The sequence below is a fragment of the Tinamus guttatus genome, unplaced genomic scaffold (genome assembly GCF_059628265.1).
Source record: "Tinamus guttatus ecotype Peru unplaced genomic scaffold, ASM5962826v1 Tinamus_guttatus_pri_ptg000488l, whole genome shotgun sequence".
Lineage (NCBI taxonomy): Eukaryota > Metazoa > Chordata > Aves > Tinamiformes > Tinamidae > Tinamus > Tinamus guttatus.
In genome coordinates, this window is record NW_028289022.1 from 24975 (window position 1) to 303594 (window position 278620).

Below are 278620 nucleotides of genomic sequence, written 5' to 3' on the forward strand. Positions count from 1 at the left end.
ACTTTTAAACAGCACAGGAGGCAGTATGCTTCCTGCAACCTCTCTTATTGCTGAGGGAGGCGTGTAACCTCTATTTTGGAGGGCTGCTAGAAAGACCTCATTCTTGAATGGAGATATAGATACATTTAACTGTGCCCTAGGACAGCAGCACATGCTGACCACTTCTCTCCAGGGAGAGTGACTCCACCATAACATTTCCAGCTGGTTAAATCCTGGACAGCCTCCAGTACACAGGATCTCACCACATTTGAAGGACAGCCTGATTTGGACAGAAGAATCAACTTCTATTCAACCTTAACACATGACATTATGAAGTTATTTCCATTCCTTTCTCCATCCTGTGCAATTGCAAAATCTCTCAAGAATATAGCAAATGCTTCCAGCTATAGCAAATGAGGCTTTGCCTTCCAGCCTACCCAAAGAAGCAAGAATATACTGAAATCTGCCTCTCATTCCTCTGGTTTACAACATCAATAATAAAAGCCCAACCCATCACAAGCTGAAGGAGGAGACTATTCTCATCACCTACAAAAACTAGGGAGGTCTTCTTTCAGCTGTTTCTAAAGAAGAAAACACTCATCAACCCACCTTCAGGTGACCATCCCTACCGCTCAGCAGCACCAGAAGAACCTCGCTGCTCCCCAGCTACAGTGGTAAGGTGGCAACTTCTCCCTTGTTCCCAAGGTTGATCATGGTTCTTTAGACACTTAACTAACTATCCTAGCTAAGTGAACATACAATCGAGTTGTACTAAGTCTGGTACTATAATTCCTCATCATTGCATATCCCAATGCTTCTTCTTGCACTGCCTGCACCCAAAGTCAATTTCTGGTCCACATGCAGACTCAGTTGTCACACAGCTTAGTGTATGTCACCCAGCCAAAGCCACGCAGGAGCAGGATGGCTTTGCATGCTCACCCAGAGTCTCCTGCTATGCTCTGCTCCAGCCAAACCCCGGAGGCTGCTCAGGGAGCCATGGCTCTCGATCTGCCCTCTGACGAGCAGGGCCCCAGCAATGAGTCACCGTCCTTGGGGAGGCCAAACTCCCTGTATGTGCTGTTCTTTGGACAGTGATTCACAACATCTGACATTTAATTACAGAGACAGGGCTCTGCCCATGCAAGTGCTTCTCTTTCATTTCAGCACAAAGCCCATGAGGAGACTAACCTGCCTGACTGTGCCGAGCAACAGAGGAGGGCAGGGTGCAACAGAGGAGGGCAGGGTGAGCACAAGAGGGAACAGTTATCACTCAAATACCTTAGATAGCTACCAGTCTCAAACCATCTCAGAAACAAAAGACTCAAAAAGTAGGGGTGAAGCACAGCATCTAACAACAAATCTAGCATCCAGCATAAATGTAAAGGTGGCAACCACATGGCCAAAAAACTCCCTGCTTACCTGCCACTACATTAAAAGGTTTGACCTTTTGTTTCGCCATTACTTTCTCAGTATGAGCCTTATGGTTTCATGCTTTTAAACAGGTAGGTCTGAAACAGCAACAACAACAACAAATAGATACAAATAGATCACAAAGCACCTCAGGCATCAGTCTCCTGGGTGGACAAGCTAACAGGAAACTTGCATTCACAGTCCAAGAAGCTGTTCAGACTCTCCAGTAGAGAGACTCATGTAGAGAACAGGCAAATACTTATCCATAAGCATAAGTAGCAGCTACCATCTTTAATTTGCATTATGAGAAAAACTGCAAGAAAGATGGGAGGAGTTTGCAAGGTTTGGCCAACAAATACTACTATTCGTAAGGATACTGGAAATTACTTCTCTAAAGGATACTGCACACAGGGAAATGGCTTTGCTTTCCCTTATGAAGATAACTCATTTATACAAAATGAAAAATAAAACCTGTTGAAGTAGCTAGGTCAGCACAGTCTAACTCTCCACACAGTCTTCACAACTCTGCCACACTGGTCAATTGATATTTCTACCACTAAACCATTGCCCCTAGTGACCTCTGGTATGTAGTCCTCCTACTATATTTCTGGAAAAGAAAGAATTTGTTATGTGTTTGGCCACTCCAAGTTATTTGCCACATGGCATTTGTGGAAGAGCTGTGGCTTAGTTGGTAGCAGCCCCTGCACCAGTCACTCATATTTCCTCACTGATAGTAGATGCTGGTAAATTGGACCACAGAGGAACCCAAGGTGGATAGAGGGAATCTTTGGCAAAGGAATGGCTCCAGAGCTAGTGAAGCAGAGAATGAGTGAAGCCGCTGGCAACAGTGGCCACCATTAGTACTTACTTCCATTAGTCCATTAGTACTTACTTCATTTAAAGGAAAGCAGGTCTCCTAAATCCACAACAATAAAAAGCAGAGCACTTAAAATCTGCTGCATTTTCTGAGATCAAGTTGTGTTCACTTATCTGTTCCCCTCCCCAAAGCCGTTGTGATGAAACCATGCTGGAAATCTGGATTCCTGTCCCCTCAATGCCTACATATGGTTGAGCAAGAGAAATTATTCTTATCTAGAGTCCTATTCAGAGTGCACATAAAATATCCCATTAAATGATCAGGTTCACTGTAGTGTTCAAAGTATGAACTTCAAATGGTTCATATGTTTAAAGGCAGTAGAAAGAAATCCTGCATTTTTGTACATAGGGAAGACTACAGATAGGCTTTCCATTTTCATTCCCTAGTCTTTCATTAAATTATTAACAGTTGTGAGAAAACAGTTGTAAGATTGCTGCTTTTAACAGAGAGATCTACAGCGCAGAAAAAAAAAAAAAAAAAAAAGATGTTTCAACATGGTCTATAAAGAGGTTTAGAATGCTAATGATTTCCTGTAAAAATTGGACTCGGTTGTATTAACATGTATTTTTTAGACAACACTGTATTGCATTATCTTTTCCCTGAGCCACCCCTGCCCTGATTAGAAGTTCCTCCGAGATTTCTGTAATCACTCTTTTGTCATCATGCAATAGAGAAGGGAGTTTATGTGGAAGATAAGATAGACAGTTGTGGTGAATGGAAAGAGGACGTACATCTTTAAAAGGAGCAGAAGGAACCTGAGACACATCAGATATGAAAAACAACTAGTACACGAGTATTTAAAGTCCAAGATGAAGCACTAAAAGTGTGTGCTTCCATTTTCTGGTACGAGTCTTTATAAGAATAGAATTTTAATCACACATTCTCAAAATGATGTAGATCACACCAACTTGATGACATATCTAGTATGAGAAGATAACAAGCCTTCTTTCACACTTGAAAAACACAACATGTTAATATAAGTCACATTTGTTTTCTGAACATTTTAGCTGTCTGGTGCTAGGGAAAGCCCTAGAAGAAGAGAGTCTGCACATCTCAAGAGGCTCCACTTAGAGCCTTTTTTTTATTATTTATTTATTATTATTTTTATTTTTTTAAAAATGAAGTCTATTTTAGTAAAGTACAATTATGAAGTTACCAGATGTTCCCTTCTTCCTTGCCCTCACAGCAGATACTCTATATTCTCTTCAGATTAGAACACTTGAGGGCAGAGGATGCTTGTGACTAAATGAGGGTCGCCGAGCTGATAAGCATGCTTGCAGTGCTGCACCCACGCTCTGCTAATAGCTGGCTGTACCAGAACAGCCTGAAGTGGCTGGGAGCAGCAGGGAGCTGCCAGCAAGGCCTCGTGGGTGGCCAGAAGAGAAAATGCAACTGGAAATAGACAACCAAGAAATATGGAACAGCCTGAGCCCAGGCTGCATTCCAGTTTCCACTGCAGATTAGACCATAAAGGGACACACACACCCCACAAAAATCCTTTTTGAAGTGTGTTAAAACTTCCCAGGAAATGCACACACTGAATTTGCAACTTTTGTTCTAGCACTACAGGCTCAATAGACTTTGAAAGTGGAGATGGAGAAAGCGACAAACTACACACTCTAGCTGCTGCTAAATGGAGATAGAGTGAATCTGTTGAAAATGATCCACTGACTTCTAAGCATTCACAGTTCACATGGCATGAGCCATATTTTGTCAGATGTGTGCATTACCGGTCTGCTCACACTAAAGGTTTTATATTCTATTCTGCCAAGCTGAAAGGTTGAAAGGTGTATATAAGAACATTTTGCTGCTGACTGCTCCTGTAGTCATAGCAATAAATGAACAAAACAACACTGAATATTGACAATTCCAGTGAAAAACCTAGTTCTCAGTGAGGAACAGATTTTGGGAGAATAGGTTTTTTTATAGAAAAACTTCTGTTGATTTTGAATCAGATAAGTAATTACGCAAAATATCCTGCCAAGCTCAATAGGTCTGCTATAGAGCAAGTGTCTTAAAAATGACTTGATAAGGCAAAGTACAGACACAAAACCTGGAAGCATGCACTAAAAGAGTCTTTCTTCTATTCATCCAGCAAACAAACTGCTAGTTGTCACAATCTGATAAAAGTGTGTACTTTATGTGGACAACTACAGAGGATATGAGTCCACTCCAAAAAAACCACATCTCTGCTCATTATACCTCTCTGTACAATGTGTACTTTGTGATTCTTTGTTGAAGCTACCAATTGAACTGTGAAAAGATAAAGCTACACTGCAACAAAACCCGAGACCAATTTATGTCATGGCTATGTAGCTATAAAGTAGCTCATGCTACTTTTTTCCAAGATCCAGGAATGTTTGGAAGAACTGGTTGAATTCTAAAAGAAATGTCAGTACATGGTAGAAACCACCTCCAACTGGGTTCTAAGGCTCCTTCTGAATTTGAATATGGTTTCAAATTTGAATAAGGCAGTGACATCCAAAGGGAAGAAATCCAACCAGAAGAGAACTAGAAAGAACAAACATTAAAGTTTCATGAGTTTCACCTCTGGGTCTGAGAGAAATATTTCAGTGAATGGTAATTTTCAGTGAAAAACAAGACCTTCAATTGCATCGGTGTTATCTGTAAGTTCATGTCAAATTCAGTCATCAGTTTCAGATTAGAAGAAAACGGGGAACGTCTTTCAGTGGTCGTAGGAACATGGATTCCAGTTGTCAGATCCACTTACTAAAGGCTGCATTTAGGCTTCCCTACTTGTTAAAATCAGAAATTCTCATCACCACCAGTGCTTTTTGTGCTGTTAATGAGTTTTTCAGGGACAGGATAAGGATTAGTATGTGCAGCTGATTGCCACAATGTGAAAGGTTTAGAGACCTGGTAAGTGGCTGATGCTAGTCAGCATTTCCAATGCCGGAAACCCACATAGAGGAAGCAGGTCTTGTTGCCAGCTGCCTACTTCCTCAGACACCAGACACACTGCCCACTGCGCTGCTGCTGCTGCCTCTTCACTCACTTTCATCTGGGAGTACATTCGAAAAAACATGGTTTTTAGCAGCTTGAGAAAATTCAATTGCTTCATGGTCTGTTCACAATGAAAGAGCTTGCAGGTTAACCCCCAACTTCAACCTGATGATAGCTTTTTTATCATTGCTCAACTACCCTGTTAATTGCCATAAAAATAATAGAATTTACAACCTCAAAGTTAAGTGATGTGCATGAAAACAGTTTCAAAGACAGACTATTTCAGCTTGATCCAGAAACATGAAAACTCGCTCAACTCACATGTATCCTCCAACTCTTCCTGAAGAAACTTGGAAAGAAACAGCTTTCCTATCAAAAGGCAAAATACTGAGCTTATAACAGGCATTTTATCTCCTCATAACAGGAGACACCAGATGTGGCCCTGTTTTAGTGCTTTGTCACTCCAGCCAGCAGCATAAAACAGCAGGGCCATCCCACCTTACCCCACAGAAAAACTTTGCTCACTTGCACCCACTCTCCACGCTAAAAGCACAGGAAAGTCATTTTCCCACACACACTTAATGCAAGCCAAGAACTAGCTCAGCATTTGAGGGCTGATCAAAGATTAGGTTTAATGGTGCCATTTAAAACATCTCAGGGCAGATTTTTTGGGACATCGCCACTCCTGTACCAAGCAAGTGGCTGTTGCATATGAGCATGCATTTCTAGGTGACTATCAAGTGCATCAGACAACTTAGCACATGCCTTCAGGGCCTTTCAGAATAGGAGCTCTGGTTACTATTCCATTCACCTACAAATACGCAGGGTTACATAACAGCGGCTCCATCTGCTGCTAAGACCTGACTCATTGCCGACAGCAATTGCCAGAAATGGGTACCCTGAACTGGTATCTTTTTCCTTTACTTCCTTCAGAAAGGAGAAAACATGTTTTAACTAATAATTTAAGCAAGCATAATAAATGCTTGCAAAGCTGAACTGAAAATCTTTGAAAAATTGTTCCAGTTGCAAGTATTATCAGAATAACACAGGAAAAAAAACGCTTGACTATTAGACACAGTACTAGCAAACCTAAAGCAAATACCCCAAACAATCCAATTCAACACATTAAGACCATGTTTATGATTTAGCAGACTTTTCTTAATTTTTTGTTTTCATGTATTGTTCTCAAATCACTTCTATAGGAATAATATCAAGACTACTAAGTCACACTTCTATGGGGACAATAAAGTGTAAGCTGTATAAGCTGGTAAATAAATTCTGGACACGCAGTTTGGAAAGATCCTATGTTGCAAACAGCGACAGCCAACAGGAACAATAGGGCACTTGGCAAAACAAGCTGGTGTGTGAAAAGCCCAGCACAGTAAGAGCATTCTTGCATGAAATCAGGGTATTCATATTTCAGAGACTGAACATGCCTGGGTTCAAAGCCAGAGCTATAAGGAGGTGTGAGTAACTGAGATTAAGAATCAGCAGAGGAGGATCACTATGGCAGAAAAAGAGAGAATTGGATAGAAAATTGGTAGACATGATGAAATTTGTGCAAGGCAGAAAACAGCCTGGCAGAAATTAGGTACTGCATATTATTGCTTGTTGAGTCAACTTGGCTTTTTGTTATAACTGTATCACTTTAAAAGAGACCTTAAAATAGATCCAAAATGATACTTATAAACATGAGTTAGCCACTATACCCTCCAGCCGTGAATAGAGAATCATGGAATCAAGTCCAACCTTAAGTCCTTCAACACTGTGCCTGTTAAGCCACATCCCTAAGTGCCTCATCTACATGGCATGGACCCCCAGAAATACTGACCTAGGAAAATACTACAGCTTTATATCCATGAGTCAACACTCAGCTAAGGAAATGCCTGTGCTGATTGAAGGCACTGCCCAACCCTTGGTTGCTGGTGACCCTCCCGCCCCCCCACCTCATGGTACCCCTCTAGAGCTTTGCCCAGGGGAGGGATGGCTTAGGAAGCCCTCACGCAATTCAGGCCAAATCAGGTAACTCGGCTCCCCTCCTCGGGTATCATCTTACCTGTGTGGCTCTGCCTGTAGGGACGTAAGGAAGAGTCAGGCAGCAGACCTGTGTGCCTGCGCGGGAGGCAGGATGATGCACCACACAGAAAGGTCTTCAGGTGGTATGGCTGAAGCCAAGACAGGCCCTTTGTGGCCTACTACAGACCTCTGAGCTTAAAGCAAAGGACACTTTCTAGAAGCTCAGCTTTGGCAGCACAGCTCATTACAGAAACATTAGCAGTTCTCCAGCAGCAGCCCATGGTGTTAATGCCAGAGGACTGAGCTCAGCTTGGGGCTGCAGAGGGAATTTTGATTTGCCTGGTGCCCTGCAGCATATTACACCACAGAAAATCAGCAGTAATAGAACTCTGCTCTGCCTCTGCACGCCATCCCATCCAGCATACGCCTCTGCTTTATATTAGGTGCCAGGGGCAGATGCTGTTAAAGGCAGCTGAGCTTTTCTGCAAGTTCTTACTGTTTTTCTTCAAGAAATATCTTGAGAAATCGTATTATATCCCAGGTCTAGGTATTTTGTGTGTTCCTGTTGTCAAATCTTTCATATATATGATCTTATTATATTTTTATGCATCAAAAACATACCAAGTATTTTCTCCAAATCAGGGTCAGGGGAAAGTCCTAAACACGCATCCCTGTTTTGGGACCTAGAAAGAGCTTTTTACATGGCTTTTTACAAACCTATTCTACCAAGACAGTCTTTGCTGCATGCTGGCACAAACTCTCCTCCCTTTTTGATTATTTGCTCTCCTTTCTTGCAGCATATTTCTTTTCCCTTAACACCAGGCCAATTCACATGCTAAAAGATTCTTATCAGGCTTTTAAAAAGACTTTCATATAGATGCATAGAAAGTATATTTCCACAGACCATTTATTATTATGAACTGGGCACATTACATCACAAGAGAGGAAAAAAGAAAATCATTGACTTAAAGCAGAGAGAAAATGTCATTTAAAGAATAAAAATCTAGGCCATCCTAATCAGTGGTCAAACGCTATGTTTCAGAGAGAAACTAAAGGTCTGCATATTTCTATTCTTGACAAAGTCTTTTTCTATCTGCAAAATAACCATGCCAGGCAAGCACAAATAGGAAATTATCCTCATACACCAATTAATCAATCAGACATTCATCAACACTAGTAACTAATTATCGGAAAGACCAAGTGAGAAAGTTAATCTATTTCAATCACATGCATTTCCTCAATACTTGCAGTGTTAGGAATAATTAGAATTTTTTCCTGAAACTTGAACAGCCTCATACACACACAGTTTCATCAGAATAGGCATTAGCTAATAAAGCAGATACAAATAAGAGGCCCAAAATTCTCACAGAAAGAAGTCAGGAATCACAGCAAGACAGTACACAGCAGGAGCTACATACAACTCTTCAATAGAGCTATGCTGTTGCAGCTCCTGGGTCCCCACATTAGACCAGTTACATTTCCTTTCAGTCTTTTTTGAGTTTGGAAAATGATCCAGAGTTCAAACAAAAATGCTTTTGTGTTCTCTATGCTTGTCTTTTTTTCTCCTACTTTCTTTCTCTCCATTTTTAACCTTGCCCCTGAAAAAGACAAAAATATCTGAAGAGTGACTAGAAAATGATGAACTTTCTATTTCAGAAACTGAAGATGAAGGTTTGTATTTCTCCATCTCCAGTTGAAAAAAGAATGTTAAAGAAAGCTACTCAAGTGCCTTCTAAGAACAAGCCATTTGTTAAAGTTTGATATCAAATAGTTACAGCTTCAGCTGGACTAGTCTAACTTTCAGATAGACCAGAAAGGATTCTTCTGTGTTTACCAAGGTAATGCTCAATAAGTTTTCAGCATTAGCAAAATTTTCCTTCAATTCTCATTATTTCATGTTTGCCATCTTCAATCTTTTAAAAAATCATTACTCTAGGCTAAAAGATCCCTGAATTATTGATCCCTGATCCTGATCCCAGATCCCTGATCACTGGTGCAAGCTGCTGATGAATACATGGGAAAAATTAAAGCAAGGATTAAAGTACCATGGAAGAGTTCACTTTTGTGGTTCCTTCTCATTCCCAACATATTTTATACTTTCCCAACATTATTTAATACTGTTTGTTTCAAAGCATAAGTATGATGCTCAGAAGAATCTATGGAGGCAAAGCCAGCTTCAGAGGTAAGCATGGCAGACAAGTCCCCCTTGATTGTGAATTGGAAAATTTTTGCCATATCTTACTTTCCTTGTGTAAGCTGTTTTATAACATGTGTACTTCATCTGCAGCCAGAGCTTTCTCTGCAACAGGCTGATAAAAATGGCAAAAGATAATCACAAGAAGAAATGATCCCTCCTGGCCTCATACATCAATCTCCCACTCTGTTGGGTTTTTTTTTTCTGTTGTTCCCTTGAATGACATAGCTTTAAAATTTATGACCATTGCTCTCTGTCTTTACTAGCTAGCTATACACCTGTAGCTGCATTTTCTGATGTATAGCATCTCTTTTCAAAGTTAGAGCCTTCTCCCATTCCAGGCAGCTCGGTGCTTCCTCCATTTTCTCATCAAAGAATGGCTGAAAGATGCTCTCTTTGGTGTGAGGAATTGGTCTGCTGGTACCATTCTCCCTTTCATCAACTTTCTCAAGGCAAATAATTCATATTGCCTTGTTTAAGCCATCTCATAAGAAAGCTAATGTGTCAATGATAACTTTCTGAAGTCTCTACGCTAGAATATACTTCTACTTCCAGAAAACAATATGGCCTACAGTTACTGATATGAGCTGACTGGAAACTAATTCACTATTCTTACGGCCTTTTTAAAAATCCTCCTCTTTTTTGGCTTTAAAACTATCCACCTTTTTCTGGTAAAAATCAGTACTACTATTTCCAAAAAGTCCTGTGTCCTGCCATAGATCTTTAGAAGTTGCACAAAGGAGCCCAAAATGCTGTCTTTTCACAAAATAATTATGTATTTTAGAACGTAAGTATACTTTAGAGACTTCTCCCCATACAAATGTAGGAATTTCACCATAAAGACGGAGTAAAGAAAGCTCAATGATGTATTAACACATTTTGAATAGGCAAGTTGATTTGAGGAATACATTGTTGTTAACAAAAAGTCACATTCTCTCTACCTATTGACCTAGATTTTTTTCTTCTTCAAGGCAGGCATCCTTTCCAAGCTTTATATCCTCATATAATAACTTTCAAAAATAACAGTAGCCAAAATGAGTTTGAACTGCTTTTAAGTCATCAAAAAAGTTTCACCTCACTTTTTAACTGTGTCCTGAACTGTGTCTGTAACAACACGTGTTTCCTATGCAGCTGTGGTATATTTTGGAAATAAAAAGCCCTGGTAATGATATTGATACAAAACACTTGCTTTAAATGTAGCAAAATCTCCATATTAACTAAAGGCAAAAAGCAGAAGGTAACAGCAAATGACTGGTATTTTTATCATAGTGAATATCAGTAACAGCACAACAGATTTTGTAAAAGTCAAGAGGACACTTGACACTGCATATTTCCAATCATTATTCATAGACAATTTTTAGTACTCTTGATCTAATAGATGCAGAAGCACTATAGCGCTGCAGGCATTGAATATGGAGCAAGCAAATAAGGCCTGCAATCAACAGGCTGCCAAGTCCACACTGAAGCATGAATAAAACTAATGAAAAGAACAGGAAAAAAGGATGCAAGAAGAGATAGGAACATGGAGTTTTAATAAATGTTGAAAGTAATCCAAATGACATTCAGAGTACTGAAGCACTGTGTCAGGAGAGTCATGGATGTGCTTAATCAACTTAGTTCAATTGAGTTACCTTATTTTACAGCAGAAAATTCACAGGTTGTATATATGTGTGTATATATATATTTATTGCATATGGAAGCTCTAAAACAGAAACGTAGAAAGAGTCTCTATATATGCTGCACACATCTTTTAGGAATAACAGTGAAAGAATTCTGCATCTATGGGCTCACACTGTGGCAGCAAAGCTGGCCTTGCTATAGATTTCTTAATGGTATAGCAAATGCCCACACTTTCTTCCCACCTTACTTAAGAAACTGTAATCAGACAGCCAAATAACTCTCATTTCACTAAATGTAAGGCCATGATACCTCAAATACTATCTGTTTTTAACCGTGCAAAGCTTATACTGTATATCATAATCCAGGGGGTTGCATAGATGCTAGCGGGCTCGGACAGGAGGCTGAAGGCCCTGCTGCATGAGCCTTAATTGCATCATTCAAGCAGCGTCCTACGTCGTTCCCAGCAGAAGTGAATTACCTGCTCAGCATTGCCAGAGTGCTCCGCTGAATACATATAATGCTAGGAATACGTGAAGAGACCCCCAAAGAGTTTTCACACTGCCCTTTTCCTGCTCAGCCACGGCACATGTTTGCCTAACTCCACAGGAAAAAAAAAAAAAAAAAAAAAAAAAGAAAGAAAAAGGAGCCCTGAAAGGGGAGAAGGACACAGAGCAAGACTTCTGAGCCCACCACAGCTACGCAAAACTCATAGCTTGACACCACTTCCTCAAGACAGTTAACACCGGTGCAAAATCATACCTGATCCCAGCTGGTGCATAACATCACACAGCCATTAACCCACTCCGAGCAAAAAGAAAGTAGCTCCACTCAAGCAGCCTCTTAAAAGCAAGGCAGAGACACAATGATGAAACTGAGAAGAGAAACAACACCAATGCTATTGGCAACACCCAACTTCTCCTATGGAGGAGAAAAGGATTTTATGCTGCTCACTAAACATTGGTTTAAAGCACAGATTCTGCTCTTGAAGCACTTCAGCTTAGAAATGCCCCAAATTCCTCTTCCTCTATTTGCATAGCTCCCGCTCAGACAGGCTTGCCGCTCACTGTGGAGGTTTCCTGTTGGTTTCAGCAAAATTTTGAAGCTCCAACTGCTGGCCCACAGAAATCCACACTCTGGCCAGCAGCCAAGTGGGAGAGAGCCCATGGCTGCAGCAGCAAACCACCACAAGAAACCACAGCCACATGCAACTTGCCAATTCAGTCATCCCGTGCTCCAGAAAAAACTGCCCTTCAGCTTACTTGGTTGAGACAAATATGAGGGAGGGTAAGATTAAGAATAGGACAGGCTTAAACCACTGATGATGAAGCATTCATTAAAATTCAGGACTGCTTCCTCTCATGCATGCCATGAGCTACCACCTGCCTAAGGAAGGTCACAAAATTCACAGATGACAGAAGTCAAATCAGGAGGCTGGAAAACAAGCCATGAGTTTTATTTAGCCTGTCCTTCCTTCAAAAGCACAATAGTAAATATTTCCCTTAAATAAAAATTTAGTAAAACTACATAAGTGTCATAATTGCTATCACTTTGTACATTCAAGCTGTTTTAGTAGGACAGCTAAAAGCAAATAAACATAAAATACTTGCAAGTGTAAAGCTATTTAGTTCCACCTTTACCCCTTTCCTCCTTAATTATATTATTATTCTGTTTTGGACTGTGGAGAGGGAAGGCGGAGGAGAGAGAGAGAAATGCTTGATTTTAGTGCAGAACTGAATCACAACTTTCCTGTGTACGCAGTTTCTGGGTCAAATTCTGCATAGGGTTTCACATTCTGGTGGCCTTTGAGAAGTGCATGGGATCTTGTCCCATTCCTCAGCCTCTAGTTTTATCATCACAGGATAAGCTCCAAGGCAGGAATACCACCCGGGTTTCATTCAAAGGGGAATACTAAAATGAAGAACTTCAAAAATACAAAACCCTTTAAAAATCTGTCACTTTAACAAAAGACTTGAGGGTCAAAAATGTACATAGGATTAAAAAGAAAGAAAGAAAGAAAGAAAAAAATATACACTGGGGAATTAGGCATTGAACCTTACGCTTTCTTATGAGGTCAGTTCTCTGCACTCTGTCAAAGCTGATCATCAAAGCCCCTCAGCTAAAGGGCAACACCCTTACACTAAGGGCAAGCTCTTGCCTAAGCTTCTATGCTCCATGCAACTTGTCAAGCCAAAACAGGCTGTTAAAAAGTGCCTGAATAATGAAAACATGCACAATTAAACCATATACAATTAATTTTAAGACCAAACTTCAAGTCAGTAGAAAAGCCTAAGAAGGGAGACCTGCATGTATTCATTACATGGATTCCTACCTTAAGTACTTATAACTTTCCAGTAGACAGAATTTTTTTTAAAAAAAAAGGAATTTTACTGATCTTCAATCAAAATATGCCCACAAAATGACATTATGAGAACTTTTTAGGACACGGGCAAAATAATTACATTGCAGTCTGCTGACAAGCTACTTCAGTAGTATATCTCTAGCACCATGCCTGAGCAACTGCTGTTACTGAACATGTTCAGAAAAGGGATTTTTAATCAAGCTATTAATCCACACATCATCTTAATAGTTTTCTTGCAAGTCTTTATACATATTTATATGTACATGTATTATATATAACATATACTTTTATATATTATATACTATGTAATAAAATTCATAATTCTTTATAAATTTTATTATATTCCCAACACAAGCGTTAAAGTAGTAGCATGAACTCAGGTACTAGATGATAAACAGCAAGAAATCCCAACACATTTTAGAAGGTATAGTGTAACAAAGAGGCCCTTATTACTGCTGCATGAGAAGGAGATTGTATTATATTCCAAATACAAACAGTAACAATACATAGAATCACAGAATGCTTAAGGTTGGAAGGGACCTCTAGAGATCATCTAGTCCAACCCCCCTGCACACGCAGGGTCACCTAGAGCACGTGGCACAGGACTGCGTCCAAGCGGGTTTGGAAGATCTCCAGAGAAGGAGACTCCACAACCTCTCTGCGCAGCCTGTTCCAGTGCTCTGTCACACTCACTGCTAATAAATTTTTCCTTAAGTTCATGCGGAACTTTTGGTGCTTCAGTTTGTGGCCATTTCCTCTAGTTCTGTCGGTGGCCACCAGGGAAAAGAGGCCAGCACCATCCTCTTCACTCCCTCCCTTGAGATACTTATATACACTGATCAGATCCCCTCTCAGCCTTCTCTTCTCCAGGCTGAACAGGCCCAGCTCTCTCAGCCTCTCCTCACAGGGCAGATGTTCCAGGTCCCTGATCATCCTTGTAGCCCTGCGCTGGACTCTCTCCAGCAGCTCCACATCCCTCTTGTACTGTGGGGCCCAGAACTGGACACAGTACTCCAGATGTGGCCTCACCAGGGCTGAGTGGAGGGGCAGGATCACCTCCCTCAACCTGCTGGAGACGCTCTTCTTAACACGCCCCAGGATTCCATTGGCCATCTTGGCCACGAGGGCACACTGCTGCCTCATGGTCAACTTGTCATCCACCATGACACCCAGGTCCCTCTCTGCAGAGCTGCTCTCCAGAAGGTCGGTCCCCAGCCTGTACTGGTGTCTGGGGTTATTCCTCCCCAGGTGCAGGACCTTGCACTTGGCCTTGTTGAATTGCATGAGGTTTTTCACCGCCCAATTGTCCAGTCTGTCCAGGTCCCTCTGGATGGCAGCGCAGCCCTCTGCGGTATCAGCTACTCCTCCCAGTTTGGTATCATCAGCAAACTTGCTGAGGGAGCACTCTGTGCCACTCTGTGTACAAAACACCTGAGAAGTTATTCTACAATCATGAAGCACTTAATAGTTCTCTATTTAAAAAAAAAAATCTTATTTTCATTGGAAAAGCCCATGTTCTCTTCAAGATAATAGCTTACTGAAACACACCAGTAGGTGAAAGGATGTTCATGATGCTTAAAGGGCTTCCTTATATTGCTTACAAAACAACAATAATTTATTTATCAATCAGTGGAGATGGTTTTCATAATTAGAATTGGAAATAGACTCATTTGTTATTCTCCTTGTTTTTGCATTTCTGAAATTAAGCCAAAACAAAGAAGATACTTGGAATTCAGACTACTAGTTTCATTTGCAATGCATGTCACCATCACACCAGCAGCTCAGGGGCTTTGTCAGGAAAAGCCCTGTTCTACAGATGCCCTCCTCATGCTCTGCGGGAGGCATTTGCATTGCCAAAGGGTGAACACTGCCCACCACAGAGCTTGATTATCACCAAGCATTTATAGTTTACACGAAGCATTGCTGACACATGACTGAGGAGAAAAAGCAAAAACGGATAAAAGGAATAGAAAAAAAAATCCTTTTTTCTTCTTCTTTTTATTTTTTTTAAAAAAAGGGGGAGGGAGAGGAAAAAAGCATTATTGATCATTTTTGTCCTCCTAGTTCCTAATGGATTCTACAAAAATGTCTTTCAGAATCCATTGGCATAACCCAATTTTTTGTAGTGAGCTCAGAACTGAACACAAAGCAGCAGCAGTGGCCAATACATTTGCACTCTTAAAGCTGGAAAAGAAGAAAGAGATCTTTTTCTCTCCTCTTTCTTCTCTAAAAAAGTTGATAGTATCACTAACTAGATGAAACCTTAGCTTCACACTTAAAAACATTTTATAAAGTTTGTCCACTTCTGTCATGCTGGTAAAGCATCCAAAAATTGCAAGAGCATTTTATATATATATATATATATATATATGTATATATATAAATATTGCCACACTTCATGTTTCTTTGCAGAAAACTACTATATTTGATATACCCAGCATATATAACAGTTTCATGAATGAAAATAAAAAACAGATGAAATACAGAACAGTCCAGAGAAGCTAAATTCAGTATCAAACATACCTTCCTATGCCTTCTCTGAAGCCCATATATTACAGCCATTGCATGCCCACCAGTGGAATGCAGTACAGTTTTCCTCCCGCACCATCTTCATCATTCTGATTTTCTTCCTGTTTAGACTGAATTAATCTGCTGCCATGAACCCTAACTCCACAGAGCTGAATTTCAAATTGCCAGTCGAATTACCTAAGCTTCAGAGGCCTAATGAGGCTATTTTATGAAGGAAATGCGCTTCTTGCCTCATAAGAAAATGCACCGCAACAGAAAGTTTCCTTCGGAAAGAAAGGTAACAGGCACAAATTCTTAACCCTTCCATGGGTTTGTAACTAACTGAAGGACAATTTCAGCAAAAGCTTATAAGGTCATACCAAACCAATGGTATTTATGAAGGAATCGCCACAGGGTTTTCAGACACATCCTGTGTGGTACTTCTCTGGGCAAAGATCTTGATTCGAACTCAGTTACAGTTGCATCTTATCTTTAGACAGCTGTGAGTAGCACATATATTTTTATGTCCTTATGTTCTATTTGCTATGCGCAAGTCCATTTCCTTTTAAAAAAAAAACAGAATCTTTCCTTATTTTCATCAACAGCCTCTCCTCCTTGCCTCAAAAGTCTTCACATAATATGTGCCAAGGGAAGGAGGAAAGTGAATACACTTTTATAACATTTTTCTCTTAATGTTAAAAACATATACATTCCTTTTTTTACAGGTGATTTTTATTCACGTTTTCTTCCATTAACAATGACTTTTACAATAGTTCGCTTTTTATCAAATTTTAATTATAAACAAAAACCCTTTACCTTTTCATGTTACTAATGTGAGAAAATTAGACAGAAGATACTGCATGCAAAAAAAAAATCTTAAGAGAAAAGTGAACTTCAGACAACAGCTGAGCCTGTACACAACAGTGCTTTGTGTATTAGAGATGACGATGAATGTTCGCTGCTCAAAATTGAACCAATTTGAATAGAGTATCCTGAAAAAGATGCAAATTAGCATCTGGTCATTTTACAGACAAATCAGGCTGGGTTACATAAACACATGCATTCAGTAGAGCAGCAAGTTGTTAACACTGTAGATCCACAGTTAACACTGTAGATCCACAACTTAATTTCCAAATAGTCTCACCTCATCCAAAGTCAAAAGCATGAGTACACAAGGAGGAAAGTGTTGGCGCAGGCTTGCAGCTGCTGCTAGCCTGTACCACAAGAGGACTGGAGACCAAAATGCCCTGCACTGCTATGGTAGCAAAGTAAGCAAGAATTAAGCTATGGTTAGAACTGGTCGAAAAATTGAATATTTCCAAAGTTTCTAATACAATAAAATTAATAACCTTCTGATTGAAATCAAATAACCCTTTTTTCCTTCTCTCTTCCAGGAAAAAGGAAAAGGGCAAAAAATTAAGAAAGACAAAGGAGGGGAACAAAGCACACTGCCAGGCATGCACATAATCCTCTCCTCTCTCGGCTCTAATTTGCTAAGTACTTATTTAACATGTTAACTATTCTTTTAATTCCATTGCCACCAACAAGTCCTGCTTCGTCCATTTTTGTAAGCAAGTCTCAGCACCAGCCACTGTTGTTACCAGTGTTGTGGCAGCTCCGTAAAGGCTGGGAGCAGGATGGATGGCCGTGCCATCCACAGGCCATGTACAGAGAGGGTACAGATACCCAGGAAAAGGGATGAAGGACAGAAGATAAATACAGATTTGTAGCAGTAAAAACATCATCACGACTCAGATTTGAGATGGCTTTCAAAAGAGCTTCACTATTTACCCACAAATTACTTTTTCCTATACAGGAATGCTCACTGGGAGCTATTTGAGCTCTGCATTATAAATGATGTTATGCTAATTTACCATCAGCATGGCCCCACACAGGCGAGCTCACAGTGCCTGAAAGTGTAAGTTAGGACACAGTTATCACCAGACAAAATAATCTTATGCTGCAAGTACAGACATGAAAGCCAGGGACTTTTTCCTCTTGATTTCAATCAGTGCTACTTCCAGAACAATTGTGTGGTTTGGCTCACAACAGCGCATTAAATCTGGTTGATCTAAGCACACTACTGCAATATTAAATGCCAGTGGCATGATATAAGCAATTTTCTGCCTGGTATCAGAACTTATACCTTTCCACGAGATAAGGGACAACAGAGGCTCAGTCCTAAAGACTCCCAGTGTGGAACAGAAAACCTGGAACTTGAGCAGGGCGGACTAGTTTAGTCTGAATGGGGTCTGATAGCACGTGGGCCAACCCTGCAAGCTTAAATGCTGTGGGCCCAGAGCCTTGCCTCTCCTCAGACAGCAGGAGCGGGTGCTCCGCAGCACGTCACCCATCAGCAGCACCCGCTCACACACCTGCATGCGCCTACCTGCCTCGACCCCAGGCAGCCTGATCCAGAGGGGAGACAAGGGACAGACTAGAAGATTCTCCATACCACTGTGCCTGACAGGAGGTGAAAACAGGAATAAAATAAATATAATAATAAAAAACCCCACTGTGATCCAGTCACTGCCCCTTGCCCACCCTTCACGTGTTGAAGGAAAGTTCAGATAATTTTTTGCAAATGGAAAGGGTAATAGGTTTGCCTGTTTTCTGGGGGGTTGTTTTTTTTTTTTTTTGATCTTACAAAAAAGTGCAACCAATGCCAAACATACTTCTCCTTCTCCAATGCCAAACATACTTCTGAGGAAAGAATCAAATGAAAAATGAGAACTGGGAAAACGCAAGGCAAACATGCAAATTATGTGCTGATAAATTGCACTAATCTAATAGCAAGGGCTGGGAAATCGATTATCACTTGTCAAAGTGATACCGGGCTCACGATGAAACTTGCAATGTTTCTCCCACAGAAGGAGCACTTGGATGAGAACTGCTTTTAATCCTTCTTACGCTCAAAACAAGCTCCTTGACTCATGAAATCCCCCAGTAACACCTAGGGAATAGCTTCTATTTGTCAGGTAGCCTGAGAACAAGCACACATGAGTGTATGAAGTGTGCTAGTATTCCCCTTCTGCCTGCAAAGGGGAAGGTCAAAGACTTCAGGTGTCAAAGAGTTACAAAAACCCCTACATAAAAATCAGCCCAATAGAATAAATTTGACCTCTGCTGATGTGCTGCGTGCTAGCAAGGGTGTGTCATGTGCAAAAATTACACCTCTGCCCCAATGTTATATTAGATTTTGACCTTTCCACAAGCCAGCCTGCAACAGGGAGGGAAAGACTCAAAATAGATTTCCAAAAGCTTCAAAACTGTATATAATCCATCCACCAAGTTAAATTACCAACAAAAGATGAAAAGTTATAATAGTGAGAAACATTCTAGACAGTTTCCATAATTGTATATATCATGGGATGAAACTTGCTTTATGATACATGACTAACTGTTGTCATGGCAGCCTTGCCATGGTCTCAAAGGGAAATAAATCCTCCAAACAAATTGTGACAAATCAGCCTAGTAAAAAACAAAATTACTTCAATGCCGCTCAGGGATTATTGATTTATTATTTGAAACTCAGCAGTGGTCATTGAAAAATTACTACCATAAAGTCACTGCCATCTCTTCTTTAGATGTATTTTCAAATGCAGGATGGGAGATTGTTAAGGAATTTTTAAGAGTGATTTTCTTTTGCAATATGCAACTTCTGCAGAAAAAAAAACACTCTCTCGTCCACTCAGGAAAAATGAAAGCCAAAATTAAATTGAATTTCCTATTTGTTTTCTGCAGAAAAACAGCAAGAAGTAGAAAGCACTAGGTAAAGCTCATAGGAGTCAGTTTCAAACCAAATACAGGGAAGTGTTTATTCACTCGGGTTGTTCACCCACATAACTCACCAGAGGGAAAACAAATCCAGTTCAGGACTTCCATACAACCCCCATATTTGGGGTTAGCCTGGATGGAAGTTTGGAGAACATGCTGAAGTATAAGGCACTCTTAGCAAAGTTAAGATGCAGGATCCCCATCAAGGTGGACTTCTGCCACTATAACTACTTGTATGAGATTCAGACTTCTGAATTTCTTACTCAAGTTACACCTCAGTTTTCTAAATTAGCCCATCTGAAATAAGTGACAGTCTTTCCTGACAGTGACATGCTGCATTAAAGAATGGCCGGCTCAAGGCAGAGCCACGTAAAGATGCAGACTGATAATTAGAAACCCAAACTATTACCTCGACAGCTAGGGAAATTCAGTTTATGGAATTAAAAATTCATAATAATAATTAATTTAGAATTCATAATAATTCATTATTCCATATTCAGAATATAGAATTAAGATTAAATGTTTGAGTTGTTCTTAATAATCTGAAACTGGATATTCCCATCATTTTCTGCAATACAGAAAACCTTCATTTCACCAGTTGCACTTTTAAGTTACTCTGACAATCATTCAGACAATATCATTCCTTATCAAAAGTTCACTACCCAAACTTAAAATTTCTTCTTATACAGAGGCTAACATTTTTATTTTAATTTATAAGTGAGGCTGAACAAAGTTTTAAAAAAGTTAAATTTATATCAAATTTAAAAGTGAATTAGGCATCAGTGACTAAATATCAATATTATGCTTAGAAAAAAAATATTTTTTTCCAATTCCACATACAAACTGTATACATAATTCACTAAATTCACTGATGGTTATCATCTGATAATACTCAAAATAATGCTTACAGCAGCTTGCTGTCACTAGTCTGTCTGGTTTTCTGATTAAGGCTGAACAAATCATTTTCTCCCTTTAGGCAGAGTCCCCCTGAAACACCCTCTTCCTATGCCATCCATCCATAGTAAGCATTTCTTCTTCTTTGGGCTCCAAGCTGGCCTGAAGTTGAGACCCAGCCTCGGTAACAAGTACTTAACCTATTCCTGGTCTTGTTAGCAGGAATACCTCATGTGCAAGACTAAATCAGAGAATTAAAAAAAAAAATAAACCAAAAACCAAAAAAAAAAACAAAATTAAATGATGTTTTAGATTTCTGTTCACTCCAGAAAGGACGATTTCTTGTGGTTTCACTGCAAGACTCTCAGCTCTTCACAAACCACATGCTCAGCCACGCCGCTGCTGCCAAGCACAACTCGGCCATGTCACTGCTCAAGGCTCCTATTCAAACACTTCCCTACTCTGATGGTACAGAGTACCTCCGTTCCTCCTTGCCAAATCCAAGGACATTGACTAAAGAGTTTTCAGCAACATCCCTGGGCTAGAACAGATGGCACATCCTCCAGTCTTTACCTCCTAACTTTCTCATCAATTCAAAACCTCAAAGAGTCCTCCAAAAACTTGTCAGTGCTTATCCATATCTTCCATATCATATCATTCAGATGCAGATAGAGATGATGAAGCAAAAGGCAGCACCTGAAAATAAATCATTCTGGAGAGATCTGCCAGCTTTGTGCACCATCACCAAGTTCTCCTGCTGGGTTTTTATTGATACCCAACTCAGAAAACCAAATGTGCAAGGAAGAACACAAACTGCTGCTGAGCATACTGTTCAGGGTCATAAGGACAGCAGAGGTAGGAATCACTCTGGTTGTACAATAAGCTGAAAAATGATAAAAGCTACAGAAAGATCTCCCACAGCAGAATGTCATGGGAAAATGGACAGATGTCTAATAAGTAAGCAAGAGCAATGTGAAGGGAGGCAACATTAAGAAAACAGGAAAAAGCCTGTTGTGAGAAAGAAAAGTTGCGGACAGGAATTCTCAACAAGTATTTTGCAGAAGTTTTACATTCCTGACATAAATGAGCACTTTACCCCTCCATACAGAAGCAAGGCAAGTCACGCTAGCAGAATTCTGTACAAGCTTCAACTCTCAGAAGAACTGAAATTGTTCTGTATTTACTCATTGTTTCCCAAGAGCCTTGCAAACCATAATGCATTGAAATGCAACACTTCACCCCAGGAGAGGCATTTTGAGTCTCGTGTGGCAGACCTAAAGCCTCACAGGGAGAATCCAAGGATGCTGGCAACAATGATGCAGCAGTTAGTAGAAATTCAATAAATTTGAATTTCAGCTTACAGCTTAAAAAAACAATACAGCTTAAAAAAAAATCTGAAAGACTTTGCTGCAGCAGAATACTCCAAGGAGGGAGAATGAAGGCATAGAAAAGAAAGTAGTTAAACAAACAAACAAAAAAAAGATAGACCTTGGTAAAAGAATAAATGCATAAAAGAACAAGCAATGAGAAAGGATGAGTAGCAAGAAGAAGAATATTAAACCTATCAGTCTGCACAAATCAGTATTTTCCATTCAATTGGCAATCCCTTCATGACAGAGTTAACTCTTCATATCTTTAGCCTAGATAGTAAAATAACATGACACCTAACAGCCCCCTGTTTACATTTATCTGTATCATGTTTTGGTAACTCAGTCTCTGGCGTACTATTCCTGATTGCCACCAAATTGTTTTCATCTACAAAGGTTATTGAACTGTACCCTGAACGTAACAGCAACAGTATCTATACTTCACTGAGTACTGGGAAGCTTAATGAGTGTTCCTAATGAGCTTTCAAAGATCATCACATAGGAAAAAGTGAAATTGAAGTGAGGAATCAGTATTTGTAGGCGTGATTGTTCATACACATTCGTTTGGTCTGTCAGTTCTCTCCATGTTCCTTTCAATTTTATAATGAAGCAATTTCAAACCAGACATTTAAGGTTATATCTGCAGCTCTACTCTAAAACTACCAATTTAGAGTTCCAAAGAGCTATGTCCATAATTTCTAAATTCAATTAAATGCAAGAAATACTTATAGATACAGTTATTACTTCTACTATTATACTATGGCAAATTGAATCATCTCCTAGAGATACTCAAACTGATCAAAAGAATTAGAATCAATCACTTGGAACTACAGGAGTGGGAGAACTGCAGGCCTGGCATCCCAGTCTAGCAATATTACAGTAAGATCATTATGTTTCTTCTAGAGGTTCTTGACCTAGTATCACAGCAAATCTGTTCAAAAACATCCCCAAATATCTTCCATTTCTTTTATCTTTTCCAGGATCTTTACTTATCTACTCACAGTTCCCTTGCTACTATTCTTTCCTTCCCACATTTTCTCCCCACTGTGTTACAAACTTCCATGGAGAACTCTGTGCAAAAGTCATGACATCCTTCCAAACTGGGGTGAGCAGTCATATCTGTTTCATTCCATACAACACACCTAAAAACCTCAGGTCAATGTACCTCATTACAAACTCTTCTTCTAGGCAATTCATTTACTAATTAATTCCTTAACTAGTTCATTAACTAATTATACCTTTTCTGCTGTGCTTGGAGCTAAGTCTCTTTCCTGCCTCATCACCAGGTTTTACGGTTGCTTCTGGCTTCTCTTCTGCACTTCATCTAATTGCCTTCAAACTCCTGCCAACCTTTTTTCTCAACTTCTGCCTGTCCTTAGCTTTCCAGACAATCTGTTGGTCAAGCACTGGGCCCATGGCTAAGCCCATCCTTCCTAGAGGAAGGCTTTGTGCAGAGGACATCTCACTCCAGGCTTCTGCAGGTCTCAGTGCAGAGTAGATGAAGCTGTTGGCAACACATCATACAGTTGCTTCACAATCTAAATATGAGCAAAAAAAAAAAAAAATTGTGTGTCCTTATCACTGAAACTGCCAGGAGGAGAAATTCAGCCCAAGACCCTAGAGGTAGGAGCATTTCTCCAGGTATTGAACAACAACAGTTAAAAATGTTCCATCGAGTTATTTCATCAAAGGAAAACTGCTGTGGGGAAATGCATTCATTTCAGGGGAAGTTTACCTCAAAAGGGCACTTATAAAGATAGAAAGTGTTTTGATATAGTTGAAGAATTGGTTTGACCTTTTTCAAAATGGAACATTTCCATCTACCATTTCAATAGACCTCTTGTTTTAGTTTTATAGAATACAGAATTACCATCAAAACAGAAACAAAACATTTCAAATCAGCTGAAATGAGTTTCCAAAGTTTGCTTCACTGTGGACACTGAAATGTATTGTTTTCATTAGATTCTGGAACAGATAGGTTTTTTCCTAAGTATGAGCTTAAAAATACAAACCAAGAATCCACTGTACACAAGTCCTTATTGTGCCAAGTCACACTGTTGCGGGAAGCTGCAAATATTATGACCATACTAGCACATATCCTTCACACTAAGCATTAGGAACTTTGCCTTACTCTCCACAAAAGGAGAAAGAAACAGCCACCTAACACTGCATTAACAAGGAAAGGCACAAGTGGGAATACCACTGCCCTCGTCATCCATTCCCAAGGCATTCCCACACTGAAGAAGGTGATGAAATCGGCTCCCAGAATACCTAGGACAACCAAGGTTCACATGAGCTGATGGAAGCAAGATGCCCTGAAGTTTGTTTATGCATTTACGGGCTTTTTGTTTTACAGTCTCTCAGATTTCATTGTTGTGGCTCACCTCTGTGATACTTAATGTTTCTGGAGAACTCTGGTGGACTGCTTGGGTTTAAGGCCTTGAGCAGAAAATAAATAAATAGGAGCATGTAGATGGTGCCCATAAAAAGTGATGACTTCATGTAACCATTTTCATAAGCTTCTACCTATTTCTTTTAAAACTGCATTTTTCCAGAAGCATTCCTAGGGCTTAGGCTGATAAGTTACGGGTATCTGCTCTGAATATGGAAACTGTTAAAGAGTCTCAACAGCCCTGGTTTAAACTAAAACATAAGAAACAGTTCTACTGTATTTTGCTAAGAGGGGAAAGAGGCAGGCTCAGAGGAATGGAAAATTCTCAAAGGAAGAACAAAATATCCAACTACCGAAAGCAACTTTTAAAGGCTTAAGTACTAAAATAATAATAATAATAAACACACATTCAGGAGAACAGAGACTCATTATACTTAAAGAGGAGGAACTTCGTCCACCAGATAAGGTATGAGCAAGCCAGCACACAGGAAGGAGCCCAAGTAGCAGCCAGAACAACCCTTAGGAGAACAAGCTCGCTAAAGAGCAGAGCTAAATCCCAGGAAGGCTCCAGCACATAAAGGAGAGTGAGAGCACAAATGGCAGAGAAGTGACTCACTCTAGCGCACAGATCCGTGTATACCCGTGTTACAAAGGAGTACTCCAAACATGCTCATCAGTAAATGTGCTCTTTGCAACAGCCTGAAGTGGAGCCATCTAAACAGACCACTGCCTGTAGCTATGCATTTCTCTTACTCTCTGAAGAGCACTTGTATTATAAATGCATCAGACAAATTATACACAATTTCCTTCCTATAATTTGTCCTTGAAAGGATAAGCTTTAACACAGAATACCCACTAAGAGTAGGGCAAAGCAATGGAAAGTATGTGCTCTGATTATGAGACTGCCTGGGAGGCGTCCATTGTTTAAGACCCAAGCAGATCATAGTATCCTTACAGCATATTCCTTATGGTTCATGTAAACATCTCTGCACTGGTACCAGTTACCTTTCTGAATGTTTTCCACAATGATAGCAGCCAGATAATGACTTTTTAAGAAAGCCTCTAGAAGAGCTCTGGTCATGTCCATGCTCTGAGGAGGTGCAGATAGCTTTAAGTTAACTAGTCCTGCCCTTGCCCTGGCAGGGGCTGAGCCAGCTGCTTTCGTTGCAGGTACCTGCACTTGTTTGCAGGGCTGTGCTAATAGAGCCCACCCAAGACAGGCCACACGAGCACCCACTGAAGCAGGGCTCATTGCACTAGCTGATAGTTTCCACCCCATGCAAAAAAGCAGCAGTATCCCTAAAACCAGCTCATAGAAGATGTGGCTGAAAACCAGAAGGATACAGAGAACGGGTGTAGGAATAGAGCAATTGGGAGTGTTGCATTCCCGGAGCTGCATAGTGAAGGGCAGGAGGAGCTGAACAGCTGCTTTGCTTTAGGATATGTGTTTTGTATCATTTGAGAGGCTTTACCACTCCTTACTACCTAGTAGATGCTGTGGATGGAAGAACGTCATGACCATTTTAATGAATCTAATGATCTTCCAGGGAGATGCATAGCCGTGTTCTAAGAAAGGGGATCAATTGTGCTTGAGCAGTGACTCACAGGGCAAGAATCAGCTCCTCCAGAGGGATCGAAAGACACAGATCCAGCCAAAATTTACCCCAGAGACTGTTTTACCATAACTCAAAAGTTTCAAGAATTGAGCATAACAAAAACAAATCATAATTTTGAGTTGATAGGAGCAGCAGAAAGCAAACCTCGTCTGCTTCGGAAGGCCAGATTTGGTACTTGCAGCACTTCAAAGCCAGAACCCCTCCAAAAGCACCACCACACTGAAACAGGAGCTCTTCCTATTGCATCCTCATGCATTCCTGTGTACAGGACTCATGGTATGTCACATAAATCTGTTCGCATTCAGACAGAAACCCATTTTTTATCCCACCAACATCGGATGGGGTTACATCGACAAAGCGGTTCACAGTTATATTTATAAATGCAGCCACTTAATATAAACTTCCAGAATGATCTGTCTAAAGCGAAACTGGAGCTTATATAGGTTCTTAAATGGACAATTGGAGAGATCACTGTTAAAAATACTGCTTTTGTGCCTCTGTGCACACGTATATTGTCAGCAATGCCCCTACCACCCCTTCAAATGAGGTAACATGTTTCGCTTTACAACTCTTATTTCAACGAAGCAGCTCTCTTTGGGCATTTCCTTTTATGTACAGCTTCTAAATAAAGCAGCCTTCTATCCTGCATCTCCCCTGATTCTTATCAGATGCCTGCAAATGCCATGTACAATTTGCACTGGGCTTGCCAAACAGAAATGTACAAAAATCCTCTCCATAACCATGGTGTACTTTAGGTAATAGGGCTCAAAACTACAGTTTCAAGTTAATAAAATTGAATCAACATATTTGTAATGTCAGATTGGAAGCGCCACCCTGTGCCACGTGCTCTAGGTGACCCTGCGTATGCAGGGGGGTTGGACTAGATGACCTCTAGAGGTCCCTTCCAACCTTAACAATTCTATGATTCTATGATTCTATCTGCAATCTTCTTTTCGTAATGCATTTTACAGTGAAAGACACTGCTGACAGAATTATAATAGACAAGACAGAAAAGCTACTACTATTGAAGGGTCGAAACCTTCAGTGTTCTACATTTCTGCTCTGCACCTGAAGAGCGTATTTAATCCTATTTCTTTATCACTTAGATTTACATTCCCATATGCATTAAGTTTGTATCACCGATTTATTTATCTACCACTACATCTATTCTGAAAGCCAATCTTCTGGGCTCCACATTAACATGCGGGTACTGACACTGCACCATGTGCTTCCACAAGAGCACAAGGAACCTTTAAGCCCTACTAGCAGTTACATGCTTAAATATATTTATCTAGGAGTAGAACATGTGTTTGCAAATGTTGAGGAAGGGAGAAACCTCAGCACTAGCTCAGGCACCGTGGGGGTGCTTGCTCCTTCTCCCAGGCACTGGCCTCTGAGGCCAACAACAAAGACACAAAAGTGCACAAATACTGTTTTGCTGGGCAACTCTGAGCAGTCCAAAGAACATAAACACTGGTAATTTTGTTCTCCTTTTCAGAATAATTTTGAAAACTCTGGCAAATAATTTAACCGTGCATCTTCTCAACCTGGCATGTTAACTCAGGACTAATAAAATTCTTACACCATAGAACACTTGCTTCTAAGATTAGATACTTATAAACCACAAAGAAACCCTACGTAAAACACACCTTATAGGTGAAGAACAGTCATTTATATTTATGATATAGTCAACACAAGTATCTTCCATCCTTTTTTCTTCCTTGTGGAAAGAAAATTACTTTTTTAATGTTGTTTTTCCTTCTAGTAATATTCTATGTTGGATGGAAGAAATATTCTATCTATTTGTGGGATTGGACATACTTGGATATAAAAAGTTTGAGAATATTCCCTTAAAAATAACATAATTTTCAAGTTACTGAGAGGCAAAGCATAACAGTAAAAGTAGTTTTATCGGCCATGTTAGAAATTTTCTTATTGATATTCAAAATACATTTGTAAAACCTGGCTAATGAAACTGAAGGATTCTACTCAAAAGTAAATGAATAATTTTCACATCTTTCCCTTTATATTGCCAATCTGACTTATCCTTGTCTTACTCACGTATATTACACTGAAACGTCTGTAAGCAACACAGGCTAAGCCACATATGCTTGAAGATGCATTATGAATAATTTTCAGGGTTTCAGTGTGAAAGAGGCACAAGGAAAACCTTGAATTATCAGGAAGAGGAACAAGATAAATACCTTCAATTTAACTTCACCTTTCTATATCCATCTTCTTGCATGTCCTTTCCAGCATACATAGTCATTATGTCTATTATAGTTAAAAAATCATTTTAAAAGCAGCTAGACACCCAACTGTATAAATAGGCATTTAAAAGGATTTTCAAAGGAAAAAAGAGAATAATTCCATATATTTGAGGATATCTTGAGGTTAAAATCTATCTAAAACATGGCATTTTGCAGAGAGGGGTTTCTCAGGTCTCGGCACTTGGATCGTACACTGGTACTTCGCTGAAGCCAAGTTTGGAAACAATCTCAAGCTGAGCTGAAAATAAATCACTGTGAAACACTACTCAGGGAAAAGTGTTTGTGCTCAATAGTTTTATATACTGAGATCTCTTGCTTAACCCTAGATGGCACTATCTTGGCAGGCATCTCTACTCATAATAAAATTTCCCAGGCAGAGTGTAGCTGAAGTCAGAAATGCAAAATTGGAGAACACAAACTGTACAGAGCAACTCACACGTTTCCCTCACTCAGAGCTCTTAATACTCATTTTTCACCGGCACAATCCACAGCACGAGCACAATCCACAGCTATGTTTCAGTGCAAACAACATCCCTTCTTTTAAAGCGTTGATGCTAGCAACTCAATTGCCTGTATTAGCTTATGAGTCATCATTCATTCCTAGCTGGCAATTAGTTTGAGACTATTTTTATTTTCTCTCTCTGCTTCCTCCAATTTTCTTCTACTGATCTGGTCAAAAAAGGAAAAAAAAACACAAGTAAATAAATAAATAAAAAGGTTGTTCTTCATCATGGATATGACTAAACAAGTTATTATCTCTAAGCCTCATAATACCATACCTCTAGGCATTCTATTTAAAGCCTGAATTGCATTTGCAGTGTCCTGCCTGGATATACATACATAATTCTCAATTTCTTGCTTGATCCCTGCTTGTTCTTTGGAAGTTTTCCCCCTCACTAAATTCTGCTTACAAGTTAAGCATCCACGGATTTATTTATGCTATATATTTCATGTTCACAAGTACTCCCAACCCATTTAATTGATTTGTAATGGATATAATGTACTAGCTAGTTGATGCTGTCACCGGATTTCCTTAGAGCAGAAGCAACACACCTTTGTGCGTCTCTGAAACACTACTCTCAGCTTTGCTATTTATCACAATTAAATGCATACAGTCTCCAGAGAGAGCACCAAAAGCACACATACACATAGCTGCACTGTATTTACAACATACCTGTAACAGGCAGTACCACTATGGACTCACAGTAAACACACTCTCTCCTCAGAAATAGACTACAGCTCTCATTTCCAGACCTACTACTTTTCCAGTTGCATTTTCCTGACTGCTCCTTCAGCAAGCCATGACAAAAGCTCTAAAGTTCCTTTCAAAAAATGTAGCAGTTGGTTTGTTTTAAACACGGAAGTATTCACCAACCAACTCCCTGTTTGTCCTTATTTTCATGACGCCAATTCCGAGCAGGGTCATCCATTCAATACTAAAACAAGCCTTCCAGAAGTCTGAAAACCACATGCAGTTCTCAGTCAACAGAACAAGAATCATCTCTTCCTAGTCAATCATGCACTGACAATTACTTTACCCCTGCAATACAGGATTCCTAGGTGCTGCCTAGTATGTGCCCGTCATTAAAAGGCTATTTTTTACTTTGAGGAGCTGACCTCACCCAAGAAAACATTTATTTCCTTTTCCATCTTATAACATTAGCTCTTCACCCACTTGTAATACATCAAATGTTTTATCTAGCTTTTACTCAACTTTTCAGCCTGCAGCGTGACATCTAGCTTCAAGGCTGGATTTCCAGTATGATGCACAAAGGCATATTGTGTCAAAGAGGGAGTTAGGGTTATAGCAACATCAAAACATAAACCTAAATATTTAAGAGAGTCCTTGCTGAGAAGAATTTACACATAATTTTTTGAGTATTTTTTCTCCTCAGTGCATCTAAAGTAGAAGGCAATAGCAGAAAGAAATAATTAGCCCTGAGAGCACTTGAGTGACTTTCAGAAACTTCTTCATACTGAGTGAAGAATTCATGCACAGATGAAGAAGCACGTAGAGCTCCCAGAGTACAGGAGTCCTTGGCAAAGCCCTTTGCTTTGGCAGATTATCCCACTCAACCCCATTCAATGCATTCATTAGAACCTACTCGACCTTGAGCCCTCCATCTGCCAGACAGCAAAATCTACGGTTTCACAATTTTGATGACAAACTCTTAAGAGGGTACCTGTCATCCTCACCAAGACCTGGGTTTGACTCACTGAGTGTTATGTTTTCAGTTAGAACCACTTCTGCTGCACTGATTGGCACCAAGTGACCTCACTAACAAGGATGTCCTTCACAAACAAGTCTCCTCCAACGTCTTCTATCTTATTTCTCAGTGACAGGAACAAGGCAAACATGCACTTCCCATGCATAATCTCTCAGTCCCTCAAATCTTTTCTACCCAAATCATCATCCTCAGATGCTCGACAGTAAGATCCACAGGGCTGGACCACAGAGAAAATGGGAAGACCCTGACCTTCTTTGAGCAGGTAAGAGTGAAAAAGGACTAGAATAATATAAACATGATCATCATTGTTTCCTATAGCCAAAACCTTTAAAGTACTTCAATCCATATTTGCACAATGAAATATGAAGAAGTAATCCTTAAGGACACCTGGTATATAAACTTAAAATGAATTTCTCACCTCATGGCATTTACTGCCCAAGGAAAATGCTCCAATAATTCTCAGATCTGCTAGATCCTACTTTCATTTCTATGGGTCATTTTGCTGTCAAGTACCAACTGAGATAGCTTCCCATTTCAGGAGGACTCACAGCAGGTTCTGAGGTTTAACTTCTTTGCACTGGAGCACAGCACTCCACTCTTCTTTGTAAAGGGTCACAAGACCTGAATCAAAATAGGTTGAAGACTATCTCTGGCACAAGCCAAATAAAGATGCTTTGCTGAGTACTCGATGGAGAAAGTTGGAACAGATAAAGGAAGGAGACAAAAACTAGTGTTTTCAATGACAACTGCAGGAGTATGGACTCCTGTTTTAAAGTTTTTCATTGTTTTACTTCATTTCCTTCAAAAAATCTTAGTGTTAGATGAGAGCAAAGTTTGGATTGTTCTATTATTCTACTCATTGCAGATTTGATTTAAAAAGCCAATAAGAGTATAAAGAGAGAAAACAAATACCAGTGATGTTGAAAAGTATTTTAAAACTTTGGTCAAGCTTTTCCAGACATGAAATACTTTCTCAAACAACTAGGCACCTCCTTGTGTTTTGGATTCAGCCAAACTGGAACACTGGTATCTCCAGCTATTTTACTGACAAGGGAGACGTCAGCCACCTAAGCCTAAAAGGAACCCTATGCAATTCCTGTGATGGCGATTACTACATCTGGACCCTTGGGACACTTTGGCAAAGAAAAGGTCCTGCTGTAAAAGAAAAAAAAATCTTGCAAAAGTTTCTGGCAAAATGTGGCCAATGCACAAACAGTGCCAAGTATTTACACTCGTTGCCTTTGGAAGATGCTATCTGTTGTTTTTAGGCATCCCTGGAGAATACTGTTTGCTTCTGGCAATTAGTTTGTGTGATAAGGACCTCTGGAAAGACCATGGAGCTCTGCAGAGTCACTCATTCAGTCTCCTATTTTATTCCATTGCACTTTGTAGACTACCTGCAATTTTTAATGCAATCATGTAAAGCATATTTTAATACATGCACTGTTGCTACTAGTTTAGAAGCATGTCACACACATTCCTGCTTTGAAATCCCCATTATTTTGAACAGTCAAATGTGTCTAGCCAAGGGGAGCACAGAGAGCAGTGTGAAACTCCAAGTGCCAGCAGCTGTGCAGAGCCCAAACATTCAAAACAGGAAGAACAATGCAAGTAAAGAACAAACTAGGCAGTACTCGCACTCCGCCATAGGTAAATACCCAAGTATTTACCGTTACATTCCTCTCAATACAGCATTGTGTATTTTTACCTTAGAAATACATACTAAAATCTGCCGAGGTTTTAACTTTCATCAGCAAATAGTGCGTCCGCTCGTTCAGCAGGTACATTCCTTAATGAAAGTAACCTTTGCTCTACAAACTGTTTGGGGATAAACTCGGATACACCGTCTTTCTTTCACCTGTTTGTCCTCGTCTTTCCTGGCCCAGGTCAGGGCTCCCCTGTTATTTGTTGTAAAACACCCTGTTTATTTTGTGAACAAAATGCTGTTCTGAAAATTATATTTGCAATACCTGGGTGCAGCTTGAGGCACTTAAGATTTCTTCAGACATTTTTAAAATGGTTTTCCAGTTTGCCTGCATCCATGTTCTGAGGACTTTTTGTCCCTCTTTCATTACGTAGAGCCAAGGGAGATTTTTCTTAGAAAAAAATCATGTGGAAAAGAATTCCAAAGGAATTATACCCCAGGCAAACAGTGAAAGGTAGTTCCATACATTGCTTGATTGAAAGAGGAGCTCATTTAACTGAGCTCTCTGTATTGTTATGTTTCATTCTCTTCAGACAGATATTAAGAACTCGAAATGGGATAAACTCAGATTTTTCATTTTTAGCAATACTTTAATAAAAACAATGCAAATACCTAAATAGTGGTACTGAACATAACATTTACATAACTTGCATAACATAGTCATTTACATAACATTTGCACAGCTGCCTTACAAAATTGCTATGAGAAATTAATGTTAAACATGAATTTATATCTTTAACTTTTTCTGAGATGCTGTGCAAAGCTTTTAAAAAATTTCAATTCATTAAGTAAAAGAATCACATTTTCATTTAAGCTTTCATAGCAAACCTTAAGACCAGCATTTAAACTTGAAATAATAATAATTTAAAAAAAATATTATGCCTCCTTAAATACCTGTATCTTAAAGGGGGAAAATTCCTCTCTGTACCAAATCTAACCAGTACACATGAGAACCATTTTCCAGGAAATTGAATAAAAGCCAGATGACTGTGAAGCAGAGGGGAATGCTAAACCTGATTTGGAAAGAGCCCTTTAGAAATGCAGGATCCAGATGGTCATCTGCATCTGAGGCAGCCCTACAGGGGGTCTGCAGATATTTCCCTTGCCATACGATACACATCACGCCTGGGCTGGCAGAGGGGCAGCCACGTAAAACGGCTCCCAGCTACAGGAGGGAGTAAAGCAGTAAGGACTGGCACAGCTGCCATCGCCTCCTCGGCGAGAATCTGCCGGTGAGAGGGCCTGGCCCCATCTCTCCCCAGGGCCTTGTCCAGGCACCAAGCTGGGCTCTTCTTCAAGCAAGAACCTATTTCTGGTTGCTGGCAAATTTTGATAAACTTCAGGCGTTAGAAGCAAAATTCCCCTTAGGAGATGCTTCCTGCAATCTGAATTTTTGGATTTTTGGGAGATGGGTTAGCCACAGGGTTCAGTGAGCTGGGAGAATGTGATTACAGTTGCTTTCTATTATCCCTATGAAAATTCCCAAATGAGAAACATCTGGAGGAAGAAAAACACACACACACACACACGAGCAACTGACACATACTGAAGGAGCCAGTCTCTCAAAGCATTTGGATGGGCTGAGAAGCACCACGTACCAACACTATTACAGAATTTGTCATGATTTTGCTACCAGGTCTAGTACTAAGGCATAACCAAATATGACAATAAACTGGGGATTTAAAGCAACCAAGTAGGAGAAAATTAAGACAGAAGCTAACTCAATCAAGAAGAGAGGCAAGTAGGGTAGGTATCAGCGTGGTCATTCACTAGGCAAGGGTGGAGTAGGAGAGGCTGCCAACAGCAAGGACGAGATTGGAGCACAAGAAGATAAAATATGTTGGACACAGATACGACTAAACCCACCTAAGAAACCTAAACTGAGCCCAGAGCCCAACAGGAACCGCCCTGGGGACAGCAAACGCAGCCGACCTCCCCTCCTGGGACCCAGGGAGACACAGGGGCAACTGGCAGCAGCAAACACAGAGTTTTACTGCCGGCAAAATCTTTCTGTAATCTGTGTTTTGATTTCCAAGAACCGCATCAAAATGAGGCTGAAAAATCATCACAATCGAATGCTCTTTTACATTCCTGTTTTCTTCAGTTTGACTACTATAGAAAGCCATGCAATGAAACCGTTTCCTTTAAATCTAGGGCTTTTGGAATGATCAAGTGTAAAATATAATGCATGAATGGATTAGTATTAAAATGATTTTAGCACCGTTCGGCTTTTAAAAAGCCCTATTTGCTCTTTGATGATTTAAATTATCTTATATAAGATATTTCGCCAAATCTTATATATGGTATAATTGAACTCCAAAATCAGAGTTTGACACTTGATTACTTATAAATCTGAGTGATTAGAAAATGAATAGAAGTCTGGGAAAGAGAAAAGAAAAAAAGGAATAATAATGAAACCAGTATAGTCTGATAAATCGTCATTTTATCAGAATGATCACTTGCCTCTCAATTCAACTGCCCTTTAATTCAGCCATTAGTGACTATCAGACCATCGAAGAGCACACTTAAAATATTCAGTGTGTCAGCTAGACATTATGCACAAAGCATCGCCCATAAATTTCAGACATTCAATAGTAGCTTCAAGGCAAGAATGATTATTTTGTCTGGTGATTTTTTTTTTAATCAGACAAAAGTATTTCTCTGTTCACATTTGTCTAATGTTGCTTGAGGGAGTTAATCCATGAACAATGCATTTTTTTAGGTTTCCTAAGGAGTCAATCTGGATTTTGAAATTTTGATTTTACAGGCTTATTAACTAGTTACCTAAAGCACTATGTTAAGATTTTTCCTCCAGAAAAATATCCAAATTAAAACATATATGTAGCATCGGATTAGCTGAATTAACTGGGCATATTATGTGGTAAAGCAGATAAATAGAAAAACCTAAGCAAATAAAAAGTGCTTAAGAAATTCCACCATTAAACTGCTCACGGATCACCACAAAGATGAGCAGCAAAAACTAAGCAGGCTTTAAAATAAAAGATGACAAACTAAAATATAAGGTATATATACACATGTAGTTAAACCTTTTCAGATTCAGGTACTACAATAGGGCTTTATTTTAAGCTAATGGATTTCAGCGGATTTACATGTTTAACTTCTGGTACATTTTGAATTATCTTGTTGAGTCAAGGTCGTAACTTCTACTTCACCTTGTGTTGATATGTTGTAAAAACAAGCACCTCTGGTAAGCACAGATACAGCTTCCCATGCATCCATACAATTTTTGTAACTCGCAGTTTCCTCAAGTCTTTTTGCACAAGCAACCCCCAGAGCTGCTCCAGAGAGGAAGATCTCCCGCTGGAATGGTGAGCACGGTTCCCGGCGCAGTATTGCCAGCGGCAGCCGGCACTCTGGGATCGTTTCACTGATGGGCTGCCAGAACGCACCGTTCCAACATCATGTCAGACACTACTGAGGATGGTGACCGAGAGGACCACACAGAATTGTTTTATGGCTACGGCACCCAGAGCAGCCTTGCATGGGTCTGGATATGAGGCCAGACTGCCCTTGTCCTGGTTTACAAAGGATTCCCACGCAACAGCCTTACACACAACCCAGCTTGGAAAACAAAACAAAACAAAAACAAGCAACAAAGAGGCCACCCACAAACCTGCAAACACAGACTTTGTTTACTATCATAAAAATAGTTACCATTTTTTGTGGCCAACTTAATGAGCTTCCCTGTTCAAGAATCTCTCTAAGGAGAAGATTTTTAGGAAAAATAAATGCAGAAGAAAATAAGTTCCTTTTTTTTCCGGAACAGATTATCTTAATATTAATACAACACACGTGGTAAAGTGGAAAAAAGCTCTGCAAATGACAATGTCAATGAGCACATGCAAATTTCTGAGGATGAAAAACTTCAGATGAAAAAATTTTGAAGTAATGCTCCATGGAGTTTAGAAAGATTAAGAATATCTAAAACCAGAGCTTATATTAAGAACATTGGAATCTTTGCCAGCCCTGGAAAATGTTTATAATGATTTTATCACTCATTAATAACAGATTGGAAGGTGATATTTTGATTTTAAAGTGTAATAAGATTTACTAAAGGACAGAATAAGAGTCAGCAGCTGAAACCACAAGTAATTATCTCTCCACAAATAAGCTAATAAGCTTTTCTTTTCACCACCACCAGCTCTTAAAACAGCATGTAAGTGCATTACTTCACAATATGGCTAATGTAAGAACCCCAGGAAGGAGGGGAAAAAAAAAAAAGTCTTTGAGCCATATAGTTTTCCGTTCAAATCTCTTAATTCAACACACTGCTAAAGTAGGGAAGACGCATCCTATCTTTTCAATTAATAGCTTCTGAAAGGCTTATTTCATACCTCTTTCTCACCCTTTTTCCCACACTACCTGCTACATCAACAGATTTTGCCTACTATTAAACTGCCTAAAACTTATCAGTTGCCCCCTTTCCCTCCCACTTCCCTTCTTGCTATCACAGTTTTTCCTATTACATATTAGCCCAGGAACAATGAAAGGCCCAATGGCCAATTTAGTTATTTTCTAGTGCTATTTCTTGGGTGAATTTTAAATGCCATCTTCCGCTATTCCTCTTACATGATGAATTGACAGAAAAATGCCATTTAATTGGTCTATATTGTACTTTCAGTATTGCAGCTCCCTTCCCATGGCTTATCCTACCCATCACTATTCCCACAGCCAGGCACATGACAAGGCCATCTGAATGTTCCCATACAGGATCTCAGTGTTTTTTCTGGGAGAAGACTTCAGGAAGTGCCGCGATGACTGGCCTTTATGCACTCAGACTGTGTTTTGTCATCAGCAGTGGCTGTCTTCATCCAAAACAAACTTGAACAGATTATCCCGAGCAATAGCTGTTTTTCAGAATAATTTATATTTGAATTAAAAAAAAAAAGAGGATAAAAGGAGGATTAACCTCCCAAATTGAAGCAACTGCATTGCATATCATCTTTCAGGTATTCTCAGGTTTTAACTGACCATTTAAGCTACCATACACACGCATGCTGTACTGTATCTGCTATATGAGAACCTATTATAAAAAAAATGTTATGAGTAATTAACAAATTCTCCTCTCTTCGTAATCAAATGTCTTACTGGGAAGCATCCGCACAGAGATAACAGAGGCCAATAACAGATTTTATATCCCTCAAGCCTAAGAGTGGCACACAGCTAGATATTTCATATACCAAAAAGCTGGAGTAAGGCCAATGTTTTAATGGTCAAAAGATAGGTGGATGTACAAACGCATTTGTGCCAAACACCATGTTGCATCGCAAATGCCTGGGACATCACAGATTTTACCATCTGTTTAAGAGGATGAGCCACAGATGTTCAAAACCTCCATGCGAGTAGAGTCTAAAAGCTGCATAGAGTATTCAGATTATGAAAGGCAAAAATATTAAAGAAGAACAGGACTTGATCTAATCTAAAAGTGGTTTCAAGCATAATTTGTTTTTTATTGCTCCTCTCTGTGATGATGTGTGCATGTACTTTAAATATCTACTCACACTACTCTTGTGTTAGAGATGTGTATTATAGAGAAAACAAAGTAGAAAACACATTCTCATAAAAATGTATTTTCTGCAGCACTTCACTCACAAAGCAAGAAAAAGAGGGTAGAAGGATTTAATGCAAACTCGTTGCCTACAAATTAATGTAACATTTTCCTACATTAATGCCCAGATCTCAAGAAGCTGGGGGAAGAAAGAGGGAGGGCTCAGATCCCAAGATAATAGGATTTAGAAATCATTTCAACCTAACTTTAAATGTTGGGTTAAAAATAATTTATGGGAAAAATAAGTATCAAAACTACTTAAGTCTTATATTTATAATTTTAAAGTCATAAACAAAATCACTCACATCACCAAAATACAACTTTTCAAATCATGCGTATGTAAGCTGGTTCTAGTTTGCTGGCGTATTATTATATCGTATGCAAAATATTTAGGGCCTACGTTTTCAAACCTGTAAGACAGGAATAAACAAAAACAATAAATAAAAACATCTGCAAAAAGGTTTGACCACAGGGAAAATAAAGATATTGCTGAAGATGTGGCAAGCTGCATATTAAGATTTAACAGGGCAAGATCAGCAGCATTCCTCTCTGCTACTGCATCAGAGATTTTAAGATATATGAGAGTTGTCGGGGATAAAAAAGGGCCCCAGCCAAGCATGGATGCAGTGAATCTGGTCCTATGGATACACATCTTTGTGGTCTCAAAGCTCTTGTTTTCCTGAGAATTTAGGCATAAAACAGCTTTTAAGCTTTGCCAGCAGTGTTTCCACAGCAAACTCAGCAGCTCTGAGGAGCTTTCTGCCTAGGCCCATGTCTACTGCAGGCCATAAAGCCCCACGCCTTTTGGGCCCCCAGCTCCTACTCTGCCCTCAAGCCACCTACAAACATACAGCCAACACAGAGAAAACACTTGTTATCCACAGCCAAAAAAGATACTGAACTAAATCCTAATCCACCAACAGCTGTCCCTCTCCTTTTATCATCTGTTCAAATCCATCACTGAACTGGAATTATTTCATTTCCGAGTTGCAGCAGCCTCCAAACAGCATAGCTGCAGTCCTGACTGAGCGCTCCCAACACGGCAGTTCAAACAACTCCTGGTCTATGTCTGGCAGAAGCAGAGAGAAGATGAGATCATACTCGAGATACAATGTACCAAGAAAGCTGACAGGCCCTCTCTGTGGGCTGTGATTCAGAATGGTTGCAAGCGACAGTCAACCAGAGCTTTGCTAACTCTTAGTTTACTGAAAGGTAAAACCTGTGAGCAAGTTATTTAATACAAAAAGATGATTTCTCATGCATAGAACACCAAATTCACCTTACAGGATCCAGTAGCTATGTTACTAGTATTGCTATAATAGCCTCAAAATACATTCATTTTCTACTTCGAGTAACATTTCAGAAAAGCAAGCTAGAACAGACTATTACTTTTTCCAGATTCCAAATCAGAAGACTCAAATCCTGTCACAACAAAACCAAAAAACCCTATCATTAACCTTCAAAAATGTCAATAATCTATACAGTTTCTGCTTAAGGCACTTTCAACATAAATAAGTGTAAATGTTCATCTACCGTGAACATTCACACACACAGTTTTGAGGAGTAGTTTAGTGTCAGAACATTCACCACAGAAGCGCCCATAGAAAGGGCCTGTAGAGATAAAATGGGACCAGCTAGACACAAGCTGGCTCAGTAATAATATAATGCAAAAAGTGTCTTCCTCCCCTACACAAACAAAATTGCATTACATTTAAAAGTATAAAGATAACATTTCAAAGATACCTTTAAAGCATTATTTCGAACAACCTATTTTATCTTCAACATTTCTGATTTTACCCTTTGGTTTCTTCTGATTCTTAAATATAACAACTGGAACTCAGTTTTATTTTTCCTTCAGGTTTCCCCACAGACGTTTATATGAGTGAACTATTGAAATACACAAATATCACAGATACATTTTAGCAATCTTAAGAGGATATAAGGATATGATATCTTACTATAGCAATGTGATTACCTGTTAAAAAGAGGGAGAACACATTGTTTAAACTACTTATTTTCAAGCCCTTGAATATATTTTATATTGTACATAGTTAATTCAGAAATGTAAATAGACCACTGTGAACAAAAGAAGAAAAGAATTCAGTGTACCTTTAGGCAAAGTGAGGTTCCATGCTTTCTTGAGAACTGCAGATTTCTCCATATAAGCACTATATTATTTGTAGGAAAGATTATAACATTAAATCCAAACAGTCCAGGGATATCATTACACTCCTTCGTGAAGCAAAAGTATTTTAAAGCTGTAAAACTGAGGAACAGAGTATTTACTCCTGCAATGGGCAGTGCCTGACTCAGTCACTTACTATTATCATTCAAATAATATTACATAGCAACAGAAGGCCCTGTCAGATCCTCCACTAATTTTGACCTGTGGTTAACTCCCAGAACTGCCATGAATTATTAGCAGAAGCTGGCCAGGCACTAGCTGCCCTACTAAGCAGTGATCTGTGCTCTTTGGTGATGTTTTAGGATCAATTCTCTATCAGCTGCCTCCACAGAGGACCTGCCCGTGGTAGAGGCACCAGCCACATGCCAGGGATTAAGAGGGGACAATTTGCAGAAGATGGAATTTGTTTTTTCTGTTTTTCAGTTTGGGGGCAGGGGTTTCTTCACACTACTGGCATCTGGTACAGACGGGTGGAGGGGGGAGAAGCTCTTTACAGGCTGAGGACGGCTTACTGCTTAGCTGCCCATCAGGAGAGCTCAATAGGGACAAAAAGCAGGACACAACTGCAGTTCTGCAGGGAGCAGACACTGTTCTCTGTTAGTGGATACTGACAGTTAAGACACTGTTCACTATTAGTGAGCAAAGTGCTCACAAAAATATGCATGTTCCAAAGTTTTCATATTAATTACCTTGCTGGATACCTGAATTTACACTGCTAATTCATTAGCAAAGCATCAGGTCTTATTAAAGGGAAGTTGCAAGGGCCTAGGACATTTTTTATTTTATTTTATTTTATTTTTTGCAGACCTTCCAAATCACATATAAAAGCATTTAATGCTATTCTTCATATCAGCCTTACATTTAGCAAATGAACAAACCTGAATTTTATCTGTTCACTCCAAACAGCAACGTATGCAACTCAGCCAGTAAGAGAGTCTGAGTTATAGCGTGTATATGTAACGCCCATCTTTTCCGCAAAGTTCTATTTCCTTAATTCTAAGATTCTACACAAAGAAAAGGTTTTAGTGTGTTTTAAAGATACAAGTACGAAAATCTCACAATAATAGAAAAAAATATTTAACACTATAGAAAACAATAAGTTTCCATCCAGAAGAACCATTACAGCCAAGCAGGCACCGAGCTGTGAGTCAGGGCTCAGGAAGCCCCTTCATGAGCAGCAGCAACAGTGTTGGGCATGTGCAAGTGCCACCCCATGCAGGAGGACCACCACCCAATACACACAGTCTATCTACTTGCTTCTGGGATAAAACAGGCTAAGGTCTAAGGATGTCCTCTGCCACCCAATCTCTTCACCATGGATACTTGTACCACCACACTATCCTGCAGCTTTATCCCAGGATTTTATTTCCCCTTAAGTTGCTGACTTGCTGTGACTGGCCCAAGGTTATGTTTAAACTGTGCGCACTTCCATCCTGCGCCTACCATCCTGTTTAGTTTATAATCTCTTGAGGGCAGGGACCGCCTCTGACTATTTGTTTGAACAGCGTCCAGCACCATGGAGCTTTGATGCAGCTGTGGGCGCCGCTCGCAGTAGTGCTGGGTTCCAGATCTCACCTATAGAATTATAAATAGGTTAAGTTGTAGTTCCTGAAAACATGGTATCAACAACACTGAAACAGAACGTGAACTTGGTTACAGGGGACCAACAGTTTTCCATATTCTTCTTTCTGGGATTATGGCATATACACTCTCTTTAGAAACATGCTTTAAAGATACACAAGGTTTCTTTCCCAATAGTGTGTCTCATTTTTGTTAAGCATGGGGACACTAAACTAGCACGTTTATGTGTACGTATCCTGACTAATTTTTAAAAAAATCCATGGCAGAGATATTCATTGATGAAGTGGCAGTCATGTGACTGCTCAGGCCACAATTTCGCATCATGCTCCAAGTCCAATTCCTCCCTGAATCAATTACTTGTGTTTTGCAAACATCATAAGAACCATGCATTTAAGTAACATCTAAGGTAGCTACGTGGAGTTTGCTTCAGAAATCCCCATAGCATTGTCTGTTTTTTCCCCCACTGTCGTGCATGGCTCACTAAATGCATGCCATCTCAGCCAAGGGACTTTCACTGGGGGCTAGGTCTTATATTGCATGCATATTTGCTATACTTGACAGTTAAAGGTAAAGATGGTGAAAGTTATCTTGAAAAGTATCTGAAAGAAACAAAAAACTTGCTTAATTTCATGAAACTATTTAGAGGCAATAAGGTTATTTTGTTCACATGTAACTAAAGTTATTGCAGCCATATCCCTATAACCTTCACTTCCTTTATTATAGTCACTTTAGTTTTGCTTAATTCTGTGCATTACAGTATAAAACGTGCAAGTAATCTCATTCACTACAGGACACACTACATGGGGTGGAGCATTTGAATATACGCACATATACATTCTTATAAAAAACAAATTTCATAATCATAAAGCTGCTAATACTAAAGAAATTGTTTTACTTCATTATTAACCATAAAATCAATGGCTAAACTAGTTGTTTTAGAAGCTAAAAATATAGCCAAAATCTACATAAAATAAGTATTTAACAACAGAATGTAAATGCATTGCCAAACTTCATTCCTATTTTCTTATTACAGGCTCAAAACCAGTTCTTTTGCTAACTTCTTTTTGCTAACAAAAAAAGGCATATCACAGGAGTTTCACAAATGCATTTTATATCCCCAGAAGACATAATCACTAGAAAGAGTCAGCTGTCTGAGCAACATTTACTATTTTAAAATTATTTACTCACATAAATCTGTCCGAAAAGCTAGGGCTCCAGTAAGGAAAAAGCACAGGCTTAAATAATTCTGCTAACAGCAAGTATGTACTCAGTGTAACCCCAGCTATTTACCCACCAGCGCTGGCTTTCTTACATCACACAGTGAAGTGATGTTTCCATTGGAAAAGCAAGCAATGGGGAAAGGTCCTGGCGTGAATCAACACGTACATGGCAGCGAGTGTTGACCTTGCAGCGTTTAGTGGAGGGATGCAGAGCACTAGCCTGGTGGCTTCTACCGCCCTATTTCCATCAGCTGCTCTATTGTTTTAAGCCTCACTTGAGCCGGAGTAGCACGGCACAATCCCAGGAAACTGAGGAGGGAGTCGCTGCGATAGCTCCATCTGATTAAGCCTGCAGATCCCGAGCAGCGTTTCCCACTGCTTCAGCTCCCTGCTGTTGGGCTACACAAGTAAGCTCTAGCACACTACCACTTCGCTTACTACAGAAATAGCTCCAAAAGATTAAGGAAAGCAGCATAGCAAAACAAACAAAAACCGCACCGAGTAAAGCCTGACAAATGTACCAAGTACTGGATGTTAACACTGCCCTGCTTTTTATTGGGGTGACTGTTCCTATTTAGAGGACATGGAGGGGAGACACAAAAGAGTGAGCAAGAAGGGCATTTCTTTATTCTGCTGTCAACTTGTATTTTTGTGCACTCGTACATATTCTACGCATTGTACAAACTATATGAAAATGTAAGTCATTGTTTGCCTTGATTAGGCACAAAAAGTCATAGCGCAGCATCAGCATATTTTATTATAGAAGTACAGGGAATATAGGGGTCAGAAAGATCTCTTTTCAGAAAGAGACGAATCCCAAATGCTCTGAGCACATGCAGCAGCACGAAGCTATGTTAACCCTAGCAAGAGAAGAGCTGCAAGGTTAACTGTTTTTCATCCCACACAGCACAGAATCTCTAGTGTTAGCTGCTAATGCACCATTTCCCCAACACAAGCATTCCTGCTTATGGTATGTAAGTAACTGAGAGTTGAAAAAGTCAAAATTACTCACAGACTTCCGAAGATGCAATAGCAAACTACCTAAGACAGGAAATTCCAGTGTAATATTATAAAGCAAGGAGGAATAAACATGCATAAAGTCAGGAACTGACAGGCCTCTGGATTACTGCAACTGCAGGAATCATGCTTACGCATGCTGTGCTATCTTTTATGAAACTGAGCCCAGGAAGCAGGCGATCAGTTAGCTCCTCCTAACAAGTCCAGCTGGCTACGAAGAGCTGGAAGGGCTGCACAGAGCAACCAAGAGGAGCTATCCCACGTATTAATCTGCTTATCTCGGATTGCTTTGGGTAGAGGGAGGGAAACCCGAAACAAGACAGAGGAAGGGGAGGGGAAAACCATAGCTTCGCTGTCCAAACAGCAGAATAATTTCAGCAAGACGTAGCTCCCATTGCACTCGGACAGCTAGGACTATATTTGCGCAGGCACAACAGCAGCTGAAATGTGTCTGAAGAGAACCATCCTCCAAATAAGTTTATTTTCTCATGGACAGAAAGCTACGCCAACGCAATTTGCATTTCACATGCAATTGCTTCAGTGTTCTCCTGCTCTTAATTTAAATATAATGCTACTGATTAATATGAAATATGGTTCTATAAATCTGATTAGACTAGATTAGGTTTTTATGCAGACCACAGGTGGCCATCCTGCACCTTAATCAACAGCCCTTACTGCAAAACCATTTGCACAGACCTAGGCTTTTTTTAAAAAAAACAAACAAACAAACAAAAAAAAACAAGTTTAATTTAAGAGACCGTCAATATTCCATGGAGATTGGAGGGGGAACAAGAATCAATGTCTTAAATGAATAAGCAAAAAAGAAACACTTAATCCAGCACAGACTATGATTTACACACTACACCATATAATGCCAAGGATGTCTTTCCTGGAAAATTCCACATTTTTAAAAAGTGGTTTTGATCTAATTTGCAAAAGATATCATTCTAGAAAAATATTTATGTCAAAAATATTTATGCCAAATGCTTCAGATTAACAAAAAACAGTTTAATTCAAGCTGATTTTTATAAAGTATAGTTTCATGCAATGAAAAATGCTTAGGGATTTCACAAGATCACAGTCAGGGTTGACCCGAGAGAACGACCATCCTTACCCGTGCCAAGTGCTCGTGCTTCATGCTCATACATTTTTACTACTCAAAAAAGAGCTGAGACCGTCTTTACTAAAGACTAATAAAAACAGTTACCCTATTTTGAAAGGAGCTGTTAGCCTCTTCATTTGAAAATCATGGTAAATACTGCATGAAATAAACAACAGGTACTTTAGCATTAATTGTATAATGGTGGAAACAGCTCAAGTGTTTTCTTCTTTTACACCCCTTCCATAAAATTATTTCTTCACATTTTTCTTCTCCTTTTTCTCGTTCCTCTTCTACTCCACATTTTAATTATTTCAGAGATCTTGGCAAAATACGTCATTAAACTCCCTCCAGTGTTTGCAATCAGGAGGCTCACATTCACCAGCTACCACAGATAATTTTTAGCTTCAGATATTTACCCAGAAGACTGTTAGCAGCTGCAGATGACCATCTGGACCACCTTTTCCTGCTGGGCATCATTACTAGAATTAGAGGAACGGAAGCCTTTAATCTCATGAATCAGGTCTTTTTACATACCTAAGCAGTCTCTTACCCAGGTCTCCGCTCCATCACTACATGCAATTAATTGTGAGCTATTTCTACATTACATCCCTTTAAATGTCTCTTGAAGAAAAAGTCAACGCAAAAGCAGCACACTGAAAATTAACTGTCTGTGTGTGAATATATATATAAATATATCAGATGTTCACAGTGATATTCAGGTATCTAGTTGCAGTTAAGTAGATAAGAACATTTTCATGTCTTTTATCTATCACTTCAGTTTTCTAAATAATAAGAAAAGACCCTACAATCCTATGAGGAATCTGAGTGGTAACGAGCCTTTAAACTATCAGCACTTGTGCTGTAAGTATTGGAGGAAATTTAATACCTTGAAAAAAATAAGTACATCTCTAGCTCACATTTCCGACTTCAAATGAACTAAGAAATATCACTATCCTACAAAGCTGTCACGGTATCTTTAAGATTATGGCAAAGATGGATGAAAAACCTCAGCCTGCCAGATGTACCCATTTTTAGTGACAGGTTTGCAAGTACACCACATAAAATTTCAGGTTTTTCTTTACATGCTTTGTTTTAGGACTAAAACATGTAACGCACTGTTTTGGATTAAACTAGTCCTTAGAAATTAATTATCCTTTCCATGAACTAGGAACTAAACAGGGTTTTACCTTTCAACAACAAAAATAAAGCAATAGCAGTTCCGGATTTTAATGCCCCCTTTAAGACTTATTTAAAGAAGAGACAGTGCAAATAAAAATGTAATCCTAAAATACAGTCAAGTAATACTACACATTTTAGTGTATTCTATAATACCTGCGGGATGGGTACAATATCCTCATCTATTTACACCCAACAGCAACATTGTCATAAGCCCAAATTCTATTTGACAGATACTAAAATGAACTCAGTGGCTTCAGAGAATTTGAACTTGAGATTGTCATCTTTTCGAATCATACCCCCAAAAGAAAGAAAGAAATACACACTGGATGTTTCAATTGCAGCTTCCTTCTGCCCTAGCCTGAAGGAAACAAAGCAAATACCAGCTGGTTTCTCTCGGCTATGATTGAGGAAGAACTACATCCAGAGAACATTCACTAACCCAAGAGCCAAAAGAACGTATCCATACATGCCAAGGTATGTTTTTCTGTCTAACCCAGAATGGCCCTGCCTTCCTCCCAGAAGCAGTCTTCATCATCCACCACACCTCTCAGGACACCTTCTGAGAGCAGCAGCCTTTGGTTTTCCTTATCAACACCACAAAGCGTGTTAGATCTTGCCATTGTGACCAATGCTGATGCACAGCCTGCACCAAAGATGAGATATAGCCAAAATACATTCAGTGTTTTGAAGAAAAATAAACCACTTAGTACTGAATTAGTACCAGCCATTGCTGCCTAATTCTGAACTACATGATCATTTTTTCTGCATTTAACTTTATAAGCAAATAATTTATTGAAGCTAAATCAGCAGTTACTTGACTAAGTAACTGGAATGTATGAAGCAGTAAAGCAAGTCCTTTAGTATTTAAGGCATCATATTCTTAATTTTTTTTTTTCTTAAGCTGTCTTAATTTACTCATGTTCATAACAAGAGCTTTTTGCATTTAATTAATTTTGTCTGTGCTAAGCTGCCTTTCAGAACTCTAATTTATTGTGGGTTTTTTGGCCCCGTGACAGCTATAAACTTACTAGAAAACTCAACAGTAATGACAGTGATGATTTCTCTCTCTGATTTTTTTTAAAATGGTTAACCTACAATTTTACACACAAATCATTTCTGTTTTGGTATTTTAAATACTCTTGATAGTTGCTTAAACACTATGGCATACAGTTTAAAAGGAAAATATATCAAACAGGAACTTCGACACTTGTCTGCCTGGAGGTTAGTCTTTTTGGCAGGCTGAGGGGGAATCTCATTTTCATACTTGGAAGTGTCAAGGCCCAACAAGCCTCAAGTCTTCAACCGACTGGAAGAGGCCAACAGCCCAGGCGAGAACGACACAGCTGGGCAGCTGCTGAGTAGGACAGTGCTGATTAGGAGCCTCCTCCTTCCCCATCCCAACTAATGTAGAGCCTGTGGACAAAGGACCTGTGGGAGCCCAAAGAATAGAAATTATTATATTGTATTCTAGGATATTCTATATTTCTCAACCCAGGCTCAACCCAGCACCTATGCGTTTCATCCCTTTGGTTTCATGTTCCTTTACTGCTCCAATTCCAAGACTGTCTTATGGATGGCCAGACATACCCCAGTGGAAGCATCTACAATATTTACAATATAATTATACAAAAAAAAATGTGTTTTAGCTATACCAGGGTATTTACAATCTATGCAGTTCATATGGAGAAGTAAGCTATTAGTTTCTCTATATGAACTAGCTATACAAACAGTAACTATCAAATCACCTCTTAAAATGCACCCAAAACATATGTAGGGAAAAGCATCTTACTGTTACACCCAGCTTTAAAAATGGCAATGTAATTCTACACACACTGGGACGGTAGTGAAAGAAGAAGAGGAGGGAAAAAAAAAAAAAAAAAAAAAGATTTGGGCAGTGGAAATAGAGATGGGTTAAAAAAAGAAAATCTGACTATTTACTCCTTTGAATAACCAGCAGGTTAGTAAAATCTACTAACATCCAGTACATTACACGAAGAATCAGCTTTCTTTGACAATGTGAGGAAACAAGTATTGCAAGTTAAACAGCTTGAAGTGTAAACATACAATAGTTAAGTAAACAAGAGTTGCTCATGTCTCCAGATGCTGAGTTTATTTTATATAGCAGCAATGCCAACAAACATCACATTGTAAAAGATAATTATACTCTATACGATGGTTTTGTGAAGGAAATCTTTTGAACAGTGCACAAAGACACATGGAAAATATGCGAGGAATGGAACATATGATCCATGAATACACTTTCTACGTCAGGAGCAGAAGGACCTTGCCCAACATGTAACTATATAATGATTTAGCAAAACAGTAAGAATTTGAAACTCCTGCTTACAGTAAACAAGAGCAAACTCTGGTTAAAGTTACACTGTAACTACAAAAACACATAGAAAAAGGATACTCGTAGATTTAAGAAAAAAGAACTTACATACCCATGTTCATTTAGGGAACCACTGGTTCAGGAGCACATGAACAAGCTAAGTCGGTGCTAAACTTGCTCCTAGATGAACAATTAACCACCGGCTTCAGCACAGAGGCAGCATAAACATATTTTCCTAGTTAATCAGCCCTGCATGGAGGGAAAGCTACGCTGCACAGACCAGCTATTTCACTTGCAGATCTTAGCATGTAAGCTGGCTACAGATGAAGATCCTCCAATACATCCTCTAACAACATTTGATATTTAGTAAATATTCTTATTTCAGTGAGTACAATAACTACTTGCTAACTTTTTAGAACAATTGTATCAAATCAGACCCAAAATCCATTCAGCTGAAGGTCCTGACTCTGAAAGTAAGCAGTATATAACAAATGCTTAAGAAGGCTTGCCCATCAAAAACAAAGCAAGCAAAAAAAAAAAAAAAAAAAAAAAAAAAAACACCTCACAGAAGGGAGGCACAATTATTAGCTTCCTTTTTCTTCCTGTAAAGCCTAGAGAGTTTGAGTGAGATCTAAGACCCACTGCGTATTCAAAGAAAAACGAACATCCTGTAAATGCATTTATATATAAAGACAACAGTATTATTAAGCAGCTTGCCCATAACCATAAACTCAGGAACAGAATCCAGCTCCTCCAAGTCTCACTCCAGGACTTAAACCATGAAATACCTATCTGGGTCACTATTACTGCAATGAGTTTCAACTTATAAACTCCCCGTAAAGCAAAACTACTACTGCACAACTGAGCATCCTGTATGCTGGAAGTCTACTTATATCATTGAAGTTGCATCATCAACATCCCAAAGGAAGCACGATGGAGGACTGTTCATCCCACAGGCTTCCTAGCAAGCAGATGCACATTCAGACAAATAGGTGGTTGAAGCTGAAGGAACTGAGTTCACACTGGCTAGTCCATGAGAGGAGGAGGGTAATGGAATTAGCCCAGAAACAGAACAAGATCCTGGGGCATCTTTAAGAGTCTTGGTAACTACAGAGATGTAGAGGAACTAGATAGGCTGATTTATATATACTATATAGATTTTCATTAATACATAAGGCACTTACCAAGGAAAGAACACCACAGGAGACAAATGAATGGGAAAAAAAAAAAAAAAAAAAAGTGCTTTCACTTGCAGATAGTCTTTCAGAAAGACTATAAATCGAGAGAAACAGAGGGAAGAAAGATCCCATGATTTAGAGAAACAATTTTCACAAGAGGCTCCTTTTCTTCTGTAGGAGTTACTGACTTCTCATCAGGAGTGATGAAGAAATAGTCTCAGAGGGCCCACAATAGCATGTCTTTAAAATAATGAGATACCTCATGATTTGACACATTCCAAAGAGCCAAGAGATGAGCCAGCTGAAGTTCAATAGCCAGCACAGCCAATATGTTTGGACCCCATGGATTAATCACCCAGCTAGGCCTTCAAAGACTGCATGACAACTGTTTAGTCAACCTTCAGTCAACCCACAGAAAAAAAATGCTTGTAAAAAGTTATTTCAATACATCAAGAACAAAAACACTAGAAAGTTTAAATAAATAAAAGAAAAGAAAACAAGAAAATCAGATCTGTAGTTGACCTGATGCATTCAGTCCCAGCAGCGAGAAAGTTTAGAGCCCTTTGAGAATGGACAGTGCAGTATTTTTCAGAGGATTTATCAGGGACGCTTTTCTGAAGGTGGAAAGGTGACAGGCATGTAGCTTCCTAGGGTTATATTTAGAAAAATGGAATGTTCTATCTGCCATTAAACTTTCAGCAACGGCTAGGAGGGAGCCACCAGGCCACATGACAGACTTTAAACTCTGAGGTGCAGTTACCATTTGAGAATCATTTCAACACATGAAGGCCAAGCCCAGAAGGCCACCAGCTTGCTGGTGTGGATGGCACTGAGCACTGCCTCGCAAGGCCCTCCATGATCCCTGTCCCCACCCTAACCCAGAAACCTCAGGGCTTTTGTTTCCATTGCTCCCACCTGAGAAGAGTTCAAATATTCAAGCTATCAACAGGATCTTTGTCTCCAACAAATAAAAACTGGTACAAAACGTGAGGAGGATTAAACTAGCACTTCTCCTGTCCAGTGCAATCCCCAGAAGTGCTGCGGGTAAAAAGAACTACGCAGAACAATAGTAAAGGCCGAAAAACACAGGCACTTGGGGAGACTCCCACCTAGGAAAGGGAAAAGGGAAGCACAGAACTGTCTGGAAGAAGTTAATGGTATGACATCAGCCAGGAGAAGGAAGCAGAGCTTTACCTTTTTGGAGGACCCCCTCTGGGTCAAAAGAAGCGATGGATCTGGAGTCCTGCCTCACTCTTCCCTCTGGCAGCCCCAGGTGCTCGCGGGGAAGCAGCAGCTGCCACTCTGGCAGGCAGCACCACAAGACCTGATGAACGAACGTTTGTGCAGCTATTTTAGTACGTTGCTTTTTTCTAGCTTCTCCAGAAAAAATCTTGGCAATTTAATATTCCAGGTAGCTCAGCTAGATCTGGATAGCTGGGTAGACAAAAAGTCCCAAACAAAACAGTTCTTTTCAAAGAGCTGGAATTCTTTTCAAACAACTGTTGTGAACAGAGGCACAAGTGAGTTAAGAGGAAGAGCTGTCTTTCTAGTGGGAAATATTAAGCAACCAAGCTATAAGCAGAGCTGGTCACATTTCTGGTTGCAAAATGCCAACTGAAACAGTCTTAAGAACATGAAACGGACTATAAGAACCATCAGTCATCTCTAGACCACAATTAAATGGTCTAAGCCTGCGAGAGCGGAAGCTACGCAGAGTGCTCCCTATGCTTCCCTCACAGTAAAGCAATAGCCTGGAAGTTGAGCCATGGCTAAAGTCTCATTTCTGCCCCGGGCATCCATCTCTAAAGTCAGTCTTTCCGCCTTCTAGATGCAAGCCATCCACAGTCCTGTTGGAGGTTTTCCACTTTGTATTAAATATAAATGGTTTGGAGACAACTCTTGAACATCCTGGGTCCTCATACCTCTATTTCATGCAGACGCCCTTTCTTTATGACTAAAAGAAGTTATAATACATTTATAAATATCACTGAGTTGCACTGCAGCGTCACCAGCAATATGCAACCACACCATAAGAACAGTCACACAAATCAAGCCAAAGGTTCAGGCAGTCTGAGAACCTGTCTCACAATGACAGGCTCGGATGGCAAAGAGTGGATGTATAGAAAATGCTTCTCCAAACACACTTGCAAACTTCAGCGAGTTGTGCATCTGCAATGCACAGAGACAAAATTGGCATCTTGGTTTATAGCAGCTCCCAGTTCATTTTCTTCAATTAATTTGTGCAGACACACTTTTTAAACCCACAGCATTCATCCTTCACCATTCATAGCAACCCGCAAGAAAGAAATTCAGAGCTTAACTACTAGAGCCTATGAAAACTACCTCCTTTAGTTCTGAACATGCTATCCCCTAAGTTCATTTGATGCTTCCTAGTTTTTGCACTTGAAGATGAAACAAGTTATTGTTCCCCCTTCTTTTTTTTTTTTTTTTTTTTTTTTTTTAAATCATGGACAATTTCCGCCCCGCCACTACCAGTCATCTCTTCTCCTAGTTAGAGAATCCTAGTCATTCATGTCAAAGTCCTTCCAGTGCCCAGTATACAGCTATAGCATCAGCTTATGCACTGGCATAACAGGATTCTCTTGATAAGATACATATACAGTTCCTAGCACTATTTGCCTTCTCTTCCTCTGCATCCGAGAGGGTTACAGCCTCCAGCTTCTCCTGCAGTAATGATACAATGGAAGAGTATCGATGCTGCATAGTGCAACTGAGAACTTTTAATGTATACTAGAAAAACAGAAGTGGGAGTCATGTAAAATGATTTTTTTTTTTAATTAAGCCTTAAAAGCTACATCATGCCTGTATTGTAGGTAAGCATGAGCTTTCAGTAGTTATTTTTAGTAGTTATTTCTTATTAGCATCAATTGCTTTGGCAGGCAAAGAAAAAGCTCTTCCCTGTGCTCTGTTTTCCACCATCCCATACTGTCTACAGCTTTAGAGACGTCATACTTGCTGAACTCCTCCAAAAGTGCACGCTCCGAGATTTATTTACTTTATTATATGAGTAAAATTTGTTCATCCCATTTGAGACCCAGAATAATGACTAGTTTTGTTTTATTGTCGCATACAATGAGAACCTGACCTTTGCATTTAAGCACATGTTGAGTGGGAGAGATTATTCTTCAGGGCATCTGTGCAATCAGGCCCTTAATGAAATCTGAAGCTTAAGTAGTAAGGGAGACCGTTGTCTAGGGCTGGCGCAAAACATTTAAGCCCATTTCACATCTAAATGTATGATAAGCCACTTGGCAGCAGATACCAAAAAAGCACAAACCAGCTTGACCTTTATAGGGTGGAATGAATGAAAGAATTAGTAGTTCAAACTATTTTGCTGGAATTTTAAGAATAAACAAGTTGGTACACATGATCAAAACTCTTTCAGTTTCACACGACTAACACTAGGCTTCCACTAGGTAATCAAGAAAGTACCCTCAATCCAAGCACATATTTGGTTTTTAAAAGCTGGTTTCTAAGAGTCGGCTGTTACTTAAATATGACTTCATTCTTTAAGAATGTATACCCAGCTGACCTGTTAAAGTTAGCATTTTTCCATTTCAAGTTGTATCTCTGATGTAAATGTATTTAAACAGTTTTAAAATGTATCTAAACATTCTCAAGAGCAATGTGACATGTTTGGAATGGTTACCATTTCCTTAGAAGTATCCTTTGTCTCAAGTTTTTTATAGTATGAAGCTAAATTTCTACAAAATTGTTGCTCATTATGCTACACTATTTTCGTGAAGCCAAGAAAACATTAAAAGATAAAGGTTACATTCCAATTAATGATATGCCATGCTTATGTGCACTATCACTACAGCTGGAGAAGACAAATATGTTAATATCCTATCAGAACATTAAAAACAGTTCTTGATTTTAAAATCATTTCATAGTGGGAAATTTCTCAAATACATATATAAATAATTGGGGAATATGGAGATAATATATATTTTATCAGCAAACTGGAATGACCCAGACCCCACACTGAAAATACGTTTCAGAATCAAACCCAACCCCCAAGATATAAAAAGTGGCTGCAGAATCCTGATGCCATGAATCACATGCAGATATTTAGGTGAGGCAACGAGGAGAAACAAGTGACTAAAAGCAGACCCTGTCTAAAACTGAAAACAAGCCCAAGTTTTAAAGTGGTCTTTCAGGTGACCTAAAGTTCCTGGAGAACTGCCTGAAGCAGCATAATGCACCGTGAAGTTTAAGTGCATAAACTGAACAGCAGCCATATGGTCTCATTGCCAAGGGCCTGATCCCTATCTTTAATCCTAACAATCACTTTTCCTCACCTTGCTACATTCACATGGATGCTGAATGTAACTATAGCAGTTCCTGTGATCTTAATAAGAACAGGAGTGTTCTTAATATTCTGGGAATGTTAATTGCGGCATATGTCTGGTACTATATCAATTTCAGTAAGTGCTGCAATGCTCAACCATCTTTCTGTGGTCTGGTTTGTATCTTAGCAAGAGAAAAAGAGATCATTACTCCTTAAAAAGATGGATATAGCAGAGAATGCCACTCAGCTGCCCTTAGGCAGTGCCTCAAGCACCTCAGCTACAACACCCACAATATCTGTATTATTAGATAGAAAGGATTAGTCTTAACTTGTCTATTCAAAGTGAACATTTAAAATAAAATAAATAAAATAAAATAAAAATAAAAACAAAATTTAAACTCCTTTTAATCTGGTATCTGAAGCCATGAAAATTGCTGACATTTGGAACACACATCCAGAAGGCCAGACAGCCCATCCTTCCTGTCTTCAGGCATTCACATTTTTGCTCTAAAAGTCAAGCAGTTCCCATCGCTTCAGAGAAATACCTCGGAGCTCTGTAGCTTGCTTCAGCTTCCTCTCCAAGAAGCTGCACATATTAGTACAAGAAAATAATGATTCTGAACGGGAATGTTTCTAACTTCTACACATCAGTACTGCTGTAAAAGCAACCAGACACTCCTTTAGGTTGTATAGGCCCATCAAGCTGCATATTCCATAGAAAAATCACCTTTCACAAAAAAGCTAATTATCTCAGCCTAAGTAGAGGGAGGTAGCAGGGTGACTTGGGAGAAAGCATATTAGAAAAGGTAAAGTGTGGCTTCAGCAGAACATCTGTGCTTTAAATGTACATACAGATCCTGTTGGTGAGTAATAACTGCCAGGCATGATGAAATATGGGGTTGCATTTCATCCTATGATCCTTTTTATACATGATTTTTTTTATCCTCTTGTAGCTCTTCAGTCACTTCAGTTATGGCACTAGGAAAGAGTTTCTAGATCCTGAAGATGAGAGGATAAAGGGAATGAGAGGGAAGTGGAATGGAAAAATATAAGAAAGGTAAGGTTATAGAAGTCTATTACCATACAGGAAATCTGCATGATTTTTTTTTTTAATTTTTAAATGGGTTCAAATGTACTATAGGTTTGTTTGAATAGGCAAAGTGTGACTAACAAATAGTCCTGAGGAACCAGTTACCACCTCCCGAGTTAATAAAAACAGAATTGCTTATTTAAAAAGATACTATTACCAAGTTTAAAATATCCCCAAAAGAAATTTAAATCACTGTTATATATTTTTAAGATGATCCAGAGCATCAAACTCTGATAAGTATTACTGCAAAACTGCAAGACAGATTTTTGCTGGTAGTTTAAAATCTCACAAATTATTTGATGGATTTCATATTACAGGTCAAAACCATTCACATTTCACTAGGGTTGCACTGCCCATACTAAAGACATGGAAAGGAGCCCGAAGGGCTTCCTGGCATAACCGTGTTAGGGGGAAAGGGAGTAAATCTCATACAAATTGAGAGCAGTGCATTACCGTGCCCACTGTGTCCCAGCGGCTCAGCCAAAGACAGCATGCAGTCACATCTGCATATGCTAAAAGCTAACGTTGTGTCAGCTTAATGAAATAATTGGCTCAAAGCATGTAAGCTGTCAAGTGTCCGAAATAATGTCACATTGCTTGGAGAAAAGAACAAAGAAGCCAAACTGTCACACCATGGTGTTTTCCCCTCCCTTCATGTCTAGCCACGGACTATCCAAGGGAATACGGTGCAAAAGGCGAGTGAAAAACGACTGCCAACGAGTTCAGAGGTACTGAAAAACACACATGTTAAAAGTGATTAAGAGAAATAACAATAAGAATTCTGTTTGGAAAACAGAAGAAAAAGCTCTGAAAACATATTTAATCTCAGAAGCTAAGAACCTGTGTGGGAAATTAGAAGGCTGCATTCAAATGGACATTTTTTAATTTACTATTTTCTGTCTTATTTATCTATAGATTCATAAATATCAATAAAGCTATCATATGTCCACAGTAAGAATTTTGTATGGCTTTCCATTTTCCATGTTAAACAAAATGGCCTTTCAAGTCCATTTATTATCCCAGTTCAGGCAAGGAGGAAATTGCCTTTACAGGTATAACATCATGTAAAGAAACAGAAACTCTTTGAAAATATTTCTCACTGGCTCTACCTAGTCCCTTGCTAAAGGGGGCAAGGGCAGCAGTGTTTAAAACAGCCATGCTTCTGGTATTTACATGAGATGAATACTGTAACCTTTTAGCATGTCGCAATGGAACAGCACTAAAAAAGGTTCAAGTCACTTGACAACAAAAGGTTAGTCTGTATTTTAGCCAAATGACCTTTGAAATGCTTGGTTCTACCAAGAGCCTATTAACAAGTATGGATCTGGCACTAGACATGTCCTTGCATAATTTCTGTTTTCATAACATATAGATGGGGCTCAAGGAGCTATTAAAAAAAAGAAGTTTCAACAAAGTAGCTTTTGTCCCCGGTGATCCATAGCCCTGCAGTTTCCCCGGGCGCCACCTCACCGCCAGCAAACACCAGCACAAAGGAGCCCTTTCTCCCAGGCCAAGGACGCACTCCAGAAGGTACCACTGCCTTAATCCTGCAGTGTCCGTCCCTCAGGAGGCCCCAGTAGCTCCAACCCGTCTCTTCCTCGTAAGCCCCTGTGCAGCCATGGCAGGCAGTGACAGTCTCGGAAACCAGCAACCTCAAGCGATAGCATTGCAGTTGCTCTAAACCAACAGGTATTTATCTATTCATTCTGTGTATACAGGGAAGAAATACTAAAATATCTTGAAAATCTTGCATGGGGTACATAAAATATATTGATTGCTATAAAATCTAAAGGCCCAATGTGAGAGGCATTTTGGGTTGAAGCATACCAGTGAGACATGCAAAAAGAAGTTTTGTTTCATTCGGGTAAGGAGCCTAACCAGTTCTGTAGGGAAGGCAACAGCTAATCAAAGTAAAACAATTCTTGTCTTCAGAAGGTGTCTTGAGTGTCTCCTGAATAGAGAAGACTAAGATGAGCTTTAGAGATTGAAACTACAACTTTTCAAGTATTATTCAATACAGATGTTAAGATTTTTCTTTGACCCACTACAACCATTTAGAAGACTATTTGAATAATTAATAACTTTTTTTGCTACTATAAAAAATGACTCTTAATTTCTAATTCAAGTATTTATGAATTCAGCTTCTGGTTAAGTTAGACTTATATTTCATCTACCAGACAATTGGGTTATTACTGAATTTTCTCTCTCTCTCCATACTAATGAGGTCACTACTTAAGATCTTAAGAATGTTATGCAGATCTTTTGTTAGGGACATCATCATAACAAGGTAAAGGATATGTCCTGTGTGAAACTATGATCATTAAAGATAATGAATATTCCCAATGCTGATTTAATGTAAAAAAGTACTGTAAAGTGTCAGCCCTTACCTATGAGAAAATCTTGCCAAGACTTCAAAGTCTACAGTAAAGGTGTTAAAGCAACTATCAGAAAACAGTAGTCCAGAAAGGCAGTTGCTGAAGACAAAAAACATTTGCAGGAAAATAGAAAGAGTAAGACAATTCAGAAGATTGCAGTCAAAAGCAAATATATTTTTGGCTTTTAATGAAGGAAGGAAAGAATCCATGGGCCATAGGTGAGCAGGAGATGTGTGACCAGGAGAAAGGTGGAAGCGCATGGACCAAAGCTGGTGCTCCAGAGAGCTGATAGCAGCTATAGTAGCTGGATATTATCCCTGAAGAAACATGGATCTCACTGGATGAGGGCCTCCAATGCAAAGCTTACCCACTAACTGAGGAAAAACACAGCAGGACCCTACATCTGGGTCCTGCACCCTTCCCTGTGCTCTGCAAGGGGCAGGACTCGTCAGCAAGTTTGACACGTGCTGAAGGGCTGGCAGCCCTGCAAAGGTGATTGCAGCTGCTCATTTAGTGCGAGACTCATGAGCAACTGCGCCAGGCAAAGGAGAGGTAATGCTGGTGTGGATGATTAACCTGAGGCTTTTAGGAACATTATCAGCAAAGTGCGCTTAAAATGGAAAAAAAAAAATAAAAAAAGAAAGGGGAGGAGGGGAGCGCTCCTTTGAAGGGCTTCCTGCAGTGCAAGGAGATCCTGCAATGAAATTACTGTCTCCCCAGCTCTATATCCAAGTGTCAGGCCCCAGCAAAAAGGCATGGTATGTTTCTCCACAGTTATCCTAAATGAGGGAAAAAACGATAGGCATGGGATTCTGAACAAAAGCTTTTTTTACAACACTGAACAGAAAGAACTGCACTAGACAGTTCAGAAATCAGAAAAGCATAGGCAGGAGGCATTCCAGCCTCAAAGCTACTCATCACAGTTCTTCACATACACTGAAAACCCTTTTCCACTGACAACAAACACCTTGGAGGCTAAGCATTTAAAAAACTTTTCATAAATAGGGTGATTTTCAATGCGTCTCTCCTCACTCTTGAGCACATGGACAGCATTCAGCCACAAGCCTGTTCAACACATTTATCAAGGCAGCTTTCATTTTATGTTGAACCTTTGAATTGGAATCATTGGTGGAGCTTAAACATATTTTGAGCTGTCGCTTAGGTATATCGGGTAAATCACCTATAGCAATAGTGACAGCTACTCTCCTCCTATACAGCTGCGGGAGTTCACAGGATCACTGTCAAGATGATTTTCCACTGGAGGCTACCAAAACCTACCAGAAAAATTGTTCATGACTTTTCAAACCTGTGATGCAACTGAGCAGGTTGTCTAGAATAAAATCTATTTTATTTTATTTTTTTTACAGATACTCAGAGTATGCACAGATATAATACTAACCAAATATGCAGAACAACTTGAGGAATCAGATATTAAAACAATACGACCAGCTAAAACCTTGACTCCCTTTCCTACCTGTTAGAAATGGACACTGCCATGGCAGGTACAGTCAGTACTATTCTACACAGTTAATCCACAGAGCACCACAGAGCAGCAGATGAGGAAGCTACTGAGAAATGATGCTATCTTTGGCTGAAAAGTTGAAAGGAAGTCAAGCACAGAAAATTTGAGCTTCTTGAACTTTAAGCAAGAAAAACAACTCTTAGAATCCTATCCCGCTACAAGACTCTGTTGAATCTCAGTGAAACTCAGCATTTTCCTTGTCAAAGCTTTCTTCTATAAAGAGTTAAAACAGTCTTAGAAAAGCTGGTGCAAAAAGGTCAAACAATTAGGATACTTTACAGCTGTGATTTTACAAAGGCTTTGAACAAAGCCTTCAGAGGGAAGCTTGTAGCTTCAGGAATTCGATGTTGATTTGGCTAGTCGACTCCATATTCCAGTTTGCTATAAATATATTTAGTCATTATAAAATCAAAAGTGTGCACTAATTACACATCCTGGAATGTCATGTCCTCCAGAGAAGTCCAAGTCCAAGCTGTTTGAGCATGTGGTATTCACCACTCAGGAACATGTGGTGCTGCTCTCCTAAGACAGAGATTTGCAATTACCCTGTATTTTTTCAGATTAGGCATACTTCTTTTACACAACCTGGAAAAATAACAATATCTTCAATTTGAAAGACAGAAATAGGCTGTTGTGAAGTTTCTATTTGATCCAGGTCCATGGAAATTCAAGAGTTGCACGTAACATTTAAAAATATTAAGGCTTTTTGAAGAATAATAACAAGATTAGTAAATAGTATCTTTGAAAAAATCTAAGCATTCTCAGAAAGACCCATCTTACCCGTTTGTGGGTGACCTTATGAATGCACGTCTAAACTCTGAAGAGCTTATTAGCTGAGCCTTGCATAGCTGTGTAAGACCAGCAAAGGACCTTGGCAAAACATGTTTCTGTCAGAGGCAGGCATTTCTGCACTGCATTCTCAAAAGCAGAAGCAGTGGTGAACACAGGCCCAACATTCCAGTGATTTTCCACCCAGGGAATTAAATTCAGGTGGGCCTATTAGCTTCAGCACAGCCCACAGCTGGACCCAATCTGATACAACGCAGAGCACATGATTCTGCATCTACTTGATTTTCACCAGGTTTAAGGAAGCCTAATTAAAATGCAAGGTTGCTCACAAGTCCAGGCTTGGTATAACACACACAATACCCGGCAAAATCAATTGTGCTTGTGCTGTGGACAAAAATGTATTCCAATCCACGACTGCAGAGTCAAATATTCAGGAGCTAAGTGCTGTGTTGCTCTTGCAACACTAATTTATCATATATTGTCTTTTGCATATCCATTAGATTATAGTGTAATTACATAAATTCATACTAGTATGTCCACAGGATACTCAGTGCATTCAACACTATTTTCGTTTCAACAGAACAAGTGGACAGGAATAAAAGCAACAATATACACTGCTGGTGTATGTTCATGGTCTTAAGACCTTGGCTTTTCTATTCCCAAGCAAAAAATAATAATAAAAAATATATCTTCAATAAGACATTCAAAAAAGGAACTATTCTGGTCAGAGTAAGTAAATAAAGTCTTCCACTTTAATGAAATCCTTAATTACTTTGCCTATAAAATTAAGCTGCCAGCTTTTAGATGGTATGTTGGTATGTAACTATCCTCTGCAAAGGGAGAGTGGAGAAAAAAAAAAAAAAAAAAAAGCTGTTCTTGCCTCCAAAAGGAAGAAGAGAATAGAAAAGAAAAACAAAAGTTAACATGCAGCCTCTCTGTTCTGAGACGGATTTGCAGTCTTGCTACTGAAGTATACTGTACTGTACAGTATACAGTTTTAACAGCTACTTCAAGACCTTCCATGTTGTTCCCAGCTCAGTGTGTTTTAAGGCATTATAAACAACTTTGGAGTATCAATAGTCCTAATTCACAGGTTATTAAAAAACACAGTAACAATAAAGAACTAAAAGCTCTTTGTGAAGTTCTGAAAAACTGGTGGAGTCAAAAAGACAATATATTTTCCCAGGTTTAGCTGTGACATTCTGGTCATTAAACCAAGCTTACGTGCAGAAGAGTCAGGTGCATCTCTAACAACACTGTGGTTGCTGAACAGTCAGCTCTGTTGTTTAGCTGAAGAAAACTCCTGTGGAGTTAGCTCAAATGAACACCACTGATAATACTCATGTGGAGCAGAGCAATTGTATCACCACTGCTGAGTTTTCCAACTGAGGCAGAATTTATAACCCAGGTGGTGAGCCCATTTGCAACAAGACTGGCACTATGCTTGGTGAGAAGATTATAATCTGAACCACCACCTCTACAGTAACTGAAGAGTTACCCTTACTAACATTGGGAAAACAACCAATGATTATTCTAACAGTGAAATACAATGAAGAGTAATATTTTGCATAGTAAACGTATCTCCCAGACTTCTGAAGTGGTGTTAGGAGAAGAACCAATCCTTTCTCTCTTCTATTTCCCCTAGATTTCACTTCTTAAAAGTAACACAAGTAAAGAAATTCACAGAGAGGGTAAAGGTGACCTTTCTTTTTCAGAGGCTATTAGAAAGAGGAGATAAAATACACACCTGTTCTGCTTCCCCACACCTTTTTGCTGCTTCAGCCATTACTGTTATATGGACACACTGCCTGCACATGTCCACATGAACCTGGAGCATGCAGCACTTCAAGAGCAGCACGACTGAGTAGCCATTTTTTTAGTGTTCTCTCTTGACATTGTTTTACTTGATTATGCAGCCAACATTGGCAATACAACACTACTATTGAATGAAAAGTGTAACTTGGTGTTTTGGCATACGGATGAAGTGAACATTAGAAATGAAAGAGCTTTATAAAACATTAATCATTATTATATTGCCTGAAGAGAAGTCATCTACCTAATGACAATGCAGCAGTACCAGCCTAACTCTAATCAGCACCAGCACACTTAATAAAATAAAACTCTGAAGGCTTTTAGAGAAGCTCTGCCTCTGCTCCTACTCTTCGGCAGCAGTTTGAAACAGTGTCACAAGGCTGACCTCTGCTGGGTCATAAATTACCAGGCAGCCACACAGGTAAAACAGACACACAAACCAAAATCTAAGTGGCCATCAAGAAAGAGAAAGGATCCTTTCATAAAACGCCAAATATTTCCCCTAAATTCCAACATCAGAAGCTGATTGCTCTTTACACACTATCTTGCAACAGCAAAGCTAATATACTGAAAATCTTTATAGAAAACTATTGCAACAAGAAATCCCCCATCTTGTGCTCTCACCATTGCTAGCTACCAAGATGGAAGTACTGCTTTTTGTGAGATGCAATCTAAACCAGGGCCACCTGTAAGCTTTGTGTACAGTCACCGCATGAAGTGCCCGTCAAGCACAAGGCCGTATCCTCACAAGAGTAAGCACCAATGTTAGAAAAGTAAATAAAAGATTTACAAGCACATGGGCATCTTTCATGTACGGGGCCTTTTGTTCACCTTGGCACCCAGAGTACAAGGAGAGCTCACCTTCTCTCTCCTCAGGGAGCAGCTTCAGGAATCACTGCCAGAAACTTCTCTCACCATCACTCCTAAGGGCTCAGAGAGCCCCACAGCAACACCAAACTGTTCTCGTAGTACAGAAAAATAAACATTCAACACAGGAAAAAAAAAAAAAAGCAGTAGATATCTCTACTTTCATATTAAGACAAGACACAGTTTAAACTGTGTTGGATGCCAAGAATTTTCTGTCTTAGATACCAGTTTTGAACAATTCAGCACCACACAACGCAGGGTTTAAAAAAAAAGGGTGGGGGGAGAGGAACAAAAAAACTCCTCCGCCCAAAATAACCCCTAAACTTAAGGTAAACATTTTGAAATCTGCTTACTTCAATCACAAAGCAACAAAAGCTGTGTTACTAAAACTCACAGCATCCACTGGACAACCCTTCCACATATCTGATCCTCTCTCTCATTTGCAGGCAGAGTAACAAAGCACACCTACCTCACCCTCCCAGGGCAGGGCAAGACTGATCTTCCTTAGCCTCAGCAGCAGCTGTGCCTTGGCAACCCCACACCTGATCCCTCCTTGCCTTAATCCACTGGGGTTTAGCTGGAAAACAAAAGTAGCCAATATTCATTTCTTTAGTTCCCTCAGAAATCATGCAAGCAATGACAAACGAGCCGTTTCGCATCACCTCTTGAGTATCAAGTCATTGAATGAAGGTAATTAACTACAGCCAACATGTGTCTTACATGCAAAAACCCATAGCATGCAAAGAGAAGGGTTGAGAATTTTGTCTGTTCTCCCACATATCACAAGTTTTTATGCTTCCCCCTCTGCCCTGAGCTCAGTGACTTGGGTTTCAGGAAATACCCTTCAGACTCTTACTCTGAAGGTACCAAGAAAAATTAAAATTCATCACATACCCATCTTTCGGTACCGCAGTGTTAAAATAAAGTCTCTTTTTTTTTTTTTTTTTTTTTTAAGTGTATCAAGCTTCGTCTTCTGAGAATAATGTTCTAAGCAAGCATTATTCTTTTCTTGCCTGGTTTCTTTGCTGCTTACCCACATATGTGCTTCTTTCTGCACTTCCACAAGCTAATCAAGTGACCTCCTGTTCTTGTTTCTCATAAATGGTTAAGACTGAGCAGTAATGCAGTCCCTCGGTCTAAGGAAAATAATTTTGAATACTCACATTGCATCCTCTACAGTTTTACAAAAGCCTGCAAAAACTGCAATATTTTCAGTGTCAGTCTCTCGGTATGGAGTGCAGAGGTACACACAAGAGATGAGTCAGCTGATTTTATGTAACAGCCTCCAGTTTAGACCTTCAAGAATCACAGTAGTCCTTTGCCTCAGCGCAATACAGGGAAGCCTTGCTCACTGTGGGAGTGATCTCTTGCAGAGCCATATTTTCCAGAACAGTGTCCCCTCCTCCTCTTCTTTTTCTTTCCCCCCCTCACCTTTTTTTTGTGACCTGCATTTCTTTTTCTTAGATGTATAACCTTGATGTGAACATGTTTGAATTAAATTTCAACCTGCACTGTTCCTTACTACTACCTAAATTATTATTGTTATTAACCATTCTGAAGCACTAACCAGATTGGTTAATGATTTTAACTGTGATTTTTATTTTTACATCCTTAAGGAAAACGCTGGCTAGTAGGCAAATAATACTAATTCCTGCAGAAAACCATAGGGTATCTCCAGCAGTTATGATTCCCTAGTGCCTGTAGTTATTCAGTTTTTAATTACTTAAACGTTTATTGATATTAACCAGTAACGATTGTGTCAGATGACAATAAATTAAATGCCATAGAAAACCTATTTTATCCACAATTTCCATCTATGGTCCATAGCTCTAGGAGTACCTCTAAGGAGTCCTAAATAAATAAAGTCTTTCTATTTAGTGAGTTAACCTAAATCTGCTACATAGGGATCCCAAACCCACAGGAGAATTTTCAGGATTCCAGAACTGAAACACATTATCAAATAAACTTTTCTCCACTACAAACAAAACCAGATTTTCCAAACAATAAATATTCTATATATTCTTTTTAAAAGGCAAAACAAAAACACTATATTCCATATCAGTTTGTCCAATGTTTCGCCCAGGATTGCTCTCATACTCATTTGCCATTAGTTATTTTGGTAATTTTTACTTACTGTTTTGAATAAGGGTGTATTTGGCATGGTTCTGATCTTTTCCTGCTTTTGCCAGAGCAAGAAAGAGAAGTCTTCAGACAGCTTTGGATGTCCAAAGGTTCTCAAAAAACTGTAAACTTGAAAGTAACTACCCCTAACAAATATTGTTTAGGTATCTTGCCTTTCCCAATTACTTCTAGAAATAACATAATACCTATATATCAGCTTCATTCTTTTCAGACATGCCTGAGCAATGCCTGAGCATCTCCTTCAGATTATACAATTATCACAATAAAACTACATGAAAGTTAGGAGCCCAAATAGAATCACATGGGTAAGGAAAAATTTCTCCTAACTTCATATGCCTGCAACTACTAGAGTTGCTTCCTCCCCAGCAGTCGGAAGAATGCAGCTATTGCCTCTCCAAAATGTTTCATCAAAATTTTTATATGAGAAGATAAATGGTGTCCTAGATAGCTAAATATTCTATAATCTGAGTTTCTGAGAAAAAAAAAAAAAACATTTACTAGCCAATACAGCAAGAGATCTGATGAACAAGGACTACAACTCCAAGTATCTGAACTCAGCTAAAGAACTTGCTTGCATAACTTTTAATTCTGTCTTTCAGGCTTTGTTTTTCTGATAAGCCTGTCATCCCATATTACTGCTGGAAGCATAAGAAGTTGATGAAAAAAAAGCAATGTTAGTCCAGTACAGTTGGTATAAAGTACATTATCTGTTCCAAGTTAATAAAATTGAAGTGCACTTAAATACCAGAAAGTAATATCTGTAAGAAATGATTTTGTGAATTCTGAACCTAAAAAGTCTCCTAGAGCTAAAATAACTAAACTCATAAACTCAAAGGCTGTAGGAGACTTTAAAAAATTCTGATCAAGAAATAAAGTGAGTCATACTGAGTTAGTATGTGCTAAAGGGAAAAAAACAAATGAAAAAGAAGCTCTTATGCTGTAAAACATTTTTTTTAGAAGAGAAAGAAAAAGCTTTGGCATATCATGGCAATAACTTTAAAAGAACAGCTTAGCAGCATGCTACCTTCTTAGCTTTAGTTCTAATTTCTGCTTAAGAGAACAGAACAATCAAATCACCCAGATTTTGCCCAATAAAATTCCTATTAGTAAACAAACATCTGAAAACATTTTCCAAAAATTACATCAGCCGTCAATCATTCTCTGCAGTTATACCAGTTAACAACCGACATCACAAACTTGGTAAATTAGTAGGTGAATTAAACAGACTCATTCAAAGTAAAAGCAATTAACAAACCTTGTAGGTAATGATGAATACTATTACTCACAGGGTACGAGCACTGCCAAGATTAGAGCAGAAACTGAGATGTGTGAATCAAAAGATTTTCTTGATGATCAGTAGTTTGTTTAGAAACTGGAGTAAACTGCATTTGTGTAGGGGAAGAAAGCACGGCTACAACTACTAAGAGCGATAAGAAACAAAGGCCTATCTTCTTTCCTAAGGGAAGATCCGTACTGCTCTTCTTCGAAGAGACTCTAGAGCAGAGCTGCCACCATGGGCATGGGGTCACCTGGAACTACTAGATGAAGAAAGGAATCCTGCTCAGGGTGGGGAGGAAGGAAAGAAAGGATGCTGAGCTGGTGGCAAAGAGCTTAGCATGAAAGAAAAAAAAAAAAAAAATCTTCTACTCGGAGTCCCTGACTCTTGTGCAAGAAACATAATAGTACCATGACAGCTAATGGTTGCTTCAGTATTAAGGTGTTAAGCATTATTGTCAACATTTGATGAGGAATGGCTCTTATTATGAGCTCACAGGTGGGTATGTAAGACTTGGTTCCTGGATGACAAACATGAATCTTTGTAAACTGTGAGAACTACTAAAACCCTGTAGTACTCAATTCAGGAGGCCTCTTCAGGAAATAGTCACTGGCATGAACAAGAGCACTTGGCTTATGGTCCTCACGCAGTTCAAGAGCAATAAGTCCAAGAGAGGCCAATCTGTTCCATCTTGGCCCTATAGACAATATAGGGCTTTAATGCAGAAGTTAAATACTAATATTTAATAACTGAGAATGTTAAAAAAAAAAATGAAAAACAAGGAGGAGTTTCTATGACTATAGCTTATAGATACAGACCAGCCTTCCAGCCGCCTTCTTACACCCTCTAGCTTTAAAGAAATAAACAAACTTACTTTTTTGTTTATACCTTCATCCTTTTGCACCTGTGCAGTCAGTCCAATCAAAGGCATTTATGAAGTGTAAGCGTAGCCATAGCCACATATCTTCCACTGTAACTAAGATAAGCTTTTGTGCCTCCAAGCTTAAGCAACAGTTGATATAGTTCCCTATAAACCCTTAGAGCTTTTGGAAGGTTGTTTTTTTTTTTTTGTGTGTGTGTGCGCTATTTTTTCATAGGCATGGGATTTGTAGAAATAGTCAGAATTGCTTTAGTTATCACCACAGTCAAGGAAAGAATTACTTGAAATGAAAAGGCAAGTGACCCATAGGTACATTTGACTCAATTCCTCCACATGAAAACTAACTGGTAAACTTGAGTTTAAATTCCAAATAAATATAACTACATTAAAAAATACTATTTAAATCAAGCTAAGGAAAGCTAAGAATAATAGAAAAAAATATAAAAAGGAATCATGGGAAAAAAAGAGCCAATGCAATCCTAAAAGTCATATCTGTAAACAGAAATTATTTTTTAATGACTAGTAGACTGGCTTCTACCTCTGCTCTGCAGTTAAGGTGATGTCACTGTTGCCTTAGTCTGAGTTTCCACTTTTTGACATAGGCAAATCCTTTCTACTAGCCTATTTCATTATTGTACTTCATGGATTAATGATAGCCTAATTTCAATTGTACGTAAGCATATATAGAAGAATAGGGCAAATCTAAAAGATCGTGTCACACAGCCTCATGCAAAAAGTATGGGGACTTTTTAATCTCAGACTTCTTTAAACCCAAGTAATTTGACATTTCTTTAATATTGGTAATGTGTATTACTTCTGCTTAATTTCTTAAGATTATTTAAATGAAACACAAGTATAACTTGTGTGATGTGTGAAAAATCTCAAAAGCCCAGAATTGTTGGGGTTGGAAGCAACCTCTAGAGATCATCTAGTCCAATCCCCCTGCACACGCAGGGTCACCTAGAGCACGTGGCACAGGGTGGCATCCAGGCGGGTTTAGAAGATCTCCAGGGAAGGAGACTCCACAACCTCTCTGGGCAGCCTGTTCCAGGGCTCTGTCACCCTCACAGTAAAGAAGTTCTTCCTCATATGGGGGTGTTTTAATTACCGATTACCCCTTGTCCTGTCACCGGCCAACACCAAGAAGAGCTTGGCCCCGTCCTCTTTACATTCTCTCCTTAGGTATTTGTACATGTTGATCAAATCTCTCAATCTTTTCTTTTCTAGGCTAAACAGGCCCAGCTTGCTTAGTCTTTCCTCATACATTCCTGTTCCTTAATCATCTTCACGGCTCTCTGCTGGACTCCCTCTAGCAGCTCAATGTCCTTCTTGTACTGGGGAGCCCAGAATTGCACCCACTCCAGGTGCGGCCTTCACCAGAGCTGGGTAGAGGGGGAAGATCCCCTCCCTCGACCTGCTGGCAATGCTCCTCCTGGTGCAGGCCAGGATCCTATTGGCCTTCTTGGGCCAGGATCCCACTGGCCTTCTTGGGCCAGGAGGGCACATTGCTGTTCCATGATTATCCTGTTAAGGCATCACAGAACAATGCATGTTCATCCAAAGCACAATGCCTGAGGAATTTTCCAATCTACCAACCCAATGACTTAATGCAATCTTATAACTTATTGACTAGGTAGGAGGTTAGCAAAAAGTAAAAATGCTCTCAGTATTGCATTACATAGTCAACTTGATGCTTATTAGAATTTCAGATAAAAGTTCGCTGAAATGTCAACTACCTTCTCACTTGCACAGAATCTACTCAGGGAATTCCACACGCAAGAAATGCTCACTAAAAATCCAATACATAACATGAAACCACCACTAAGTAAATACTTGAAAATGTTAATGCTTTAATAGCTCAGAAGTGCTGTCCAAACCAATCAAGCTACACATAGTCAAGTTACAGATACAGTGTATTTCATAACAGAAAAAAAATGTGACCATTAAAGGGACATGTCCTTTAATGCCACTTTCAAATTTGCCTTCATTTCCAGAGGAAATGCAATGCTGCTTTGGATTTTTTTGATAAAGTGTGAAATTTCTTTTGGACAAGTGTTCAATTTTGAAGAGGAATACTTAGTAAGAGGTATGGTAAATGCTTGGTCCAAACTATAAAAGTTAAGGAAACTCCAACAGGAGTTGACTCGAGATGTAAGGTACCACATAAATCAGGAAAATAAAGACAAGTTTTTACACTTATCTGAAATCAACCTTATATATCAAGTATGATACTATCAAGTAGACAAACTACAAAATCCAGTGTTTCATACATATTCAAGTATGTACAGCACATTAATTTCTCAACTATATGAGAACAAATACAGTCCAGTTTATACAAAAGACTTACTTGCAAGAGAAAACATGCTGTTTACAAGACACTAACAGTACGTTACAGAAAAACATATTTAGAGCATGAAGGGATGGTTAGAATACAGCCAGTATGTTACCATCCACATAGATTAACCATCCTGATTTTTTAAACATAAAAGCCATTAAAAAAATAATGATTTACCATAACACTGTAAAAGGTTCACATTTCTGCCTTCTCAGTACATTCCTCCTCTTTTGATCTTTTCTTCTGTGCCAGCAGTAGAACTATTAGTCCAGTGGTTTTTTGAGTAATTACATGCTGGTCATGTTCCTTTTGCAGAATACTCATCCGTAATATGCTTGGATACTGTTTGCCGATGAAGTGCACACCATCTACATCCGAAAGCTTCTGGTTCTGTGAAACGGTTGGAACGGCTTTTTTAAGGCCCACATCAGTACTGGTGTCTTCTGCTTATTTTTTTCTGGAAATAGGACTGCTTCAGCTTCAGGAGTAGGAAATCGTACTCTATACACTTCAGGGTAAGCTTTCTGAAACTAGAAAAATGCAATAATTTAAATGAAGAATACGCTCCAAAAGTTAGCATTAAATAAACTACCACTTCCACTTATAGAACATGAAAATATATATTCTATCGCACTCTATATACATCTACATAGAGACATAGAGAGAAACAAGTGTTATTTTCCAATATGGTTTGATTCATCATAATACCTCTATTCTAAATAGTATAAAAAATATAAACCTAAGAATATAAAAAAAAATTAAGAAGATACATTGTTTGAAGTTATGATCTCATTTGAAAACTAGACATCTAAGACTACAGAAGAATTATTTACTTGTTTAAGTTTCTTCTTCTTGTCTTTGACAGATATTTCTTTATTCATTGCAATTTCTTCCAATAAAGCTGCCAGTGGTTCTTGAAAGCCATTTGCTCTTTGGGATTCAAATTCATCTGTGCTGATTTGGTGACAAAATGATGGAGCAGGAAAAGTTGCATCAGCATCAGCTCCAGAATATTTTATCTGAAGAAAATAAACATAAATTCTAGAATAAATTTCGGAGAAGAAGCTTAATCAAATTGACCACTTAAACTCGCTAAATAAGGATACAAAGTAAAGATTCTACTTCACATCTCTTTCATCGGTGAGATCTAGTAAGCCAGAAAATATGACACCAAGGAAACTTGCCTCATTCTTGAAAAAGGCTAAAATGACTAACCATTTTGGTACAAATTAAGGAAGAAAACTAATGCAGTAACTTTGAAGAAAAACAAAATATTGGGCAAAAGAAATTGAAAAAACATTATGAAAAAGCTGGGTAAATAAAGAAAGCTCTCCCAGAAAAACAGAACACTGAAGGAAACACTGAATGTCCCTTACCGTTTTTCTTCAGTACTATGTTTCACAGATCAGAACCCCAATCACCTTAAGACAGGGGTGACCAACAGTAGAACATGCTTAGATGTTCCTGTCTCTCAACAACCCATGATCTGCTTAGTTTGATTAAAATACATACTTTGACTGCTAGACAGCAGTGAAAACTAATTAGCTCCACATATACTAGCAGAGATAAAGTCTTTGAGATCTGTCAAGCTTTCAGGAACGGAAAAGATAAATTGTTACTAAAGCACAAAAACATAAGACTTCTCAATTAGACACCTACTTGAACTCTTTGGAGATGTGCAACGTGCTCCTCCACAGAAGCTTTTAAGGAGGAAGGAATGTTTAGGATTTCTTGATAATTGTCCATGAGAAAAGATACTAGTTTAGCAGCAAGCAGTTCATCCAAGTCCATTTCGTCCTTTGAGCAGAGAATACAACGAGAAAATGCCTGAACCATCTAAGGAAAAGAAAAAAAATATATAATATATATACACATATATATTTTTTCCTTTTAATAGTGGGAAAAGTGAGACATTATTAAAAGGATGATCTTTTAGGATACAGATTTCCAGAGTAAAAACTCACCATATTTCCAATATATCAGCATATATACATATATATACACATTAAAAAAAGTAAAAAAAAAAAAAAAAAAGTAATGTACAGTGACACAGTACAAGTGGACTGATGACATCTCTTTCTGCAAATATATAGAATGGCTAGGTCCATTTTTTCCTCAGAACTTGGCTGAATAGCCATTTCCCTTGCCTTTTCCAGTTAAACAGGACACACATCTCAAAGATTTTAAAGTGACAAAGCAATTTATTATAAGTATATAATAATTTCAAATTTTCGAATTTGATTTGAATTCAGATTTTCAAACACTAAACTAACTGAAGTTCAGGACCAGCTCATTTCATGCAGTTTCAGACTTGGACATTCAGGCTAGAGCATTAGTTGCAAGAGTTTTCTGACTAAGCATAGTCACTAACATTTTAAGCACAGAAGGCAAAGTGTTGGTTTGCTGCCATGTGTCATAGATATTATATCCTGCAGCAAAAATACTTAGTATGAAGTACATGAGTTGTAAAGGAGTCATTTCTAAAAATAACATGTAGATTAAAACAATTTTAATCAAATATATTTATAGTTAATTAAATTATAACCTTAGCAGACAGGAATTTAATTATTCTAATCAAATACTATTCATAGTTAATTAAAATCTTAATTAATATAGAACAAATTTAGGTTCACGCATGCAACTACAATTTTTGTGGAGTGACTTGACTGTTTTTATTTTCTGTTACCCTTTCCCTTCAAGGGGCCTTGAGAGTTAACCAAAAAGAAAGATGTTTTTAAACAGACGGAATCTCTATAAATTATGCCTGGTACAATAAATATGAATTTGACTTTGTCATAACATGCTGTTGCAAACATCACTGCTAGCTCCACAAATAGTTCTGTAGAAAAAGTGTTGACATAAGCTAGGGTTTTCACGAAATTTGGCTAAAATGACTCTCAGAGAGGACTATTTTTGTAGTTGAGTGATGTACAGAGTGAGGAAATAAAATCATCTGGTAGGATTTTTTTTTAACTAGTGTAGCAGAAGTAAACCAAAACCAGAATATTCAGCTATGTCCTTTTAATCATGACTGAAACAAGCAGTATTTTTCTCTGTCTTCTCACTTTCTGCAGTGAGAAATAACACTAGGGTCCTAACCTTCTGCTATGTTTTTTTTCCACAATGAATCTGTCCAAATCTCACCAGTCTGTGGGGAAAACCAGCTGAGATATTATTTTCAAAGACAGGGAAACCTGAAAATTCTGCGCTTATTCTTTATTTGTTGACATCTTACAAAGACATTCTGATTTTCCTAAATTCAAAGTAGCTTTTCGCACAGTTAGAGTAGATCAACTCTTCAGCAAACAGGCAAGCTGTATTTCCCATACGTTCTCCCGCAAGAGCCTTTTACCTAAGCTACTCCAGAAGTCCTGTCTAGCATCTTTGCCTAAGACTATACATACCAAGGTTTTGGTCGTCACCGATTCAGAAAGAGGGGGCAAGTCCTTGTTAAAGCTAATTCTTGCCATCATCCTCACCAGTAGCTGCAGTTTTTTCCGGTTTTCAGGAGGCAGCAGGAGACAGGAAATCTGAAGGGCTTCTATGACCTTGCTATGCTTTTGCAGCAGACCTGAATCGTAGGAGATCAGGAAATTCAGCTACACTTCAGAATTATACTTTTTCATAATATTTAAAATGTGTTTCTCAAACTGTCCTGCAAAATTCTTTCCCTGCTTGTTTAATATCCTCCTAAAACTTGAGCCACCAAAAAATTCAGGCAGATACCCCTAGAACTAGAATCTATGCACCTTAAGTTCTTACAAGACTTCCTTTCAATATGCTGGGGAACATTAACAACTGTAATCTATATCTCTGGATATTAACAAAATTCCAGGGAATTACAGTAAGCTAGATTCATCCTCTTTTTTTTCTGCCCCCCTCCTCCTATGTTTCATAATCCAGGACATCCATGAAGATGTTCAACAGCAGTTCCCCAGTATTGATCCCTGGAATACTCTACTAGCGACTGGCTTCCAGCTGGACTTTATATGGCCGCTAATCACAACCCTCTGAGCTTAGCAGTGCAATCACCAGTTCACCTCACCATCCACATATATTGTTAAAATAAGAACAAAAAAGTATAACAGTAAGTATGCAGCCAAAGATGATAGAATTGAAAAAAAAAATGTAAAAAGAGCATTGTAATCGATTACATTTTCAGAGCAAAGCTGTTTTTAAGTTCAAAGGAAGATTTGGCATGCATTCTGGTACATATGTTTACAAGTGGCTCTAAGAAATAACTAGTCATAATAAAGATGCTACATAAACAATCATTACAACCCATACAAATGATAATATGTTAACTAAACTTAAATAATAAACACTTCTGTGCATATGTAGAATGGATAGAAAATGTCCTCAAGTAATTTGTGACATTTGATATGGTATATTGATCCACAAAAGTTAATTCAAAAGCATCCTTGTGGTTGCATCCCTTACTACTTACCTAACACGCTGACAAAAATATCAAAAAGATGAAATGTGAGAAGAGGCTCTTTCATCTGGCTAAAGTAGTCTGCTATGGTTTTGAAGACATCTCTTTCAAACCCTGAATATGTAGGCTGTTTCAAATCTGAGCAGCTGGGCCCTTAAAAAAAAAAAATTCACATGCAGGCACCAACATGATTATTTTCTATTCTAGTTGATAGAAATGTAACTTCAAGTAATAGACTCATTATTCAAAGTTATATTACACTTCTATTTCAATAGACCTAGTGAAAACATACATAACAAATATGAACAGAACTTTTAAGTGCGCCACATTTCAGCAAAATAGACTGCAATGGCAGGATGACATATGGTGGCAGGTCTTTCTAGCTCCTTTCTAGGCCATGATCAGAAAAACAAACAAACAAAACAAAACAAAAAAAAGAATAATCAACTCTGGATATAAGAGAGATTATATGAAGCAGTAGAGGAGCAAGCTTTTTTTTCCACCCTGCAAATACTTACAATTTGCTAGACATTTCATTGCTGACAAGATCCAGTGAGGTAATTCCTCTACATCAGGGAGAAGGGGGAAAAAATGAAAGGAAGGAGAAAGAGGAGAGGGAAGAGAAAAAAAAAGACAGAGAAAGAGAGAAATTAAATATTCAATTAAGATAAAACTCGTATTTAATGCTCTTATATTTTAGAAAGTTTCTCTAATTTGAAGCGGAGTAATGGAAAAGGCAAATTCTCTCTTAACATACAAACATCTTTTATTAGGTGTAGGCATTGCCCTTACAGCTCAACCAGCAAAATGTATCCTATAAAGAACTATAAAGAAATCCTTAACCTGACTTGCACAGGTTAGCCAAACTAGTTCAAACTACACATTCAGCAGTGCTTTTCAATAAGGTGTTTACTTTGCACTGAAGTTGCACTCACAAATTCAGTTCTCAAGGGAGTGAGATAATATTCCCAAACTGCTCCAAATGTCTGTAAAATGAACGCATATTAACTCAAAGTATGCTTTCATTCTGACTAAATCAAATTCTAATCTGCTATTTTACTTCTTTACCAGTATCATGGAAAATACAGTAGCAATAACATCTAAAGTAATATATCACAGCAGCAAAGTAGCTTCAGTTTCTTCCTGATGCACCAGAAGAGATTTAAACTTGCCTCTACGTTTAAAATGAACACGTTGACTGAAGACACAAAAGCGAGAAATATTTAAGCCTCTCTCAGTGTATTTTTGATGCTTTCTCAGTTTGTGATACACATGGACCTCAGAGAGCGCCCTCTAAATCAGTTACAGTCAAGGGTTGGGCTGAAAAAGCCAGTTTAAATGAGTGCCACCCCTATCTTCATCATTAAAGGCTTGCAGCTCTTTGAACTTGTTAAAGCAAGAGTTCACTGTAGAGTCTAAAAACATGGAAGAGTGAATTCAGGGTTCCAGTAGGAGAAATTGAGAAGGCAAAGATGGTATGTTTCATAAAAACTCTAATATACATGCCACACATTATTTTATATTAGTTAATGCATTTTTATTTTAGCCAACTACTATAAACAAAATTTATATAAAAATGTCTGAAATACTCACTTGATTTATCTTCTAAAATGACAATGCCTTGCTTATTAACATTGTATACATTTTGAACAATATGCTTAGCATTCACAAGCTTTGTGTCTAGCACTTCATCCAGAGAATCCAAACCTAAAGTCTTTTGTAAGCTGTAAAAATATATAAATATAGAGTTCATACATCATCTAGTCTAAAAGACAAACAGCTAATATTCAGTATAGATATGTTCTGAAAAAGAGATCCTTTCCACTTACTGTTTCAGCATATGGATATGTTGCAGAAACAGATATTTTGTATTTTTACAGGAAAAGTTTTTATTGGTCTAGAGGAATGCCTTTAAATTCTTATAGGATATTCCTTCTAAAAACAGTAGACACTGTCTTGGTCTTGCAAAGTCTTTTGCATTCATGATCAGCTGATCCATTTCTTATATTCTCAGGCTAAATATTGCACTAACTGAAGGGTTCTATGGCATAATGTATTACAGGAAGCAAGTGGATGAATTAACAAATGTTTAGCAGGGAAGAGTGAGAAAACTGGCCCACTATACAGGGTTAGTACAGCAGTAGGTGACTCAAGTACACTCACCGTGACAACGTCATGGATTTCCAGATCTCTTCTATATTTGCCTGTGCTAGCTCTCTGTGGTACATAAGCTTGCACACCGGCACTTCTCCTATAGCTATACTGTGACGTTTATACCACATTTCAGAGTTCTGAAAATCAGGAAAAAAAAAACACTTTTAAATGAGATAATTTTTAAAATATTTAATCATACAATACATCTAGAGAACAGCATGTTTTCTGTTACCAATACTTCACTTATTCAAAAGTTCTAATACAATCACCAGTCCACAAGTATTTAGATTTTACAAAAAACCTAAATGGCATTTTTGCCTCATGAAATTTTGTCCAAAGTCAGAAAAGATGCTTCAGAACAGCACTTAAAATTCAAGAGTCCTATATTCAGTCCTATCTTCAGATTCAGATCCAGTCTTATATTCAGATTCTCTCTGTGATTAAAGACAGTTCAAGATACTTGTTCTGAACTACCATTTGCAGGAGAAATTATTAAAGAATTATTAGCCAAGATATTCTTTATTAGCCAAGAGAGATATTCATTCTTACTCAGCACACATCAACTGTAGCTAAATAGTAAATTCCTCAGAAATATTTTACACAGGAAGAAAGAGAAAGCAAATAGCTCAAGATAAGAAAACCCATCAGAGCTAGTCCATCCCTGCAAAGGAACTAGAGCAAAGAAGAATGCAAATCTGTGTGACTTCCATCCCCAGCTCTGTTGCATGTTGTCAGGAACACATCAGTAGATGCACTACGTTAGCAATACACTTTTCTAGGCAAAGCTCCTGATCACTTCATAACTGTGCTTTTGTTCACATCACAGATCAAGCCTCAGAACATGTTAAAAAGATTCCTAGTGACGAAAATTAAATCAAAAAAATGCAGTGCAGGAATGTAATTATTTACTCCAACCAGGAGTCTGTTGGTCACTCTGTAGCAACAAAACAGAAAAAGTTTGAAATGGGTAATATACTCTGAAATGCTTGTGGTGTGGGATAGCTGGTCCTCAGCACAAAACATATTCAAAATGTGTGTAATCAATACCTTTACATATCACTATGATGTATCAAGATATTCAGATACCACAGCATTTTAAGACACTGACACTTTCAGATAGTTGTCCACCCCTCTATCAGAAGACAACTGAAATGTCTAACATCTTACAACATTTCTTAGTCATTGCTGCTGTTTTATTCCCTTAATCTCCCTTTAGTATGCTCTTTTCTTCCTTCCTTGTGTCATCTCAAGTTTGAAGAGTCATGCTTATCACTCCTCTAGAGGAAGAAGTCCTCATCTCTGTTCATTCTCTGCCCTGTGGCTTTACAATAAGTTCAGATGCAAAACGGTTAAGCCCTTTTGTCCTCTTTGCCCTGTGCCCGATATTCCCACTCTTTCCCTTTTGTTAGCTGCAGTGCACACAATTTTTGCGCTGGTTTGCCTGAAATCAAAGCAGGGAAGAAACAACAACAATAAAAAAAAAAAAAACAAACTTTTCAGCTAACTCAGCTCACTGAACCATCTCTCCATGTGGCCCACATGTTTACATACTGGTGGGGGAAAATGGTGAAAATGCCTAAATGAAGAGAAGAGAGAAATGAAGTCTACAGACTTATATGAGTATAGGCTTATATGTAACTACAAGCAGGCAGCTCAAACTTCACTTTTCTTCAGAAAAGGACCTGGCGTTCATGTCGTTCAAATGAATACGTCATATCTTGCAACACAGAGGTTTGGATTTTAGATACTAACATCCTAGAATTACCTCTTGTCTTGGAAAATCCTACATAAAGGGACATATGCTGTGAAATAGAGATACTACATCAAGACAGAAACCTTCTACACATGAAAAGTGTAGAACTGCATATAAGGCATTGAATTCCAAATATGGAGTAGCTATTTATTCATGACCTCTGGATGCCCAGCCAAATAGTAGGAGCTGCTTTTCCAGACTGACTATCGATAACCAAGAAATCCAGGGCTGATGTGCTGCACTGAATACTATTAATAGCAAGAGACAATTACAAGAACTCCCTCCAGTTTATAAAAAGCCCAGGTATACTCACACACAAAAGATATCCTGGAGAAAGGGTTTAGGACACATGTAATTGGAAAGGTCTAGGCTTTTAAGATGTTAAAGTTGTAAAAAGACATGCAATTCTGTTTTACTAATGAAGGCAAGAGTTGAACAGCTTTGGAAAGGTTGGATCAATCAAGATAATGCCTGATCAGGACCATTCTCCAAGCTCACAAAGGGAAACAAAGAATTCAGCAGCACCTTTCATTAGGCACAGAATGGCTATTGTTACAAAGGGAATGGAGGCCCTAACAACATAATAACTAGAGGAGGAGTAATAGTATATAATTCTGCAACAAAAGTCCCAGTAAAGAAGTTATACAGTAAGGCATTGTAAAATAACTACCTTGTCTTCCAATGTAACAAATGTATTATTGGAATTACAACAAACTGGTATAAAAAGTGAACGCAAATACCACAAATACTGAGGGTCAAATGCTGAACTTAGTATGCCAGGGATACAGACAGCTGCAGCAGAAAGAGCACTCAAAATCAACATCCCTGGCCCTGACAAGTGATTAAGAACAACTTCATGTCCTTTAAGCTTAAAATAATAGAGGTACTTTTCATCTAACCTCATTGCCAAATATTTTGTTATGCAACTAAGATATTGTTTGCTCAATTTTTCTCTATTATTTATTTTGTTTTCCAAATATGTGTATGTTTGGGGAAAAGAAAATAAAACCTACCATTGTGACTGATTTTACCAGGATATGCTCTTGGGAAGCACCACTCTTAGGTTCGTTCCAGTCTGGAAATTTAATTACTTCCTTTGTACATGAAGGTCTCTTTGGATATGGCTTCAGTGGTGAAGAAGGAGGAAACCTAAAATTAAAGAAAAATTTCTAAAGCTTGTGAGCTCTGAATTAGATAATTATCTAAAGGTGTTTAGTAGGCCTTCACATGCATACATATGACAAATGCCTCAGACATCCCCAGGGTGACTTGGTTGCCTAAGATGGATGTTGGGTGAAAGGCCAAATATCCTAAAAACAGCTTGTCTGGTCTCCAGCTGCTCCTCCAGAATAGGGCAGGTCCCTTGTATAACCTATGACATAACTGAGAGCTTCGTGTGGAAGACTAATAACCCCCAGCATCTCAAAAGACACCAACTGCCTAAATTTAGGCAACTGACTCAAGTCCTCATGAGAAGATGCTGGTTCTGCTGAAAAAGCTCTAAGTAGATTCTCCCATATCAGATATGCAACCACATGCATCTTCCAAAGCAATACAGTACAAAGTTGCATGACTAACACTTGGATTTAATTTGCAAGCATGCAGCAAAATGTTACTTTTCTCCATGCTTTCCTGCCCAAGAAATTGTTTTCCAATAAGTTGCACCATCAGCAAAGCAAGCAGCACATCTGGTTTCCCAGGGTGTTAGCAGCAACTTTGCAGTGCTTTCCCCTTTGATTTTAATGCAATTGTTCAAAATCCAAGACCTGCAAAACCTAAATCTTCCCAAAATCACAACTTTTATTTACTGTTGTAGACAACATTGAAACAGTATGCCAGGAACAGACATAGCCTTTGCTATTTCTAGAATTCTCTCTGTTTCTCACTTTTTTAATTTAAAGTTTGCCTAACAAGTCACATCATCATTTGGCAATATTCATGAATGCTTTGGATATTCTAATGAGTAAATAAGAAAAGATAATCACATTTACATCAAAAGTTATTAAAAGATCTGACCACATTGTTTCTAATAAAACAGCTGTGTATGTATAGTGGCAATTTATAAAAGAGATCAGCTGAGGTCAAAGGTTTCAGAGTAAACATTGTCAAAGCTATGTGCACTTGTAACCCACACTAACCTGAACATACGAGACCTGTACTTACAGAGTAAAATTAGAAAGGCCACCAGAGGGAGCTGCTAGGACATTAAACACATGAATAAAGGCATACTGGGTACTGGGAGTTTAGTTGCATAAACAGGAGACCAGTGTGTGTTAATACTTAAAGTCACACATCAAAAATATGATTATCCTACTGTTTATTTATACTTCAAGCCTATTGGGAAAAGCTGGCTCCAAAATGCATAAAAAGGATGTAGTTTTATTAAAAATATCAAACTTCCAGTAGTAACTTAATTATCCTTTGAATTGGAAGTGGAAAAAGAACATTAAGACCACAAAAGGCTTTTCTGAAGAGCAGATGATTAAGCAAAGAGTATAAGAAAGCACAAGCAAAGCATGATATTTCACCCAACCACTTCCCAAGACTTCCAAATAACTTCAGCTCATGCAAGGGTAATGGCTGCTGATACACAGTAGAAACGAGCAAAATGATTTAAATATGTCACATTGCCAAGGAGGAAAAAATAAATTAAAATAGAAAAAATAAAAATACATGGAAGAGAAAGTTTAATATCCACAGTTATCAAAAACTGTTCAATCCTGTGGCAAAACTAATCCCTGTCCAGGAAGATAGAGGACAATTTTAATAACTTTTTTTCTACCCTTCAATGGTTTGGGAGGAGAGCAAGAAGAAGTGAGAGTCCATAAAAATAACAGTTTGGTGGTTACTGGATTCCTTAATGTCCAAAAGGGCTGGTTACAGCCTAGTGATTTTGTATTGAACCTATGTGTACCAATCTCTGCATTATTGGTGCTCTGTTACAAGAGTTCCATCAACTGGTTTGGGTGCTACTACTGGAGATCCCTTCTCCATTAGCAAGAACTACACTAAACCTGTATTTCTAAAGACCTGCCTGCAGTAAACATGCATGCAAGCATTTTGTTTGCACAATGAATCACAGTGAACTTAAGGACTTAAATAAAGACAGAAAAGAGCATCAATTCCCCATATGCTCCAGACTAGCACTGAAGAGTATTCAAAGTGTTTTCTTTGTTTGTTTGAAAGGACTAGTTCACATTTTTAGTTTATCTGGTCTAGTGACTCTTTGCCCCTTAATATCAGGTGGACATGAATACCGTGTTCTCTTTATCAAAGAGCTGAAGCTATTAGAGCTGCCATGAGGCCCACTGCTTTCTCCTGCTCTGCTCCCACCTGCACTTACCAATACATTTCCCCATTCCATCTCCAATCATGTACAGACACAGACTCACTCATATGACTTAGCCAACCCATTTGCTAGATATAACTATGCAAGTGAGGAGGGGAGAAGCACAACATTCATATTAGCAACTGATCTGACCAACTCCACAGCCACAGGAGCATTGAAGACAGTTGCAGAAAAGCAACAAGACCACCCTGAAGGGTTTTAACACAATCTGGTTAAACTAAACAAATAGTTACCCTCAGCTACGTGTTTCATTTATCTGTTCCATTTATTAACCAGTCACCCTTTATGGAATATGATACTAAGCCTCAAGAGAATTCATTTTCTAACCCTCCAAGATATTTTAGACAACTGTCTATGAGGATAAATCTAAGTTGGCCAAAAGTCTCAAATTACTTGGCAGTAAGGCAGTGTTACTCAGAAGACATTCAGTGCTGCTTGCTTAAGAAGCCTAGATAAAGAACAACTGCTTTTTTTGAAGGATGTCATGCAGTATCATAAGGAAAAATGCAGTTAAGCAAGGGCTAATTTATTGCTGAACTATGTACAAATCCAAGTGAACTGAATGCCACTGGAACAAGCTTGTGAAAAAGACAGAGCTGACCTGAGAAACTTTCTTACCATTGTTATAAACGCAATTACTTTGCATGTCACATGCATCATATAGGGTTTCTATTTTTAAAGCACTCCATGTAATAAAGTTCAGACTGCAGTGAACAGTCACACTTAACCTTATTTGTAGGTCTGCAAAAATGACTGGCCACCCACTTTACAAACAGGCCAAATAAAATCATAAAGGAAAATGAAAAACTGATTCCATCCACATCAAGAGGATTTTCAACCTTACAGCCATTTTTTAGAGACAATATTGAGAAACTATTAAGAAAAGACTATAACATTTCTTTAAAGAAAAGGTTAACAAGAAAAAGGAAACATTGCTGCTGACTAATTTTCCTTATTGCTCTGTTAGAGAATTTTCCTCAAGAAGGGACTCACCCCCATGTTACAAAAACACATTCAAGTCAATGCTCATTTTATACTGATTTTTCAGGGAACAGGATAACGCAAGTGACAAGTTCAGGACCCTCAGCACATGGAAACCTGGTCATTAATTGGACTCACAAGGGCGAGGATGTGCTCCAATGCAAGTAGGCTTTCGTTACAAATAAAATTGTTTTCCCTTGATAACAAGACACCAGTTAAGAGCCAAAGCAGGTAAACATTATTGGGGGCAAGTAATAAAATGCTTAACTTCCTCTTTCTTCTCTTATTTAGAGAATGAATCTTTATCCCACAGTGTACAGAAAAAAAGATCCATTTTGAATGACACTGAAATTGAGAAAAACTTTCTCTTTTCTCAAAAAGAAGAGAAAAGAAAATCCAAAGTTCCTAGGTAAAAGTGAGAAGAAGAAAAACCGGGCTGTATACTCAACATCATTCTCATGTCTATCAGTATACCCTTTTAAATAAAAATTGACAAATCTAGCATCTATTAACAGCAGACAGAACTCTTACTAGCTGACAAAAGTAGCAAAAGTTTTTTTAGCATTCATAGGACGAATTCAAGTAAAATGCCTTCCAAAAGGCAATCACAACACTTGACACTGCTAGTAAAAAAAAGGAAGTATTTAGCAGGAAGGTGGAAAAAGAAACAGCGACACATTATCACACACATTTTACAGAAATTGCTATAAAATCAACATTTAAATGTTCCTATGCCCTGTTTCAAAAAAAAAAAAATTGTGAAGTTGCAGTAAAAATGTACCTATATAAGTGACCATCATCTTGAAAGTCCTCTTTGCCCCATCTTCCCTTAATGTCTTCAATAACATGATTTTTCAGGAATTTTTTAAGCAGCTTAACCGTTTGACTGCGAGTTACTTCGGGGCCAAAGTTCTGATTACAGCCAAGCAGCTCGTGTAGCCAGTCCACCGCCTCAGAGGCTTTGAAACAGCGCTCGTAGCTTTTGAAGCGGCAACGATGCTTCCGTAAGGGCATGCCCGAACGAAAGAGCTCGATTATCTCGTTCCACTGTGGAAAAGAAGCAAAGAAAACTGTTATGGGAGCTCTCCCACTAGAAACACTTTAGCCGTGCAGTACAAGATACGGATGTGGTCAGATCTGAATGCATAACCACATGCACTTTCATCACCTTTTGTTATAACAGTATCGAAACTTAAAGCTAACATTTAAGCATCTAGGATTTGCACATAGAGGCACGATTCGGAAAGCCGCAGTATCACGGCCCTCTGCAACTAAGAATGCAACCTCCCCCCAACTTTTCTTGAGGAAAGGGTAGGCCGCGGCCCACCCAGCGCACGGGGCGACCCCCCACCCCCGCCTCAACCCGCGCTCGCCCAGGGCAGGCCGGGCCCGGCTCTCCGCGGACACGAGCGGGCCGGGGCCGCGGCCGCGGGGGCTCTCACCAGGCGCGTGGCGCGGTAGGGCCCGGGCCCCACGAGCCGCGGCTCCATGGCCAGGCCGCGCGCCGCCGTCTCCACGGAGACCGCGCGCCGCGCCCGCCGACCGTTTGAATCGCGGCCCACGCGGCACGGCCTCTCGCCATTGGGCAGCGGCGCCGCACGTGACAAGCCCGCTGCCGCACGTGATTGGCCGAGGGCGCCCTCCGCCCCGCCCACGGGGGGCTGTAGCGGCCGGTGGGGAGTCATTGGGAGCCGAACAGAGGCGTGGGCAGAGCCAGAACCAGCAGCACGGGATGGTGGGGAGGAGGAGGCAGGGACACGTAACCCGGGTGCTTTATCGTGCTCAGGGATACATGGGCCTTGCACAAGGCCCCCAACGCACTGAGAAGTTCCCGGGCTTACACAAACCGCCACGAAAGGCAACACCGGAGGCGCTCTGGCCTCAACCCTGCCTGTGGTAATGCCCCCGAGGAGGGCGTGCCTGGAAACTGCGTTGCCTCACTTGTAAACCAACACCCAGCCGCTTGTTCTGCCTACCTTCAGCCTGGGGCTGGAAAAAAAGGGCTCAAAAACAGGGCCCAGATTTACATCTGGAAAACATTTGATACATCACTACAGGTTCTCTGCGGCTATCTACCACTTTATTAAAAAGAATGGATCCTTCTGGAAAAAAAAAAAAAAGAAAAAAAAGTCCACTTTCAGGACCATTGCAAAGGAAGAGGAGGAAGCAGTCGCATTTCGCCTCAGCCGCATCTGTGAAGTGCAGCATTTCAACCCACTTCCTCTCATTATCAATAAATGTCCCCTTTCCTAGTAATACTGGAACCTGTGATACATTTGAGCATGCAGGATGCACAGTTTTTGAGTAGCAAGAAATGTGACTGTTGAAATCAAGTCTGTAATTGTCACAAGCTTCAACACTGTATGTATCATAAAGGGTTTAGCACATTTTGTATTGATGTCACTAGGATACTTATGCTATGTGCGACCTCTCCCTGTCTACCCTGGGACCCTACTCCTGTCCAACCACCTCTGCCTGTCAGCGTATCAAACAGCAAAGCAAGCTCTGTTATAGGAGTAAAGCCAAACATTTGGGGAAAACCATTAATAAAACCAAGGTTTCTGTTTTACAGCTTAAAGGACCATGACAGCATGACAGTTTTTAAATACAAAATGCTTGTTGTACATTAATTATTTATCTTGCAGAAAATGCTTATAAATGTACATTGCCTTTGTATTCCTATTTCTTGGCTAAGCGAAACTGTAGAGCACAAAATAGCAAAACAACTGACAATTCTCTTCATAATGCACAAAGAACTAAATCAGTGTGCAAGTAAAGAACTACACAGAGTGCAACAGGAACACGGAGTGGCCCTTGCTGACAATCTCCTTGTATGAGCAGCATCTCCCCTTTCTAATACAGTTTATTACTTCTTAATTTCAAGCATCTGGCTCTGGAGGCAGTTGTAGATAGAGACAGGACATCTCTTACCTTTGAGGAAACTTCCAGCTGGTACCAATACCTGCGTATTTATGTATTTTGATTACAAGACTTGTAGGGAGAGCTTTGTAAAAATCAGAAACCAGAAGCAGGACGTCCCCCACCATCTCACTGCTTATCTGCAGAAGTAAAGAACGGCATCCGCCCGCCAACCAGGAGAGGTAGAGAAGGGCAGCATCCAGCTCACACCTCAGATTAATAGGATTCAGCTTTTCCTGGGTGGCCTCTCATTCCCATACGTGTGTTTGGGCAATACAACTCAATTCAGACTCAAGAAAGCTATTGACTAAGTTTTCCCCTTTTCTTCCCTAGTGTTTATTTGGCAAAATCTTATATTAAAAAAAATGGGGAGCACAAGGGATTCTAGGGTCAAGCAGCTAAAACTTAGGGGGTTGCAATATGCATCTCAGGTGAAGTGTCCCCTGGGATTTAATTTTCAGTCTGCCATGACCTTGATAACTGCAAGGATTAAACAGTAAAAAGATAAAATATAAATTACTTTATTTGTTTTATAAAGGCGACTCATATGTAATTTTGTAAGAAACCATTTGCAACTCATGTCCAAGATAAAGTGTAAATTCTTTTAGCATTAACAGAACACAGTAAATGTCAGTATCCCCATAAAAATATCCAGGTAGCAAAATTTACTTTCTTGGAATTGTGCAACAGGAAGGCAATTCGAAAATCCCTGAAAGTTTAAAGTATTTGAAAATCCCATACATTCGATCAGGTACAAAGCACCAGAAAACAAAACAATCACAAGCTTCTTTTCTGTTAGTACTAATCATAATAGAAATATCTATCATAATAGCACATTTAAATACAACATTTTCCTTTAAACTTCTTCAACGTCTCATTTACAGGCCTGTTGCATACAGTATTTCCTCAATAAACCCACAGGGCAAGTGCAACTTCCACACATTTAACTAGGTTCCTTAATTTCTGCACATGTGACATTAATGACCTGCCTAGCCAAGGAAACCAACGTGTAGATTGATTCTATAGGGGCTGCACCCCTCCCCTATGAGCACTGCTTGTCCCACTGCCCCTCTCAATAGTGCAGGGAATGGTGTGTGTCTTGTCACCTAGCACCAGAGAGCAAGAGGCAAAGTGCTGTTAATGGAGAAACTTTAACATTGAGTTGCTAGAAAACAAACAATAAGAAGAACTTTTTAGGAATATATTTCAATAGATGAAGGGAACGAGAGAGAACAGCACAGGACAATCTAGGCTTCAATCAAACTCTGTTTCTTAAAAGATTTCTGGAAGGCTAAGATTTGGCTATTGAATTACAAGACTTTTTCCCTCCTAAACATTCTATACTACTAAGATGAAAATATATCTGCGGATATGTTGAGTAATATAACAACAATATTTTGGTAGTTTATTAAACGAATCAGTAGGATTTTTTTGATCATTATATATCACAGATTCAAATAGTGGTCAGAAAATGTTTAAATTAGCAGCTGTTTCCTGCACTTAAGGTAATGCTTAAATGAGTATAAGTTTCCTATATGAAATGACTTAAGCTGTTTTAGTAAAATAGGGTATATCCAAAAAACCCTATCATCTTAAAACTAAAACCTTATGTGACAGATTAAGATATATCCCCTTCTTTAATATAATACGGCTGTTAAGCACATACAGCGATGTTTATATGTATTAACAATATTAATGATAACCTCTAGATTCTATAAGCTGTATTTACTGTAGTTTCATTCTTTTAATAAAATGCAGCTCACATTCTCAACAGCTTATAACAAAGTGAAGTATTTTTTTCCTCAGTGTTCAAAGTACTATGTACTTGTCATACACATTTTAACTATCCCCAGTGAGTATCTGCATTTCCATGCATCTCCTACAAAGACTTCATCTATCCAGTCATTTCTAACAGGGCAGAAATGAACAAGTGGTTGGGGAGAAGAAAAGCACAAGGTGTTTTATTTATTTTTTAATCTGAGATCCATGTTTTTTCCCTTTCTCCCACCGTAAAATTCTGAAACCCAAATAACTTATGGTAAAAATACAAACTCTGTTTTGGAAAAAAACAAAATACAAAATATACACAGTGTGGTATGTGCACCTAAATATCTTGATTGTCAAGTAGCACAAGTTTCAACTTTGAGATATACGCATTTTTGTAGACAAGAGTTTGTTTTACTGATCTTTTCTGATCCCGTTTCTTGTCATCTTTGGTAGTCTTTGCCCCTTTGTGTAGGCATGGTACCAGAAGTGCAGAAACAATACTAAAAACAGTGAGCCATACAGCCAAATAATAAACATGAAAATTGGATACTGGTACTGACAATCTTCCATAACGTAGATTTGTCCTATGTGGCCCGTAACCATAATAAACTGGACCTGGAGAAGAAAGGTAAGGAAAAATAATATTTAAAAAGTAAACTTACTATACAAGTTACCTCATGTACATAAAGAAAACAAGGCTGGGGATGCTTTGTCCTCTATGGAGGTGGACCTATGAAGCACTCAAAAATATTACTCCACCAAAAAACCTTTTAACAGAAAAAAAAGGAAAGGAAGCCCTGGGATAAACTGAGAGGAAGTCTGCACTTTCCAGATCAGAGAGAGAGAGAGAAGAAAAAGAAACAAACAAATAAACAAAAACAAAACAGAAAAATGCACACCTGTACAGACCTGTCTAACTAGTGATGAGTTGGATACTCCTTTAGAAAAAAATTGACAGCAGGAGTGGTGAACGTAAGTTTCCCCTCACCCCTACCTTACACATTGTCATGTTACACAAACAGTTCTATGAAATTTTTAAAGAAAAATGTTCTCCATAAAAGGAAAGTTAATTATCACAGGTTGTACTACCAGGACAAAAAGACTTTAAATGGATCATAATTGTTCAGGCTCAGGCCAAGCTAATATTTTAGTCAGAACCAGAGTTTTGAGAATTCAGCTATAAAAAAACAGCAGGAAATGAAAAAGTAGCCAGAGCAGTCACCATTTCAAAGTGATTTGCTACTAATAGAAGAGTTAATGTAGTTATTGCAAAAGGTTTCAGGCTCTGAACTACAGAGAGGAGAATTCTTTAAAATCAAACAATTCCTGTGAAAGAATGGACAAGAAATTCATAATACTCGCAATGACACATTTTTTTTTCATATTACTGTTTACATATGTATTCTGTGTATTAATAGGTTATTATTATTGGCAAAAACTTATATTCTAGTCATTTTTACACAGGCAGTTAGTTTTGTAATTTTATTCACCAAGTCCTGCATAAATGAAAACTTCACATATAAATATCAGGGCAAATGCCGGAATCAGCAGAGCTGAGTGGATTTTGCGTGAAACTAAATAAAACAAAGTAAAAATTCACTGCGTAAAGTCTGCATTAGTCACACCGAGCTCTCTGAGCAGTGTTGAAGTCAAGCAGAAAAATACTCACAAGCTGTATAGTTGTCATGTGTTTTTTCCACCACAAATATTTATGATAGGCTGGTCCCAAAGAACAGATTCCATAGTAAGTGTACATGATGACATGAACAATAGAGTTCAATAAAGCATGAAACGTTCCTAAACCACCTGTAGAAGAAGAAAATATAGCAGCATTATTGCATTACATACTTAAAAAGCCACCTTGGGAGATCTGGCAGATTGTTCTGAGGTGGGGGACGGACACACACACACACACACACACAGCTACAGACTTTGATTAGCCCTTAAAAATACTTAACCTGCATTATGCTGACAGCAATTCTGGAGAGTCTTAGCAGTTTTCCTTCTCAGTGAAGGCTTATCCAGTCATTTCCAAAGCAGCAATAAAGCCTAACTCATTTATACATATGATATTTGCAATAAGTTTTATCAGTTATTTTATTTTTTTTCTTTAAAACATGCTCAAAGAATTTAGCAGCAATTGTTCCTCCTGCTTTATGCTGGTTTTCTGGGCATTGTGATGAACTTGGCATAGATATAGAGGAAAAAATGTGGTTTTCTCCTGAAAACAGAGATTTCCAGGGAAAGAATCACAGTTTCAGATAGTCAGTTTTGGGAGTCACGATCTAAGTGAAAGTCTCACTAATCCATGTTCCTCCTCAAACCATATTGACAGGGGAAATGAAAATTAAGGCTAAGTAATTCCCTGGTTTGAGGCAAACTTATGACTCAGACTGGCAAGACAGAAACATTGCAAAAAGTGAGCAAAGATTCTTCTACTATGGATCAACTACGGGATTAGATGATGCTGCCAAAAGTAATTTTATTTTAATGAACAGAAGAAATTGCAGATAAAAATGACCCAAGAATATATATATATATAGAGAGAGAGAGAGACAGGAAAGTATTTCTGAAATATAAACACAAAATTATTGAGTACCAAGGGAGAAGAGAGTCATGAAAGCCAGACACTTAATGAGCAATTTTGTAATCAAATGCCAATTTTTTATTAAGAATCATTCAAATTAAAAATAAAATGTATTTTATGATTTTTTATAGTTCACACTAGCCTTCCAGCTTTGTAAATCGTGACCACTTAAGCTGTGCCTAGAAGCTCTATTTGAAATGTAGCTCTGTGTATATCTGAAAATAATTTCAAGTGTCCCTGCAATCCAAATTACAGACTTTCTGGCCTGTGTTTTTTTTTTTTAAAAAAAGGAGAGAGTTAAAGAGAGAGTTAAATGCATGGACCCCATTGGAAATTCCCTGTTAATATCAGGTTAGAGAGAATTAGCCTCTCCTTTCACAACCTCACTGTTTTTTTATGTTCCAAAGCTTCATCAGTAGAGACTGTACACCACTGTTTAGAAGGAAGAAGAAATGGTCATGAAACTGAATACAAGATAAACATGAACAGGACTAAAATTCTTGGAAACAATTTTAAGTTATCAAACAGAACAGCATTTGGGAAGATTAGTAAAAAGATAAGCAATCCAGTGTTAGAAACAAACACAGCTCTTCCTGAATATGAGGGAATATCACTATCAGAGGACAAAACAGATCTTGCAAACTTTTCAGAAAGTGGCAATTTATCACATGGGAAAATTGATTCTGAAGATAAATCAGAAGCCTGCTGCTGGTGTACTGATCTGGTGTCCAGATAAAAGCCAGAAAGTTCATCACTTTTCAAGGAGGAAGAGCAGGGACTGTTAGTTGTTGAGAATTCTTAGCAAATCTAAACTGCTGAACTCTACAAACTATTTACAATTTCATCATTAAAGTATCAGTCACCCAAGAACTTTTGAGAAAGATCTCATCAAGACATCAGATTTTCAGTAATAAAGACTGAGTAACGAAAATAAAAGTGTATCCTGTTGTACACTGCACCCTGAATCCTTTTTTTTTTTTTTTTTAATTTGCAAAACAAGCGCTAACAGACCAGGTGTCATAAGCAACAGTCATTGCTGATTCATCAATTTGTTGCCCATTTTCTTAAGAAAAATAAGAAAGAAAAGAAATAAGAAAGAAAATGTGATTAAAGATATATGTACAAAAATACATTCCTTGGTGCAAACTCCTTCTGCTTATAGTGAATGTTAAAAAAAAAAAAAAAAAAAAAAGCAAAACCAACAAAACGAACCACCCACACACTACAGATATCCTAATAAGTGACTGTGCATTTCTCCACTCTGCTCTCACCAGGATATTTTTATGGCATGCTGTATTTATTAGTGTTCCACACTAATACTCGAGCATAGAAAAATGCATTCCAGGCAAATAAAATGCAAGGATCAGTCCTTTTTTTGCTCTTCAGAAAGACTGCAGAGTAGAGAAAAGAAAATATCTTAATAGGTTTGTGAGGGACAGAGTATTATAAATAAGCTTCAATTATATGATCCAAGACCAGTAAAAATAGCTGAAACAAAGCCTGAGCAGCTTTTAAAGTAGGCAAAACAAAAGACACTAAGAACAATGAGAACAAACTTCTCCCATCCAATTCAGTGCTTATGTTTCAAGGGAAAGATGTTTCTAAGGAAGTTCCAGAGTATCTGCCCCATGCTTCTCCCTAGCACTCCTGACTTTTTATTTTCATGTAAAAATGCTCTTGGTGTATCTACGCCTCTCTTCTCTGAACATTCTTCCCCTAGCAGAAAGCAAGGGGACACAAAATGCTGCCAAAAAAGTACTTCTTCACTTCTGTGTGTTACGTTTTTTAAAATGGAGAGTGATTTCAGCTGTTAAAAAGAATCATAGAATCATTATGGTAAGAAAAGACTTTCAAGATCACTGAGTCCAACCATACATGACAGCTATATAGACATCTACAATTTAAAACAATGATGTTCCAAGATTTTTAATTTTTTCTTTAAATATTTTTGACATTTTTTCTTTTTAACTTTTGCTACCAGAAGATATATATAACTTAAACTGTCTTGCTACTACCTGCAGCAAATTTGACTCCAAACCACCAGGTCCATGGCATGATGGAATGATGAAAGACATGCAGGAATGTAACTTGGCTGTTCTTCTTACGCAGAATAAAAAACACCTGAAACATATTTTAATAAGCACTATGTTACAGAAACCACACAAGCCCAACAGACTTAGAATAAACTGTATGCTCCCTACTATATAAGAAGTCTGGTGTGCTAGGAAAAACGTGTGTGCTAGGAAAATGGTTGTCTGTTAAACACAGCCAAGAAGTTTCCTTAACAATAAAAATCAAAAGCTGAGGAGAAACAGGTACCTGATTAGGAAGATTCAAAATAACTATTTTGAATAGGTGAATAGGAACTATTTATAAAGACACACTGTAACCACTGGGTAGCAAAGCTAATCAGAGAGCTAAATTGGCCAGGCTTTTCCAGTTTCAGCATTCCTAGTCCTTCCATCGGCATTCCATCGGCCCAGTCAGAATGATGTTCAGGTGCTGAATCATGAAGTTTTCAAGATGAAAGTGAGATGAAAGACTCTCCTTGCAGAGTGCAGGACACCCTAATTGCTCATTAGGTAGCTTCTGAGTCACCACTCTTGTGCCAGATACAGCAAGGCAGCCTGGAACCACGGGCAGGTCCCTCACAGTCAGAAGCTGTTGTGAGAAACGCAAAACCAGCCCTGCTAGGAAGCGCCTGTCTCAAAGAGAGGGCAGCAGAGAACTGGTAAGGGCAAGGAAGGGTATGCTCTGCTTTGATGTAGGGCTGCTCAGACTCTCTTTGAAACAGCTCAGAGTGCAGGACTAGTATTGGCCACATCTATAATTATGGCCACCAACCAAGGCATGCATGTGAATCTGAAGCAGGCAGGTACGGCAACTTATGCTGTATGCAGAGTTGTTGGTGCAAACATTCGAAAGGTGGAAGATAAAATCTGAAGATGATATCAAGGAGAAGAAAAAAAAAAAAAGAAATATAACCAACGTCAAATTTAACCTGCAGTAGTCAGTGTTGAGACAAATATCTCACAGTTTATGCTTAAGACATTGGCTTAGTGCATTCAGCTGCTGAACAAACAACTTCCTCTTTTTCTTAACGGGCTTCCTTTTTCTTAAAGTTCTTTTTTGCAAATCAACTTTTTCACTTATAATCAAGGATCAACAGTGTAAGTGGACAATAAGATGAGGAGAGATAACAAGGGTAAACACCTTGTTGGGAGTCCAGTAACAGAAGGTGGACTAATCAACAATTTCTTCCTCTCACCCCCCAAAACAGCATTGATTCTTTGACAGTGAAAAGGAAACTGCACTACTTACAAATCTACAAATACTTACAGTGTCTAATAATTCAATGAACTTGGAGAAATAGTAAAGCCAACAAACTCGTAGCATCTGCAAGCATGAACAGAAAGAGTCAAATCATTATAATTAAGACAGAAATCTAAAGGAAAAAATAAATAACTATATAATGGGAAAGTATACAGACAAGTGGTGTCATCTCTGGTAACAAAGTTGACAGAATGAGATTTAACCATGCAGTTGGCTTTTTTATTTGTTTTAAACAGTAAACCCCCCTTAATCCTGCTGGAATTCTAAAATCAAGGTGAACAAGCCAACAAATACATTGCCTGTTTACTTTTCCTAAGCGACCAACCCCTTCAGTTAACTCGCAAGCTCTGTGTTTTGCCAAGGGCATTTCCATTAGCGCATTCTGCTCTACAGCAGTGCGCTCTGTTGCTCGAAAAGGAGTTGCGAAAACAAAGTCAGTGCAGCGTGACTAGCTTGGCCTTACATCTGCCCACTTACCCTGAGAGCTGTAGGTGACCTCGAGTAGTCAACAATATCACACCGGAATGAATACCCTGTGGCCCAGCCTGACATAAGAAACTGTGGCAAAGAAAAAAAGGAAAAGAAATAAAAAGGAAAGGTCAAAGGGTTACTTTATGACTTATAAAAGATTCAATCATTTCACTTTTGCAATCACTAAGCATGAGAAAACAAAACAAAACAACAACAACAAAAAAATTAAACTTGTTTGTTCAGCAACCTTGTCAGCCATTCACCTCTGGGTATGCTAAGCACTCTAGAAACCTTTGCTGTTGCAAATTATCAGATTCCAAACTCAAGAACCACACCTGTGGATGAAACTAGTTTCTACATCCCACTTCGTCACTATTAGTAGCTGACAAAGTTAAGCACAGGATAAACTCAAAATAAATACTGGATACACATCTTGCAATTAAATCAGGTCAGAAAAGCAAGTCAACCACTTTTAAAATTTTGGAATTTTGAAATGTTTGGCTCTAATAACTATTACAAGAAAAACCAGTATAAACAGAAAAGCATAGTCACTAAGACAAAGAAGCAATTAGAATGTCCTATATTTTGGGCCTCACAATTTCTAAAATTGTGCTTAATAACTGAACTGCTTGATGCAATTAGTCCTCCATTAACAGGCTGCATGAGAAGCTAAGGTTTTACAATCAAAAGCAGAGGTGCAGGACCAGTGGACTGCATATGGCAAGTATCACATGTAATATTTTCTCTTCCAACTCAGACAAGAATAACATCATTAAAATTACATGTGGTTGACTCTCTTGACAGCCACTAGGACTGTCAGATTATTTTTTTTTAAACAAAACTCCAAAATTTGTCATTTATTTATCAACATAATTCACCACTCATGAACGATAGAAAGTTTCTTGACAGATGAGAGTTTTAGTCCATAACTGCAGCAGATGTTTGTTTCTAAATAATCATTTGCTTAAATTGAACAAGATTTGGAGCACCAGCAGGATGGCACAATGCTAAAGCACCTACAAAACAGCTTGAATTTAGACAGGGAAAGAATTGGCTTTTTGCTGAGACACAAATAATGTCTGAGATTCTCTTTGTTTTACTATCTCTGCATTCTTTCATGAGATTGTAAAATAGGAACCTTGACAGCAGATTATTCAAATACTATTTTTGTATTGATTCATACTTTTTAAAATTTAATTTTTGTTTTCATTTATAAGGATTTAAAAACGAGCAAACACAACACCTAATCACAAAGAGAAGCCTGGAGGTTTTTCAAAACCAAGAGTCAAGTAACCTACTGCTCGCCCCTTGCCCAACACTGGCTTTTGACACAAGAGCTATTTCACAGAGCTGCAGCCGCTGCATGCACTGACGTGAAGAGCGGGGGATTCACTGTAATGCTGAATGCAAGTTATGCAAGTCGAGTTAACACAAAGGTCGCCAACCTGCATCTGCAAACTTTTCATTACCAATTTGCCAAACCTGAAATAGCTGCATTGCATTGAACATGAAGAGGGGTGGTACCACAACAGTCAGGTCAGGCAAATGTATAAATAAATGTTTCATACACACAGAATGAAGTGTAATAAATAGCTTCTTCAATAAAAAATATAGTTACTAGTGGCCTTAAACATTAAAAGATGTCTCTAAGTTACAGCTATTACATAATCTGCACTACTCAAGCTTAAAGATTTTTAGGTCATTCACCACAAAACTCTATGTGACCCATCTCACTTGAAAGTCTAACTCTTGCTTGGGATATCAACTATAGCAAGACTCCCTTTGAGAGAAAGGGTACTTATTATTTATAAAAAGTCACTGCTAAAGATTTTTCTTTTTTAAGGATAAAAATCCCTAAATTAGATATTGTTACCTTTTGCTATTTAGAATCTAGTTTTAGCTGAAGATTATTCTGCAGTTGAACATAGTCTATACAGTGTTTGAAACATCACTGTTGACTATCATGTAGCAGAACAGAAACAACTACAACAAAGACATGTAATCTAGTTTGCCTCTTCCAGCCTAGGGAAATTAAATAAGCTATGAAGTATTTTTAAAATGACCTGTAATGGCACATAAAGTATTTTACAATCTTCCTTTTAGGTATGAAAAAAGGGAGTATCAACTCAATTAGTTTAGCATACTCCTTGGAGGAATGTGAGTAGAAGAAAATAATGTTTATTTTGAGAACTGCAGGGAGGAATTTTATCATTACATTCCTCAAAACATAGTGTGCCATAGTTAGAGACACAAATTTCAACACATTTGAAATAAATGCTGTACTTACTTCATAAGTCATATATATTGAAAGGGTTACCACACTAAAGTTGTAGAATGCCATTATCTGCCTGAGTTCAAAAGGCTTTTTATTTTCCATGAGTTTGGGTCCCAAAGAAGTGACAAAATAAATGTAGGTTCCAACAATAATGGTCGTTGGAAAAGGTGAGGACATGAGCGGCCAGCCTTCCACTCTTGGGTCTAGGAAAGGGCAAAAAAAAAGAAAGAAAGAAAGAAAGAATACATTTAAAAACAAACAAACAAACAAATCTTTCCAGTACTTATCAGGTCCTAAAAAATGCTGATTTTTATTCAGCAAGTTTCTGTATTGACAGTTCCAGCTGCCAAACTCATTCACTGCAAATCTCCATTGACTGGTGCGCAGGGTGTGCACCTGCCGGATTCCAGGCATCGACCCTTCGCACATGCAGCCAAGAGGATAGACAGCAGTCCAGAACTGGGAGCTCTGGTTTCTGAGCTAATGCTCTACCTGAAGAAAAGCCCACTTTTTCACATGTTAACACAGCTGGGGAGGCAGCAGAGGAATATAACAGGCAAGCAGAGCATGGAGGCTGAATCTCCAAAGCAGGCTTCAACTCTTCTCAGGGGCACAACGCTTGTTTACCAAATTCAGGTCACAGAAGAGCAAACAGCCCCACTTTTCAAAATCCTTGAGCCTCCTAAGCTGGGTGGGGTTAGACAAAGTCATCAGAGGGATTTTGAAGTTAGAGGATGTTCTGTCCCATCAGCTGATATTCCTAGCTTAGTACTTGAGGCCTATTAAATCCAGATATGCCAGCTCTTTCATTGCACCATAGAACAGCTGGTTTCATATTGCAAGTTTACAAATGACAAAATTGCTGCAAGTCCCTCTCCAGTTATCCCACACAGCTGAACCTTTCAACAGTCCTTCTTCTGCCCGCATCCCTGTGGGGCTGACCACAGCAGACCCTCCAGCTTCTACCACAATTTACTTGCTTTGTGGTCCATCACAGAGGCCTGGCTTGCTAAAGGCCTGGCCATTTCTCTTTAACAAGGAGAAAGCTGAACTAATTTCTTTTTCCTGGTTTAAATAATCAGACTTTTGGAAGTTTCCTTTCTGAATGACCCCAACTTCACTATTGTGTCAGTAAATTACTGCTTTCATGCTTCGCTGCTCTGCTTCGCAGGTGTAATTTTACCACTACACATTTTTGTTAAACATTTAATTTATGACAGAACCGCTCCAGGTTAGTGATCATCAGCCCATGGCATTCAAGCAGCATATTATCCCTGGCACTCTCTCATGTTGTTTCCAGACACTGGAAATTTAATATAGACCAGGAGGAGAGCAAAATACAAGGCTGCTTACAGCCTGTGAGGTGCACAGTCCTGCTGCCCACACACCAGCAAGGACACTAGGTAAAAAATAACATTAGGTAAAAATGCCAACAGGCATTAGATTAAAAAAAAAAAAAGAAGAATTCTGTACACATGGTACTGCGAGAGAATTACCAGCTCTTGACAAGCCCAAGCTTGAGATCATTTGTTGTTTCTCTGACAAACACGAAGAACTACAGAACAGCAATGTTAAACCAAAGCACGTTTAATACTCTCCTACCAGCTGCAACAAGAGAATTATGTTCCTCTTCTAAACAGGAGTATAACACAGTGAATTACTCCTAGGAATCATTTCAGAAAATATCATAACTCATCACGTTTTGTGCTTCCTTTACTTGCTATGTAAGCATTAAAGCAAAATATGGTAATACTCTGCGCCTAACTATTAATTGATAAAATAGCATTAGCTTTGCAGCAGCAACAAAAAAGCTTTATACTCAGTAGCACAGAAAAATATAAAGTACTATTTTCTGTCAAGCCAGAAAATCCTTATACTATACTTTTAGTCTGGAATTTAAATCCATAAGAATATAGGTTTTGTTTTTCCCTCTTTTTTAATTGCAGAACCTATTCCATTCTTTTTGGTTCAAGATGTCAATAAACAGCTTGTCAAATCTTAAAAAATATTTAGAGGAAGACAAAGCTACTTAAAGTTGTTGATAAACATTATATTAGAATGTACAAAATACTATTCAAAAATCATTAAATCATCATAAAGTGAATACATTTTAGACTGAAATGACTCACCAGCATCCTTAATCCATTCATCATAAAGTAGTACAGCCTTTGATGTCAGATTGCTTAGGGCCATTTTCACTTGACTAAGATTTTATGATGTTGCCTGCAGGAAAACAGAACAAAACAGAAATACAGATTTCCCAATTAATGAAAACAAAGATGAATAAACTGTTTGGGGAAAGATTTTCAGGAAGCAGAAAAAAAGCATAGAGAAGGTTGACAGTGCCCTGCATGAGAAAAGACAGACTGGGGAGTGTTAGCTGACCACATGCACTATGCTCGGTGCTAATTCATAGCTGAGTTATTGGGCGCAACTGTATGATTTCGTAATCTCTCCATGCCAAGTTATGTCCTTACATGTCATAAAGTGTTATCTCAGGAAACCATGCTGTGGTTAACTGTTGAAGTTGAGGGGAAAATATAAATAAAGGGTAGCTGATTACATACATTTTTATAACCATCTCATTTAAAGTTCAATTCATTGATAGAAAAAATTCAGCTTCGCGGTACTTGCTCTTAATACTCAGAGCTCTGATTTTATAATAAGTAGTAGTTTTAAGATTGGAGGGAGGGAAGAGAGATGCCACTGTGTCTGCCTACTCCTTTTAAATGCAATAATTAGTCATGCTACAATTAGTATGCAAATTTCACTCTGATGAATCAACTGTTTCCACACCAGGACTGTGAAGTGTCGTACCACCACCAGTAATATCGGTAACTCACAAAACATACTCAGCACATCTACTTTGCAAGCAACACCACCCGCATATGTAAAGCAGAGCTGTTGTGCGTATTGATTTTTGCTGCAAAAGCAAATACTCATTAACCCCCAGAAAACACTTAATTTATATATGCATACAGCAAATATACACATATGTAGATATGCACATGTATTTTCCCACCTGAACGGTGCCTCTCCTATTCTCATTTCAGCGTCTCACCTGGCTACATGGATCCTGTGACTGCACAAGCCCAGAGCAGGGTTTGCCCTGGCCGGCCCTGCCCCTTCCCCGCAGCCTCCGCCAGCTGCCGCCCCAGCCTCTTCCACCCACCCCACGGCGACGCCGGCTCCCTGCTCTCTCCCGCAACTCCTCATTCACCCTCACGTTATCAATCCTGCGTAGTAACTGCACTCTAATCTCCCTTCTAAATTTATCTCCTGCTCCGTTCCTCTGCATAAGGGTTTTCAGGCACCTCAAAGCACCAAATCCAGCCCTCAGCCCAAGGTGCAGACTGGCAAGCCCGCTGTCATTAGAGTCCCTCTGATCTCCCTCTCCCCTGCTTGCATTTGGTTACCACTTGTTTTCCTAGTTAGCCTTCCAGGTTATGCGCCTGCATGTCTGAAACCACCATCCAGTTTCAGTTCAGAAACTGTTCGCTCTGCAAATCTTCCAGAGTTCACATCTTCCAGAAATGCCATGCTCCAACATCAACATTTCCCTTGTGAATGTCAGCCTTTGTGCTGACCATCTTCAGGCACATACTCTGTACTACCTTGCACCACGTGAATTTAGAGAACTACTTGACATATCTTGAGTACAAAAGTGGGTGATGAGTTCCACGTTTCCTCATCATCACCATATTTAAGATATGGCATACTTCTTGCACTTTACAGCCTAAAAACTATTTTTTGTGGATGCCAAAAGGATAGATATTGAGGCAACAAGCCTATCTTCCTTCACATAAACAAAATAATTAAAATTTAAGATATTTCTCTTTTTATATATTGTTTTTTTCCTTACCTTCTTTCTTACAATTAAGATATGTTTTTTATTGAAAAGATAATATATTGAGCTATCAAACATTTTCCATAAATGCAAAGTTACTCTCCACTGTTCAAAGGAAAACAGAAGATACAGCAACTAAAAGGCAGAGGACATGTACCACAGTCTGCTAACTGTAATGCGCCCTTCACAGAAGTGATATTCTGCTAGTACACAGAGCTGAACTTCAAAGTTAAGTCAGTGTTTCCACCACACACCCTTGGATACGAAGGACTGCCGAGACAACTCTGAACATTCACTAAGGGTCAGAAGCTTCATTGAAAGCCATCAAGATATTTCTGATTTTAATATCTAAGTGCACAACAGTCAACTTCTACTTACATAAATTAATCTGCTTACTCCGAACTGCTGACCGTGTTATTCTAACATAGTAAGCATAGCTCAGACTTGTGGACATTGTAGTGTTTCAATTCAATTTCAATTGGATCCAATAAGTGGATCAAAGATTCCTTTTTTATTCAAGTGAAGTACAAGTATACTTAAAAAAAAAAAAAAAAAAACCACTTTCCAATCCATGTAGCTTATACCACAGCCACACATCAGGAACTAGACTTCTTCAGAGATTTCAGCTTCATCCATTATCTTTTTTTTTTTAAAAAAAAAAAAAAAATTGATTGTTCCTCACTCACATTGAGCAGATAATGCTGATCACTTGGTGATCAGTTGCTGTAATCACTAAACCATTTTCTACATATTTCTGAGCTCTAGCTGTGCCCAAAAGTCCACAGCAACTGTATTTATTCCCAGATGTAACGCGCATGCATGCACAATCCGCCCGAGCTCAAGGGCACACATAACCATGGTCGCTTTTTATCATAGCCCAAAAAGGAAGAAGTCTGTGTTCGCTCTGACCAACTCAAACCTGCAACACGGGCTGCAAAGGGCACCAACACATTAAAAACTCTACAGCTACAAAAGTGTTGGCAAGTCAGGGCAAGGAGGAGACATCCCCTTCCTTTCTAAGGGAGAATTCAGTAATGCTCTCCATGAGAAACATACTCTGTGGTCAGAGGTACAATATCCCATCATCTTGCTCCATAAGCCAAGCTGTGGATGATATCATATGTAAAGTCTATGCCGTCTTCAACACCTAGTAACTTCAGTCTGATAACTACAGCAACCCAGCTACAAATGACTGAGACAGACACAGCAGGGGGAAGGGAAAAAGAATCTATGTGTTATAAATATTTTATTAAAGCAGACTGATTATATTATCCTTATAATCGAATGTTCTTTCTATTTCAGCCTTATGAGTCTCTGAAGAGACAAGGCAGAACAAACAGAAGACACACACAGCTCAGCAGTATGGCAAACTTCTACAAGGATATTCTACCAAAAGCTACACACACCTTGTGCATAGCATGGCTCAAATGTTTCAATAAAACTATAGTAACTGAATACAAACTACCATGCTATATTTAATCAGCACTTCAATAAAACAAAGTTTAATGACTTCGCTGCGCACTCACGCTCTCCACGCTCTCATCCTGACAAAGACATTACTGCAATTCATGCTGGCTAGCTCAGTCTGCTGACTAAACTCTATGTTAAATTAACAAGTTGCTACTTCAAAATATGCTCTCAAATATCCAGAATATTCTGGTGTAGTTGCTGGCTCAAGATGTGGCTGCCATTTATTGCAGGTCTGGGGGAGGAGTGGGTCTGCCTTTTCCTCCCTTTATGGGGCAACCTTCCGCCTCTGCAAGCTGACAAGTATGTAATTATACACATCTATCCTCCTACCTTGTCAATGCACCTTTAATTTTGTTACGAGTCACACAAACACATTGTCGCTGTTTAAACAGCACTCCCTCACCTGCCAGCCACAGTGAGCAAAAGTGAGCTTTTTACCTGGAACCAGGCTCTCGGCCCCACCGAGCCGCCGCTCCCAGGGGAAGCAGGGCCGATGGGAACAGCCCTTTGTCCCTTTCTCCTGGGAGAGGCGCATTCCCACCCCTCCCGACCCTGGTGCCCGTCAGGACCTGCCATTCGCCTCCCTTTCAAACATTTCACAAGAAGCGATGGAGCAGGGGCACTTTGCTATCAAGGTTTATGTTTGTTCCTAAGCAAGCAGGGCAGGCACAACCCTGGGAAGTGGGGAAACTCCTCCTGATGTGCTTGCAGCCTAGGCCTTGAGAGAAGGATGCACCCAGCAGCGCTGCCCCCTTAGCTTAGCCTCGCACACATGCACACTGACAAACTCACTACTTACTTTCAGGTGCAGAGTAATTTAAGCAGAATAAACTAAAAACAAATATTCTAATAGCAGGTGTAGTGTTTGCAAGAAAGTGACTGCTTTTTTTTTTTTTTTTTTTAACAGCTAAAAGATTTTACATCAACTTTGGTATTCAACACCGCTACTTTACTTTCAATGTGCTTTACAACGCTACTTGTCAAACTTAATTAGCTGCCTAGTTTTTCTTTGTAAGGAAAGTATTTTACTCTGTGAGCAATTTTTTGCATTATATTAGATTTTTAGGATTTCTTGTTTGCTAACTACCCATAAATAGGGTTACCAGCAGCATGAGAGCTATTTTGTGTTACCACTTCAAGAGACATAAAATTCTCATAAATATAAGGAAAAAAATATGATCAAGGTCTCATATTTTTTATTTAAAAGAGTGAAAGAACCCCCCATACCCAAGGCAAACCACCAGCTTATGCTTCAGCAACAGCCAGACCATTTTTGAAAGACTGCTTTTTCACCACACAGCCATGTTGCTAAGAAGCAACCTATAATGCTTTGGCTATAATATCATTCTCCATAATTTCTGACAGTTTGATTCTGTAGAAGTTATCCACATGTTATATACACAACACACATCTTTTTATACATAAATATATATGTATATGAGGGATTGGAAGTACTTGGCCAGAAGGAACAGAGGGTGGAGGCAGACTGAGAAAGCCATGAGTTAAGGACAAAACCTTAGTTCTTCAAGCTGCAAACCCATCTTCGCATCAAGCATCTGCATAGCTACAACTAAGTTGAATAATATATATTTAGTTTATACATCTGCTGAGGTACATACTGAATCAACACTTTACTTTCCAGTGCTCCACTTTCTGCTTGTAACAAAATTATAAAAGGCAAGTAAAACTGTAAGAAATTTTCTTTTAAAAATAAGTGTCCAGAATGCAACAAATCTTTCCAAAGTTACTGAAGTCAGGCTGACTCTTTTACTGAGTGAGGTCATTTTAAATGATGTATCAGAAATTATTTACCTCGATTAAAAAAAAAATACCAAATCCACTCTGTAAACCTGTGAAGTTTGAAAAGTTCTGAAGAACACATACGCAGCTCTCTGCAGCACACGTGCTCAGAAAACCAGCACTGAAATCACCTCACAAAAACATACACAAGGTACTCAGCTTCTGGGGGAAAAAAAAGAGATACCCTTTAATGTAAAAATATCTATGGAAATACTACTGTGCAACTACGCTCAGGCAAGCTCAAGACATCTTTAAGCAAATGTGTCTTCATCATTAGAAAAGCAGCAGCTTAAGTCAGCCAAAGGATGGGAAAGGCCATGGGAGAGAAGAGCAGGGCACCCCGCTGGCCTCGGGCTTCCTGCGCCTCAGCAGAGAGCTGAGGTGGTTGCACCAGCTGCAGCCGCATTGGGGTAGAGCTTCCCAGGGCCAGTCCTGGCTTCCACCACAACCTCTGCAGAAAAGGCAAGCGTGGGCAATGATATCCTCTACCCTAGCAAACAACGTGCATTTTGATTTCCACAAGGGAACAGGTTACAAACAGCACAGCAAACCGTGTGAAGAGGACTCCTTGAGACACAAAGTGGGTACGAGGCTGTCCCGCATGCTCAGATCGTGCTGGTGTACAGAGGCCACTCATGAGCCGGGCAAGGAAATTACTGGTATGCCTTAAACATTCTTTTGGAGGAGAACAATTAATTTCTCACATTCCTCTGCCTAACCCACATGAAAGATATTTGCCATTCTTTAGGTTACTCTATTCCCCTTACATAGACAATATTAAAGGAGATACAAACTTGCTGTTTAAAAACAAATCTTGGTAAGAGAAGCTTTAGCACCCTTGGCCACTTAGCAGAAAGTAAGCGAAGAAAAGCAGCCTAACAGAAGTGAGCAAAATGCAAGTGCCTCGCCAAGACTCTAACACAAGCTTTGCCATTCCAGAACCAACCTCCAAAGCTCAATGGTCACTCGTGTTAGGAACCTGCAGTAGAGAGCAAAGCAAATAATTAGCAAGATGGATAAGCTGTTTTTACAGGTGTCTTTTGGCAAAAGGCAGGAAAATGCAACAGTAAAGCACAACCTTCCACCTGGATAATTTCCACATGCGGCAGATGCCAAAGACAAAGGATCAGGCACATACGCAGGTGAAGGCCCCAGACTGGCAGTTCTGTAACAACGGGCGACCCTCTATCCCCCAGAATCCAGAGGCAGACAGTGAAAACCTATAGAAAACACTGACCCAGGCAGGTCCAGCTTCAAAATGATAGCTTAGGAAACAAGAGTAACACTGACTTGCGTATTCCGGTGCAATTATGAAACTTTCATGTTTCAGAATTACTTCATGTGTTATTGTAACTCTGCCCTTGGAGTTTATCTGACAGCTAAACCAGAACATTTCACAGATTCTATCTGTAGCTTTACCTGGGAAATACTAGCTCTGCCCTTCCTATTTCCCAAGATTGTGTGGTTATACAATCACACGGATTTTAACCACATTACTCCTTTATACCGCAAAGTAAACAAATACACAGTGGTGATTATGTTAGATTTATTACTCATCTATATTCTGCAACAAGGGTTTAAGTTTTGGTTGGTTGTCAACTATTGTTACAGATTTCCCCACACCGAGAGGGGTTTCCATCCACAACTTTCATGATCCTTTAATGCCTCCTCTCAACCATGCAACCCATTTTTAGAAAGACTCATCTTACAGGCAAGTTGGCTACTTTCTGCTTAGCATTAGGTGGTCTTCTCTTTTATTCTTAACATGGCTCACGAACACTGTCGTCGTTAGATAACAGTTCTGCCTAGGACTGTTACAAAAAGTATGCAAGGCAGTTCTGTAATGGAGGTCTTCTAAGATATTTCTAGGTGTTGAGGGATGTATTTGTTAGCTGGCACTTTGGTTAAATTGCAGGCTTTATCTTTGAAGGATGATCCTTTTTAATAAACAGATCCAAACTCATTATAGTGTAACAAGAATTTCTCTATGTATATTTTGGATTCGAGAGGGAATAGCAGGTTTAAAATAAGCACGAATTCTTTTAATTAAAAAAAAGAACCCAAAAGATATGAAAGATATTTAGAAATTGGTTTAGAGCATCTAATTATAAAATTCAGCTTTGGCAGTAGTAGAAAGAGTGCTACCTTACATAATTACTGAATTGTGTACATAGCACTTCTTTATTTATTTGCTTTATAAACTACATCAAATATGTCTTTTACCCAAATGAATAAAGCACTCTGTAAACAGCAGAACTAGTGAAAATACATTTCATTTCAATCACACTTCCCTTTGGTTTTCTGCCAGCCTAATGGATTTTCCATTCTGATGTGGTCAGAAATAAAGATCAATTCATGCTTCTTTCCACACCTGCCTGTAAATTTAATTGTTACAAAATCTGATACTGGAGACCTCACAGCAAGGCTGATCAGGGGTAACGGGCACAGAAAAGCTCCTCCATTTGGGAAGGGGTTCAGGCCCTTCACGTGCAGGAGAGGCAACACTGCTGTGCTTCCCAAGAAAGGTGATGTTCTCAGTCAGACCCGTGGGTGCAGCGCGAATTGCTCGTGCAAGTGAATGGGAAGAACTCCACACTGGGGCTGTGCAGGAAGGAAGCAGCAGTTCAGGCACAGCTGAGCTCAAGCTGTGGCGAAACCGCATAGGAAGGACACTGGGATCAGCAAGTCCAGGCCTGTGCAGCCACGGAAAACTGTGTGGGAGCACGGCAGAGAGCAGCGTGGGCACTGCGCTCACCAGGCCACCGCTCTGCCCATCAGGAGGGCACTCACGGCACAAGAACTGAAGCCACCAAAATTACACTGCGATGCAGCAAGGCATATAGGAGTCCGGCATCACCAATATCTTAAATTACCCAGCAGCACAATGATGCAGGTGAATGTCCCGCATTACCTAGGAAGGCACATCCAGTGCCTGCAGGCACAGCCTATATGGAAGCTTCCTTGCAGAACCGAACAGGATTATCAATTTCCCTCAAGTACGAGAACAATAACATTGGGCAGGCTCCAGAAAAGATTCATAGTTTTACCAGGAAAACAAACACGCTGGACATTAGCACATCATCCCCAATTTTCTTTCCCTGCATTTCTCATGTTTCAGGGAAAGGCAAAAACACAGACAAGCTGGAAGAAATGCTGCTAGAATTTTAAATTTGATATCGGTGCTTCCCCGCCTTAGGCAGAAACTCTCTAGTGCGCCCGTTCGTCGTGCGAGTCGTCCTACACACAGCTGATCTGCCCGTCTCCCCGTGCAGTGCCCGGCGTGCAGCAGCTGCTGCTGCTGTGGGTGCCCCGTCTCCCGCCTCCCGCTCCGCACTGCGGCTTCATTCCAGTTCTGCAACTCTGCCTCCCAAAGGCACCTCCTCCTGCCTGCGCGGCAAGCTCCTGTTGCTCACATTGCACAACCACTTCCACTTAGAAGTCAAAATAAGGTTTGATTTCACCTACGGTGTCATTATTTTTATTACTGCAACTTCCTTTTCACGAGATAATGGCACATCATTATCCTGATTAAAATCTTTGGTAAAGCATTCACTCGGTATTTGGGCCATATCTGACTCCAGTTAATCTCCTCCTCATCCAAAGCATTTAATAACACATACTTTTTTTTTTTTCATCCTTGGTAATTATATGACCAGAAAACTTGCTATATTTTCACTTTGCTCTCAGAGCTGACCAGAAATGGGGAACTAAACACGTGTGCTGCAATCTCCTGCTTTCAAATGCACAGAAAGTGGTACTAACACCCATAGCCAACGCACCCTCACTTGTTTCTTCTTTAACCCAATACCAATGGAAGAAGCATTTTTTTACGACTGGTTTTCTAACATCCCGCTCACAGCATGTACTCTACTCAGTTCCTGTCACTGTGGATCCCGCCATGCAACGTCAACAGCACTTTATGGCACTTCATTGTGCAAGCAGGAGTCTCGCTAGGTAGCTGGTCATCTTGCTGGATATTAGCGAGTAGTAGCACTAATAATAAGATAACATGGCAACCCTACACAGTTGTCCGGTCTTTAATGCGGCAGTTTACAGAAACCGCTGGGCTCCCACATCCCCATCATGCTGCCTGGGGCTGATTTCTCCTACCTCCGAGCCACGTCCCGCACTCATTCAGTCGATGCATCCCTCAGGTCCCAGGCAGATACCTCGGCTATGTCCTCGGCAAAACACCGTGGTTGCTCTGCTCTCTTTGCTTGCGCTGCATTCGGTGGGTTCCTCACAAGTACAAATTTTCAGGAAGGCTGACCCAGAGCCGCCTGCATCTGCCCTCTTCCCGTTTTCTTTAAAGACACCATGAGGCACAGCCGAGTTGCCATTGAGCATTGTCAGGGTGATGAACGGCATCCCATACGAGGCCCTTCCTACAGAAAGCTGGAAGGGCTGCACATCCGCACAACACAGTGCTGAACCTCGGAAGGGCGACACCGGCAGCGACTTTGGGGTAAAGCAGGACTTTAGGTCAACAGAGGCCATTTCAGAGGAAACAGTGATAAGCATGTTTGCAAACTGCAGGACCAGAACAGCACTTCTGCATGAGAAAGTGTGCTCACTAAACCATAAAAAAAAAATGGCCGTTTACAAGTCCAGCCTTGGCAAATCAGCTATAGTTGTGAATGTCATTGTTGAAGCGTTCCAGGAAGCTACAACGTCCTGAGCCTTTCCAGTGCAGAGGTGATAAGATGCAGAAGCACAGATGGAGGCCCCAGATCATTCAGATGTGCACAATGAGATGTAAAGGTATGGGCTATTTTGTTTCAAATCAGCAGCCTGAAATATTTCTTCACCATGATGAAAGGTCTAGTTAATTATTCCAAAACATTCACTAGTACTAGTGTCAGGCAAACCGTGAAGTTACACTATGCTGGCATTTGGAGCCTTGGTCTCAAATAAGAGAATGTGGCTCTCTGGAGCCAAGAAGAGACACCTAATTTCTCCTAACACAGCCTGCAAGATCCAGTTTTTCTCCTGGATCCCAAAGAGAATCTCCACTTAAAAAAAAAAAAAAAAGAGAGAGAGAAATAATTGATTCATACTTAGCTGGCGTTAGTAAAAAGTGAAATCGTTTCAGAAATTGAGGTGAAATGGAAATGCCTTACAAAAAAACAAGCCAGATGCTTCCCAGCAAGTGCTTGCTGTTTTCTGTACTCAGGGTAGGAATCACAGAAGGTAGAGAACAGAGGGAAAAGGCACATCCGAATTTTACGTGTAGCTGAAGGAAGCAAGTCTGCAGAATAACCTCGTCATCAAAAAAGACAATGTCAGGATTGCATTGTACCTTGAGCCCAGGGATGAATACAAGCAAATTAGTATATTATAAACTCCCATTCAATTCTGTTTGAAATCTGAGAAAGCTCTTTGGTGCCATCAAAGCTCCCTTGGACGCTGCCTGTGCGCAGCTGGTGTTTTCCGCTGCACCCTTCCCTTCCCTTTGGAAGTGGCTGTGCCTCTTGCAGGGCGATCCAGTTGCTCACAGGTCAGGCACATGACAAGAACACAAGAAAAGCAGCACAACTTTGCTTTGACTCAGTATTCAGAGCAATCCCCAAAATGTCCTCCTCCATTTTCTCTCTGCTTCACAAATGTTTGTTTATAGCTTCCTCTTCTCCGTGGGACAAGCAGCTGCCCTGCAAAGGACTATAGAGGTGCTGGGCTTCCAAAGGACAAAACACAGGAGGTTGGGGCTCAATGAACAGGACAGAGCGGGGCATTCATATCTGCCTGCGCACATTAGGGAAAGAAAAGAAAAATCCCATCAAAAAGAGTCAGAGCTGCAGAAGGCAAAAAGGCAACCAGGAGGTCACCCCAAGGGCAAAGCAGTGCAGTGAGACAGTCAGCATATGGCAATACAACTGCTAGAAATGTCAAATGTTACATGAGAGCAAAACCCCACATGAGCTAAAAAAGTTAACTGACTTCATTAGCAAAAGTGTCGTAAAGCTTGTTTTGTTTTTTAAACTGGATCTCGTTATACACATTTGACTTCAAAACAATTTCTGTTCCTCACTCAGGTTCCCAGCAGCCAACACGCAGTGGTTTGCCTAACACAAATGCAGAGTTACTGTGGGAAAAATATGTGGCATGACTCAGCTATGAAGGTTTATTTCTATTCCAAATCTAGTTACCTTGATATTGGTCGTCAGTAACAGCAATTTTTTGAAAAGCCTTCAATATTTTACACTTTCAGGAAACTCAGGAAGAGTGTATAAATCAGTATTTTACAAGTTGAGAGCTTTTAGACTTGAGATATTGAATAATAACATAAGAACAAAATGAAAAATGCTGCATTAACACATGGGTTTATTACAGGTAGGTTGTAAGGCACAATTCCACCTGGGACAATTACTGACTATTTTCCATCTTCTATCAATACTTTCCAGGGCCCCAGTAGGAATGTAGTTTATATCATCTTTTCAAGCACACAGAGGCCACCCAGCACCACAAGACATCGCTGCAGATGAGAATAGATGGGTTCAGCTAGATAGCAGGCAGGGATGAACCTGCTACATCTGGCTACGTCGACCGCACTTATTTTTCCCTCTTCCTGATCGTGAAAGATTGCCAAATACAAATAGCTCAGAAAGTTCATCCCATCAACGAAGCACATTAGGCAGTAGATACACCACATCAGAGCAATGCAGGAGACAACAAGACTTTCAGGGCAGGAGCTTGGCAAGAAGTGAAGTACTCAGCCCAAGACTAATGTTCCTGTAAAACACCAGGAAACGAGCAGCAGACAAGTGTCTAATAGTCCACTCAATATACAACAGCAGCAAAGGAGAAGAGAGCTGGAACCCCTCCAGTAAAGAGAAAGCTGAACCTTATATATAAACTATGCATTTCAATTATCAAAAAAGTCTGACATAGCATTTTTCATGTAGAGATTTCAGCGCTTCACAGAAGAAGTCAGAAAGAAAGGGCAATTTTCCTACCACCTAGAGTAGCACAGCAAATCTGTGAGCAAAATTAAAGCCTTGGATTCAAGTCCAGTCCCGGACTCATGCAAACCCACCAGCTCGCACATTGTGATCTGAGCCTGAAGCAACCCAGCAGCCCTCAGCGCCCAGGTGGTTTCTCTTCCACCATTCCTCCTCAGACTAAGGAATTAATTTATTCACAGCCTTCTCTTCCCCTTATAGAGCTGCACGCTTATCCGATATGACTGCATCCAAAAACTCTACTGCTTTTCTACTGCCTAGGATGGAGGACTGAGGCTCTTCCCACTGCTGCTACTGTTTCAACAGCTGACTCAAGGTCATATAATTTTGTATTTTGCCATCTGTAGAAACAGCTGCCTTCCTCAGCACTGGAGTCTCTTCAGACTCAGTTAACCATGTGCAATGCTCTGGCACCTTGGAGGAAGGCAACTGATGGTGTGTGGAGTACATTGTAAAAGGATTTATGCAGAGCCTCTACAAGAAAAAGCAAGAGGGTCAAACTGCATAATTTCCACAGCTCCAGAAGCAGTTCCCTTCTATAATTTTTGAGGTGGGTCAAAAGGAGCACCCAAGCAGTTCGGTTTTAAAATGTAGTAGCAACCACATTTCAGTGGCCTGGGAAGAGTCCAATTAAAAACCATTGTTTTTCACTCATGCCCAGGAATCTCTTCCTGAGAATTTCAGATAAGCATCTCTACTTGATCAATGGACCTTTTCAATTTATAAGAAGCAGTTTCGGGGTAACCTGAAGCTAAACTGGGAGATTTCTCACCCCATGGAATTTAAACACTCATAAAAATGTTTTTGAATCAAAGCAAAGACATCTCTCACAACTTATATATTTTGCTCTCTCCTCCCCGTTTCTGTTCATGGTTAGAACATAAAAGGAGTGGATTTCCCGAACACCAGAGCCAAGCACAATTAGCAAACTTCTCTTACAGTTTTATTACTTCTTCAGGTGAAGTGAAACTCGAGCAGACTCCTCTTGAACTACTTAACTTATTACAAAATAAAAGATGATACAGAAGCAACCCTGCTGGAATGATTACAAAATAAAAGATGATACAGAAGCAACCCTGCTGGGACAATAATACCCATTCGAGTGGTCTAAGGTAACATCTATAACAACATTCCCTGGAACCTCACTCAAAAGTTTTGTGACGGGTTTAATTCTGAAGTTGACCATTTCTGCTTAGCTTACTACATAAAAGCCTCTTGACTTCTATATGCAGCTCTTGCTATACAGCTCAGCCAAGAGATAAGGGCGGACAGGCCACATCCAAAATGCATTATAATAATTTCATTAAGCTTGTCAGATCCATTCTGTACATCTAAAAGTCTCAAAAGTGAAGCTAATTTCAGTGCTGATGAGGCAAGACACAACTGACCATGATTACAGAATCTAATTTAATCCATACATTTCCATCTGGAAATAAAAAAGGAATTATAATGTATGTCATAAATGTAAATACTGCAGGATAGACTACAGCATTTGGTTGAACTATATTTAAGTTTAGGCATCTCATTTTCATATTTACAGGAGAAGACAACATTATCAGCTATTCCTCCTCTGAATACATGATGGGCATTTCCATATTGCCCATCTGTATTTTGTCATAAAAACCCACAGTACACAGGTATCATGATATTTGCCTAACAGAAAAAATGAGCCTATAGCCCCAACCAACATCCTGATGCTCTTGATGCTTCTGCCAATACTTGTAATTAAGAAAATGCATTTTATCAAAAGAGAACAAAGGAAAGCCTTGGCTGTAAAGGCCTTGCACAAAAATCAGATTTAAGAGTACTGTATTTCAAAACTTTATTAAACAGAGAGAGTTTTTGCATCAAACAAATCTCATCTCTTCCACCAGTGACAACAGCTCTACTACAAGATGTTTCTCTTTCTTGGTGACCTTGCACTCTTCTCAGGTACACGCCACAAAACATTAATTTCAACCACTGAGAACAGTTTTCAGTTGTTCTTATAACTGATAAGACAGAAGCCAAACAGCTCAACTAACTTTCCTGAAAGAAAGGGAATGGTACCAATTTGAAAGCATCTGGGCTTTAAAAGCTACAGAGCAGCATTGCCTTAGGTTATTGTGGCTTTGCTTTAAGCTGTTTCAGGATGGATCATACAATGCAAATTACTTACAAACCAACAAAATCATCTTTGTGTTTGAGATTCCAGCAAGAATTGTTCCCTTCATTTGTTAGAAGACAAAGAATAAAAGAAGCAAAGCTATTTAGTGGGCTGTTTTATTCTTTTTCTTTTTAATCTCAGTCATACCCACAAATCTAGAGTACAGTAGTTACAATACTGTCTTTCTCTTGAATTCCAGTCCAGGAGATGCCCAGGAGAACTTCTAAAGTCTACACTGTGCATACAATCTCTTTGCATGTGTTTTGTAGTGCATCAGTGGAGTTAGGTTCATATTTACACAGGCTTTGTGGAGAAGTATTGCCCATAAAGAAAAAAGTCTTTGAATAGAGGCTCCAGGCCTGGGGCCCAATCTGCAAGGCACTGTATCAATATAAAAGATAATCCAAATGGCAAAGAGTTCACAGTGCAATTAAACACAGAGAGGCAACGTATAGGGATTCATAAAGCTGCCACAAGGGACTTCTCTCAAATATAGACTGCTCAAGGAGACCAAGTCTGATAGTTCACAGGCTGTTTGTGATTTTAGGAGTACTTTTAATGCCACCAGTGTCATCTTAATCCACCCCTATGCCTATTACTCATGCCTACTCCCACATCACCCTTGGCTTGTGCTGGAACAACTGCTTTACTGGCTGCAAAATAAAACAGAACGGGAAACAGACCAAGGGCAGGGGAAATAGCCCCACACAAAACAGGGTATTCCTAATCGAGATCAGCTCCTCAAAACAGCCCAGCACTGGCACACACCAGGGGTTATACCACCATAACAGAAAGTGGCACAAGGACATAAATACTTAAGTTAAAAGAAATGCTCAAGAAATGACAATGTAATTAGACTAAGTTGGTATCATTAGCTGAGTGGAGATAAGAGTGTTCATTGCTTTTACTTTGATGAGTAACACATCTGACACACAGTTAAGATTAGTCCAGACAGACAAGTTTAATATATATATATAAAAAAAAAACCTATATACACATCCACAAGCACATGGAAAGTATTTTACTACATCAATCATGGTTTTAATATATATATTAAAAAAAAAGCCTCATCATTTCCTGGTCAGAGTTCAAGATTAATCACTGAAACCAAAGACAAGTGACAAAGCAAAGAGATAATCGGGTTGCCATCAGGTTTCTCATCAGAGTAGAAGCTTTCAGATTTAATATTAGTTTAGGTAGTCTATATTACTTTTTGGATTTCGTCTAAATATCAGAAAAGTAGAAAAACGGCTACATGACTTTTCAAGCCTTGTAGTCTGTCATCATGTGCTCAGTTCACAAGAAATAAGATTGTATTGCTCTTTGACCTGCTCAGGCTTTTATTGTCTTGCCCTTATTGTATTGCCTTGTTAGCTGCAGCTAACAGGAACAATCAGGCATAAAAACTATTTTTGTTAATGGCATTTTTTTTAATTTTCTCTCCTAATGATCCAACGTTTCAAAGTAGTAAAAGGTCTGCTCCTCACCACCGACACGGCACTGGCCTTATGTGGATGCAGGGCTTAGCCCAAGGTGCCCCCTTTCCTGGGGGGAGGCCCTAGGTCCTCATGTTTCACTTGCTCCTTCTGCCCCCAGCCCAAGCAGATCTGTTCTCCAGCTCTCCAGGGCAACAAAGAGCACTACACTGACCAGCTTGTAATGTAATTTCTTTTTTAAATGAGCAGAAAGCTCTTAAAATTAAATCTAGAACAACTGTGAAGCTCATGTGATATGCTTTAAATCTTTTTTATGGCAATAATCATTCTTAACCATCCCTGCTCGAGTTTCCCTGTGCTCTGCTTCTGCCCTTTCAGTTTCAGGGCAGCTTCCAAGTACAGAGAAGCCTCCTACCAAATAGTCAGGAAGCTGCTGTTCAAGCATCTATGAATTGGATTTTTAAAAAAAAAAAAAAAAAGTCTGATTGAACTTTACAGTTTTCAAATGTTAGCTGTTCTCAAACAATGAGGAATGTTTAAAAAAAAAAATGCCCCTGCGCTATTCTCCGGTGACTCAAGGTGAGAAGAGGAGTGAAAAGCTGCTCTGACAGACAAAGGAATAGGGAGAAGAATGGAGGAACAGTATTTTCAACTTTTAGCTATACAGGATTAGGGAAGTAACTTTAGACACCCACTATCCTGAAGCCAATACTAAAGCCATAAAATGGTGTTTGCAAACAGCCATATCACTGAAATTGGGCACCACCCGATTGGCTAATCCTTGTCTCTCTGCCACAGCTCAGCAATTTGTATTTAACCATCAATCCCTCCTGCAGCAAGGGAAAGCTAGCCAGGTTAGTTTGCTCCCATCATGAAGGGCTAAACTACCACACTTGGGCCAGAGCAGAGTGCTCACGTCCTGGAGCTGGGACGGCTGCAGGCGAGGATGGTGCTGACAGTCAGGGAGAGACACCTCCCTCGCTCTGCAGAACTAGATGGAGAAGATTGCAAACGCGCCCCACTTCCCGAGCAGCATGCAAGGATCCAGGAAAGGATCCCAGCTCCCTTTCGCTTCCTGTACCTGAATACAGCAAAGGAGCCGCTTCCTACATTTCCCGTAGCCACACACGCACCTCCCGCGCCTGGCGCTTGGCCGCGGGTTTGTTTGTTCCTCTGCCTCGATCAACGTCTGCAAACAGCTGGAGGACCTGCACGTAGGGAACCTGGCAGGGCCAGGCCCCTGGAGTGGAGGGGATAAGCTTTAAACCAGAAATAAATAAGTAAAAATAGACCAAAACCAAGAAAGAGCAAAAGCTCTTGCAGAGCATAAGGTGGAAAGGATTAAAAAAAAAAAAAAAAGTCATCTCATTTATTGCAGCAGCATGAAACAAAGCCAGGAAGAGAACACTGCTAAGAACAACACAGAGAGCAGCCAGCAGGGACAGCCAGGTTATGTTGGGACACAAAAACACACCTGATTATTTCTTTTGCTGGTACATAATTAGCTGATAGACATGCCATGGTACTTGGCTAACTTCATAACTAATCAAGCCCTATTTGGCATGTTTTATTTGACTAATGCCATGGCATCTTTGCCAACACATTCCATAAATACTGCTTCCTGTACTATAACCTGCCTCTCCATAGTTGTTAATAAGTACTAGTTAATAAAAAATGGATTGACACTTTATAATGAAATGCCATAAGGCTGTGTTATTCCCCTGCCCATGCAATAGAGGTGCTGCCTTGGAGGACTCAGAAGCAAAGGCTTGTCTTGGTTTTCTTATTCTACACTTAAACACATGTAAACAGAAATTTTCCCAGCTCGAAAAAAAGCATTTTCAGGGTACATTCACACTGCTGAATACAGCGCAAATGAACCACCACGACATCTGCAGCTGAGCCGACCCTAAGGCAGCCAGGCTGCGCTGGAGCCAGCACCCCAGGGGCAGCCGAGCAGATCAGGCAGCGCCAACTTCAGAAACTGTCGGCACTGGCTGCTCCTACCAACCAGAAAAACTTGTTCAAACTACTCCCACGCGGCAATCTCCAGCACGGCCCGGGCTCACTCCCGGGAAGGACTGAGATACAGAAGAGCGAAGAAAGAGAGTACCACAGAGGGCTGTAAGTTTTCTCATTTGTTGCAACTGCCCTAGGCAGCTCAGCTTCCTCTACATGCAAGCAAAAGAGTCCTAAGAGTTGGTCAGCATCTTCGCATACATCTGTTCAAGAGGGACCCAGTGCTATTTTCAGGTCAGTAAGGCCTAAAACCCAGCTGGAACATCCCAGCTCAAACACTGCACTCGCAGAGGTTGAGCCCGCGAGCCAGGCGTGACACAGCCTGGCCGGCTGTGCAACCAGCACCTGCTCCCATCCCCTTGTCACGCCATCCCGCTGATGCGGCCAGTGCCGCCGGGCACCCCAGCGGCGACGGACCCGTCCTGCCGAGGAGAAGGGCAGGGCCGCCCCACGTGTGACTGGTGAGACAGCTCCTGAGCAGACATCACCCCTCCAGCCTTACATTTTAATACCATCGTAACCATGGGGCCACACCTCTCCCTGGCTGGCTCCAGCCATAGTAGTCCATGCAGAGAGGCCTCCATTTCTCGGCAACGTTTCTCTCCTGCGTGGGGAAGGGGCGGAAGGCGGTTTGGTGGGGAATCAAATCCTCGACGCGGCCCCTCCGCGCCCGGCAGAGACCGCGGGCACCTCTCGCTTGGGCGCTGCCCGGTGCGCGGAGGCCCCGCGCCCGGTGCTCCCGGGGCTCGGGCGCGGCCCGGGGGGAAGCGCGGCCCGGGGGGCGCCGGGGCCCTCGCACCCCGCCGCGGAGCTCGGGCCGGACGTGCCCGCCCCGCTCCGCTCTGGTCCCGGCCCCGCTCCGCGCCCGGTCCTGCTCCCCTCCCCGCCCCGGGACTCGCACGTCCCGGCCGGGACCGCGCAGCCATCCCGCCACGAGAAGAAAGGAGGGAGGGAGGAAGAAAAAGGGGAAGAGAGGGAGGGAGCAAGTAGCGGGGGTCCCGGGTCGCTCACGCGGCGGCATCGCGGCCCCACCTGTCCCCGCAGCCGCCGGCAGTGAGTGCGCGGTGCCCTGGCCTGGCCCGGCCGGGTGGCGGCCGGACCGCCCGGCCCCGCCCCGGCCCGGCCCGGCCCGGCCCGCCCCGCTCGCCGCCCGGCCCCGAGAACGGCCCATCTCGCAGGAGAGGCTAAAGCAGCTTTTTCTCAGCGCGGTGCTTGACACTGACTGTTCGCCCTTCCCGCAAGCGCCGGGAGCTGCAGGATTCCGGCATGAGCGCCGTGCGCTCGGGGATCCAAGATCAGTGAGGTCCACTGGAGGAAAAGCTGTAGGACTGAATAATTTGTTGTTTTAAAAAAATAAAGCACTGAGCTAATGCTAATCAGCCGTGCTTCATGTCCCACTTTTACCCCAGAGAAACTGCAGTATAAGCATGTATAAGTGCCGAAGGACTCCCTAGGTTGGAGCGCGATGAGAAGTTTGAAAGCACAAGGAGCTTGAGACCACAAGAGGCGGAACCAACACTGAAAGCTTGTTATGCGAGGGAAAACAATATGAGGGACTGAAAAGCAGGTGGTGGGACAGAGATGGAGAAACACAGAGATTCTACTGAAAGTCGTATTACTGAGCAATTGATTAGGCTGGTGATAATGAGGACTACCTCAAACTTTCAGGCTTGCTTTATGCTCCTGTTGGAGCTGTTACAATTGTGTTGAGCTTTTAAGAAGACATCTCAGAAAGATCCCTGGGTTTGGCTAAAAGGGATATGTAGAAAAACAAAAACACACTGAGCAATACCATATGTCTCATTTGGGAAGAAAAACAAAACAAAAATAAAGTAAAACAAAAATGAAGCAAAAACAAATAAAAATACCCACCACTTAATTTTCAGCCAAGAAAAAACTACAAGGAGACCTTAAAAGTCAGCACATCGCTGTTTAGGCAGAGCCTTTGGGAACCTTAGACTAATAAGTTTGGACTTGTCTTGAGGGCTGCAGCTGCAGGGCTCAACAAGCAATTAATACTCATCAAGTGTTGTAATATCTGTTTTCCCATGCTCGATAGGCTGCCTTGGCTGAGACAGAATGGCATACCATGCTGCATAACAATAAAACTTAATTAGGTCACCTGTAGACTTCAAAATGGCAGGCTGCTGTCATTGGTGCAAACACTAACAGCAATTAGCAGATTCAGGTTAACAGCCCTAATGCATTCGATGCCAACAGTGTTAGCTACAACTACTACTTGTCTCTTCAAACTAGATACTCAAAGAGTGTAATGGCCTCGCCTAGGCTATACTTCAGGAGCAAAGGTTGTCCTAATCGTTGTACAAGTCTGAGAGGGCTATGAGAAGACAGAAATAATGGCTGACTTGCTCATAGCAGGTAAATGATTAACATACAGTTATATGCAGCACAAGAAAGGTAGCATGAAGGAGGCAACTGTGCCCTGCACACGCACACAAAAAGTAGAGCAACACAAGTAACAGGAAGTCAGAGGCATTAAAATTTGAAAGTAGCAGCTAGGCTCTCTCAGCGGTCAGCATAAGAAGGACCTTTCAGTTGAGCAGGCTTTTGAGTCTCACGATTCATGATCCAAGAGTGGGGCAGGAGGGAGATGAACATAGACTTTGGAGACAGCTCTGTGCCTTTTATGAGACTCTGAAGATTTGGCTCCATGTCTATGCAGAGTTAAGAGCTGTGTTTGCTGTGAATACTGCCAACCAATACTTTTCCTTATTTTGATGACTTACTAGAATGAATATCACTCATCTGCTACACTTCTAATGATTTTCAGCGTGTCATTTTATTCATGAGACACTGTTTTAAAAGCCTTTAGACATATATATTGTTTAGAAATGTATTTGAATCACAAAAGCCTGAATAGCAGAAGATGGTCCTATGGAATGTTATCAAAAATGTTGAAAAGTTTTGATGAAAGAGTAACAGGTGCAAACAGACAAGGAAGTCATCCAAAGAACACCAAGCAGTATCTGCACACCAATTTTGAAGAGATCTAAACCTTTCTTGCAAGCATTGCAAACTGTCTTGCCTGTGCAGTGGTATTCTGAGTCGCACCAGCCAAAACCACCTTGAGGAGCAGACTCTGTTGCAAATGTTGTGTAAGCTGTAGCAGTAGCAGTGCTGAGCTGTGCTAGGCAGCAGGACAGGAGGCAGAAGGGCTCTCCATGGTCTTCTCATTTTACAGCTGCAGTTACTTTCAGATTTTGCTTACTACTACTTGTGGAAGAAAGTGCTTGCTCTATCTACTCTTCAGAGCTATAATGCCCTACTTTGCTTAGCTAAGGCATTTCTGATTTTTTTTTTTTAATCACAGGTCTTCTCTGGAGGCTCCTGTGTGTGGGTTTGGGTGTAAGATAATACTGCATGGACCTTCTCTGAATGGAGAAAAACTCCTCACATGAATATCATTACTTTGGCTGTAGCACAGCATGTTAGGACAACACAGTCTTGCACACATGTCTATAGCGGAATTGTGCAATGATATTTCCCCAGTCTTTATGTGGGCTTATGCTACCAGTAACTGCACAGAAGTACACAGATATTGCTCTCTCTGAATGGCTTCTTTCTACTGCAGTTCCACAGCAAGCAAGTGCAATATTGTCAAATCAGCTCTATTTCAACACTTAAATCTGCTTTCCCTGCGTGTTCAGCACATTCCCCACACATTCCGCCATTCGATCAACAGTGAATTTGATAAATTCTTTTAAGTGCAACAAAATCTGTCCAGATAGGTTATTAGTTGAAGAGCTATCTATAAGTACCAAATACCTTAACAAAATTCCCTAATAGCATCAAAGTGATTACATCCTTGCCATTAAAAATTCTTTTACTGTTACTGGTGCTGAGCAAGAATGAGGGATTCTCTAATCTCTCCCATCAAAGGATGCTCTAAATGTAACAGCTATCCAGGAGCTGGGGGCATAAACAGGTCTGAAAATAATTTCTTCCTTTTAGAGACCATGCTTCAAGACTGCCAACACATTCTAATATGTATAATAACAAAATAATCCCTCAACAAAGTGAATTTTCACTCAGTGCTCAATAGGCTTTAGTTTGCCAAACTGGTGGGTTCATGAACATCACAGAAGAACATGGTACAGAGCACTAACAACAACACCTATTAGTACAAACTTTACCTTTCTCAATGAGGGTTATCAGTGTGGATTTACATCTGATTTAAGAAGTTTGATTTGTGCTGTTAGGTGCAAGCGAGTTCATTTGGATGTGCTGATGATAAGCAGATACAGCCTATGGAGGCTGTTGGCTCTAGTGAGGACAGCCATACATGTAGTTGGAGCACAACATGTTTGCCACAGTCCTTGGCAAAGAGCAAAAACTTTGCCAGGAATGGGCTTGAGCAACACTGATTTACATTTTATCTTTTATTACACAGAAGAGACAACTTCTCAAGCCACATCCAGGCAGAACATAATGCCTAGGAGATGCAAACAGCTGTAGCTCTCTGGTCATGTTTCCATTCTTTCACTAGCTCCAGGGATGCTGTGTGCATCAAAGTAAGGGGGGTACCTGCAGGAGGAAAGAACATTTTTATCCACCAAGGAAAGATGCCTTTGCTGTGGTTGGTGTCTATGCACAAGCTACAACTAACTTTGCTGAACATCTTGTTATGCTAAGAGTTCTGGCGGTTCTGGAGCCAGAAGAGAACTTCTTACCAAAGTCCTCTGGTTGTTTCACCTACAGATGCCTGAGACACAAGATATCTCTTACGTGATAAGTAATCAGGATGGTGGGAAGCAGAGGTGTGTAAAACATTTGAAGAAGCAGTGAAAGTTCAGAGATTTCTGTTATGAAATTTAAGATATCCGCTCACTACTCACAAAGAGTAAGGCATGGGAAAAAGGCCTTCTGGAAGACTTGCTTTAGAAGATGCTAGAAGGAATCAGACATATTTCAAATTAGCTGAACGACACATTTCCTAATTTCTACGGCAATGAATTCAGAAGAAAGAAGCAGATTAAGTGCAATAACTTGCTAATTTAGATAAGATACTAAGAAAAATAACCTTGGAATTACAATGTCTAATCTTGCTGTATGGTATAAGAGTCTTCAGTTCACATTATGTCATCATATCTGGGTTACACAGTTTGTTTTTTCTGTTTTGGAAAGTAAGCCTCTTAGTTGTTAATGTAAGACTTGGAAATCAAAGATACCTCAAAAAGTAATCCCATAACCTAATTACCACCCAGTGTTATTCTTTACATAATAGCTTCATCTGAAGCCATTAGGCAAGTAACTGCTATACAATGTGGGACTCTGACTGGACTCCACGACTGGAGTAAAGAAGGCTGTATATTTCATTCCATAGCTAATGAAATTTCTTCTGAGATCTCTCATGTCCTCAGTAATACCACTGGTCTGATATTTTAAGTTAGGCTTTGGAAATTAGAGAAACAACAACAAAAACTCTCTATATTTGGTTTTCTAAAACATTTGCAAAAGGCTTAATGAATATCTTCCATTACCAAGCCGCTCTGTGTAGAGTTGTGGACATCTCCCGTTATGAAAGAATGCACTGTGTTGATCATACATTTCACACAGAAATGATTAGAGTCATAAGAGTCCTTCTCACTTCTAGAACATGTTAAAATAAAATGGTACAGATATGCTGGAAGGTATTGGTAGAAGCCATTAGAAAATCTTTAGAGAGTTATAGATTTGATCTAAAGGGAAGGACAGCATCCTCCATCAGACTCTGCAGAAGAATACTTATGCTTCTCTATGGAGTTAGGCAGACAGCTATAAAAGCAGTTAAAACAACCAGCCACACAGTAAAATGCTGCAGCATCTTAAAGGTATTTTTCCTAGAACTGCTTACAGTCTTACAGCCCCTGGGAACAATCAGTTATAGCTGTGCAGGAGAGACAACCAATATGTACAAATAAAACTTCTGCAGTGAGCCAAGAAACATTTTCTCATGGGTATACTATCCTTACGGAAACCAGACTTGGTTTTTGAGCAAGAAGGTTGTCAACCTGACTTTCCCCCACCATTATTTTGGGAAATTACTGTTTGTAAATAAACAGGCTTCTACCAGAGACTATACCCAGTTACCTTAAGAATTTCCTTGTAAAGAGAACTCAAATCATCAAGACCCTAGATGCTGACTCTGTGCTGCACTCCAAAGCAAAAGAATGTCCAGGGAATGAAGTAGCAGAACAAGCCTCGGTTTTCTGCTTATTGACAGCACTCTCTGTTTGGTGGATCCCTCTCCTGGTTACTTCAGTGAAAAGTGGGAGCAAGTTCATTGGTTCATCTGATGTTCATAAACACCGTAATAATTATTAGCAGAAATGTGCGAGAATTAGAGTGATTGTGACTACCAGAGCTCATGTTCTTGCTAACCCAAATGTCGCTAGCAGCATAAGCAAAGCAATATCGAACTCAGAACAAGTAACAAAAGATTCCTTGAGAGCTGAGTAAATGCTCTTTAAATTGCGAAGTCTAACAAAGCTGGGCTATACTTAATCACCACCACAGCAGGAGTGACCCCAGGAGGTTACTGTCAGTTGCTTGAGCTGTTACTGACTTCAGCATCACTTCCTTTTGGGATTCTATGAGTTTGGCTTCATTAGTGCCTCAAGGGAAAACAGAAAACTGCACAGACCATAAAAGACAAAAGAACAATTTAGAACAAGCAGGCCAACACAGACACGTGTTATTCCCACAATAAGGCAGTTTATTGTCATAGAATCATGAATGCTTAAGGTTGGAAGGGTGCCCCAGAGCACGTGGTACAGGACTGTGTCCAAGTGAGTTTGGAATATCTCAAGAGAAGGAGATTCCACAACTTCTCTTGGCAACCTGTTCCAGTGCTCTGTCACCCTCACTGTTAAAACATTTTTCCTTAAGTTCCTGTGGAACTTTTGGTGCTTCAGTTTGTGGCCATTTCCTCTAGTTCTGTCAGTGACCACCACTGAAAAGAGGCCAGCACCATCCTCCTCACTGCCTCCCTTGAGGTACTTATAGACACTGATCAGATCCCCTCTCAGCCTTCTCTTCTCCAGGCTGAACAGGCCCAGCTCCCTCAGCCTCTCCTCATAGGGCAGATGTTCCAGGCCCCTGATCATCCTTGTGGCCCTGCGCTGGACTCTCTCCAGCAGCTCCACATCCCTCTTGTACTGTGGAGCCCAGGACTGGACACAATACTCCAGATGTGGCCTCACCAGGGCTGAGTAGAGGAGCAGGATCACCTCCCTCCACCTGCTGGAGACGCTCTTCTTAATGCACCCCAGGATCCCACTAGCCTTCTTGGCCACGAGGGCACACTGCTGCCTCATGATCAACTTGTCGTCCACCATGACACCCAGGTCCCTCTCTGCAGAGCTGCTCTCCACAAGGTCAGTCCCCAGCCTGAACTGGTGTCTGGGGTTATTCCTCCCCAGGTGCAGGACCTTGCACTTGGCCTTGTTGAATTGCATGAGGTTTTCCACTGCCCAGTTGTCCAGTCTGTCCAGGTACCTCTGGATGGCAGCGCAGCCCTCTGGGGTATCTGGGGTGTTGAGGGAGCACTCTGTGCCTTCAACCAGGTCATTGATAAATAAATTGAACAGGACTGGACCAAGGACTGACCTCTGGGTCAAGATTTTCCCTGAGAGTGGTTTGTTAAGCTGATGAAACTCCTAACAGGTACTGCTAGTGATACATGTGTGAGTTACTTATAGAGATGAGCAAAGGAGTCTGGTTTGTTCTGAAGTGCTCAGAATTCCTTATCAGCAGCAGTTCAGAACCCAGGTTTTTGCCAATAATATTTCCTCTGCTTTAGCTGTTTAAAGGCATGCATCATCAAACAGTGAAGCTCAAGGCAAGGCTTGAAGTCACATGAATGGTGACATAACTTGAAAAACACATTTTGTCTTGGAGAACCTGCAGTGAAACCCAGAATTTTTGTAAAGGAGGTGGAGGTTAGAATGGAAGGAAGGTGGAAATAAACACATCAAACCAACTAGTGAAATTTTAGGCTGAACTTTGTGAACCAAAAGGTTTCTTCCAAAAAAAGATCACTGACTTCCCCTTCTAACTGAGCAATTAGACTTGTCAATGTGAGACTTCATATGCTAGACGTTCCTGGACCTATTCTCAAACTCTCCAAGGTAGATTTCTGCTATCTTCAATAGCTGTATAAAGGGGAAATGTCAGGCACTTTGTTTGCAACAGCTTCGTGGCTTAAGTATAAAGCTTAACTGTAAAGCTTAAGCATGAAATGTAACCTTTAAGTCATTAATGTACTTCACAGTAGGTGCTGTCACTACTCTTGTCCTGCAATTTCTTTACAGTTGGGGCTGGGAATTTAAATAGGCTTAGATTAACAGGTGGAAGTGGGAAGGTGACATCATATCAGACGGCAGAGCATTATCTGGCTCTTATGTGTAGGTGGGAGCTGAAAAAACCCTTTTAAGTAGACTTGTTTTTATATCTCCACCCATTTCAACATGCCTTAACCTCACTCTAGAGCAGCCAAAGGCAAAATTATGTGTTATAAAAACAGCTGAAAGAGATTAGCTGAGATTGAATATACTGTAAAGAGTTGCATTAATCTTATTAAAGATGCTAGCATTTCAAAAAGAAGCTTTTTTTTTTCTATTTGTTATTGTCCAAGGAATTATTATTTCTGCATTAGCCTACAGTGTGTTATTATGGAAGAATATATAACTTGTGTTCTTCAGCTAGAGAAATCAGGGAGGTTTAAATTTTCGGTGGCATTGGTAAGACCTATGTTCTTAAACCACTTTTGCAATTGAGGCACCATTTTCTCTGTGCATGTGACAAACACCCACAAGAAGGAGACAATTTTTAGAGAGCGCTTAGAGAGAACTCTGCAATCTTGAAAGCCAGTAGTTTCTCTTCGAATTTTTAACAGTGAGTAGAACCATTAAATAATGTCTTTCTCTCTCTTTATAACATGGCTTTCTAATAGGGCTTATTAAGGATTTCTAAATGTCTGACGCTTGCTCCCCACCCTTCCTCTTTGCTGGCAACCCTTGTCTTATTCAGAAGTTTACTGTGGTCAAGGGAAACTAGCATTATATGGGGCACACCTTCACCTACCAAGAGATGTAATTAGAGGACAGAATGGAAATTTTGCACTAATTATCAAGGTTTTCAGAAACATTTCTGGCTCATGTCCTACAGGCTGCTCTCAGCTTGATCTTGGACATTACTGTTTATAATGAGTTATACATACATAAAAATTCTCAAAGGCTACATAAGTTCATGCATATGAATGCAATGGAAATCTGTTCCTGCAGAGATAATGTCATTGCGACATAAAGAAATAGCTAAATTACTGTGCCTACTGCTCTCTCCTACCATTTCTAAGGTAGTTTGTCTCATTGTCACACAATGAACACTAGCAAAAAAAGAGAGAGAGAGAGAGAATGAGAGAGAGAACGAGAGAGAGAGAACGAGAGAGAGAGAACGAGAGAGAGAAAGAGAGAAAGAGAGAGAAAGAGAGAAAGAGAGAGAGAGAAAGAGAAAGAGAGAGAAAGAGAGAGAAAAAAATAACCTGAGCAGACAAAGCAGTCAAATTTCTTCTGTTTTCCTGGAATTGTTTTAAAGACTCTGCCAATTCATAGAAGGACTTCTGTGCATGGAAACTAAGGAAGCTTTCCACTCCTGCACCAGAGCTTTCCTTCTTGTCACCTCAGGAGAAGTGAAGCAAAGTTAGTTTTAGCTGCTTTGAACACTCTCACAAATTTGCCGGGACTTCCCTGTGCCTGTTTGGCTTTTTTTATCTTACCGGCTTGGAGATACTTTAAACTACAAGTTGTGGAGGCTGCTGTGGGCTAGCAGGGGCAAGCAGAAATGGCAAGGACATGACTAGGGCTCTTTCTGCTGACAACTCCTGGCATTGCCCTGGTAATGATTTGTCATTTATAATAGGTGACAACTCTGGGTGGAATGACACTGAGAGAGATTGGATAGATTTAGAATAATACTTAATTGCAGATTTCTGTAAAGTCCAGTCAGGACACTCAATGATTTGTGCAGCATGAGCTCAGATTTCTATAGAGAAGAATGGCCATTTTCTCAGATCAGTATTTATAATGTTCATTTTGAGTTGAGCATCTCTCTTACAGCACTGTGGTCAGTGTTTCAGAGATAGATTCTGTATTTCTTGGTTAATTATCTGTAATAATTTAGGATGCATCTGTGGATGTTATAAAATACTACTTGGTTTTGCTGCTAATATTACAGGAAGACTTACCCAAATCATTCATATCTCTGATATACTCTGTGCTATATTTTTGCAAATCTAGTCATTAAGATTATTAGGATAGTCTTAGGTGCCTAAAAGATGTGCCAAAAGATGTGAGCCCTCATACACTGAAGAGTTAAAAGCTTAGGACAGCAAAAGGGGAAATAAGTGATTTTAAAAAGCCAGATAATAGTCATCATTCAGAATCAGCAATGTATAATCACAAAACAGTGGAGGTTCAAATGGAATCATCTAGTCCAACAAGCCTGATCAAGTAGGGTCACCTGGAGCATGTTGCACTGAATCACATCTAGGCAGATTTTGATTAGCTCCAGAGAAGATCTCCACAACTTCTCCGAGTAATCTGTTTCAGTGCTGCAACCCTCACAGCAAAGACGTTTTTCCTCATATTCAGCCAGAACTTTCTGTGCTTTGCTTTTTGCCTGCAGCCTCTCATCCCATTGATGGGCTTCACGGAGAATAGTCTGGCCCCATTCTCTCTACACCTTAACTTCAGATATTTATACACACTGAGGAGGTCCTCTCTCAGTCTTCTCTTCTTTAGGCTAAACAAGGCCAGCTCTCTTAGCCTTTCCTTATAGGAGTGCTCCAGTCCCCTAGTCATCTTCATAGCGTATACTGGACTCTTTCCAGTAGCTTCATGCCTCTCTTGTACTGGAGAGCCCAGAACTCAACATAACTCCACACGTGGCCTCCCGAGGGCTGAACCTTCGCATCTCCAACCAGTCCTTCTTGTGTGTTAGTACATATAGGCTAGCAGCACACTTCTATTCATTGGTTCCTCCACTACTTGTGTCAAAAAGTTACCATCAAAGCTCTGCTGGAACCTCCTGGTCTGTTTGTACCTAGCTGTGTAGTCTTTCCAGCAGATAATGAGGGTGGTTGAAAACCCATGAAAACCAGGGCCTGTGACTGTGGACAGACAGATATTTCCAGCTGTCTGTAGAAGATGCTCACCTACTTTCTCATCATGACCAGGTGGCCTGTAGGAAAAACCCACAACAGTTTCACCCCTTTCAGTCTGTCCTTTAATTCTTACCCATATGCCGTTTACTCGCTCTTCATCCACCCCTAGGCAGAGCTTAATACATACCTGTTGCTCTCTTACATAAAGAGCAACTCCACCACCTTGCCTTCCTGACCCATCTTTCCTAAAAAATGCAGCCATCAATTACAGCATTCCAGGCACATGAACTACCACACTATGTCTCTCCAATAACAATTGCACTAAGATCGTGGCCCTGCAACCCCACACATCTCAAATTCTTCGTTTGTTCCCTATGCATTGGTGTACAAGCATTTCAGAGAAGTGATGGAGCATACAAGCTTCTGATGAGTGCAAGAGGATCCTCCATAGTCATGTCTCCTATGCACATCACAGGCCACATGCACCTGCTGAAGGTAACCCAACTTGAGCCGCATTTTGCTGACTATCCTGTTTCTGTAACTCTTCCCTTTCCTCATCTTTCATATTAAATCCTACCTTACCAGACTGGCCAGCCTTTTGGTAGACACACATGCCCTGCTTAGTGAGGTGTATCCCATCTCTCTCCACAGCTGTCAATCTTCAAACAGGGTTCCACAGCCATAGAAAGCAAAACTGTTGCCAATATCAGCAGCACAGTCTGTTGTTAACTTGGAAAATCTGTCTACTCTCCCTCCCATCCTTCCACCTCACTGAGGGAACTGATCACCATGCCCAGATCTCTGAAATCCTTCTTGACGGTTTCCGATTTGCAGTTGGTATCATTAGTGTCATATGGAAGACCAGCAGAAGGTAACAGTCAAACACATGGACAAGCCTTGTCAGTCTTTCCATAATGTCTCATATTCAAGCTTCTGGCAGGCAACAAATCTCAGGATACAAGAGCTTCTTCTGAGCGTTCCTGCATGGCAAAAGCCTGTCAGCCCAGTCACTTCCCTTAAAGCCATGCCCAGCTCCTCCTCAGCCTGGAGGGTACTAAACCTGTTCCTCAATAGCAAGTGTTCAGGACTTCCTACAAGAATCGACCAATTTCTAGCCTTCTTCTACCATGCTGTGATGTACCATTTCACATGTGGCAGAACCCTCCAGCTCAGTGGAACCCTTCACTGCTCAGTGGAGTTGGAACTCCTGGAGCTATCTCATCTCCAATAATAACCTGTCTATCACTCGCTCACCTTCTCAATAATGTTTATCAGCTACAGTCAGTGGTCCATTTTCTAGTTTATTCACAATGCAGGAAACACAATACAAAAATTCCTCCTCATGAATATTTAAGGAGTAACCATAAAATGATTTTTTTTTTTCCCCTTGAAGATGCTGCAAGACAAAAGTGGGTCTTGAAATCTGATATGAATGACAGGTTACAAGCTGGGAAGATCAGCCTGGAGTAAAGTAGTAAAAAGGGTGGAGATATCTGCTGGAAGAGTAAGTGAACAAAGATTACTTAAACAGGCTAGGTCAGAATTATGAAAGGTATTCAAGGTAAAGAAAAGGGGCTTAAAGAAAAAGTAATGCAATGAGGGAATAAAAGCAAAAGTTGTTAAAGAAGATGGCAAGATCTTAATGTGAGACCTCTTAAATTTGTGGCACCTTTCACTAAACAGGTGGTAGAATAGAAAGATGAGAGTAAATAAAGAGGAAGAAAGCAAGATGGGAGGTGAGGGAATGAAAGTTAGTGAACTCTGGGCACAGAAAAATTTAGACCAGCTTTTATATAAGAAGAAACAGTAAAATTTCAACACTGGGTATTTTTGGTGGAGAAGACCTTACAACTTTGAGTCAGGGAGGCTAGTGGCATTAGACAACAGTGCCATAAGATGAAGCAGAGGAGAAGATTTTAAAGGGGAAATAACTAATTCAAATTGTACTAAGCCAAAATTTAAGAAGTAACAGCATTGAGAAAAGGATAGGGAGAAAGGCAGAAGAATGAATTTGGGTAGGAGAAGTAGAATCTACAAACTGGGACAAAGAACAATGCTGGTAGCTGTTTTACATTGCACAAAGTTTTAAATGTGATTTGAAAAAAATTAATTGAAAGCCTTTAATATGGCAGTTAGTATTGCTAATTTTCAGAGATTTCTGAAATATTTTAGCTATGCTTTTATTTAACTAAATATCTTTTCAGAAAAATAGATATCGAAATTTATTTGGTAACTTCTGTTCAAGTTAACAACATTCTAAGAAAATGCAGGTGACGAGAAAATATTAATAAAAATAGGTCAATTATGAATTAAATATCAATTTTTCAAGACCACTGTTTTATACTGACTATAATAAAGACTGGAAAGGTTAGAACTAATGCACTTTTTCATAGGAAAATATTGCACCGAATGAGTTTGCTCAAATTTTGCCCGAATTGCACTCCAAGTGAGTTTAAACATCAGCTAGTATCATTCCAGAAACTGCTTGCGCATATTAATAAAGGATTACAAAAATGCTTATGAATACTCCTTCTTACAGGGCCCTGTTCTGTGGGAAGAATTCTGCTCTAACATACCCAAATTGTTTTCAGATCCAATCTATCTCATCTTCTTCTGCTCAGAACACCATTTGAGCTGGTGAAGCACTTTGCACTCAAACATATAGCTATGACTCCCAAATGGGAATGGAAGAGAACAGAGAGGATAGGCCAAAGAATCGTCCAGAGAAGTTGGGTGATATTTTGAAAGTGAAGAGAATTGCAGAGTCTAAGTAGAAGAGCTTAAGCAATAATATTCAGTGAGTAAAAGGTTGAGGGTTTTAGAACAGAGAAAGGTATGTGCTGAGTCCTGGCTTGGAGGCCTGTCTGTGTGAATGGCTATGTGCAGCAGAGAACAGAGATGAAAATTAACAGAAATAGTTATCAACAGCCTGATGTTGAGAGGAGGAGACAGTAGCTGTGATGAGGAAAGACTTGAGTGTAGCTGACCGAGGGAAGCAATGGAGAGCTGAATGGGATTCTCTCCTGCTAGAGCTCGTGCACTTGCATCCACGTGAAGGGGCCCTGAACTTTTGCCTCAGGGCTTAGCGCACCAAGGCACTGCTGAGATGAACACAGGACCCTGCAGTGCATCAACATAGCATGGAGGACACAAATCCAGTGTCTTGGGATATAAACTGGACTAATTCTCTTCAGAAAACTGCTTACTAGAAAAGCTTCTTTTCATTCCTGTAACTTCTGTTTTCCTGAGATTGTTAGCTCAGTGCTCAGTCAGTCTGGTGGAATATTAGCCCACTTTCCACATGTTGACTGATACAGTTTTTCCTCTCTCCACCAGGAAAAGAAACTTTGCTGGCACAATTCTCAGAATCACTGAAATACATAAGCCTTCTATTGCCACAAGGTGTAGCAGTGAAAAGAGCTTACACATGGCAGGAGCACAGCATGAACTTCTTGAGGGACTGGAACCTCTATTCCAGACGGAGTGTGGTAAGAGGACCAGTTTGCCAAGGAACAATATAAATCTCACATTAGAGTTCTGTGTCTCACACATATCTACATTGATTATAGTACTCCATCGCTGAGTGTTATTTAAATTATTCTGATATACTTCATTAGTCAAACCAAACCTTATTAGGTATCCATAGTGGAAGAACAGGATTAAGCAAGTGTTCCAAACACTCACTTAGACCCTTGTGCACATTCTTCTCCAGAAAACAACTAAATGCTCTGGAAACTTTCTTTATAAAGACTGATGAATATTCAGGTAGCACAATGAACCTGAAACAACCTTGTGAGACACGCAATATTTTTCCCTTAGAAAGCAGATTGAACACTACTCTGGGAATATGCAGTACACTCAAAATGAGTGCCAAAAATGACCGTTTCCCATAGGAATCACACAGATGTTCTGTTAAGGGTATGGTTCTGGTTTCACTAGTAGCAGCACAGAACCACAGAACAAGATCAGACCCCACCTCCAGCTGAAATAAACCATAAGCCTGCTCTAGGTGCAGAGATGTATTCTCTGGATCATATAACACACTTCAGAGGAGATAAGAGATAGGCAAAAGAAAGGAGCTTCACATAAAATTACTATTTTATAAGGTCACAATTTTTAAAAAATGTTTGCTAGCATGAGAACTATAACTAGCTGATTTCCTTAGGTGTTACCGAGCAGTGTAGGAGGTGATAGCAACAGTAATTAACCATTGAGCAACATGAGACGCTCCCAAGCAGCTGCCACAAAACATGCAAATTCCTCACTGTTCTTACCACACGCCTGCTGTTTGGTGGAACTTTCACTACAAGAAAACTGGGCTTTCCAGAATGGTGAATTCATTGGACCTTACTGATATAACATCTCTTCAGAAAATAGGAAAGAAGTGTAGTATCGCAGTAACAAATAAAATATCCTAGCCTAATATATATAGACGAAGTTATAGCTTAGCATCACAGCAAAGTAGTTTAGCCTGGGTTGTTTTGGCTAGGTTATTCATTCAAACTAGAGTTAACTTTTCTGTGTTATGCCGCTACTAGCAGAATAGATGTACACTGAGTTACAGGAAAATTATTTCTTTTTTTAGAGTCCATTTCTGAAGATGGCCCTGACAGGTTAAATATCCTCTATACAGAGCAAGAAATAGTCTTTTTTTTTGGATAAAAGTAACAAAAACATGTGGGCATTAAAAGCTACAGTCCCTTCAGAGGCCATTCTGAACTACTTTAAGAGTCAATTTCAAATTTTAAATACAAATGGAAATGGCTGGCTATCAAATATAAGTCTGTTCTTGCCAAAGATCTCCATTGGGAAAATAATATATTTCTCTATTATGGGTACATTTTTGATCTAACTTTTCTAAAAATATGATTCTAAATTTGCTGAATCTGAGAATGACTCTGTTGGAGGTTAACACCTGCAACTAATATAAAACAAATAGCATATTATGCAAATCTTTTTCAGTCGACAGGAAAGGAACATACTTGGTATCTTCAAATGTGGCTGCCATCTGACAGAGGCAAAACATTTTACTAAACTCTTTCTGCTTCCTCCCCCGTTAATCTAACTGGTACTAAACAAAGACATATTATTTTTGTTGAAGAATAAATTATCCTGTACTTGCTTAAGCATGCTACTCTAGATTACAAACATATAGCTGTAAAAATGACTGAGTGGACTGACATGAACTTCTCATTTTAATTTCCTATGTGGCATGAGGAAGTTAACTGTATTTTATTTGCTATAAAACCTGCTTAGGATCACAGATGCATCTTTTACACAGCTGCGAGAAAAAGGCAGATTTGTAATCTTTCAAACAGATAGACCTCAGTGATTGACTGAAAGTCTCCTTCCTAGCACAACATTTTGATTCACTAAAATGCATAATTATAAATGATGTTTTCTTGTATGTTAATTTGAAAGCAAATAGTGATAAATAAATAACCCTATACAAACTTAAAAATTCTGTTTTTTTTTTTCTTTTGTGAATAGAAAGCTTTTCCTCAACATTCCCAAATATTTTTTTCCAATCTCTTGGCCTTGGTGAAACTTGGTAGGATTAAGAGTGGTTAAAGGTTGACAACTTAGTGGATAACACTGGTTAACAGTCATCCAGGAGGAATGTGTGGGTTGACGGGTATTGCTGACCACAGAGCACAATTCATTGGAAAGAATGAAGCTATGGGGAATAGTTATGCACCTGCCAGAATTCCTGGATACACAGTCATCCTTGTTACCCTCCATTCCCACTGTTTTTATAAAATAGGCTAAGAAAAAAAAAAAAAAACACACATACAAAAAAAACATGGAAGGAGAAAAGAAGGCATGTCTGTTTCATGACTGATCTTCGGTCTCACAAGAGGACTTCATTGATAAGCTTTACGTACTTCTGCTTAATTAAATATTATAAATATTAATTGCTATCCACAGTAACCAATATAGTGCCTCCAAGAAAGTTTCTTATATACGTACTGAGATTCTAAGATGTCTAAGTGAATAAGGATACAGCAAATACTCAACCCCTTTCATTGTGGGATTAGCCATCTTAGTCCGTATATGTTGCACTCTGAATATATGTAGCCAGACAACTCCTATGGCTTAACTGATATGCCATAATGGGACCACAGAGCTCAAATTTTATTTGTACTAAACTAATACTAGGCTGTTCACTGTGACAGATGCTAGTCCAATAAGCACTGAAGAGCTTAACTGCACATCCTAGACCTTTACCTGCAATGAACACTGAGAATCTTTTTCAAATGGAGCCCAAAACTAGTGTTTCTTTAATTTATACGCACATACATACACACATACATTTCTATGTAGTGCAAGATGGCATAAAGACTGTAAGACAAGATTAAGCATAAAAAAGTCACTTTTGTTCATGTTTCCAAATTAGAGATTTTTTTTAGCTGTAGTGACAGAGGTTTCAAAATCCCAAACACCAAACTAAGCAGATTAGGAACTCCTTGATTTTAAAAAAATCATTTGTGTAGTAAAAAAAACAACCTTGATACAAAGCCAAACATTGCAAAAAAGGTGTCAAATAAGTAGGGATCTACAGTTGCAGCCTTGTCAGCATATATGTAACAACGAAACATATTGGTGACAGAGAAAAGGGCAAAAGGAGATAAGCACATAGTGCTCAACCTTTTCCTCTCCCTTTCCCCTCTCCCCATCTCCAGTATTTGGAAACTAATCCGCTAATGTTTTTTTTTCGAAGTCTCTATATAGAATGAACCGGCTTTTTGCTTGGATATCTCATTACTCATTTTTTTCAAGCATCATAATCTAGATTTAAATCTCGCAGGGAGGCCATAGTTGAGTTGAGTCTCTGGAGAACTCAACTTTCTCTCAACCCAAAGGAGATTTTTCTTTGTCTCTCCCGATTTTTTTCGGTGGAGCTGGGTCAGACTGGTTCCCATCTCCATTATTTCCTTGGGCCAAAAGGGAATTTCTTTGATCTCTTGTAAGAAGCAATAAATACTTTGGTTATTGGTACTTTCTGCATCAAGATGAAAAAATCTTCTGAACTTCCCTGGCAGGCAAAGCAAGTCTTCTAAGTCTTCTAATTCCTGGAATGGCCTGAAAGGATGAAAGTCTTTCCTGCATATTCTACATTGGGAGTACAAATACCAAATCCCAGTACCTGCTATCAAAACAGAGTGCTGTCATGTTCAGTTGAAGCCAACCTTTTAACTCTTTCTTGCTATTTTAATGGAATTTAGCAACCAGCTCTCAGTTAGTTGCCTCTTAATTGAATTAACTTTTTTTCCCCAACATGAATACAGTATGCTATCTGATACCTTACTGGATTTTCAAATCTTTTACTCAGACTCACAAGAATGGGAAGTGCCCTTAAGTCAGTAATACTCCATTTATTGCACTTCTGGCAGGAGTTCAACTGTTCTATTTTATTCTTATAGCACATGTATTTTGACAGTGTATGAAGTAGGTGACTCAGAAGACTCAGAAGTAATTATCACTTTTGACTTGCACATAAGCAAAATATGTATTTGCAACCACCAGTCTTTGCTTAGAGTTTGGTTCTACTCTGTCAAAACTAACATATATCTTCATTCTCCTTTTTACTCTTTCATTCAGAAAATATGAACACTTCACCTAGTAATTAAATACAGTCACCATAAGAATAAAATATATTTTTTTGAAAAAAGCTTCCTTTATACAGAGAACTTCAATAATAAATTTACTACATTTACAGAGAACATTTAATACTAAAATAAATTTTAATATATACACAATTATCCTAAGCTACATTTTCACATAAATTCAATGTTGGCTAGTATCAAGAAGTTTAACATCTTGGAAAACACTTAGCAGTTATTGCCACTGTATGGAAGGTTTTCAGCTGCTGGATTGTAAAATGGACTTGTATTCCTCCTCAAAAACCCTCATCTCCTTCCAGCAAAGGATAACAGTCAATGGGAATAACAATGACATCATGAGTTGATACCAGAGAGGAGTTGGGAAAGATTCGGATTTAGAAGATATTGACCGTTACCATGAACAATAAAGCCCCAAAGCTATTTCTATAGGTAACTGCTTGAGACAGATTCACAAATTAAATTAGCAGGTGTATGAGTAGATAACGACTTGGGCAGATAACACCCCTCTCACCTCTTTCTCAGTTACAGCTTATATTGCATTTATGGTCTATTTACATAAAACTGGTATTGTATAAAAAATTACGCAACAGTATGAAAGTGATCCTCATAAAAGTACAGAGGAAAGTTTCCACATTTTTAAACAGATCCCTGTCTCTAGATGTGCGTGTTAGAATTCCATGGGAGATGGTCCATGGTATCTAGGAGAGCTGGTTGATTTTCAAGGAGCTCCTCCTCCAAGCTCGAGTATGGTCCACCTGCCATGTAGGCAGCCAAGCGTAGGTGGCAGGAAGCCAGCATGGATAAACAAGTTACTTCTGTCGCAAGTCAGATGGGGAAAGGAACATACAAAAGGTGGAAGCAGGGACAAGCAATCCAGGATGTATATAGAAAAACTGTCACAGTGCGCAGAGATGGAGTTAGGAAAGCCAAAGCCCATCTTGAGTTGAATCTAGAAAGGGATACAAAGGATACATAAGCAGAAAAGAGAATAGGGAAAATGTGGGCCTCCTGCTGAATGGAGCAGAGGAACTGGTGAAAAAGACATGGAAAGAGTCAAGGTACTCAGTGATTCTTTGCCTCGATCTTTACTTGTAGGACTTGCCCTCAGCAAGCTCAACTCCCTATAATGAGAGGGGGAGTCTAGAAGAACAAAGATTTGCTCTTGATTCAGGACAACCAGTTTAGGGAACACTTAAACAAACTGGGATGTAATGGGATGCACCCATAGGTGCTGAAGGAACTAGCTGATGTCTTTGTGAGGCCACTCTCCATTACTTTTGAAAAGCCATGGCATCTGGGGGAAGATTTCTGAGGAATGAAAGGAAGGCAGGAGTGATACCTGCCTCAAGAGCAACAAGAATGAGGATCCAGGGAACAACAGGCTAGTTAGCCTCACCTTGATCCATAGGAAAGTGAAGGAACAAATGATCCTGGAAAGAATTCCCAAACATATTAAGGATAAGAAGGTGATTGGGAGTAGTCAGCATGGATTTACAAAGGGGAAATTATGACTGACCAACCTGAGAACATTCCATGATGAAATGATTGGCTTGGTAGATAAAGGGAGGCCAGCGGATGTTGTTAATCTCAACTTCAGTGAGGCTTTCAACAGTCTCCTCCAACATCTTCCCTGACCAACTGACGAGTACAAATTAGGTAAGCAGATGGAGAGATGAACTGAGAGCTGGCTGAACTCAAAGCTGGCTGGGCTCCAATGCTTGTGATCAGCAGCAAGCAGCCCATCTGTGGACCAGTCATTAGTGGAGTACCCCAGGGATCAGTACTGCAGCCAATGCTGTCTAACATCTTAATTAAGGGCCTGGGTCAGGGCCCTTTCACTCAGAAAGTTTGCAGATGATACAAAAAGAGTAGTTGATATACCAGCTGACACTCAGATGCCTGCCATTCAGAGGGTCCTCAACAGGCAGGACAGATGGGCAGAGAGGAACCTTATGAAGTTCGGCAAAGGAAAACGTAAAGTCCTGTGCGAGGGGGAGAGCAAGCCCACACAGCAGTACAGGCTAGGTTCCACCAGCTGGAAAGCAGCTTTGCAGAGAAGAGCCTGGGGATACTGGTGGACACAAAAGTGACCAGGAAACAGCAATGCACCCTTGCAGTAAAGGCCAAGAAACTAGATTGTGTGAGTAAGAGTGCCAGCATGTCAAGGCAAACAATCCTTCCCCTCTACCCAGTCCACGTGTGACATCTGTGGTGGTGTGCCCAGTTCTGGGCTCTCCAGTACAAGAGGCACCAGGACTTACTGCAGTGAGTTCAGTAAAGGGCCACCAAGCTGATTAAGGACTGGCAGCACCTAACATACAAGGAGAGGCTGAGTGAGCTGAGCTTGTTCAGCCTGGAGAAAAGAAACCTGAAGGGGAGGTATCTTATGCTTGTGGGATGGATGGGGTGATGGGGTGGAGTAAAGATAACAGACACACTCTTTCTGTTGTTATCCAACTGGGAGACAAGAAGTATTGGGCACAAATTGCAACAGAGGCAATTCCATTTAAGCCTAAGAAAAAACAACCTTTTTTCACTCTTAGGAATAAAAATGCCACAAACCTGTTGTCAGCCTGTAACAACACCTTTTGCAGTCATACTACAGATGGGAAATTGACCGCTGATATTGTTTGGAAAATAATGCATTAATTCTTTGATAATTTGCTCTCATAGAATTTATAGAGCAATATTTTAGGAATTCAAATACCTAACATATGCGATGCTGTTAAGTATGTTCAAAACATACGCATGACTGTTAGATGCAAAAAAAATAAGAAAAAAAAAAGCCATCCCTAATAACAGATATTTTTTGAAAGACAAAATCAAAACATTTACTTATTTCAAGTTTTTCCTGTTTTAGATAGAAAAAAAAACAACCAAACTACTATTGGCAATGAAAATTATCACTTAAAGTAGAAAATCAAGTTCTTTTTTTTCCTATTGCCATAAAGTCAGGGTCAGGCTGGTCCTTAAACTATCTTCAACTGAAACTTCTGCAAGTCTTCTACCCTGCAACAATCCATTTAATAGCAGAAATTTTTTGATCTCTCCTTGGACATACAAAGGAGAGAGGCTTGCCTCAACATGCTCCCATGTCTTTTTCCTGCACACACTGCTAGGATACAAACTGATAAAGTGACAGTCTATATTTCATAGAAATACTAAAGCACAAAAGCACAGTGAATTAATTCAAAAATGCACAGTGATCACATGCATACACTATATAAATACTGATGTCTTTCACTTACCTATAATTTTACATCACTTCCAGGAACTTTATATTCCTGTTTGAAGTGCTCCACTTCCCTTTTCTCTCTTTTAAAAAAACAGAAACAAAAAACCACCACCACCAACAAAAAAAACACCCCTGAAGTGCTGCATCTCAGTGAACTTCTGACTTAGCCCTCAGTGAGTCAATGGCTGCTGAGGCACAAACAGTGATTGAGACTAGGCAACAAACTCCCAAAACTCAACCCCTGTCCAAACGGTGTGCATTTGGATCACAAATTCAGATGAAAGCAGAGTTTTGAAGGACTACGGTCTATAAAACTTGATCCACACACTGTCTTGCACTGAGTTCAAGCCCATTTCTGTCCATGAATTCTCCACCCTGGCTAGGAAAGTATGTATAAGGGTCATACATAGAGCATTGACCTTAAAATCATATTAACGAGAACAACAAAAACCTAATCAAGCTACCTTTAACTCTCTGGGTCAGACTCAGATACAAGTTGATGAGGGATTCCATATAAATACTTGGACAGTTAATCTGTTCCTTCCTGAACTGAATAACTCATCCATGGAGAAATTCAGGCAAGACTGATAAAACACCAAAGAAAAAGCACATAAACCCATTCAGGTTCCCACAGCACATGAACATTCATAAAAGGACTCAGTCTGCTGCATCTAGACATTGCAGAAAATAAACTGGAAGTATCCCTGAGCAAACCCTCCTTAAGGCAAAATCCTCTGCATCAGGTGTCTCAGAAATGAAGGGATTATCTCCCTATATATTAGTGATACAGAAACAGTGTATTATTAACTGGTCACAAGGGCCTTTAGTTTTCTTTTGTCTACTGTTCAACACTGAATAAAGCATACCAGTGTGTAAGGGTAAGTATAAAAGTCAGTGGATCCGAAAAATTAATCTTTTAGATATAGCAGTAAGTGTGAGGATGATGACAGGAAAAAAGGTGGAAGTTTATTTTTGAAAGACCTGATTTAATACAACTGTACGAGGAATCCAGTCACAAGTCTGACAATATCCAATTCTGTAGATAAAGTCCTTGAATGTAGTTGCCTGAATATCAAATACATATCAGCACACAATGGAAATTCAGCCTTCATCCTCACTGCTGCTCCATGCATCCTCATAGGCTGGGTTTAAATGCTGTTGAGAAAGAGACTGAAAAAATAAATAAATAAATAAATCACTCTGATGTTTGCTTTAATAGGACTAAGTAATTTAAAACATTAAAAGTAAATAAACACAATACTAAAGGTATTTCTTAAACTACTTAAACTACTATCTGCAAAGAAATTGATTTGTGTCTCAAAGATACAGGATTTTTGTAATCAATTCTTTTACCATTCTGTCCATTAAAAAAGGATAAACTGTGAAGACACAGTATTCGATTTCCAATTTTGATAAAAACATCTGGAACATAACTGGAAGATCTACAAACGTCTGAATGCAAAATATAACATATATATATTATAACCTGTGTTTGCTTTCAGTTGCTTAAGACATGATTTCATTGTTCCAGCATTACTGAGCACTGCATCTCAGAAAGCACCCTCAGCCTCTGCCTGCATTTAACAAGTTTCCACTTCACCTTGTGTCAAGCTCAAGGGCTTCTGCAGCCAAGTCGTGCACTGAAGCCCGTATCTAACCTCCAGGAAAACTTTTCACTATTTTTTTTCTGGCTTGTTTACTACTTCTTTACTTCTGATCCAGATTCTTACTATGCAAATACACAAGTGCCAGCTCTAGTCATGGGAGAGAACAGGAACCAGTGGCCCATGGAGAGCAGAGCTGCTGCTCTCAGGGTCAGCGCCAGCGACAACGTTTGTCAGCAGCAGCAGGAGCTGAATGGTTAGCAAACAGTGGCATATTCGGCTGGGGCACCACTAGGGCAAACCTAGAGGGGCAATTGTCATCAGAGCAGGATGGCTTCCCTCCATCTCCCCTCAGACTAAAAAAAAAAATTGCTTATACTGAAAAAAAGAAAAAAATCAAAAATCTGAGTTTGGAAGAACCAGAACATTCATTTCAGGTCATCTGAACACATTTTGATTTCATTTCATGTTATCTAAACTTGCTAAACTTTTAAACTACTTTTTTCTTTAAGTTTTTCATAAACTGTATTTCAAAACAGAGCAAAAAATATTTTATCACCACTTTTATTTTTTTGGAACAGAACACTGCTGCCATGTTAGAAAATTCAATTTTTTGTATGATACGATTCAAAATATTAGTATCTCCTGATTTTAACAGCTGTAAAAGTTGCTAGACTCTTATTTTGCGAATGGCTTCAGACCCTGAAAAGCTATTTTTTCTCCTTCCTATTGTTTAAGTTTTTGTTGCCCAGTTCTAACAGAAAGAGGAAAAACATGTTCTCCTATGTAAAACAGTTCTACTATGATCCGTCTGTAATAGCCCGCATGTTTTCTCTCAAATTCCATATTCTTTATTATATTTTTCCTTCAAAAGTATTTGGATATGAATTGTAGCATCCTTAATCTTATTGTTTAGTAGACAACTATATTCCTCGACAAATTAAAACACAATTTTTCTTTGACATTTTTCACTTCCAAATGAGCATAAAGTTCAGAAAGCAGCATGGAATTTAAGGAAGCTAAAGTGGAAGTTGAAAGACTGACAGCAAAATAACAAGTACTACTTCAACTGGAAGAGAAACTAAAGTGTACGAGAGATTTTTCTAGACTGCCAGACACATACAGGAGAAAAAAAGAAGGAAAAAAAGAACTAAGAAAAAGAAAAAAGCCTCCTCCCAAGCCCCAGAATAACAACCAAAAGGTTGCAGAGAAAGAACATACAGGTGATTTTCCAGTGCGTCAGCATTGTTACAAATTTTGAAGATGAAAATCCACTTCATATATAATGAAGTTCTTGCAAGTATAACACCCACAAAGAGTACATGTCAACGGGATAAACTATTAGTTACCTTTTCAGAAGTGTCATCAGGAATAGGCTCTCGAGGGGCAGGTATCCAAGCAAGGATATTACAATCTTTACTACCACTATAAAGCTCCTTTAAAAAAGCAAGCCAAAAAAGGTCTGCTATACAAATTTACTGAATAAATATTGAAATAAAAGTAATGCTAGCAAATAAATTTTATGAAATTGTTTTTTTTTTGTAAAAAAGGACACATATAATTTCTATTTTGTAATACAATAATAAAAAACAGTATATTCTTAAAACATACTAGAGAAAAAGAACACATCTTGAGATTTCTTCCAGGTTGGACATCAGAACTACTCACACTTAAATGAATTATATTGCTTAAACATACCTTTTTTTTCCCTTCCCTCTTACTTGTCTCCAGAAAAGTTAAAAACTAGAAAGCTTTTAAGTAGCTATTACTAAGTATTTTAAACAGTAGTGACTATTTAAAAGCCAGTAAGTTTAGCAGATAATTGTATTTAAGATCAATAGAAAAGTTTTTTCTATTAAATTTAAAAATATGAATCTACACAAACACATCCAATAAGACATAGGTTAGAAGAGTGCATAAATACGGAGCAAAGGAGTAAGCGTGGTGTAAGTATGCCTGGGCAAGGAGAAGAACAAACAAGCAACAACTTGAAGCCTGCATCCTGTTGTGAAGGCAGAGATGAGAAAGACTGATTTATTATTCTTAATACAAATAACCTTATTCATTATACTAATGGCTAAGCAGGGGGATCCCACTGTGCTGGGCACCCTGCAAACGTGCAAGCAAACAGTTTCTGCATCAAATAGCTACCCATCAAATACAGCTTGATTTTCTTTGCTTTTTATGAAAGGAAGTACAGGTTTCTCTGGTTCTCTAAACTGAAGTAGTTCTACTCTTCAGAAATACTGCACCACCTTTGCAGTAAATTTTGCGCTAATAATGCTCCTGTTTCCCAAACGGCTACTCACTTGAACGTGTATGAAAATATTTTTGTATGCCTTGAATCTTTAATTAAACTCCTGCTTATTATATAAAATGTCTGACAACAACTAGATGAGAACTACCATAAGATTAAATTATCTGGGTGAAGCATGCATGGTATTCTCTTCTATACCAAAGCTGACAGTGGAAAAAGTCTTCTAAAAGCTTGTTGGCTCTTACGCTTAACCTAACAGCTCAGTGCATGTCTCTAAAAAGATTTTAATAAGTTGATTCAACATAAATCAATAAATCACAGTTCTGTCTTTGCAGAAAGTTTCGTTTTGTGTTAGGTATATTTAATTCTACAAAAAGCATGAATCACTCAAACAGGAACTTAAAAATTAACTATTAAGTTAACCAGTACCTATAAATAACCGCTTATATGGGTAATTTTAGTCAAGTGAACTGATACAATGACCACTGCATAACCACTCCCAGGAATGAAGTTATTCATGCATAAAACAGGATTGGAATTTTCTGAGATGAACATCCTACTTATCTCACCTAAAAGAATAGAACAGGGCCAATTTATACCAAGGTGTAGGTCAGTCTTCACTTCTGCTACAGCATCCTGTCTTTTGCAAGACGCACAAATTGCTGGAACTTGGAGAACAAGCAGTACGTCCCACCCCAGTGAACAACGCCATTGGGAAATCAGCATAGTTCAATTAGTCTTTATTACTGCCTGTCCTTCTTCTGATCCTGGGATTGCAATATCTTCAACTAATCTAGACTATGTTGACTAGTATTTACAATTATTACAATTTGAAACAGTGACTAAGATCCTAAGTCAGTCAAAAGAAGAGTCAATGCATAAAGTTTCAGGCATATTTATGGTACAGAATAACACAGTATTTCTGAGGAAAAGTTAAGGCTGAATTTATGTTTTAATTTTTGTCTTTTTTTAACCTACCACTGTTATGGACGGGTAGGTTTGCCAGATAACTTTTCGTTGTCATTGGTATTCCCAGGACATAAAAAGACATAAAAAATTGTTACTGCTGCACTGTTAATATTTTTCCTTTGTAATTAATTAACTATTAGTTATTTACTTCATTCTGTATCTGAAAGGGACACGCAGGTATTGTTTACTTATTTTAAACAGTTAACACAGCACATTGGTATCTAGCATATTGGCTTCAAGAGTAAAATTGTCATGGAAGAGTTCACAGTGGGGATTTCCTCTTCTGCACCACCCTTGAAATTCTCCACCTCTTATTAAATTAACTTCCCTTCTTAATGGGCAATATTCTGCAGCTCTTATTACTTAAGAAGCTTAACATCTCATTAACTTAATGGAGAGAGTTATGCAAGAAAAATTTGGCCAACAATAATATAGCCAATTTTATGGCTGTATTACCAGAATCTCAAAAGGATAAGTACATATATACACACACACATATAACACTCACACTAACCTGTAGCTACACAGGGCAGCTCAAACACAAAAGATAAGCCACCTAAGAATACTAACTACTTTGAACCTAATAAGAATAAAGACCGAAATCACTAGCTTGCAAACAGCCAGTTGCTTGCGTACCAGGGGTTGTAGCTATTACATGCTTCTGAGTGAAAAAGACGACACTTCACACCTCAAATACAAAGTTGGCACACAAGGTTTTAAAACCTGTTTCAATCATGAAATGAAACAAAAATAGTGAACAAAATAAGGTAATAAATAGAAAGAAAGCAATTACTGGTAGCAATAAATTTAACTCAGAGGTTTGGAGCTGAAAAATAGATAATAAGAAATAAAGACCAAATTTGGGGGTGTTGGAGGAAAATCATTCACCAGGGTTAAAGGCAGCAAAGAAGCCTAGAGAAGGATTAATGTGAAGAAAAAAAACTAAAAATGAGAGAGACTACGACTAGATGGAAAAGGTAAAAACTATGCAGAGCAGTCAGTTGTAGATCTCGTTTCATATGATGGTAATGTGCTAATAAGTTGGAAAGGCACTAAAAATCCCATATCTGTGCAACTATTGATTTCATCAGTAGATGGATAACTTGCATCAGCATCTTAGAAGAGATGTCTGAGGAAACTTCTGACCTGCTCAAGTTAGATATCTTGAAAACATACTGGAATAGACAGAGCTGAAAGTGAGCTAATGTATCATTCAGGAAAGGGGAAAAAAAGTGGAATGATACAGATACTATTGGACTAACTGGCATTTTTAATCTCAGACAAGAAAATAGAAAAGGTAATTAAAAAGATTCTGAAGATTTTGAATTAAGTTCTTCAATTACTGAAGAATTAATATTTTAGGAAAAAAAAAAAATACCAGTCTTCAACTGCTCTGAGTGTACAAGCCTTGTGTACATGCCCACAAACCGTGTGTGCACACACACGGGCACACAGATGAGTAATAACAACAGGCAGATAATTCTGGCACATGGTATAATACCGATGCTGACACTGCAGGGTTGCTCACTTTCCCAAATATTTCTAAAGACAAGGTAGAGAAGAGACACACATCCATTTGCAGGAATTCCCAAATACTTCACTCACCTGAAAGTTAGGTTGGAATACACAGCAGTCAACAGTACTAAAATGCCCTCTAAGCTTAGTTATCAGTTCTCCTGAGAAAATTGTGTAAACAGCAATGGTGCTCCCATACGGTACAAAAGCAAACTCTGGATTGCAACCCCAAGAGATGGTGAATTTGAGTCCTTTTCTACTTTCATTACCGACTTTCCCGTAGTTCACCTGTACATTGAAAGATTAAGCAGTTAGTTATTAACTGAAATCATAGGTAGCAACTTTACATAAAAAGGACATTTGTATCGTCATCATTAATATCCAATAAAATTCATTTAAGCTTCCCCTTTTAACATAACTCTTGGGATTTCCAAATAGAGATGTTCATCGAGAAAATGATTTTTCTCTTCATTAAAGCTCATTATCTTTAATACAAACTGAGAAACAGGAGAGGGCAGCGGGGAAGATCTGCCTATATCTGCAGCAGCTCCGCACTTAAAGATGGAATTTGCTTTGGCCTTTCGGGACAGATCTACTTTGATGAACTACAACTACTACTGAAATCATGATTAGTTTAGGAATTCCTGCTTAAACTTTTTCCAAGATGGTCCCACATAGCCATTTTCTCTCAAATATTGAAATTATTAAAAGAACGAGACACCAAAAGAATCAATAGTGCACATACAGTTTTAAGCAAGACATTGTTTTCTGAAAGTTTCAGCAACTGGAAATGTTAAATCTAATGCTTTAAAGAGTCCCCTTTTATTTTAAGACACGGCATTAACATTTTTCTAGTGTGTTCTCCTTAAAATATTTCACACACACCAGTGGACACACACACACTAGTTTATACATAATTTCAAAATACCAGTTTTCAAATAGCAGTAGATAAAAAGTTATTTCCCATTAAGCTAAACTACAAAAAGCAAAGAGGTAACAATGTTTTTTGTAGCTGGCAATGGGCATAGGCCTAATCACACTGCTTTAATTAACCATTTCAGTGGTAAGAATGAAGTGAGACAGCGGCCCCAGCCTGCCTTATATTATGTGCATTCACCTCCAAAATACAGTACCAACAATCCAACCATTTTACTCTAAGACTTGTTCTCAATCCACAGACTGGAGAGAACTTCCTTCTTATTCTTGAAGTGCCCTTTATGCAAGCTGATCAGTATTGCAGAAGGTTGTATTTCTGAAGTATATACACTGTTTAGATGGCAAAGAAAAGCAGCACCAGTCTAGCCAGCACCAGAACAAGTCCTCAGGGGCTTCTCAGCATCTCATCCCTTGCTTCTAGAAGCAGGAAGGGAGGAAGAGCATCAGCAACACAGAAAATGATTCTCTGCTTCTCCCTCCTGAGTTTGCAAGAAGCAGCAGCAGAGCAAGAGGCAATATGAAAAGGACTGAAGGGTGTGCAGAAGGACATCATAAATAAATGGCAAAACCAAAGGGATTAAAAAGAAAATAATGCATAGCTATAGCTTCCTAAATTATTTCTTATGCACTAGTCAGGAGTGGCATGTTAAATAAATTAAAATGTCTGTCTTCTACTGCTAAATCTTGGAATTCATCACTGCTGAGAAATTCAGTATTGTTCCCTGCAAGTACAGCTGTGAGATAAGAGATTAAGAAGAACCCTGGCTTGTGAGTTGCGTGGGAAGCCTTGCAAATAAAAAGTACAGCTTGTCACTGTTGTCAGTATGTTTCAAGGTCTGGACAAGTCCTACCTACACTGAAAGCTCACGGAAGTTGAAAATTGGAAAAGTTCCAAACATGCTAGGAAACACTTCCATTGGATATGTCAGTCTAGTTTCGTCCTCTATAAGAAGCCAGAAATGTATTTGTGTGAACAGTGTATCTTGCTACTATACAAACTTAATTGAAACGAATTATTACAACATCAACACACAAAACATGTTCTCCCTTGTTGTGAACATCTCCAGCTGTGCCCTGCAGGAGAGCTGCAGGTTGGCTGTTGCAAGGGCACCAGCCGTTGCGGGCCTTGGCGTGACACGGCGAGCCCTGCCGCTGTCCGGCCCCTGCGCTTCCCGCCCGCAGCAGCCCCAGGGGCGACGCACCGGGCGGCGCCACCTCCCCGGGCGTTCACAGAATCACAGAATGGCTGAGGCTGGAAGGCACCTCTAGAGACCCCATCTAGTCCAACCCCTGCTCCAGCAGGGACACCTAGAGCACGTGGCACAGGGTGCCATCCAGGCGGGTTTGGAAGATCTCCAGAGAAGGAGACTCCACAACCTCTCTGGGCAGCCTGTTCCAGTGCTCTGTTACCTTACAGGAAAAGTTCTTCAATTCAAAATGCATTCCAGAAGATTCTGTTTATACAAGTTTTAAATATACTCTGTAATTTCAATCAAAATCACCTCTCAATAGGAGATAAACAGTCAAGTCCAGGACTCTAACAAATTATTCCCCAACTATTTAAATATTTCCAAATTTCAAGCAGTAGCTTTCAGACTTCTATACACAACAGACTGACTTCAAAGACAAGCTTGTACCTTACTTCTGGAAGGCAAATAAAATAAAACTAATCAAACAACCCACTGAAGGTTGGGATTCTTCAATATTCTTTAGAGGAAAAAAAGAAGTACTTCCCCAAACAATAAAACACTTTTCGCATGATTTTTCAAAAGTGAAAATCTTTGAGGAGAGCAAAACTCTCCTAATGTTTTCCCTACAATGTCTCATTTAGCCAAAACACGCAGAGAGGGAATTTAAGATTACGAGAACAGGAAAGAAAAAATTCTGAGCTGTAATTTTTTTCAAGGTGAAATCAGTTACGTCTAAAGACACAAATTATATCCTTATTTACCAAGGAGTCATAAATACAGCTCTAGAATGCAAAAACGGGAAAAAATGGAGTGAGAAGGTATTTTAGATTAGGTTTACAAACCTTGTAGTATGTTCAGTGAGTGCGTCTTCCTGTAATGTTTAAGCATATGTTTCTTTTTCTAAACCTTAAATGAGGGAAGAATATAATTTTTACCAAGTTTAACTGACAAAATTCAAAAAAATTGTCAAAAAAGAATAAGGGGGGGGGATAGTAAACAGGACTTCATTATCCGTAGCTAAATTTTAAAACTTAAGTGTTTCCTTTAATGTTCAGATTGGTATTACAGATATTTTGTACACTCTCCACATCAAAGTCTTGTAAGATTTTGGACAGGGGAGTTCGAAGTCATAATTCAGGTGCAATCCTGCTGAAAAGCAAAGCATGTTCTAATGCAGTTGGGAGAAACAAGGATATGTTCTGGCTAGAATTAACCCAATGATAGCAGCTATTTTTCAGATCTTTCTCAAAGTGAGAATCCTCTAGTTTAAGCATTTCAATTAAAAAATAAGTAATAAGAAAAATAAAGAAATAGACAACTTGTATAGCTATGGGATGGAGAAAGGTTCACAAAGCTTTCAGCAAAGATTTCAGCAAATACAGGAGCGCAGGTGGAGTTTATCTTTATTCACTGTGGACACTTGCCCTTAATTTTCTTTGTATATTCTCCACCTCCAAAAGAACAAGCCAAACATCACACCGATATCATATACTCAAAGATACTTCACAGAAAAGCAATTCCATGAATATCTGTTGTTTCATAGTTCTCTTTCTGCTGAGAAAAGCTAGGCAGACATTAATTTCTAGCTCTTTGAAATTATTCCTGTTCTAAACAGGAATAATAATAATAATAAGGTAAAGATAACGGCTTATTTGGGTAGGGAAAGCAGCTGCAGGAAATTGGGTGGGGATTGGGAATCCAGGGTAGTAAAAGTGAGACTGGCAAACAGATACTGCTATTTTTTTGTGAACTGTGCATTTCTCTTCCGCCAAGGTGGCTGCAGATTTAACACAATCCCCAGTTGGTTGTGCAGGTTCCTTTCTGTGCTTCTGTGGGGTCAGCAAGAGAGAAGGGGAAAGTGCTACTACTGCAGAGAAGGATGAACCCTATGAAGATAATAAGAAGGACTGACTATGGGAGTGAACTTGTATTACCTGCACATGCATTGATTTTACTGCTAATGACTTAAAACTACTTTAAGCAAAGTATCTGTGCGGTGCATGAAAATACAGGACTCTGGACTGTACAATTCAGGACCTAACTAGCAAGATGGGATCAAGCTATTCAATCCCAATTAAGAAAATGGCTCAAGAGTCTATGAAAGAAGTCAGGGAACTAGCAGGCACAGAAAAACAAAAGACATTGATCCAGTTGATAGTTGGAATGTGAAGAAACTGTATTATCTACTTTGGTGATAGTGATTCGGAGACAGAAAGATGTCTGTTTATGAAGTGCAGAGAAGGAGTTAGCAAGTATAAACAGCAAGAGAGAAAAGTCCTTTCATTTAAATGTCTATATGGGATACTTTTTGATGTGTTCTGAAACTAATCAGCAGGAAGTAAAAGAGCACCAAATAAGAGATCCTTTCCCATGTTCTATTTTTAGAACATTTCATGATCTATTTTGTTTTTGAACAATAAGGAAAAAAATCCTGAACAAAAAAATGCCTAAAAATCTTTAACAAACTAAGATAAAGCAGCAATATCCTTAAATGACAATAAAAGAATATCCAGGGTTGCACAAACTATTGGCAATCATTGAAAATTAAGTGCAAATAAAAACATAACCAAAGGTCCATAAAAACTTACTAATGTGTTCTCTCCAGTGGAGCTGTTCCAAAGTCTCATCCGATCATCTGTACCAATAGTCAACAGATGAAGCCCATCATGTGTATAGCATAATCCATTCACTCGCCCATTGTGGGCAGTGTTTACTGCCAGAAAACAAAATAAAGGAAAGAAATAGGTGGTTCTGATATCTATGGAATTGCTATTCTGTATATTCGCCTATATAGAGTATAACTAAATAATTTAACTTTTGGTTTCAAAAAGCATGACTATCTCCATGGATCACTTTACGTAAAAAGTCATGCACAGTATGACAGTTTATGCACAGTCATAAATAGCTGGCATATACAGCTGACTTGGCACATATTGCTCATTATATACTGTAGAGGGATTCAATTTGGTCCACCTGTAATTGTGCATATTCTTCAGTAGAATAAAGTCGCCAAAACAGAACTTGGTGCACCATGCCTAAACTGATTACACTGCCCACAAATTAATTCATTGAGAAGATATGTCCACATTATAGCGCAGTACATAATACATATCTTTCAAGTAAAGAAGCTTCAGCTATTCTGCAATATTTTCTGAACAAATGTGTTAGTTTTTAGTTCAGATATATTTCTATATATGAAATCTCATTTTTTTTGACCGTCACTAAATTATCATCAATTTGATCCTGTTGGAGACATAAAAACAATAACATGAAAAGAAAGCAGTTGTGCTTGAACAAGACAGTGCATCATTCAAACCAACATGTATTGCTACACTAAATAATAGTTACACTGATTATTCCAGGAGCTGCATATAAGGCCACTGTTTATCTTTTATGAACAAAACTAGATTAAAAAACTATTTAATTTTATAAGAGTCTTAGCTTTCATCTCAGTAATTTTTTGAATTGCAATATTTTTATATCTCTATATAAGCCATTTTACAGATGCGTCAGGGCAGAATTTTCTAGTTTATCTTTCCAAAAATTCAAAAAGAGAAAAGAACAGAAAAAGAAGAAACAGATAACTGTATAGTTAAGGGATGAAGAAAGGGTCCTAAAGGGTCCTATATCATTGTATTAATGATTTGAGCAAATTCAGGAGTAAACATATGTAATTTATTTCTAAATACTATGCATTTCGATCTCAAAGCAGCTACTCTTCAAGCACTTTTTTTGGTCTGCCCAAATTATACACCTTTGTTTCAGAATTGTGTTTTGTTTTGTCTTTGTTTTAGAAGAATGTACTTAAAATGTACTATAGTACACAGAATGTACTACTATGACAGCTAACATATAGTGATTCATTATGAGAGATAGGAATGAATGCTTCCCTATAAAAACTGGATGACACAATCCAAATTCTAGAGGAAATAAACATTTAAAACAGAAATGGTACAGTTATCAAGGAGATTTTTCTAAACAAGACAGCCAACCACAATCATTGGGTCCATAACTGAAGCAAATAAATAAAATTCAGGGGTTTATGTTATGCAGGACATGGTAACTGGATTAGCACTACTGTTCTTGCCTCTTCCAATTCTCAATTCATTTATGAAACTAAAGAATGAAGCTAGTCACGTATGGTTTATCACCAGTTATATTCCACATTACCTCCTTCAGAAGATGTTTTGGACTTCTCTCCATTGTGCTGATCAAGTGTAGTAAGACATCCAGATGCTCTCCTCACATCCCATAACTTGGCTCTACCGTCAGCACTAAGAAAAATAAATTTGTACTGATGTTTCCATTACAGAAATTGCTTCCACTACACTCAGTATCCATCTCAGCCAACCTATCCAGCACTTACCCTGGTCCAACAACTATTTTGAACTGCTCTGTGCAGTCACATTCAGATCAATAAAACTGCATGAAAAGATATTAGGATAGACTTTAGACTTTTGCATACATGCATTAATAAAGCTGCTACACTATAAGCATGCACATTAGGTGCATATCTCTGTCTACGACAATACACTTGTCTCTGTTTACAATATAACACCATTGCATACACTCACAGACTAGAACTGACTGACTTACTCTCCTGTTGACAAAAATGTAGCTACAGAATTCAGCATTGCATGTAGTGACTGTTCAGGAACTCAGGAAAATTCTCATGCTATCAAGCTCTATGGTATACATCTTGGTAATCCAAGTAGACTACTTTATGTAGGCTGGGTGTGTCTATATGATCTGCTGTACTGTGCTGTGGCAGAGAACTGCTAGAACAGCTTGCTTCAATCTGACTCAGCAGGTAGGTCTGCAACAATAGACCGGCAAAGGAGGGAACCACCAAGGCTCAGAGTGCTGTGATTCAGCCCAGCTCCAAGCCTGCAAGCCCACATGGTCCTTCTACCAGCTATATAATCCACGCTGTTGGTTCTAGGTACATGTGGTGCAACCACCTACCTCCTGTCTGCTGGAAGACCCTGCAACCACAGAACGAAGCAATGCACTGTGCAGGGTGCCCTGATGCCACCACAAACCCCAAGTACAGACAAAAAGTCAGTTCACACTGAAAAGACCACTGCCTGCACACTAAGTAGCCAACACTTGCTTGCTTTGATCTACAGCTGGAACATACACCCTATCAAATTGCTTCTTAGATAAGCAGTCTTCTAACTATGCATCTTTTCCCGTGCATTCTTAACTTAGATTAACGCCATAATAGTTGGAAGATGCTTTTTAGCAGTTCTAGCCATTTTTTTTTCTCACTATCTTGTCAGTACCTGAATGCTGCCAATTCTAGTCCATACCTGTATCATTAAAAATACCCATCATTTCCCTAATGTACATTATTGTTTATAATAGTACAGAAATATATTTACCTGCCTGTTGCCAAAATATATTCATGACGCGGGGACCAAGATACTGCCAGTACTTCTTGCCTGTGACCTAAAAATGGTATGAAAAAGCTTACATGATTTTCTATGAATATATTTATATGCACTTCTTTATGCAAATAAATTCAATAAAAAAATCTATAGGATCCAGTAATTCAAAACTACATTGTAATAAAAATTTATTTTGGACTAGAGATTGTTTTTCTTCCTTCTTATTGTTTTAGTGGGACTGCAGAGAGCGGAAAGTGATACCATACACTATCAAACATATGTAACTTCTATTGCTTTTAGTTGTGCAAAGCACAGAACAGAATCGTCACAGTTACTGTAACCACTGTAATTAAGTTCTGAAGTAGCACTGCTACTGTCATATGCAGAAGAAACTTAGGACATTTTTTTCTTCAAATTATTTCATGATGCTTAATAAAAAACATATTTACTTTATGGACTTAGGAGTAAAACCTTATGCAGCTCTTGCTCATATCTTGTCCTTAATTCTAGGGATTTGTTTTTCCCTTTATTTTGCCCCACATACTGACACATTAAGTTAAATGTCTCTTTTGACTTCCTAGCAGTATTACCCCAAGTGCTGCTTAGCCGGAATATAAAAAGATTTTAAAAATTGCGGAAAAAAGTTGAGAAAGTGTTAAATATAGACAATAGGAAGTGTAAGTTGATCTAAATACAAGCATTATAACCATACTGCACATACTAATAAAAACACATTGCCGAAAAATAGAGACCTACAAAAAACTTTTATTACTAGGCAGTTTGGAGCTACAGGAATCATGTTGCTTCTGGTACATCTTTCATAAAATAGATAGTTTTCCATTATCTGAGTTAACCAAAGGACTGGGATACTCAGGAAAATGGAAAAGTCTCCATAATAAAGGTACTACAGGATACATTTGGAAAGCACAGAACAGGCACATTTTTTTGGCTCCACTGAGTAAACTGCAGTCTAGCATGAATTTAGCTCCACTTCAGTTGTCAGAGTAGTCCATGTGAAAATATTCACACCTACTTGCAATGTACTATAGAGCACGTCAAGCTCTGTATAAAGATTTAGATGATGTTTAGTGAAGGGCATGAACTGCCTCCATCTGTTCCCGATATTACACCTGAGCCAATTGCACCATGCTGAGCATAAAGACACAATCAGCCTGTGACTGCAAAGCACCAACCCCAACTCAAAATTAAGAAGGCCTACTGAACCCAAAAATTCTCTGGAGAACTTTCTTTTTAGATGAGTCTTCACTCCTGAGTGCTTTCAGTTCTAGAAAGAGATCTTTGAGGTGCCCATCTTTATTGGCATGGAGCTGATTCATTTCAGGAGGACTTATCAGCTCACGCTCTGCATCACACAAATGCACCTAGGCTGCTTTGGGACAAGCTGACCTCAGAAGAAAGATGTGTTTGCAAGTGGCTTTGTCTGAGCTAGCACTTTTCTACAGATTAGGCTCTTGCCTGCTTCTTTGAAATATGAGCAGATTTATCTAGTTACTCTTTCACTTGATCATATATCTATCGCTCACCTCCACTCAAAGAACTTTATTGAACATTAGCAAAATGGCAGTAAGGGCAAATTTTCACTAAACGCAAAAACTGATAGACTTGTTTATGGGAAACAAGGTCAAAGGCCTTCCTATTCTCAGAGCCGAATTGCTGAAGTACAGACTAGGTGAGTGGCCAGTGAAGAGGACTGCAAAACTCTCAACTTGAAGCTTCTGAGGGTTGTGGTCAGTGGCACAAAGTGCAGTACCCTCAGGACAAGGAGGACCAACATCACCATGGGCTGCATTATAGAGAGTGGTGCCAGCACACCAAGGCAGGTGATCCTCCTGCTCTACTCTGCTCAGGCAAGACCACATCTTCTACAGGAGCATCTATCACATGAAGGAAGCTGGAAGTGTTGTTTTCAGCCTGCAGAAGAGAAAGTTTAGGGGAAATACCCATAAAGATAAAATATCATGGGAGGCTATGAAGATGGTTCCAGACACTTCTTGAGTGACAAGACAAGAGGCAACAGGCACCAACTGAAACACAGGAAACTTCACCTGGACATAAGAAAACACTCCTCTACTGCAAGTGTGGCTAAGCACAGGAGCAGTTTGCCTGCAGAAGCTGAGGTATCCATCCTTGGGGATTTTCAAAACCTGAGTGGTCATGATTCTGGGCAACGGGCTAGCTGGCCCTGCTTGGAGGGGAAGAGAGGAATGGAACAGGACAGGACCAAATGCTCCACTTTGGGTCCCTGCCAACACTAAGCATACCGTGATTGCAAAAGAATAAAAACCTGCACCTTCTCAAATTTGATAAAAGCAAAACATGAGATACTACCCTTCCACAGTGAATAGTAGCTTACTCTACACAGAAACCTCTTAAAAATCATTCAAACATCTTTAAAGGATATTTTGTTAAAATTTCAATTTTTCTTTTTTTTTCTTTTCTTTTCTTTTTTTTTTTTAAAGCAGCACCTGTATTGAACATGCACTATCAGAAAAACAATACTCAACAAGCAATAACTACCATCGATCTTATTGAAGCTTATCATGAAAACACCCAAATTTCTATAATAACTCCTCATTAATTAGTATTTGTATTCTCTAGTTCATTACCACTATAACAATATCCAGAAGCTTTTTTCACCACGTAACTTTCCCAGCTGGTACAAAATGTTGCTTACAAAGTCATGTTCCTTACAAATAATACATTGTATACAGTGTTTCTTTATAGGGCCTGTTCATTCAAAGTAGTTATTGTTTAACATTTATGTTTCAGACTAAAATGTACCCTGCAGAATGTGAGAACAGGATCCAGACTTCAAGTCACAGAGCTGTACTTTGGGGCTTTTGGTACCAACTGTAACAAGAAAAACAAAGACAGATGAAAAACAAAACAAAACAAACCCACAGTAGTTACAAGAAGAACAACAAAAAGATTATAGCAATGACAAAGAAGTAGAAGAAAAATGTTAGCTAATAACATTTCATTTTGTCAGAGTACTATATAGGCTGTTGCTGCAACACATTTTATTAATAGATTTACATTTTAAGTGGAGGTAAATTTAATATATTACAAACAAATATGAAATTGAGGGCAAACAAGATATACCTATGATACTTAAGAATTAAAAATATTGTCTCTCAGTTTAATAACATACTTGTAAGTAATACATAATACATATCCATATATTCAATTATGCTCAAATCTAATAACCTTCAAATACTACCTTATATAACTGATGGTAAATTGTTTATATGTAGGAAGTTTAACCTAGAGGCTGAATTGAACAACACATTTGTTCTTCTGGAATAATGTAAGATTCTCATTATAAACATCATGAGTCACTGAAAATATTTAATTTTAACAATGAGCTAATTCTTACATAATTTAACTCTCTATAAAATGAAAGACAGGAGAGGGAAGAATCTCTGAATAGTACTTGCTTTTTCACGACAACCCCAAAATAAGCAGGAAATTTCCTAAAAACACATACATACCTGCTATTAAACAATGTTTGGTAGCAACTGGAGACATATGATGACTATAGACAGTTCCATCAAAATGAAACACATCTGCAGGCTGTTAACAAAAAGATTTGTTTGATCAGAGTACACATATGCTGTAAGAACACACATGCTTTTTATTAAGCATTTTCCAAATTTCAGCTGCAAATAAAACTAATATAAATATTACTGTTGACATACTACTAATAAGGTTCCCACTTAGTAAAGCAATCATGTAAACAACGCAAAGTAAGTCTGGTTAAAACATTAGACAATTATATCAAACCTGGAAGGTGACCCAGAAGAAAGATGAAGAAAGTTGACTGATCAAAAGCACAAATGGGAGACATTTAAAGTTTATCACAAGTTAAAAAATGAAAGCAAAAAGAGACGAGGGACGATTAAAAACAAACAAACAAACAAAATGCAGGAAAGTTCCAAACAGTATGGAGAAAAAGGCCACTAGGGAAGAAAAACTTAGACTAAAGTTAAGAGCTCCTTGTCAGTTCACAAACACCATACACTACCCTTCATTCCTCCAAGAAATTAAGTATTAAAAAGTATGAAATACATACAATGACTAACTCCCTTGACAATGTTAAAAATTAAGAATAAAATAAAACCCCCAGAACAGTACTGTCTTTGATAGCTAACACAATGGCTTCCATGTACACTTCTTTTTGTTGTCTATTGAATAGAAATATAACTTGAACCTAAGTTGTCTATGTTTTCAAATACAGTTTGGTGGCCAAGTGCAGGTCAGTTAAAAACCTTCATGTAAACACTGTGTTGTCTAAGCCATGCTCGCAGAGCCACACATAATATAAATGGAGCTGTGCATTTAAGATCATGTTTAGTGACAGTAAATATAGCTTCACACCTCTTAAGTGACCCAGGAGGTCTTTTCCAAACCTACGTGATCACTGCTTTTTAATACACTCCAATAAATGACACTACATTTCTCTACATCCCTTCTCTTCCTAAAGGCCAAGGTCAACGTTTCCATAGCGGTATCTATGCCTTGCTTACTAAAAACACACAGCGCTGCTGTACACTCTTACTGCTGTATACTCTTATTGCTATAGAAAGAAACTAAATAGTAAATATTGTCTGTGAAGCACTGAACAACCCTGGAAAAATGAACTACAACTTCAGATTAGCCCTCGATAGGAAAACTGATGTAGCACAAAATCAGCAGCATGTACTCCTGCTTGTGGCTGAAGCAGGAAGGAACAGCCCTGAGGGCTCCAAGGTCTCCCACCATTTAGGTATTCAGGTCTACAGAACCTAACAGACACGCGCTCGGGTGAGAATGCCGGACCCACAGCACCTTGCTGCTCTGCCCTTAGTTCTAACAACCAGTTATTTCTCACCCTTCCAGAGGTTTGCTCCTATTCAGGTCTACGTGAACTGCAGATGCAGAGAGAATGATATAGACAGATACCCAGAAGTCTATAAAAATTTGATTTACTTACCTGTAAAGTATTTGTATCCCATATTTTCAATGTTTTATCAAATGAGCTAGATGTAAACATGCCGGTGTCATGAGGATACCACTGAACTGTCTCAACGCTGTATTTATGTACATCAGGATGGCTCCTATAAATGAGTAAAAGATCCCAGTTGACTCAAGTCAACTGTCGTTAACTGTCTGGAAACTAAGTGACACAAGCTGAAAATGGAGTTTGAAGGTTTTAAAAAAATTATACCCAAGCTTTCAATGACCGATATGACCGATTTTAGTGCCTTAATTTTTAAATAAGGGTTCTTTAATTTACCTTGGACAAAGGAGGTGCACAGGCGCAGATTATTTACCTTTCCAAAATTTGGCATCTTGAGCATATCTCAAGCTAAGGCAGTGACAGGCACAAAAGATACTAATCTCTTGAAAAACTTGAGTTTTCATGTCTGAAGATCAAGTTATTGCCTAACACTACAAACCACTTATGTGTCTCAAAAGCCACTGGTTGAATCCACTGTATAATATGATCATGCATAATTTGAAGCATTAATGTTAGTGATCATGATTTAGCATTAACTAATAACTACAACTATAACAGTTACTTGATACTTGGTTACACAAAAACAATTTCAAATTCACAAGTGGGGTCCAAACTCTTCTCCACAGTGGCCAGTGGCAGGACAAGGGACAATGGGTGTTAAGTTGAAACATAGAAGTTCCACCTCCATGTGAGGAAGAAGTTCTTTACTGTGAGGGTGACAGAGCCCTGGCACAGGCTGCCCAGAGAGGTTGTGGAGTCTCCTTCTCTGGAGATCTTCAAAACCTGCCTGGATGCCACCCTGTGCCATGTGCTCTAGGTGTCCCTGTAGAAGCAGGGGAGTTGGACTAGATGGTCTCTAGAGGTCCCTTCCAACCTTAACCACTCAGTGATTCTGTGAAGTAAAATAAGAAGAAAAATATTATCTTGATACAGTAACTTTCAACTCCACTGTATACAGCAATGAGATCTAATTAATAATATATCAACTGCGCTGGGAAGCGGGCACATCAGGGCCAAATCAGCCAGTTTAAGAACAATAAGATTCTCTCAGGCACGCCCAGAACAGTAAACTGGTTGTACTGTTCTGGGCGTGCCTGAGAGATTAATAATATATATTATTACTATTATATATATTATTATATAATAATATATGTATAAAATAATATATAATATATATTAATATATTATTAATTAGATCTAGATTGCATCCCTGTTAAGCCCCTCATGTCCGAGAGGGTTCTACATAGATTCAGCTCCAGTGTCTCAATACTCAGTTCCCAGACTGAGAAGCATCAGGAAAAAAAAGTTTAATTGGCTCTCTTTGGAGCTAGGGAGGAGCCCACAGGATCTCCTCACTTCAGTTCTTCTCTTTGCAATGTTCTCTCAAGTAAGTGTGCTCGACACCAAAGTTATCACTGTTGCAAACATCATTGTTTAAGTGAGAGATTTTGTGTATAGGGGTGTGTGCGTGTGCATATGTCTGTGTAGTCTGTATATGCGTGTATACACACATGTAAATATATGTGATATATATGGGTATATAAAAATTCATATATACATACATATCTGGCACCACACTTCAGTTAACTTGCCCGTTTGCCTGGCTTGCTAGAAAAACAGGAGATACCTGAACCTTTTCAAATAAAGTCAGCCTGAAGCCACAATTGGCTGTACTAAGCAAGAACTACTGAGCTTTTAACTCCTGTAATGGCTATTTCTAAGTCATACCCTGCAAAATCCTGTTACCTTGTCACAGTGCTAGAACTCACCTGACTTTGTGCAGAAGTGAGTCAAGCTAAAAATCTTCAGTTTGTAGTGTATGTTTCAGAAATTTAGTTTGGGATTCAGTGATGTATAGTTATTACTTATTCTTAACTACAATTTTCATTTATTTTGTTGAAGCACTTCTAGACATCACTTTCCAAATGCAGTTTACTTGCAGTGCATTCTGTTCTTACCCATTTGTAGGGTAGGAACATTGATGCATGCTCTATTATTTTTTTTCCTTCTTAAGGTGCAGGACAATTTAGGTCTCTTACACAAATCTTTTCTGCTCAGGTCACTCTCAGTCATGAAACTCTTAGGCCTCAAATCGCTTGAAGACTGGGAAAAATTAAGGGGAAAATATGACTACTAACCTTTTAAAATGCAGGATGTATCTTACTACGAGCCTTAGATAAAATCCTAACCTGCTAGACAGCTGTGCTATCTAAAACACAAGGATAAACAACTTTCGCTAGAAGACTTAAGAGCCCAGAAGGGGCCAATTTTTACTGCCTGAAAGAAAATCTGAAAAATCTGATAAGTCTGATAAAGGCTTGAGTCGTATACAGATTACACAAACTGCATGGCAGCCCTTGGTCTTAGAAAAATATGTTCCCTTTTTACCTGTGACACATCTGTCTTCACTCAAACATGTTCTCAAGAAGTTTTACTTTAATTACCTATACATCGATAACATCTAGTGTCACGAAAATAGCTGCTTGTGAAGTTGAAGGCAGGGAGAGAGGAAGTAAAATCAGTCACTCAATCTACACTAGATTTTTTTCCAAAAAGATGAAGTTATACCTGCTTCATTTCCTTTGCCTAGACATAAAATTATTCCAAAACACAAATAATAATTATATGCTTATTGAAAATGTAACCAGAAATATATATGTAAAAGTCAGAATTATTTTATAATCTTTACTGGCATAAAGTCAGAAAATTTCAACATGAAATAACAGGAAAAAATGAAAGATGAGGAGCTGTCACATAGAAAAGAAAACATATCCTTTTCCATTGTTAAGAAAAAAAAAAAAAAAAAAAAAGATTGGAGTCCTAATCCTGGCTTTTTGCTTACGTCTACACCAAAAAAACAAAGGCTGTAAAGATCTACACACCAAAGGGTGCAAAGAGGATGAGACTGGCTTCTCCAAGTGACAGAGAAGAGAGAAGAGGCAAGGGCTGCAAAGTTAAATACAGGAAGTTTCATCTGAAGACGAGAAAATACTTTACTGCAAGGATGGCTGAACACTGGAACATGAGAGAAGCTGTAGAATCTCCTTCCTTGGATATCAAAACCTGCCTGGACATGCTCCTCAGCAGCCAGCTCTAGCTGACCATGCTTGTGCAGGGGGTCTGGGCCAGATGATCTCCAGAGGTCACTTCTAACCTCAACTTCTCTATGATGCAGTAACACCAAACTTCTCTACTTTAACTAGCAATTAATACCTACCATTTCAGGGTTTTGAACTGACAGGCAGAGCGCTGTTCAAACAATAGTGGCAAATTGTCACAGCACATAAAGTATTTCTGTTGATTAGACAATAATAAAAGAAAGAGAACAGAATTTGCTCCCCTTATTTAACAAATCACATGAACCCTCACAAAGTTTCTTGTTTTGCTCTATGTACCAAAATACGTAATGCCAGCTTTTTGCAAAGAATTCTGGTATTATTTATAGCATTTAGCATGATTTAGAAAAAAGAAAAATGTGCATTTATTTATATATTTAACACAAGTCACACAATAAATACCAGAGAACGTTTGCCAGAATTGTTGTTGTTTCAAGTCCTTACCTTCCTATGGAGCAAACTGCTTTACATGTGTAGCAAGGCTTTCTGCTGAAGTTTTCAAGGTCATAAAGCACAATAACACCATCCGACCCTCCTGATAACATGCTGCAAGTGTAAAGAAAGCACAAGAAGTTACAATACTTCTAATCTCAATCTGCTCAAAAGAAGTAAAGGTTCATATATACAACAAGAAAATACCTCTGTAATACCTAAACACAGTGAAGTATGCATAAAATCTGCTTACCAAACTAAGGTTTATACTTACTATCTTCCTTCAACAGGCTCAATATCAAGGGAGTTGATACCACACCCATGTATTCTTTCTATATCCCTGTCCTTATTTAAATCCAGACTCAGAACCCTTAAAAAATAAAAAGGAAAAAAAATATAAACAAGCATAACAATGCTGTAAAATGTTACCCATGTAGCTGAAAACAGGAAACAGGACAAACTATAATTTCACCCTTCTTCAATGCATTTATCCATTGCATTTTTTTAAGCTAGACCTGCAGCCATGATACAGAACTGAAAATAAGAGCTATGAAACTTACAGAAAAAAAAAATAAATGTTACTTGAAAAGCAAGAGGTAAAAAATATATATATATATGTAAACAGACTGACAACTGCACTTGGGGTCAATATATGAAAACTAAAAACAGGAAAGCAATAAAAAAGTAAAAGATTAAGAAGAATTTGCGGTAGTCACTAACACTGAATTTATGTTGAAGCAGGAGTGATAAATTATCAGGGTGATAAATTATCAGAGTGATATATTATATAGATATAGATATATTATATAGAGATATATTATATCAGATTATATCAGAGTGATAAATTATCACTCCTGCTTGGACCTATGGACACCTAGTGGACAAATGGGTCTAGTTTTATAATACTCTCCTTTAAGAACCAAATGTTTACCAAACGTTATTTTTGTTTAATAATCCAGAAAATATATATATGAAATGTTATCCACATGCTGAAGTATTTCTGATAACCAATTTCATTTCATGTTTTGTTATCTGTGTGGTAAGTCTTACATGCAAGCTTATCATTCCTAGCTTGTAAGGTCATGCAAGTTCTACTGCCTAGCAAGAAAATCTTCATCATTTCAGCTAAAACGAAAATGTTATCTCTACTTCCAGGGGAGAAAAAAAATACACTAGGCACTTAAATACACAAATTTTCCCTCAGGTTGCCTCAGTTGTTAGGAGAGTGTGATTACAGGATGAGCTACTAGTGCACACTCAGGAGAGCAGATGAGGCAGGGATGAAACATGTACATATATATACGTGTGTGTATATATATATATATACGCATGCTGAGCTTACATTCTGCAAAACCTCGCTGTGAAACAGCGTGCATATAAATTGACACATTTTTGTCCCGAAGATGTTTTAGCAGCACATGACATATTTGCTTTAAAAACTAGCACCTTCTGGCGACTTAAACTCTCAACTTGCAAACAAGCACCAGGCTTCCCTCCTGCCCCTCCATCCTTGCCTCCGCTCTCCTGGGCGCACGCTGCTACTCCCCACTCCAGCCAGACTCTCCCAGCAGCTCAAACGCCCTGAGGAGAAGTGCCACTTGAAGGTTTATTGCAAAACTTCCGAGACGAAGGTGGGGGTTTTTGTTCGATTATTCGTTTGTGAAGCCGCAATCACCCTCCTGCCGCCACAAGTCCCCGAGGGAGGGCCCTACGGCCCTCCCGCGTCCGCCGCCGCGCCGGGGCCCGCGGTACCGCCCCCCCGCCGCCCCGCCCCGCGCCCGTTACCTGCGCGTGGCCTCGGCCCGGCGCAGCCGCGCGGGCTCCTCCAAGCCGGCCTGGCGCGCCGCGAGGAAGCCCAGCATGGCCGCAGCCACCCCACCTCCGCCATCTTGGGAGCGGCGAGGTACCGCTTGACCGAGGCGACAGCCCATTGGCCACAGTGAGGCCACCCTTCACCAACCACGAACAGCGTTACTAGCGTGGCAGGAAGCGGCAGCGCCGCATAAGGCGCTGGGGGGCGGAGCCAGACCGCCGGGGGCGGGGCGCGCGCAGCCGCATGACGTGCTCGGGGGCGGGGCGCGGCGGCGCGTGGGGCCGTTAGTCTTTAACCGTTAACGGTTGTGCCGTGTGCGTCGCACGCTGGTCCCTGCTGCGTGTTGGTGGCCCTCGCGACCTCTGCGGGCCTCGCTATGAGCCGGGCCTGGCAGGTGCTGCGTGCCCTGCGGCTGCGGTTCCTGGGGCCCGCCAAGGAGTTCGTGGGCACCGATCAGTTCGGCAACAAGTACTACCGGGTGCCCAAGCATGAGAACCGCGCAGGTAGGAGCGGTGGCGGCGGGGAGCCCGGGGCAGGCCGCGGCACGGGGCCTGTGTGTGTGCCTGCCTGCCTGTCTGCTCCTCTGTTCCCCTGCTGGACCAGGCCCGTGGGGCGCTCCCCGCGTCGCTGCGGGATCGTCCGCCGGGCTTGGGGGCCGCCAAAGCACGCCCTGGCCAGCCTCGCTGCCCTCGGCAGGGAGGGTTGGCGGCTGCTGCCGCGCGATTTAGGCAGGAGAAAGGCTTCCTCGTGAAAGGAATAGCGCAGCTGCCGAAGGTGCTAAGGGAGGGCCGGAGAGGCGCAGCATTCCAATTCTGACTAGACTGTTGCTTTAATGTAACAACATGACAATCCCTGCCATCAAAAAAGTATGGAGCTTGCTGTCAGCTTAGAGTAGGTATGCATCACTTAGGCAACATGTTGATTCCTCTTAAATTTAGAGCACTTTGGACTGTACTGTTAGGTGCATCCCTCTGTGTATGTTCACTGAATTTCCAAGGAGAAGTAGTTTCTAGGGTTTTTTTTGGTGCAAGTCTTATGATGCACATCTACATGTAATGTATCAAATGCAGTATCTCTTCTTCCCTGAAGGTTTTCTAGTGCACGTGTTAAAATATAGTTAACAATAGTGTGCTCCTTCTCCCTGCACAGCCTGGTTCATTTGCTTGCAGTAGTGTATGTATGCAATTAACTAGAGCATCCTCTGCTTGTTATGACTTTCTGAAGACTTTCTGAACACCATGTTCATCCAAGCTGAAGAACAGAAGTAAAAAGTTTGAGGCTATTTGTCTTTTAAGTCAGTGCCCTTTCTAAAAGGCAGGTCACCACTTCTCCTAAGAAACAAGTAATTTCTTGTGAATTTAGTTTCTCTTCAGAGCAGTTCTCAGATCTGTCTTGCTGTGCACCTTCATGAACCATGGACATTTAATTATAAGTGGATCTGTTCAAACGAGTATCCGGGTGGAGGATGTGGATCCCCTTTTGTCAGCTGTGTGAATTTTCTGGGGGTTAAAATGGCACTAACAATTCCAGGTTTTCTGTTTCTTGTTTTCAGTTTGTGGTATTGTTTTCAGTTTCTTCTGACTTTTGGGGCTTCCCAAAAGTACACAAAAGGCTTCTAAGCAAAACAAGCTGTATTCTGTGCAGCTTTGTGTAAAAGTTGAAAAGGTTTTGTACATTCATGAAGTAGCTCTGCAAGCTAAACATTTTTTTTTCCTCAGGAAATCATCGCCTAAGAGGCTAGATGGAAATAAACCTTTTATTTTAAAAAAAAAAACCTGTCTTGTTTAAAAAAAAAAAAAAAAAAAAAAAGCAACTACAAACATCTGAGTGGTGTGGAAATAATGAGGAGATGGTCTGGTTATGCTTGCTTATTAAGTTGGAGCATAGGTGCTATAAGGTAAAATACAGCAGTAAATGTAAACTAACATTGCAATGGATATAAAATTTGCAATGGTACTGAGAGAGGGGAAGTCAGTGTTCTGACTGTGAAGAAGTCCCAAGCAAAGAAATAATATCCTGAAGAAGATAGACTGCAGAAACACTACTGTATAACTTCTGTTTCAGGGTCCACCTGTTCTTTTAGCTTATGTTTCAAGAAGCTGTGGTCCCTTTTCTCATTTATGGTTATGAAATCATTATGGGTTCAGTCTTTATAAACTAGTAAAAGTAAGTGACTTGTTTTATTGGAAATATGGAAAGCATTTTTCTGGATATTTGTGCCAGTATACCTTTCACAGGGAAAGCTGCCTGTCTACCCAAACTTTGACCAAGCTGTTTAGAACTTGATTGTACAGAGGGTGTAATGCTAGTAAGACAATAGGGGGGATAAGATATGGTTATTGAACTCTATGGAAGAACAGTATAGGAGACTTTTAAAGTTACCGATAATCTGAGATAGTTAGATCTAAGGACGTGTCATGGTGTCTTTTAAATCCCTCCCCCTGCCCCCTTTTTTTTTTTTTTTTTTTTAACCAGATGAATTTTAGAAACATTGAGTATAACACTTGAGAGGTAACATTGCATTGGTTTTGTTTTGACCAAGGAGTGCTGGTCCTTCCGTGGGACCTGTGCAGCTGCAATTCTCACTGAAATCTGTGAGATGAGCTCTTCTATAAATCTTCTAAGGGTCTTGCATGTGAAATATGTTTTACTGTTACAGATGACACAATAGAGTGTGGGCTGGTTGAATTATCAGTACTCTGTTCTGTTACTTTGATTTTTCACCTCTATTCCTTCTCATTTTTCTTACTCCTTTGTCCTGATCTGCTAAAAGTTCTCTACTACCACCTTGCACTAATACAATGTTTTATTGCCCCCAAAGCAGGAGATGCTCTCTTCCCTATTTTCTTTCTCATTGCTACTCATTTTTCATTGTTATTTATTGGACCTTTCTGCAGAAAACCTCATGGTGGAAAAAAGAATTAAAATGATTTGGTGAAGAATAAATTGCAAGCTAGAACTGGCAGAGAAGAGGGAATGAAGAAGGGAAAGGGAGACTATGCACCATGACGAGCTGTTAGATAGGGTAAGGTTATACATGAGCCCTTGAAACAAAGTCAAGAGGTGTCATTTTTTTTAGTGTAGTTTTTCCTTAACATGAATTTGTTTTCTTTTAATTTGCTGTTTAAGCTCCTTCCTGCTGCCTGCAATCTGACCTAGCCCAATACTTGTTTTCTGAGAGAAATGATTTAAGTTATACACACACCTAAACACACACAGAAGAAAAAAAAGTTCAACAAAGGGTTAAAATTTTCTTAATTAATTCTGTGCTTCTCTTCTATATTGGGAATAAAAGTAAGAGAAAGGAAGTTTGCTTTAAAAACTGAAACTTGAGATGTTTGAAAGTCATGCCATATTTTCCATAAGTGTGTTTCTTCATTTACAGTTAATTCCAACTTCTGCCCTCTCTCTAATACTACTGAAAAATACTACCACTAAAATTCTATATTAAAATACTACTACTGAAAAATCTGTAATATATGTGAGGTGAGGAGATAATATATATCTCACCTAGTGTCACTGTGTACTAGCTGTAGCAGTAGTGAAAATGTGTCAGACAACTGGTACTCTATCTACCTTGCCAAGTATTAAAGGCATTATTACAAATTACCCTATTTTGAAGGAAAGCTAGGAAATTCAGGAATAAATTAACCTGGTTAACTCATGAACTCAGGCCCCTCCATGGATCAGGTTCACTATACTGGGAGCTGGAAAAACAGAGGAACAAAAAAGCAACCTGTCAGTATATAGAAAATAGTAAAATAATGAATAAATACCAGTATGGAATTGCTGGTTTGACCAAACTTGTTCCCAATTGAAATTTTTTACTGTATGAGCAATGCTTTGTTGATAAGAAAGGGGCTGTGTTTGATCTAAGGTAAAGGGGAGAAAATTAACTTTAAAAGAATTTACAAACTGTAGGATTGGGAAGTGAATGATAAAAGAAGGAAGTAGTCCAAACAGAAAAGGAACTATGAAAAATCTGTTAAAAATGCCAAGCCAAAGGGCAAAGACCCTGAAAAAAAGAACCATTTTGCCAACAGAAATACAACAGAGTTTGTGAAAGTCAGAGTAATTAATTTATTTCCAAATGCCATAATTCAGATGCAATGGGACTGAAGATGTGTGGTACTATGTTTTTCAGAGACTTTTCTTTTGAAGTGGGAGGACAAAAGATTATCTCAAAATAAAATCAATCCTTCTACACTATGGTAAGGTAGACTTATTTGCAAGGAAACATGGAAGTATTTGAGGATATCTTGCAAGTGAAGCTTTTTGCATGGCTACCTCAAAGTGGTGACAGTGATTAAATAGTGCAACTACATCGTGCTTGTCCGGAGAAGAGCATGCAGTATAACTCATTAACACTGAGATGACTCTTCAGGTGCCAGTCCTGAGTGTCAGAGTCATTGAATGTGATTATAAAATGGGAGCAGACAGTTGGGTAACAGTGATTGATGACTCACTTCAGTCTCTCAGACAAGTCTTTCACTAAACAGACTAGATTTATCTCTGTAATGCATTTATTTTTCTCATTGTTTAACATACCGTCAGGGCATCACCATAGCTTTGCTGCATGATTTTTTTTCTTCTGTATCAGCTTAAGAATTATTATTTTTTAATTACAGCACAGATTTATCATACAATATTGGCAATTTGTTACAACAAGTATATCTCATAGGAAACCATTGATTGCATATTCCTTTGAAAAAATTAAAGATTTTTACATTGATTTGTTAAAAAATAAAAACACAGGCAGGAAAAGGACACTAAGTGCTTCAGAGGTGGCATGTGTTTTTTCAGTCTGGTTAACAGGCACCTTGTTTTACAAAACTTATCTTTTCAGCATCTTTATTTGTACTGTTGTTTATTGTAAAGTTTAAGAGCTAAAATGAGTGTTCTATGGAATCCATGAATAGACAAACTTTTATAAGAAGAGGAGGTCAATAACAGAAAGGCAGTTTTCTGGGAATAATTATTTATCAGTTCTAAAAGTACTATAACAAAGGACTACCAGAAGTCAATGAAGAATGACCAATCACTTAAATAGTCAATTCCTGGTGAGAGTAACAGTCATCCCCAAAAAGGCTTAAGCTCTATAGTTCCCCTTAGAACAAAAAGGGAAATGGTAAATGCATCTAAGACTTGATTTGGAGCTTCAGCTTCCAGGAGTATCTGGAAAAGGCCTGAAGCATTCTTTGTCCATGTTGTGTGTGTGCGCGTGTGTGTGCTTGTGCATGTTTGTTTATTTAAGGTTGCCTAAACCCTGTCTTAGGGACTTTGTGTTGCCTGATCCTGTGATGATCTGAGCTGTAATTTAAAAGCTGTCAAGCAAAGCATATATTTCAGTTTGCCAGGTGAAAAAAGCAAGGTAAAGCTGTAGTAGGTGTAAACTTGGCTTTTATTATTTTTCAGAGTTTTAGTCTTTTCATTTCATTTCAAGCATGATAGTGAATGAATTTTTGTGGTTTTGGTGGTATTGAATTGAAAAATAAAACCTACTTTTAAAATTGCTCACCATTTATTAATATTTTTGTTTTATGTGCTATCTGAAAAGTTACATAACTAAGTTTCAGTCCTAAGGTTTGTTGCTCTGATAATTGAATGTAAGCACTGACTTGCATGGAAACCTGTCTTTATTTGGAATGCTCAGTTACGACTACATTTAGGTCCTGCATCTTGTCAATTGCTTTTCTCTACAAACCAGAAATGTTTAACTATGTAATAATGTATATATTCAATAGATTGTGTGAAACATGTAGGATATCCTAAATCTTAAGAGAATCCAGACTTCTAAAGAAATGGAAGTTAGAAAAACTTACAGTTTTGTTGGGACTCAAATATTCCTTTGTTTTTGATGCCTTTTTCCCCAAAAGTTTTATGGTGAAGATTAAGTTATAAAACATTTCTCAAATACTGTATAGAATATGTGCTTGGGTGGAAGAAATAATATCTAATCTCCAAAGCATGTTTTATGAGGTTAGAGCTACAGCTTGTTTTTGATTCTGAATGTTACATTTTTCATTGTATGAATGGAATCTAACGAGAAGGCAGACACACATTCTTATGGCATGAGTATCTAGGAAGTGTTATTTCTCATATGAAGTATCTGTTGGATGTGAGTCTGTGTGTGCATGTGTATATATATATATGTACAAATGGATAATATTTGGCAATTATAGATTTGTCCAGTTGGTGGCAATATTACTACAGAAATGGTGTATAGCTCTTGCTTACGGAATATTCCTTTCCATTGAGACTTTATAACAAAGAAACAGAACTCTTAGAGAGGAGGAAAAAAAAAAGTGTGTATGTCTATTGTACAGAAATAAAACTTGCATTGCAGCCTGCCAGCTTCTAGAACAGTAATTCTGGAATGATAAAATAGCTTCTCAGTCTCAGTGACTGTAGCAAAGCAATTACACTGTGAAGAGTGTGGATAGTAAAACATTAATATTCGAAAAACATTGTTTGGGTGCAGTGAAATGTTTTTTCTTCAGTTACCAAAAATGAATTGACAATATGCATGATGTGTTAATCTCACTGATCTGAAAATCATGAATAGCAGTAAGTAGTCATATGGACAAGCAATTACTTGCATGTTATATGTTGCTAAGGCTGGGTTTGATCTTCTGTGTGTGCTGCACGTTGATACTAAGCTGTATTGCTGATTTTGTTGAGTGTTGCTTGCCCCTGTTAAGCTTTATATGCTATGCATTTTTACTTTTAATTAGTCTATCTTTTGTTTGATAGTCTGTTCTATGTTTGTGAGGTTTTTTCTTTCCTTTGTGTTTTTGTTGTTAGTTTTGAGATCAGTCAAAAATCAGAGTAAGACTATAAATATATTTAATTTCCCTGTGTTAGTAACATTCTTGTTTTGTAATTAAAGAATATAAATGTATTTAATGGGTGAAAAAAATCTTAGTTGACTTTATCTGTCAACTATGCTGACTTATATAGCTGCCAGAGGGATCAAAATAACAGCCCTTTTGGTGTTTGTAATAAATGTTTCACTACATGTTTTTTCTAACAGTTAAAATAACTGTTGGGCACTTGCGCTTGTCTTGATGAAATTCTTTCTGTTTTATTTTCCATCTGTGTATTGAGATGTGGTGCTACTCATGTTGTTGCCTCACTCCACTGTAGTGTTAGCATAATTAGACTGGTTATATGGCCAAAGGGGCAGGAGAAAAGAGCAGCTGTCACAAGGCTAGTGTTTTGGCACATTCCTATGAATTGTCTTCCCATATTTTAGTTTCAGAACATGATTGCTGTGGAACTGTGAGTGTGTTGTGAACATCATTGTGCCATTGCACCTGCTTTATGGTTAAGTTCTGTTAGCTTTTGTTATCCTGAAATAGAAGGAGAATTAATGTAATTTCTCTGTTTCAAAGGGAGCAAAAAGGGTTATTAATATAGGTGGGAAACAATAAATCGCCTACTTTGTACAAAGTTTAATTGTTTGAAATTGTATTACCACACTAAAGAACAAAGTTAACATATCATCAACTTGAAGCGTGTCTCTAGCTGGGACAGAACCGGTTAAATGTATGTATTATTCATTTCGACTCATTAGTTGTATAAGTTTAGGATTATGATGTGCTAAATACTGTCCAAATGCTTTGCAAATGTTGATTGTTGTATACATCTGAAATGTCTACTTTTGGTAACTTATTGGGCGTAATCTTTTTTTAGAAAAAAAATCTTATTATGAAGTAAGACTAGGAGTAAAATGAAAGCATAAATAATCATGCATCCCCTCATTTATTTATTTTTAACAAAGGACATAGGTAGAATAAAAAGAGTAAAGAGATAAGAGATTGCAGTTGGGAAAATTTAGTAAAATAGGAAAGAAAGATGGAATAAAAGGAACAGAAAGGTTGACACGCTACCCTGTGGGCCACTTCAACCTTTTCAGTTTGTCCTGAAGAATAGAAAAGGTGGTAAGGGATTTTAACTTCTGCTTCATGCGGTAAGTTTTTGTGTGTGTTTTTTATATATATTGTGTGCGAATAGATATAGATATTTTTAAAATTCCAAATGTATATAGATACCTTTAAAATACCAAATAAAGCTTCTGTCATAAGAGGCTTGATAGTTTTAAGGTCAGATTTGGAGAGAATTGCACTGCTTTGAGGAAAGGGAAGAATAAGTGTATGCTCTGTCTCTTGGTACAGGAGTTGTACAGAAAGAATCATGACTTGAAAATTAAATAGAGAAGTTTGATGCTAATTTACAGGTGTTCGTTATTTGTGGCCATGTGCATATGAAGTGCAAGATGTTATAATCTTCTTCCTTTTTGAAGTGAAGCACTAAGTTAACTTTAACTTCAATTTAAAAGATCTGGAAGCACCATGAAATGGAATTGCAGCCAGGATGCGCTTTCCATAGAAAGGATGAATTTGGCAGATTTCTGAAAGTGGCAATCAAAGCTGTAAGAAATTAATGTGTCATAGGCTTTGGTGTTCATGAAGAACATGGACCAGGTGACAGTTTGTGCCTCTAAGAGGGATATTGAATTTGGGGTGGGGAATGAAGGGAGTTGCTTGACTCAACTGCCATCCAGAAAGGTAGAATACTGAGCTGAATAGCAGCAGGATGACCGTGACCACAGCAGAGTCTGGGGAGAGCCTTGTGTAGTATCCTTGAAAGAGGTTATAACTACTCACTGGTGTCTAGAGAAAAGGTGAAAATAGGTGCCAGTGAAAATGGCATCGTCTCTGCCAAAGTGTATGATTGTTATGGTTGGTAGGCACACAATTATGTAAGGGTCTATTGCTTGCATATAATCAATGTTTTTATAAGGATGTTGTCTAGAAGCATATTGGAAGATAAATGCTTGTTTGGCAAATTGGTGCCTCTAAATCTACTAACCTGTTTATGATGGCTTGAATTTTATTTCAGTCTTGCAGCAGATTTTTTCTTAATGTACAAAAACAGTTTTCTAAGCAATTTTGACTTCCTGTGTCCTCTGTAGTAACTATTTATTCCCATCAGTCATCTATTGGCTTCTCTGTAAAAGATGGCAAAAGGGTCCAGGCTTTAAAATCAGGCTTCTCTTCCTATTCTATTCTATGGAATAATTGTTTCTTTTCTACTGAGGAATCTTAAATTAAGTTGATCTAATAAGGCACGTTGGTGGCAAAAACGTCACTAGTGCTTTCTAACCTGCCCTTCTGCTTCTGCCCACTCCTTTCTCACCATCATCTGCATACAGTATTTACATTCATCCATTTTTTGTTGTTGTTTAATACAAAGCAGCAGCTGAAGAGCATGGTCAAGAATCTTAAAAGTTTAACAGTCTGAACAAGAAGGTACTATGCTGGGAAGAAATGAAATATAAATCCGCTGAGATAGATTGTTGCTTATCTTTTGTGTAGAAAATCAAATGTTTCCTGTCTCCCACTTGGATATCACCACCCCAAAGGCTCATAGCAGTCAAGGCAAGGTTACTCCAAACCACAAGGAGAAATAACCTATGGAAACACCTGATGGATTACACAGAGTTAAGTTTCAGAGTTTTTTTGCATCCATGAGGCTCTCACAGAGCCATGGATTAAAGCTAGGCCAGTATAAGAGCAGTTACACAAAAAGACAATGTTTGTGGTCAGTTATGCCATTATTCCTTGTTCTTCTATGCTAAAAGCTCAAAACTGATGGATGGCCTTCTTAACTTTGCATACATGAATACATATGTAATGATCTCTCTTTTAAGCTAACTATTTTAAAGGCAAAATTTCTGGCACTGTTCATTGACTAATGTGAATGCTAAAGGATATAGAATTAATAATGAAGTTTACTACTGCTCTGTTAAATGAGCTAAGCTGTTAGTATTGTTTCTGAGGGTTTTGATCGTAAGAAGGGAATGTAAAACCGTTTTAATTCAGCACCTTCAATACAATAAATGGACGTTCAAAGCAAACTTACTGGCCTTACTGGCACTCCAGCTGCCTCTGCTACTGTAAGGCAAATGAGGCAATTAGGAATTGGACAGAGAAAAAACAAGGTTCTCAGTTATATATAAAGGGGCAGGATCTGTGGCTTCTTGAGAGATTGCAGGCACTTATCTCAAGCAGGGGCATCAAGCAACTAAGTATTAACAAGTACATTTGTTTGTCTTAAAAAGAAAAATTAAATAAACATCATGGTAAATTGGAAGGCACAGCTTGCAATAGCAGATGTGTGTGGGGGGGAAATGTGGGCATAAGACCTATGACATAAATATATTTTCACTAGAAATGTAATGAGAATGATGTGACAGCATTTGTAATGCATTCATCTTCACTGAAGGTGACCTAAGATATCTTAAAGGATAGTTGTTGTATTGAAGATATGGCATGGTTTCTATAGTTCTTGCAGATGTCGTGCTATAACTCCATTTTCTTAATCCTTGCAAATTCATTGTAAGCATTCAAAATCATTGCATACAAAATTCTTTGCTAATTCATGTTATGTCCTCTTGTATGGGGAATTACACCTCTGGTAGTCCTGTGCTCTTGATAGAGTGCTCCTTGCTGCTGTTTTCTCAGATGAGAATGGGGCCATGACATTTGTTGAGTTCTGGGTCTGTAGTTGTGGGAATAAGAATGTTGTGAGTGATTGGACTTTTGCAAGCAGGTGTAATACCTGCTCAATCAAGAAATGTAATGGCTTGATTGTGTCATCATCTGTGCCACCTATTATTCTTTCTTTTTAATTATGTAATAAAAAAGAACCCCAATCTTTTTCAACCTAATAAATCATGAGAAGAAACTGATTCTGTTAAAGTTGATGAAAAAGCTACCATTGCCTTCCAGAATGTCACCTCTCTTTTTTGCTGTTCTTGTGAAACAACTGCTGAGAAAACAATCCCTTATGGAGATGTATAGTCAATTCAACTTATGTGGTATTTATTTTGGTTGAAATTGTTTTAAAAACAGACTTTAATACTTGATCTAAGCAGTATGCTCTAAACAGTGGACTTGAACATTATCAGAAAATGGACAGTTAATGGTATAAGGATGTGAGGTGTTATTTGACTAGGCTAACATTAATATCCACATTTATTCCCATGACACAGTAAATTAGTAAGAGAATAAGCAGAACCTAAGGCAGGGGGTAGTGAACAGTCCTTCTCCTTTGTGTCTGCTCGTGTGTAATTGGCCTCTTCCTCCTTGTTGTTAAAAGGATTTGTGCAGCCTCATTCTGGGTTTGTCATCTGTGTAAAAACTAACCTACTAGAAGTTGTTGAGTTTTTTTATCATTATTATTATTTTTTACCAGCAAGAGTAGTTATCTGACCTGGTTCATTACACAGCTGTATGTTGCTGTGATATATTTTCATTACAAATTATTAAAATGCATAGGAAATCATCACTGTTAGTATACTGCTGTCTGAAGACCCCCAAAAGACTGCACTGAATTTTACCCCATAGTTGCAGTGACTATACATATTACTAGTTCACCTTTTTTTTTTATTTATTTTTTTTATTTTTACAAAAGCCCGTGTTGCAGTACCTAAGGGAAGATGGAGATATCTGGGATACTCTGTTCTTGAGGTCCACATCTAAAGAATGATCTTATTTTTCAGCCTGGAGGCATGCTGTTATGAAAATCTCATTGTAATGGGTCATGGACTTTACAGTGAGGAACAGTAGGAAGACACAGCTGCATTTATCTGAATTTACTTCCCTCCACTTTCAGGCCCCTCTTCCAGATAAGAAAGTGAATAAATCGGGTGGATGAATGAAGATGGAAACTGATTGTCAAGGATTTTAGTTGCTCCTCAGTGGAATTTATCATTCTGTTCTGCTGGAAAAACTTATTTTGCATGCTTCCTTCCCCATCCCTCCACTTTAAAAAAAATTCAAAAATCATCTGCAACTTTTCCAAGTTCATTTGAATTGTCCTGGCTTATTGAAAAGTTTATTAGCTGTTTTGTATTCTCTGTACCAGTATCTATTTCCTTACCAGACAAACAAACATAGTTGGTAAACTTTGACTTGCACCAGGCTTTTATAGATGCATCCTGAGACTGTTCAAGAAGATGAAACAGAAACGCTGAGGCAATGTTACTTTAGCTCTGGTAATCAGGACAGAGTAGCTAGTGATTAAAATACATCTACTTGCAAACTCTGACCTCTGCTGAGCTAAATTGTGTTTCCTTGTTCAAGTGCTCTTGAATCCCTGCAGATATATCACCCTGGGTTCAAAGGTTGCATAAAGGAAATCCGCCTGTAGGAGGAAGGAGGAGTAGTCATAATGAGGAGTGTAACTAAGTAAATGTAAATGGAGAATTAAGTGGAAATAAATTGTGTGAGACAGAAGTAAAGAAATTGTTAATTACAGTGCCATGCACAGTAAAAGCCAAAGGCAAATTCCGTGTCATACCTCATTCTTCTCAGATGAGTAGACTGCAAAGGCAGCAAAGGTAGGTACTCTTTATGCACTGGTGAAGAGAGGGAATAAATCTTGCATCGACTTTTCTTTTAACTTCTTTGGTAAGCAGGCATGGCATGGCTTGAAAGCCCTTGTGGCTTTGCCAGCTGCTATCCTGTCTGGGTAGGCAGAATGGGCGCATTAAATAGTCCAGACAAAGTACTGTCAGGCAGCAATCAGTGAGCTGTCCAGTCAGTACATTCTGCATACTGATCAGGTGTAACTTTATGTATTAAGTAGGTTACAGGCAGCCTTACTGTTACAATGATGTTACTCTGTGTAATTCAATGAAAGTGATGTATCCTGGTCAGTGTTTCTGCCAGCTCTCTTTACTTTGTCTGTCTGTTTGTATATGTCTAAGCTTTAAAAAGATGAGGCACTTTTGTATGTTTCATTCCTTCTGTGCTGCAGATTCATTATCAGTAGTAAAGTGTTTTGTTTCTTTCATAGACTACTAAAAATCCTAAAAAGGATCATCAAATCTGAAACTGAAAGAGGCAGAAAAGCTTTGTTAGGAACTAGATGAAGTTTGGTTACTTCATGGAGAAACATGTTTGCTTATGTACAGTTATTTCAAATTATTTGCCTATGGAATACTCTTCCATAAAGTACTGAAAAATTCACTTTAATTAAGGGTAAAGAAAAACAGATATTGCTGTAATTTTCTAATACTTTTCTGACTACTTCAACACCATTTCTCCCATTTGTGCAGTTTAAATTCTGTTACAAGTTTTGCTCTTTGTATTGGTAAGCATTTAACTCTTGTGAATTGTAAGTCATGATCTTGTGCTGTTGAGTGCATGATGAGTAGTTGAGGTAAAGATTATCTTTATTTTATGGTTTAAAATTTACACATAAGAGAAGGATCTGTAGATAAATATGGACGGTCATGGTCAGCCTAATTAGTAAAGACTTAATTCATCTGCAGTCTGACTAACTGAGACTTTTAGCCTTGTTTCATTTTACATTTCATGGTAAAGGAGAAGGTAAAGGAAAACTTTTAAATTTGTTTGTGGATATTCAAAGAGCTGCTTGTCTATCCAGGGAATAAGAAAATAAATGCGCGTTGGCTGATGCAGGCCAGTTGTCACGGGAATCTGTCTAGCTCAGACTATAGAAAGACAGTTGAGAATTTGCAATAGACTTTGATAACAGCACAGCTTGTAGCTGAAATGAAATACAGAGATCCCGTGAAGGACTTAATACAGAGCTGACATGCTCACAGTTTGATTAGAAAAGCAATCTTTGCAGTGGTGTTAGAAATTCATCAGTGAAGTAGGGTGCATATGCCAAGTCAAGAGGAAAATAATGTTGTAGTAGTTGGGCCTGTATGACAGTTTTAGTATTGTGGAAAATGAGAAAAGTAACTGGAAAAAAAATATGCGGAAGTAACATATTAACTTTGAGATATATCCTGAATGCAGAGCCAAGAGAACTTCAATTCTAAAATAAGACCAGTAAGTAAAGATGAGTGATGACATTTCATAGCGATTAGGAGGAAAGGAGAATAACACTATTTTGGACATGTTGATTTTAACATAAAGATCAGACTTTTTTGGAAGTTCAAGAGACCTTGAGGCAGAAGGAGACCTATGTCTAACAGTTCTTAAAAGCCTTTGTTTTTGTGCTTAGATGAGCAAGCCCTGATAGTAAACTTGAAGAATGCTTGGCAGTAATTTGTACCAGAAACAAGTGGTGAAAGAGGTTGTTATTAGGCTGCGGCATTTGGTCCTGCTGTGTGAGGGGTGATTGTGTTGCCCAGATTGCAGTGTATCCAGAGACAAAGTGCAGGAGAAAGGGGGACCAAGGCGAAAGCCAGTGCCATGAGACAGTAGCCTGGGGAAACACTGCAAAATAGTAGCTGGGTCTGTATTTGAGAGCAGCTGCTGGAACAATTGCCACAAAAGCTGTAGTGGGCTGGAACTCTCAAGCTCATCTAGCTGGTAAAAATGCTGATGATGACAGAAAAAGCTGGAAGCTAGTGAAATAGCAAAGGAGAGGAATGGAAATAAAACAACATTCTTTCTTGCTGTTCTTCCTTTTTTTTTCCTTTTTTTTTTTTCCCTTTTTTTTTTCCTTTTATTTCACCAGTGCATTATTGTTGACAATCCATAGAGGGATTATCATTAAAGAGTAAACAAGAATACATTAGAAATAAGAGGAAGACAATAAAGATTTGAATCAAATTGGAGATTTTACCTAGTAATGAGTTTAGTTAAAAAGAAGTAAATTTATAGAGAGATGTGCAAAAAAGCACTTTTTAGCAAAACCTTAAATGTTCTATAGCAATATATGTCTACAATTCAATCCATTGTCCATTTATAAGTGTTTTTTTTCTTTTTTATTTGGTAAAATGACAATTTGGAGGAGAAAAGAGAACAGAAATGTATGTGCCACTAACACTTTGCCTTATCTTGCAGTGCCTTTTTATTTCTTCTCTCTGCCAAATATAGACTGTGTATTTCTCCCATACTATTACACTGTACATTAATGTCTATTGTTTCTTCAACACTTAATTTGAAGTACTGGATAAATGTATAATGTGACATAATGTCAAATGTAATCTCTGCACATTGTGTTAATTATTTTGGGGCGCTGCACCTGCTGCTGAGAGGGAGTAGCTTTCAGCTTCATTGCAGTTATATTTTAACTATTGTTCCAGTTAAAAAATAAAAATTTCCACCTGTTGTCATACAGAAGAATATTTTATCTGTGAAGCACATTATCGTATCCAAAACTGACAGCATAGTCTGTGAGTTTTTCGTTTGCTTTTGTTTGCCCCACTTCCCCAGGCTTCTAGTAGTACAGTTCTGATTAAAAAGAAATAGTTCTCTAAAAAATGAACCTATCTCAAATAATGAGTTTTTTTTTTCCTATCACTTCTGTGGTGTTGCAGTGGCCAGTAAAGTTATAAGTATTCAGTATTCCCTACGTTTGCCCTTGTTTACGCCTCACGCTTCCAAACTGTGAAGAGTATTGCAATCACTGCGTTTAATTTTAGTAACAATTAACAAGTAGCACTAACACTTCACCCTTCAGGAATTCTCTGTTCCTCTGTAGCAGGCATTCCCCTCAGTAGCTGCATGTGCTCCTCTTTCTCCATGTGGCATCCTGAGGCCTCTCGAGTGGCTTGCTTTGTGTCGTGCTGAAGGAGATCACAGGTGAATTGGAGAAAGTGATTTTGAAATGAAGAAATTTTGAATTATCAGAACAAAGTTTATGATTTACTGAACAATACTTCACTGTGAGTCTTTTCAAAAAAGATCCAAATTTATTTCCATAGAGCAATTGCCAAGCTGAAACTTTTATCTTTTTGTTAATTTACTTAAAGTTGACTTGTGGTAAATCATATCACTAGTTAATATTTTGAAGTCCTAGCACTTAGATAATACTATGAAGAAATCCTGTGTAATAGAAGGTCTCTGTACTGTTAAGTGAGATAGAAAAAGTTAATAAGGGGTGATTTCTAGACAAGTGTTGACAGCCTGCATGGGTAAGGCAGAAACAGTTGGAGTAAAGCTGCACCAGGCATAATGGAGTTAAATTTCAGTTTATAATTCAAGCAGTGGCGGTATGCAGATACTTAAATGTTCTTCTGTAAGGAACTGGGCAACTTTAGCCTTTTTTTTTTTTTTTTTTTTTCCTCCCTGGAATTCTGTGGGATTAGCTCAGGAATGCCTTGAATATATTTGAATGCATTGAGTAAGCTGACTCCAACTAGGTGAGTTAAGATGTGGGAGAAAAAGTAGATACCAAGATTAAGAAAGGGCCAAGTGAAAAAGGTGGCAGTGCTAATTAGCAAAGACAGTGAGAAGCGGGGCTAAAATGTAAAGAGAAAATGGAGTTGTCTCTAAAGAGAAGTTGTTATTGGCTGCATCTGAAGGCTGGTATAAGTGGGGATGAATAATAAATTGCTGAAGATGAACGTGACCTGGAATAGTACTTAAAGATCAGAGAAGGTAAAATTTTACTGGCAACTTGCAAATACAACTTTCATCTGAGGTTTTTCTAACTTCTGTTACTACTTGACTTTTTTTTTTTTTTCCTGTGCAGATCTGTAGATGCATGAATTCCTTTGTCCTGCTCATGCCCCAACACTGCAATACAGCTTTTTATACTACATAAAATCCTGTAAAAATATTTTTTATTGTTTTCCCTGCCTTGGGGAATAGGGCTTTTTGAGTGCACTAATTTGATATTCTTGCTAAACATTCATTCACCTGCTAACAACTTCCAGGATTATATTGGAAGGAAAATAAGTTACACTTGTTTAGTAACTATAACTGTGATGCCAGAAGATGATACTCAAGAAAACGCATATTAGGCTTTGTAGGATCAAATTGTTCCGTTTGTCCTATGGAAACTTGTGTTCTGTACACTTCTTATGTGTTGCCTATTAACACTGTTTGCAAATCTTTTGTCTAAATTTTCATGTACTTTGGTTTTCAGTTTTGGTAGGAAGCCTGAAAGTTGAGTCATCTGAATCTACACGAAAACTGCAAAATTCTTCATCTCAGTGTGCAAGACACTTAATCGTCTCCCTTTAAAGAGCTTCATGTATGTGATTTAATAAACCATGATGGCCTGCAACTTGAAAGATACGGGTAAACTGGAAATAATAACAATTAGAAATTCTAAGAATAATATTGTTAGAATGAGTTCTTCATGGAACCTTAGGCATGTATGGCACTATCAGTAGTATTCTGGGTATTTTGAAAAATGGGACCAAATATTTTTGTTATGAACCAAAGATAAATGTAACAAAATAATAAAATACTCAAGAAACTGTTATAATGCAGGCTATTATAATGCAGTCCGTAGCTGCCTTTTGGGCTGTCTGCCCTAACAGAATCTGTATCTATACTCAGGTGATAAAACTTGTGACTGGGAGCTGTGTGTGTGCAGGAGGCCTGCTTCTCTATGCAAAATGACTGCTGTTAGGGAAGAGCTTGGTGTGAGCTTTTGTTTTTCTCTTAAAGCTAATAAATATTTGACCATGTCAAACTAACAAAAATCCTTTCGGCATTGTTTGATCGGGAAGACTGTGACTCAGTAAAGCAAAACCAGAGATTTGTTGAAAAAATATTTTGAGCAGGGAGGAAAAAAAAAAGGAGTATCTGTGAGAAAGAGAGAAAATATATATGCCTTAGCAGGGACTTGTGTTTGAAGAATAGCAAGCATACAGTGATCAGTCTTATGACTTATGAGTATGTTTTGAAAGGGAGCCTGTTAGTCCTACCCAAGAAAGTTGCTCCCCTAGTCTGTGTTACTTGCCAAAACACAGCATTTCACATAGATGAGGTATGTGCCATTAGCTGCTTGCTGGTATCCTTTCCTTGGACCTTTTTGCAAGATAAATTTGATTTTTGGCATAGAGTAGTTCTCTTACGTTTTATACATACATACTTCCATACACTGCAATTGGATGTGGAAATAAAATCAATTATCAGGTTGTCACCAAAAATGAGGAGAAAAAAAGATCTCTCAACACCAATGTAGTATTAAGAAGCAGGCATTCGCTTTATTGCAGCACTGGGTGCACGGGGGATAGCTCCACCTGTTGTGTACACCCTAAGGTGTGCTTGCTAGAACTTTTATTTCTCTATTATCTACATATGCATTAAACTCTAGGACTAATCATACATATTCATTCTATTTCCCAGAAGTAATTACAATCTACCTCACTCTCACGCGTGTGCGCCCTTTATCCCTTTGGTTGCCTCTGGTGGTCTTTTGAGACCCCCTGGTGGTTGTCTTGCTGTGTCCACTCGATGACCACCCGGAACTCACTTTCCCAGACTCAGAGGCCCTGTTTTGGTCCTCCTGCCCAGTTCCAGGCAGTTCTTTGAAGATACAGTGGTCCTTATCTTCGTCTTCAACTGGTCTTTGCTGTTCTTGTTCGTATGCTCTCCTGATGTCCCAGGAACATCTACTGTTTGGTCTGTGTTTTCTGGAGACAACAGCAAAAACATGTCCTTGGGTGCATTTTCTTCTGGGTTTCTCATAACAAGGTCATTCCAGTTTGAGCAAAACAGAATGTAGTACAGGTAATTGGGGCAATGCTGCAGGGCTTGAGCAAAACAAATGCTCAAGTGACTTTAAGACCAATAAAACCTTTTTTTGCCTGGAAATTGCTCTGTAGCTAACCATTTGTAGGTTTTCCCCATTCTGAGAATTACGGATGTTTTGAGGTGCCACACTGAATTCTGACATAAACTGAATGGTGCCCGGGTAATTTGGAAGATCTTATTGATGCATCTAAAAGGATTTTTTTTTCATGATGGGTGTCATGGAACGAGTGGTGGTGGGGGTGAGTGACACAATGTTCTTCACTCGTGGGAAAGAAATAGGAATAGGTTTTATTGGTAATGACGATGGTTTCACGAGATTCTATGGCAAGGTCACTTATTAGTTACTGCTTGGTTCAAGACACACACAGAATTACCAAGGACACCCTCCCGTTGGGTCATGAAGTTCAGATTGGACCCCCTTGCTTTCCAAACTCCTTCTGAGGGGAGTCAGGGTGCGGCTGAATCCAGTCCTAGTCCCAGACCTGGTCAACGGTTTATGCCTAAGGGATTTGTGCACAGTTACAAAGTAAAGTTTACAAGTTCAGAGAGAGCACGCTATAGACACCGTGAATCTGCAGTGGGAAGGATCTCTTAACCTCGAGGAGTATCCTTGTCCCTGCTCAAGGGGAGATCCTGGCATGCAGCCCACTGCAATGCAAGGAGAGCTCCGTGGACTCTGTCTGTCCTCGTATTTATAACGTAAGAGGATTGACTTACTCATTCAATTCAGAAATGATTGTTGGCTGGTGTGCTCACAGTTAGCCTTATCTCCCCATCGGTATGGAGCCATCAGGACAGTTATTGACAGTTAATGTCTGCTGTCCCTGTGGGGGAAGAAATCGGGGAGGCAACTACCTGGATCAGATAATGTGGTAGTTAACACCTGAATAGGGCTATGTGTGAGAACTCGGGTTGAACTGGGGAAGGAGCATATCCGTCACAATAGGTTAATAATAAAGTCCATGCTCCACCTCCTCAAGACACACATTCATGTCTGGAGAGAAGAAAATAAACACAAAGACAGTCAGTGCTCAGGTATAAGACTTGTCTTTATCAAGCTATGATTTTTTTAATTGTGAGTTTCTTTTATGTAGAAAGGAGATGAGAAGGAAATGCAGACTCTCTCATTTGGCTGACTACTGGAAATGTAATATTTTTACATATTTCATGTTAGTGTTCACAGAAGAGAGGAATAAATTTTCTTCTAAAGCAAAATACTTAAATTGCCATAATATACCTGTTGTATGTTCTCTTTAAACTGCTCTGAGAAATAGCAGTTGAATGAGAAATTGTATTTTACTTTATTGCATTCACAGAACAGGGAACTGTTCAAAACTGTGTAAACTGTTCAATCTTAGTCATTTAATTATATATTTTTTCATCAATGATTACTGTAAGTGGAGATCTAGAAAAAGTTCTTCTCTGTGAACTTAGCTTTTTTTTCCTTACATATTTGACAATTTTGACACTACAGGCAATACTTTAAATTTTATTGCAAGCATATTTCTATTTTTATCATAGAAAAATACTTTTATTACTGAAAATACTGTGAAATGAATAGCGAGTTCAAATAAGAATCTGATTTGAAAAGCTTTTAGAATATATTGAAGGCCCTTATATCTTATTTTACTCTTAAAAGGAATAGAGAATGTAATGTTTTCATGGATTATTATTTAACCATTTCTGTAATAGGGAGAGCTAATGAGGGGAAAAATGACTTGTCTCAAGCTGGTAGACACTATATCTGGGCTAGCTTTATTTTAGTGAAGCTCAAATTCTAGCATGAGAAAATCGCAAAAATTTACAATTCAAAGTGTGTTTCATCAGGGAGAAATCTACAGATTGTTTTGACACTCAGTTAGAAATTCAGCATGAAGATGGACGTCTCATGAAATTTGCAGCTGCTGATTGAATTTATATTTCCATAAAGGCCATCAACAGTAGCAGCCTGCAGGGGAATTGGAGGGGTGGAAATGACAAAAATTGTGAGGCTAGCATTTTTCCTAAGCCTTAAAGCATCAAATTACTTGTAATAAGGTCTTACGCTGACCAGGATTAAAGAGAAGCCAGAAGGGAATGATTTCTCAGTTTAATTGATTTGAACTAAAAATGTCAGAATCTAATATGTAAATATATATTTAGTCATCTGTGCGGTATGTAAAATACAGATACAAGTTGAAAAATGTCTGTGAACTGAAAATAAGACTCTTAGTGGCGATTACAGAAGGTTTATCCTACAGATAATTTGATTATATATTAAATTCTCAGGACAGAAAATGAGTGTTATAGAAATGTGGGAAAGTAAGTTGCCTTTACTAAGGGCTGAAAATCTCATCTTCTTCCATGTGTGTGCTTCCTCCCTGTCTTTCATATACATACACACACACGCATATGATTATGTCCAAGTTCTGAATTTATTTTTGAGTATCAACTCTAAGTTTGTTATTTAAAAAGTAAGCATACATTCACAAGAACAAGTTAATGTTGTTGAAACAAGTGGTAAAAAATGCCACCGAGAGAAGGCAAAGCAGGTTTGATTATGTTAGAGTCCTTTTGCGTTTGCATTATTTTTCCATAAAGAAACCTGGGAGTAGGGGGAAGTTACATATTTTTGAAATTTGTTTTTGCTAGAAACAATGTCACTTTTATCATCCTTGGAAGAATGCCTCTTTCTGACTACCCATGTTTCAAAATAGCTGTATATCTTTATGTTACTGGAAAATTATATGTTGAGGCTTTTCTTTCATCTCTGTGCACAGAACTCCACTTGCAAGGCAGCTACATCCATGATGTTGTATTCAGATGCAAAAGATACCAAAAGAAATAAGGAATTATCAAAAAATATTTCCTTATCATTAATGGTCTGCATCTGTGCCATCCTATGCTGTAGTTTTGTCATGTCTTGTAAGTTAAGCACAGCCCAAAAAAAAACTTTTGAGGTCAATAGGCACCTAAAGGTTCCAGAAAATAAATTCTCAGTAGCTGACATTTCTTTGGTACCTTTTACTGCACTAACTCTTTTAAAGTGTCTCCAAACTGCATTTCATCCTTGTATCTTGCATGCCAACTCTCTCTAAAACAGCACGAGGATGTTACTTTTTACTTGCTGTCCTAAATGGTTGTGTGATTTCACTCGTTTCTTTGCAGAGTTGCATTTTGGTGTGCTGAGACACAAATCCTGTGTGTCTCAATATCAGTGCAGGTTTTTGGAACAATGAGATATTTAAAAATGAGCTTGTGTGACACCTTCATATAAAAACACGATGTTTATCTGTCTTAGTACTAGAGAAGGGAATTGGAATCAATTAGTTAAAATAGGTAGAATCCTGATTAAGTTAATCCAATAACTCTGAAGTAATGAGAATCTCTATGAAAATTTTTCTTTTTGAGATACATTCCAGAGATTAAATTGGTTAAAAGGAGTAAAGTATCTGTGCCTTTCTGTTTTGCTTCTTCTGATTATTAAAATGGAATTGAAGTGTCTACAAGTCTTTGAACTATTTTCTGTCTGGTCAACCCCATCAAACTATACCATTTTATACTTTTATTCAATCTTTGTTAGGTATTTTATTCCCTTTAATTTGTACTTAAGTTGTCCGGTGTTTCTCCTAGTTGCAGTCAAGCATGCTCAGTGGCTATCTCTGCAAAACAGTTTGCTTGTTCCAGGGTCATGCTGTACTCGCGTTAGAACTATGTTAAAAATTACTTCCACGTCTCCCAAGGAAGAGCTCTTCCTCCTTTCTAAAGCTGTTATTTGGCTTTGGCTGTCTAGGAGACTGCCCCTCTGAAGGTCCTGAGCTGTGCCCTTTATCATCCTCCTTGGAAGGTGGTGTTTTGCTGGCCATCAACCCAGGGAAAGTAGTCAGCAAAATGCAAGATAAACTGTCAGAGTGCCCCAGGTAGTGTTCTGTAAGGGCCACATCGTGTTATTTTAGGTTAGCTAAACTTACTTTTCTTCAGCCATTGTGCTCCTGGGCTGACTGTGGCATTAACATTAACAGTGCATTAACATTTTCCACCTACACGCTGCAATGAAAAGCAAATACAATAAAAAAACAATATTGGTATTTTTAATTCATCAGATACTATACACAGTATTAACTCTAATTGTGTTCAGACCTTGTGTATCACTGAATCTTCTTTGTAAATCTAAAAGCCGTAAACCTTTTGTAAAATTTATTAAAAACTCAACAAAATAATAAAAAAAAAGGCATTAGCTCCTTCAGAATGTATGTGTGCAGCAAGCAAGCTATAATAATTGACTTGGTTCTGAAAAATGGAAATACTAAATGGGAGTTTGTAAATGATTTATAATTGAAATATAATTAATCATCCAAACCAGACTGTAACACTGCTGTGTTAGGTCATATTGCTTAATTGATGTTCTCCACAGCTGTAACTTTCTTTTCATTTCATTTACAATTCATACCCTTGCTGTCATTTGGCCATTTCTCTTCCCTGCATGACTGCCTTTTTGTTTATCTTCTTGCATTATGTTTTTATTTATAGAGTACAAGTTATTGTACACTTCATATCTGTTTGCTAAATTCCATTTATACATGCTAAATGCTCATATTTAAGCTGTTTTTCATACATTTTCATACATACAGAAAATATTCAGTACTTCAGTCCCAGATTTATTCATATTTTGACAGTAATTGATAGAAAACTGTTTCTTGAATCCAATAGACCGAAACAAACCAAAGAATTAAAAATAAATAAATAAATAAAACCACAGCTGGGAGAAAGCTTCCAAGCTTCCACATGCCAGAGCATTGAGAGTTCATCGGCTCTTCAAGGACGTAGGATTTGTGCTAGTATTATTTACCCTTTGAGTACAAAAGAATGTAGTCTTGTGCATTGCTAGTAAGCTGCTTATTGATTCACTTACAAAATAGTAGTTTCTGTGTAAGGGTGCAGTGATTATGGGGCTTTGTGCTGTTTTGATGGGGTAGAATGTACAACAGTTTTCGAAGAGCGAGAAACAGATGGTAGGTTTCAGGAAATCTTGCTGCATTCATAAGAATGTTGGTGACTAGAATAAGAAGCAGAAATTTAGCAGATAGTTTTTAGATCTGATTGGTCATTGATCGAACTTGCTTCCTAACAAACCACAATTAAAATATTTTCACTTGAGGTAACCACTCCCATCTGAAGTACATCAGCTTTCAAAAAACTTAAGATTTGTGTGAACCTGTATAAAAGCCCTGGGTTCTGCTCCTTAGTTCATTTGTTAAGATCATTAAATTTCTTTCCTAAAAAGCAAAATATAAATAAGAATGGTATTTGTGATACAGAAGTAGATAAATACAAGTTGACCACTAACCAGCTCATTAACTGGTTTATAAACACAGTTCTGGTATCCCTGAGAAATCAACCTGACTTCTAAAATGAGAATGGGTATGTTTAAATTCATTTGGTTTTTGCATGTAGAAAGCATGAATCTGTGCAGCTCAAGCAGAGGACGGTTTTCAGGTAGTTATCATATAATGGATAAGATCTGAAAAGAGCTTCAAAGTAGTTTTATTCCTGGAAAGCATTTGGGTTGAAATACCAATACTTTCAGCATGTTAGATATTACCTCATGTTGTTTTTACTGTAAATAATGCTACTAAAAAGATACTGTGTACGTGAGGTAACTATAAGTGGAGTATATAGAAAAAAATTACCAAGTGTAGTATTGCATTAAAACTACCAAAACTAGGGATTTGCTCTTGAGACCATTGCAGGCACTTACCCTACTCTGCTTGCATGTTGGCTTACCAGGTAGGGAGATCTGAAGCAATCTTTTTGCAGCAAACCTGAGCCATGTTTAGAGCTTGACCAGGCTTATGGTTATTCATATCACCAGAATAGCCTATCTAGATTCGATGTATCTGTGTTCAGTATACTTAGTATTTTTTTATTATTATTTTGAAGAAATGCATAATGCATTATGTCCTACAGTAACGAGAAATGAGGAAATGATGTGTTTTTGTGCTTCTTAAATGGTCAAATGAACTAAGTTCTTTTTAAATTAAGTCTTCCTCTCCATCCCTCCCCAAACCCTTGGGACCTAGTCTATCACTGATCAATTGACTGTTGTTTTTATTTTTTTCTACAGACCAGAATAAAAGTACTGTTTTCAGTTAATGATTTGCTAGAATAGATTATGCTCAAGATTTCTGATGTTTTTAAAACAGAAGTGTATTATTTAAATAAAATAGTTATTGCAAAGTCCTTTAAACGCCATTAACTTGCTATAGCAATTTTTGTTTTGTTTTAGACAAAATACTTGTTTGCTCTTACATGAACAGTTAGCAGACATTTAAACACAGCTGCCGTAATCCAGATGGAAACTGTTAAACTTTGGCAATTTTACTTAGAACATGACAATCAGGCAGAACTATGATTGTAAATTAAAAGGGACCAGCTTGAGAAGGAAAGAAGGACACGTGTTTTAGCATTTTGGAAGCCTTCATACTGCAGTCATTAATTCAAAATTACTTCTAGGATATTATTTCTGCTAACTTTTGCTTAATGTCTGAATTAAGAAATGCTAGGAAGATCATCTTAATGCTTTCAGATCTAAGAAGTGGGAAGCCCTTTTTTGTGATGTGCCAACCTCACTAATGATGATGTGGTACTGTATCTTACTGAGTAAACCAAATAGAGGGAGCGGTGTTTTAAGAGAACTTCTTCTTTGGATTTTAGTGAGATCTCTAGTTGTAGCTCACCTTGGGAACCTGAGTAAAGAAATAATGAACAGTGCGCATTCTATAACTGCGCTACCCTTCCTTTTATTTTCTTTAGTGATTGGTTGCATTGTTAGTATTTGTTCCATTTACAGCTTGATGGCATATCAGTTTTCTGTTTGGTGAGATTGGTTTCAATTTCAGTTATTTGTTTGTCGCATTAGTTTTCTGGTTACTTTATAGATGTATGCAAGAGAGTTATGGGAGTTAATAGGCTTCAAAAATATCATCAAGTTGAAAACAGGAGAGAAGAGGCATTTCATGCAGGCATAAAAAGAATTGCGATAATGAAGACTTTATTAGCTACTATTTCTTTTCTAACTCCTTGTTCGTATTTTAACTGCAGTAAATACCTATGTGAACCCCATATTCTATTTTCTCCCCTCCCATCCCTACTCCAGTCCTTTCTAGCTCATTGTGTAGTTTATTTTTTTCTGTTTCCTGGAGTTTCACTGAATCTGTGCTATTATTAACACTTTAGTTGAGTAATTTTCATCTCAATATTGCCATTATCTGTACTATATATTTCATGTTACTGTAACATTTAATGTGTTCTGGAAGCTTAATTAGGCAGTGGGACACAAAACATACATGTGTGTGTGTATGCACATGCATGCACACTATATATAGAAGGAGAGTGAGTCCCTCACTGTCTGTATGCATACAATGAAGCAATTAAGCAAAAGTATGGTAAGTGTGGACTAATGATCTACATACTCATTTTACTTTGAGAAGAAATACAAAAGAAATATGTAGTTTGTGGCAAACTGGAAAATATCCATCTAAACTTTTTTTTTAGCTGGGAACCAGAATCAGCTTGCAGCTTATACAGTACTGGAGTCCTTGGTATCAGTAGACACATTTGTTAAAGATAGTCTTAAAAGTGTGATCTCTGAAAAAGACCAGGTTTATTGGTTTTATTTTTTAGAGGCAGATGTATATCAGTGCACTCTTATTGAAGTAACTTATGTCTTCTGAGGAAATGGAGGAATAAATTTGTTCTGTATTAAGTAAAATGCAAAATACAATCATGCAAAGCAACATGGAGGCCAACAATGTCAAAATCATTCCAGTTAGCAGATGAAAGATAGAAATTGGTGCATGGAATTGGAATGAATCAGTGGAATTCTGTTTCTAAATAAGGCCTGGTTATCTGTCAATATTTGCTTTATGCTGGATTGAGGTAAGCAGGGCAGAAACGAGTCCTCTTGCCTTTTTGCAAGACGTTGCTCTAGGTCATTCTTATGTTATAGGAAATGGACGACAATTTCTTGATCAAAGAGAGGTATCAGGCATTTAATTCATATAGCCATATAGTCATATGTACCATCACAAGAGTGATACTGAGCAATTTTTCCTTTTCTGTGTGCCTGTAGATAATTTGCTTGGGCTGTTTTTCTCAGAAATGGGCAATATTGTGCATGTTTAAAGAGACTGCTTTTGATGTTTCTTCTGAAAAAATAGTGTTTACCTTTTAATTTGTTTATCAAGTATTCACAATTGTCAGTTACTGAGTAACTGAATACCAAACCTTGTTTGCAAAAACTCATTCTTAGACATACACTTATAAGAAGGGCAGAATCTAGATGGCATTCAGAAAATTTAAATGGAATTACATTGTTTAAGTTGACATCCTGGGTTAAAATCTGAGGCCAAATCAGAGTAATCAACAATAACATTTTTGAAATATTGTTAGTGTTCATTCCTCTCTCAGGATGAGAACCTCTCTGGAGGATCTGTCTTAGATGCCTTTGAAGACCACTTTGAAGACCAGCTCCCTTGTACTGGGAAACAGACAGTGGGTACTGTCAAGGCGTGAAAAGTCTTCATCATCAGAAATCTTAAAAGGACGAGCCAAGTCTTTTAGGATAGCATCAGATATGCTGCTGTTATGCTAATATCCATTTCTGACAAAAGATATACCTTTTTGGGGTATGTCTCTGGGAAAGCTAGCACCCTCTGCTCATTCAAATTGCACATTAAATTTGGGCCTGCTCTATGGTGACTGTAACAAAACAGTAAAGGTTACTTCTTCTGCAGGCTTTCCAGGCCCATAAAGTTAGTCTTACCCGTGTTACACTATTTAGACCATATATTTTAAGGTATGTTGACAGAGGCTGCAGTGTAATGGAAATATTTGTGCTAGTTTTACCTGCCTGATCAGGTATCTGGAAGTCTGACAAACTCCTGAGCTAGAGAAATTAGCAGAGCTCTCTAGTAGCTGTGATTGGACTGCTCAGTAGGTAGATGAATTTGCTTGGCTATCTCTAGCTTATACTGCAGCATTAACCTAACCTTAATCTTTTTGTGCTGTGCAAAATGCCTTGTTAATGGTATATAAATAATATTTAATGAAATATATCAGAGAAAAAAATGTTATTCAAGTGAATTATACTTGTCAAACTGTTTCTACGTCATCGGGCATTAGCTGTAAATGCTATAGGGACCCATAGCTTGTAAAAGCAGTGATTATTTTGTTACAGAAACTATGGCATAGCGGGAACTATGGAAAGTTAATGGAGTTAATATAAAGTAGATACTAAGATGGCACAGCTATGTCCACAGCACTTCCAAATGAGATTTTTTTTTCTTTTATTTTGAGAGTGAGGAGAGGTTTATAGTGCATGTGAGTGGATTTTTGTTTGTTTTCCCCTTTAATAGTATATGTTCCCAGATATGGAGGCATTCATCCATAGATATAGGACCTTCACATTAATTTGCGTAGGATTTGAACAGAGATCTGAAAAGGCACATCTTCCCTTGGAGAAAGAATAATTAGTGCTTGCAGACAATTCTGTTAGGCCAAATATGTTGATAAGGTGTAAACATAAAGAGCAAAATCAAAGCATATGTGGTTTGACTGCAGGTGTCAAATACTTCCATCTTCTTTTGACTTGCTCATTCAGCACTTGACGAAGTTTAATATTGCTTGATCCTGCACCAGTGTAAGACTGGAAATCGTTGATGCTGCTTCTCTTGAGGTTAATGGAGATTAGAATCATAGAAAAAACAGCCTGTGGCCTTTCTTGCTATTCTTAGAAGCTGAAATTAGTTTTCAATATGATTTTATAAAGCATAAAAGCTTTTATCTGACTTCAAATCTATGAATTATTAGACAAAATATAACTACATAAATGCAAGTGATAGATGTCAAGTGTAAATGTTAAACTTTTTTATTTTACTTGAGACTCTAATATTGATTTTTTTTAATTTATATTTTAACTGCCATGAGCTATTGAAAGTACTTAGTTTGTCACTTGTCACAAAAATTACATTTAGAGAGTTCTGAGCTTTAAAAAAATAAAATTTGAAATTTTCAGGAGATCTGTTTATTTTAAAAGGTTGATTTCCAGAAGATTATTATTGCGGAAACACTGAAAATACACTGAAGTCTGATGTCATTACCATATATGCTATGTTAGTATAACCCATGAGATTGCTACTTCTTGTTCTTAGATTGATATTGATTCCTGTTTTATTTATAAAGAGGAATTGATAATTGCAGTTCTGCAAAATTAGTACACGGGTATGTGTAATACACCAGTAAAGTGCTTTGAAGAACAATTTCAGACACAACCCCATGGAAATCTAGAATATAATCCATTTGCTCCCCCCTCACATTTCATTTAGCATTTCCCTTGTTCGCCTCAGCTACCCCTTTCCTCCTTCTAGCAGACTCCATAATTTTTGTTAAACAATTTTGTTTTCAGGACTCACTTAAGTCATCACATTGACTTGCAGACAGCCAGTGACAGAAAGGTTTAGGGAAAATATGTACAGTAGGAGAGTATGTAAAAGTGAGTATGTGTAAATACAGTATCATTTTCCAAAAGATTCACACAGTACTTAAATTTCTTGGCCATTTTTCAGAGCTGTAACTCCTGCAAAGCTGCAAATCTTGGCTAGTCTCGTGTTTGTGTAAGTTATGTTGGATGTGAGCATTCTATAAATATGCTAAATCCCTTCTGAAATAATCTGTGTTTTGGTTTATGAATTATTGGCTATTATTCTTTGGATGGGCTGTATCTCCACTTTCTTATGCTTCTAAGATCTGGTCAATCTGGTGAATGAAAAAGAGGTTAATTTCAAAGTTAAAACTGTAAGTTGTGGTTCTTAAGTTGCCATCTATAATTACTTTGCCTATATGCATTTGTAAATGAGACTTGAGCTGCAACAGCAACCCCTTTGATTGATTTGAAAATACGGAAATAAATTAACCAGTATAAAATAAAACAGTATCTCTAGCATGAAAAAAACACTCCTATGAACTGTAAACATTCTAATTAAATCTAAACAGTGCTCTCTTGTGATCTTGAGTAGAAAAATCTGTGTAAATTATTTGTTAGCACAGGTATACGAGAAGAAATCGAAGGGACAAGGCAAATCAGACGGCTGAAGTTAGTGTCACATCCAGGTCACAAATGCAAAGAGACTTAAAAGGCACCATTATGTGATGATTCTTTGCTTTGGAAAATAATATTCTGAATTTGGCTTTCAGATCTCATTTGCATGTGGACTATGGGGATAATCTTTTTGTAGGTGTTTTCTGTAGAAGCTTGCAGCAGAAAACACAGCAGTTTTCTAGCTAAAAGTATTTTTGTTACAAACATTTTATCTAGAAATACATAAAAATATAGTATCAATCACATTGAATGGTAACAAGTGAAAAAAATATTGCCTATTTTGCTTATATCAGTTTCCTTAGTCTGGTTTTCTACCTGCTGAGGACAGGTAGAATTATGGAAGTGTGCTAAGCTCATAGTGAAATGGAGTGACTTTCCAAGAATGAAGTTACTTTTCCGAGTTATATGGGCTCAAACCTAATTAGACTTTCAGCTTTTTTGGAAATATTATATATGCAAAGAAAGTAGTTCTCATTTTTGTTTGTTTATGTTTCATTTTGCATTTTTTCTTCCAGAAAGAAAAAAAAAAAAGGGGGGGGGGGAAAGAAGAAATTCGAGATCAGTTTATCCACATTATTGTTGAAAGTAAATTATTTAAAGCAAATGTATTAAGTATAATCAGTATATTGGAATTGTATACTTGTATACCTAAAAAACAAATATAAATAATTGATTTTTCAACACTGACAAATGCATCTAATCTTATAGACAGTAGTATCCTACACTGTAAAGTATTTTCTATGTCTAGTGACATGTCTCTGAAACACAGAAGCAATTTTAGATTTAGAAAAATAAGCCAAAAAATTGGCTAAACTGATGCTTTGTTTAAAAATATTACATATATAAAGCTCATTTCTAAAGATGGTACTTAAAGATGAATAACAAATTCATTATTAAGTATTTAACAAAGCAAATTATAACCCCGTTAGTTCATCCGTTAAACAGACTGCTCTCTGTTAAGAGTAAACTTTGTAAGTGAAGGCTTTAGTAGTAAATATTTTAAATGATTTTTAAAAATCTGAAATATAAACCATTTCTTCTGCTCAATAGCATGATATTTCTGCACATCTGTTCTGCTTGGTGTTGCTTGACATGGGGTCTAAATCCAGATACTTAGCCCTGGCTTTGCTTTTCATATATTGTATGTTCTTTGCCAGACCTCTAATCATTTTCATCCAACTTTAAACACAGAAAATAATTAACTTGCATGAAGAGAGATGTGGAATTTCTAGAGGGTCCAGTGTAGAACAACAAAGATGCTTAAGGGACTGAAGCAGCTATCGTCTGAGGAAGACTAAGCAAGCTGCCCCTATTTAGCCTGGAGAAGAGAAGACCGAGAGGGGACTTGATCAATACGTATAAATACCTGAGGGGAGAATGTGGAAGGGAATGGGGTCCAAACTCTTCTCCGTAGTGGCAGAATGACAGGACAAGGGGTAATAGGCACAAATGACAACACAGGAAGTTCCATCTCCATGTGAGGAAGAACTTCTTGACTGTGAGGGTGACAGAGCCCTGGCACAGGCTGCCCAGAGAGGTTGTGGAGTCTCCTTCTCTGGAGAGCGTCAAAGCCTGCCTGGATGCCACCCTGTGCCACGTGCTCTAGGTGACCCTGCGTGTGCAGGGGGGTTGGACTAGGTGACCCCTAGAGGTCCCTTCCAAGTTCAACCTTTCTGTGATTCTGAGTAATGTGAGAAAAGGCTGACATGCACAATGTAGTTGTCACTGATTTGAGGTGATATGGTCTGACCTCCGAGCAAAGTAACCAGTAAAATTTTAATGACAGATTTTTCATCGTAAAACAGTTTCAAGATTTTTGACTCTAAAACAATTTCAAGTTTCTGCCAAACAAGGGCATGGAGGATATCTGAGGGAAGAAAAAAAACAACTGATGGAAAAATGTTTGACATCTCTTCAGAGGAACATCCTCAGAGGGAGGAATAAGTTGGGTTGAAATATATTTGTTCTTAGTAATTGATATCAACTATAGATCATGCAAATTTTAACAAGAGCTCCTAAAACAAGTAGCATTTCAAATGATGGTATCTGGGTCATTATTTTCTTGATATTTTACTCTTTTTCTATCCTGTAAACATCATTTATACTTTTGTTATTACAATTATTTCAAAACAGTAGCACAGTTAGCAAAAGAATTTTATATATATATAACATGCATAGATACTTATTTATACTTAACTGCTGTTATTGTTATAGGGCAGATGATTCCGGAGAGAAGATTTGTAGAAGCAGTGAATCGGCAACATTTTCTGTACGAGATGGGTGACTTTCCAGCAGAATGGGAAGGTAAATCTTGAAGACTTCCGTTTTCTTTTTCAAGATAATGTTGCTATTAAAAATATTGAATCCGAATTCAGTGCATTCCTGACAATATGAAAAGGTAATGAAGACTTTAACAGCCTAATTATTATGAAATTTAGTAAATGAGTAGTTAATAAAAGTGTAAATAAAGCCTGCATCACCATGACTTTCTCCTATTAAACCTGATAATATTTGTGCCTGAGGGAGATTTGATAGAATAACCAAAACTAAATGTGTTAAACTTCCTAATTATGCCTTCACTGCTGTGTTAATTTGTAGGCCAGTGACTGTGGTGGCTGTGGCTATATGTGTGCATGCATGTGCATGCACTGTTTTTTTTGTTTTTTTTTTTCCCCTGCTTCTTTGGTGGTTGTCGGTTTCCTGTGCTCTTCACTGCACCCTGCTGTAGGGACAACTGTCTACAGCCTGTTAATAATTCATCTGTTTGGTTTATTTTCATACCACTACTGATGGAAATTTTGCCTCAAAAAATGGGACGTAGTGAGAAATTCATGGAAGCTAGTGAAATTTCTGAAGAGGATAAACTGCACTGAGCAACCCAAGAAAATAGAGAGAAAGCAGAGAGGAAGAAGTATGAAGTTCCTGAGGTTCTAGGATCTTGAGTGAGCATGGGGCTAGGTGTGGTTTAAAATCCTGCACTCTGTAGGATAAGCAAGGAACCGCTGGACCCACAGGTGTAGTTACCTCAGCATTCACTGCGTGTTTTGGGGAGAATAATATCTAAATGTCTTCAAGGAAGTGCTGGGCTTAAAACAAGCAAAAGGAGATCTTTCCTAAACAATATATAGTTAAATTTGATTCCTTAGCATTGATTGTTCTGCATTCTAAAAGTTGTCTTGAGTTCACAAGATGGTTAAACAAATTCTTGGAAGAAAAATCCATCTTGCATACAGACATCACTTTTGGTTTAATTTATCCATGAAATGCAAATTGGTGGAGACTACTGTGCACTTTGACAAAATCTGACAATATTCTTTGGGCTCAGTATGCCCCTTTCTGTAGTCTGGAGAGAAATGTCAGATGTTCCCATCTTGTCTTTTGTTGGTGTACTCTCCACTCATTTCTACAAATTTTTGTGTGACCAATCAAGGCTGGAACTAAAAGCTTCTCAAAACTGTTTCAGCCCAACCAGCAGCATTTGCCATCAATGGGGAAAATAGTGAAAGACTGAAACTGTTAATAATCTATCACAGCACCCACCGCTGTCTGGCAAATCTCTGTGTAGTTGCTCCTTGCCCTGTATCAGTCTGCAATGGCTGTCTCCTGGAAGACAGCATTGACTTGAAGGGCTCATGACTGGTCAAATCATCTGCTACTTGAGTATGACAGCTGTTTTACAAACACTGAGAAGCATATGTAAAACCTCAAGTAGCTCTGTTCTGCCCATGAATGAGCAGGTCTCATCTGAGACCTGCCGCTACTTTTTAAAAGTCAGAGATTGCAATCCAATAGTCTGTGCTTGCACTTGGCTGGAATTAACCGATCATGAGAGGCATGTATGGCCAGGCTGCCTCCGACGCATTCTCTGGTCTGAGCGCCTTCACAAACAGTTTCAGATAGACTGTTTCTCCCAACAGGCTGGATGGGCCTCTTAGTGCTGCTTAGTGTCGCACTAATAGACCTTAGTGCAAATTGCTGCAATTGTGAATTTGGAGCAGGTACAACATTTTGGATGCATGCTTTTGGCAAGCATCAGTACAGAGACCTCAGGGTCAAGAGTCAGGTGCATCTTCTTAGGCTGATCCATACTGAAGGGTAAATGCCAAATCTGAAATGCCCTTTGGCAAGCCAAGGCATCATAGTCACTTTTCTAGCTTAAAGAGGCAAACATGATTAATTGTTCACATTTTTATTAGCTGCATTTACATTTTTAACACTTCATTGTCTTTGTAACGTTTTTGTTTATGGATCTGTCAGTACTGAAAAGGAAGAATTCAGCGAGGAAGGGAAAATTGAAGTAATACAGACAGGTAATCTTCGATTCTGCAGAATTTCTGTAGGAACAGGAAGATAAGATGCATGCAGCTTTTTCTGTGCATTACTTAGATATGTTTTTAGTACATGTTTCTGACAAACCTATGGATATTTACCAAAAAGGGAAAAAACCTTACCTTTGTTTAATGTTAAATTTAAAATTTAAAAGCTTAGTACTATTGTTTTTATCAAAAAAAAGAAAAAGAAAAAAAAGTGCTTGTTGTGGGCATAGAGACTGTTTAGAGAATAATTGTACCTCTGCTGAAAGTTGGGGTGTGAATTGGGGTTGTGAAATGTGCTGAAGTACATGACTATTTCTCTTCTGTTTCCTGTAGAATGAGAATTTGGGCTGGGTTTTGGGCAGTGCCAGTTGCAAACATAAAATAGGCTGTGACTAAGCAGGGAACTATAGAACAGGTAGATAAACCAGTCATCCAGATTAGAGCCCCAGTCTGTGCAAAGTGCTTCACCACTCTCCATGGAGGGAGCAGGTTCGTGTGTTAGTCCTGAGGGCGCTCCATACCGGGCCGAGGGCTCAGCCCTGCAGAGTTGTACTGCATCTTTATTTTCTCCTGAAGATTTTTAGCTTAAATGCACCACAGGATTAAATCTCCTAGGTAATCAGACCTGCAGATTTTTACAACTGAATGTCTGAATGTCAATCAAGGCTTCTGTAAAACTGAAATGTACTCAATATTATAAAAATAGCCTCACAATGCCTTATGTTCTCCTTGGTCCAGCATTAGTTATTTGTAGATAAAGTCTATTTTCTTTTCAAAAAAAAAAATATGTTTCCTCTTATACCGAAGTATGTTCTCTTTTATAGCAAAGTCCTGTAATCCATGCTCACAATATAAATATTAGATAATCTTGTCTAGATTACGCCTGTTATATTGTACTACATGCTGGGGTGCCTGCGAGTAATACAGATGGAGATAAGAGCAAACCTTCCTGTAAAGGTAGTTCCAAATTCACTTCCTGCATTGCCCTGTAGCATGGGCACGTTAGCTCCTCAGCACATGGCAATAGCGCTGCTGAAAAAAGATAAGTAATTTTGCATATGTGGAGGGATTCATGAGACTGCATGCTTCATGCCACCTCTTATTGCCCATCTACTGCTCCTCCTCTGGTGTCATTTAGTGATTAATGGGAGCCTTAATTTGCATGCTCACTTTTACGCTTATTACAGCGTGTTATGTGCCAGCAGGAGTCTTAAAGTTCACTGCAAATCTCATGCATACTAATTCAAATGCAAATGAATGCTGAGGCTCTCAAGGTATGAAACGTCCAGCCAGCGAGCAAAGTCCTCCCCACAAAAGCAGCACTACAAAAGAGCGCAGAATGCAGGAAGTGCCGTCCAGATAAAACTAGAAGCAGCAGAATAATTAGCTGCAAGTGGAGGCAATATCTTGGTTTCTCTGAGGCTTTTTGGGGAGAGCCAAGGAAGACTGTTTGGTTGCACTCAGTCCATCCACGCTGCTTCCTCTGCTTTACCAGGTTTAAAGCATCCTGCCTGGCAGTGTGAGAGTGCGGTGTCCATTGACAGTGTAGTGCTTGTGTGGAAGCCTTTTCTAGCTGTAACTGTCACTAGATGCTATTTAAATGAGTATGTGTGTGTTTCTATTGTTCAAATAATAACTAATGAAGCACCTGCTTACCTGGTTTCCATCAGTAAATGTTTAATTGTAATATAAATCTTTTTAGTGATTTAAAACTGTGTTGACTAAAGGAATAAAGGAGATTGCAAAGAAAGGAGGAAGGGGTAAGACTTTTCCAAAATGAAATTGCATATATTACTTGATGTTTTAAAAGTGACATGAAGTAAGTCTTAAAAATTCAAGCACAAGAATGCTAGGTCCCATTTAATTTGTTGGATTTTGTTAAAACCAGTGTTAAATTAATGAGAAATCAGCTGGGTAAGCAATACACATGAAATCATACATTTAAATGTTTGTTACATCTGGAAAGAAAAATAGCATGGTGATTTACCATGGATGTATTTAAATAGGTACAGTGTAATAATGGAATGTTTGATATGAGAAATCTTCCTAAACCGAGGATTGTGTTGCTGCTTGTGAATGTTGGTATTAATTGAGCTCTATTAATGGATGAAAATATGTTAGATAATACTCCTCACAGTAACACCCTTTACTGTTCTACTTGTGGCTTGTTGAACTGAGGCAGATAATAAAATGATAAAATCTTTGATTAGAAGAAATCTGAAAGTCATTTATCACATAACTGACTAGAAATCCTATCTGCCGCTGAGGAAGAAGAATCTGCTGTAAACTTTATATTTTCACAATGGTTTCTAGCTGCAATTAAATTTTTTAGGATTTCAATTTTTAATTTAAGAATGATTAATTGTTTAATTAAAATGCAACTGTGAAAATAACTGTCATTTTAGGAAAATGTTGGAAGTCCTTAGGTGCTTGGAGCTATGGAATTGAAACACTAGTGTTGTAATAAAAATCTTTATGTAATAGAGAAATGTAATCTGGAAAGGAGAGAGAAAATGATACTCTGAAAATAATCCGTTAGATTTTGAGGACTTTAAGCTTTTTTCTCTCCTTTTTTTTTTCCTTCTCTATAGTAGAGTATAAATTCGTGTGTGGTAGAAGTGTGAACTTGTGCCTAATTTTTGTTAGACTCAAAAGACCTGGGAAAAACTGGTAGGGAGTGATGTTTGTAAGTATGCTGATGCCATGTAAGCACACAATTTCAAGAAAGGGTATTTTAGAATTTTTATTTATTTATTAATGGAAAATGTCTTCAAGAAGTGTCTGATGGACAAAAAAAAAAAACAAAACCAAGACCTTGTTTCATATTGTTGCACACATTTCACCACTAACCTTGAGTTACTTAACCTTGTAGTCCTGGCCAGACTCCAAGCTATATAACCCTATTTTGCCTACCTTGATCCCTTTCTCATGCTAATTAGAAGTTATCCCTCATAAAACCAGTTTCATAATGTTGCTAAAGCAGAATGATGCTTGTTTCACCCTCACATTTTCATTAGTGAGGTGAAATTATGACTCTGTATGTTAGAATTTTGTCTCTTTCCTCCTCCTACAATTCTTCTCAAAATATATAAATGGAACTAGACAATTAAAATCTGGAATAGTTCCTTCGTAAAGCATTTCTAAAACTTTACAGAGAACTACAAAACAGACCAGGAATTTGACTGGGTGATAATGAACATGTCATTTTTGCTCTAATCTTCCTGCTCAGTAACAAATGTCTTAATTATCCAAACATACAAAAGAACATTTTGTCATATATCTGTGCTTGGATCTGGCTTTCCTTATGTTTGTCCTTCTGTTCATTACTGGCCACTTGCATCCTGCTACTCATTCATTTGAAAAATATGAGCAGAAGAGACAAATGTCTACAAAATACGCAAACGGACATCTACCAATTCTGTGCATTGAGAAGTCATGAGAAAGTGTTACAGTAGTTGTACTTCTAAAGAATGATGAGTATTGACCTGTATGAGTATTCACTGGCAATCAGAGAATGTGTTTGTCTGATAACACCTGCAGTGGAGTTGGAGCTGTCTGTAATAATTCATTGACTGAATGAGCCAAGATATGACACTTCTCAGTCTGTGCTGGAGTCCCTTTGGGTTGCTGCAACCAATCATTTATGAAATAACAGGCTGTGTTTGAGGTTCAAGTGGGCAAAGATCTATTGGTTTTTGGTTCATAATTGAAATCCTGAACTTCAGGAAATCAGAGTTGATGCTACTTTAGCCGAAAAAACTCCGCAGTTGTCACATCCAGCATGAATTGGCTGGCAATGGAGCAGCTTTCCCTTCTCTCTGTGAGGACACCTCCTCATTGATACACTGGTACCACCTCCTCCAGATTTTGTCCTGCTTGTTGCAACCCTGAAGAGAAGATCTATCCAGAGCTAATGTAAGACTTAAGCTTTTATGCTGTAATGGCCAAAAGGCAGAGACAGGAGCCCTTCTCTGTAGAGCAATTTCACTCTCTTCCTGTCTTTCACTCTTCATGCTGTCATTTTTCTCTGGTGAAATTCAGCCTTGTACTACAAGCTCAGCAAAAGGCCTTGGCACCACTTGAGCCCTGCTTAAGCCTCATGTTGACCCTGTACAGGTGTGTGCAAGCTCTCCTAACAGAGGCGAATTCTTCCTCTATGAAGATTGAGAATATTGACAAAGGAAATAATTTCTTGGTCTTTATATTTGGGGAGTTAATATTATGCTTGCCAGGCGGTAGCACATTTTATGTAAATACTTACTTTCCATTACAAATTTATTACAATTTTGAATTATAATACTGTTTGTCATCTTTGAAATAATTCATCTGTTTTTTTTTTTCTCATTTGCAGCTTGGATAAGAAAAAAAAGAAATGATCCACCCACCATTGAGGTGAGAGATGAAATGTCTTTACATTTTCAATTGTTGTAGTTAAATTATAGTAATTCATTTATAATGAACTTATTTGTCCAACAATTTTTCATTTTCATGAGAAAAATTTAGTATGTTGCTTGCCAAATTTGTGAAATTTTATATGAAAAGATAGAAGGTGGAAATCTAAAGTAAAGGGTTGTTTAATTGTTTCTTTTATGGAAATCTGTGTAAAGTTAGATTCTGGAAGATGACCATGGTCATCCGAGAGTTTAATTAAATCAATTCTGAAGTTACTGCTGTGAATTTTTAAAGCGTGTCCTCTCTGCATTGATCCATTCTGCTCTTGCTGGTTGACATTAAAATGCAGTTTTGCAAATCCAGCTGCCAGCATACCCATCAGCACAGCAAAACAAATTGCATTAACATTTTACAAAGCTAATGAGACGGGGGAGTTGTTGCCTTGACTTTTCCTGTAAGTGGTTTTTAGTGGAATAAAACAGTGGAAGTCTTTCATGCTGCTGACTTTGTGAAGAATGGAATGAATTTGACCGTTGATCTGCGTGTGTGTATATGTACACAGAGGTGTGCACTCTCCACACACCCGCCTCCCTTGCCCCGTGTTTGTGTGACCAAGTAGAGGAAGTAGAGAAGGTTCAAGCTAGCATCCACAAGGGCAGGTATTTGGCTTGCATCAGCAGGAGGAACTGCATCAGATTGAGGAAGGCTGTGTTGGCAAGCTCTAGCCGAGGGCTTGGGCACTTAGATCTTCTGAAATGCACTGCCTGTGAAAAGCAGTCCAGCCTGCCTGTGGGTTTAGGTGCCCTGTTCAGGAAGTCTGTCAGCTTGTGTTCACAAGCCATAACTCACAGAAATGAGTTCACGTGCAACTTGCAGCTTTTCATCTGTTTTTGTCTGCCGGTGTTTCCCAATTTCCACTGAGATTATAGAGGTTATAACATACCTTAGAATGCAAGAAAACTCTGTTAAATTTATCCTATAAAGGATAATTAACATTAAGGAAAAATTAACATTAAAGGAAAAATTAACATTTTTTTTTCTTTATTTTAACCTTAAAAGAAATACTAAACACTTTTTCCTTATCCTAGTTATATGGCCTGAATTGATTTTTCAGGAGATGTCTGTCTCAGCTTGGACGAATCTCATTTTAAGAATCTCTAGCCCATCCTTACTGTATACATATAGCTTCTATTGTTATATTCTTATGACACATGGAGGTAAGGGATGATTCCTGTCTATTGCCATGTTATTTCTGTGAACCAGGTGGCCGTGATAATTTTGAGCTAAGTAGAATCTGCCTCAGCTTGGGCAGTCACATTTTTGGAGCTGCTGCAATAAGATTTCTTACAGCGCTGGAGGTGTCAGATCCTTCTCAAAAGAAGGAGTAAGGTGTCTCTGTAGGTGAGAGACGTCTAGATCAGTAGTACTCTAAATATTTAAATTTTCAGAAAAAGCAATTTATGCAGAATAAAAAACTTACTGAAAGTAATGATGCATTCAGAATTATAGGACTGCTTATACCTTCAGCTTCCTGAGGTAATGGATCCAAAAATTATTTAGCAGCTAGATACTTTGCCTGCAGGGCTGTGCATTGACCTTATCAGAGCAGAAGTGATATACTAGAAATCTGAAAAGTAGTTACCTTTTCTTTCAAGTAATCACTAAAGTTGTTCCTTTTTGCATATAAGAAAAAATAGTTTAAAATCTATGTATGTAAAAAAGTGAATATTTTAGCAATAACACAACAAACATCTTGGGTATTTAATGGTGTATTTACAATTATCTTATTCTGTATTAGCATGGGAATGATCTACCATTTGTTCCAATATAAAATCCTTGTGCCACGGTAGACCGTTCTTACAGACGTAATTATACTAGTGAAGTAGAGGTTGAATACTGTTTGGTCCCTTTATGTTGTACAGATTATGTTTTGGCTACATACACTTTACTAGCTGATACTCTCTATTATATTTCCTTTTTAACAGTAATGCTGATATGGTAAACTACTGTTTGACAGCTATGGAATGAGGGAGTATTTGTGACCATATTTCATGTTGAAACCCTGTAAGGCAAATTTCCTTTTTCTTTTGCATATTTCTCATCAGGCTAAAACAATTTCTGAAAGAAGGATGTAAAACCCACACGTTTTGAGCCTTAACGACATTTTACTGTCTACATCACATTGTAATGCCACAAAAGAACACTACAGTTCCTAAAGCATTAATTTATTTCCTCTCTCTGTGATCTGCTGGATCACTTTTTCCCCTTGCCCCATCCCCACCAATCCTGTGTCCCTTGCCTGTCATTTTTTTCCCTTTCTTTTTATTATCATATCTACCTTATCATATCTACAATTAAACTTTGTTTAATTTTCGGTTTCCCCATTCTGTTTCGTTTGCTTACCCATCCCACTTTAGTGTATCATGTTTGTGTTTTATAGTTTTCAGACTTTCTTTCTGTTCAACTTCAGTTATTGGATAATAGTGGTTGCCAAAGTGCTTGGACTGTCCGCTAAATGAAATCTGTGGTCAAACTTGGAGTTGAAAATCTTGCTGGTAGGATAAATGACTGCATTTTGGGAACCAGGGATTTGATGCATAGTGCAGGCCAACAAAGTATTATATCAGAGTCACCATTACACATCAGTCACTTACGTCTTCTGGCACTGACCTGTACACCTTAGAATATTTTGTACTTGGGCCTTTTTTTTTTCCCCCTAGAAATACCTGCTGATCTCTTCCTTCATAGTTTTATTTTTCTGTTTTTATATAAAATAAAGGTTTTTTTATATAAAAGGCATTGATTGAAATCTCTATTGTCCTCAGATTCCTTATGGTAGAAATGCAGCACTGAGTTCACCAGATAAAACGCTGAGTTTACCAGCGCTGAGTTCACCTTGCCTGTTCTGCCTTCTTTCTCTCTGTTTTAGGAGAGCAGGCACCTAGACCAGTACCTTTGTGTGCTGGGCCAGCCATAAACTGAAAATGTTGCTCATCACATGGGTCATTTCTAATCTGACCAGTCATGTGAAGCATGTTAGTGTCTGGAAGTCTTAGACTTTAAAAGCTAGCTTTTGGGGTACTGAAACAGTTGGCTGCCTTTTGATTTTATTACAACTTGAAATATGCCAAGTCTTGTTCTCAACTTGGTTTTGATGGTGGTGATAACTCTGCAAATGAATGCAGATCAAGTTGTTTGAACATATTCAGTTCCCATGGTAATAAGAGAGCCCTTTCGATAGAGAATTTTGGCTCATATCCCCACCTGGTGTAAGCATGCATGCGTGCCTACATCTGTATATAGGCGTGTGTGTGTGTATCTATTTTGATACACAAATACTGGTTTATAGTAGGTAAGACTCTGTGCTTGTATATGTATGTTTGCATTGCTATGTTATTCTATGTTACATATATATTCTATATATATGCATATTATGTGTGGCAATATATGGTCTGAGGAGAATTTGTCATTACATTTGTAGCTGTAAACTATAGTTGAATCAATTTAACAATAATCATTAAATATAACAATATTTCCTTGTTATGTTATGTTAGTTTACCTGCTAAGCATTCATGTTGTCAGAATTTTTTAACACAAGTTGCACTGGGATATAGCAGTTGTCCTATACAAATATTTTATGCAAATGCATGCAAAATATATTTTAAATATCTTTAATTTTTTTTTAATATTTTAAAACACTTTTTTTATTCCTGCATGCTGTCTCACATACAATTCTATCTTGCTGTTTTTCCTTCTGGCTCTATATTTTACTCCTAATTTTGAATCATTTATAATTGTATGAATTGACTGTTATATTTCTCCTGTTTCAGTTGCAAAAGAGTGAAAAAATATTTGGGGATGGGGAAATCTATCTCCTGAGGTTCCCTTTTGGGGATCATGCTGCCCTTCCATTACTGAACAGAAACCTCCCCAGATTTAAAAAATGTTTAACACCATTGTACCTGCAGATGCAATGTGGTATGTCTGGTATGTCTTTTTTACTGCTTTCAGTAAAATAGCCTCATGAATTCCAAAGACAGTTCTCTTGATAAGAACTTTCCAAGATTTCTAAGAACTTTGGTGACCACTCAACTTTATATGGTATCCACATGCCCTCATTGCATATCCACATTGCTGTATTCTATATCTTCTATATTGACTCTGAGTTTTATTCCTTTTCTTAAAAAAAATAAGTAAAATGAAGTTTGAGATAGCATTATATAATTATATTAAAAATTAGGCAAATGTTTGTTTTCTGCTATCCTAGCTGGGGTAGTGGCTGATGCAAAAACAGTTGTAAGATGTCTCTCATCTCTATATGATCACTGTGCAACATGTAGCCATTTTTTCCCCCACCTTGATAGTAGGAGTTTATAATGAAAATTGACTGAGATAATTTATATCTAAGAAGTACTGAGTCCTTAATTGCTAAACCTGTTTAAGAATTAGGTGACCTATTTCTGAGTCTGTAGCAAACCTTAAAAATTATCGGGCATCTAAAAAAAATCTGTACAAAACCTGCATTTGATTTCTGTAACACTACTGATTTAAGGGTAACATTTGTTGGAGCCTTTAGAGAATTCTCTTCTCTGTAATGTGAAGTATCTGGGTAGATTGTGGTAGGTTTTTGTTTCCTTTTGCTTTTCTGTTTTGCTTTGAGGTTTCTTTTTCCTTAACAGACCTTGTAGCTACACACTAATTCTGACAATGTCCTGCAGTTGTAAGAATAATAAGAATATTTGGGTAACTTGGCATGTACATGTCCTTGTCTGTAACATGGACTGAAATAATGTTACAGGCTGTCTTGGGGTGCTGCAGAGCATGCAAGGGAAAAACAAGGTTCTCATGGCAAAGACTACAAACATTTGTGTGGAGAGGAATGTGGTTCATTTCTGAACTTGTCACTGTGATACCCTGCATTGCCAGACATGTATCTATAGTCAGACTATTCTATGAATACAGGTTTTTAGACTAGAAGCAGCCTTTACTGTAAGCTACAGGCTACTTCCTCCGTTATCCATATGGGGCTGGGTAGCTGGGGGTATTCTCATTTTAAACTGAAACTTCACTGTTGCTTTGTTATGCATGTGTGTGTATGTTAATGTTTTATGGGAGCTAAAGTAAATTGCATGTTCCTTTTACTGAAGTCAAGAGCCTGAAAATAGTTTTGAGTAGAAAATATCACAGTAAGTGATTATTTTTCTCATCCATTATGTACTTGATGCACAATAATAAAGCTAAATGACTCCTAGATTGCACAGTTGGATACAAGGTGAAATGTTAAAAGAAGAAACTTTTTATGACAGCTCCTGTCTTCTTTCAAACTATTTCTAGCATTTCCATAATTATCTGTTTTGACAACCTCCTTGTCAAAGGAGGAAAAAAATGTACTTCAGTGAGTGTAATAAGTGTAAAGTTTCAATAATTGTTTTTGCCCCCTTCCCCCCCCAAAAAAAAATACTGAAATTACATTCTGTTTAGTTGCATAATGCATACCTACTTTTTCGATTTGTTTCATCATAAATGTTATTTATTTGAAAGGTTATGTGATCAAAACTATCTTCAGTCATGGAGATTGGTTTACATAAAATTCACATTCCTTGAACCAAAACGGGATGAAATTTATAAAAATTCTTTGGGGCCGACTGGCCCTGTGCCACAGCCTGGACTCCTCAACGGCCGGTCCTGTCCTGCCCTGTCCTGCTGCGGCAGGCCCATGCACTGCCCTCCTCGCTGCCCTATCCTGTCCTGTCCTGTCCTGCTGCAGCAGGGCTGTATGCTGCTCTCCTCACTGTCCTGCCCCGTCCTGCCCTGCCGCGGCAGGGCCGCATGCTGCTCTCCTCGTTGCCCTGTCCTGCCCTGTCCTGCCCTGTCCTGCCCTGTCCTGTCCTGTCCTGCCCTGTCCTGTCCTGTCCTGCCTTGCCCTGTCCTGTCCTGCCTTGCCCTGTCCTGTCCTGCCCTGTCCTGCCCTGTCCTGCCGTGGCAGGGCCATGCACTCCCTCCTCGCTGTCCTGTCCTGCCCTGTCCTGTCCTGTCCTGCCGTGGCAGGGCCATGCACTCCCTCCTCGCTGCCCTGTCCTGCCCTGTCCTGTCCCAGCAGGGCTGGACACTGCCCTCCTCGCCAGCCTGCCAGATGTTGTACTGTCTATATATGCATATGTTTAAGTGGTTGTTACACGCAGTTTGATTTGTTGAAAGGTAAAAGGAAGCTGCTCTACAAAGCCTGTAGACAATGAAAGATAACCTAAGTTGAGATGTTTTCAACAAAGATCATTCAGATCTGTTTGCTTTTGAAATATGCAGGGTGTGTTCTCCCCCAAAATAACCCTGAAGACTGTGTTTTAATGCTGTTTAGAGGAGATATCTCTGACCAGTTGAGTAAAATCTGAATAAAGCAAATTGTACACTGACTGAAATTATTTAGTCAGAGTGTTTTTTATAAAATCAATAGTCAGCTGGCCTACGATTTGATTTAAATAAGTATTTTAGCAAAACCATTCTCATTTACTTCTCTTCTGATTTTGCCATGCCCTGGCACAGCCCTTCACTTACTGCTTTAGTGATCATTCCTCACTGCTGAGCTCATGCCCAGACACTGGCTTAGCATTACCTGCCTTGGGTAACAAAAATCAGTGCTTTCCAGTGACCATATTCTGTCTGCCTTGTAGTCTAGAAAGGTATTGAAATATCCTGTTATTTCATCTTTCCTAATTAGCTCATGGAAGTGGGAAATGAAGTTCAGTTAACCAGTTTGGCAGTATTATAAAAGTAAATGCTTTGCTGTAAGTTGTAGCACTTTTCTCTGTTTTTAGTTAATTTGTCAGTAAAATAATATTCTGACATTGTAAACTTTTCATATAATAACAGTGAACTTAATTAATACTATTTCAAAATTAACTTTTCCCTTTTTACTTACTAATTTATTAATTTTAAATCAAAAGAGTTCTGCTAACTTCTGTGTATTCATACTTAACAAAGGTTCAAAGTTCAAGTTCACTCATACTTAAACATAAAATATTCAAACTTAGGCAATAAAATGCAGGTCTTTATGAACATGAGCTGTGTGCACAGTCAAATAATACTTGCTCTGTCCATATGTTTCGCACTTCTGGCATCAAACAGTATCCAGCTAACCCTGTTCAATATGGGAGAAAGCAGGAGTGTGTTTCAGAGTATGCACCTAAGATAATTGAAGATGTTGGAACAGTTTCTACAACTATACAGAAAAGCTTGAATCGCAGTACAAACTCACTTCAAATGAAGTATCTTTAATAATGCACAATTATTTATGGGTTTGGGTATAGGGTGTTAAGAAAATCATCTGGAAAGAATAAAAATGAATGTTGTCATGTGAGTATTGCATGTCTAAACTCCTGTGTCCATAGAGTTATGTGCTCCCAGGTCTCAGTTGTCCTTTACTTTCAGGAAAATCAAAATGTTTCATGAAAGGTAGTTGCTATAATGCCCACAGAAACCTTGAAGACTTAGAGGGAAACACTGAGGAAGTAAAAGGAAAGGAAGAAGGATTTCTTAAAAACAAAACAAAATAGCCCTATGGATTGTGGGGTTCAGTGGTGATACAGGAGGGAAAGGTTTATTTGCCTGTGGAGAAGAATAGTAAGGAATGTGTTTCTGCAAGGACTAGTCACTACTAAGCAAGACCCCAGCTAGGGGAACAAGCAGATATAGAGAATTTTTTCACATCTCCGGCTTTTTCCTGCTAGGATGAAGTGAAATTTCTGCTATGTCTGCATTTAATTTATTCTGTAAGGCTGCAAGTTGATTAGAAAACTGCAAAGCGGCAACAAGGTGAGAACGGAAGAATGTGCCTCTCCAGTCTACCACCTGCCAAGCAGCGACTCCGCGCAGTCCTGTAGCCACCCAAGTCCTTGCATTTGAGACAGATTTCTTGAATTTCTTCCATGGAGCAGAATGTGAATATGGTTTCCGAACAGGAGATAATGCCTTGGTAATTGCTGCCAGAGAGAAGCGGGGCAGTATAGAGAGTTTGCAAGTGTTTGGGAGAAAGATGGAAGTTACAGAAGGTCCTCACTTTCTTCCTCAGATGTAGGAGATGGACACGGAGGGTTCAAATGCCAGGGGCAAGGAAAAGCCAGATCTGTTTTGCAGCACTGCACAGGGGAGGCAGCAGCGGGTTGCATGCTCTGCTGGCGCTGCCAACAGGCTGTGTTTCATTCTTGGTTCGTGGAGGCGCTGCCATTACCACGGTAAACTCCACAGAGCCACACTGGTGTTTCCTTAGTAATAATGTTAAGTTCTTCAAGAAAACATTAGACAGCATTTTCTTAAACACTGCCTTGCTAAGAAGGGAAGATATTTTCACCTAAATCACATAAATAGCTGTAGTAGTAGTAATAGTTTTTATTCTACATCCCACTTAAATTGTAGGAGTCATTGCTGGACTTAGACCTGGCCTCACTGGGTCTGCCTTGTTCCAAATGTTGGGAGTTAAGGTGATCATCTAAAGGTTGGGTTTTCAGTAGGTCTAAAAGGTGGCTGATTGTCTTTTGGCATGCTTCATTTTTTATTTTTGCAGAATAATCCTAATCCTCAGGTTTCCATTTTAATTCAAATGACAAATAGCATTTCTAATATTCTTTGGCTGTCATGTGGCCTCCTGAGAATTGCAAAGTCAAGGAGTTGATATTTATTTGTACGCAGAGCACACCAGTAGAGAATGTTGAAAGGCTAAAGCGAGCACTGTGGCCGCCAGTTATCTGGTAGATGTAGTACATGTGTTAGGTAGATGCCATGTTTCTCCTAATGGTCAGAGCACATTATAAATCCACATTCGTATGTTTCCTCAGAAAGCTTCTTGATGTGTTTCCTTGGACAGTTGCAAATTAAGCTAACCCTTTTATAAAATATGCCAGCTCATCTCGGAGGAGGAGAAAGATAACAGATATGAACGGGGCGGTGTCGTCCAAAGTGCAGCCAAACGAGCTCTCCCTCCCTGAGCGTGGCGAGCAGGACGGAAGCGGCTCCCGCAGGAAGCAGGGCCCATGGGGGCTGAGACCACCTTTGGGAAGAGTGGTTCCAGCCCCATTATAAAGATAATTTATCCCATAATATGCACACAATAGTTTAATGATTTTTTGCATCATGATTAATTATCCTATTGAAATTTGGAATTACATTTATTTTTCCTGTAATGGCAGGAGAACCTCAGTCTGGTAACTACTCAAAACTGCAGTGGTTATGGTAACTGAAGCAATAGTATTTAGAAATCAGTGGTGAAAAAATACTTTTCCTAGAAAGGCTCTAGAATAAAGCAAACTATTTGCTGGTGACCTATTAAAAAAAAAAAAAAAAAAGGAAAGAAGAAAAAAGGGCTCAGTACCCTGTGAGGCACTTTCACAGAACAAACTCATCAGTATCAAAGCATAAAATACTAAGAAAACTTTTACATATTTAACCCAGTTTTTGTACTGTGCCAAGTACAAGATTCCTGTTTCATATTTATCCTAGGGTATGAAGTCTTATTTCACTATACATATAAGTGGTGTGAATTTCATGCATCAATTGGATGTACAGAGTCTCCTTCGCTTGCACTTTTTTGCCCTGATGTGATTGTATAGATTCTGAACAAGTCACCTCAGTATTTTTTAAGACTGATGATAATCACTTCTTACATTTTTTCCAAGATCAGAATGTTTATTTTACTAAATCAGAACTATACTTTGACCAGTGAAAGCTCATTAAATAGTCTTAGCTGAATCTGAAAACCAGATGACAATTACCCATCCAAGTATAATATGGACTTTTAAAGCATTTGGAATTTAATTACAGCTGTTATCTGACTGTATAAAGTAAGGTAGGTAACAGTGCTAATGCAGTCCCTGTAAAAGGTTTGAAATTAGTAAGTAGCTGTTCACAGTAAATGAATTCCGTTTGTTTTTAATAAATCATTTGATACTTCAGACTCTTCAGATATTACAAGGGTATATGTCCTTGTTTCTCAAGAGTTGTGTATTACAAGCACTGTAGGAATAATTACTTCGAAATCAGTAAGTTTCTAATAGTTTTGTACCGGCAAATGAGGATAATTGAGGGCAAAAATGAAAGAAGTAATAATTAATTTATGTTATTTTGACTGCTTAAAATTTGACCTTGTGACATTTCACAACATTTTAATGTGCATAGGGGAGAATCCCTTCCCCTGCCACCTTTTCATTGAAAACATGTTTGTATGTTATTTGTGTATTTTTGTGCTAAGTTATGTAATGTATTTTGGCTCTGATCTGTATGTCTGTGAATTTAGATATAAAGACAATTATAAAGGAAGAAAAATATGTTAATTTTCATGATATCTCTGGGTAATCTTAAAATAATTTTATATGCTCTTAAATGTTGTGCATGCTTGTAACTTCAAATCATTGGCGTATTGCATTTACTTTAATACCCTTCCTAAAACAGTTTCATGGATTTCTGCTCAGAGAGGTATACTGGCCTAGTTTTTCCTATATTTGGCATATACTTGTAACCTGGAAAAGGCTGTTCAGCCTTTTCTCTTATGTATCACAGTTCTAAATGTAGCCAGCAGCAGCTCCCTCACAACATGGTTTTGGTTGCTGCTAAGTTGTATTTGGGTTCACAGTATGATGTAAATTCATCCCAGCTTTCTTTTCCTTCTAATAAACCTCACCATCTGCCCTACCAAAGCACAGAGATATTTTGTTAGCTGTATCTGCAGATCATCCTTCCTCTAGGAAACATGATAACAGATGAAGGATGAACCTCGTTTTTTCTTGTAGCTTTTTTTTTTCCTTTTTTTTTTTTTTTTTTTTTGTTTGTTTGTTTGTTTGCATTGACTTTAAGAGTTCTGTGGGTTTTCCTGTATACAACTTACCAGCCTTTCCTACCTGCTGTTTTTCTGCTGTTCGGTGTACAAGTTACTAATCACACTTGCTTCAGCTCATAGCCTTGATACTTCGTTGTGGTTCCACAGTAGCCAACTTGCAGTTCACTAGTGGTCACCTATACTGGTGAATGTCTAGCTTCAACATGTACCCAACTATATTTCAAAATAGAGTTTCGTGAAATACTGTCAGCAGTTTGTAGAAGCTGCTGTGAATAAAGAGCAGAGGCTGCTGGCCAGGTGGCCGCCAGGCGAGGACTCGTCAGAGCGCACTGGCGCCCGTTCTCCTCTGCATCCCTGTTGCGTTACTTTGTGTCCTCTCCCTTGGAGAGTTTTATATCCATTTGCTAGTGTTTTATTTTGTTTTGCTTTCTCTCCAGCTATTATTACCATCTCAGTAATTCTCAGGGTTCTTCTTTTTTTATTATTTTTTTCAATTCTTCTCAGCAAAGCAGAGCCAGGATTGCACACCAATAGTGCCCAAAACTGGGCCCTGGTCACAGATATCTAAACTCAGAGGTACAGTGAGTTATAAGGATAAATATCAGGAAATTCTACACAGAAAATGATGTAAAATGTAACCTGATTATTAATACATTTTTCGCAGTAACATTTGATACTGACGTATTTAATCATTTTTCCCTTTTGATCCAACAGAACAGTGAAACTAAGACACCACAATGCAGACTGATAGTCTGATCAGCACACTAGGAGCATTTTAAACAAGGGCTGAAATTCAAGTTGTACAAAACAGTTAATTTTGCAGTTTAACAATTAATCATTTTATTTTACTTGCTTACCTTAAAACGTGGAGTGTAAAACAAGGAAAACAAGGACTGCTTATGTGTTTTATTCCAATATCGTATACTATATTTATTTCTATTTTATCTAAGTATCCTTTTCTACTGTGTTTCTTTTATTAGGAGATTCTTAGGAATGAAAGTTATAGAGAAGAAATGAAACAGAAAATCAAAGATGTAGCTGAAAAGGACAAGCTGCTTCAGGCCAAGGAATACAAGGCAGGACTTGTTGCAGAACCAGTTCGTACTCATGTGAAGGGCCACGCATCAGCCCCCTACTATGGAAAACAGGAGCCTTCTCAGGATCCCACGAGCACTGCAAATACTTTTCAGCCAGGTTCCTGGATGCCGCCAGGCAGCAGCAGCAGTCAAAATAAATAAAGAATTTATTAAACTGAAGTACAGGTATTGCCAATGGATAAATATTTTAAAGGAGAACACAATCACTGTATCCTGTGTGTGCAATAAAGTAATATTAAAGCTATGTTTATTTTTGCAGAATTGTTACAATAAGCTTAATTATCACAAACCACTTTTAAAATGTTTGGATTTAGTGAAAGAGAGGATATATTACTAGGGACTAGTTTGGGTTTTTTTAAACAGTTGCTATTCTTCGATTGTTCATTACATCTCTTTAGTAAGAGGCTTTCTAGTTAAATGAACAAACAGCTTTTGTAAAATGATTTATTTTTTACTTTTTTGAGACACAGTTTAAATATAATGAATTTTAGTTAATTACTACACTTAAAATGATCTTAGATCTCGAAGACAGGCTTTTGGTCAATGTAGTTCCTTAGAACAGTGCCTGTATATCCAAGTTGTTAGCCTTCCTCTGGGAACTGCATGGTTTGGTCTAGCTGATCTCCCTAACCTTAAGTAACAGTGCAGTGACTATGCTTATCAGTAATTTTAGACATATAGTTATTAACTTAGGAATTAACTTAGGCTGACTTAGTCAACATTTTTGATAGCCAAGAGTAAGCAGAACATGCAACCAGTTAAGTACTCTAATAAGGTTTAGAAGCACTAACTACAGCTAAGGAGAAGTAGCAAGTGTGTTCTTCCTGGCAGAAGAGACTGCCAATTACACCCAAAAAGAACGGCAGTAGCTTGTTCTTTTCCTTTCTCTGCCACACAGAGTTGTGCCAAAGCCGCACAACTTTGGTAGGCAGCCACACCTACCAAAGCCGCTAAGATCTCACTTGGCCTAAGGGTTGTTTTATTATTATTATTTCTGAGCATATGCTGGGACTTTACTAGATTCTGTTATATATATATATATATATATTTGTTATATATATATATATATTTGGCTGTAGTTTACATATACACAGATTATTTGCATAGTGATTATGCTTGAGATTTTGAAATCAAAATAAAGCGCACACATTTCTGAAAAAGTACCAAATTTATTTATGCAGTGTAGTCTGTTCCCTTCTGTGTTCTAATCCATGTAGATATCAAAAGTAACAACATACAAAGAAAAACATTGGAGATGAGATTTAATTCTGGAAATCATAAAATCTGTAAACATTACATTCTAACAATGCTTGCTTTCATCAACAAAATGGAAAGAGGGTCAAAATATAGTGTCTGCATAGGAATATTCCACGTGTTTCTTATTTCTGTTAAACTCCTCACTTTTAATCCTGCTAGGATCAATCCCCTCTCTAAATCTAGATCCACTTGAGCAGTGTATCTCTGACTTATCTGAAAAACAAACAAACAAACAAAAACCCTACACAGTGAATGAAGCGATGCCGGGAAGCGTAACTGTGCTGCTGTTTAGACGCATGCTGAGTCTAATAACCTAGACTGCCTCTTTAGTCTAATAATAAAAATTAAGCTCTCAAAAAGCTAATCATTTCTGTTTAGGATGAATTTCAATTAAGGTTAAATGACTTTGGAGTATTTATAACCCAAACCAAACCTGGATTTTTTCAGAATGCAACCTTGAAAGCAGCAAACTTCAAAGGCTGTGAGGCCACCACCACAAACCCTGAACTCAGAAGGTCCTATCTAGCTATCTACCCTTCTATGTAGAAGGTCCTATGTAGCTAGGTTGGGAAGTAGGAAGAAATATCACCAATGTGTGTATCCTCAACAGATACTACCCTGCATCTACGAGCTATTGGCCACTCACACAAAGGACACTAAACGAGGTGGGCCCTACGTCTGGCCCCATTTATGGCTGTTCTTTTAGATATAAAAAGTTTCTGAGGGCAGAAACAGGTTATAGCTGGAGTATTCAGGTGATAATCAGGGAAAGCCAAAAACAAACAAAAGTTTACTTTGTAGAACAGGCATGGCCTGGGACCTTTCAAGATGTCAGAAATAATAACCAGCCAACCCGCTTCCACCCACCACCTTCCTGGAGTTGGGCCTGAATCTAGAAAGACTCTGGTGATGGGGAGTAGTTCAAGAACCAGGAAAAAAGGAGTTGCGTTTCTTGGTGCAGACAAGCCTCACCATGAAATGAGCCACCCCAGCCTCGTGCAACTCAGCATTACTGAATCTGTGCGAATAGCTTTTCTTCATCTACGACCATGTGAGGTGTCCTTAAAGGAAATCACTAAGACACCATAACAAACTGCAAAGCTCCGAAGCTGTTTTCTCTGTACAGCTCTGCCACGGGTAGGCCAGAATTTGCCTTGCTGTAATCCAGTTTACCATGAGCTACAAACACCTTTAGGCACCACATGGGCTAACTGCTGTGGAAAGTTTGTGCAGCAGTGGAAACAGGGTGGCTTGTTTTGCTAGGGAGCAGAGATCACAGCATAAAAGAGTCAGTTTACATTTTCCCCATAATTTAATTGATGCATTTAGGATAATTATTAAATCACAGCTCAGTTACTGAAAAAATATCTACCTTTAACTTCACCCCCACGATCAGTTAAGATTTTTAAATTTAACATGCAAACCTAAAAAAGCAAGCTACATTAGAGCAGTAGTAGAAGAAATGGATGTATCAAGTGTCATTTTAACACAAATAGTTTCAGCAGAAATAATAGCTGAGGAGTTAAATTTCATACTTCAAGAAATCACAGGATCAAGTATCAAAAGAAGATTATAACAGAAAAGGTATTGTACAGTAGTGCTTCATTCAAAAAAACAGTTGGTTTTTCGCACAAGTAAGGCATTTTTGCCCTTTTAATCCTTCTTCGTTCGTTTGGCTTTTGCAATATTTTCCTGGCGCTTCTGTTTCTTCTTCTGCTCTCGCTCCCTGGCCTCAATCATTTTCGCGAGTTTCCACGACAGAGCGGCACTGATGATGAACAGCGGCGTCAGGGCCAAGATCACCGTCGTGAGGAAGCCATAGGGATCCTTTGCCGCCCACTCCACTATGTACTGCGCCCACGCCTTGATATCGAACATCTTCTCGGTTCTTTATTGGGGAAACCCTACAAAATAAGTAATTCGATTTCTGAGTATTCAGAAAAATAAGAGGGCCTGTACGCAGCAGACGCAATTCTGAGGTGAATCATCACTGCTCGCTGCTAAACGGAAGCTGCTTTTTCACTAGAAGGAAGTGTGACACGAGCGCCCCCTCCCCCCGGCCCGCGGCGACCGTTACGGGCGGCCGCGCGCGCCCCGCCCCCGCCAACGGCCGCGCGGCCCCTACCTGCGGCGGCAGCGCGCGCCGCCTCGGGCATCCTCCGCGCGGCGGCTCCGTGCGGGAACGCGGGCCGGGCCCAGCGCAGGTAGCGCCGCGCGCGCAGCCGGGCCGCCGTCCCTGCCCGCCTCCTCCTCTCGCCGCCTCCCGCTGCGGCCCCGCGCCACCGTCGCCCCGACGGCGCCGGCAGCGCCGCCGGAAACAGGAAGGCGGCGGCCGCTCCGCCCCGGCGCTGCGTCCTCCGCGGCAGCAGAGCGCGGCGGCCCGGCCGGCTAGAGCGGCCTCGGCGCCCGCCCTTCCTTCCTCGCTCCCTCCTCCCCTTCCTCCTTTCCTCTTTCCTTTCGTTCCTGCCTCCCTCGCTTTCTCCCTTCTTCCCTCCTTCCACCCCTCCCTTCGTCCCTCCCTCTGGCCCTTCTACCGCGTCACGGTGCGCGCGGGCCGGGAGTCCCGCGGTCGGGGCCGCGCAGCTCCGGGGCCTGCCTTCCGGCTCGGGAATATTGACGTTATTCCGAGGGCAGTAGGAAGGCGCTTGGGAAGCGTTTTGCGGCCGGCCAGGCTCAGCGGCGAGGATCTGGCTCTCCTGCAGCGCTTTCGGCTGACCCTGTGCCCGTGCGGGGGCACAGCGCGGGTTGTATTGCAGGCTGCTCGATGCACGTTTTTACTTACAAGTTTAAATGAAAACGTGTAGTTAGTGTTCCGGGTGTACCTGTAGCACCTGTCAGAAACGTTGCCTCTGAATGTGTGTTTTGTGATACTTGCATAAATGTTAAAATCCTTGGGCTACAGGTCCCTGCTGGGTTTGTGACTTGCAGATATTGGCAGATTGGACTGGAGCAGAGCTGTTGCTTCAGAGATACTGTTTTAGTGGCATTACAAGATGTTTTTGCATCTGGTGTTACCAGGTTAAAAGTAGAAGACCTTTACATACGGGTGCTATATTTGTAGTAATATTGTATGTTAGTCTACAAGGGAAATGTATGCTGACACTTGGATGTCAAACTCAGGTACATATGTCAAAATAAACACTGATGCATCAACAGCTCTGTGCGTGCGGTTTAGCATTGCTGCCTCTTGATAGACTGCAGAATTCATTTCTAGTTCCACCCTTTCCTGTAACTCTGGTAGTCTCATCTATCTCTCTCTCTCTTTGCCTTTATTGATTTAAAGATAAAAGTACTTGATTTGTTGAGACAGGGAAGAAACGAATAGTAGGATTAATACATTTGCTTTTCTAAGAAAACAGGTCTTATGTAATTAGCTTTTCTGTGTATCCTCCTCCTCTGATAAATTCTGAAGTTGTTGGCCAGTTATATGGCAAAGGACCAGAGATCTCATGCAAAATAACCTCTGTTAAGTTTTGTGAAAATTAAGGTGGATATTTAAGAAAAGAAGTGGATGGGTAGAGAAGAGGGGCTCAGGCCAGAACAGAGAGCTGCTGTTATCCATGTTATCCATATCAGGAGATAAGATGTTAAAAAAGGCGCCACTGGAAGAGAAAGCTTCATTTGGGGCTTGCACCTACTGAATTCGGAGTAATTCCACCCCAGGGCGCAGGAGACCCGGCCGCTCACTTTGCTTTTGTGAATTACTCACTTGTTAACACGGAAATAGCCACGCAGGCGCAGGAATTCTGGAGAGTTCCGGATAAGTTTAACAAAGCAGCACTATAAAAAATACTTTGAAAGACACCCTTAAGCATATGTTTATGTTCACTGGTATTTTGTCAGATGGAAGTTAGTTTCTAAATCTGCACTTTAGCATTTCTTCTAGAATTTCTTTGAATGGCCCTAATAAAATAACTCTAAAATGAATGAATGACCCTAATAATGACCCTAAATAAAATAATTGCTATGTTAATTTATAGGTACATGTGTGTTTGTGTGCATATGTGTATATGTATATACATGTAAAACACACATTAGTTTTTCTAATCCAGAGACATATTTATTTTTTGTATATATATATATATATGTATATGCATACACCAAAAATATATATATGTACGTATTTTTTATTTTTGTCAGTTAGGAGATGGTGAGCTAGACCGTTGGAGAGCCCGGGAGGGAGCAAGAAGGGATATACTAATGAAAGGTGACATCATTTAATATGTGCTTTGAAAGTCACCATTGTGTGCTGATTCACACTGAACATCATAGTGTTCTTCCTAGGTGATATCCCAGATATACTTGGGATGGAAGGAACCTTTCAGTAGCCCACCTGACTTCAGTGATAACAGCTACAGAACTGGCATCAAAATATCACACAGCAGGCGTTTATGAGCTTAGCTGAAGTTAAATCAGTAGTTAATGTATGGAGTCGTGTGTGTGCTGTAGGTGGGCAGTGCTGGAGGCTGCACAGAGCTTTTCGTGCAGGCCGCCCGCTCCAGCAGTCCTGAGTCACCGCCTCTCATGCCACTGGTCACACAGGGCCTGCGCTTGTTTGAAGACTCCTGGGCATCTTCAAAGAGGTCTGTTCTGCCCGGAGCATTGGAGAAAGTTGGTAGGAAAAGACCAGTACCCAAGAAACGACTCGGGGCTCCAGGGTGGGAATCGCCTGCTAGAGCCTCCTGTTGCCGTTCATGGACCATAGAGGGCTCTGAGGATCGCGGATAATTCTCCGAATTTAAACACCTCACTTAAATGCCAAAGTGAAGTGCAAGGGAGCCAGACCCAACAACATCGCCTTAGGTGAATCGACTCGGTGACTTTATGCACATGTAGGTGATGGAATCCATTTGCCTTCCCAAGTATTTTGAAGTTGCTGAATAAAAGGAGCTGTGTCATTGTGACTGTTAGCTTAATTTTTAGGATTGAGGGTTTTTTAAATTATTACTTGTTTTGTAGGAGCTTGAATTCCATATTTTAAGGCCATAGGCAAGTAATCAAATTCAGGAAGTGGATGTGATTCTAGTGTTTCTTCTGTTGGTAGTCTGACCCATCACAAAAGCGAGTAGGAGTCGGCTTACCCAGAGGGTAACTGGTCAGCTCCAAGAGCTGTGTACAAGCAAGTGCATTTCATGGCTGCGTCTTAAGTGAAGTCCCTTTTAGAGCTGAGCTGATGCACGTTAGCTAAGCGCTGCGTACGTTACGTGTGCTTGAGACCAGCTAGAGAACCAGGACCGTGCTTGTGTCTGCTCCAGCACGGCTCATAAAGCAGAGCTGAGCACAGTAGTTATTTTTACGTTCTTTTTTCCCAAGAGCAATAGGGGATGGTGATACCACTTCCCTAAGTGTTACTCTTGCTCTAATTGAAACTGAGCAGATGTCCCAGGATGGGTGCCTGCAGGAAGCATCCTGATATTCTGCATATGGCGCAAGGCTGAAGTCCTGATACTTGCAGTAGTAGTAATTGTGCTGTGAGCAGTTCCAGTGCACTAAAGTGTTCATAACATAGTTGGGAAGCACCTCCTGGTTCTCTCACAGATGCTCTGTGTCCTTGCTGAATTCTAGTTCAAGCAGCCATGTTCTCCTGAACAGAATTTCCTTTTCAAAGCTACAGGGATTACAGAGAGGGGATCCAGAGTAAAAGTGAAGTCTTTTCCTTGTAGGTTCTACCTAATGAGTCAGGGCTGTGCTAATAGCAAAGAACCCACATCCTAATTTGTTCTTGAGACCTATATGCTGCAGTGCAGCTTTCCTGGCTGTTAAAAGGCTGATCATGGCAATGTCTTTTTGCTTATACGAGTTTATAAACATTTTATAAATTATCGTTATCTCTCTGCTGATAAAAGATTATATGAATCTTCAGTGCCAACAGTGAATGCCCGTTTCAGTACTAAATTAAGTTATAAAAGCAGCAAATACCTGATGCACTGAGCTCGGCAAAATCAGCAGCATTGCTGGTTTGCCCTGCTGCTCCCTGCTGTGTCCGTATGTCAGGAGGAGCAGGAGTTTGTTCCATGTTGGGATTCTTGGACCTCCTCTTGGTCCTTCCATTTTTAGGAAAGAAGAATGATCAAATATGAAGGAACATTGCCAAGACTAGAATATCGGAGCATCAACCAGTCTTGACACTGTTTCATGATTTGAACGCCTCCGCTTCAGGATCACATGTTTAAATGGTGTGTCTTCAAAAGACAGGGAGGAAGAACTGTGTGACTCCCTACTATGGACCTTGTGCTTATTGCCTGGTCTCTGCTGTTCTTAGCCATGGCCTCAGGTCTGTGATATCTGCTAACTTAAATTTTTACAACAGCCCTGGTCAGTTCGGCAAATCACATAAATCTACGCTTTTGAAGTAGAGATGTTAATGGCATTCTTGTCAATCTGGGGAGCTGTCAGCTTGCCAGTGATGGGCCCACTCCTAAATTTCAAACATTAGTGTTATAAGCTTAGAGCAGACATCAGTTAGCAAAACCAACCAACTACAACTGTGTTACTTAGATTGTCACCAAATTCTGTATTGTGTATCTGATTTAAGTGAGGAATATTGAGCCTGGTAGCAAACTTACAGTGCTCATGCACCTGAAAATTGATGTCAGGATATTTCATTCCTGAAAGAAAATCAGGTGCTTCTTCCTGAACAGTTTCTTCATTGTGAGGCGTATGAGAGCTGTGGATTTGAACTCTCACCTGCCTCTCTTTCCTTTCAGGAGCCTTTATAGAAGAGTTGAGATATATTTTTAAAGGTGGAAATGTCCCCTCCTACATGCGTGGTTTTTTTAAAGAGCTCTGTTCACAGAACTGAGCAGGGATTTATTCTGGGCCACGCAAAGGCTTGTGCTGCTGCTTGCTGGGGCGCCCCGGCCAGGTGAGCCAGGGGCCCTGACTATCGATAGGATGGGTGCGAGGTCGAGCCAGGAGGTTGTGGGAGCAGCTCAGGGCAGAGGCCGGATCAGGGAGCTCAGGCAGAGCCTGAGGTTAAAACCACATCTGGAGCAAAGGACCCCCCTTCCCACAGTGCTTTCTTCCCCTTCCCCACCCCGCTGCCCCACGTCTCTTTCCACACATCTCTGATACAAGACCACATAAGTGCATGAAATTAGTGCTGAGCCTAAGCCATAGGCACCTGCAGGGGAGGCCTACAAAGCCTGATGTGCCCTTGCCTGCATGTCTGTTTAGTCCGGATTGGACTCACTTTGGTTTCTAGAAAGGAATTAAGATCCACACCTGTCGGAGGAGCTGCTCTACCCAGAGCTGATCCAGGTGCAGAAGCTGGGGTTTTTGTCAGGGGCTGCTGTCCAACTGGACCTGGGTTTGTAACTGCTCTCTGCCACTGTTCTGTCAAAATTAACTGGTTAATAACATCTGCTAAAACATGTTTAAGAAGAATTGTGTTTAAGATGTGTTTAAGAAAGAATGAGTCACTTTAAAAGAACTGGGCTAGGGAGCAATTACATATGCAGTGTATGGACTGGCAGATCTTCAGGGGAAGCAACCTCTTAATCCAAAATGACTATGGCTAGGTGAGGATACCTAAAATACATTCTTACTTACCTGATAGTCTGAAAACTCCAGTTTTGGAATTTAAGCCTGGAAAGGCTCTTCTGAGGGAGCTAGGTTGATTGCCAGCTGTTGGAGGCAACTCCATCTTCTAAACTCTTTTGTAAACTATCAAAGTGCTGCTTCTTATCTCCTACTTTCCATTAAAATTCTTAGCAGCTAAATAATTCTGAAAAAGAACGGGAGAAAGTGTGAAGGACTCTCTGAAACTTTAGAAGAACATTTTGCTAGATGCCTCAGAAGCCAAAAATTTGAGAAATGAAAAAGCAGATGACATAATCTAAATAAAATAAAGCAGCTATTTCAAAAATAACACATATAAAAAAAGAAAAAAATTAACAAAATTTGTATTATATTGTAGGAATTGCAGGAGAGTGGCAAAAGAAGCACAGGAGGAAGAGGTTAAGGCCAGGAGAGTTAAAGGAGTTAAAGATAACTATGACTTTTGATTATGTTCTATTCTAATAAAATAATTGGTCCAGGAATGGTTGAAGTATTTAGTAAATAGTTGTGATATGCACCTGGAGAAGAGTCTTATCCATGGCCTGGATAAGGCCATCTGGAGAAGAGTCTTATCCATACAGCTCCTTACAGAAGGCTCGGGCAGGTTTGCATACCTCAGCAGGCCTCTTTTCTGGGGAAAGAATGATTCTAGAAAGTGTTCCAAGAAAGTTCCAAGAAATCTTGTGGCCAGGATTAAATGGGAGCTGGAGTAGGTGGTCACAGCAGGTGCATTGTATTTAGCGACTATGCTATGAAATCAAACCCAGTGATTTCAGTGGCAGAGGTGAATTCATGGTGGCACGAGAAGGCTTTTTTTTTTCTCCAATAGCTTTATTTCAAATTAGAAGATGTAATTTTATCACTATTTGAAGAAATCTTTGAATTTTATGTTTGTTTGTTTCCTCAAATGTACTGTTGAAAAGGGAAACCTTTTCCTTCTCTTCCCATCAGGCAAACGTTAGAGGGAAGATCACAGCAATGTCTTTTCTGCAGGGAAAGCTTTTACTTCATTGAAAATGCCAGGGAAGTAGCAGAGGGCACCCTTTTGCCTGCTCTCATTCAAAAACATTTTTCACATTAGTCACAGTCCTTTTCAAGGTAGGGAGAGGCAGAGGCGGGGGCCTCCTTTTTCATCCTTGAAACATCTCAAACCAAACAAGCGTGTTTATACTCAGCCTCGAAGTTTAACTACTGTGCGCTTGTTGTGTTTATTTAAATGGTCAAACATTTCCATTGGCAATTCTGCCCTCTCCGTGTCAGAGTGGAGGGCAGGGAGATGGGAATTCCTGTGATCCCCACAGGCTGCTGCAGTAACTACACTGCCCACTGCACTAATGGCAAAAACCAGCGTGGCCTCCTTTGCTAGATGTGAGATACTCGTGATTCCTGTCCCAGCTCTGCTCTGTTGCTGCTGATACTGAATTTCCCCGTGGTTTTGCTGTGAGGATAATCACACTCACAGAAATGGTAGCGAGTAGCATGATGCAAGTTTTATATCCTCAAAATCATTGCTTAAATCCAGGAGAGAAAGACACTAAATGGTTTGGCTTTTTAGCCACGACTGCTTCTTGATTTTACCCCACTGGAGAATCAGAAGAGGAAAGTTGAAGGGAGGGGAAAGGGTTTTTTGAATTCTTGAGAGATGATTGTGTTGAATCTGTGTGTTGGGCAAGCACTTTACAATATTCCCCTGCTGCAGGGAGTTAACAAATTAAAACATAGATGCACATTGCAAAGACAGGTAAAGCAAAGAAAAGAAGCGCTTTCCTCCAAAGGCACCGAGCGGCTGCATCCAAATCCCTGTATCCTGGGTCAGATCCCTTAGTGCTAGCTCTAAGTCACTTGGAGCAGGTCCTCGCAGATGCTCTCTGCTCTTGTTAACTGCCCTGTCAGTGCTAGAGCAGTGTAAAATAGCCTTAGTGTAAATGAAGATTGGGCTACCAGAATGGAAGGTTGTTGCTTCTTTCATAGCAAATGCTTTTATTAATTTACAAACACTCTTGTAAATCTCATCTGGAAAAAACTGCATATGTTGAATATCTTCACTTTGCTGCCAAGTGCAGAAGTTGGGGCCTTACTGGCTATTTGTCCTTTGAAGGGAAGTCAGTAATGTGATTTCTGGATGGTTTCCAAATATAACTTCTGCATTTGTACTGTGTCCGTCCTCTGTGAGAGGTGCTGAGAAACCACATCCAGACAGGTCTGTTTTCTAGGGAGTCTTCAGCCCTCGTTCTAGTCGGTTCTCAACAAACAGCTTTTATCAAGGCTATGAGTTTCTGTCAATTCTAGGCTGTATAAAAATCCCCCTCAAAGAGTCTCTGTTATAAATAAAGCTGAGCCATTAAAATAAAGTAACCCATTGTGCCACAGTTTTGTCGCTTTGCTGCTGTTTAGCATCTTTCATCTGCAATTGAGAATGCTTTTAAAATATATTTAACACAGTGTCATATATCAGTAAAGATTTCAGGAGACAGTATCAGTTTGCTGCTCAGTTAAAATAATTTTGGATCATCTTTCTTTTGGATCTTTCAAACATTGGTCAGTTCCCTAATGTAGTCATTAAATATGGGAAAGAACATGAGATTCTGTCCGTTATCTGCTGTATTAGATTGCAGCCATCTTTTCACTGCCCATGAAATATTTTCTTGTACATAAGTTACACTTTCATCTTGGTTGCATTTTGTTCATATATTCGGCTTTAAATGCAGGAACTTCTTTGAATTTCAGTTAGCGAGGAGGTTTTCTGCCTCTCAACCAACTGGGGAACGCTCTGGTGAGTGCTATATAATAACGTGTGCTGATGTATCACTAAAGGTCTCATTTTAATCATGCACGAGGGAGGAAATTTCAAATTTATTTATTTTCAGATACTTTTTTTTGAATCATCTTGCACTTTTATTTCCTGAGTTTAATGAATTCCCATTGAATTACATAACCCCAAAACATCAGATGTCAAAATATAATGTGATGTCAAAAGTGGCCTGCACTGTTGTCTGTAATAAGCCACACAGATAAATAGATGTATGTATAAGTATATATACACACACACATATGTATAAGCACGCACACAGTAGTGTTCTATTGTACTGTATTTGGGGATACATATTGTCTGCTTATGCAATATAAGGCAGCAGTAACAGTAATGCCTACTGGTGTTTTTAAAGTCTCTTAGAATTATGGTATGTGAACTATACGGGGATTAGATTTAACATCTATGCAGAACATGGCAAAATAAGAGCGAATTTAATTCTACAAATGCAATCCTCTATTAGACTGGTGCTTCTTTAAAATGGGCCTAATCGTATCTATATTTGTTCCTGCTTTAAGGTATTCTGCCTGAGTGACGTAAAGGAGCCATAATGTTGATCTGCCTTTCTTTGTAGTTATTATTACCACCTTTATGTCAAAGGCTTTTATTGTTTCTGTTCTGGATTGGAGAGAGATTTGTATATAATTATTTATTTCTTGCTTGGCTAACAATTTTAACAGAAATACAATGCATCAAATAACGCATGGGCTCCTGAAACTAGATATAGCTCAGACCCCTTCAGTTTTCAAACCAGTTCTGTGTTGTTTTAGCTTTGTTTATACAAATCTTTTTCAGTTATGATTTGTGGTATTTTAGAATGTTATTGAATGAAATTCCTTCAACCATTGCGTTTTACTTTTCCTCATAAAAAATAAAGGGCAGCATAGCAGAAGGCTTTCTTTTTACAGTCTACATTTCTAGTTATTTATTGATTTGATTTCTGCAGCACCGATTTGATTTCGTAGCGTGCTGGTACGTGCGGTTCCTGCGGACCCGACCGAGCCGCGTGTCGCTCCGTGGTGTTTTTGTGGTGGAGCAAGCAGCAGACCTGCCCGGCGGCCCACAGCTCCCAGCACCCTGCAGCGTTCGCTCGCCCAGAGCCGGCAGGTTTCCGCGCGTGCTCCAGCGCAGCAGGTTCCCCAGCTCTGCTCCCTCTCTGCGTGCTCTGGGGAGCCGTGCTGCGAAACCCCGCCGGGACTGTCCTGCGCCTTTCCAGCCCCTCCATCTCTCAGGCCGCATCCTCTTTGAATGCCTGCGAGATAAGGGGGACTAAGCAGCATGCCTGGAATGCTTCTAAATCCAAGGACTCGTGGACCACGGGGGGAATCAAATTCCAGAGCCCAGGGCTTCTCACAGACAGTAAATACTCCATTATGTCTGAACTCCCAGACATAGAGTCATATTTGGGATTCTGCTTTTAACCTACATCAAATGTAAAGAGGACAGTAAGGAAGATGTAGTTCACTTATATAAGTATTGTAATTGTGAAAGCTAGATTTCTCCTGCATCTTCACAAAGAATGTAGATGTAATAGTGCAACATTTTCTGGTTATTAACTACAGTGTGAGGTGGTTAAACTCAATATTTAGCTCTTAGAGGGAAGGGCCCTGAAGGAGCATCAATCAGTGTAAAAATGGACAGTGCCCATGGCAGGGAGGTGCTGGCATTTTTGGTCTTCAGTGCTTCACTCTTTCTAGAACATGTAATACAGAAGTGAAAGGCAGATGTTGGCCATGTGCTTTGATCCAGATGTGCACGGAAACTAAGGGAGATAGAGGCGTGTTTGTGTCACATTTGGAAACAATTCCCCTTTCATAACAGGTCTGGTTAGAACTTGGAATTTTCATTTTTCATAAAAACGTTTTGCTTTATAAAAGCAAACAGTTATGTGGGTTAAAAGCAAATGTATTCTGTCTAAAGCAGGAATTGATCAGGAGTACTGTTTGGGGCAATTTTTATTTGGGTCAGTTTTAAGAAAAGTATACTGAGGTTATTTTCACCTTTGTATTAGTTGTACAGTCTTCCATATGAACCGGCTTGTCAAAGCATTTTTATTTGTAAAATCTTTAATGGAAGCTAAAGCACCTGATTTCCTAGATTGAATTGTCACCTCTTTTTTTCCAACAAAGAAGCTTGATACTTGGAACTTGGGGTCTAGGGATAAAATAAAGCAGGATAAACCTTACTGAATAGATCTGGCTGTGCACAATTTCTGGTTTATGTAAGCTTCCTCCAAAGTGGATTAAAGGCAAAATAGCTGAGGTTTGTCTTCAGTGCTGTGAGGTTTGGAACTCAGTCCTGTGGCAGTTGGTTGTCCCTGGTGATGACCGAATGGTGCCGGCTTTGCGACGGCAGCACCGGCGCCTGCCCCTCAGCTCCTGCTGCCTTCCTCAGTGTTGGGAAGGTTCCTTCGGCGCGTCCCGTTCTGCCTCCCCAGGCGCGCAGGGAGCGCCGGGGACGCAGGGTCGCTGCTCCGGCAGCAGTGCCCGCTGTGTGTGCTCGGCCCTGCTGTCACACACGTCTTCGCTGAGGGCCACGCAGGCCCTTTGCCGCAGAGCGACTCTGCCTGCCCGTCTCTGGGATTGACAATCCTTAGTATGGACCTAGGTTGTGGTATTGCCCTCGTAGCCTTTCATGCAGGGTTTGCTCTGTCCCGCCACGAGGGACTTCTCGCTCGAGCTGCTGCCACTGCCTCCCTTCAGCTCAGCGTGGGCCTCCTTCCCCTTCAGCAGCAGAGAAATGCCCAGGCTGTAGTGCTCTCCTGTCCCATCGCTGTCCTGAGTCAGATCCCATTCCTAGGTGGTTTTAGACAGGCTCTCCCTTACATCATGCAGTGGATTTTTACTGCTCTGCATCTAATCCCTCCGTAGCTCTTTAATGAGTATTGGTGAAAGAATTCACCTCATCTGCCTGCTACAGCTGAGCTAATATCTCATTGCAGCTGCTGGAAAGAAGTAGCCATTTTAAGGGTGCGATTTGGCTGACCTACCTCCTGCATTCCCTTGAGGATTAGATGAAGTGTACCCCTGGAACCGCTTAGTTATTCTGGCAGTAATGCCAGATGGGCTCGTGTGAGCAGAGCTTCTGTAAAACTCTACCTCCAGTTCATTCATCCCAGGTGAATCGGCCCTTCCACTCACCTGCCTCCTTTTAAGGCTGTGCTGTAGCAGCCCTGCCACCAAAAATGATGTGTCTGCCCTCGTCACTCCAGAAGCTTCTGGGGGTGCTTGTTCCAGCTGGGTGCCTTAAAATCTGCAGTGGCAGCCCTCATGGCAAAGAGAACCAAATACCCCTTAACGCATTTTTCCTCCAGTATAAAATGAATTTGCAGTATGTAGTTTTCATGACTAGATCATGCTTGCTTTTTACACTACATAAATGTTTAGTAGGAAAGGTTCTCTCCTTGACTTCAGAAATAAAAACCCTTTCATATTGCCCATGTTTTGTGCTTCAGCATAGGCCTGGATATTGTCTTTGCCTGCCACTTTCCAGAATGACACTGTGCTTATTGGATTGTATCATGAACTACTGTATATTGGCTACACAGCTTGGAAAGCAATTTATAAGCCAGAAAGTAACATCCAGGAGAGCCTTTAGAAATACACAAGAGGATCTTTTCATTATACCTGGAAATTAAAAGCATTTGTATTGAGATCATGTGGCAGAAACTAGGAAAGCAATTTTTAACATGCATATTTAGTTAACCTGTTTGCCTGTAGAATGAAATACTATTCAGGAAGGCAAAAATTTATGACATAAAAAATAAACATCTCAGTTCTCTTCCAGTAAAAAACAGCTTATTAATGGCAACATTCTGTGTGTAAATGTCTGTATGAATTGGAGCTATTACACATCACATAAAAGAGAATATTCTGGTCTCCCAGGCCGCGCTGTCCCCCATAACAATAAAATTAGGGAGCGAGTGCTGCAGCATCCTGGCAACAGAGTCTCCTTGGAGTCGTATGAGGAGGAGGAGGAGGGACATTGTGCTCCCAAGCACAGCCATGAAGAGCACCAGGGCGCCCGTCGCGCCGGCTCCGCAGCGCGGCTCCGGCACCGCGGCCCAGCGGGAGCGCGGTGGTGCCAACGCACCCGGGAGCCCCGTGGGAGCACAACCCGCCCAGGGTCTGCGGAGCCGCAGCCCCAGCCGAGGCAGCGCGTGGGGCGAGGGCCCCGCGGGAGCAACGCGTTTCCGTCGGCAGAGAAACGCCGTTCAGGGGCTTCTGTAGGCGCTCAAGTCCTCTGCTTCAGAATACCCCGGGGGTAGCCCAGGAGATGTCTCTATAAGTAACTCTCGTTCCTGGTGTATATAGCCCTTATATAACAAAACCACACGCTTCCCTGAAACTTTGAAAATAACTCGTGTTGTTTTTGCTGTGTTTGGTGCTCCCCAGCCACTCACCCACACTGCCCTTGGGGAGTGGGGTGCTCGGACTGCGCGGAGTAGCTCAGCCTTGGCAGGAACCCCACATGGACTTGGCTCTGTTCGAATCCCCGTGCTGCTCTCGTAGGCTTGATGTTGCTGGGCCATGTGGTGGCTTCATAAGGAAAAGAGAACCCTGCTTTTCTGTCTGTTGTCCGATCCCAGACTAAAATTAACTCATCATTGTATCTATTAAACATGATTGTAGTCCTCTTACCTAACATGGAAGTAAGAAGAGGAAGGCGTAGAGAAGCTGACAGGTCTTTTGTCTTTCTTTACCTGTGCAAAACCTTTTTGATTTTAGCTATTTTTAAATACGGGAAATGATTACTCTAAAAAAAAAAAAAAAAAACCCAAATCTAAGTACTATTTTCAGCTGAACAGAAATAAAGATGTATAAAGATAACTTGTCCTTAGTGAGTAGTATATGAGCTTATTTTTTATAAGAAGAGACTACCCATCTACAGGTAGATTTAAAGTCACCTAGCAATGACTAACCACATGATTCAGTGCACCTAGAAGACAAGGACTTCTATTAATTTCAGTAGGTCCTGGGCAAGATAAATTGGTGCAGTGCGCCTCAGTTTGGAACCCAACCTGATTTGGGTATATTAATGGATATATTTGCTATTCATTGATTTATTTTGGTGCATTGATCGATATAGTTGTCTTTCTGTGGTCACAAATGTAGTACTTCAGCATTTTAAAGAAAATAAAACAATGCAAACTGACGTTCTGTCCTGCATCAAATGAAGTCCTGTTAATAGTTACTTTGACTGGGTGTTTGCTTAGTGCAGCTAACCTGGAGCCCCTTGCCCAGAGAATGGCATTTCCAAGTGTTAAGTAAACGGCTCAGAGGTTATAAAATTACTTGCTCAAAATGCAGCCCAAGGGCCGAGGTCATGTTCTTTGCGATTATGCATGTGTGCCAGGTACCAAGTAGTTTTTGTTTCACTGAAGTGAACACAACAGTTTCTAACAGAAGTGTTGCAAGATTTTTTTCCTATCTATTTTAAGTTTAGCGTTATGCCTTTTATATATTTTTTAAATTGTATTTAGCATGAAGCACTCCCTGACATTGTCTATACTGTTTGTACAGTACTTTCTGTGCCTGTAATTGTGAATCCAGCAGTGAGAACACCTGCTAAGTAGTTTTTTTTCTATTTTTCCCCATGTTTATTTTATAACAGGCTGCACTGCTATTTATAGGCTAATGTTTCATAGCACTCTCACACCCTGCTTCTGAGCAGCTTCCTTGCCTATAGAGGCTGGTTCTTCTGTGCCAGCAATCCTACTTCTGGATTCATTTAATTTTTGAGCTTTATTTTGCATGAGGAATAATTTTAGATTGTGTGACTGATGTGGATCACCTTCAGGTTGGATAGGTTGTTCTCGCAGGATGCATCATACTTAATGCGGAGACACCTGCCATAATTTCATCGAGATGGCCTGGGTGATGCTCTGCATCACATTGCCAATCTTCAGAAAAAAAGAATTGGATATCTAACTTTAATAATAGCCAGGTATCATCAATTATATATATAAAACATGAATTAGTACCTTTTAAGATTGGGGAATATATCCGTATTACCAGGCTATGGAAAGTTATGGGAATATAATCATATAGCAATTGCTTTATCAATTGTCACAGTTTGTAGTTCAATTAATAAATCTGATTATAAAATAGTTAATGTATTAAGAAGCAAAGTTAATATAACCAAATGCTGCTCTTGCTCTTGTGTAATTAGAGACTATCTGCTCATGGAGAAAAAGCTCAAAGCTAAGTTCATGTTGCTTTCTCACAATTAGCTGCTGATAAATGCAGCTTGATAGATACTTCTTGCGCCTCTCATGGGTAGTTTTTGGTCCGAAATGTATGGCAGAAAGAAGTCACCGGCACCGTGCGGTACCTGCTGCCTCTGATCGCGGTGCCAGGCTCAGCCCCGGCCTCCTTTTCTCGCAGTCGCGCAGGCTGCCCGGGTATCCGTGGGCCGGCGCGGTGGAGCCGTCGGGGCAGTAACTGCACCCGTGGACAGCGCTGCAGTGAGCGCAGCCGCAGGGAGCGCCGGCTCACAGGGCAGCCTGGCAGTCCGGAGCACCAGTCTGTTATCGCAGCCGCAGCGCTCAGGTCTCGGCTCCACGGCGCGCGAGCGGCAGAGACCTCGCCGCCTCCCTCAGCAGAGGTGGGATTCGCTCTGCGCGAGCCTGCGAAGCCGCAATCCCTGTATTCGTAAAAGGGACCAGCAGCCCCCGCTCTCACCGGGAGCCTTTCCCTGCGGCTGGTGCCCAGGCAGCCGCCCCTCTCCGAGGAGCGCGAGGCCGCGAGGGGCAGCAGCACCGCGCTGTGAAACCAACAGCGACGCCGCCTTCTGCAGAGCGGCCTCCTTGAAAGTGCTGTACGGGGGGCGTGTTTCAGGTAAACCTAAATGTAAAAAATGCAATGTGCTCAAGAGCACAGAGGTGTAATGACAAGAAAGGAGAACAGTGAGCAGGGTCATGGGAGGAAGCGGGTGTTCCAGTCAAGATACGTTATTGGATTGTTCTTACTCTTTGTACTTCTTCATATGTGTCCCTGCTAATTTGTAGTCTTCAATACTCCCATTCTACCACTGCAAATGGTGAGAATGAAACCAGCCATGGTTAAGGATAAGACTTAGGAGCTCCAAAGGGCCGGTCCCAGAGGGATTCCTGACTCCTGCACTCCTGTCATGCTCCCCCTGCCCGCTCCTGCTCGTCTGACCACAGGGTCAGAAGACTCAAGGAGCTAATGCAGAAGATACCTAAGCCCCCACAAGTGAATATTTGTGCCAGCCTAGACCTGACACAAGGAAAGCAGAAGCAGCTCGTGGAGGAGGAAGATGGGAGCAGGAGAGCACTTCTACCAGCAGCACATCGGTTTTGCCACAACACGAAACTCACTCTTGCCATGCAGAACGTGGCTGCAGACATTTATGGCTTCATCCAGAGAACTGCAGAGTCTGACTGCAAGGAGAGCTGCAGGCATCCCATGCTTTGAAAAGACAGGCTTAATGTCTAGGGCAAAACATCTGGAAGTAGAAGCTGCTTTTAAGCATCTGAGTCTCTGTGATTCCCGCAGCTGAGGAACAATCCAGTGGCACCGTTGGCAGTAGAGCTGCTGCCTCCTGCCTCTTATCTGCCCTCTCTGGGCAGCCATCCTTGTGCTATGCCCTGCATTTCCCACACCCTTTGTGACTTGTTCTGTCCCTAAAATTATTTGCACCTGGTGTTTATTGGCAGTGTACTGGTTTAAAATATGGCCTTCAGAAGCATTTAATTAAACCGCAATAATTTTCTTATCATAAATCTCCAGGCTTTTACCCTTCGTATGTTCCCAAGCACCTGTATTCTTCCTTGCCTTTTTGTCCTTGACTCTGTTTAGGCGCAGATGCACAGACATGGGGAGGATGCAGCTTCCATCTCCTGGACCTCCTGCTCTCCTTGGGTTGCCCCACATGCTCTTCCTCATGACATTAAATACATCTTTAAAATTCACTTCTTCCATGAACGTTTCCTCTCACGCTTCTCAGCAAAGACACATCACTGTGCTTTTCATTTCGGTGCTGAGCTGCGTTGCTAAGCCAGAGTGTCACGTTGTCCTCAGAGTGACACGAGGCTCCACTAGGACACCGAGGGGGCCTGCGGGGCTCACGAATATGACTTCTGCCTCTGCGGTTCCCAAAGTCTTGCTCCCGTTCACAGTGTGATTGGTTCCCTGTGCATGGGCTTGGTGCATCCTCTGGCATGAAACGCAGGAGGGCCGGGTTTGTGGCCGCGACAGCGTGTCCCAGACGCTGGAAGATGCAGGTGAGCTGGCACAGCAGCCGCTGGAGAGGCCTCTGCAGAGCAGCCGCTGCGCGTGGGGCTCGTGGGGCAGCGCGCCTGGGCCAGGGGCACGCGGCGAGCACCGGGAGCCCTAAATGAGCTCGGCATCCTTGGTCGCTGCGCTGCCCGCTCCAAACAGGCTCGGACCTTCCAGCTGGAGGAGGAGCACAAGCTCTCCTGGCTTTTCCCTGCGAGAAAGCTCGATTGCCACTTCCACTACAGCATCTGTCCTTTGCTGTTCTGCCACCCAGCAAATCTTTGCTCAAACCTGTTTGCACGGCCGCTCCTGTGAGCACTTGGGTTGTCTCCTGGGAAGGCAGATAGGTAAGCTTGACTTCACTGCGGCTAAAGAGGAATCTAAACTTGGATTTTCCACCTCAGAGAAATGTTCTAGCCATTAAGTTGTAGAGATAAGTGATTGCTTGTGCCATTGGGAATGGGATCTGAAAGGGACAGCAAGTGCAGCTGCAGTTTGTGAACGATCTTATTCTCTCAGCTTCAGTTACGTGTGCTTGGAGAGCGCGTAGGGAGCAGGTTTTACATGTCTCTCTGCCCCGTTTCTGGCTGCTGTGGGACACAGGGTAGCCGCTTGCCTGCTCTGCTGTGAAGAGCTGCAAACCACAGGCTGCCTACGAGAGCCTCAGGCCCCAAGGGAAGCCCCGACGCCTCCGCTTGTGTGCAGTGCAGGGGAGGGACTCATCCCAGGCTTGGGCTCAAAGGACCTCAGACAGGTTTAAATCTGTCTCTAACTGCTTAAAACCTCTGCTAGGTCTGACTAAGGCTACAGATGGTAGCAAGAAGAAGAGATGAGAGTCTCTTCTATCATATTTTCTAGACCAAACTCTTATACCCCAAATCTCTCTTCAGCAAAGTTCATATATGTAGGCCTTAGTGTCCAAGGTCCCTCACTGACTTTTACAGCCTACCTGGCTTATATAACTCCTTATCACATTGCATTAGAATCTTTCTTCTAAGACATTTATCATTTCTGATTTCAGTTTCCCAAGGGAAAATATAAAAAATAAAAACAAGCCATCCATTGAGGTGATCCAGAGAGAAGTAAACCTGGACACCACTCACACGGGACATGATTTGCTGTCTGCATTTCAACCTTTAGTGCTTCAAAGGGAAGAATGGAAAGAAATATATAAAAGGAAATATTTGCCTCTCCTGCCAATTCTTAGGTATAATATGTGACATTATATGATTCTGTTAAAAATAACCGATTCATTATCAGCTGGAGTACCTGATAACCAGCCTCTGGTGGTAAGTTTTTGTAGTGACATTTCACGTATTGCAGTGCCACACTTTTACCAATATGCTAATAGGCCCTTGTTAGGTGATCTAAAAATAACTTTAGGAGATCTTGGGGGACAAGGGCTCAGGTTCAAAATGAGGTGTCAGTGACAAACTGGGTACATCTGTGGTTGAATTATAGAATAACATTACAGACTAACAGATTTTTTTTTTTAATGAAAGTGTATGTTTTGCTCACAGTGAAAGTGTATGTGAGTCTAATGCAGCTGAGACCTGTGGGTTCAGATCCTTGCAGACAGTGGTCAGTGAAAGGGGTTTCGCTCCTATTCATGAATTTGTGGACCAGAACCCTCATTTCCAGCTCCAAGTGCTTCCACCGTCAGGAGGCAGCTTCTGCCTATGACACTGCCTGCTCTAACTCTTGTGTAGATCCGCTGCACATGGACATGGAATCAGTTTCTCTGCTGACAGCTGGGCTGGCAGCCCATCTTTTCTCCCTAGAGATTTAGTTCCTCATAGATTTAGTTCTGTAGGTGTTTTAGTTTTGTGGGAAATACACAGTAAACTGTAATGACCAGCAACAAGTGACAAAGGTATTTGTGGATTTCCAGGCAATGGCACCAGTGCTCGTGGCAGTGAATGCCACAAGGAATCCCTGCAAGGAACGCTGGCCCGGGAGAGCCCTCCCTGTTCTGGCCTCTGGGTTTCTCATGTTACTAGTTACACGTCCACCTGAAGGCACTAAAGACATTCTTGATTTTATTGGCTTAAAACAAGTTATGATGCTACGTGCTGCGTTATTTTACTGGTCTAGGGGCAATGATTCACATGCGAGAAGGGCCCCTTAAGCAAAACCATTAAGGTGTTAACAAGTGGGAAAGTGTGCACAGTCCTAGAGGAGCGGGCTGGGCGGCTGCCGTGGTGCTCTGGGAGTGAAACGCTGTCAATTAAAGTCTAGTTTTGCCACCAGCTTCAGGGGACCAGGGTTTTGCAGATTGTGTACGGCTGCTGGAAAGACTTTGCACAGAATCAAGCAGCTTATTTCTCTCTCACTCAAGAGCTTATTAATGTGCAACTAAGTAATGTCTTCAAAAGAACTGTTGCAAATCTCATAACAAGGATGAGGCTGCATTTAAACTTGGTGAGAAATCCTGATCTAAAAAGGCAGCAAGGAGAGAGAAGTTTGTTGTTCATCCCTTCCATTCTGGGGGACAAGCCTGGCTACCACCCTACGTTCTGGTTAGGCGTCTGTCCCCCTTCCTCCCCACTCGGCGTGCACAACTCGGGGATAAATTGCCAAGGCTTTTCCTCTCGGAATCACAAATCCAGGGAAGCGCTGGTGGGGCAGTGCAGCATCAGAGGGACAAGTAATTCTGGTATGTGAATGGATGGTTAGAGAGAAATTGTCTTTGCTGAGCAGATAGTTTGCAGGGGGCGTTGGAAGCCGTGCAATACTCTTCCGCAGGGGCAGAGCCCTCCTGTTTCACCCCGTTTCTCTGCCCCAGCGAGGCGTTGCTGAGGCTGGGGAGGGCTTATTTTCTAGGACATTGTTTGGAAAAGCCCAAAGAACTGGCTGGGTATATTCATTTCACCAGCACTGGCAAATAATGGCCATTGTAAGATCTGGGACATTTTGGTTCTCCACAGCTTAGATCTATTTTACTGTGAATTCACTATTTTGCTGCCAATGTTACTCTGAATTCATGGCAACATGGCTTGGGGTTTTGTTTTTGTTTTTGGTTTTGGTTTTTAGAAAGATCCTTATTATTTCTCATGCTGACAAAACTAGGACAATACATTAGTTTTTATATTTTAAGCTACATGAATGATTATTGCTATGCCACAAAGGCAAGGTCATGAAAAAACAGTTTATAAGCAATTGAACAAATTTCTAGAAAGGAGTCCCAAGCTTAAAAGGAAATTAAGGAATCCCTGCTTGAAGGGGGAAATTCCATAAAATTGTAAAATCATTTTGAAAAAGCTACACTTGGAAAAGACATTGTGAGGGCGGATGATGTGATTATTTCATACTTACTAAATATGAAGTATCTCACTGTCACACTGAGAATGTCTGCTAGTGAAGAGAATTTGACTAGATTTATTACTTAATAGGCAGAATAGCCTAGGCAGAGGCAGAATAGTTTTTATGTAAGTAAATGTGAAACATCCAGTTCAAACTGCCACCATGTTATTCTGAGAGAGCTAAGGACAAAACAGTATTTTCGCCCTTTAAGCAAGAGAAAATATTTAAATATTTTCTTCTGCGTTTATCTCATAACCTTAGTGGTTTTAGATGCCTATGGAGGATAGATAGAGTGTTGCTATTCTTCTAAGGCTTGTGCTAATATTTACTCTCTTTATCATTTATCTAGCAGACAAAAATGAGTTTGGGGGACAATCCAGAGTACTATTAAAATGAAAAATCCCAAATCTAAATCACCAATCTGGTACTTTAGAAAATAACTACTGATAAATGTACTGCGATGTTTACAACAACGGGTTTTATTTCTCTCTCATACACTTTTAATCTGTATACTAGGTTGTAATGGTGCAAAACCCAAACAGTCTTTAATGGGGAGAACGTGGAGAAAGCATGCTTTCACATATACTTCTTATGCAGATCACTTTAAATTTGTAAAACCTACAAAGTACCTGTGAGCACTGGTGTTTTGCCCATGTGACTTATTGTGTATTTAGGTTTTCTCCTTCACTCTTTCACGCTTTTCCATTGGAGGTGTGCTGCTTTCCAGAGAAACACTTTTGTTATTTCCCCAGAGATTCATGATTGCATTGTAAATCAGTTTTAACGACACTTAAAATGTTCACGGATTTTTTTTTGACAAATCCAATTTTGTGATTATTTTTATGATGACCTGTGATCAAAATATGCCTATTGGTACTAACAATGGGCTCCTTCCTTCCCAGTGTACTATTATACACTTCTGGTGCCTATAGTGTGTGCTTACCAGGTCAAGATAAATTAGCAAATGCAGCTTTTGTTTCTTGCCCCTTTCATATTAAGGAGAGCCTGTGAAGCTCTCCTTAGCATTTAGGAAATGCTTCTGAACCTGTTGTGTTGTGTGAGATGGCCCCTCATTTCTTGTTTAGTTTTTAAACCCCCGTTTGAGTTGTGTAAAAGCTGCTCAGTGTTAATGTGAATCTCTCGGGGGTAATTAATAGTTATTAATCCCCAAATTACATAGGAATCATATAAGTTTAAAATACCAAAACAAGAAAAGCAAGAGCTCCTTAAATAATTACATAATTACAAGTAAATCCATGCTAATTTCAATTTTTCTGATATTACAGTCAATAAGAAAATAAAATAAATACTCTTTAAATGTAATAATAATAAAAGGAAGACAGGACCTTCAGTTACCAAGAGCTAAATGCCAGGTCATAACTGCATGTTGAAGAAGATTCCCTTGACATCTTTGTCTTTTAAATCCAGATCTAGTTAGCTCAGCGGACAATGTACGACCCAGGTTTTGGCTCCCTGGCAGCCTTGTCCTCTCCCGGCGCCAGGGCCAGTGGCAGGGAACGTCCCGGGCAGGAGCAGGAGCCCCAGGGCAGCGCAAGCCCAGGCTGCGTCCCCCGCAGCCGTGCACAGAGCGGCGCCGGCCCCGGGGGCCTGGGGCAGCCTGCGAGGGCTGGCGAGCGTCTCCGGGGGGGCCCCTGGGCTCACGTGTCTCGTTTAGAGCTCTCATCCTCCAGCTGTGCTTCTGCAATTACAAAGACCTATCTGTTAAAAAAACTAAAACCATTTCCTTGCATAAATAGCAGCTGACACAAACTATCAAGTAAGGGTTTTTAAGTCATCGTATAAATAGAAGTTCTTAGGACACTAAAAACTCACCAAACTTAACCAAAGTCATTGGGAATTTGGGACAGAAGGAATGCTGTCTTATGGCATGCTCTATCTGATGTGCTTCAGATGCAAAACCCTCCACTGGACATTCTTGCAATAACATTCCCATAAGGAAAAACAAAAAGGCACTTGCCTTATGGGATTAGTCTTGAAGCTGGCCCTGGACGAAGTTTGGGAAGTTACAGCTGTGCGACTCAGCCGCATGAGGGAAGCCCACGAAGTTGGGGCTCTTGGGGGCATCGCGTAAGACTGGTCCCAGCCGCGCCGTCCGCTCCCGCCCGCGCAGCACGGGCAGCCCTGCGGGCCCTGCCTGCGTCTGCTCTTGGCTGCGCTCGCAGGGATGTTCAGGACAAGGGCACAGAACAGTCCGAGCTGTTAAAAATCCTGCTGGGCACTTCCTTGTACTGGGGCGAGTGTAACTAACCATGAAGCGGGGCAGAGATCATGCCCAGGCTCAGAGCTCGCTGCTGTAACACACAGAAAAATTTTAACTGCCTGAATCCCGTGAGCTCTTCTCGCTTCATCTCATCATTTTTTATTTCACTTTTTTCTTTTCTTTTTTTTTTTGCTTTATAAAGTTATAAATATTGACCTCAAGCATTCTGCTTACATCTCCTTGGAGTTTAATCATGTGCATATTCTATACATGTGTTTCCACGCATGCCACCAATTTTGATAGCACTGTATTTATATAAATTTATATAGAAATGAAAAAAAAATATATATAAATTTATATAAAGGGAAATCGTAGAATAATTGGAGTATCTCCATGTTGAAATCTGTAGCAGCAAAGTATTGTACAGGGTAGATAAGCAAAAGGGCCTGAGCTAGTTGCAATGGTTTTTGTAGTTGTTCCAGTCCTTAAATAAACACAAAATGTCATACCCTTGCACCACCAGCTGTGGCCAAGACTAATGGAAGCAAATGCAGGTAGGAAAGGTGCTTGTACTGCACCTTTCAGCAAGAAAAATCCCTGTTTGATAACATTTTCCTTCCTACATACCTATGAATTGCAGGCAAAGCATTTAGCAGATGGGGAGGCTGGGCAGGTGCCGGCTCCAGCTCAGCGGCTCCCAGGAGCCCTGGGAACATCGCACAGACGGGGCCTTTTCTGCAGGGCCGGTGCAGTCACGGCCCTGTCGCCCAGCGGGTCGCCCAGCCGGACCCGGGGGCCCGGGAAGGAGGGGCTGGTGCTTCCGTCCCTCGAGTCCGCGCTTCCCGGGCGGACAAAGGCGGCGGGGAGGGAGCGGGGCAGGCAGCGCTGCAGGGGTGCGCGCCGGCGCTGAGCAGGACTACGGCGGGGTTCCGTTTGCCTGTCCTTTTCCAAAGAACTTCTTATCAAGGTTGCAATTTACTACTGGTGAGGCATAAACCAGATAAGGGTCTGATACACGTGCGGCATGCTGGGTAGCACAAGCAATAGCTCATCTGCTGCCCTTCACTTGTTCTTAGGAGAGCAGAACAGGCACTTTCTGCATTTTTAGGTCCACAGCAAACTGCTCTTTGGATATTTTTTCCATGTGCCTCTTTGATAAACATATAAATACATATATATATACACGGTAGGTTAAAACTCACTTCCAAGCACATCACCTTTTTAGAAATCAGCTTGCCTTAAAATGGCATGGCTAGTGAGGAATTCCATTGGAGCATTATACAAGGAAATCTAATTTTTCAGCTTAGGAGAAATGGCTGCTAATTCTAAACTACCATTTTCATTTTTTCTACAGCAGAAATGCACCTTTTCCCCGACCATAAAATTTTCTCATAATAGAAATGAGCCAGTCCCCAAGGGTGTGGTTATCACGAGATAATCTCACCTCAATCTGATTAGAGGCATGAGGCTCATGCCTCAAAATGCTCCAGGGTGTGATTACCTTATGATAACCATACCCTGTATCATGTCTTATTGATTAACTAATAAAGCTCCAGTGTTATTATTCAGAGGAAGAACTAAGATGTCAGCAAGGAATCTGGTTCCGGAATGGGAAGGATTCTTTGAACCTCTCTAGATAACCTCTCTTGCTCCAATTATAACCCCTCAGAAATGTCAGGGTCACCAGATGCTGGGTTTTGTTTCTTACTGGTGACTGTGACGATGGCTTACATAAACTGAACCTTACCAGGAATATCCTTACGTACAGATATGCTTTCACTGCTCTGGTCCCATTGCATTTGTGTTGAAGACGTGGGTTCCAGAGCAGAGTAGTATCCAGTTTTCCAGAGAGGAGGGAGCTCCGCGCGGCGCCGGCCGGGCCCGCGCTCCGCGGCAGCGCAGCGGGAGAGCCAGCGCGAAGGCCTGTGCCGCATGCAGCAGGGTCCGATCTCCTCTGCGCCGGTGAAAAGGTGGAGCTATCCCACTGACTTCCGTGGAGACCACCGGGTTAGCAGGTACATCTAAGAGGAAAATGTGGCTGGTGTGTGCAAGAAGAGCTGCACCAGGAGTCTGCTTGCCAAGTGACTTCTGCAACGCAAGGAAAGGAGGCAAAATGTCCCTCTCTCTCAGAGCTACGTGTGATTTTTGACATGAAAAGCCACATCTACGTAGTTATTGTAATTCTTTCTATAAAAAGGTGAAGTGAAAAATCTAAAATGGTGAAATGTTTGATCAAACTTCTGCAGGGATGTGCAGCGTGCACCCAACAAGGGGTCACTGCACAGCAATGACGCTGCAGTCACCCGCTGTAACGAATTCCTTGGCAAATTTGCTGTGTCTGTTGTGTTGCCATACGCTCCGCTAATGGAGAATGCTAATTTCTTTAGCTAGCTGGAGAGCTGTCAGCCTGCCCTTTCATGCTGTGTGGCAAAAATAGCTTGTTGCTCCGAATGCCAGCAACGCTCCGTTTTGGAGAGTCGCAGCGGGAATGTGGGCATAGAGTAGGCTATGGAAAATACTGGCATTTTCAGTATCGCGTTACCTGCAGCTTCCCAGAGCTAGTGGCCAAAAAAGGCTCTTTTCCTTCGGCATTCTCACTGGTGCTTCTACCCCTGTGGCTCTGCTGCCAGCTTCAATTAGGATTGAAAGGGAACAGCAAAAGCCCTGGAACAGACAAGGTGCTAAGGCTGTAACCAGTCTCTAGGCCAAATTTATTTTGTGGGATTCATTCTACTTGAGCCATCTAAAGATTAGGCTTAAATTAGACTCTGGGGTTTTGTTGCCTAGGTTCCATACGCAGTCAAGGGGAGGAGATTAGTATGTTCAGAGGGAGAGCGATGTTCTCCCTGGATGACAAGGAGCTGAATAAATCACCCTCTGGAGTGTCCGTCTCATCGCTGAGGGGAGAGGCAGCCAAGGCAACTGCCTTGGACAAGGTGCCAAACTTCTAATGCAACCACGTGAGGACGTGTAAAAGCTTTTATAGGAGCATGTGAAGATTCCTGCCTTTATTATAGGCCAGTCTAGACCCTGGGTTATCAGCACTGACGTTCTCCACCACCGCCCACCTTCCTGATCCGTGCGGCAGAGCCGCATGGAGGCCTCCCGCTTCCTGCTCCACCTGAATTCTGAATTCCTCCTGAACATGAAGGCTTTCCTGAAGCTAGCCGTGTCCCCCAGGGGTCAGTCCTTGGTCCAGTCCTGTTCAATTTATTCATCAATGACCTGGATGAAGGCACAGAGTGCTCCCTCAGCAAGTTTGCTGATGATACCAAACTGGAAGGAGTAGCTGATACCCCAGAGGGCTGCGCTGCCATCCAGAGGGACCTGGACAGACTGGACAACTGGGCGGTGAAAAACCTCATGCAATTCAACAAGGCCAAGTGCAAGGTCCTGCACCTGGGGAGGAATAACCCCAGACACCAGTACAGGCTGGGGACCGACCTTGTGGAGAGCAGCTCTGCAGAGAAAGACCTGGGTGTCATGGTGGATGATAAGTTGACCATGAGGCAGCAGTGTGCCCTCGTGGCCAAGAAGGCCAATGGGATCCTGGGCTGCATTAAGAAGAGCATCTCCAGCAGGTCGAGGGAGGTGATCCTGCCCCTCTACTCAGCCCTGGTGAGGCCACATCTGGAGTATTGTGTCCAGTTCTGGGCTCCACAGTACAAGAGGGACGTGGAGCTGCTGGAGAGAGTCCAGCGCAGGGCCACAAGGATGATCAGGGGCCTGGAACATCTGCCCTGTGAGGAGAGGCTGAGGGAGCTGGGCCTGTTCAGCCTGGAGAAGAGAAGGCTGAGAGGGCACCTGATCGGTGTCTGTAAGTACCTCAAGGGAGGCAGTGAGGAGGATGGTGCTGGCCTCTTTTCCCTTGTGGCCACCGACAGAACTAGAGGTAATGGCCACAAACTGAAGCACCAAAAGTTCCATAGGAACTTGAGGAAAAAATTCTTAACTGTGAGGGTGACAGAGCACTGGAACAGGCTGCCCAGAGAGGTTGTGGAGTCTCCTTCTCTGGAGATCTTCAAAACCTGCTTGGACGCAGTCCTGTGCCACGTGCTCTAGGTGACCCTGCGTGTGCAGGGGGGTGGAACTAGATGATCTCTAGAGGTCCCTTCCAACCTTAAGCATTCTATGATTCTGTGATTCTTTCCCTCACACCCTGAATGTGGCACAGCACAGGGGGCAGGAAGTGTGAAAAGGCAGATTTAGAAGATCGGAAAGTAAAACACACCCCAAAGTGGTCTTATCTTAAATGTAAAATATTTTACCACTCTCATTGGGCTATCTTTGACATCTTTGTTTTTCTACAATGTCTGTAAAATATTTTTCTGCTTTTGTCCCTATATTTCTTGGGGAAAGTGTCATATTCCCCATTGTAAGAACTACTGCCTTAAACAAACGGTCATCTAGGCTGTAGGACAAAGCTGGTGTCTTTCCATTTGCTCAAACACGGCAGAACAAAAAGGCCACCTCAGCGTGGGCAAATAGGTTGCTGCCAAGGTTGGAATCACCTAAGGCAGTAAGTTTGCTGTCTACATACCTTTTACACGAGGCTGCTGGTTTCCGGGCATGTAGAAAGGTAGTTCTCCTCCTGCTCTCCCCGCAGCAAGATGGACAAGGTGCTGATGTACGTTTAAAAAGAGGGCTGTAGGGCACCAAAGGCCTTGGAAACTTGAGTACTGATCATCTGTTTCCATAGGAAATGTGTAAATCTTCAGTCCTTAAAAATCTGTGGCACATCCTGAGGAACAGAAAGCGTTGTGGGGCATGCCCTGCTCAATTCCGGCCTACCTGCATTTTTCTTACCCAAACTTCTATGCTCTCCTCGCAGGTGCACAAGGGAGCAGCAGAAGAGGCTGTTGCCTTCCCCTCTCTGCACATTTCTGCTCTCGGTCCCCCGCTCATGCTGCTCCTTGCCAGGGGCTCCAACCTGGAAGCTGCCCGAGAGGCCCCGCGTGGGCGCGCGGCGGCGCCGCGGAGCCTGCGGAGCCCTGCGGGAGCCGGGCACGTTGGCTCATGCTGCAGCCCCCCGCAGCCCGGGGCGCAGGCCGCGCCAGCAAGCAGCCCGTGCCAGGGCTCCTTGCGGTTCCTGCAGAGTGTGGAGGGCGCCCAGCGCCCGCTGCTGTGCCGAGTGCTGGCCCCGAGGGGTGCGTGCATGTGCGTGTGTGTGTGTGTGTATCTGTGTGTGTGTGTGTGTGTGTGTGTGTGTATCTGTGTGTGTGTGCGTGTGTGTGCATCTGTGTGTGTGTGTATCTGTGTGTGCGTGTGTGTGTGTGTGTGTGTGTGTATCTGTGTGTGTATCTGTGTGTGTGTGTGTGTGTGTGTGCGCCACACACCTGTGCGCATGCGAGCCCGCACAGAAACTGGTAACGCCTCGCTCTAAACTTCTGCCTTTCCTCACTTCCTGACCCATTTTATCAAAATCTTAACAATATTTTGATCTTCTTACAATAGCAGAACACTGGGACAGATTTCAGTTTGGTGTGTAGTAATTTGAAAAACACTAAGTTCATCGTTAAACTTCTGTATGAGTAAAGTAAAGAAAAAGAACATGTTTTATCTCGTTGGATGGATATGTGGATTAATCTATATTAATCCACAAATTCTTATATAGTTTGTTGCTCTTTTAAAAGTAAGGGCATGCAGTTAATCACGAGGCAGGATTTACTGTGTATTTGTTTGCTAATTTGTCTGGGGTTTTGTTGGTGTTGTCCTAGACTGTGCATTGGCATTGCTACATGTTTGTAATTACATGGCACCGCTGTCTCTGAAGGTTAGAAGTTAATATCTGTACTATTACTAAAAGGCATTTAGTTCCATAGATGGTTTCACTGGGTTCAATAGGATAACTTGAGAGTGAAATATTCCTGAAAATCAGAAAAGGAATCAAAGCCCAGTCATGTAACATTTGAAATATATTTTCATCCACTGGAAGTGGGAGAGTACAGGTTATGGGGGAGTAAGTGCTGTTTTCATCTCTGCAACAAGAAATGCAACTGCCTAAATCAATACAAAAACACCTCCTATGTATTTGAACCTAAAAGCAGTAATGCGAGAGAAATGTTACTTTCAATACCCAACAGAGCTATTTTTTAACAGAGAGATTTAAGAGAGAGATGGCAGATTTTAACTTTTTGTAGAGACCACAAAGTGTTGTTACTGTTGGATAAAAATAACAGCTGCAAGGGAGGCTAAAATTCTTTCTGAGATAACAAAGAACAAAGGAAAGACTCAGGACCGGTGTCAGCTTTACCAGCTAGGACGCGCTGTCTGTCCATGGGCAGATTTCCGGCCGGAGTCACCGCGTGTCCCCAGCCGGTCACATCTGAGGGTGGAATCTGGCCCAAATGAATGACTAAAGCAGGGCCGAGGGCCAACAGCCAGTGAAGGAAACGTCCTTTCCTGAAACCCTCCAGAAACAGGAGTGCGATACTGATGGTATCTGTAGTATTGAACTGTAGTACTGTAGATAGTACTACATCACATTACGGATCACACTGATCAGTGCGGTCAGTGCGAGGCTTAACGTGAAGGTTCGTGCCCCTTGCTGGGAATGAAGGAAGGGCGGTTGGAACCCTGTCAGTGTGCGCTGGGCGCAGCGGAGCCGGGAAGGCAGTGGGATCCCTGTCACTGTGCGCTTGTACTGGAGATGGAAATTTCTGTGATCTGTAGAATCATAAAAATGTCCCGTGGGAAGCAGAGGCCAGACCTTGAGAAAGAAGATGTTTGCCTGCCTAGGCTGAGCGATAAGGAGCAGGGATGCAGCTGCTCAGCCTGGTTCACAGGCAGCCTCCTCCAAAAACCTGTTGAAGGTGGCTGCTTGACCGGGCTTGTAGCCAATGTAACTGAGACATCCTCCAAAACTAGCTTTGGAGGCCAAACACCTGAGAGGGAGGAAGAAGAGGAAGGCAGGACCCTCGAATTGAGGGCTGGGACCCCCGACTGGTGTGAGCGCCTGCGCACCCAGGGTGGAGAGTTGCGCAGCTGAGGGCAGTTTGTCCACCCTCGGGCTGCCTCCTGGGTCGGACTGACCCTACGTGCCAGGATGCACCAGGCAGAGAGAGGACAGTGCAGGAGAGCAGGGGGAGGAGAAACTCCAAACTCTGCAGCCTGTGCTGTCTCTGGAAATTGATGGGAAACCAACGGTAGTATTACACCAGCTAGCACGCTGACACAATGTCCGTGCGGTGCTGGCTGCGAAGCAGCGCTCTGGAATAATGTCCAAGGCTGATAGATCACAGGTGTTGCACTTGTGGGAGGATTTAGAGCAGACAGTGTTAACATTCATACCAAAGGAGAAGCTGGAGACAGTTTCTCCCCCTCAGGAGGGGCTTGGACGCCTGAAACAAGAATAGGGGCGTGGCCAAGCTCCAGTGTCCGAAGGGTCCCAATGTAACATCACTTGCCAAGACGATTGACCGTTCGTTACACGTGCCATTTATTGTTGGGAACAGAATAGACAAACGGTTCGTGCCTTGGTGGACACAGGAGCGGAGGTCACAGTAGTGCACAGGAACCCAGAAAAGTGCAAGGAGGAAGTAATCCCTGTTTGGGGTTTGAGTGACCAGCCTGTCAAGGGAAAACTTGTGACTGACTGCCATCAAGCCATGCACCAGACTGTTGAAGCTGCTGGGGTGCTGTGGCCAGGGAAGGTCCAGGTGATCCAATCAACCAGGATGCTCAAAATAGAGGGTTGACCAAAGAGTGGGCGCCCCTTGCCCTGATGAGAGGGATACCCTTTGTGAATTGTGCGGTAGGCACCTCGACTGTAGCATATGGATCTGGAGCGAACTCTAGTCTCTTCCCTGCTAGGGAAGGGTTGGTATTAAACCATAGAGGAATACTTGAATGGGATCCCGGGGGAGGGCTTCTCGAAAATTAAGGCACCCCCGCTGCTTTCCCCCCTTACCACCTTCCCCCACGAGTGGACCAGATGTTCCGGGGGGAGGAGGAGGATTGAGAGCTGTACTCTGACTTGTATCCTTGCAGAGAGACTAGGGACATAACTTCAGTATAGAATACAAGAATGAAGTGACACCCAAGCTCCAGTATGAGGGGCATGGAAGGGCCAGTGACCCCATGTAGAGATCATTAGGTGTGCTGCAAGCACTGGGAATTGAACATAATAATGTGTCGCTTGTTCTTAGTTGCACCCAGGCCCAGACGTGGGTGCAGCGTGTCGTTGCAAGTATATTGAGAGACAGAGACAACAGAGTCCTCCCTACCAACATCTGAAAAAAATCGTGTGGGATGTGGCCACAGAGAAGGAGCGACAGCTTTGAGCGTGATGGAGAGCTATGAACTTCACCCATGACCAGGGCCTCTGCGCAGCCATCACCTACGTACCGATCCTGGTGAATGTCACCACTGAGAAGGTTTATCTGTGCTCTACCACCCCCACCCCCAAAGATGATGCCCTTAAGGTGAGCAATATTTCCTTTGATACCAAAGAGGGCAGATGCCATTATGGGATCAATCCCCAACTCCCTCTCTCTGATCTGCCAGCTCGAGAGGATGTTCGGGTCCAGTATCCCGCCAGCAGGTATCACTTCGTGAGTATTATCCATACTTTGCTGGATATGTGCTTTCACCTGAATAAATGCTCGATGTAGTCACCTCGTTCTGTTGTGATTATTGCCGAATTCTGAGCCCATTCGGAACAGCGCTGGGCGCAGGGAAGGCAACGGGAACCCTGTCAGTGCATGCGGGGTGCAGCGGGGCTGGGAAGGGCAGTGGGATCCCTGTCAGTGCACCCTGGGCACAGGGAAGGGCAGTGGGATCCCTGTCAGTGCACGCTGGGTGCAGCGGGGCTGGGAAGGGCAGTGGGATCCCTGCCAGTGCACGCTGGGCACAGGGAAGGGCAGTGGGATCCCTGTCAGTGCACGCTGGGTGCAGCGGGGCCAGCACAGCTCCGCGCTGGCGCAAGGAGCCGGGCACGTGGTCCTGAGCTGCACCACGAGCAGCTGCACCGCGACACACCTGAGCGCCAGCTGTGGGGACACATCTTGTCTGTGCGCTGCCCGGGACAGGAGGAATCTCTCCAAATGAGGCCTTCTGTCTCCAGGTCAGTGACCAAGCCAAACACAGTGCTATCCCCACTCCTCTGAGCCAGAAAAGGGGCCTTTGTGGATGATGTGTATCATCATGGAATGTTTATTCTGCACAAACCAAAGAACAACAGGATAAAGCAGCGTTCACTCATTCCTGAAAAAGTTAGTATATATGTCCTGGAGAGCTTCTGATCTCTGGTCTTTGCCTTCAGAAAATTATATGCTGCTTCTACGTCTCTGACTTGTCAAAAGATAGGGCCAGCCCTGCACAGTTTGGCAGTTCAGTGTGAAATGAAGAATGAAGATATGAATGATTTAAGAATGTATTTTTGTAATTATTGGAATATATGTTTCGTTTCACTGCAAGGACAAGAGGCAGAAAGGGCTAGCAATTTGAGAGACCTTGGGAGATTGAGGGAGACCTAAACATTCCGTGCACCCTTTGCTGTGAGCAGACAGAAAGATGTACGACACTTCAGGGCAGACCCAGTGCAAACAGCCACAGTCACCAAAACCCTCGCTATGCACCTTGGCACCTAGACTAACACATGGCGCTCTGCAAGGCAATACTTCTGCTGAGAACACTTTTCTCATTTTAGAAAATGAAAATGTGATTTTCCTGGAGCTACTGTAGATGTACGATGGGTTTCCTTGGTTTAAAAATTTCTCTCCACTTGCGAATGGAGGACAAAACAGAATAACTTCAGGTTGGACACTGTCCCACCCAGTGGGTGACTTACAAGTTGTATTTTAAGCACAACCTTATGTTTTCCTGGCTTTTCCCTTGGGCTTGGTAATACAGACCCCTGTGAGATTCAAATCCAAGTGAGCAAATAAATAAATAAATAAATCATAACAGAGAGGCGTAAAATGTTTGCTTGAATACAAGAGGGAGGACTGTGACCTTTTTGTTTGCCTCTTACAAATATTTGCATGTTCTTTGATTATTGCAAAGATTGAATATTAAGCTAGACATTTATCTGAAGCAAATAAACCACGGTTTCACAGTTGGCACCCGGTCTGTAGAGGCCTGCGGCCCCTCACAGGCCACCAGCCGCTTCCTCACGTTGCCGCTCTGCGCAGCGCTCCCCAGCGAGGGAGCCCGGGCCTGCCGCGCGCTGCGGCGCCCGCGCCTGTGCATCCCGTGGTAAAACTGGGGCCGTGTGGTCTTCTCTGCAGAAGCCCCCCATGCTTCTCCCCACGGCCCCCTGACCGGCATCCAGTGCTTTTGCAGTTTGGGAACTAACAGTGCACAGTCTGGCACAGCCCAGAAAGAGGACTTCGTTCCTACCTAAAATACCTAAAATCTCTTTCCATGTGGCCCATGAGGTTTTGGTGGCTGTATCTATCTGAACAGGGTCTTGGACGTTGTAATGCTGAAGGTCATAGTTCCTGAGCTGTAGGCACCCGTTGACATTTTTAACATCCAAATTTGATCCATGGGTATGCTGGAAATTTGGCACCTCGGAGTGGGATTTATAGAAGGCAGCTGAGTGGGGAGCTGCCAAAGCTGGGCAGCAGCACTGCCAAGGAGACAAGACTATGCTCTAAATTCGGTCCTTTGCCGAGAATTAAAATCCTTACTCCGGGCAACAAAAGATGCCATTTTGGAATCACTCTCCTGAACCTTGTCCTGGAAGGTCGTCTCCTTTCCCTGTTGTTGCATGTGGTTCTGGCGCTCGGGAGCCTGCTGAAAGCTCTGGAGAAGGGCAGCTTGTCTGCATCGAGTGCCCCTCTGCTGTGACCTCTGCAGAGGCTGAGTGAGTTCTGCAGTGTCTTCCCCAGGATGTCGTGGGCTCTGCGATATCTGTGAGAGCCTTGGAGTAAAAGGCTGCTACAGCAGAGGATGAGAATGGTGCTTTAATTGCCTTAGGTGGAAACAAAATCATTGCTCATCCACAGGCAGATCTATAATAGCTGGTTTGACCTGTTTAGCTACTAAATAAATATTTGGGTTCAGATAAGAGTTGACATTAAAAAAAAAAATCAACATCATTAACTTTGTAGAAGAACAGCTGGGAGATAGTATCAAAAGGAAACTCATATATCCATGTTTATTTTTATCTATAATGCATGGACTTCTTCCCACCTAATTTTTGCCATCTACAAGTGACCTAGTTGTCTAGACTTCCTCTCTAGTCTAAGGAGAAAGCACTAGATGGGATGAATCACCTGCCATAGGTTCCTATTTAGGGATTTGTCCCAGATGGCAGGAATGTCCCTCTGGAAATGTTCGTTTCTCTTCTTTGACTGCAGGTGGAGACTTAACGGTGGCCCAGCTAAATGCCTAGTTTGTAGATAGACACAGCCGAGTAAGAGAAACCCTGCGTTTTTGTGTGCTCCTTCCCCATCTGCTTCCCAAATCTGCCTCATTTCACTGGCGACAGTGAAGGGTTTTTCTGAGGACGTTTCTTCTCTGCTACTCCGGTGGGTGGCCCTGGATTTGTGCCGCCTGCTCCCTCCCTCCTGCCGGCCCATTCAGCCCCGGGGCCTGCAGGGCTGCCCGGAGGGGCAGCCTGGGCTGGGGGGACACCCCTGTGCCCCAAGACCCTGCGCAGGGCCAGGCCGGCAGCCGCAGGCCTGCGGGCTCCCAGGGCAGCGGGAGGCGGCCGGGGCCGCCCGCAGGCCCCAGCAGCGCGTGAGCCGGCGGCAGCTTTGCCTGCGGAACGGGGAACAGCTTTCCGCGTGGAACCGCCGTGCGGACACGGAGCAGACGTAATTATTCACACGGGAGAAGGACTGGCAGGGCTGCCAGCGCGTCCCCCCCGAGAGAGCTGCTCCGCTGCTCCCCAGCAGCCCCGCGCAGCCGGTGCCTGACTTGGGGTCCTCGTAGCAGGGCTAGTGAGAAACCAAACTGCAGCGGCCTCTCACGTCTGCCCGTGAAGCACCAACCAGTCAAGTCATTCACTCTTGTGCTCCACAGAATAGCAGTCATTTGTGGGCAAGCTGAAATTGCCAGAAACTCGCTTTTCTTAGCAAAAAATTAATAAACGGCCCCGTGAAGCTCATGCAGAGCTAGCCAGCTTAACCAGCTGCCAAAACCTGCTCAGGAGAGAAGACAGATGCAAACAAACCCTTTCTCACTGCGCCTTAGCGAGCCCTTGCTGCAAACTTCCTTCTCGCCACTTGCCTGCCACTCACACAGCTAGACAGGTTGTCATTATGAGCCACCCGCTGCCCCAGCTTTGCCCCAATTTTTTTCAGCCCTACAGCACTGTCATTTGATGTGTCTGGCAAGAGAATTAAAGTAGATGAAGACTGAGGATACCACTCCCTTAGGTAATGATATATTCTGATTCCCTCCAGCTATCTTCCTGACAAGCCAGTCCTCCTCATTCTGGCCCTACTCCCCTATTCCACAGACCAGAGAATAATTAAGCTCCTCTACATAAGGCAGGGCTTCATTCAACATTCAGCTTAGACTCTCTTAAAAACGCTTGTGACAGATGGGGTATATTCTGTGCCATAGCACAAAGTTAGTTGGCATGCAATAGTCAGCAGGAAAAGCAGGCAAAAATACCTGGCATGCATCAGCCAGGAAGGAATGGAGACAAAAACACTGAAGTGCTGCATGCAATTGAAACACAGCCCTAAATAAGGCCTCATAAATATGAGCAGTAAATGCTAGGTCTTGAAATTATTATGTAGATATTATCTCAAATGCATTCAGCAGGGATAGAATCACAAAAATATTATCTGCTGATCCATCAGCTATGCAAGGCACCTTGAGATGAGTTATTCTGGAAATCGCACAGTGCTGCAAGTCAGGAAAGCTCTGCCTTGGAGAACAGCGTGATTGAGTCAAAATTACTCGACCCAAATCACATTGGAAAGCCAAAGGGGGATCTTTAACCCAGCGAGCTGTAGTCTGAGTTGCCTAATAAGGGAATTTTAGGAAGAAAGTTTTTAGAACAGCAACTCAAATTCTTTCTGTCTGTCAACAGGCACGTCCTGGCGTGATCCTGGGGATGTTTGATTGCAGAACGGGTGCTCCCTAGCAGCACTGCTACCGGCCTCTGCTGCGCTAGGCCACGTGTTCATAGGCAGCACTCGCCACTAGGAAACGTCTCTCCTAAAGAGAGACTCTAAAGGTGCAGGCAAGGGAATCAAAAACCCGTACCCAGATACATTACAAAAAATATACAGCTCATTTTTAACCCAAAGGCACTCATACTCACTCACTCTGATAAAATGAGACTCTTGAAAAGCAGAGTTCTCATGACTTGAGATGTTATCACAGCCTTGGAATGTGTGCACTTGCAGGTACTTTTTTATTATTAATTGTGTTAAATAGGTGACGGATCACATGCTATTGTAACAAGAAAAACAGGTTTGATAAAACGAAGCAAATATTCGGCTGAATAGAACATGTTGACATAATTATTTTTTGAAGAGGTAAAATAGGCAAACATGAGAACTAGGAGCAGGATCAAACTGCACGTGCTGTAGTTTCCTTAATTACGTGGACAAAGTTTCATGTTCCTCAGAGGTGGTACCAAGCCCACCCGCTGGCCTCCCAAGGGCTGTTCTCCGAGCACCTTTCTGTGCGCAGGGCGAGCTGAGGCGGCCCGCGCGGCTCTGCCCCGGCCTCTGGCGGGAGCCCTCCCTGTGACGACGGGTCACAGAGCCTTGCAGTGCTCATCAGTTCCACTCTGCAAACTCCATATGGACTTCCATTTTAAGTCAGGAAATAGAGAATGAGAAACTGAAATAGTTCTAGAAGGGTGAAAACCAAGGGAGCAGCGCGGTGAGGGAATGGAGGAGATCGGCCGCAGGCTGCTCATTGCCCTTGGTGAGCAATTTCTAAAGGAGACGGAGAGCGGCACGCAGGAAAGGACAAGGCACTGATGCCCAGAGCGGATGGAAGAGCGAACACGAATGCCGGGGAGCAGGAAGGGCTGCACCCCACCGCGGGGCAGTGCTGGAAGGAAGGGGCACTGTCCCAGGCAACAGGGCCTCCCAAGGGGCACCTGCTGTTTCTTTTTTTTTTCTTTTTTGCCTCTTGGGTCTCTTGTGTTTTCCTGTGGGTGAAATGGGTGACTGCTCGGCCAAGGAGCTGTTCGTGAGGCTGTGAACGCCTCGCTGCCACGTAGCCCCGCGGGCTGCGCCGGCGCCTGCAGCAGCGCGGCCGCACGCAGCGCAGGCCCGGGGCAGCGGAGGGGCTGCGGGTGCCGCTGCCTGGAGAGCGGGGAGGGGTCCAAAGCGTGGGCGGGTTCAGAACCCTGGTCCTTCCTTGGGTCCATGGCTGAAGATGCCTGATGGCCCCGACAGGGGGGCATTATGAATGTGGTGGCCCTGTTTTTTTGTTTCATGACCTTCGTACATGGTTTCAGTTTTCAAGGGGGTGCTTTAGCTGCTAGAAGTCATAGACCATAGTCATAGATAGAAGTTTATTTACATACACAATCCTATTGCTTTTTCACCAGATAATTTAGGAATTGCCAGCTACTGTTATTCTCCTAATTAGCTGGAAACTAATTCAGAAATTTAGTCCTACTTTTCCTAATTAATTGGTGACTAAATGACTTTGGGCTAGCATGGTGAAGGGAATGGGTGAAAGGGATGGTGGGCTAGTAGAAGAATCGTCGCTGCCAAGTGTCAAGTATCCACCTTTCCCACAGGAGAAGCTGGTCATGAAACAAAAGGGAGCAGATGGTCCCTGGTCAAGCAACCTTGCTGGAGTGGCTCATCTGGAAGTCCTTAAGCTAAGTCAGGGAGAAGGAGGGCAGGAAACTCGTGGGAAAGCGGGTAGCTTCTTACCTGGCAAGATATGCAGAAGACAGCTTCCAAGAATGGTGATCTGCTCAGGATTGCTGAGGAAGAACATCTGAGTTTGTGGATTTTCCTTCTAAACACAGCAAGTCTGAGCTGCCTGGAGTAGGAAACTGTATCACTCTAATGTATGGACTTTGCTTTGATATTTCCTGGCCGATAGCTGAGCCCTTTTCCTGCGACTCAGAGGCGGTTTTATGGGAATGGCTCTCCTGAAGATATAAGTGTCAGTCTGGAAGACTGGGAGGGTTTCTTCACTTGCTCCGTATCTAATAAAGGAAGAGGAGTCGCTTTGTGATCTGCGTGCTTTGCCCTCTTCTGCCTGTTATTCATGGATAATAACCTTGGATAACAAATATTGTTCCGAGCAGGCCCAGCCTAGTTATTATACCAGGAAAAGCAGGGGAGTGTGGAAAACGGTGGGGGCGGGGGGGTGAGAGAACAACTTTTATCTTCAAAACTGCTTTTGTAAGAAAACAAAAACTCTTAGACACGGTAGAACATCCTGCCCAGCAGTGATTGCAAACTATTCCCAGCAACAGATAAGAGAAAAACATTGAAGAGTTTTTATTATTTAAGAAAAACTTAAAAGGTATCGTTTGCTGTTTCAGTATGAGTGAATTCATCTGAGATTTGAACATCATAACAGGACTACTATAATTAAGTCCAAATGCACTTTCAGAACATCTTTAGTTTTCTAAGCAAGTCAAAGACTTAACTATTTGCAATGTATGTTACGTTTTGTTCAATATCTGAAAGGCATTTAGAGATGCAGAATGTTAGGTCTTTATTGATGGAGCTCTAGAGAGATGTAAAACAGTGCACCAAAACAGGTAAAATGCTACTGAAAATAATTCTGAAAATATTCTAAGGGGAAATATTGAATGATCAGTCTAGGCCTCTTCTGTAATATGACCCCTGCTGCCATTTTTGGTGACACTACTGTTTTTGTTGGCCAACATGATTTATTGTGCCATAAATGTTGGGGCAAAGTTTTTTAGCTGAAAGTCTCTTCAGAGATGTCCCCCAGGCTGCAGTTGTTTTCTGGGAGTGTTGCCTAGGCTCAGCTGTAGCCCCAAAGTGCTTGTCATCACCCCAAACCTCAGCAATGACCAAGTGGCATTCAGTGAAAAACTGAAGCTTTCAGATGGAGCTCCAGTACCTTTTTCCCCAGCCTCTCCTCCCAGCTCTTTTGTTCCTTATCCAATAACAGAGATGATTTGAAGATCATCTTATTTTTATTTAGGACATCTTCCTATCTCTGCTTAAGAAATTATTAGCCTTACTGGTTTCTTTAAGCCATTTCTCACAAGCATAAGCACTGAGAGATGAAACCTCCAAAGACACTTAGTGTAGATTTAGCGATGAATGCAGAGGAAATAGTGGGAAATGGAGGGTACTGGTATTCCCAGTCAGGATGCAACCAGCTGCTCCTTGACTTCAAATGTTCTGACAGTAACCAAAGATGTGGGGACCTCTGCAAACTTAATTCCATGTCACACTCTGGTAGTCAGAATCTATCCCAAGGATCCATCCCAGGCCAGCAGTAATTGCAGGTTTCACTGGCAATGGAAAACTTTAATCCGGATCAGGGAGCCCTCTCTCCATCCCCTCCTGCTTACTCATGCACTGTAATTTACAGAAGCAATTGCTGTGCAAATACAAACCAGTGCTGCCACTAGTGTGGCACCTGGTATTTGTACTTCAGCAAGGAAACAGGACCCTAGGAAAGCAGGGCAGCCGCTTGCCTGGGTACTGTGCTCTGCACCTTGCCGGAGCCCAGGAAAATGCAGCAATGGCTTCGAATGCTCTGCAGGAGGCAGGACAAAGAAGCCCCGTCTTGCACGCAGACCCTACGTGAAGCAGCCAGATAGATAGTGTGCACGCTGTGAAGCCTGGCAGACCACCAGAGGGAGTAAATGCAGGCCCTTGGCTTCTCACTGCAGATAAGGGTGTTTTATTTCCATTTCTCAAGGCTTGTGCCCTTGGTCTTTAAGAGAAGTCCATGGATACCTTGTTTTGCATCCCACTGTGTTTCCAGTGTGGATGGTATGGTGGGCACACCAGGGTTGCACAAAGGTAGCACCAAGTGACAGAGTAAGAAATGCATTAAAATATTTCTATTTGAAACAGTATTTACTCATTTCTCATGCACACCAAACATGAATCTCACTTGTTAGCTTAATATTGTAATTACACAGTTTGGTGGATGTCAGTATCTTCATATTTAAGAGAGGGAGCATATATTATCTTCGTGCCTATAAATACACTCATGAATGTACACACTCATATATGCAAGAGAGACAGAAGACCGAGTCACTTTTCTCTGTAAGGTAAGAAACATCCTATATCTGCTTAATATCCTAGTTGTTTTGACATCCTAAGATGAGATGGGCCTGGAATCTAGCACACGGCAACCACCACCCACCTATTAAACAGGAAACCCTTTTGATGACAGCATGTCATAGGAAGCACGCTAAGAGTTCTTTGGCATCAGCATTTGATCAGCTTGGGCATCTTTATTTATCTATAAAATTTATGCTTCATGACTGATGAAACTGGTATTGCACTGGAATTATTCAGGCCTCCTTTCTTTGTTCTTGTCAGGGGGAAAATAAAGCCAGAAGCCAAACCCTGGCAGACTAATGGTATCGGCCTACAGATTCTTACCTCTCAGGACTCCCCACCACTCAATCAAGTCAAAAACTTGTTTTTTCTCTACAGAAAAAAAGTGAAGCATTTTTGTGCATTAGGCATTTATTGTTCACAAATGGGAATTATTTGGTGATTTAACCTACATCTTGCTGCTCAAATGTTGCTAAACTTGTACACAAAAATAGAACCTCTGTATGTTAACACAATTCAGATCAGAACAGGTGTATTTAAATAATATGTTTTTTAAAGGCATATATATGCTAGGTTTCAGATTTCAGTGATGCAGAAATTACCAAAACATTATTTGCTCTTAAAACAGAGTATATTAGCTTTTCTAATTAAATTGCAATTTTGCTTGAAGATGGTGCTTACCACACATAAGTAAAACACGCATACAAGCAAAGTAGGCAGTATTGAAATAATTTTTAAGAATTTAAATTCTGGGATGATTTAACTTGCTTTTATTGTTTTAATGCTAAAAAAGCACTTTCCTCATCTTTACAGAGTATATAAAGAGCATTTATTTTATATTTTTTTCTATAATGAGTGTTGAGTGTTTAATGTCTTCAAAAAATCTCTAGTCAAAAAGGAAGATATTTTTATTGCATATGAATATTTATTCTGCAGCACTTTTGCAGATCTTTTCATGCAAGACTACAAAGGCTGGGACACTGGCTAGCTCCAGGGACCCTTTCTCAAGCAAAATGCCAGTGTACCGTGGTTTTACAGTGTTTTGTGATGTAATAGAAGCAATGGGTCAAAATCCAGACTGCACTTCTCAGACTGCGCAGATTCACAAATCCATTGCACAAATGCCAGCTCCTCTCTCCGAATGTTCTGCATCTATGACTTGGGGCAACATTTTTTAGCAGAAGGAAGTAAGGTAGAAAATAGACTCAGCAGGGTTTGCAGAGCAGAGTCTCCTCACCTGCGTAGCTGTTGTCAGCGCTCACTGTTATGTAGTACCTGTTACAACTTCAATCACTGTAATTATAGGTTGAATTAGGACTTGTTTGTATTACTCAGAATGTTCCAGACCTTCAGCTGGCCCATCTAGAAGATGAATCTTGTTGTCAAAATACTCATTTGCAGTACACATGCAACTTTTGTTTTGAGCTTTTAACTTAAGTGTGAATGAAGTAAGGCTGAAATCAAACTGCTAGGCTCTCCTTTCTAAAACACCCTCACCACAGCTGCTACACCAGGTTGCTACGCTTTAAAGGGGATGCTGAGATTATGTTAAACTGGCCTTGCTGCCATTCCTCGCAGTGTTGCTGTTTCCCCTCCCTGCTCAGCTGACCCACATAGTGAAAGCAGACCGGGCTTTCACTGGCAAGTTTCACTGCCAAACATTGTTATCCCTGTTTCCAAAACAGCAGTATTTTTTTCAAGTATTTTAATTGTTAAACTTGCCTTATCTCCCTCCTTTCACCCATTCTAAAGAAAAAATTACAATAAATCTTAAATGTGTCAAGGAAGCACAGACTGTGCATACGTTGCCTCCTCATAAAACTGTGATCCATGGTGAAAAAATACAGTAACTGATATGATGCTTTTAATTTCATTAATTTTATTATTTTTTCCCTCCATTCCTTTGGTCAAAAAAGGTTGAGATTTTTCATGTCTAAGGCACAAGTGTTTTAATATTATTTTCCAGAGTTTTAAATACAGATATTCAGACTGTCTATGAATATAATGGGTAGTGAGGAAGTAGAAATGTGAAGCTTGTGCATCATGCAGAAGCAGGAGTTGGTACGCAATATTGGCACAAAGTTATTGTATATTTATTTAATGAATTTTTGTTTTGATTCTGATAACATCTTGTACACATCAGGGCTAACGCAGTTCTCACAAAATTTTCCACAGATTATCTTGAGGCAAGCAGGTAGTATTTGGGTGTTGAAAAAATGTACTGCAGAAACAGCTCTAGACAAGTACAGTCTGCATTACTCAGGAAGTTGTAAGATGTAAATACTTAAAGTGCATCTTTGAAATATAATGATACATAAATTCCTAGTTTAAGCATCATCAGCACAAGGACATTTATTGGCGTGGGTGGAAACATTTGGGGGACAGGATTTTTTTTTGCTTTTTGTTATGCTAAAGCGAGAAATGGTACTAGAGGTACAGCAGAGAGTTGACATGACTTGAGGAGTTCCAGAAAATTCTCAAGATGGTCAGTGGCGTGTAGATATTTTCATCCTAGTGAGGAATAAGCCTCGCTGGCCCCATCGGGGCTCTTCCCCTCTCACTGCTGTAGTGACCCTGACCTAGGGACATCTCTCACAGGATTTTGTTCTGTTGCTGTTACATTCAGTTTCCACCAGCTGTTATTTTTATAGCAAGGAAAGCTTCCTTCGAGCCGCTTCCAGCGCTCGCTCCCGTGCTTCAACAGGGCCGTTCGGGCAGCTGCTGTGCGCGACGTCTGGGCCACAGCGGGCCCTGTTATTGTAAATAGGAAAAATTCTAATGGAAAAAAAAGAGCCCTGTTTTGAATTATTTGAACACTTAAAGCTGCTCCTAACTTAAAAATCAGGCCCCACGTAACAAAAGCTACTGCAGACAGCAAAGTGGCCAGCTAAGCAAAGGAACAGTTGTTCAAAAGATCTGGCATTTTGTCTTTAAACTTCTCAGAATCAGTAATGCTGACTGCCAGCTCTGCAGGAAAGAAAACTTCCAACACTTGCCTATAGACATTTTTCAAAAATAGAAATTTTTTATTTTATCTGAAATAGATTTTTTTTATTTTAACTGAAATAGAAGCATACAACAAATGAGCACTATAAGTTAAAATACTGCTGTCTTAAGTAACAATGTAGAGCAAAATCTGCTGATGCCTTGACTGATCTGACAGAAGTGAATCCGGGTAAAAAGGGTCTTAAAATGAAAACCAGAGGGCAGGAAATGTGTCAGCTTGTCGTGTCCCCTGCCTCCCAGCAGCGCGGTACCAGGGCTGAGGGAGCACAGAGTGCCACCCGCTGCAGCCACAGCCACGGGTGGCTCTCTGCACGCCAACCTGCCCTCGGCCTCCTCTGCCAGCCACTGAAATGTTCTGGAAAGGTGTTGTTTGCAGGGGGAACATTATCAGGCTTTAGGACTCCTTTTACAGAACCGCTTGGTAATTACAGATAATACGTTCTGATTCAGTATTTACATTGTATTTGGATTTATCCAAGAAAATAATTTTGGATTTGGTTTGACAAGGTTTGAATTGCAAAACAAGCTTTGCAACTATATTAATCAAGTCAGCCTGCTATCAGAATGACAGCCTGTTTTGCCACTGTGAGACTTTTTGTTGGTAGACTCAAGTGCCAAAATAAGCAGAAATGATGTGTTATTCTCTAGGAGCAAGTATAGGCCAGTGCGTTTTCAATTCACCCTTTGAAGACCTACACACAAAATGATAATAGGTGTAAGTCCTGTCAGAAGCTACTTGTAGCTGAGAGGAGAGCAGTCCTGATTCTCTATCTCATGAGCTTATTAAGCAGACTGGCGTTCTCTCTATTTTCAGCTTACTTGCAAGGGAAAACCCAATTTTGGCGTAGCAGTACTTGCAGTTTGGCAGTATGGATCCTTTATTTACCTCCTTTTCCAGAGGCATAAAAATATCAGGGACTGAATAATGAGCCTGAACTTGCACAACGTACTAGCTTATGATCCATGACTGCAAACGTAACTGGGTCTAGTGTGGGGGTGCCCACGTAGGGCTCACAAGTCATACCCAGTCCATCCAAAGAGTTTCAGCCCATGGCTGCTCCACAATGCTCTTTCCCAGGGTCATCCTCTTGGCCAGGAGATTTTCCTGGCAACTATTCCACCTTCTTTCCTAAGGGCTTTGTATATCTTCCATTATTTGCTTGGAAATGCACTCATCCATGCCATGATGTGACAGTTCTATTCCTGTGGTATGCGAGTATGTGAGAGGCTCTGTTCCGACCACGTTACAGTGGAAAGACTGGGAGCTGGAGCCTGTGAGGGCTCCAACAGGAGGTGATGCAGCCCACCCCCACCAAAAAAATCAGACAACACCACTCTAATGTAATAATAACCTCTTGTGTAAGCACTTTTGATGTGAATGTTCGCAGACAAGAAAAGGTATTTGTCAAGGTCCCGTTTTTTGAACCCCTTAATTACAGGAGTAGTCTTGTTAATTTCATAAGATTACTTGCCTAAATATGTACCACTCCCGTGAGGAAAGTCCTAAACAAATTAGAATAAGCTAAGTGGATTGACAGGCAAGAAGACCATTAAAAGATGAAAAAGAATCACAGAGCCTGTTTCGTAGTGAATGTTTGCTTGATTATTCATTAGAAGGATACAGAGTGGCAGGCATTTGGAATTTGTTTTTATCAAGACTAACCCAGGCTTCTCCCAACCCTTTTTTTGTTTAGCTAAGTAAGGCGACATACAGAAATGTCTCTGACTTGCCATTTTCTTTCTAAGAGTAGTTCCTATGAATCCCCTGGATGTTCTGGATCTGGAAATCACGCCTACGAAGCACCCCGGCCTGTTTACCTTGCTAACCTGCTGTTGCGGTTCCAGTACCAATTAGAGAGTTTGGAGAGCTTCTCCCACTGGAGCTGATAGCCTTCTGGGAAAAGGGAGAGCTTCTGGGAAAAGTAGCTTCAGGATAAGCTGGAGGAGCAGCACCTAGAAAACAAAAACTCATTCAAAAATGTTAGGTATGTTTGTGACAATATAAAGTAACAATTAGGAGTATGATCATTTCTATTTATATTATGCTTGCATTGCCTCATAACATTCTGCCCGAAGGCACATTTTTTACAAGTTCAGGCAATAGCTTTTTCTGCAAAATCATCTGTAGGGTCTCGAAGTGGGGGCAGCAATATAAGAGGACTCCCTCAGCCCCATAGCAGAACGCCTCTCCAAGCTTCTGTAGATGCTGGCTTTATGGTCATTGATAACTGTTGTTACAAACATTGCCAACCACTGCTAAAAATTGGCTACAAATCCAGATGCTTTTGCCAAAAGTCATGCCTGATGATTGATATAAAAAAGCCTCTGATATTTTCCCCCTTTCTGAACTTCTGGTTTTCATTCGGTGAAGAGATGTTACTAACTGGTGGTAGTAGTGGATTATACTTCCTTTAACATCTCTGTTGACAAGCTGTCACCTCTTATCAGAGCTTCAAGGTATCATATTTTGACAGTTTAAGATACTTAACAGTATATTTTAATTCACTGAGAAGTAATGTATCAGATCACTTGTTTCATTAAGGTATGAACTACCAAACTTAACTTTGTCAATGGTAAGGGATGAGAGCAAAAGTTTTGGTTTCTGAAGGAGAAGTTGACACATGAGGTCTAAATTAAAGGGGAAAAACAGTTATTTATCTAATTTTCTTATTCATAGCTGCTTTCTGTGAATGTTGGGTTTTATTTCATGTACTTTCTCTGGTAGACTGTTAAGGATGAAATCATAGTAAGGAACTCTTCTCTCTACTATCTATTAGTCCTGTTTTTTTACATAAACCAGGCATATCATTTACCGAATGTAGGTTTTTAGATTAAAATATAAATTTAGGTATTTAAGGCAATATAAGTAAAAAGCCCTTCAAGGTAACTAAATGACTCCTTTTTAATTATAGCTATATCACAGGTTTATTAAAATAATTCTCAGCAAAATTAATTTCCTTCCAAGGAACAGAACACTGAATTAAAAGAAAAGCAATTCTGAATCATGGTCTAAGATACCCAGTAGTGGGTACATTTAATCAGTCGGCACTGCACCTAACGAGTGCAGTTGCGGAGCTGCCCAATTAATGTGTCCTTGCTATGGTAGAGTTAGTCTCAATTAAATACATACTGCCAAGAAGGAACTAGCTATTTAATCAGCTCTGCTAAGACATTGGGTTTTCTAACCTGTCACTACCTAAACCAGCTATGCATTGTTTAACATACATCAGGCACTAAGACAGGAACTTGCTGAGCCATCTATTTTACTACAAGTCTTGAAGCAGCAATTTACTGCTCTTAAACAATTAAAATGAAATTTTTCTTTGCTTTATCCTTACTAAATGTTTTAAATAAAACAAATAAAAAGTATGGAAGCAGGCTTGACTGAGTAACTGACAAACTAATGCTGAAGAAGTCTTATTAATTTAATGTTGTTGAACGGCAAAACAGGTTGGAAAATTGAGTGAGAGAGACAAAAAAATTAAAAATGCTATAAGCTCTAAATAAAACATAAAAACATTGCGTGTGTGTGTGTGTGTGTATGTGCGTGGGGACCATTACACATGAGTCAGTGTTTGATATGTGGCATATAATTACAGGAAGTTTGTAGAAGGTGCCATGATACCTGTCAATTATGAGCAGGCAGCAAATGCAGATAACATACATAATTCATCAGCAGACTGGCCTTTGTTGTTAAGCCGACTGATTTAGCTCCATAATATAACTGCTTATTCAAAACATTTAAATTCAAATGAAATACTGCTACCTCTACAAAATGTGCTCAGTTACTGTACTGGTTCCAATGTATATGTATGCATTGCTAAATGTTAGCAAGGAGCAGTACAACTACACAAATTTACATGTGCTCACAAATCTGTTATATTACGAGGAAAAAAAGGCAGCGTTATCAATAATAGAAAAGTCAGCGCTTATATTCTTGTATGCTGGAATGTTTTAGCTGATTATGACTTTGGGGGTTTAACCATTCCAGTGATTTGGATGTGTGTGTAGTATGTATTATTTATTCTGCTATTCTCACACCCATTATTTTTAATAACTGAAAGTATACTTTAAAATTAAAGTAGTGTATACGTCAGTTCAGATTCATTTCTCCTGTTATGGTCTTTAATTGTGCTTGCTTGAAGTCAGGTGGATTCTAACAGTAAAACCATCACTTTAGACAAGGGCAGGCTTTAAGTGTGTTGATTGGATTATATGTGGCAGGTTTTACGTTTTTTTTTCTGAGTAGGAATGTCCTCACCCGGCTTAATATGTTCAGTACTCTTTTTTACCCGTCTTAAAGTAAAAATGTAAAAGAAAATCTATCAAGATGAAGACGTCTGATAGAAGTATGAGGGTTCCAGAATTACTAAAATCCAATGCTTGTCTATAAAGACAGAAAATAATTTGATGCTTAGAAGATCTGAGCTACAACAGAAATATTTCACTGTATAAAAAAAACAACAGAAAAGACAAGAGAGCCTCTTTTATTTAGTATTTCATGATACAAGAAGAAGGAAGCACACTGTGAAACCAAAGGACAACAAATAGAAAAATTATTATGGGAACATGCTGTATACATGCTCTATATGAAAGAAATTCTAGCAGCTGGGATTCGCTTCTGTAAAATGAGAGGGAGAAAAGAGTTCTTTGCTTCTAAAGCAGAGAGCTTAGCAGGATTTCTTGAGTGTTTGAACTTCTGTGAGCAGTGAGAGCATTCCCACCTGCACACAGAGCAAGCTGTGTAAGGTCCCGTTGTGTATCAAGGCCCACACGACTGCAGCGAAGCCTCGCTACCGAACCGGTGCATTTCCCTCCATGGGGAGCCTGTCTGCATCTCCCGTGCTCTCTCTGGTACCGGGTAGGTACTCTGTTTATATACAATTTTCCCAAGGGAAGAAAGAATTTATATAGAATAAAATAAATATATAAAATTCAAGCACACATCAGGCTTAGTGGAGGCTCCCTGAAGTAATGTTCCCCATGCATTTACTTGTCTCTTGCCCTGTGTGATCACTGCGTGCCGGTTCCCCGGCTGGGAGCAGCGCGGTAGCAGCGAGAGCAGGGAGCCTTGCACGCGTGCCGGGAGTGTGAGAGCTGCAAAGTAGCTGCCACTTGGCGGGCAGGAGGCCTCCTCCCCTCGGCAGTGAGCTGAAGGAGTCCCGCCAAAGGGGACGGGGCAATGGGAGAGGCACTGGGAGGCAGGGAAAAGGTGAAAATCGCTAGCTCTGGAGAGCTTCTTGCTGAAGTTTTGCCACCAACCTAAAGATAAGGACATTTTTCCTGTACTTAGTGGCATTTGTTTACCTAAGGTCAACAGAGTTGTTCTGTCCTGCCTCTGCACTCCAAAAGGCGTGTGAAAGGCAGATGTGTTTCTTTTGCCTGTACCAGGCTCTCCTGGGTGATGCTGCTGCTAAAGACCCTAACCCAGGATCCCTTAACAAAGGTTTCTTTCCTGTACTGGGACCTGGTGTATTATCAAAATACCCCTCACAATTTAGGATCATAAGTACTCTAAGTAAACAGCCAGTTTCTTTGGATTGCTGAGTCATAACTCATAATTGTTCATACACTTCTGAGTGAATTCAATTAAGGAAGAAAAAGCAAAAATATTATCCCCACACAAAACACCCTTAACAAGACCGTAAAGGGGAGGTGTGGGGAGGATGGGTTAGGGTTTAGCTCTAGCTAGAGATTTCTTAAAATAGTTTGGGGAAGGAATGATAGCAGAGGAAATATGGAGCTCTAGAGATGTAGAAAATGGCCTTTGGGCAGCAGGAAAAGTATAGAAAAGAGCATTTCCTAAAATTAGGTATTTTGTTATCTGTCAATGCTTCAACTCATGCATAAAGAGAGTTACCTTTGGGTTCAGATGAACACAAAGTCTTTGCAAAATGTAAGGACAGAGTGGTGGTTTCTGAGGGACGAACTCATGAGGGATGGGAATGAACATTTTCTTTTTCACTGACCTACCAAGGAGGGGTTTTGAGCACGGACAGAAACTTCTGTTGTTCACTAAAGATGTCCCCACCAAGGAGCACAGAGCCTGCCTCAACCAGTGATTTACAGAAATTTCTATTTATAGAAAAAGTGATTTATAGAAAAGGGGCTGTTTAGATCTATGTGCTGTTGTTACTAAAAGAAAGAGCCCAACTGTATATAAATTTTTAAGTAATTGGGGAACGGTTTCATGCTTTATGGTACAAATAGTTCTTACAGACAGAACAGCGTAACATACACCAGAGAATCAAGAATATAAATAAAGACACATTCTCTTGAAGCATACAGTGACAGACACTTCATTGGCAATATCGCATGCTGGAATAGGTCAGAGATCATGTTTTCTAAAAATCTTTTATAAATTCTTGATACCATACTCTTGATATAACTAGTTATTTGTGCTCTTTATGATCATATTCTTTATAAGTCCAAAAGGATACTAAATACTGAGTAATGTTCATCTGGTTTGAAGACGAACATAGAAATAAAAACTCATTAAAGGGATAAAGCTAAGTCATTGCTCTCAAATACCATCTGTAAGGATGCTCAGTGTTCACGGTCTAGGTTCTAGCAGAGCCAAACCCACAGGCTTCGCCCAAGCAATGTTGGTTTTTCTGCGTTTCCCAGCTGCCGTCAACTACTCTGGTATTCTCTGTTCAACTCTCATTTGTGTTAAAATACAGGACACAGTTCCAGCTACCAGGGCACAAGGCAGAGGCCTCTGATCTCTTGTATGCAGTGGTCTGCTGGCAGATGAGTAACAGCTACTAAGACAGCTAGATTCAGGCACATATGAGACACTTACCATTCTGCAGGTTGGTTATAACAGCAGCTGCTTTGCATTACAGGGTTTTCAAATGCACAGCTTCAGCTGGTATGAATTATCAATCCATTGAAGTTCACTGGAACTCTCATAATTTACACCAGATGAAAATCTCAGCTATCGTTGGAGATACAGTCTCACTCCAGGAATCTTAAATGAGGAATGCTGCCTAGCGGATACTGCAAAAAGACTGGAAAATCATTTGATCTGATTGTGTCAGTCAGCCCATATGTTAAAAGCAAGGTGTGAGAGTCTGGGGAATGACTGCCAGTTTGTGGATACAAATTCATTGTAATTTGAAGTGCAGACTGGATTCTCCATTTTGTAGCAGATGCAAGACGCTTTCTGTGAAGTTGAACCATCTTCAAGAGCACATCGATCAGAGGCGCCTTCGGCTTGCTGGAGCAATTGCGCTGCTGCTAGCACCAACAAGCCACTCTCTGCTCTTGCACTGACATAAGCTTGGTGCCTGTCCCAGCAAAAACCCATCAGGAGCACAGACAAGATGCTGAATCTGATTTCAGAAGAGAGACCTGCTTCAGAGATGGTGCAAGACTGCGAAAAAGAGGATGGAGAAAGTTTGTCTGCTCTTCTCACAGACCAAAATTTGTTTCTCCAGATAATTATGAGAAAGGGGGAAATTAGAGTCAAGCGTAATTGTGTATACAAACGCTGAGTGTGCTGAGTGAGTGCAGGTAAGAGGCTGCTCTGCAAAATTTGTTCTTGTGACTTTGCTGCAAGGTAAAGACGATTCTTAGAAGCACAGAATCCCAAACTGGGCTTCCCCAGGCACGGAACCATGAGACCCAAATCCACCTCAGATTCAGGACTATAATGTAAGGCCTAACTAGAAATCAGATGCCCTGCTTAGCTGTAGATTTCCAGAGTATTTTTAAGTATAATCAGACAGCTATGTGATTCCGTAACGGATGAGGAGACACCGATGAGGCAGCAGTGTGCCCTCGTGGCCAAAAAGGCCAATGGGATCCTGGGCTGCATTAAGAAGAGCGTCTCCAGCAGGTCGAGGGAGGTGATCCTGCCCCTCTACTCAGCCCTGGTGAGGCCGCATCTGGAGTACTGTGTCCAGTTCTGGGCTCCACAGTACAAGAGGGATGTGGAGCTGCTGGAGAGAGTCCAGCGCAGGGCCACAAGGATGATCAGGGGCCTGGAACATCTGCCCTATGAGGAGAGGCTGAGGGAGCTGGGCCTGTTCAGCCTGGAGAAGAGAAGGCTGAGAGGGGATCTAATCAGTGTATATAAATACCTCAAGGGAGGGAGTGCAGAGGACGGGGATGGTCTCTTTTCAGTGGTGGCCACTGATAGGACTAGAGGAAATGGCCGGAAACTGAAACATCAAAAATTCCATAGGAACTTAAGGAAAAATTTCTTAACAGTGAGGGTGACAGAGCACTGGAACAGGCTGCCCAGAGAGGTTGTGGAGTCTCCTTCTCTGGAGATCTTCAAAACCCGCTTGGATGCAGTCCTGTGCCATGTGCTTTAGGTGACCCTGCGTGTGCAGGGGGGTTGGACTAGATGATCTCTAGAGGTCCCTTCCAACCCTAAGCATTCTATGATTCTATGATACCTCAGTGACCAGTGAAACCCCAAAGAGCAGGCGGGCAGTCTGGTGAGCACGTTGCAGGGAAAAGCTGCCCTTCAGTGTGAACGCAGTCTCCACACCAGTGAATGTGACCCCACCTGGCAGCCTAGCTGGAAATGCTTGGGCTGAGCAGAGCCCAGGCCAGGGCACCGCTCCTAGCCAGGGCAGCAGTCAGTGAGTCCTTTTGTGGCCAGTGCTGCAGTGACACTTGACAAATGCTGCCCACACCTTCAGCAGACTACTGGCATGCCTCTTTCTGAGGGCTTCTCAAGACCATTCAGTGTATTAGCTTCTTCAGCACTGCACAGGAGAATGCAGACGCCTTTCCATGCTGCAGATCTTTTAACACATCACTTGATATCTTAAACAAATCTCCTAAACCAAGTAAAAAGGCATTCAAAGTTTAGATGCATGCAGGGTACCAGGGCCAACTTTGCTCAAAGAGCTGGTCAAGAAGGACTGCTATCAGGTACAAGTGCTCAGCTTGCAGGAAGCTTAATAGAAAATTCAGTTATCAGTCACTAAAAAAAGAGAAAAAGACTGTGAATAAGATACAAACATCCAATTCTTTTTAGGGACTACTTGGAATGCTGACCTCACTCAAACATGCTTCCCAACTTATTTTAAACATCTTACGTAATTGTATTCTGTTTTCAAGTTCCTGTCACTACACAGAGATCCCTTTTGTGTAAGTTCATATTCAGGTCGAGTTCAGAGAGGCTTCATAGCCCTCTGAGACACGATATTGTCCTTCTGCCAATGTGGTTTTGCCCCAAGCTGGAGGAGGGCTGAAGCACCCATTGTAAGGGATCTTTGCATTCGTTATTGCTCACAGAAAGGACATTTTCAGCTAAGCAATGATATCGTATTAATTTTATATGTTGTAATGAGGAAATGGGTCGTTGTAAATAATGATAAGTGAATGCTAATAATTGCTTTTGTACATTTTATTTGAAGGACTAAATATCACTTTGTAAACAAGAGTCCAAGCTCAATTGTGAATTTTGGCCAACTAGAAAGATCAGGTGTCTGTCTGCATGTTCCCTTGGTGCATCTAAAATCATGCAGGGATACAGCAGTTGATGCCTGAGCTAGGACTGTTCATCCAGAATACCTTCTGTATATGGCCACAAGCTTATGTACAGCAAGGTACCATCAGATGCATTATTAATTCACAGTATTGTTGCTGAGAATCTGGAAAAGGCAGAAAGGGGAAATGCTGAAAGACCCCGTGTGGCTGGGGAACTTTCTTCTGCCTACACCTTTGGAATAGGATTTTCTGCAGGCTGCCTCCCTTGTTTTATGGGACACTGTACATCGACAGTTATGTCCTCTCTTAGGCTGCTGCAGCTGCACGAAAGACCCAGTACAAATGTTAGCTTCCATATGTAGAAAAGCGAAGTAAGTCCTTAGTTCCACATAACAGGTAGAGCTAGAACGTCCCCTGTGAACACCTGGACTGGTCTGTTTCGTCACAGAAGTTATTGAGATTCCTTGGATTATTTCTGAGCTCAGCTAGAACCTGTCTTCTAAGATGGACATCTTTTGAGGTGAAAAACTCCAGAGACAAGAAATCCATTAGAATTCTCACAAACTGTTCCAATGGTTGACTGCTTCTCAGCATTTATGGAAAACTGTACCACTCTACACGAGTTTGATTTTGGTTAGCTTTGACATCCAGCGATTGGATCCTGTTACGTCCTTGTCAGCTAGACTGAAACACAAGCATCAAGTTTCTGTCTCATTGCAGATACTTTCGGACTGCAGTCAATACCCTTCTTATGTCTGATACACCAAACAGTAAAACTTCTTATACACCAAACAGTAAAACGGTAAATCTTGCATGCTATGTCACATGAATCAATTATTTTTCTGGCTCTTCTCTGAACCTTTTCTGTCTACCAACACCCTTCTTAAGTCCTAGAACTGGACAAAGTATTCCCACAAAAATTGTTTCAGTGCCAAACGTAGAATTAATTGTCTTGGTAGTCTCTACCAAGCTTTCTCTTTGCATAGCTAAGAACTACATGAGGCTTTTTGACCATAGCACCATATCCAGGAATTCATTCACTGTTAACTTTGATATCACTGTTACCTCTGCGTCCCTTCATTTCCTTCAAATTCCTGTATATAAAAATAATAATAATAATAAAAGGAATAAAAATCTCCACTATCATATTCTGTTCTTCTTCCAGTAAAACACAAAATTCTGAAGATGAAAAAAATGCAAGAGCAGCACCAGCTTTGCCCTAGTATGGATAGTGATTAGACCATGTGAAATTGGTTGTAGCTGTATCAACAGACCTGTTCAGAAACAATCTGGAGTGATTTTGTAGAGCTCTAACTCTGATATTAGTAAAGCTTGGGAGGCCCTAGAGGAATGAGCACATGGAAAGCACAGCACACACGTCCTTTCAGAGACCCACTAATCCATTAATCCAGCCTTGTATAAGTGGGGTTGGTAATGGAGCCACAGGAGCCTTTAACGTGGGGACTGCCTGCACAGGGAAAAAGGCACTGATGGCTAGATGGAACTGCAGTGCTGAATGATACCATACACACGAGTCATGGATGGAAAGGCTATATAATGCAGAGAAGGAGTAACGGAACTTGTGAGGCATCTATGGCATAAGCCAAGTATTTTAAAAGACAGGTTCAATAACGTTCAAAAGTAGAGTAAAGCTATAGCATAGGAATATTGTAGCTTTATTCTAAGATGCCATAGTAAAGTTGTGTAAGCACAGACTATAGCTGCATGTTTTAGAGATGACCAAAACCAAGATATACAGGGAAACCTAAGAAAACAAGCTGGAGGCTTAGTCTCCCCTAAAATAAGAAGTAGTGTTTTCCAGGGAACAGTATTTTGCAAACACCTTGTTCAAAGGTGTTTCCCTCCAAATCTAGGGCTCCTCTCTCTTCTTTCTTGAGTGTTGATATTTGGTTGACAGATTGAATAAACAGATAAAAAGGACAGGCTGCCTCCACTGCTCACAGATGTGTTACTTTATAGTTAGCCACGCAACACTTGTCTGCTTGCAACCGACTTGTTAAACAAAGTCATCTGGACTGCATCAGTGACTTATCTTTGTTTTTTATTACATCTCCAATCTTTTGGGTCATCTATGAGCTCTGTAAATCTTTGATATCATTTAAAACAAGCATCAAACAACACATGGCCAAAAGCAATTCCTAAAATAATCCCCATATGAATGTACTTGCTTATTAGAATTCTCCATCTATGGTTTAATTTTGAGTTGTCAGTTAAACAATATTCTATTAATTAACAGGCCATATTGATTGAAATAGCATGATACTTAAAAACGCATGCAGCACTAAATCAAAATGGCTGCAAAAAGTCTAAATATTACATAAACACTGCTGTTACATAAGCATTCTTATTTTTATCAAGTGTGTTGTTCAATAAAACTGGGGTCAATACATCTATTTTTCATATACCCCTATGGACTGACATTAATGCTACTGATTTCCTTTCACAGCTTACTGATAGGACTGTATGAGTTATCTCTCATTTCACCTAGATAGGCGAGACTGATGGCAAAAAAATATCAGTGTTGTCTTACTTAGGCTTTTCCCATACTCTAGCTATATCAAGTCTTCCAGATTGCCTTTGTGTTTCTGTTTTACCAAAAGTAACAAACTGGAGAGCTGCTTAGTTAGTTTAAAAAGAGATAACGGAGGTTGGCTGAATATGGTTCTTCAAACCTCCTGAGATACTGCTGGAATAGGATGCATTTCCTTACCCTGTGAGGAGATGAAAAAATAGCTTTTACCCACATGTAACGAACAGAAAAAACACTTAATGTTTTGGGGTTTTCTTCTGTGTTGTCCTAGTGGCAATTCCACCATTGCTATAGATCCATATAACCCCTCCCTAAGTATATCATTTCTAGTCCTGAGGGCTCGGGAGATGAATGACACTGTGTTCTCTGCAGACGTAATTGTCATTTACAGCACTGAGTCAGAGGAAGTAGTAATTCTGCATAAAATATTCCATCAGCCTGACTGATGTGTTATCCCAAAATGGTGTGTTGAGGCAATGAAGAACAGTCACTTTTCTGAGCAGCTATTAAAAGGGCAGGGTCAGCTTCAACTCTAGCGAACTTATAAAAGTTAGTTAAAAGTAGTTCTACATTTTCTTACACATCTCCTAAATGACTTGTGAAGCTTATTTATAGAAACATGTGCCTTTATATGACAGAGGCACAAAACGATGAAATTGTCTTAAACAAAACAAGAAGTCAGACACGCAGAAAAGTGCAGGCAAAAGCGACCAGGGAAATATTTTTGTTCAGAATTACTTGAACAACTGGTATAACTCTCAATAAGAGAGTGTGTAGGTACATTGAGCCTATGTTCCTTTCCGAAAGAAGTGGCCTGTGGAGGGACATGAAGAAACAAGCTGTTATTCAGCCGAACTTCATTCTCTTAGACCCCAACTTCCATGAAACAAGCAACAACAAATTTAGCTGTTACGTTAATTACAGATACCAGTAGTGTATCCGTACTTTGCCTGGGACAGCAAAAGACTAACACAGAAAGTCCCTACTCCATTCCCCTCTTTATTTCCATTCATCCCTCATCTGTTTTATATACATATATATATATATATATATGCAAAGAGTGTTCCTTTTTCCTAGGACCAGTAATTCTATATATTTTCCAAGTAAAGGAATTTTAATCATCCAACTAACTACAGCTGAGCATAAGAGGTTACTAGCATTTGTATTTTAGGTATATTTCATGCAAAATGCTATATGAGGCTTTTCAGAATCAAAGCTGGATATTTATATGACAATGCTCTAACACAGCGAGGTAAGACCTATACAAACGATACCACAAAAACTTTTGGTGAGATGAGCTCTAGATGAAGTAGTAGGTTTCGCATAAGGTTCACTCTGCAGGTGCTGAAGTTTATAATTATCCTCACTATAGTCTTGGATATGATTTTTAGCTCTCAAGCCACTTTCAAGCAGTTGTCTCCTGAATGCTAGTTTCACTCTTGTGTTGGCAGATCCATACCAAGTATGTCATGAATGTTGCCATGGTTATACTCCCAATTTAGTAAACAGTATGAAATAAACTCCCATCCGATGCCAATAATAGGATTGAGACTGATCCCCAGGCACTATTAAAGTGGTTCCTCTTCATTTACATTTCTTATAAACCTGAGCAAACAGAAATTGCCAGTGTTGGGGATACCACTCCTTTCAAGAAGTGCTCAAAGTCAACAAACAATTCTCCCCTCCTAGATCCATTGCTCCAGAGAAGGCAAGAGATTCTGATTGAAAGGAAAAAGTTGCTGTCCTCCCCATAGCAAATGTGGTGACTGTGGCTCTACAGAACCAGAACCAGATGGAGGTCATCACCACAGCATTAATTACTGGGAGAGGAAACTGCAACATTTGTGAGGCCCAGAGTTATTTTAGGAGGACTTTCCTGATGTTAGGATCAGTCCAGGGTGGATCCAATTTCCTTGGCAGTAAATGCCATTTGGAGGGTGGAGTTGGCAAAGGGCTGGGCGCTAGATCATCCTTCAAGTCTTGCCTGCATTACTTTTGCCCTTCTCTTCCTTACTTCTTCCACTCCTAAGCCATACCCTAGAGACTTCTTATTTTCGTGTTAAAGAGAATGTCCCTAGCTTTCCTAGAGAACATGAAGAACAGCCAGTCAACCACAGCCAGGGAACTTTTGTTTTAAAATATCAAAATCAAAGCCTTTATGTTTGCAAAGATAAGCCGAGAAGCCAGAAAAGGATGCAAAATGATGCAGTACTGGCTGCCCAACTTTGCATTTGGAGCATTTCCATGCCTGTGCTGCCGCCCCGAGCAAAGTGAAAGCCGGACAGCATCTGCCAGGCTTCACTGCTGCTACTCAGAACCACTGAAACCTCAGGGGAACAAGCTGATTTTGGTGCTGGTGGCAAGGAAACTCGGAGAAGCACAGATGAAAGTCACCAACTCGGGCATCAGAGCGGCTCCTCCTGCCTCATAGTTTGCAGGGAGCAATAACATGGCATTGGACCTTTGCTGCAGCCATCACAGCTTGGTAAATTCAGAGGCTTCAGAAACCTGTCCCTGCCCAGAACCTCTTTTTTTGTTTTTTTTGTTTTTTTTTTTTTTTGGAAAGGCTTAAAAAATGTATTTTGCATGAACACATCAGATTTCTGTCCCTCCTATTCATGGATCACAACATCCCTTGGTTGACTGATGGTGACATGTGCCAAAGCTTGCAGCCAGCCTGACACGGTATCTCCTATAACTGTGAAGCTCACCACAAATAGAGCCTCTATCCACTGTTTCGGAAGGAGCGCCCCAAGTACAGCTCAGCAGATGACAGTGCCTAGCAATAAGACAGATGCCACACGAGTCTGGCCCAATTTATTCAAGCCAAGAAGCATGGAGACATATTAAGTACCAAGAGGTCCCTTCCTCTTCAATAGTTAAAAGTGAGAAATACTGGCAAATTTTTGCAAATTTTAGTATCCCCACAGAAAAGGCTCAAAGCACAAACACTCTGGAAAAACAGAAGGACTTTGTGCCACTGTTATTCCAGTGCAGTGGAGGCACAACTCTCTGTCCATCTTAATCCCTGGAGCACAGAAGAAGATAAAAAAGAATGTCCTCCCTTTCTATTCAGAGCAACTTCAAAAGTTATATGCTGGTTAGCCATACGCCAGCGGAAAAAAAAATAAAGCCCTGCTCCAAGAGAGGGATTCCAGTGAAACCTTTGAAGCTACTGAAGTAGAAAGGAGCACTGGCTTTTCCAACAAAGTTTAACTGCAGAGCTCTAACCACGGTTTATCTCTATCCTTTGAATTTGATTACAAGGCTTAGCTGAGATATTAGCTCTGGTACAATTTCCGGGATTGCAGAATAGGAAGAATAAGATGACAAAATGTCGAGGGGGTATTAGTCAGGAGAAAGAAAAAGCGTAATGTATTTTTTACTCTGAGCTGTCACTATCAAAGTATTGTCAAGGAGATAAGGGAATGAGAAAGAAGTGGAAGAAACAACCAAATATACAGAGAAAATATATACAGTTAGTGTAAAATAAAGTAAAAGTATATCAAGATCACCCAAGATACTCACTGGTAAAACTCATTAGAAAGTTGACTGCTACGGTGGGATGCCACATCCCCTGGCCCAGTCACTTGGCTTTGTGGGAAGAGCAGGACAAAACAAACATGCCTTTTTCTAGCTAGCAGTTGGCCTACACAAGATCTAGTATTTTTCTAAGCCCTGGGACAAATGCCAAACTTTTTGCTTTGCTCAACCCAGCCTGATACAATACTTTTTAAGTGGCAGTTTGCTTAAGGATGGAGTTGACACTAAAAAATGATGTGCAGCTACAAGTAGAGGATGAAAACTGAAGAAGGTAAAAATAACTCCCCCAAAAGTTACACCCTATCATCAGGTCTTTACCGGCTCTTCTTGTGTGTTGTTTTCTTGGCCTAAATGAAGCTTAACACGATGGCACATTTCTGCAATACAGGAAATCTCAGTCTTATTCCACAGAATGTCTGAATTATGAAGAAGTCCTTACAGCCAAACCAGACAGGCTGAGGAGCAGAGTAAGACTTTGGACTTCCATTAAACTGTTTTATGAAATTAAAGAACTTGAATATTTGTGAATTAAGAGCTTAACAAGTGGTAGGAATCAAAATAGCAGTGGATTGTTTAGAAAATATGTTTAAATCCAGCTCTCGCAGTTTCCCCTGTTTGCCATGGGCAATGGCTGGTGCCTAAATCAGAGGAAGCAGACATTGTAGTCAGCTTTTTAAAAGAATGATGGCTATTTAAATAGGAGCCAATTAAATGTTGCTGAACAATGTCTGCCTTTCCTCTGCCTCCACAGCTTCTGCAGGACCTCAGTGACCATCTGCAGCCAGCAGCACAGCGAGGCTCCTGAAACCTGGCACCATATCTGCACGGCCCCAGGCAGCAGCTCCAGCCCTGCAGGGAGTGCATGCCCCTTTCTGGGTCTGGGGCAGAGTTAACTTGTTTGAGTACAGCTCTTCACCATCCCAAGTGAATCTGGGTTCAGGCTTATGGAGAAGAGAGGAGAAAGTTTTACTTTGTTTTTGTCTCCCCCATTTTTTTTCCTTTTTCCCTCAGATCAATTCTACCAGCACTAACCATCCTGGAAAAGGGACTTCTGAGTATTTTTAGTTACAACTGTGCAGGTAGTTCCTTGCCAAGGGTGACCATCTGGGTAAGAAAAAAAATTAGTTGCTTACTGCCATTAGTGGATTGAGGTTTTCATGCTCTTCTTTGAGCAGAGTTTCCAGCCCACACTACACAGCCTTCCCCAGCCCTGTGGCTATTGGGTGGGGTCTAATGCAAGGCAGTTTAAAGAGAGCAAGCTGGAGGTGCTGTAAGCAAATTTGTTAGGGTAGAAAGCTTATCCACAAGAAGCTAGTCCAATTATCTTTCCATTTAGACCATTAGCAGCATAACTTTGACTAAACAATATTTCATTATCTGTACATTATATATGCTGAGAAGCTCCTGTAAATTCTGGAAGACAGATCAGGAGCATTTTTCAACTGGTTAACTTCTGAACTGGTTTGTCACATTTCACATAACCAAAACAGGGTGAAGCTTTACGAATCTTGTGTTTTTATTCTGGCGGATTCTATTGATCCTAGAAAAATATATACCTTTAAAAAATAAATTTTACAAAATTTTGCAAGAGGAATGACACTTTTCTTACTATGAGAGTTCAAATATTTGGCAACTTAAATCTCTAGGTCACAACAAATCTACAGTGATGTTAAACATCAAGGTTGTTAAATTCATCCTCTAAGAATTTTCTAGACAGAATTTTCTACTTTAGACTTTTGCAAATGTTAAAGAAAAATGTTGAAACTCTAAAGATAAGTGAGACGATCTTCCTCTATTTCAAGACTGAAATTCTCACCCTTCTAAATCAGTTCAACATGTTTAATTTTCAGGAGTCACTTGCACGCTTTCTCTGTGCTTGCAACAGCAATGCTTTTAGCCCTTGTAATTCAGTAGAGAGCTCGACTGCCCAACAGCTATCCCAAAACAAGGCTCCTTATAAGGAAGAAATAATTCATTCCCAGGGTCTATTCTCAATAAATGTAAACTGCATGTGCTCATTCCTTAAGGAAATACAGAGCAGTATTAATTCACACAGTTCTGGGACTCTGGTACACACAATGCCCTCCCCCCTTCAGTCCATCTCAGAATGACTTCATAAGTCAAGTATCAAGCCACAGAAAGGCAGAGGACATAGCAATGAATGTCAAGAGGATTTAGCTCAAATTAAGATGTTTGTGTCTTTACAAGGTTCCAGAAAACCAGTAAAGCATGCTTAGTATTTTAAGTACCTTTTCCTAAATGTTTTTAGACTCTAGCATCTGACTCTGGTTTTGGAATCATTGTGGAATTTAATTAGAATAAAAAGCTGTATTTTGAAAGGGTTCATTCAGTGGTGCTAGTTTATTTTCTCTTTAATGGAAGGACTCTAAAGTCTTAAAGGTGCTGGCAATATTTATCCTAGAGTGTTTGGTTTGATTTAAAAGGCTTTTGAAAGGCAGAATTTCTATTTTTAACTTGTAGGTAAAAATAGTTGCTGAACACAGTGAATAAAACTATTTAAGAAAGGATTTAAAAACTGAAGCTGTTGTTCAAATAACAGTATTTTTTCACCTACAATTTTAAGATGATCATTTCATCAGTTTTCATCCCTATGGCTTCTTTTACCAAAGAATTTGCTAATTATAAACTTCAAGCAGCTAACACAAAGCATAGTGGTATTAGCTGCCTTTTCCTTAAAAAAGAAAAAAAAAAAAAGAAAGAAAAAAAAGGAAAAAAAAACCCCAAACTTTAAAGGAACAAGTTTTTTTAAAAAAATGTGTTTAGCATTGTAAATTCACCTGCTTCAGTATACTGAAGTATACACCACCCTTCTTGTATACGCCCTTCTTGTTACTCAATTATTAAACTTTTAATTAACTCTTTTTCTTAAAGGTTTAGCTTTAAGAGAATCCTCCCAATTCCAGCTTCTTTTCCCAAATTACTTCCCCTGCACCCCTGTCCCCTGCCCTCCCCATTTAGAAGTATTTTATGCAAAGCATGAATTTGGACCCTTTTTCTACTTGAAGGCAGTAATGTCACTTCTCCCCTTAATGGTTCTTGTTCTTATCTTTCCAGATAAGATTTAAGCACCAGGGTGATTTACGTTGGCTAGCACTCAATTGTACGAAATCTAGAGTTTTCTGCATACAGATCACTTTTTATTTCATACAGAGACAAAAGCTGTATGTGATTTTTGTTTTAAATAAGCAAAACCTATAAAATACTTTGTGTTACTGCAGTGACCTGAAATGATCACAAGTGCCCCGACTGCACTTTTTCACTGCAACTTTACTGAGAGGGGTTGAACTGAGCTGTTGCCCATGCTCTGTCTGCAGGCAGCTCGCAAAACACCTTTGGCCAAGTGTGGGATGTTAGCCAAGCTCAGGCTGCTGTTCTGCGGCCAGTCTTTCCCCTGTGCAACTTTGCAATACAGGCCTCCTAAAGCATCAAGCAGGAAAGGAGGACCTCAGTCAGGTCTCCCTCCAAAAGAGCATCTACTAAAAGAAAAACTAGCTAATGATAAATTTAAGCACAGTTATGTCATGGCTTTAACTAAAAACCTTAATTTCCTCCCTGGGATTCATGTTCTTTGTCAGTTGCATTCAGAGAGTTAAATGAACTCAAAGGCAACTGTGGCAGGACAGAACAACTCAGGCTTAGACTAAAATGTGCGAACTCTCCATGCTGCTGCTGGTGTTGGTGTACCTCAGTGCAGAAGGAGCCAGGAGAAGCGCACCTCATGCTTGCAGCATAACCTCGGGAAAAGAGACGTCTTTACTTTTTCATTTACTTTCTAGCCCAGAAAAGAAGAAAGCATCAGCATCATCCTGTGTAGCTACTAATATTCATAGACCTAATGGGAAGCTGCTATTCCTGCTAAGCGGTGGATGAATAAAGCAGTGCATCTAGAGGCTTTTTGATCTGCTTTTTCCTGGGATTATTTCAAGTTATTTTTTGTTAATTCTTTTCCCGATATCTGAAAAGGTAGAAAAATTACTAAATTGACAAAATTGACTCATGAGCTACTTTTGCTTGCCATAGATATTTTATTTCTCATTGGCATGCTTCTCACTCTCCTTATTTTTCAGTTTGTAGCTTGTTTTTAGCAGAAATTACACTCCAACAACACAGAAGAAAAAATGTTTCAAGATGTGGAGAATTGTTAACAAAGATGGAAACAAAACTAAATGCAAATACCCCCAGATGTACTCAAGTTAAATATATGAATGCAGTAGACTCCTTGGAAGATACTTGCCCAAAATCATGAAGAGCTAGTTAACATCGTAACAGAGTGTCAGCAAATTTGGAAACCAATGCCTGAAGAGTGATCACTTCTACTTGTGAAGCACTTAACATCATTTTACACCCATTTCCCTTCCAGAATACAGCTTGCATGATCCCAAAGGAGAAAAAGAGAAATAATAAAACAAGTTGTAGAATACCCAGAAAATAAGGTATGCTGAACTTAGCTCAGACCTTGTCTCTTAGTGTGTAGTTTAAACATCTTGCTTTAAAGCCATTAACTGTTTTCTTAATACAAATGACAGTAACGGAAAAAAAAATTCAATTCCTAACCACAGGAAAATTCTCTTGGGAAATTAGAAGTTGATACTAATAACTCCATAACATAATGGAAAGCCAATACTTGCATATGCTAAGCCACTGTCATGTCTTCCGTCTTTTCTAGAAATCTAAGCAAGTTGATAAAGTTCATGGTTTTTATCCATTTTCAATGGAAAACGCAGTTTTGGCAAAACTATTCAATCACTTGATAAAAAAAAAAAGAACATATATATGTACATATATTTTTTATACATATTGCCCCAGCCTACCTTTTAGGTGAAAACAAAAATAGGTCTTAGGTTCAAGTTAGCTTGATGTTATTTGTATTTCTTGGCACAGCCTGAGTGCGTTCTCTGACAGAGCCATCTCCCCAGCCCTGGGCGTACCTCCCTACGCACTTTGCATCATGGAAAATGTAGTCCCACTGGATGAGCTAAACCATGCGAGCAAATGAAGCAATGAGACACTCGAGTTATGGATTCAGCACAATATGTCAGCAACTGTTATTCACTTCTAAAAGGAAGCAAGCTACACAGTCTTTTTTTATTTTTTTCCCCACTATAAATTGCTAAAATATATAGATGCAGATAGATGGATTTTTAAGGTAAGGTTTATCAGAATGTTTAATTCCATGAAAAGGAGGAAGGAGGATTAAAAAGAGGATTGCTCTAAACCAAAGTTATTTCAAAACTGCCCTCCTTAAGGGGAAAAAAAATGTATTGGCTTTATTAGTTAGCTCTAATCTTTCCTGCGTCTTATTTCTTTGGTATTTCTCATCAGCCTAGATGTAACTGTGCCCAGAGCTGCGTCCACTGTACCCAGTGGAGGTGATGCAACCCAGACTTCATTTGGGGGGTCACTCTCTCCTATTTGGGAGCCTTATATTCCAATTTCGAGCCTGCTGCTGTTTCCTTTCTCAAGGAAGGCCTTGCATTGGGCATGGTTTTCACGTGGCTTATTTGAGTGGGTCCTGAATAAAAAAAAAAAAAAAAAATCCTTTTTACTCTATGTCCTGCAGAAACTGCGAGCAACACAGCCATGTCCCTCCCACCTTCCCCGGCTAAAAATTAACTGGAAGAGATGGTTGATGCCAGCGATATATATATACACATATATATTTATAATATATATATTTTATGGTTCTTTCAACACCAAGGCAAACACAGTATTTTAACCGCGCGCAATTTACTCACCGCGGGCGGCGGCACCGAGCCCGCCTTCACCTTGCTCTGCCGAGCCCGGAGCTCGGGCCGCGGAACGAGGCGGCAACGTCCACCCGCGTAACGGCCGCCGCGGCGCGTAACGGCCGCTACCGTAGTGCCCCTGATAGAGAGGGCGGCGCTCTTTGCGTCACGCGTGGGAGAACCGACCCTGCGGCAACCGGAAAGAGGATTCACCCCACGACGCCGCGCCCAGGGCTGCCTCCGTCGTGGGGAAAGCCACGCCGGGCCCCTGGCAGGGAGAAGGGCTGAAACGGGCCAAGCCAAGCCCGTTTCAGCCCTTCTCCCTGCCAGGGGCCCGAGCCCTTCTCCCTCGCGAGCCGGCCGGGGGCGCCTCTCACCTGCTCTCCGCCGCCGTCCCGCCGCAGCGGCGGCAGCGCCGCGGCAGAGCGCTTGGAGGCGGGCCAGGCCCACCTCCCCCCCGCGCCTCCCCTCCCCGCCCCGCGGGCGGCCACCGCCTCCGCCGCTCCCGTGCCATTATTACCGTATTTCCCCGAGCGCCGCGCCGCGCGCCCCGCCCGGCTTTCCCAGCAGAGGTGACCGGGTTGAGGCGGCCCCGCCCCCGCAT

The 278620-nt window shown here is 40.2% G+C and overlaps 5 protein-coding genes across 6 annotated transcripts; 1 reads left to right on the plus strand and 4 right to left on the minus strand.

Annotated features, from left to right (window-relative positions):
- Positions 1-69109: 69109 nt before the first annotated feature.
- Positions 69110-83116, minus strand: DEPDC1B (DEP domain containing 1B). The gene is made up of 11 exons (XM_088533159.1): positions 83054-83116; positions 82393-82658; positions 78295-78430; positions 75538-75665; positions 74968-75098; positions 73893-73940; positions 73387-73527; positions 72344-72510; positions 70599-70775; positions 69773-69958; positions 69110-69469 (listed from the first exon to the last, which is right to left on the minus strand). Exons 1-11 carry the CDS (start codon positions 83099-83101, stop codon positions 69308-69310), a joined length of 1590 nt encoding a protein of 529 aa, XP_088389285.1. The 5' UTR covers positions 83102-83116; the 3' UTR covers positions 69110-69307.
- Positions 83117-86660: 3544 nt separating this feature from the next.
- Positions 86661-115668, minus strand: ELOVL7 (ELOVL fatty acid elongase 7). 2 transcript variants are annotated; one of them, XM_088533158.1, is made up of 8 exons: positions 115652-115668; positions 97093-97186; positions 94976-95166; positions 92695-92775; positions 92224-92280; positions 90900-91005; positions 87967-88103; positions 86661-86912 (listed from the first exon to the last, which is right to left on the minus strand). In XM_088533158.1, the coding sequence occupies exons 2-8, from the start codon at positions 97154-97156 to the stop codon at positions 86709-86711; spliced, it is 840 nt and encodes a 279-aa protein (XP_088389284.1). In that variant the 5' UTR covers positions 97157-97186; positions 115652-115668; the 3' UTR covers positions 86661-86708. The 2 variants fall into 2 exon arrangements, with proteins under 2 accessions (XP_088389284.1, XP_010223120.1); XM_010224818.2 differs by lacking the exon at positions 115652-115668 and having other exon boundaries at positions 97093-97211.
- A 21483-nt stretch (positions 115669-137151) lies between these two features.
- ERCC8 (ERCC excision repair 8, CSA ubiquitin ligase complex subunit) lies at positions 137152-160987 on the minus strand. Its single transcript, XM_088533157.1, has 12 exons — positions 160876-160987; positions 159365-159460; positions 159103-159204; positions 155516-155639; positions 154035-154116; positions 153325-153393; positions 150517-150583; positions 149303-149406; positions 147721-147845; positions 143097-143294; positions 139615-139701; positions 137152-137831 (listed from the first exon to the last, which is right to left on the minus strand). The coding sequence occupies exons 1-12, from the start codon at positions 160950-160952 to the stop codon at positions 137763-137765; spliced, it is 1200 nt and encodes a 399-aa protein (XP_088389283.1). The 5' UTR covers positions 160953-160987; the 3' UTR covers positions 137152-137762.
- Positions 160988-161252: 265 nt separating this feature from the next.
- Positions 161253-211314, plus strand: NDUFAF2 (NADH:ubiquinone oxidoreductase complex assembly factor 2). The gene is made up of 4 exons (XM_088533164.1): positions 161253-161406; positions 192743-192832; positions 199196-199236; positions 211039-211314. Exons 1-4 carry the CDS (start codon positions 161280-161282, stop codon positions 211294-211296), a joined length of 516 nt encoding a protein of 171 aa, XP_088389290.1. The 5' UTR covers positions 161253-161279; the 3' UTR covers positions 211297-211314.
- A 2617-nt stretch (positions 211315-213931) lies between these two features.
- Positions 213932-214312, minus strand: SMIM15 (small integral membrane protein 15). The gene has a single exon (XM_010224821.2). It carries the CDS (start codon positions 214288-214290, stop codon positions 214066-214068), a length of 225 nt encoding a protein of 74 aa, XP_010223123.1. The 5' UTR covers positions 214291-214312; the 3' UTR covers positions 213932-214065.
- Between the last annotated feature and the right edge of the window lie 64308 nt (positions 214313-278620).

Excerpts from the sequence above, each read along its gene's own strand:
- DEPDC1B (XM_088533159.1), bottom strand. The coding sequence starts at position 83,101 with ATGGAGCCGCGGCTCGTGGGGCCCGGGCCCTACCGCGCCACGCGCCTG. Across the intron at positions 73,941-74,967 it reads CATTTTAGAAGATAAATCAA|AGGAATTACCTCACTGGATC; the intron begins GTGAGTATTTCA and ends TCCCTGATGTAG. Across the intron at positions 73,528-73,892 it reads AATGAAATGTCTAGCAAATT|GGCCCAGCTGCTCAGATTTG; the intron begins GTAAGTATTTGC and ends TTTTTTTTTAAG.
- ELOVL7 (XM_088533158.1), bottom strand. The coding sequence starts at position 97,156 with ATGGCCCTAAGCAATCTGACATCAAAGGCTGTACTACTTTATGATGAA. Across the intron at positions 92,776-94,975 it reads CAATATATATGACTTATGAA|TTTCTTATGTCAGGCTGGGC; the intron begins GTAAGTACAGCA and ends TCTTTGCCACAG. Across the intron at positions 88,104-90,899 it reads TGGAGTCAAATTTGCTGCAG|GTGGTTTAGGAACGTTTCAT; the intron begins GTAGTAGCAAGA and ends CTTCTTCTACAG.
- ERCC8 (XM_088533157.1), bottom strand. The coding sequence starts at position 160,952 with ATGCTGGGCTTCCTCGCGGCGCGCCAGGCCGGCTTGGAGGAGCCCGCG. Across the intron at positions 155,640-159,102 it reads GCAGTTTGCTCCATAGGAAG|GAGCCATCCTGATGTACATA; the intron begins GTAAGGACTTGA and ends ACTCATTTATAG. Across the intron at positions 149,407-150,516 it reads TATATTTTGGCAACAGGCAG|TGCTGACGGTAGAGCCAAGT; the intron begins GTAAATATATTT and ends TATTTTTCTTAG.
- NDUFAF2 (XM_088533164.1), top strand. The coding sequence starts at position 161,280 with ATGAGCCGGGCCTGGCAGGTGCTGCGTGCCCTGCGGCTGCGGTTCCTG. Across the intron at positions 161,407-192,742 it reads CAAGCATGAGAACCGCGCAG|GGCAGATGATTCCGGAGAGA; the intron begins GTAGGAGCGGTG and ends TTATTGTTATAG. Across the intron at positions 199,237-211,038 it reads ATGATCCACCCACCATTGAG|GAGATTCTTAGGAATGAAAG; the intron begins GTGAGAGATGAA and ends TTCTTTTATTAG.
- SMIM15 (XM_010224821.2), bottom strand. The coding sequence starts at position 214,290 with ATGTTCGATATCAAGGCGTGGGCGCAGTACATAGTGGAGTGGGCGGCA.